General features: G+C 40.2%; 1 protein-coding gene across 6 annotated transcripts; it reads left to right on the top strand.

The window, feature by feature from the left end:
- Window positions 1–10,218: 10,218 nt before the first annotated feature.
- Window positions 10,219–213,781, top strand: blnk (B cell linker). 6 transcript variants are annotated; one of them, XM_060841938.1, is made up of 26 exons: window positions 10,219–10,409; window positions 10,849–10,911; window positions 53,131–53,177; window positions 131,013–131,078; window positions 134,884–134,940; window positions 139,792–139,838; window positions 141,561–141,607; window positions 155,821–155,989; window positions 157,882–158,003; window positions 160,839–160,929; window positions 164,606–164,689; window positions 165,887–165,937; window positions 177,041–177,066; window positions 179,702–179,724; window positions 182,999–183,100; window positions 184,389–184,428; window positions 185,994–186,036; window positions 188,139–188,208; window positions 190,645–190,675; window positions 197,124–197,157; window positions 201,222–201,309; window positions 201,440–201,477; window positions 202,656–202,747; window positions 207,793–207,876; window positions 207,955–208,110; window positions 212,324–213,781. In XM_060841938.1, the coding sequence occupies exons 1-26, from the start codon at window positions 10,335–10,337 to the stop codon at window positions 212,453–212,455; spliced, it is 1,878 nt and encodes a 625-aa protein (XP_060697921.1). In that variant the 5' UTR covers window positions 10,219–10,334; the 3' UTR covers window positions 212,456–213,781. The 6 variants fall into 6 exon arrangements, with proteins under 6 accessions (XP_060697921.1, XP_060697920.1, XP_060697922.1 ...); XM_060841937.1 differs by having other exon boundaries at window positions 10,220–10,409; window positions 184,386–184,428; XM_060841939.1 differs by lacking the exon at window positions 134,884–134,940 and having other exon boundaries at window positions 10,220–10,409; window positions 184,386–184,428.
- The last annotated feature ends 1,064 nt before the right edge of the window (window positions 213,782–214,845 follow it).

Genomic DNA, 214,845 nt, shown 5'->3' with positions numbered 1-214,845 from the left:
CCATGAGATATGAATGTATAGACAGCCTAAAGATCATGAAGCCAGGATTCTTTATTCCACTGGTATCAGGTCATTACAAATATGAAGGGAAATTAAAGTTAAGAAAGAAGGCACAGTATTTAAATTGGAAACCAGTGGTTTACATCCAGTTGAGGAAATCTTTTATTTGTCTGATCTTCTCTCATCGGGCTTCCTTTATTCAACTGCTCCCACTGTCCCGCTCAGTGTCCTCTCTTACCATCACCTCCAGCCAGGGAAGGTTCTGTTGCAAAGATTTTCCTGTAACCTCCTTTATACTTGAGCTCAGTATAGGAGCATTATCAAACAAAATATGAACAAAGACACCAAAAAAAATTAGGGCAGTTGGCCAAAAACTGAACCAAAAATACTGTTTTTAAAGAAATGCCTGAAAGGATGAGAAGTCAAAGAAATTCAAGGAGGAAATTCCAGAGCTTAAGACCCAAGCAGCTGACATCACAGCTTTCAATAGCAGAACAATTCAGTGTTTTATTTCTCCCTCCAAGTCTATTTTAATTTTATCCATGCCGTCTCCTTCACTTTTTTCATAAGGGCACGGCTTGTCACTGGCCACTCGGGTGTTTCCTTTCTTCCTGGTGGTGGAATACAAATAAAGATTTAAACACCGGTTGTTCTTCACTGTGTCTGACACCTGCACTCACACGACATGGGTGCTGGGGAAAAATAAGTACTATTGCTGTTAGGGTGGGAAAACAAAAGCAGAACATTTCAAGTTGGGAATCTTCAAGAGAAGGATATCAAAGTTTGAAAGACGTCTGCACTGAATAATGTTCATTTACCTATTCAGTCTTAATAGAAGTATTTTCCAATTTCTCAGGTGGATCAGAGCTAATAAATTGTATATATTCACTTACCTACTGATGATAAGAGACTCACATGTTGTATTTCCATAAACTATAATATAGTGGCAAAGATACCTTGTTTAATCTCCAAATCTAGTAATATTTTTCTAGACAATACCAGTGAAAGACATACTGGTTCACAGGAGAATAGATCATAAGAGTGCCCATTGAGCTGAATCTTAAAATATACAATCACTATTCTAATTTACACTGATTAAACAAAATAATCCTTTCTAATCAACAATAGTAGCGCTTAGCTTTCACCATCATTTACTTTTGCTAAGACATGTCAATGACGAATGAAGTTAGTGACCTGGAGTTGCTAGTGTGGTCACAACCTGGAAATTAGCCTTGAAACACCATCCAGTGTTGCACACATTTATTTCTACCCCTTATATTAGAATATAAGTTCCATATACTGTGCTCAAGAGAAAAAAAGCTAGCCATCCATTAGCCTTTTTGATTATTCTTTATATCATTTAATGGCATTTTAATTATCTTTATACTGGGATTCTCAAATCTCTGAGGTCTTCTACTGTCCTTACTTTTAGACCACTTAGAAAATGACTTGTTTTATCCTTTTCAGTAACATCATGAATTATCTCACATTTCCTATCTGAAATGCATTTGCCAGTTTTATCCATTCACTTAATCTATTAATATATCTTTATAATTTTATGCTTTAAACTATATTACTTGTGTTCAGTCATTAATAAGTCTGGATATGAGACTTTCTATCCCACAATCTAAATCATTACAAATATTGCAGCACATTGCGACACACCATGAACCACCTCCTGATTGCCTGCTCATTATCACTAATTGCTATCTCCCACACTCAATTACTTTACTAATTAGACCAATAACTTGCCTTCAATTCCATGAATTCCAACATTACCTATCAGTCTTTTGAGAGGGACTTCATCAAATGCCTTCAGGAAGACCATAATATGTCTTCAAACAGTCCCTTGTCCATTACTTAAGGCAACTTTTAAAGAATTCAAGCTCATCCATCAGGCCAGTCTATGCATTACAAACCCCTGTGTGATGCACTCTGAATGGGTGAAAGCTGTCAAGATGTTCCACTATCCTATCCTTAATTGCAGATTCAAGTAATGACACCACCATAATTTTGGGTGGTTAAAATGTGGAGTAGGTTGAAGAGCTCAGATGGAAGTTTATGAAAATCAAGAAAAGATTGCCCTTCAAAATGAGGCTGGAGGCATGGTGGTTAGACAACAAAATCACATCATGTGGACCTTTAACTAACTCATAGGAATTGCTCTTGAAAATCTAAACTGTATCTAATCTCTTGCTTCTCACAGATTCAGGACGGAAAGTAAAGAGGATTAGTTACATTCCTTTTGAATAAGATAGGGGGAATAAATGTTTAGAGTGTGTTTTAAGTACCGTGGTAAGCAATTAGTCATCTCCAACAAAGCATTTAAGTCTCAGTGTATTCTTCACAAATAGACTTTAGACAACATCCAAGTTTAGACGATTAAGTAGCAAGTAGTTTACAATATCCAAGTGCCAGGAGAGCACCAAGAGAGAATCAAGGCATTTCCCCTTAATGTTTATTGACATTACCATTTGCTGAATTACCTATCATCAATATGCTGGGAGTTACAGTTGGTCATAAACTGATCTGAAACAATCATACTGTGGCCTCAAGGACAGGTCAGAGCCTGGCAATTCTGGGGCAAATAACTCACCTCTCCACTCCCCGAAAGCCATCTACAAGACACAAGTCAAACTAGTAATGGAACGTTCTCCACTTGACTTCACTCTATGAGCAACCAAGAAGCTAGACTTTACTGTTAAAACCAGGTAAGGAGCGATGAATCGACTCCATTCTTTTTAACCTCCTCGTTTGGGAGCAACAAAGATGTTATGTTCTGCCAGCACCCAACCATATCTTACTCTCATTGAAATGCAGCTGAGTAGTCCAGTAGAAACAATAAGGAACCAGTTACAAGGTTTAACAAAAACAATAATTTTATTACTCACTAATCCCAAGGAAAATGATATAGATATAATATCAAAATCACATGCAAGCACAGTTACAAAGTTACAGGACTGATAATGTAAAATACAAAAAGAAAATGGGCAGTTTGGTGTTTTAGGGTGTTCTCAAGATGTTAGATAGACCTGAGACGTTAGTTAGCAATATCCTGGCTTAGTCATGGCTATGAATGTTATTGTGGTTCTGTTCGCCGAGCTGGGAATTTGTGTTGCAGACGTTTCGTCCCCTGTCTAGGTGACATCCTCAGTGCTTGGGAGCCTCCTGTGAAGCTCTTCCGTGATCTTTCCTCCGGCATTTGTAGTGGTTTGAATCTGCCACTTCCAGTTGGCAGTTCCAGCTGTCCGTTGCAGTGGTCGGTATATTGGGTCCAGGTCGATGTGTTTATTGATTGAATCTGTGGATGAGTGCCATGCCTCTAGGAATTCCCTGGCTGTTTTCTGTTTGGCTTGTCCTAAAGTAGTAGTATTGTCCCAGTCGAATTCACATTGCTTGTCATCTGCGTGTGTGGCTACTAAGGATAGCTGGTTGTGTCGTTTCGTGGTTAGTTGGTGTTCATGGATGCTGATCGTTAGCTGTCTTCCTGTTTGCCCTATGTAGTCCCATCCCTTGCATGGGATTTTGTACACTAAATTGGTTTTGCTCATGATGGGTATCGGGTCCTTTGTTCTGGTGAGTTGTTGTCTGAGAGTGGCTGTTGGTTTGTGTGCTGTTATGAGTCCTAGTGGTCGCAGTAGTCTGGCTGTCAGTTCAGAAATGCTCTTGACGTATGGTCGTGTGGCTAGTCCTTTGGATTGTGGCATGTCCTCATTCCGTTGTCTTTCCCTTAGGCATCTGTTGATGAAATTGCGCGGGTATCCGTTTTTGACGAATATATTGTATAGGTGTTCTTCTTCCACTTTATACAGTTCTGGTGTACTGCAGTGTTTTGTGGCCCTTTTGAATAGTGTCTTGATGCAACTTCTTTTGTATGTGTTGGGGTGGTTGCTTTCGTTGGGGTTGCCAACTTGATTATTTACATTTTACAGCAATGATGGTATGAACCAAGACAAGGCAAACTGTTAGAGGTCCCAAACATGCCTTAACTAATCACTCCTTTTCCAACCAACACAAAGTTGCTGTGTGCCATCTCTAAAATGAGAGAATTCCTACAGTGTGGAAGCAGGCAATTCAGCCCATCGAGTCCACACTGACCTTCCAAAGAGCATCCCACCAGACCCACTACCCTACCCTACCCCTGTTACCCTGCATTTCCCATGGCTAATCCACCTAGTCTGTTGTGGAATCAAATACAGTCAGCTGTACTCAAATCCCACATTCAAACCATGGGTTTGTGAAAGCAGTGCAGAAATATGTGTAACTTGCTCAACCAGATACAAAGCACCTTAGTTTCCTTAGTTTCCTGGCAAACAACCCAAGATTACATGTCAAGAAGACAGCAGTCCAACAGCTCAAGAGTGACACCCAAAGATAGCCTCAGGTGACTGTCTGTGTGGAGTTTGCGTATTCTCGTCGTGTCTGCGTGGGTTTCCGCTGGGTCCTCCAATTTCCTCCTACAATCCAAAGATGTGCCGGTTAGGTGAATTGGCCATGCTGAGTTGCCCATAGTGTTCACAGATATGTAGGTCAGATGCATTAGTCAGGGGTAAATACATAATAGGGTAGGGGAATGGGTCTGGGTAGGTTACTGGTCAGAGAGACGATGTGGACCTGTTGGGCCTTAGGGCTTGTTTCCACACTGTAGGAGTTCTATGATGTCTAAGATTCTATGATGATATCAAAAGATAATGCTCATTAAATTCAATAATAAAGATTTTCTGAAAGATACCAGACTATATATAGGCCCAAATCAGATCGATAAAGTCCCCTTCATTCACAGAATGGGGTTTCTCTTCTTAGGGATCTGTTAATGCCGGAAGGATCATTTCAACAACTTCTCAACTGGGTATGCACAATGATAATCAATGTTCGCCAGGCTATTACAGGAATGCAGCGTAGGTTCACGAGGTCAATTCCTGGAATGGCGGGACTACCTTACGCTGAAAGACTGGAGTGACTGGGCTTGTATACCCTTGAGTTTAGAAGACTGAGAGGGGATCTGATTGAGACATATAAGATTATTAAAGGATTGGATACTCTGGAGGCAGGAAACATGTTTCCGCTGATGGGTGAGTGCCGAACCAGAGGACACAGCTTAAAAATACAGGGTAGACCATTTAGAACAGAGATGAGGAGAAACTTCATGAGGAGAGTGGTGGCTGTGTGGAATGCTCTGCCCCAGAGGGCAGTGGAGGCCCAGTCTCTGGATTCATTTAAGAAAGAGTTGAATAGAGCTCTCAAGGATAGTGGAATTAAGGGTTATGGAGATAAGGCAGAACAGGAAACTGATTAAGGATGATCAGCCATGATCATATTGAATGGTGGTGCAGGCTCGAAGGGCAGAATGGCCTACTCCTGCACCTATTGTCTATTGTGTACCCTGTGGTGAAATCCATGGGTAGATCACCATCAATGGAAGAGAGTTAAAGTGCAATCAAATAGATGGCTAATAACAATGCCTGCAGCGCCAATGGTATTTCAGCTGAAATCTTCAAAGTTTGTGAATTTTTACTCACATCAAGACTCTATGCACTCATGCTGCAAATTTGGAAGGAAAACAAACTGACCAAAGTATTCAACTCAGAGCATGGTGCATCTCTGTGGATTCAGTTCCAAAGGATGTGTAAGAAATGTCGTCACAATCCTAAAATTGGTTCATGATGTAATGTTGATTCAAAGATCTGAAATGGATAGTCTTCAAAATATGGACCTGTCAAGCAAGGTTGTGAGACAGCTCCCATTCTATTTACAATCTACCTGATAGTGGCAAATCATCGCAGCAAAGATCAACTGCTCTCATGTCAGTATGAAATACCACCTAGGCATGAAATCTCAGTAATCTCCATGCCAAAACTAAATTGACTACAGTGGCCATGTACGATCCACAGTTTGTGAATGATGGCAGTACTGCTGCCCACTCTGCTCCAGATCTGCAAGCCATTTTAGATCTCTTCAATTCTGCACAGAAGAAACATAGCCTTTCCTTGAATGTTGCCAAAGTAATACTCATATCAACTTACAGCTGGTCAGTTAAATAGCCCGTGTCCCATATAAGTCACAGGAGAGATGCTGAAATATATTGAGCACTTCCCACACCTAGACAGCCACCTCTTTCAAAAGGCCACTGTTGATGAACAGATCCTGGATTAACATCTCAGACTTCTAAAAACCTAAGTCAGTAAGTATTTGACAACAGTTACAATCTGGTTAGTGAACAATAACTATATTTTTAAATTAGGTAAGGGTTAAAATCCCAAATACTTATTAAGGCACAAGATTCTACAGCTCTAAACAAAACAACAAAAAACATCAGAATATACAACTTGAAAAGTAAACAATGTACAACATATATATGGCTTATCTTCTAACACTTACAATGAACATTTGATAAAATATGAATTAACAGAAAAGCTGTAGTTGAACAACCCCACAATCCCTATCAAATGGCAGATGTGGTTGTGACAGATGCAAGGCTTTCTCAGCAACCTACCCAAATCTTAATGATACTGTGCAATACAAAAGCTCATTAAAACTGCCTCCTTCACAATCCAATTCAATTCTTCACTTTTGATGATGTAACCTCCAGATTTCCTCAAAGGTAGGCCCAACTCACATCAACTCAATGGCTGCTCACCTTCCAGTTGTTCAATCTCATTTTCCTAGGAGTAAATATCACCAAAGATCTATCCTGGTCCATCCACATCGACGCTACAGTCAAGAGAGCACACCAACTCCTCTCCTTCCTTAGAAGGCTAAGGAAATTCAGCATGTCTACAATGACTCTTACCAATTTTTGCAGATGCACCATAGAAAGCAGCCTATCTGTATGCATCCTGGCATGGTGTGGCAACTGCTCTGCCCAAGAGAATTCTGAATGCAGCCCAGTTCATCACAAAAGACAGCCTTCCTTCCATTGACACTGTCTACACTCCCTGCTGCCTCGATATAATAGCTGCAAATGTGTTGCTGGTCAAAGCACAGCAGGTTAGGCAGCATCTCAGGAATAGAGAATTCGACGTTTCGAGCATAAGCCCTCGATATAATAGCCAACATCATCAAAGTCCCCTCCGACCCTGGTTATATACTCTCTTCTGTTGGGCAGAAGATACACAAGTTTGAAAATACATATTGATAGATTTTCAAGATAGCTTATCAGACTTACGAAGGGACCTCTCATGCATTAAAGTTGATCTTTATCTTCACCTTCTCTGTCACTGTAACATTATTTTACACTGTTCTCTTACCCTGATGTACTTATGTAAAGTATGAAATATCTGGTTAGCACACTTAAAACCTGCTAGCACATCAAATAATAACTTTCACTTTATCTCAGTACATGACAATAATAAATCAATGTGCAGGACGTTCTGCTATAACACGCATTTCATTAATGTGAATTTGCTATAACATGATTGATGAATTGGGGACACTGTTTCTAAAGCGCAAAGTTTTAAAGTGTGTATTGATTATAATGCGATTCTAGCCCGATTAGTTTAAATGGTGCTTCTATTGCACAGTTTTCTCATAACACGGGGTTGCACAAGAACGGAACTGTCGTGTTATAGCAGAACTGATTGCATTACCACATTTCAAAACATCTCAACATGCTGTGAAATATGAGAAATGTTTTGACTATGTTGGAGCCATACGTATAACTATATGGCATTGATCTCACAAGACCATGGGAAGTATGTTTAGAATTGGCCAGGCTAAATTGCCCGTAGTGTTAGGTAATGGGGTAAATGTAGGGGTATGGATGGGTTGCGCTTCGGCGGGTCGGTGTGGATTTGTTGGGCCGAAGGGCCTGTTTCCACACTGTAAGTAATCTAATCTAATCTAATTGATGGCTATTTCTGCATAAAAGTATAATTCAGAATGATTATTTGAGAAAAAAAGTTGCTAACTTAGTCCTATTACCTTTAATTACTATAATGTCAAGAGAGTTAATTATTTCCTTCAGAGTTGTAGCATCATGTTTAAGGGAGCACAAAGGAGAATTGTGGATATTGATGAATTCTTTTAATTCTGCTTCTTTGTGAGCCCAAATACCCCATATGTTGACACAACTTCAGAAACTAATGTTGCTATATGAGTACATCCACAAAAAAAGATAGTGAGTAAAAAGCTGCTTAAATCCTAAAAGAAACCCCAATATCAATATAATCATGCAAAAAAAAGTCAAGAGTTCTAAAAAGCACAATTTGAAATGGAGTCACCTTTTTCAATGACTATTCCTCTCTCTATGACTAAAACTGACCCTTTAACCACAGTCCAGTGGACCTTGAACTGATTTGACTGACCTATGAAAACATTCTTACTTATTGCTGCAGAATCAATCATAACAAATAATGGAACACCATGCACTTAAATATTATCATCTCCACAGATGCCGTTAGTTTTCACAGTAGAAATGGATGCAAAAAGCAATTATATCACATAACAAAGATTGCGGCAAATCACGGAAAGTCTTAAAGTGCACAGCAGTTGTCACTACCACATGGCAGTGAGAAAGTGAGATCTGGATTAATGTGTCAGCCCATAAAAATGCAAGAGAAATTTGTTCAGCCATGCCTTTGATGCATTTTTGGATTCAATGGGAGAAGTAGCAGGCAAATGCATCATGTCCAGTTGCATGGGAGCATGTGGTCTCCTCTCTGCCTCTTCCTTTCCATAACCTGATAATGTTGCAGACCAAATGTTACTGCAATGACTGCCACATAATTATGTAATGCACTGCTTTTTCCTCCTGACCTTTGTAGAACAAGAATCTCCAGCAAATGATTTGTGTCTCCATAAACTTAGTTAAAACACCTCACCTGCATTTTCTTAGTGATTCTTTAAATGGAACCAGTACAGGATGCTCTTGGTTCATAATATTTGATATTTCAGCAGTGAATAACAAATATGCTGCCAGCCACCTGACGTGACATTAGATCATATTAGCCCATGTACACCAGTGTACTCGTGATAGTGACTATTCATGGTATTCAGATGCAACAGAGAATGCACCTGCACAGGACATTGAAGTCACTGTGGAATGCTGCATAAGCCACTTAGGAATTGGCAAATGGAATTGTTTGTATAACGGTATATATGATTTTTTTTTGTTCATTCACAGGATGTTGGTATTGCTGGGTGAGCTAACATCAAAGCCCCATCCTAATAGCCATGGAGACAGTGGTGGTGGGTTGCCTTATTGAACTGCTATAATCCTTGAGAGTATGCATACCCAGAAAACTTTCAGGAATCGAGTTCAGGAGTTTGACTCAATGGTAGTGAAGAAATGGTGATATAGTTCCAAGTCAGGAATGGTGTGTGGATTCAAGAGGAAATTGCATGCAGTGGTGTTCCTGTGCATCTACTAGTCGTGTTTTTTGATGACAGTCTGTTGGTTTGGAAAATGCTGTTGAAGGAGCCTTGACAAGTTGATGCAGTGCATCTTGTAGATGGTAGACACTGCTGGCACTGTGGGTCAGTGGTGGACAGAATGAATGTTAATCATGGGGGAATGGGATGCCAATCAATATGGTTGCTTGGTGTCAAGAGCTTCTTGGGTGTTGCAGGAGCAGCACTCTACAATGCAAGAAATTTGCATCGCATTCATGACTTGTAAATACTTTGGAATTTCCAGTCACTGACTTGTTCTTGTAGCCAAATCTCCATGATTGATCAATTCAGTTTCTGTAACCTGCAGGATGTTGACAGTGGGGAACTGTTAGAAAAGTGCAGTAAATCTAAGCGGTGTGACCTTACTCAATTTCGTCTTACGCAAGTTTAGTGCACGTTCACCTCCCGAAATCTCTTCAGAGCATTTTGAGGGAGCATATACCACAGGCACTGTAGCAAGTTAAGGCTGAGGTTTATTACATATACAGTAAATGGCGTATAAGTGCCAACTTAGACGGACAACTAAAAGAAAACACAAATAGCTATATTTAATTAAAGCAGTTCGAAAACTATTTGCGCATTTCGTTTTCACGATGAAAATGAAATCAGCGAAAAAGCATGATATTAGAAAAATGTCAATATTTCTAACTGTAATGTATAACAAACGCAATGATGAACACCCCTCACTCCAGCAGCCAGCGGTTTTTCTGTCCAATTGCAGGTATGATTTCCAATCTTTTCTTTTCACTGCCCTTCACTTAGGTCAGATTAACATATGATTGCGTCGTGGTGAAATAGGCGTGGAGGAGTCCCATTGCACACTGACAACTTCAAATCTTAAAAACTTCCGCCTTGAGCTGGGAAAGAGTGGAACAGGAATAAGTTACCAGAAGTAAAACACAACGATTAGATCAAAGGGTTGAGACTGTTCTTTGAGGTGTACAATGGCCACAAAGTTACCAACTCGAGAAGAGTTTGAAAGTTGGAGACCTCGGGAACTAGCAGAATTCCTGCGACTGGTAAGACGGAACTTTTTTCCCGTTTAAAGACAAATTTCATACATAAATTAATAACCGTTAAAACATTGTCTTCATTTCTCTTTGGAAAATGTTAATGCACTGCGATTGATCACAAAAAGGGGACAAGATAAATGAGAGTAAACAGAGAAAACGTCAATAAATGTTTAAGTATTTAAGGCAATCCAGGAAGTACTGCAAGGTTACTTAATTGTTCAGGGATAAAAAAATTACTGTGGACAAGGAGTGTCATTGGAGGAAGAGATATGACTTCTGTTGACAGCGCTGTTATTCCACTTGTTAACCTAAAGCATATTGTCAATTATGCAAGTTTTTGTCTCCAGTATATCTCTGGCCTTAAATCAATTATGATTTGTTTTCTAATCTTTGGACCAGCTAACATTTGAAGCTAAACATTTCCTTGTTCCTCATTTATACACAGAATAATTTAAGTGAACCTGCCAGTGTGGTGGAAAGGCAAAAAATATCTGGGACAATGTTTTTGGTAAGTTTAATGATAAAAGTATACTTTCCTAAGTAAAGTTGAAATGTCACCTTTATTTGTCCTTGGTGAGGTTTTAAACTTACCTGCCTCTTTATAGGGTCATACAGTTCAGAAACAGGCCCCCAATCTATGCCAACCATGACTCCAAACTAAACTGGTTCCACCTGCCTGCACTTGGCCCATATCCCTCCAAATATTTCTTATTCTTGAACTTATCCAAATGTCCTTTTAAGTATCATAACTGTATCCGCATCCACAACTTTCTCTGGAAGTTCATTCCACTCAGAAACCGCTTTCCGTGTAAAACAAAATGCCCTCCATATTTTTTAAAATCTTACTCTTCTCGCCTTTAAAAAATGCCCACATTCTTGAAATCCCCCATCCTAGGGAAAAGACACCTGCCATTCACCTAATCTATACCCCTCATGTTTTTAACCCTCATGAGGTCACCCCTCAACCTCCTGCACTCCAGTGAAAAAAAGGCCCAGCCTCTCCTTGTAACTCAAACCGTCTAGACCTGGGAACATCTTGGTAAATCTCTTCTGAACCCTTTCCAGCTTACTCATATCCTTGATATATCGGGGAGCCCAGAACAGCACATGGTACTCCAGAAGAAATCTCACCACCATCCTGTACAGCTTCAACATTAGGACCCAACTCCTACACTCAGAGCCTAGCAATGAAGGCAAATGTACTAAACAACTTCTTAACCATCCTGTCTACATGTGATGCAAACTTCAAAGAATTATGTACTTGAACCCTGGATTTCTCTGTTCTACAACAGTACCCAAGACTCTAATTTTAATTTTATAAGTCCTGCCCTTGTTCTGTTTTACCAAAATGAAATACCTCCTATTTATCCAAATTAAATTCCATCTACCACTGTTTAGTCCATTGATCCAGATGATCTCTTTATAATCTTATATAACCTGTCCATTATGCCACCAATTCTGGTGTCATCCACAAATGTAATAAACATGCCTTCTCTGTTTTCATCCAGATCATTTATGTAAGTGATAAACAAAGGTGGACCCAGCACTGCGGGTCACAGGCCTCCAATCTGAAAAACAACCCTCCACCATCACACTCTGCCTCCTATCATCATGTATCTAATTCACAAGGTCACCCTGAATTCCATGTGATCTAATGTCACTAATTAGTCTACCATGTGGAATCTTGTCAAAGTCTTTAATAAAGTCCACGTCAACAATGTCTACCGTTCTGCCCTCATCAATCAATTCCTCAAAAAACTCAATCAAGTTTATAAGACATGATTTTCCTCACAAAACCATGCTGACTATCCCTAACTATTCCTTGCCTCTCCAAATGCATATAAATACTGTTGAGTCTGAGTCACCTCAAACAACTTGCCCAATATCAAAGTCAGACTCACAGGTCCTTACATCCCTTCTTAAACAAAGGCTCAATGTTAGTCACTTTCCAGTCATCCAGCACCTCCCCTGTGCTTATGGATGATACAGATATTTCTGCAAGGGGCCCCACAATGTCCTGGAATACACTCGATCAGGTCCTGAACATTTATGTTTTTTAAGACCTATAATACTTCCGCTTCTGTAATGTGAACTGCTTTCAAAATATCAATATTTATTTTCCGGAGTTCTCTAGCCTCCATTTCTTTCTCAACAGTAAAAACTGATGCAAAATATTCCTATCATATCTGCCCCATCTCCTGAAATTTAACACCATGAAGACCTCATTGGTCTTTAAAAGGCCCTACTCTCTCTCTCTAGTTGCTCTCTTATTCTTAGTGTTTATAGAATGTTATCCTTCACCTTATTTGCCAAGGCTATCTCATATCCTCTCTTTAAACTTTCCTGATCTCCATCTTAAAAATGCCCTAAAACTGTTTATGTTCAAGAGGTTCATTTGAACCCAGTTGTTGATTATATAATATATGATCCTTTTTTGTTCTTGACTAGAACCTCAATATCTTTATTCATCCATTGTTCTCTACTCCTACCAGCCTTACCCTTCACTTTAACAGGAATATAATGACTCTGAGCTCTTGTTATCAAGCCTCCTACTCATAAGAAATCCCCACTACTGTGTGAACTTTGAATGAACTTGAAATTTCTTGTCACAAACTATTAAAATTTGCCTTACTCCAATTAAAAACTTTAACTTTTATAGAAGGCTCATCCTTTGTCATAACTATTTTAAAACAAAATGTTCCCCATCTATTATTTCAGTCACTTGCCTTGCCTTATTGCCCAAGAGAAGGACAAATTTTGCTCCTTCTGTATTAGGAACACTTAGATATTGATAAAGAAAATTTGATTGTACACATTTAACAAATTCTTCACCATCCAGACATTTGACACTATGGCAGTCCCAGTCAATGATAGGAAAATTGAAATCACGTACTATTACAATGTTATTATTCATACATGTTGTGGTTCTGTTCACCAAACTGGGAATTTGTGTTGCAGACGTTTCGCCCCCTGTCTAGGTGGCATCCTCAGTGCTTGGGAGCCTCCTGTGAAGCGCTTCTGTGATGTTTCCTCCGGCATTTGTAGTGGTTTGAATCTGCCACTTCCAGTTGGCAGTTCCAGCTGTCCATTGCAGTGGTCGGTATATTGGGTCCAGGTCGATGTGCTTATTGATTTGAATCTGTGGATGAGTGCCATGCCTCTAGGAATGTAGTGTCCTATGTAGTGCTTGTCCTATGTAGTGCCTGTAGGACAAGCACTACATAGGACAAAGAGGAAGACAGTTAATGATCCGCATCCATGAACACCAACTAGCCATGAAACGACACAACCAGCTATCCTTAGTAGCCACACACGCAGATGACAAGCAACATGAATTCGACTGGGACAACACTACTATTATAGGACAAGCCAAACAGAGAACAGCCAGGGAATTCCTAGAGGCATGGCACTCATCCACAGATTCAATCAATAAGCACATCGACCTGGACCCAATATACCGATCACTGCAACGGACAGCTGGAACTGACAACCGGAAGCGGCAGAGACAAACCACTATAAATGCCGGAGGAAATATCACAGAAGCGCTTCACAGGAGGCTCCCAAGCACTGAGGATGTCACCTAGACAGGGGACGAAACGTCTGAAACACAAATTCCCAGCTCGGCGAACAGAACCACAACAACGAGCACCCGAGCTACAAATTTTCTCCCAAATTATTCATACATGTTTCTGGGGTCTCTACGTATTTGTGCTTCAATTTCCCTCTGGCTATTAAGGGGACTATAGTACAATCCCATCAAGGTGGTCATTCCTTTCTCATTTCTAACTTCAACCCATATGTTTTCACAAAATGATTTTTTAGAAGAAATATCTTCTCTAGTAACAGCAGTAATATTTTCCTTAATCGAAAATGCCACCCCCTCCTCCTCTTTGTCTCTCTTTTTATCTTTTCTATAGTTTCTGAAACACTGAACATTGAGCTGCTACTCCTGTCTGTCCCTCAGGCAGATATTTGTAATAGCTATGATATACCAATCCCAAACATGTCCTGAGTTCATCAGCCTTACCTGTAAGACCCCTTACATTGAAATAAATGCAGTTTAATGCAGAGTTACTTTGTCATCTGAAATCCTCTTGTCTGACTTATCTAAGTAAATTGTTCTTTTCAGGCTCAAAACCACCTCGTCTACTTTTCTTTTACTCTGACACTACGTCTGATCCCCTCCAACTCTTTCTTAATAGTTTAGAGTTTCCCGTAACAGAATGAGAAAATCTTCCTGCTAGGATATTAGTCTCTCTCCAGGACAGGTGAAACTGATCCTTTATGAACAGGTCTTTTCTGCCCTAGAAGAGACCTCAATGATCTAAGAACCTCAATCCTTGAACATTATACAATCTCTTCAGCCATTGAATTATCTTCTTTTATCCTTTTATTCTTTCCCTCTTTCAAGGTTGGCACTGGGAGTAAACCAGAGGTTAATGTTTCATGCATTGTTCAAAGAATCACATTTCACAGTATTGCACGTGGTACAGTACAATATAGCATTTGTTAAAACATTCTTCTTTTTACATTGCAGCTCTACAATATAAAATACCCCACTTAACAACAACTTGTACTTTTACTGAATTCCTAATGTCATTAAACATCCAAGATGCTTCACAGGATTGTAATACAATAAAATTTAACACTGCACTATTTAAGGAGATAGAGTCATAGAGATGTACAGCATGGAAACAGACCCTTCAGTCCAATCCGTCCATGCCGACCAGATATCCCAACCCAATCTAGTCCCACCTGCCAGCACCTGGCCCATATTCCTCCAAACCCTTCTGATTCATATACCCATCCAAATGCCTCTTAAATGTTGCAATTGTACCAGCCTCCACCACTTCCTCTGGCAGCTCATTCCATACATGTACCACCTTCTGTGTGAGAAAGTTGCCCCGTAGGTCTCTTTTACATCTTTCCCCTTTCACCCTAAACCTATGCCCTCTAGTTCTGGACTTCCCCACCCCAGGGAAAAGACTTTACCTATTTACCCAATCCATGACCCTCATGATTTTGTAAACCTCTAAGGTCTCCCCTCAGCCTCCGATGCTCCTGGGAAAACAGCCCCAGTCTGTTCAGCCTCTCCCAGTAGCTCAAACCCTCCAACCCTGGCAACATTCTTGTAAATCTTTTCTGAGCCCTTTCAAGTTTCACAACATCCTTCCGAGAGGAAGGAGACCAGAACTGCACGCAATATTCCAACTGTGGCCTAACCAATGTTCTGTACAGCTGCAACATGACCTCCCAACTCCTGTACTCAATACTCTGACCGATTAAAGGAAGGCATACCAAATGCTGACTTCACTATCCTATCTACCTGCGACTCCACTTTCAAGGAGCTATGAACCTGCACTCCAAGGTCTCTTTGTTCAGCAACACTCCCTAGGACCTCGCATTTATCTGAATTAAACTCCATCTGCCACTTCTCAGCCCATTGGCCCATCTGATCAAGATCCTGTTATAATCTGAGGTAACCCTCTTCGCTGTTCACTACATCTCCAATTTTGTTGTCATCTGCAAACTTACTAACTATACCTCTTGTGCTCGCATTCAAATCATTTATGAAAATGACAAAAAGTAGATAATAGAGCTGATTTAAATAAAGTCTTGATCAAATGGATAAGTTTTAAGTAGATTCTTAAAGGAGGAAGGAGAAGGGGAGATGTTTAGGGAGTGAATGTTGGATATTAGGGTCCTGGTTGCTGAAGACTACCAGTGTGATTATAATCAGGGAAGCTCAAGACTGCAGAGAGGCTGCAGAATTGCAGGTACATGGGTGTCTCAGAGGGTTGTGGGGTGAGAGGACAATACAGTGATCAGGAGGGAAGAGGCTATCATGGGGTTTAAAACTCAAGAACAAGAATTGTTCAATTCTGCATTGCTTCACCATGAGTCAGTGCTGATCAGTGAGTCCAGTATGACTTAGGAGAAAGGGGTTAGTTTTGAGTGACCTGAAATTTATGAGCATGAGAATGGAGACCAGCGATCAAGAATTGTCACTCAGTTAACAGTTCTCAATAAAAAGGGAAATCAATTAAATGATTCTTTTTTAGGTAACTATATTGTTTGTATGCCATATTGTTTTCCCATATGTTCAAGACTTAGGAATAGATTTTCAAAGTCAGTAAAATAAAAATGCTGGAACATTCAACCTGCTTGAACAGGATGAATAGCTAGAGAAACATAAGGGTCAGGAAAAATTAGGAGTTCTCACACACAGCCTCTTGTATAAAAACACACACACAAAGATCTAATGCTCTCTATGGTGTGGATTTCCCATTTTGTGATCTCCCCTTGAATCTATTACCAAGTCATTTGGATCATCAGGTATGAAACAACAATGATGTCAGCAAGCAGGATCCACAGACAAGGTCATTGATGTACTTGCACAGTTAGGAAACCAGGAATGTGTTTTGATTTTAGTTAATATTTAACAGGATGAAATATATAATTGAGACTTATATGGGGGATTGAGGTTGAAGCTGAAATAGAGGAAACAAACTTTTTTTTAAAAAGCATTAAATTAAAATTGTAATTGGTTTAGTCATAAATCTGTTCCACAAATATGAAGTTAATTTTTCTGGGTCAGTGGAGCCTGTTCAGCGGTTATCAGATCAGTTCGCCGTTAAAGCAGTTATAACTCATTCAACAGGTTACTGTTTGCTCAAGGTTTCTTTTTAACTTAGAGACTAAAATTGTGAAGAGGCAAATTTCCAATAGTTCAGTGATTTCTATATGATTATAGTCACAAAAACAGCTCATCCTATGAAGAAATATAAACATTCAAGTACAATCTCCTGAAGTTGCACTCCAGTTCAGGAAGGTGCAGTGGCACCTTAGGTTCATGAGGATTGCGCCAGTCATTGTTGTTTGCATATTTGCACTGTGTAGAACTTTGCTGTTAGATTTTCAACTTCTGAGCCAGACGTTGTGAGAATAAAATTCCAGAAGTTTCCATAATAGAACAACCAATCGACAACACCAGTATCACCAGTTCACGACCTAGCCCGATGTTTTCCAGATACTGTAGACTTACAAGTTTGAACATTTGTGAAAAAACAATTACTTTTGCATTTATAGTTCAACTGAGAATCAGAGTAAAACCCCCAATGTCACTGTGTACCACTTGTAGATGAAGTTCCAATGCATGGAAATCCTGCAAATATTTTTCAGCAAACGATGAACAGAAATTTGGATAAACAGCATGAAGAAGCTTTAAACATCTCTTTCAACATGGAAACCACTGGTCTCTTGCCAATAATATGGCCAGAGAGCACACAGAATTCTGTAGAGTTTACAGCATAGAAATAGGTCATTGATCCAACTTGTTTGAATTTAGAAGAATGACCGGTGACCTTATTTAAACAAACAAGATTGGTAGGGGGCTTGACCGGGTCAATGCAGTGAGATTGGCTACCCTTGTGGGAGAATCTAAGGCCAAAGGACATAATCTCAGAGGAAAGGGTTGCCCATTTGAGACAGATGAGGTGGAATTTCTTCTCACTGAGGGTAGTGAATTTATGGAATTCTTTACTGCAGCAGGCTCTAGAGGTTGGGTTGTTTGGTGTATTCAAGGCTAAGAAAGACTTTTAATTGGTAAGAGAATCGGGGTTATGGGGAAAAGACAGAAACAAGGAGTTGAGGTTTATCGGATCAGCCGTGGATTTATTTAATGGTGGAGCAGACTTGATAGGCTGAGTGGTCTATTTCTGCCTCTGTCTTAATATCTAACTAGACCATGACATTTTTGCTCCATGACAAGCTTCCTCCTATCTGACATTATCTAACCTTATCAGAATACCTTAGTAAAACTTTCTCCTTCATAATTATCTTGCTTCCTCTTAAACATATCAGTGCTATTAGCCTTAACCATTCCATGTGACAGCTAGTTCCTCATTTAAATCATTCTGTGGGTAAAGATGTTTCTCCTGAGTATCTCATTAGCTATACTAATGACAGTTGTATTTATTACTAGTTTTGGATTTCCTGACACACACACACACATTTGAAAATGTGCTGCTGGTTAAAGCACCGCAGGTCAGGCAGCATCCAAGGAACAGGAAATTTGACGTTTCGGGCCAAAGCTCTTCATCAGGAATGAGGAGAGTGTGCCAGGCAGGCCAAGATAAAAGGTAGGGAGGAGGGACTTGAGGGAGGGGCGATGGAGATGTGATAGGTGGAAGGAGGTCAAGGTGAGGGTGATAGGCTGGAGTGGGGTGGGGGCGGAGAGGTCAGGAAGAAGATTGCAGGTTAGGAGGGCGGTGCTGAGTTTGAGGGAATCGACTGAGACAAGGTGGGGGGAGGGGAAGTGAGAAAACTGGAGAAATCTGAGTTCATCCCTTGTGGTTGGAGGGTTCCCAGGCGGAAGATGAGGCGCTCTTCCTCCAACTGTCGTGATGTTATGTTCTGGTGACGGAGGAGTCCAAGGACTTGCATGTCCTCGGTGGAGTTGGAGGGAGAGTTAAAGTGTTGAGCCACGGGGTGGTTGGGTTGGTTGGTCCGGGCATCCCAGAGGTGTTCCTGAAGCATTCCACAAGTAGGCGGCCCGTCTCCCCAATATAGAGGAGGCCACATCGAGTGCAGCGGATGCAATAGTCCTTGCAACAGCCTATCACCCTCATCTTGACCTCCTTCCACCTATCACATCTCCATTGCCCCTCCCCCAAGTCCCTCCTCCCTACCTTTTATCTTAGCCTGCCTGGCACACTCTCCTCATTCCTGATGAAGGGCTCTGGCCCGAAACGTCGAATTTCCTGTTCCTTGGATGCTGCCTGACCTGCTGTGCTTTAACCAGCAACACATTTTCAGCTCTGATCTCCAGCATCTGCAGACCTCACTTTTTATACACACACATTTGCTATGTTTAACTTATGAAAAACCTTCATTAAACACCAATGGGTCATCCTGCCAGCTTGCCTTCACTGGAGAAAGGATCACCAGTCTATTTTGTCTTCCCTAATGTGTATAACCTCACAATTTTGGAACAGAAGTCATTTTTGCACCCTCTGGAGTGCCTGAATGTCTTTTGTTTTGCAAGATAAGAGACCAAAACTGTGCACAGTTCGATTTGGTTCAGGTAAAACTGAACAGTTTTACCTGAACCAAAGTTCTATCTAAATTTAACATAATAGACAAAATTTAGTATGAAGGTGGTGGCTCCCAACAGTGGGACAGAAGTTGGGTGCCACTTCCACTTCCATGCTAGGAGCACACTGCTCACAATCTCAATGTAAATTTTAAGTGTGTGTGGTGGGAACATGTCCCATTTGTAATTATCAGTTGGGGATCACTCTTGGCAGCCTAACACCTTATGTTGGGATTGCAAGAAGGTGCAGTGATCATAGAAGAAATGTTAAGTAGTATTGAGGCTGCAGTAGTGCCACGGGTGCTGAGATACTGTTATAGAACACATATATAGCATTCCAAATATGTTTTTTACAGCTGACTGTCAGGTGCGTCATGCTAATTTGTTGGGACATCCTCCTTTGGAAGTATATTTCACTTATGTTTCCAATTTGACAGTCTTTGAACGAAAGAGTCTGAGGGACATCTCATTTATTCGATGGTAACGTGTGTGATGTGAATTTTCATCCCAATGTTACACAGAATATCTGCATGCAGTACATCTGATGGCATCCCCACAAATGGCTTGACAACTAGAATGATCACCAATAAGTGTAAGAAGTAATTTGTTCATCATGCAATCATGGTCTTAGGAGTATGGGCAAAGAACTAAGACATAGCACATGGTGATGTCAGTGATTTTGAGCTTCAGTGCAAAGCTGGTACCCCAGGGGCATTATCTCTTTTTATCTGACGTGAAATTCACTCCCTTGGCAACCTACTGGAGTGAGATAGCTCTGGATAGAGGCTAGCATACATTCCTCTTTGTTTTCTTCCTCTGAGGAGGTTAACTGCTCCTCCACATCCTTGATTGTCAATTCTTCTTCCCTTTGCAGTGCCACTTTTTGCGAGACACAACAGATGTGACCGTTCTGGACACCTTCTGTGGTGCATATTGTAAAAGCCTGCTGGACCAGTCAAAATACCGAGACCCATTTTATGCAATTTCTATGCTTGACCTTGAAAAGCAGTGTACCATATTGTAACACTCCTTCCCCCAATGACACACTTATCATTATCCACAATCTGAGGGGATAGCCCTTGTCAGCCGGGATCCAATCCTGCATTTGGTCAGGGGCCTCAAATATCTGTGGTATCTATGAGTATCTTTCAGATGTGTGTGCTATGAGAAACGAGCACATTGCTTCCCCAGGGTCACAGCCAACTTGAATGTGAAGGGAGGGAAATCCTTTCTGAGTTACAAATGTGGCTGGCTGGTCTCAAGGAGCTCAAATGTGTGTGCAGTTAAATATACCCTGTACGTCTAGAAATCGCACTGTGGTCCCACTGCTCTTCCCTGGTGGCCTGGCTATCAGCATCTGTTGTGAATCTGATGAATGTAGCGGCACTCTGAACAGGGCTTTTGTCACATCCCATACTTATCAATGTGTTGTAGTCTGAGCAATGCCACTCATGCCTCTCTGGAGCACTGGAATTAGCTGCATGTGTAGAAGTTCAGGGCCTTGGTTCCCTAGAGGGTGACTGGTGTAGACTTCCCTGCAATAGAGGGCTGCACATCTTGTTGCAGGAGTGCCCTCAAGTCAGTGACTGCCTCCCATGAAAGCCTTAGACATCTCCAACTAGTGTATTTTCTGAAAATGTGCTGACCAGCCAATTGAATACCATTGAACACAGACCTCGGTGTCTCCTTCTGAACCTCCCTGTTGTTGATTGAAGGCATTGTGGCCTATGTTGTTGTGTAACCAAGGTCCTACTGTGGTGAAACCTCTCCTACATCACCCGAGTTGCAGAAGGGTTGAGTGCATAAGGCTCATTGCAAATACAGAATGAACTGGGAGGGGATGCTAGGCAATACTGTAAGCATCTCTGTTACAAGGCTTTCACGCCTTGAGCAGATACAGTGGAACCAATGAGAAAGAGTGACCTTTGCATGGATCACAACTAGAACTCTACTCAGTCCACAATAGCCTTGTCTTGTGACCTCTGGTCTCTTTGAAAGTGAATATCTATGAGCAGCACCTGATCTCCATCAATGTAGCAGTTTCTTAGCAGCCATTTCCAAGTGGGCTCTTGTGATGTAGTGGTAACATCCCTACCTCAAAGGCAGAAGGCTTGAGTTCAAGTTGTCCTCCTACGTTGATGGATGATAACACTGTGATGCTAATATTGGTTGTGCCTTGCTTCAGATTCCGTGTTCCTGCCTTGTCTGTTGAGTTGCTGTCTGTGGTTCACTGCATTCCTTCAAGACACAGGATGAAACTACTGCAGTGATGGATCTCACCCAGTAGACCAGAGCCTGGCTGCTTTCACATGTCTATCCCAAACTTGCCAGTGCCTTGCTGTGCTACTGCTTCAGGACCCTGACACAACCTCACCCTTTTGCCTACCCGACTGATGCATCGTTTGAAGATATGGACACCAGGGTCTCCAATCCCAGTTGGTCTTTCCCAGTATTTCCTGCTGGTACCATCCCTGTGCTGCTGAGACAAAAACTTCATCTGTGATCTAATAACTGAACAACCTTGGGCTGATGCATGCCATATTTAAGCTGTCAGGAAACAGGAAGCACAAGATTCCTGCCCACCACTGACTTGATCTTGAAGGTTGGACTGCATTTGATGTGCCTCCCAATGAAGGAGTGTTTGTGACATGCAAATATCTGACAAGTACAGCATGAGGCCTGTCACAAACACACCGCTGGCTTAATCTCTGCGTTCCACACTGCCACAGGGAAAGCAACACTTCAGCCCCTTCCTAATTCAGTCGGTATACACACTCTGCTCTTGCAGACATAAAGCTCTGCTCTGCGTCGCCCTGACATTTCGACTCTTCAAATGCACCCTTTTCAAACACTCTGAACCCCAGTGCTTTGTTACCATTCTCTGGCCATTTCTCTATCAATACCGGCTTTATAATCTGAAATAATTCTCACAATAGTTCATTGTATTGTGCCTCACCAAGCGGGCAATTTGTGCCTTTGTGCCTGTGCCAGCTCTCTGGCAGAACTGTCCAATTAGTTACACTCATCTGCTCTTTCCTCATTGCACCGTAACTACTTTCCCTTCAAGTTCCTCTAATTTTAGAATGATGTTAAGCTGCTTTGTTGTGTAAAGTTCAACATCCAACTAAATTAAATCTGATTACATTGTGATGGAAGCATTAGAACAAGAACAAATGATTAAAATACCACAAGTTGAAGATTCATCAAGTATGTGAACTGGCTCCCAGAATAATTATGTTGACTTATAAAGATTTGTCAAGTGTATTGCTGCCTCAGTAAGGAAGTAATAGAACACAAAAGTGCAGATAGGAGACATGAAGTGGCTTCATTTCCTGTCTTTGCTCATTTTAGTGAAAAATGTAGACATTGGGTTTTATTTCACTCACCTTAACTTTTTGCTGAACTACTCCACAATTCTTGAACTATGTCAAAATTGGGCTTTTGGCAACTGCTTCAATGGAATGGTATTTATTAGGAGTTTTAAACTTTCCTGGTTCATGAGATTTAATTGATCATGTTTCGCTAAAATTTCTGCTCAGAGCATGTAGTTATAAGTTGAGATCTGCCACGCAGATATCTCTTCGGGTTCGCTGTGAAGACAGTGACTCACATTGCCTTATATTGAATAATACAGGAGAAGACATCAGGAATGTAGCAATGATAATCCCTTGTGTTCTAGACTGGATCTTTCATATCTTACTCTATTATTGCTTCTTCACTCTTTGAGGGCAGCTTGTTTAATAGTACTTTAATAGTATACACAGAAACACTTGGTTTGATTAATCTACTGCTTTCTTCATTCATTGTAAAACGTGGTGCAATTAGCTTCAGTCCACAGATATTACAGTAATACACATGAGCACTAACTTCAGTGGGTCTTTCAGCTAATGTAAACCCATGAACTCATCCCCACTTATAGCCTCTTACCCAAAATTCATAGAATCCCTGCAGGCAGAAGCAGTCCATTCAGCTCATCGAGTCCATACTGACCCTCTGAACAGCATCCCACCCTGACCTACCACCATACCCTATCTCTGTAACTCTGCACTTCCCAAGGTTCACTCACCTAGCCTGCACATCCCTGCACATTTTTGGACTGTGGGAGGAAACCAGAGCACCCAGAGGAAACTGACAAAGACACGGGGAGGACGTGCAAACTCAACTTGCCAAGACTGGTACTGTGAGGCAGTAGTGCTAACCACTGAGCCATTGTGCTGTCCCTACTATGTCTTTGCCTTGTTATTTAAAACCTTTTCTTCAATGGCTAGTGGAGATCCAAAGTGGTTGACGACAACAAAATGCTAGATTCCTTCTTAAGTGGCCAGACATTTGTGGATGAATTGTTCACTGATTGGATTTCTATTCTGAGCAACTGTCAACACCACATTTTAAATATCTCTCACCATCTTGTGTGTCCATCACATTGCTACCTTGCTGAAGAGCTAAAAAGGCTTTGTACAAGGTCCATGTTAAAACTGTCCAGACATTTCTATGGGAGACATGACCCAAGTTCCCAAACTTCCATTTTTGGCGAATAAACAACAAAGTTAGCTGCAACATTTTTTTTTTAAAAAAATCTGCTGTTACAAAGGAGATGTCTTTGCTGGACAATTTCATGGGTTCAGTGACAACGTTGTGGTTTTTGCACATTAGTCTGAGTGTTTAAGCTTTTCCAGTGTTTCAATGAGCAGAGCTGAAGATGCCTCTGTTAAAGCTGAGGTTGATGTCAAGTCAAGTTGCTGATTTATTTTGAAGCAGAATGAACAAAAATAACAGTGGCTGATGATTATAAAGGTCTTCCACATCGTTTCCTGTAATGACAAAACATGCTATGCTTTCCTACACGACGGACTCTCTATTCACTTTTGTTTCATTCCTTCTCATGTCAGTTTCAAGTTGAAAAAAAACCAACCTGCTTTAATTCTAACCTTACTCTCTCAGTTCTGACAGGTTGAATATTTAACCCTTTGAAAACTAAGTTTAACTCTAAAGTTGCATGATCATATTTACATTCAGGTCCTCCCAAGGGTGATATGTGAGGCCATTGTAAAGATTGGACAGGCAATAGCAATTGCCTGAATAACTGACCTGCTAACCCGCCACATGCTTCACTTTTAACCTGTGTTTGAGAGTTTAAGAAGGCTACCTGCTGGGAATCCGAGCTGTTTCCCTTTAATGTTGATAAGGCATCATTTTGAACTAACTTATATGATAAACATATTTCTGAGAAGAGTAAGTAGCTTTTCAGCCCAATAGAAAGGCTTATGCCCGAAACGCCAATTCCCCTGTACCTTGGATGCTGCCTGACCTGCTGTGCATTTCCAGCAACACATTTTCAGCCCAATGGAAAGATGAGCCTGGGTGACAAATGTTTTGTTGAGTCAAATCTTTCAACTTTTGTTTCTTTCTTTCCTTGTGAGGACAGAAGGAGCAGGGTATTCTTCTGGACTGCACACATATGGTCAGGTCTCCCCTGCTTCAGTCACACAACCTTTCAGAAAAGCCATCTGTAACTTTGTGGATGCCAGGTTTTATTCCATTTATCTCCTGCTTAATGTTGCACTTTCATTCTCTGACAAACTGTTGCTTCTTCATGATTTCAAACTCTCTCATCTCAAGTTGCTTCCGTTGGCCCAGGTTTCCTGCCCAACATAGGCATTAACTTAAAACAAATTTTATTTTCTGTGCACCTGTACTTGATTCTCCGAAATTCACTGCGTACATTTGCTTTCAAATATCTGGCAATTTTCTATTCTCTTTCGGACCTCAATACAACACCATTTTCTAGTGAGTTCTAGGTTGTACCATCTTCTAAATCTCTATTAAATTGTCCTCTAAAACAACCTCTTACCTTACTGACTTAATTCACTTCACTTCCTAGATACAATTGTAAGTGATCAACTTGAGGCATTAATAGTGCACTGGTGGCCTTTATCCCCATAACTTCACTTTTTCTATGACTGACTACTAATGTAATCTTTGTTAACAAGCATCTTTTTTTTCAAATCTTTCTGAAGGTATGACATTCTGACAAATTCATACTTATTGTGCATCTCTAGTTACTCTGATAAGCTTTGGAAGGAGGAGCAAAGGCTGTTATATGCTGGTTGGTGTCAAACTTCCTCAGTGATGTTGTGACAGTACCCATCCCGATAAATCATGAGTAAACCATTGCAATTGTGACTTGAACTTTGTAAATTAGAGGTTTTGGGGAAGGGATGGGGCTGGGTGGGCGAAAGGTGTCAACAGCTCATGACAGAGTACTCAGTTGTTGCATCTCTGCAGCTGTTCATATGGCTAACTTTATTTTAAAGATTTCAGCCAATAATAAGAGTCACAGAGATGATTGGGGCATTCAGCAATATGATACTGTTTGAAGATCAGTTAGCTGGTTGAACCTTTCATATCAGAAATGGGTTTCTCTTAACTTTTATATCACACCAATGCTGTTTACTACTTCTCAACCCAAGGTTTGATGTTGTCAGATTTTGTTATTGTTTTGATTAAACTGTTCAGTCATGACGTGACATTCCAGGGCAGACGGACTTGAAACCAGGCCTCTTGGCCCAGAAGTAGGATCATTACCATTACTATAAGACCCCTAAGGTACTGCAATAGATTAACTGTTTCATTATTGGAAGAGTTCTATGGCTTTCAATGCTCTGTTTATAGTAAGTTCTCAACAATGGTTCATTGAACATATTTTCCTACAGTGTTATTTTTATATATACAATGTTTGTTGATTGCATAATTATCTTTGCTAAAAAGTGTAAGGATTGGTTTAATTAATAACACTAATATTTTAGTGTGTTGACTGATCGAGATATCTTTAAGCACTCACTTCTCTTGTTAGCAATCAACCAAACAAAAGCAGAAATTGCTGGTGAGTTCAGCAGGTCTGGTGGCATCTATGGGAAGAAAGCAAAATTAACCTTTTCATCAGAATCTTCAGTTCTGCTTTATTATAATTCTAACCAAATAAACTTGGTTGATTTGGGTAAAATTTCAGTAAATCTCACTCAGAGTTACTTTTCATTGAGATCTGACACAAAGCCATCCTTTCTCAGTCAGGCTAAATTCAAGACTTGCACATATACTGTAATATCATTAGAATCTCTACGCTGCAGACAGGGGCCATTCGGCCAATCAAGTCTGCATCAACCCTCCGAAGTGCATCCCACCCAGATGCAGCACCCCCACACTGCCCCCAGAACCCTGCTTTTACCATGACCAACCCACCTTGCCTGCCCATCACTGAACACTATGGACAATTCAGCATGGCCCATCCACCTAACCTGCACATCTTTGGACTGCTAACCATTGAGCCACTGTGCTGCCTTTATGTTGGAAGCATACAAAATAAAATCTGCTGCTCCAAATTTGAGCCGTTTTGAATTGAGGCTAATTTTGTGCTGTTTCCCCAATTTCAATGAAGTGCTCTTTCTGATAAATTATGGTTGGAAAGAGTTTTTCAAATCGTCTGTTGCTGAAATTGAAATTTTGGGGTTTCCCCACAGCAAAATACTGCACCAACTTAGCATTATCAACTTCTCATCTTACACTATAATTACTGCCGAAGTATCCGGTTTGCACAATGTAATTGAGACCAGAGAAAACAGAAGAGAGGTCCTAATATACAAACCTTACAGAAGGGGCCTCTTACTTGCATTTCAAAGTCCTTTCATCTAGCTGGCCAGTGCTTTCTCCCTCACTGCGGCAGGTTGGTGAGAATGATCAGGAGATCGAAGAAATTTTAAGCCAGAAGCGCATGCCACTTCTGAGTGTAAAATAACAGCCACACTCAGAAGAGGAGGCCTACAGGTGACTGAGGGCTGAGGTCCAACAACAAGCCACAACATAGAGAATAGGTGGTGAGTGAAGAAAGGACTGGAGGCCCAACGAATGGGTGATTACCCTGATATGCAGGGTTTCTTCTGTGCTATCAGGACCACTTATGAAACAAACACCCAAGGCCCATCTTCACTGCTGGCCAAGCCATTGGTAAGGAATTCATTAAACACTTCAGAGACTGCCTCAAACAGGGCTTTATATAAAGTAGCATAGATAGTCAAGGAAGTCGAAAAGTGCCATTAAAAGTAAGTAAAAGAAGCAACTGTGAAAGATACATTAAACTCCTTTACAGTTACAACATGGCCTGCATGTCACTCCAGATCCACAGCAATAGGGTAGTTAAGAGTCAGCCCTATAAAATGGCCTGGTAAGCCATTCACTTCAGTGGCAGTTACAGATGTGCAACAAGTGCTGGTTTTGACAATGACAAAAGGATATGAGATACTTTTTTTTAGATTAGATTACTTACAGTGTGGAAACAGGCCCTTCGGCCCAACAAGTCCACACCGACCCGCCGAAGCGCAACCCACCCATACCCCTACATATACCCCTTACCTAACACTACGGGCAATTTAGCATGGCCAATTCCCCTGACCTGCACATCTTTGGACCGTGGGAGGAAACCGGAGCACCCGGAGGAAACCCACGCAGACACGGGGAGAACGTGCAAACTCCACACAGTCAGTCGCCTGAGTCGGGAATTGAACCCGGGTCTACAGGCGCTGTGAGGCAGCAGTGCTAACCACTGTGCCACCGTGCCGCCCTTAAATTATTACATTGCACACTTGTTGTTTCACATACAATCTCATAACTGGAAATGAACTAGATAAATATGAGGGATATTTAGACAGTGTTTGAGACAGAAAAACTGCAGATGCTGAAATCCAAGGTATACAGGCATGAGGCTGGAAGAACACAGCAAGCCAGGCAGTATCAGGCGGTGGAAAAATCAACATTTCAGGTGTAACCCTTCTCCGGAATGGGGGTGGATGCAAAGGGAGCTGCAGATAAAGGAGGGGAGGCTTTGGGTAGGGAGGAGTCAGGGTGGTGAGGTAGGGATAGGTGAACACAGGTAGAGAGTACAACTTGGTTGTTCGATGGGAGGAATGAATCCAGTTGGTAGCTGGAAGGGAGGGTTGGTCAGAGGAATGAAATGGAGGGGGAGGGGCTGGGAAGGGAGATTGGAGAACAGAATGTTAAGTTTCTGAAATTGGAGAACTCAATGTTAAGTATTCCAGGTTGTAAGCTGCCCAGGTGGAAGATGAAGTGTTGTTTCTGCAATTTGTGGTCCGATTCATTGTGGCAATGGAGAAGGCCAAGGATGGTCACGTCATAAAAGGGATGGGAAGGTTAATTAAAATGGACGGTGACAGGGAGGTCAGGTCAGCCCATTCAGATCTGGCTGAGATGCTCAGCGAAACATGCCCAGAGTTTACATTTGGTCTCACCGTTGTAGAGCAGACCGCATCAGGAGTACCAGATCGAGTAAACTAGGTTGGAGGATAGCCAAGTCTGTCTCACCTGGAAGAAATGTTTGGGGCCCTGGATGGAGGTGAAGGTGGTAGTGTGCTGGCAGGTTTGTATTTTTCATGGTTCCGCTTTTGCTCACCTACCATCCCACCAGTCTCTGCATCCGACATCTACCCCACCCCACCCCTCTCTGCCTTCCACATGGACCGTTCCTTTCACCTATCCTTGGTTCACACTCTGTCCCCACCAATGCCCCCACCCCACCCGGAACCATCAGATACTTTCCCCTACAATCGTGAAACTCTCATTCTGCCCAATTTCCATCAGGAAGCAAGAGTTAAAATCCTCTATTCATGACTGCTTTTAACTGGAACATTTCATGAGACTTTTTGTCAGCTTTTGCATTTTTACTAAGTTGACAAATATACATACCTGATATAAATTTTTGAGTGAACATTATTTAGTGTTCTTTTAAATCATTATAACCTTTTGCATAGCTGGCCACTATTGATGCAACTTATGGAAATTTTGGGGTAAGCAGAACATCTGGCAATATGTTGCAAAATAATGACTTTGTCGTAGAATATTTCCGTAATTTGGCTAAAATCCTCTTCCTCTTTAACAGCAAACACTCTGCATGGATAACAGTTCACTTATTTGCTGTGTTGTAAAATTATTGATTTCAGCATAATTTTATCACAAAGACGATTTCAGTTTAATGAGATCCATGTTTATTTGGTCTGCACTTTGAACTGAAACCCAGGGAAGTCACTGGTTTAGAAAGTGAAGTTATGGATACAACCGCAGTAAATCATTTGCCTGATGCGTATTACTAGGTCACTAAAATAATTGGATAAAGGGATATAATTCAACTCTGGCATGAGTGTAAATTAGGCTTGGTAAAAATCTGTCATTCATTAAATATTCGAGTATAAATTCTGCTCTATTCAATGTAGAATGAACGTTGGAGCGTGTATAATGGACAGATAGTATAAGCGAGGGGTTGTAATGGGTGAAATATGTAACCCATGTGTGATTAATAGATATTGTGCATAATGTGAAGAGTGTATAATGGGTGAGGTGTATAATGAACTGAATGAATAATGGGCGGGTTGTATATTGGTAGGTTTTTAAATGGTGGATTGCATAAAGACAACGTATCTATTGGGCAAGTTGTATTTCTCACCGAGTTAATAATGTTTATCATGGCAGCTTATGTAATGGATAATGTGCATTCTGCACAAGCTGACTAATTGGCAGGGTTTATAATGATCTATAATGAATTAGTGACAAATAGATGGGCTTTAATGAGCAGGGTGAGTAGTAGCTGTATGATAAACATAGTGGAGAATGGTTGAGGTGTATAATGAGTACTATTCACCGAACAGATAAGTAATTGTCAGAGATTCTGTCCAGATAAGTATTTAGTTTTGAAATAACTAATAAACACTGATCCAGCAGGCACACATATTTACAGGCTTGACGTTCCAACTCGCTGAGGAGCATGTTTGTTGGTCGTCCATCAGCCCTGCTCATCTAATAATTATTGAACTCCATTTAGTTTGATTAGGGAGGGTGAAAGCTAATGAATGCATACTCAAAAAGAAAATGTTTAACTGTAGGGGCTCCTCCTTTAACACCCATGCTGAATGGGAAGAGAAACAAGACATGAATAGGATGAGGTGGTGTTGAGGAAGCAAGTGTGTGAAGTGAGGATGGAATTTGAGAAGCTCGGGATTGTGTAAAAAATGAGGTCTGCAGATGCTGGAGATCACAGCTGAAAATGTGTTGCTGGTTAAAGCACAGCAGGTTAGGCAGCATCCAAGGAACAGGAAATTCGACGTTTCGGGCATAAGCTCGTTCCTGATGAAGGGCTTATGCCAAAACGTCGAATTTCCTGTTCCTTGGATGCTGCCTAACCTGCTGTGCTTTAACCAGCAACACATTTTCAGCCAAGCTCGGGAGTGTACAAAGGTTACTGAATGGAAGGGAAATGTTACCAGTGGCTGATGTGAAGGGAACAAGGAAGAGGTAAGCTGTTCAGAATGGAACCGAGAGATATTCTGGTATGTGATGCCGAGGGCAAGAAGGGAATTTTTGAAGGTGGTGGGGAAGTGGGACTGAAAGATCACTCTTGCTTGTTCTAGACATACGTTAGTAAAGAGATGTTCTCAAAGTTGCTAATTTGATTAAGCACTTTTTGCATTATAGTCAGGTCATGAATAGAAACTCCTGGAGCTGATATCTTCATATTACTACATGCGTCAAGTGGTTTGATGTGTGCACTCACCTAAATGAATTTTAATACTTGTAGAAAGTGAGGACTGCAGATTCTAGAGATCAGAGTTGAGAGTGTGGTGCTGGAAAAGCACAGCAGGTCAGACAGCATCCAAGGAGCCGGAGAATCAAATGTTTTGGGCAAAAAACCCTTCAAAAGGATTTTTTTACTTTCCTCATGAAGGGCTTTTGCCCAAAACATCAATTCTCCTGCTCCTTGGATACTGCCTGACCTGTTACACTTTTCCAGCATCACACTGTCATCACTGAATTTTAAGTATTTATTGAACTATCCATATAGAAAAGTGAGTGTGAGATAACATCTTGTCAGGAATCCTACAGACCAAGACTCCAGTTCCATGTGAGCTTCCATCACTATGACCACTCCTTTCCCAAATGCATGAGCTGTACTTGAGTAATGATAGAATTCTTGTCTCTACGTCATGCATGATAACCAACTCCCACTGACTCTTGTTTCAACAGTGCTAAGAAAGAGGTGCTCACACTTCACCCACATTTCTTCCACAGACACTTCCAAGGAGACTTCTGGGATTTTTAAGGTTTTCATGTTACTTACTTCCAATGTTTTGGAAAGAAAAGAGGCCACAAGAGAGTGAAACCTCTTTTAAGAAGGCCTCAAGCCATCTCACTGAAGTCGTTTCTTTGAAGTTGGCATGAGTTGAGCAAGTGGAGTCAGTGAGAAACCTGGCACTTTAGTTATATTGAGGCCCAAAAGTAAATATTTCTGGGATTGGCCATCTCTCATTGTGTACTGTGAGTGTGCCCAATAATGACCAAGAATTACTGAAGTCATTTAATTCGAATGTTACAATATATCATGTCTATAACAACATAAACATCCAAAGGCTATGTTAAAAACAGCTGGTAATCCCATTCTGGGACACTCACTTTCTTAATTCCAACATGGATGTATATTATTGGATTTCTGTGAAGTAACTGCAATGCTTTGTCTTTTTTATGAATGAATTGGTTTCATCTTTACATGTTTAAGGTTTTCAGCTATAATAAGCAAAATTTATTGCTTCACACTTTTTTTTAAAATTTGGATTGCTGTTAATTTTGGAGAAGACTTCCTGTTCTATGAAACATTTGTTCTTTTTGAGCACCACTTCCTCATTGTGGAAAGCAGTAATTCAGTGAGTTCTTGATTAGCTTTCTGACCTGTTATCTTGTCTGTTAAATTTGCTGCAATTTGTATAATTGTGATAAGGTGTTACTGTTGTTGCAAGTGGGAAGGTGTCCTGAGTAAGTGACTATCCAGCACAAAGGGCATGCAAGGTTAGTGGTATCATGGCTTAGGAAGCGTGAGAGGGAAAATGTTGCTGACAATTGTGTGTGTGGTAGAGCATGAGTCTTGGTGGGATTTGGATGCAGTAACAGAGAAAAAAGTGAGTGTGATTGAGTATCATTGAACTTCTTGCTACTTTGCTGTGCATTCCTGCAGATGGCTGAGATTGCACTGACCTGGATTGCAAACTTAGACTGCATTGGCATGGTATAGCGTTGTGGACTCCACTGCTGGACCTGCCTCTGTACTAGCCCTATAGCAGGGTCTGCAGGGCTCTGTCTGCAAAGTAAAGTACCAATTTTTCTTTCTCTGCCATATTTGGGACAAATAATAGTGTTTTGCCCCAGTGTACATCAGCCTTTTAAAGATGGCACTGATATCAGGCTTGCTGGTCCATTTTGGGATATCCCTTCATTGGTGAATTATTCTAGGTACAGCATGTGGTGGAATGGGGCTGAAATCAGATGAGAAGAGCCCCATAGGAATGATGTAGGTAGTTAATGAGAAGTTTGGTAAGATGCTACGAGAAAACTCACCAACTCTTGCAGAGAGAAGCTCTCCATGGAACACAAAGAAACCGATATTTAGCCAAAAATACGATTCAGCCCACTGAATCTTTGAGTGAAGCATTGTAGGAAGTTTCTACCCATAGGTCTCTTGGGAAAAACTTCAGCCAACTTGGAAAAGGAATATCTTCAATTCCGCTCTATGAAGAAGCTATACTGGTAAAGGAAAACTGACTTCACATTTAATTTGGCAGAAACTTCAGTTTTAGTATTACAGCATCAATCTTCCCAACAACAAAGGTTCAACAAAATCAATTAACAAGGAACACAACCAGGCAGCCAAATGAGTGGCACAAGGAGGTAAAAATCCCAATAATAGTCACACAACTTAAGAAGATTTGAAGTTCCTAAAAGCAATCAAACAATGCAACAGAATTTGTTTATACCAATATAAATGTCTAACCTTTCTGATTCATTTGATAGATCAGCAAATTAGCAGATGTGGAAAACAGATTTCCTAATATTTAGAACTACTTCAGCATTTGATAGTAGTCAAATGCAGAACAGGTTAAAACTTCTACCCATTCTCTACTACACAGGAAAGCCATCAGATCATGAGCTACTTATAAACCAAAATCAATGAGAAATAAATTGCATTTGACAGCCATCTAACTATTATAGATCAATGTTTCACTTCAAGAACAAATAACTCAAGGTGAGATCATGCTTTAATGGCAAATATCCACGTCTAGGAGAGATTGCACAAAGGTCATGATTGACACTGTCTGAACTGTGCTGCTGTGGGAGCTCACAAAATGGGCTCATTGTCAACAGACTTGTTGGTGTCTTAGATAAAACAGGCATTGCAGCTCTTCACTCAAGAGGAGACCTAACTCTGCGGTGTTAGGAAAGCCTCTCTTCAAGAAGCTTTGTACAACAAAAATTTCATTCAATGCAGATTATTCTTCAGAATGTGTTGACTACTAAAAATGCAATAAAACATCTGTGTCCGGAGACTGACTACTCACCTGGACAATATACTGCATCTGACAATATCAATGCAAAATCCTAAAAGAAATCTAATACCATAGCATCCTGTCATGGTTATGGTTCCAAAATTCCACTCCAGCCATGACAAAACTGTCCATTGTTCTACTAGCAGTATAGTCTTCACAGCATAACAGTCACTTCCCAAAGGTGTGCTACAATCTGATGAACAAACCACGCAACAAACAAAATCATCCTCAACCCAACATGTACATTCAGGCTTTGAAACAAAGTTTTGAAGGGCACAATCAATACTGCAAGGATACAACCTTCTTTACATGAAGATCCCCTACCTTGGGCAAATAAATTGTATCACCCTTCCATTGGAGAATTTAAACAGTCACCCCTATAGATTTGAAAGAAATCATCTACGTAATTGGTTATATAACCAAATTTAAGGTATATACTGCAGCCAATGCCATGGTTAGTAGAGGGGAAAAGTTTACCACCTGAGTTAAAGCTATATGCAGCCAGAGGCACTATAAGAATGCTGTTTGTTGTACTCCCATTCAAAGAGCTCAATGCGGAGTGGTGACTGGAAAACTTCCTATTCAGTAAGAACATGTGGCTCAGTGGTTCAGTGGTTAGCACTGCTGCTTCACACTGCTAGGGACCTGAGTTTGGTTCCAGCCTCGGGCGACTGTCTGTGTGGAGTTTACACGTTCTCCCCATGCCTGCGTGGGTTTCCTTCAGGTGCTCCAGTTTACTCCCACAGTCCAAAGTTGTGCAGGTTAGGTGAATTGGCCATGTTAAATTGTCCATAGTTGTCAGTGATGTAAAGGTTAGGTGCATTAGTCAGGGAAAATATAAAGTAATAGGGTAGGGGAATGGGTTTGAGAGGGATGCTTCGGTGGGTCAATGTGGACTTGTTGGGCCAAATGGCCTCTCTCCACACTAGGATTCCATGAGCACATGCTTTCCCCTCCATCTTCTCCACATACACATTGAGAAGTGTCTTTCAGCACCAGTAACACAAAACATTTGCTGATCTGGGACAGCTGAAAGCTTGTAATAAAATCACTTTGAAAGCTGACGCCAAATCTCTGCACCTGGGAAAATCCTTCAATTGAAGGACATGGTCAGTGTTGAATTCTGTCTCTGGTGATGGAACCTCCAAAATGATGCTGGGATAATGTCACAGTCCCCAACCCTAGTAGCTCCACATGAACTGAGTGGATCTTGCACAACTCAATAAAACAGTTGACAGAGGATGAATTTTTCCAGAAAATATTTTCCACTGGACTTTCCACCAGATCAATGCCTACATGGATTTTGGATGGTCCCCCTGGATGACACATCTCATTCCTCACCACATTGATTATCCCTTTCAACAGAGTATCTTTCTTGGTATCGCTTCTGAGTGGAGTGTTTCCAGTGCAATATGGATTAGATGGTGTCATATGTTACATGCATGGTAGTCTGATACATACTGAAATACCCAGCTCCATGATGGGACATTGCATGATGTCCTGAAATGGTTATAAACAGCAGACCTTCTACTGAATGACAGATGAATTTTATTAGAGATTCCATTTGTTTCTTATGTCACACTGTCAGCAAGGATGGGGTAAAAGCTAACCCTCTCCCCTCCAGCTAACTAAGGCACCCAAAAGACTGTCTGATCTCCCATTTTGTGCATAGTCTGTAATGGTTTCCCTGTCTGGTGAATCAATTATCTCTTTTTAAGAGCACTTCACCTCTGGGATAGAACGATTGAGAAGTTTCTTAAAGAAATCACAAGCATGGTTTGTGATGTACAGCAACAGTCAGTCTTTCAGAAGTTAAAGGCCTTGCTGATATCCACCAATGTCTCAGCCCATTACAGCCCATCATGTCCCATTCTATCGCTGGAGATTTCTCAGCCATTGATATTTGAGTGGTCCTTTTTCAGGAACAGCCAGAGGGTATTGAAAACCCAGTAATTACCCTACAAGGTGGAAACCCAGAATGGCATAATCAAGAAATAGGGTTTAGTGGTTTCATAGGCCTGTGAAAGATTTTATGATTTAAATTCTGGACATCAGAGTCACGATTGAGATCAATCGTATACCTTCAGTCTCCTTACTGGCTGAAAAAGAGAACAAAATTGCAGCCTTATGTACGACATAGTCACCTCAGATATTGTAATTTGGATTCAGTATGTCCAAAACAAATATCAGATATCAGCCAATGTTCTTTTCTGAATGAAGGTTGCTATACTCACATATGACAGTGATCCTTTTGGTGTTTAAGTATACTCTGATGCTTAGGCAACCACACCATCTGGACTAGCCTAAAAAAAACCAAATTTTAGCTCATTAGGGAAAAACAAAAGAGATCCTGAGTGCATATTACACACCAAAGATAGTCTGGTCTTGGTTTGTACACGTTGTCATGGAGACTAAGTTGATTGAGTTTTTTGAAGAAGTAACAAAGAGAATTGATGAGGACAGTGCGGTGGTTGTGATCTATATGGACTTCAATAAGGCATTCAATAATGTTTCTTGTTAGATTTGTTATCAAGATTAGATCACATGGAACATGGGGGAAACTATCCATTTGGATACAGAACTCACTCGAAGGTAGAAGACAGAGAGGGTGGTGATGGAGGGTTGCTTTTCAGACTAGAGGCCTGTGATCAATGGTGTGCCACAAGGATTAGTGCAAGGTCCACTGCTTTTCGTCATTTATATAAATGATTTGGATGTGAACATAAGAGGTATAGTTAGTAAGTTTGCAGATGACATCAATATTGGAGGTGTAGTGGACAGCAAAGAAGGTTATCAATGGGACCTTGGTCAGATGGGTCAATGGGCTGAGGATGGTAGTTGGAGTATAATTTAGATAAATATGAGATGCTGCATTTGGAAAGGCAAATCAGGGCAGGACTACTCTTGGGACATAAGGCAGGGCAAGTGTCTGAGTTGTCTGTGGGGGAGCACTTTGAGGCCAGCGGCCATAATTCTATTAGATTTAACATAGTAATGGAAGAGGATAGACCAGACCTAAAATTGAAGTTCTAAATTGGAGGAAGGCCAATTTTGACGGTCTTAGGCCAGGACTTTCAAAAGCTGATTGGGGGCAGTTGTTCGCAGGTACAGGGAAGCTGGAAAATGGGAAGCCTTCAGAAATGAGATAACAAGAATCCAGAGAAAGTATATTCTTGTTAGGGTGAAAGGAAAGGCTGGTAGATATAGGGAACGGTGGATGACTAAAGAAATTGAGGGTTTGGTTAAGAAAAATAAGGAAGCGTGTGTCAGGTATAGACAGAATAGATCGAGTGAATCCTTAGGAGAGTATAAAGGCAGTAGGAGTATACTTAAGAGGGAAATCAGGAGGGCAAAATGGGGACATGAGATAGCTTTGGCAGATAGAATTAAGGAGAAGCCAAAGGGTTTTTACAAATACATCAAGGACAAAAGGAAGAAAATAGGACCCCTCAAAGATCAGCAAGGCAGCCTTTGTGTGGAGTCACAGAAAATGGGGGAGATACTAAACAAGTATTTTGCATCAATATTTGTTGTGGAAAAGGATATGGAAGAAATAGAACGTGGGAAATAGATGGTGACACCTTGAAAAATGCTCATGTTACAGAGGAGGAAGTGCTGTATGTCTTGAAATGCATAAAGTTGGATAAGTCCTCAGAACCTGATCACTTGTACCCTAGAACTCTGTGGCACACTAGAGAAGTGATGCTGAACCTCTTGCTGAGATATTTGTATCATCGATAGTCACAGGTGAGGTGCCAGAAGACTGGAGGTTGGCTAACGTGGTGCCACTCTTTAAGAAGGGTGGTAAGGACAAGCCAGGGAACTATAGACTAGTGAGTCTGACGTTGGTGGTGGGCAAGTTGTTGGAGGGAATCCTGAGGGACAGGATGTACATGTATTTGGAAAGGCAAGGACTGATTCGGGATAGTCAACATGGCTTTGTGTGTGGGAAATCATGTCTCACAAACTTGATTGAGCTTTTTGAAGAAGTAACAAAGAAGATTGATGAGGGCAGAGTAGTAGATGTGATCTATATGGACTTCAGTAAAGCGTTAGACAAGGTTCCCCATAGGAGAGTGGTTAGCAAAGTTAGATCTCCCCATGAAATAAAGGGAGAACTAGCCATTTGGATACAGAACTGGCTCAAAGGTAGAAGGCAGAGGGCAGTGGTGGAGGGTTGTTTTTCTGACTAGAGGCCTGTGGCACTCAACTGGTTACAAGGATCGGTGCTGGGTCCTCCACTTTTTTTGTCGTTTATACAAATGATTTGGATGCGAGCATAAGAGATATAGTTAGTAAGTTTGCAGATTACACCAAAATTGGAGGTGTAGTGGACAGCGAAGAGGGTTAACTCAGATTACAACAGGATCTTGATCAGATGGGCCAATGGGCTGAGAATTGGCAGCTGGAGTTTAATTCCGATAAATGCGAGGTGCTGCATTTTGGGAAAGCAAATCTTAGCAGGACTTATACACTTAATAGTAAGGTCCTAGAGATTGTTGCTGAACAAAGAGACTTTGAAGTGCAAGTTCATAGCTCCTTGAAAGTGGAGTCACAGGCAGATAGGGTAGGGAAGAAGACGTTTGGTATGCTTTCCTTTATTGGTCAGAGTATTGAGTACAGGAGTTGGGAGGTCATGTTGCAGCTGTACAGGACATTGGTTAGGCCACTGTTGGAATATTGCGTGCAATTCTGATCTCCTTCCTATCTGAAAATATTGTGGAACTTGAAAGGGTTCAGAAAAGATTTACAAGGATGTTGCCAGGGTTGGAGGATTTGAGCTACTGGGAGAAGCTGAACAGGTTGGGGCTGTTTTCCTTGGAGCGTTGGAGGCTGAGGGGTGACCTTATAGAGGTTTATAAAATCATGAGGGGCATGGATAGGGTAAATAGACAAACTCTTTTCCCTGGGCAGGGGGAGTCTAGAACTAGAGGGCATAGGTTTAGGGTGAGAGGTGAAAGATATAAAAGAGACCTAAGGGGCAACATTTTTACACACAGTGGGTGGTACGTGTATGGAATGAGCTGCCAGAGGAAGTGGTGGAGGCTGGTACAATTACAACATTTAAGAGGCATTTGGATGGGTATATGGGCCAGGTGATAGCAGGTTGGACTAGATTGATTTGGGATATCTGGTCGGCATGGACCGGTTGGACTGAAGGGTCTGTTTCCATGCTCTATGACTCTATAAATAGTCAGAGGACCTTTTATTGCAAATTGTAATAGGTGTGCTATACACATGATCGACAGGAACCTTTTTATTCCTGCAGAATTGACTGCCAAGCTCTGGGCCTGTGTGGGCATGGGTCTTTTCATGTATGAAAGCCACTCTTACCTCATCGTGGCTAATTATTACTCAAGATGGTTTGATGTTAAACTGATATCAATGTTGAGAAGCTTTTTGAGAGCTGTCTGCCATGCATGGTGGTCTGGGTGTTGCTGTTTCTGACCACAGTTTACTCATGAGATGCTTGCAGCATTTGCAAAGGCCCTGATTTACAGCATGTCAGCAATTCACCTGGAGTTCAGAATATCTAAAAGAAAATCAAGATTTTCTGATCACTGCATTCATGTACCATACTACTCTGCCCTTGTCAGTACTGACCCTATCAGAATTGCTAATGGGATGTAGATTAAAGCTCAATTTCCTATTTTGCCAATCCAAACGTGTGCAGGTTAGTGGATCAGCCAGGGTAGATTGCCCCATGGTTTTCGGGGGTGTATAGGTGAGGTAAGTTCACTATGGTAAATATGGGGTGATAAGTGGGGTGCTGGTTTGGGTGGGATGCTCTTCGAAGGGTGGGTGCAGACTCACTGGACCAAATGATCTTTTTCTGCACTATAAGGATTCTATGATCTTCAGTATCTTGAGTATGAGAGAAAATACAAGGAGCATTCGGATCTTTTCCAAAAGTAACACAAATCCAGGAAAAGGCAAATACAGGAATATAATAAACATTACTGCATCAAAACATTGCTTAGACTGGCATATGAGCAACCAACTTGGATAAAGACCTTTTATAGGAGAGGTACACGTTTGGAGGCTAACTGCATTGGCAGTATTGATATAAGATACAAACAAGAGTCTTATTCGTTATAAAAGTAATGAATGTATCTGATTTTTCCAGGGTACTCAGTTACTGCCCTTAGTGTGGGAATCACCTGCTGAAGTGGAACAAAATCAAACCCCTCCAGTGGATTCCCACAGAGTACCAGTGTCTTTGCTCATCCCTTGGTTCATGCCACCCTTTAGCTCAGAATCTGTGACCTAATGGATGCCAGTAGAGAGAAAGCAAACTCTGATTCTTTTCACGTGTCTCTATGCCTGATCACAGACTTTATTTGGCCCACCTATCAGTATAGAAGAATCAAAATTTGAAAAGGACACAAAGAGAAAAGGATGAAATATGCAGTAGTTAGTGTAAAAGTGTTTTTTTTTCTATTGAAGATGTAATAGTGAAAATTGTTAAAATGGCTGTGGATGTTTTATTGCCAGTTTATGGTTTAAACTAAACCTTTTCAGGTGGAGGCAGGAGTCAGGAGTGTGTTTGTTTATAGGTTATAAACCTGGTCCTGATGGGAAGGAGAACTTACTGAAAGTAAGTGGAGGTGAGCTGTTAATTTGGTCAAGCTCAGCTTTGCTGATTAATTCATGGCTGAGGGGTTACTGAGGGCAGGGAGAGCAATGGGATCATCAGAAATGCAGGCCCTATTCTCATGGAAGCATGGACTACCTCCAGTGTGGAAACAGGACATTCGGCCCAGAGTCCACATTGACCCATTGAAGAGCATCGCACCCAATCCCATCCCTAAACTCTACATTTCGCATGAGTAATCCACTGAACCTACATCTATCCCTGGACAAATATGGGCAACTTAGCATGACCAATGCACCTAACCTGCACATCTTTGGACTGTGGGAGAAAACCAGACCATCCGGAGGAAACCCAAGCAGACACGGGGAGAACATGCAAACTTCACACGACAGTCACCTGAGGATGGACTCAAACCTGGGTCCCTGGTACTGAGAGGCAGCAGTGCTAACCACTGAGCCATCGTGCTGCCCTGATTGACTTTGGGTGCATTTACTGTGGTTACAGTTTGGACCAGAACATCTAAGTTTGAAAAGCTGAAAGGATCAAGATTTTTTTACATTTCGGAGGGCAGGTGGGAAACTTGATCTCGGGTTAGAGCAGAAATTTGAGAAATTGCTCTTTTTGTTTAACCCTCTGCCGATAGTTCGCTCTTCACTCTACCCATAAGTCAATCTTTCCCATTCAAAACACTGCCTACCTTGCTACGTTGAGTTAGTCTGGATGTGACAGCTCCTGAACGCTGTCCACCTTAATGAAAACTTGAAAAGATTCAAAGTTGAGATCCTAATAAGCTCCTTACATGTGTATTGCCTGCTCATTAGTTCACTCACCCAACTCCTGACCCTCTCAAAATGTTCCAGTTTTACAAATGGAAGTTGGAGGCTTCGTGCATTATGTTGGTGCCAATTTTGTGTTCACTATCCTTTTAGATTAGATTACTTACAGTGTGGAAACAGGCCCTTCGGCCCAACAAGTCCACACCGACCCGCCGAAGCGCAATCCACCCACACATACCCCTTACCTAACACTACGGGCAATTTAACATGGCCAATTCACCTGACTCGCACATCTTTGGACTGTGGGAGGAAACCGGAGCACCCGGAGGAAACCCACGCAGACACGGGGAGAACGTGCAAACTCCACACAGTCAGTCGCCTGAGGCGGGAATTGAACCCAGGTCCCTGGCGCTGTGAGGCAGCAGTGCTAACCACTGTGCCACCGTGCCACCCAACCACTGTGCCACCGTGCCATCCTCTGTTCAGACTCCCTCCCAATGACAATAATCTAAGTCTGATTGGAAAATTGGTTCAGTACTGATTTGGCACTGTTGGTGTCCCCCCAGCAGTGCAGTAGGAAATGCAGCGATCAATTTATGCATGGGAAGCGTCTACAAACAGCAATGTGATAATGACCAGATCCTTTTAATGTTTTCATTTTGGCATACCAAATGCAAAATTAACATTGCGAACGTACAGTTTATGCGTTGATACTAACTAGCCATTAAGGTTGCTACTCAAGTCATTTCTGATGAAGGACTTATGCCTGAAATGTCAACTCTCCTGCTCCTCAGTTGCTGCCTGACCAGCTGTGCTTTTCCAGCACCACACTCTTGACAGCCCCAAGTCATGCAAACTTTGGCAATTGAAGTACAGACAAGACCATGTCTTAAGTCTTAATATGGACAGCTGTCCAGGAAATTCCCAGAAGTCATTGTTCAAGGATGGATCAACAAAATGCAGAAATCTAAACTCTGTTGTCAACACATGGAAGTGAATGGAGACTATCCACCTTCCATGGTGTCACGATCTGTGAAGCATCTCAAAAACTGTAAGTCACAAGCCAGAATATTGGAAATAATATGATTACCACTGCCTTGTTTGGAAGGGACCATCAAACATGTGAAAACTCATCTGGTGATGCTGCAGCGTCTTTGGTCAACTTTTAAAAATCAGTAAAAGTTGTTTGCAGGCAGCTCCACCAGAGAGTAATTTAATTAGCAGTTCATTGGTCAGAAAGCCAGATCACAAATTAGCTGCAAGTCAGCAAAGATAATTATCTGTAATACTTTGAAAATAAAAGAGTCACAGCAGAGGGAAGGACTCACCCACGCTGTTCAAACTTCAAGTTCACCTGAAAACCAATCACCCAGAATTTTGTTTACAGCAACTTCATTACCTGCTGGGAATTCTTTTGTTTACAAGCACTGAACTTCAACTTGAAAGCATCAGAAGTATCCACTGAATTATAGGCCCACCGCACGAGTGACTGTTAATCAAAGACTGAGATAATTGTAGATATTTTCTAATCTACCTGTTCAGAGATGTTTATTGCACACTTCAGCAGGTGAGACTTGAACCCAAACCTCCTAGCTCTGAGGTATGGACACTGTCATGCATTCAAGTGTCCTCCTGAGATAATTATAAACTGTAATGGCACATTGCACTCTCACACATCGAATCTTTGTACATGTGAGCTATCAGATTTTTTTCAGGTTAAGTGCATGAAAACAGTTAACCTGCTTTATTTTAAAACACAACTGCTTGGTGCTGAAATTCTTCCACAGACTGACAAATTTCAAAGGTTAAGAAAATACATACTGTATCTCCTTCACACAAACAAAGTGTTTTTGGCAGTTAGGAAATACGTACTTTCTGTGAGTAGCACTGTTTTTCTGTTTATAGATCTACATGTTGACATAAAGTCTTAGGTAGTGTATTAAAAATATCATCAACTGAATTGCAATTTTATATCTATGATATTTATAATTGATCATGGAATTTGCTTGGTACATTTCCCATTTGGGGTGCAATGGAATTATATCATTATACCAGAAAGCCAATGATCTTGTATGGTATGGGTAGTTAAAGAGATGATTTTTTAAACTTCAATTCAGCAAGAAAATTTGAGAGAAGGCATTAAATCCATTTGAGTTTAAAACTCTTAACTGTGGGAATGTAAAGTCCGTGACCAATGTGAAGTCCTTTTATCTAGCTTTAGAGAAATGGCTTAGTAATTGAGAAGGTGAGGCTGCTGAGTTCTGTGAACTTAAATACCTGATGGAAATAGGTTACTTTTTAAAAAATTATTCTTCTTAAAATAACAGGATCTCCCCTAAAGCACGTTGACATCCTTATTGTATTTTGTGGTTTAATTTTTCCATGCTAGTACTTGTAACGACATTGACTATTGATGACTGAGTATGACTATTGAGTATGACTGGGGTCATGCTCCCATTTACTTTAGCATCAACATTCCCTTGTCTATATTTCGAGAAACATTATTCTTTACTAGTTTATTTTTGTGGACATTTCCCACTCGCCCCTCTTCACAAGCCCGTAGGCCAATCTCTCTGAATAATTCATTCTATTATTCTCAGATGCCCATCATTTGGCGAGATGCTGTGTACCAAATGTTTATTTAATTAAATAATAGAATTAAAATCAGGTAAAATTAATGTTATATATTCAGTTTGTTGGGGGGCTGGACTAACCCCAAAAGGAAATTCAGCCACTTAGGAAAGCATTTGATTGTTTAAGGTTGTAACAAGCTGGAACTCCTGCCTCACAGGGAGGCGAAAGACCTGTGCTACCTAATCCTCCTCCTCAACAATATGAGAGAAATGTATCATGGTAAGACAGCAGATGTTTTCCATCAAATAGCTTCAAGTCTGATCACTACTTAAATTTCATCCAGTAACTGTGTATGTCCATGGATCACTTGTCCAGAAAGGTTTGCAGAGCACTAATTGGAAAACCACCCAGGGTGACGTTTTAAAAGTTTTGGTGGCTATTCTTCAGTCGGTCAGACTTTGGAAGCCAAAAATTATGACTGTCTGTCACTAAGCAGGCAATCCCCTGTCCTGGGTACAGTCCTTCAATCTCACATCTAGGTCAAGGGATGCCCCCATTCATCCCACACCCCACCTACCCATCAAAAATGATTCAGACTACCCACACTGGTTTACTACTGGGGTAGGCTGACTCTTTCTCCCCTTTCCTGGAGCTGGAATAATTAAAACTCAAGTGGGACGAGGCCCTTAAATGGATGCTCGTTCACAACTTAAGGGCCTCAGTTGGTCCAGCTTGGGTCTCCCTGCTCAGAAAGTCATTCCAGTGGCAACTGGTTGATGTCAACCTGCCCAATTAGCTTCCCTCTCGCCACCCTCCCCATTGCTTTTCAAGAGGGGACGATTTGTAGCTTTGCTTTGATCATTTCTCAGCTGTCACATGAAAGAATTGCTGCCACCATGTGGACGAAAGGTGAATATTTCTGAAACTTTACATTTAGAAATGGAGCAGCGCTAACATCACCAGGAACAATCACATTTCCGAAACCGTTGCTATCTATGCGCAAAGATCAAACCGGTCATTCTGATTTATCTTGGCGTGTCCTCTTCAGTGAACTACTGGCTCAGTTCCTGTGCCAACCTTCTGGGTAGTTCCCTTATCTATGATCTCTGATCATAACATCACAAAAAATAGATGGGATAGTGGTTCAGTTCTTATTGGTGAATATGGCAGGTCTAAGCCTGTAGCTGCACATGCTCATCTCTGCCTTTCTTAGAAAACGGCCACACATTGGATGAAAGAAAGGAGAGAAGTATGCTGTACAATAGTCCCTTTTCGTCTGCATTGTTATATCCAAAATAGAAAGCACAAGAATTTAAGCACTTTAATATTAGATGTCTGATACTCAATGCTTTGAACATTCTGCCTTCTATTACCCTTGTTACCACTGTTAAGTTTGAATAAGTGCTCAAATTGCCATGTAATAGCTAACATTTATTTCCAGTATCTTTTAGCACCAAGAGGTTTTCAACCATTTATTTGCAAAGACCAGCACCCATCCTATTCTCTGCCTATGGCTTGTGTTATAAAAATTTGGCAAAGCTGTGGCTACACAAAAAATGTTTATTGTATAGATGTTTGGCCAAAATACCATGAGATGAAGGAGAAGACACAAGCCGTTCAACCCATCAAAGCTGCTCTTGCATTCTATGAAATCATGGCTGATCTGATAATCCACTAACTCCATGTTGATGCCATCTACATGGATTTCAATAAGGGTTTTGAAAAGGAGTCGTCATACTGGTTATGATGCTAAGAGACCATGGGGATTAGTGCAATTTGGCAAAGTTGATCCAAAATTGGCTTAGTAGCAGGAAGCGGAGGGAGATGGTCAGAAGTTCTTTTGTGACTGGAATCTGTGTCTAATGGCATACCACAGGATTCCGCACTGGGTCCCTAGCTGTTTGAAGTGTATGTGCATAATTTTGTTGTGAATGTAGGAAGTATATAAGTAAGTTTGCAGATGAACCAAGAATTGCTAGTATAATGAAATAGTAAGGATGTCTCATTACGGGACAATATACATGGGATGGTCAGAGGGGTAGAATAATGGAATGGTCAGATAAGCTAAACAGCAGAAAATGAATTTATTCTGGAAAAGTGTGAAATGCTGCATTTTGGGAAGATGTACTCCCTTGCTTTGTACATGTTAAATGGTAGGGCCTAGTGAGTACTGAAAATCAGAGGGACCTTGGTGTATATGTCCACTGGTCCTTAAAGGCAACAGTTAAGAAGGTATAGGGGATACTTTATTAGTCAAGACATTCAATAGAAGAACATGGAGGTTATGATGGAGTTGTAAATACTGTTAGGTTACAGCTGAACTATTACATTCAGCTACGGGCACCACATTGTAGGAAGGATGTGATTGCGCTAAAGAGGGTTCAGAGGAAATTCACCAGGATGTTGCGTGGGCTGAAGCAATTCAGTTATGAAGGGAGACTATGTAGGCTGGGTTTAATTTCCTTAGAGTAGATGAGATGTAAAAGGTCATTAAAGGAATATATGGAGTTTATAGGGAAAATATAGGGAAACCCTTAGTCAGGGGTCAGTAAACAGACAAACTACAAGTTTAGAGAACATTTGAGTGTGAGCAGAGGGAGGAACCCTCAAGACATTGAAGAAATAATTAGCTGAATACTGAAACACTGTAACACACAAAGCTCTGGACCAAGTGCTGGAACATAGGATTAGAATAGAGAGATGCTTAATGACATGCATGGACATGAGGGCCAAAGAGCCTTTTTCCATATTTTAAAAACTCTATGACTCTTGCTGATTAAAAAGTTGTCGATCTCATCCTTGAATGACGTTGCCTCCGCAGTTCTCTGCGGTAAAGAATTCCACAGATTGACTACCCCTGAAAGAAGAAATTCCCTTCATTTCTGTCTTAAATGTGGAAACTCTTACACTTAAGATTATCCCTACTAGTCCTAGACTCTCCTGCAAGTGGAAGCAAGCTCCTTGTCAAGTTCTCCATGAATCTTGTATATTTCAAGAAGGTTCCTTCTCATTCTCATACTTCACAGGCCTAAATTCTCAACCTCTTTTCATAAGATAGTCCCTCCATACCCTGGATCAGCCTTTTATAGACTGCTTCTAATGCTGTTAATTATACAACTAAACATATGGGTTTATGCATTTTGCTTTTCTTCAATATTAATTTGGCAGTCCTGAGCAGCAATTTCCTTGTGACATGGAACTATTTTCAATACATGCTTGCACATCTCCTGTTCAATGGTCAACCTGATCCAGCTACATTCAAATTGATACATTGTTGCAGAAGTGGGTGATCATCTGACTGGTACACTGTCACTGAGTCAAGTAGACAGTCATGTTTGTATTGAGCTCTGAGCTACCAACCACTGGCGGCTTATGGCTGAAGTAGTTTGTTGCCACCATTCTACTTTTCTATTCTTTTTCAACAAAATAAACTGGGTTAAACAGCCCCTAATGGGACTCTGTAACAAAAAAGGCAAATTAATGGTTAATAGAAACTTATACAATGAAATGGAAACTTAAAGCAAAATAATGTTGTCCATGGTGATGATCCACCCAACCAGTTTTCCTTTCTATACTATGTCTAAGATCCTGTTTAGTGTTGGAAGATAGACCATTACTGTATATAAGAACAGGCACTTAACTAACTGCCATTTATTATGCATGATGTGTGAGAGCATAGTTACTAATTAGGCATAATTACTAAAAAAATTGTCAAGAGCAAGAAATGACATGTCTGTCTCTAGTGGGACCTTGTGCTAGCCTACCTGATTCTCCAAGGAGAAAGTGAGGACTGCAGATGCTGGAGATCAGAGCTGAAAATGTGTTGCTGGAAAAGCGCAGCAGGTCAGGCCTGCTGCGCTTTTCCAGCAACACATTTTCTGCCTGATTCTCCACCCAAAGACTGTGGACATTATCAGATGGAGTGGAGCTTAATGTAACTTCAACATAAACTCTTTCAGAGCCATTGCCTTGTACAACGGTGGACTTTGAAGCAGGTAGGGCTATCACTATGACTTTTGTGGACAGTCATTATGTGAGTGTTAGACTTTCACTGAATTGGGCAGGCTGTCATAGAATGCAGACCATGTTGACAGTCAAACTGGCTCTCACTACTTTTATCTGTTGCTAATTAGTCAATTGGAACTGAGAGTTGATGTTTCCTTGATCATGAGCCTCTGAGGCCCAGCAGTGAATTCCATTTCCTCCTGCCCAGTGTAAGGCAGGAACTAAGGCTATAAGTTCTGTTGAGCTGGTGTTGAACTGTGGCTCGGGTTGGAAGGTCAAATTCTGGGCCTTAGCATTTGGAGATAAGCATTGAATTGCACAGTTAGGGTAGAAATCCACTGACACAAATCTCAACTTTTACATGGACCCATTAGAACCGAAGAAACGGTTGAGTTTCCTTGCTCCAGCACTTTCCATTGAAAAATTGAATTTCTATGCAAGAAAATACCTTGGAATGCAAAGCTACTATAGGTTCATACCCATTACTCTATGCTCTACTGTTCAGTTAATGATATGCACATCCCAATCACATCAAGCAGCGGGGGAAAGGATGATTTTTGGGAGCAAAACTTTGCAAAAAAAATCAGCCTCACTATTTCATAAAATTTTACTTCAACTGCTGCAATCAGAATGGTGCAGTTTATGATATTCTAGATGTAAAGTGATATCAAAGCTTGTGTTGTTGCCAAAAATAGTAAGTCAGGATAATTTATTGGACATTAATGTCTCAGATTGAATCAGCTTAACGACAGATCTAGTAAAGTATGGCTACTATCATGTTATGAGCTGAAAAATGTGATGCTGGAAAAGCGCAGCAGGTCAGGCAGCATCCAAGGAGCAGGAGAATCGACGTTTCAGGCATAAGCCCTTCTTCAGGAATGAGGAAGGTGTGCCAAGCAGGGTAAGATAAAAGGTAGGGAGGAGGGACTTGGGGGTGGGGCGTTGAGAATGCAATAGGTGGAAGGAGGTCAAGGTGAGGGTGATAGGCCGGAGAGGGGGTGGAGAGGTCGGGAAGAAGATTGTAGGTCAAGAAGGTGGTGCTGAGTCTGAGGGTTGGGAGTGAGATAAGGTGGGGGAGGGGAAATGAGGAAGCTGGAGAAATCTGCATTCATCCCTTGTGGTTGGAGGGTTCCTAGGCGGAAGACGAGGCGCTCTTCCTCCAGGTGTCATGTTGCCATGGTCTGGCGATGGAGGAGGCCAAGAACCTGCATGTCCTTGGTGGAGTGAGAGGGGGAGTTAAAGTGTTCAGCCATGGGGTGGTTGGTGCGGGTGTCAGCGACGTGTTCTCTGAAACAGTCTGCAAGTAGGCGGCCTGTCTCCCCAATGTGGAAGAGGCCACATCGGATGCAGTAAATGACGTGTGTGGAGGTGCAGGTGAATCTGTGACAGATATGGAAGGATCCCTTGGGGCCTTAGAGGGAAGTGAGGGGGAAGGTGTGGGCAAAAGTTTTGCATTTCGTGCGGTTGCAGGGGAAGGTGCCGGGAGTGAAGGTTGGGTTGGTGGGGGGTGTGGACCTGACGAGAGAGTTGCGGAGGGAGCAGTACCATGTTATGTACCAACATGGAGTAATTTAAGACAATCAAACTGTTCACGTGACATTGTTAAATGGGACTTCATTCCTGATGGAGGGCTTTTGCCTGAGACATCGATTTTCCTGCTCCTCGGATGCTGCCTGACTTGCTGTACTTTTCCAGCACTACTCTAATCTAGACCATTATTAAACTGGAGAGTAGTGTGGAAATTCACTGCGACATTGCTATACTGTCTGCTTTTGTTTCAGATTTAACAAAGTCTGCCAAAAAAAGAAACTTCTGGAGGGTAATTTTGACTTTGTGAAATTGTGCAGGTCACTTGAAAATAAATTGGCAGCCTTTTTACATCTCTGTGAAACAGATTACTGATTAATCATCACATGATCTCACTAATCATTCATAGTCAAAGTTACCCTCTGGTGTTGGACGAATATTTACCAAAAGTTTCTATTCCATTATGAGAACAACAGAGCCAAGGGGGAAGAGGACATATTTGTACTTTACAGTGTACAATGGCATATCCCAAAAGTGATGCTGTCACACATCAATATTCTACAAGGCACTAAATCAGATGTTCAATGCCATTAGCATTAGCGTTTTTAAATCTATTCATGAGCCATAATGCCCTAATTAGAGAATCTGTTAAATATTTTAAAAACTTGTCAAAAAGTTAGAATATTTTAACTAGAAGAAAGGTGATTTCTTTCCAACAATGAACAACATAAGTCGGTTTAATGTGATATAATTCAGCTAGAAATAACTTGAAATCAATTAGGAACAATAGTTTTTCAGTTTACTCTGTTTCTCTTTCAATTGTTGCCAATCAGTTGACCATACAGTATTACCTCTCTATAAATAGCTTGACGCAGGAAATGAAAGGCTTACAAGTCGCATTGAATCAAATGGTTATTACTGATTTGAGATTCGGTTTAATCCCAGCACAGAACATTTATAGTGAAACCTAATCACAAAGTTTCTTTTTGAAATAATTCTGTCTCCTTCATCTTTCTCTACTTCTTACATCATTGTCCCCCTTGTTTTGTGCTCAGGACTTTGTCCATTAAAGAAGTGGTCAGGAAGATGTTGGGAAAGACAAATCAGGCATTTCGGCACTAGGGAGATGCCCACTCCCAACCAACTCAGGAACTTTGTGGGTGGGATGGCAAATGGATTAACTTTGCAACCCATCCCAATCAAGGCCCTTAAGTAGCCAGTTAACAGCTACTTAAGGTTCCCTGGCTACAACCAGCCTGATTGGCTCTGATTCCAAAAGGCAGGAACAGTGGCAGTGATTGGGTTTGCTTGCCTGCCTGTCAGGGTGGGGTGGGGGGCCTGAACTACTTCAACTCTGGCAGACACTGATAGGATCTAGAGTGGTGGTTGCTGAAAGTCAATCCCCTACCTCGCTCCTAAATCCCCTTGGTGCTTCCAAAGGCCAGCTTCAGCTGCGTGAGACATTGCTTTCCCTGGAAGTGATTGGCCGAGAAGCTCTCTGGCTGATCACTTGATCTGAGGGTCTTTATTGTAACTCTTGATGGTATGAGTGTCCATCTCACTGTGGAGCTCAGACTCACACTTTAACTAGAAAATGGAAAATATTAGTCTGTGCTTCACCAGTTTCTGTCCCCTCAACTTCTGAATGTAGTGTTCACATCGTAAAATATGATAGTGACATGCGATCACTCTCCTTGTGAGGGTATGGAACATACAACAGTTTAGCTCGGTAGAGGCCCTCCGGCCCTCGATGTTGTGCCGACCTGTTGTCCTACTCTTAGATCAGACTAACCTACATACCCTTCTTTGTACTATCTTCCATGTGCCTATCCAAACAATCTCTCTACTGTATCTGACTCTATTATCACTGCTGGCAATGCATTCCACACACCCACCACACACCCACGACTGACATCTCCCCATATCCTTCCTCCAATCACCTTAAAGTTATGCCCCTCATGCTATCCATTTTTGCCCTGGGAAAAAGTCTCTGGCAATCCACTCTAGCTATGCCTCTCATCATCTTGTACGCCTCTATCATGTCGCCTCTCATCCTCCTTCCCTCCAATGAAAAAAGCCGTAGCTGTCTTATGAAGAAAGGTCTTTAGCCCTGTATTCTGCATTCAAATTCGACCTTCCAAAGTGAATGACTTTTCCAGGCTGAACTCCATCTGCCACTTATCAGCCCAGTTCTGCATCTTGTCCATGTCTCATTGCAACCTACAACAGCCCTCCACACTATCTATCACTCCACCAATCTTCAGGTCATCGGCAAAGTTTACTAACGTACTCTTCCACTTCCTTATCCTAGTCACAAAGAGCAGAGGTCCTAGAAGTGATCTCTGTGGAACACGACTGATCACCAATCTCCAGGCTGAATACCTTCCACCTGCCACCACCTCTGCCTTCTACAAGCCAGACAATTCTGTATCCAGGCAGACAGGTTTCACTGTATCCCATACCTCCTTACTTTCTGAATGAGCCTACCACGGGGAACCTAATCAAACGCCTTTCTAAAATCCACGTACACCACATCCACAGCACTACCTTCATCAATGTGTTTCGGGAATATATTGTCAAGCAATGTGACAGCAGGGAATTTGGACTAACGAGGATTATTTTCTGAAATGTATACAAATCTCATTTATATATTCACTTTTCATTCTGTATGTTTGGAAAGTGAGCTGCTGAGATATAATGGAAACAGACATTTGGCTACAAAGTGTAACACTTGCATCAGGTTGTTGCAACATAATGTTAACTTCATCAATGTGTTATTTAAAATACCGTAATAATTTACTGTAATAATTGCATTTTTAAATGAGTAAAGCTTCTCAAGACATTTCCCAAAACTATGATCAGGCAAGATTTGACACTGAAGAAACATAACCAAAAGATTGGCAAAAAGCCACATTTTAACAATAATTTAATAAGAGTGAACAATCGAGATCAAAAATTGTGTCTTGAAATATTATCACAGGTTCTAAAAAGACCATTGTCATTCATGTTGCTTTTTCAATGTAAGAGAAATGATGCCTTTCGTATCTTTTGACTAGATTTTTCTCCAGCTACTAATCCAATTCCCTCTTGAACTTATTCATATAATCAGCAGCTAGTGCCTTGTTTGGTACTCCATTCCATGCATACCCCACTCTTGAATTTAATCAAAACTCTTCTTTTGCTTTTCCCTTTCCAAGTTTGAGGTTATTCACTGGCTTGGGGGAAAATGGGGCAACAATATGCCAGTTCCTCCAACATCTGTATATGTATTTTTCAGCAACAGTTAGGAATATGGTCCTCAATATTCCATTCCCCCACACACTTAGATGAGCTGGCACAGTTTAGACTGGCAACAAAAAACACTTCAATTCTCTGAATTGCATTTAGATGGCTTCCGTCTTTAACATGCCAATTGCTGTATTTTTCAAAGCCATATTAAGGAATATAATAACTGAGCTGTCACAAAAGCTACCAAAATAATATTTTTATCCTTTTAAAGCAATAAAACCTTTAATGCACTTACATCTCAGTAAAGACACCTCCATAAGCAAGCTACTGGTCTGAAATTTGACATGCATTGATTTTGCCAGTAATAAACCTAAACTTTTATACAATGTGACATCATTAATTATTTTTGATCTTAATGGAAATTGCTTTGTTGTATGAAATATTTCACAAAGCAACTACGAACAATAGCTACAAATAAATATCTTTCTCTTTTTTTCAGAATTCATTAGATCTTCTCCAGAACCGATTCAATGTGATAAACTACCCGTGAGTGGAATTTTGGTCTATGTTAATCCTTTGTTGTTCCTCACTACTTTATTCTGTAGCTAGTGATGAGTGTTCTGTGTCCTGTGAAGATTAGGAGATTGATGGTGCTTTTTAACTGCATTTGATGCAATAGTGAGCAGCTTGCATTTTCTGTGATCATCTGTCAAGCTGGGAGACTGGCACTTTATAAGAGCACAGCAGACAGGAAGAGCTAAAGAAGAATTAACTGAAATCTCATGTGCAGGGCGAGTTTTTAAAAGTATCTTGAAGGAGTGGTGTGAGTGGAGTTACTTTTGAAGAGAATGCCAATCATCAGGTTTATACTGAATGAATAAAAGTTGCTGGTGAATCTGTTGCCAACCATCAGCATTTCAAGCTGATGGCATTTTGTGAACAGGCTGGTGTGTTAGCACTTGCTGACAAAACGCAACATGGACTGGCGTCCTGGTAGATAGAGAGCGGTACATCCATATCTTTCCTGCCTGGTATATTTGCGGCTGGGCTCAGAATGGCGCACCACAAGTGGATGGGAATAAAATGTGTTAATGGTTGGGAGCATGGGTTGGAATAACATCTTTCTCATCACTTGATTGTTCGCAATGAGTTTTAAGGCATATTTAAATCTTTTGAGTGCTGTGGTCTTAAAGAATAGACACAACCAGATTTCCTGATAAGTTGAAATCAAAACAAAGCATAAACCTCCATTCAGAAAACACCCAAAGTATGAAAATTCATTCTCAAAGTCAAGGTGCATTCAGACAAGAAAAAATGATGAGGCCAGCATAGAGATTATTAACAGCATGACAAGAAATAAAGCAAATGTCTTTAATCAGTTCTTAAAGATGAACATGTTGCAAGCCTTGAAGGGTTTCTCTCTCCTGATTCTTTTGAATGTAGTTAGAAGTTCAACATTTTGGTACTGCCATTCAAAGTTATGGTGTTGGTACTGAGTAGGTTGAGGTGAAAACAAAGTCCCTGAAATAACAGAGGCTGATATCCCATCACCATGTCAGCCTTTATTTACACTACTCAGTTCCGACTTCCTCAGAGTGAACAGAACCTCTGACACTCCTGTTTTTGTTTTTTTTTAACTTTTGTTTTATCCCCCACACTATCGCCTACAAACAGTAGTGCTTATTTTTCCCCAGCAGCTACGTCGTGTGTGTGTGTATGTGTGTGTGTGCAGGTGTCGGACATGGTGAAAAACAACAAGCGTGTAAATCTTTATTGATATTCCACCACCAGGAAGAAAGGAAACACCAGAGTGGCCACTCTGTTATTTTTTTATAGGAAAACACCCGGGTGGCCAGTGACAAGCAGTGCCCTTCACGTCAAAAGGGCAATGCTGTGTGATCACATAGTGAAGGGTAGGGCCAGACAGTCTGTTTTTTTTTCTAATTTTTTTATTTTTTTTAATGCTGTGTGATTACACTTCTGTTTTTTTTTCCCTTTTCTCTCTGTTTTTCTTTTTTTATTAACCCCCACACTTACTGCCTAACTGCGGTAGTGCCACTCCTGTTAATATCTGTCAAGCAGGGCTCCCTGATTGGGCCAAAATAGCAGCACCAGTCAGGGAATTATTCTTTGAGGTCCATTTGTCCAAGCTAGTTACAATCGCTATGGTGTCTGTGCTTGTTTCTGAGTTGGCTACCTGTACCTTTCATCCTAGAGCTTTGTTGATCTGCGTTGACCTGAGTTTCCCAGATTGAGCTGCTGTGTCCTGTCTTTGAATAATAAGATTTATTTTGCCAATTCGTGGTGATGTGATCAGTCCTTCCTTTATCCACACAAATGATCTAGGTACGTAAACCAAAGCCTCTCAATGAATTGCAGCTGTTCATGTTTTTTTTTGTAGAATTTTTTTCTCCATTCCATTCTTTAAGTTTCAAGTTTGCAGCCAATGAGTCTAGGATCACCATTACATTTCAGTTTCTATAACTCTCCAGACAATAGGAACTAAATTCCAAAACCAATCTTGCCTCCTGAATATCTTTTCGGGGGAAACTCTTCTACATGTATATTAACATTTTAGAGATGTGAGTTGGCTCATGTCTGTACAGAAATCAGAAAATGTCAGAAAATGACCATTGGAATGGAGTTCAATTTAAATAAATGTGAGGCGTTGCATTTTGGTAAGGCAAACACAGGCAGAACTTATACAGTTAATGGTAGGGCCCTTGGGAGTGTCGCCAGGGGGCCTAGGGCTGCAGGTGCATATTTCCTTGTAAGTGGGGTCGCAGGTAAACAGCATGGTGAAGACGGCATTTGGTGTGCTTGCCTTCATTGGCCCATGCATTAAGTATAGAAGTTGGGATGTCATATTGCAGCCGTACAGGTCACTTTTAGAATATTGCATACAATTCTGGTTGCCCTTCTACAGGAAGGATGTTGTTAAACCTGAGAGGCTGCAGAAAAGATTTACAAGGTTATAGCTGGGACTGGGGGGTTTGAGTCAGGGAGAGGCTGAATAGACCGGTGTTTTTCCCCTGGAATGTTGAAGGCTGAGGGTGACCTTTTATAGAGATTTATAAAATCATGAAGGCCGTGGATAGGGTGAATAGCCAAGATCTTTTTTTCCCTTGGATGGGGAGTCCAAAATTAGAGGGTACAGGTTTAAAGGAAAGATTTTAAAAGTTCCTGATGGGTGACTTCTTCAGACAGGATGGTGTGTGAATGGAATGAGCTACCAGAGGAGGTGGTGGAGGCTGGTACAATTAAAACATTTAAAAGGCATCTGGATGGCTATATGAGTAGGAAAGGTTTTAGATGGAACGTGGGCCAAATACTGGTGCATGGGATACTAGGTCAGATTAGGATGTCTGGCTGGCTTGAATGAGTTGGACTGAAGGGTCTGTTTCTATGCTGTATGGCTCCATGACTCTATCTTAGATCAATGTTAATTGTCCTTATTTTGTGTTGTTTTTCTTTAAAAAACGAATGACAATGCCTGTTATTTTCATACATTCATGGACATTGACATATGTGTGACAAATGATCAAACAGGTGGATGACAACTAAATTAGGAGGATGGTAATGGCAAGGGATGGTGAGTCATAATGAAAGAAAGAATGAAGGCTAATAAAGGGACAGGGAAGGGCAAAACTTGGAGAAGTGTGTTGGAAGGGGGTTAGATGAGGGAAATGGGAGTAACAGCTTTTTTAAGTGAGAGAAAGAAGAATACCAGCATTAGCTCAAAGCAAACGGAGATAGAGAACACAAACTATGGGAAAGGAGACAGGTATGTTAACTTGGCAGACAGAAAGAAGATGGGCAGCACAGTGACTCGATGGTTAGTGCTGCTGCCTCATAGTGCCAGGGACCCGGGTTTGATTCCATCCTCAAGCAACTGTCTGTGTGGAGTTTGCACGTTCCTCCCACGTCTGCATGCGTTTTCACCAGGTGCTCGAGTTTCCTCCTACAGCCCAATGATGTGTAGGTTAGGTGGATTGGCCACGCTAAATTGCCCATTGTGTTCAGGGAATTGTAGGTTAGGTGAATGTGCCATGTGAAATGCAGGCATGTGAGGCTGGGGGATGAGGTGTAGGCAGTGGGATCCTCTTTGGAGGATCGGTGGGGACTCAAAGGGTCGAATGGCCTGCTTCCACCCTTCAGGGATTCTGTGATTCAATAATAGCAGCTTAACAGAATTGGAGGTGGAGAAAAACGACAGGTTGAATTATAGGAGAGAGGGGGAGGAAGACCAGTGTTTTGCATTAGCAAAGAGGCTGTGGATTTAGTTAGGATACAGTCTGTGTACTGAGTTCAAAGAAATGGAACACTAACGCAGCAAGAGGTGACTGAGAGTGACTATTGAGGTCTCTTGGATGTGTGATAGGTTTGTGATGAATTGAAAATTCTATTTTTTTCTTCAATTAAAAATCTATTAATTATATAAAAGTTCTAAAAATGCACCAAAATCAATCATTTTTTATGTAAAAAGAGATCAGTACACCTAGTCCCAATTTCGAACTGCACAATAAGCTTTGCACAAAGTTTGGGCTTCCCTTGAAGCTGTAAGTTACTTTCAGGTTTATTCGATGTTCACATGACTCAAGTTACAATTAACTATTTGCTTTCCCATGTCAGGATGGTTCTTCGCTGGCTCAGCTATGTTGGGTGGCATATCAGCTGTTTCGAAGCTGATGGTGGTTGGTGTCTGCTACCTTTCTGATTTGCCTCGTACTCTGTTGGTGAAACAGTCAGAACCCAGTGATGAAGAAGTTGTGTGTTCAGGCCTGTGGCTTGAAGAGAATATTCAGAGTCCACAGTTTATCAGCAGAACTGATCCCTGGTGACGTATTCAAAGTCCTGTTACTCATCATTGGAAAATACTTTCCTGGTACTCAGCTTCTACAGAAGCTAGAGGGTGCCTACCAGAAACTGTGTGGAATAGAAGTAAAATTCAAGGAGTGTACATAATGTATGTTTTTGGTCCCCATGGCAATGTTAATAACTGAGTGCCTGGCAGCTACAATAGCTGCCTAATCTTGCAGGATATTGATGACCATGTGAAAGTCAATTAGCCGCTAGTTAAGACAGAATGCTAACTGCCTACTACTTGCTGTCACCTTTTGTTCAATAAATGTTGGCAACATGCAACATAGGCAACTTTCACACTTGTATACCATGCCTATCTGGGGTCCAGAGGTGCAGGAGGATTTCACTAAGCTCAATAATGAAAAGCTGGGTCTCTTCCAGTCTACATTCTGCCCTTTCTATCCACAAAGCATTCCTGTAATTCCCCCCGTCCAGAATACTCAGCCATCTGACTGCCAGCATGGCAACATGTGGGTCATGTGATATTCACAAACCCAAGCATTACAGCTCCTGGGCTGAAAATGTGTTGCTGGAAAAGCGCAGCAGGTCAGGCAGCATCCAAGGAGCAGGAGATTCGACGTTTCGGGCATAAGCCCTTCTTCAGGAATCCTGAAGCCATTCCTGAAGAAGGGCTTATGCCCGAAACGTCGAATCTCCTGCTCCTTGGATTCCTGAAGAAGGGCTTATGCCCAAAACGTCGAATCTCCTGCCTGACCTGCTGCACTTTTCCAGCAACACATTTTCAGCTCTGATCTCCAGCATCTGCAGACCTCACTTTCTCCTCGAAGATTACAGCTCCTGGACATGCAGTTAACAAGAGAAAATATAATTGTTTAAATCCTGTAAATAGCTGGCATGCAAGATGTGGGAAGACATGATTGAATCTCAAACGTTAGAGCATGGTGCCCTGTTTAAAATCCTCGACTATTTTTGGAATAACTTTAATGGAAAGGTTTTGCACCTGGCTCGCACCCAGGTCTTTATGCCTTCCAATGGAACAAAGACTCAAAAACATCTGTTTTCAACAAATTAAATATTACAATTGACTCAAAGGCCTAGAGAGCTCTTAAATGTGATTTATTCCTTTCTTTGAATGTTACCAGGCTACGCTTGTCTTGGTGTGTAGGTTCAGCTTCAATCTTTGCAGACATTATACCTTCACTCCCACAAACCCTCCCCAGAATTCTATTACAGTACTTGAGCAGGATTACACTCCATTTGATCCTTAATTTTAACATTGATCTTTTTTGAAAAGGCATAGCAACCAGTTTTTCCCAGACAAGATTGTACTTGCAGATTGAACACTGGTTACTGTTTGGTTAGCTTAATTTATTTGCTATGTACAGGAGTTGAATGCAGGCCAGATATAAATGATTCTATTTGTCAGGTAAAGAACGGAGCTGAGCATGTGCAGTTTTAACATAAACATGTTCATTATTCTGCATGCATGGAAGGCAATTTTTTTCTGAAGAAATTGTTAGGAGATTTTTGTTTCCTTGATGGAATGTGGGCATCACTGGCTATGTCAGTATTTATTGCCCATCCCCATAATCTGAGTGGCTTGTTCGGGTCATTTCAGAGGACAGTTAAAAGTCAATCATTTTGCTGGGAGTCTGGAGTAACATGTAGGCCAGACCGGGTAAGAATGGCAGATTTCCTTCCCGAAAGGGGATTAATGAATTAAATAGGTTTTTAACCACAATCAATTGATTTAAATGGTCACAATTAAGTTAACTTCTTTTTCAATTTTTTTTTAAACTGTGCCTTTTTTTTGTGAATTTATTGTGAACTATTATTTCAGTGACATTACTGCCTCCCCTAGTCACTACTTGAAGTGTTGTTTAGAGAGAGAGAGTATGTAGAAAGATAATAACGATTCCACTCATTAAAATATTCAGAACAATTATGTAAATAATTTCTGTTTTGGGCCTAATTGTATATTTAGCCATTTCTCCTATGTGACAAACTTTTGTTCTGGGCATCACTTATTTGGTGATACCCAATGTCCTGTTATCATCATGGACTTCCTAAACACTTACTCCACTTGAAAATTAACAAAACATCCCAAATATTTGAAGATTGACGACATTAGCATTCATTAAGTTATAAGCGAATGAATGCGATGGTAGTGATAGCATAAAAGAACAAATAGAATTTTTTAATGTATACACATTACGAAGATGAATTTCTGATGTGTGTATGAACACTGGATCAGTCAATGCCTGTTATTTGATAAGCATGATAGCACCACCCAATGAACATGTCTATGTGAACAATCAGATGCATATCTATTGATTGTCTTTTGCTGGGTTTTGTTTGGAAGGTGGAATATTTGCTGGAACACTGGATAATCCTTATTAAACTGGAGAGGATTCAGAAAAAATTTCAGGATGTTACTGGGAATGGAGGTTTGAGGTATAAAAATTGATTGGATAGGCTGTGATTTTTTTCATTGGAGTGTAGGAGGTTGAGAGGTGACCTTATTGACGTTTATAAAATCATGAGGGGCATAAAAAATAAGGTGAATGACAGGGGTCTTTTTCCCTGGAATGGGGGAGTTCCAAACTAGAGGGCATATTTTTAAGCTGAGACAAGAAAGATTTAAAAACTACTTGAGAGGCAACTTTTTTATGCAGAAAATAGTTTGTGTGTGGAATGAACTGCCAGAGGAAGTGGTAGATGTAGGTACATTTAAAAGAACTTTGGACAAGTTCATGAATAAGAAAGGTTAGGAGGGAATTGGACCAAGAGCAGGCAGGTGGGACTAGTTTAGTTTGGGAACATGATCAGTGTGGACTGGTTGAACCAAAGGGTCTGTTTCCATGCTGTATGACTCTTTGACTGTGACTCATGCATTGGCTGGAGTGTTGACAAGAACCCCACAGCACCAGTACTTTCAGGCTCATTACTGGGCTTTTACCAAGGTCCTATATCCACATGAGCCCTTCCATCGATATGGAAAAGAGATAGGGGGACTTGGTGTTGCAGAGGGGTGTGGACAGTAAAGGAGGGGAGGTGTTCACAGTGGGTACCCTAAGTACTGCCATGCAGTTATATTTTTGTTTATTTTAAAAGGCCTGGAAATATCCGTCAAGATGATTTATGCAAAACTAGTGTCTGCTTTGGTTCATATCTGATCAAATATCTCTTCCATATTGAATGAAGGTTCTGCATTTAATATGTCATTATTCTGGTTACTTATTCATTGGAGTATCTTTTGTTTTGGCAGTACCAAGAAATCAAAATAGGGCCAGTGTGGTTTACCAACATATACCCACATTATGATCTCCCCCATTTCTCCATCATCTTGTTCATACACATAGAAGCCATCCTCATGATCTGAACACAAGATTATTTGTTGTTCACTTAGAATCTGGGAATATTCTTCTCACTTTCCTGCTTGTTTGCACTTTTCCCCTGTCAAGACCCCATGCTTACTCATGCTTCACTACTGAAGCCTTCACGATCTACTTCCTTTTGAAGGTACACTGTCATTAAGGATTCGGTGAGGAGGAAGCAAGAATTACACATCTTAGCTGCAGCCAGGCAGCTTAGCCTGACTGAGTCAAGGCCCAATTCAATACTTCAGTGCACTATAGGAAGGTAACACTCTGCTCTTTGTGCCTTGCACCAACCTGCACACCAACCAACAGTCTAACCCATCAGCCTTTGAAAAACATCCAAAACCATTGTCACTTAAACTTTGAAAACTGCTGCTTTTCCTCTGGTTGGTGGTCTTGTTGGTTGTCTGTAATGTTTTCCTTAGTAAAAACAGAAAGGGGTGATGAAGGAAACTGCTTGTAATCTACACTTCTGTTCATTCAGCTGTCTGAATCCAAATCGTGGTCACAGTGACTACAAGTATAGGGGGTTCTCCTTATTTAGCTCTTCTTCAAGAGCAGCACTATTTCCTTGTGATCAGCCATGTGAGTTTACGTGATGATGCAGAGTTAACAAATTCTAGTGAAGAGGAACCGCTGTCTCAACCAGTTCAATGGCCAGTTGTGCTCTTGCAACAACATTGCCACTGGGACTTAAAGAGGGAGTTCACACCTTTTGGAGCACCTCAGATTGACACAAGATGCCCCACTAGGTGGCATCCCCACCCCACTCTATGTACAAGGTCACTAGCTCTTGCAATACAGTCCTGGCCACAGGAATAGCCCAGCGGCAGCAGGAGGAAGTCCTTAAGTTGCCAGCAATTGGTAATTAGCACAAGGTTGGCAACTCTCTTTTTCTCCTCATAGCCACTGCCTGATCAAATGAAAGTCTCCGGGATTTTCAGTTTTCAATTCAGCTTTCCCATTTCTGCGGTATTTCACTTTGATTATAGTCTAAAACGTTCGTTTATATTTTTCCAACATTATTGCTGTATGACTGCTATATGTTTGCAGAAAAATCTATTTATATTTCAGTCTTCCAATGATTACTTTTCTTGCTATCTATTCACACATTACATCAAAATTGCTTTACTAACCACAGCAAAACTAGTGTGTCATTCTTCCTTGATTACAATGTACTGCCTTATTTTGGGGGCTCCAAGTGTTTTAATACAATCCTGGTTAGGTCATAGTGCTCACACTATGGGCTGAATTCAGCAGTCGACGCTCAACAATTTTCCGTGCGATTTTTGGGCTTCACAGAGCTTGTCCCCTTCTCTAATTCTCCAGCCACCTGAAGGCAGGTCTGATACACAGTGCAGTACAACCACCACTATGGCGCGTAAATAGATCTTGAATCCACCCCAGCCTCACCATCAATCTTGTTTCAATTTCTCCCCCAACAGGGGGGTCTGAGCCACCGTAACAACATGACCCTTTATTTGTTTGTTATTATCCAGAGCAAATGGGGAGTGATGGTAGAGACTGCAATTATCTTTCTTCGTGTGGCTGACCAGGAATGGGTCTTGGTTATACAAATTTGTACTTGACTTGTTTGACTGTCTTATGAGCACACATTCCTTGGTTACCAAGTCTTGGAGGCAGACTTGAACCTAGGCTTCTGGCCCCAAGGCAGCGATGTGACCCACTGTGCGTCAGGATTTCCGGGGAACTGGTAAAGTGAGGGTAATACCCCTCCCCCAAACAGGCATCCTCATGGAATTCCTGTTCCTTAATGGTGAAAATTGGCAATCCCATTCCACCATCATTAAAATGTGAAACCAGGACCTAATTGGATGCTGTTAGAATAAATAGGCACTAGGTTGACAGCGAAATAGCTTGGCAGTTCATGGATGGAAGGGCATTGGATAGACACCCAGGGTTGAAGGCTGAGGAAGAAGAAATGGCCCATTTCCCTCCTCTTCCCCCATTGAAGCTTTGCAACTGGCTACTCCTAAAGAAATGGCCCTATGGCATATTGTTAAGTCCTTCTCCCACTTGACTGCCTGAAGCACAAGAGGCAGGGCTGGAGCAAATCTCAAAGTGTGTATCTGTTTTCTGACATCAACCAAAAAGGGCTGGGTTCAGGACGTGCCCATGCCTTCCTCCTGAGAAACTCCACAGCAGAAAGATGATTTAGAACTGTGTTTCTCTCCAGAATCTGCCTGATGTATGGGGCAGAATTTTTAACACATCATGAGGGTAGAACAAAAACAAACAAGCAAGCACGTAATGTTATATTCCAGATCAATCTGCCAGTTTACTAGAGACATCTCACTGCCTCAAGCAGAGTCTGTCATGAGTTCAAGGCCAATTGGAATTTTCCCAAGGCACATTTTGAGGCCTATGTGGCATCTCCTCCATTTGGGGGGGCCGGGCAGTTATGGCAATTTTGTAATTCAAAAGTTTTAAATTAGTGGGATCTCAGTATGACATTCTCTCACTCTTTTTGTCCTACCTGTCAACAGGTTACAGCCCCTTCACATAGAGGGCCATTCAGCTTAGAGAGCTCACCTGCTGTTCACATTAGATGGTGAGTGTAACACAGTCAGCCAGGTGTACCTCATAGAATAGGGGTTTCCTGACTGGGGCTGTGAATCTGATTCAATCAGGGAACCCGGCTGACAGATACAACCAGGAGCGTCAGAGGTTCTGTTCACCTGAGGGCTGGCTCTGAGGAAGCCAGACCAGTGTCCAGTGTTATGCATGTGTAAATAAAGGGTGACTTGGTGATGGGATTTTGACCCCTATGGAGTTAATTCATTGACCATATCCTCCAGTCTCCATTTAACTAATTCATGGAAAGACACTGCTGGGTGGAGTTGGCTTTCCAACCCAAAAGCCTACTTCTGGATTTTCATTCACATAATCTATAAAAGAGCACCAAGTGATAGGGGGAAGTGTATAATCGCAAGCCTTCCTGGAATTTTGCCTTTATAACACACCCACAATTGTCAGGCTTCACTTCACTCGTAATCATTTGTGTAAACAAGGAAGTTTCTGTCACAGCCTCAACCCTAATTGTAAGTGCCGTGCTGCTTTGGTTTTACCTCAATGAAGCCTTCAAAACCTTTATATTATTACTTTTTTTCCAAAACCTATGCTGCAAGAATGCCAACGGAGACAACTTTCTAAAAACAATGTTCAGACTTCCTCGTTCTGCTTTCTTTCCACAAGTGGTTTTATCTACTAATGCATACGGAGAGCCACAGGCTATCTGTGTTACCAGCAAGTGCAGAAATACTCGTCAACAACCAAGTGCAAAGTAACTCTGTAAGATGAAAGGTGTAAGGTATGCCTGATTTCTGATTTTATTGAGTAAATGGATAAACAATTGTGAAGCAAAATATCAAATATTGTTTATTGCAATGCAACCTCCTCCTGTATATAATCAAATATTAATTTTGGTGATCAGTATTAGCTTTAATGGAAAATTCAAATTTTACCTAACTGCTGAATTTGGATCACTTTGACTTTAAATGCCAATTCTTCAAAACAACATGTGTGAAAATGTGTCTGATCTAACTTGGATCTAACTGTACTTATCTTTAGCTGTAGTTTTGTTGGAAGCTTATTTGGTATTTGACTAGTGACAAGAGAAAAAGTAGGAGAAAAGTTGGAAGATGATGTTGAATCTTAGGCTGGCTGAGGGATTGGAGGATTCTAATTCCTGAAAACAACACTACAGTGTTCTGTTGATGTGCATTTCTCCCCATTTCATTGAATGAAACTTGTCTTTGAAGGTGCACTTTAGAAATATAAAAGGCATGACTGTCTCAATTTCCTCTTTGAATCTCGTTCTTTCATAGTTCAATCTGTCTTTGCTTGATAGGGCTGCTTTCATTAGAAAATGAACGACGATTCAGACAAATGGAGAGGTTGAGAAAGAATACTTCATGGTAACCTCAGTCAAATGGAAAGCATATTTCCCTCCTTTGTCTCCCCTCTCCTTCAAGCAGTCTCACTGAATTTGACAGTGATGGGGAGCTCTTAACCAGGAGCAAGCGCTGCTGCGCTGTTCTTGTTACTTGATGACTCTGTGTTTCAGCAAATTAATGAAAAGCTCACAAGCTAAGAGAACCCAATCTCTTCTTTTGTTCTGCCAGTCTGTGCTAACCCTTCGTGATCAGTACTCATTATGTTCTCTTGTATTCTTCTCAAGCTGTGACGTCTGAGACTTTGATGGTTAAGAGGTAGCAAACTGCAATGAATTGGATCAATTGTGTGCTTTAAAATTCCTTGTCATCTCAATGATGACAATCTGGACAGGTTATTTAGATTTGTCTTCAGTCTCCTAAATATGGAAGTTTGAATGCTGAAAACATTTCAATACCACCGTTTTGCCCAAGGTGGTATATTAGTGGTTTCTGCAATAATTGCATCTCACAATCCAAAACCAAACTAGGCAAGAGAAAGGAGACCCGTGTTTGATTAACCTTCTGAAGAGGTATCAAAAGCAATGGCAAGACTTCATATGTGGAAAAAGGATCGAAGAAATCAGCCATGATCATTGTTATAAAGTGTGGATGTTGAATGGGGACTTGGATACAATGCCCATAGGTGGTTAAATAGCTTAGATGGTTAGAGTGTGGTGCTAAAATTGTGTGTCCAATCTCCATACTGGCCAATGTTGCTGGTTTCTTCCCCACACTTTTTAGTTCTGAAGGAGATTGACAAAGTAAACGTAGAAAGGATGCTTCCTCACATGGCGAAATCAAGAACAAAAGGTCATAATTTTAGGATAAAACATGACAGATTTAAAACGAGGTTGAGGAGAATTTACTTCACGCAAAGGGTCGTCTGCCAATGGAATTCACTACCTCAGAGTGCGGTGGATGCTGGGGCATCGATTAAATTTAAGAAGGAGATAGATTTTTAATTAGTAATAAGTTGAAGGGTTATGGAGAGTAGGTAGGAAAGTGGAGTTGAGGTTAAGATGAGCTTAGTCTGATCACATTGAATGGGGGGGGCTGGTTCGAGGGGCTGAATTGCTGCCTCCTGCTCCTATATATATTCTTACATTCTTAATTTAAGGTATTGGAAAGTGGTCTGAGACTGGGAAACTCAATATAGAGACAAAAGAAGATAATTAGGCAAAGAGAATAAACAGGCATTGTGGTTCAACTTGGTGATACAGTTTTCTCCTTTTGAGTCACAGATTTAAAGACATGGCTAGAAGTGAGTAAAAGATTCTTCCAAATGTTAGTATATGAAAGAGTCTGAAAATTCAAGTATAAGACCTCACTTGGTATTTCTTACCCCTGGGGTTTTCAGGGTTACAGGAATGAGTGGGCACTTATGATTGTATTTTCATAATGAAAGAATAAGTCTTCAACTTAACCAAACTGGCCTCAAAATTCTCATTCAAACTTGGCCTCATTTTCACCAGAGATGGAATAAGGGTTGTACTTTGTTATTTAATTAGCCACCACCATTAAGAACCAAATGTAACAGAGCTGTAGAACTTGGATCAGATCCATTTGTTGTGGAATTCCTCAACTCAAAGAACATGCTGTGCCCTTGCCCCCCTCGGTGTTTGCTCCAAGTAGGATGGGGAGTTATTAGCCAAGGGAAGAGAGAAGATCTGTAGCTGGTATTGAACAGCTGCTTTCCTGGCCTGTTGCAATGATTGTATGGAGTCTGCAATCAACATTGATGACTCTCGGGGTAGCTTCTTCTTGACTGTACACCATGCGCTGCCACCTCTGGTGTGTTTGTCCTACCTGGCAGTACTGATGGTGTTTGCTGGGATATTGTATGTTAGAAGTTTGATTGCATGAGTATGACTGCCAGGATGTTGTTTGACAAGTCTGAGAGTCTGACCAATTTATGAATTTTATATGATTATAGAGGATTGCTTTGTATCTATGTCAGTACCAGGTGGTCTGTCCGATTTCTGTTCTTTATTTAGGCTTCATAGCAGTTTGATACAACAGAGTAGCTCAGAAGGGTGGCATGGTGGCTCAGTAGTTAGCACCGCTTCACAGCACCAGGGATACTGGTTTGATTGCGGTGTTTAGACGTTCTCCCCGTGTTGCCGGGCACTCCAGTTTCCTCCCATAGTCCAAGGATGTGCAGGTTGGGTGGATTGGCCATGCTAAATTGCCCCATACTGCCCAGGGATGTGCAGACTAGATGGATTAGGCTTGAGAAATGCAGGGTAATGGGACCGGGGTGGGTCTGAGCGGAATGCTCTTTGGCGAGTCGGTGTGAACTTGATGGACCAAGTCGCATGCTTCCAAGCTGCAGGAATTCTATGATTCTCCAATTAAAGAGTCCACCACTTTGCTGTGCATCACTTGGAGGCCAGACCACATTAATGAACCAGATGGATTTTTTTAAACTAACAATTATCAATAGTTACATAGCTGCCTTTAGGCTAGCTAATTTTTTCTAGATTTTATTGGAGTCCGATTTCAGAATTTGCTATGGGGCTCTAGATTATGCTATTCCTGTGACACTCCCAATATTCCACCACCTCAACTTGATTGCACATCCTCTCTAGGCCCATGGATTCCTCTTGTGGGAATATTTAGAATTTATTGGTACTTTCCTTTTTAAAAAAAAAGGAATCATCTGTTAAGACAAGAGTTAGGAGCATGTTTTCCTCCCTCCGAAAGAGTTGTTTGTCTTTGGAATGCTGTTCCTCAAAGAATGGTGGAAGTGAACACTTTGAATACTTTTAAGGCAGATGCAGATGGATTTGTAATAAGGAAAGGGGCTAGTACAAATGTGGATTAATAAGATCAGCCATAATCTTATTGAATGGCGGAGCAGTTTCAAGGAGTGAGGAGCAAGTAGCTGACTCGTGCTCCGAATTTATGTGTTTGCCTGTAGGTGCATGAATACAAATCTTTGAAGGTAGTGGTACAAGTCAAGGCTGTTAAAAGGCATATGGAATCATTCATTTTATGAACAGATGATGAACATGAGCAAAAAAAATCATCACGCTCATCTATTTTTGTAGCACTGGAGTATTTACTATTTTTCAAAGAAATCAAAAGCTTTTCTTGGTTTCTTCTGTTGGGTTGGGGGCAAGGTGAGGATGGAGGAGAAAAGCCAGGTTGGAAGGCAATTTGGAGACCTCTCATAATTTAAAAATAAAAATTGTGAAGTGATTATGTGCAATTATTCCCATTTTTGGAAACCTCTAAATAGAAAAAGCTGAAAGGCTTCAGAACTTCAAACATCTACAGTGCCTGCAATGGCTAGGCCCTGGGATTTCCCTTGTCATAAAATTTGAGCAGCTTGGTTCTATACTTATTGACTTATACAAGAATGAGAAGTGGCCTAATTAAAACATCATAAAGGGATGTTTCCACTCATGGGGGAGTTTAGAATGAAGAGACACCATTTCAAAATAAAAGTATCACATTTAAGGCAGAGATGAGGAGGAATTTTGTCTTGGAGAGAGTTATTAACATTTGGATTTCTCTTCCTCAGCAACCAGTCGAGGAATCATTGAAAATATTCCTGGCTGACTTCAGTAGGGTTTTGATTGCCAAAGGAGTCAAGAGTTATGGGAGCGGCCAAGCAGTGTTAAGGCCACAATGTTATCAAATGTTAGAGCGGACTCAATGACTCAGTTTTGTTTTATGTTCCTACTTCCTAGGCCATCAATCAACATTTAATATGCACCATCCACAGTCACTCAAAACAATGGATGATTGACTACACAAATAATGTAAAAGTTCCTGTTTCTGCAGTGTGCTGTATTTGGAAAGGAAAAGGCTAAATAAGAGAAGCTAATAAGATATTGAAAAGTTATTCACTCACTGTATAGAGGTTAACAAAGTTAATTTACTAAAATTATGACATTATTTTAGCTTTAATATTGGCAATGTATTAAAGTAATAGGAGAAAATCTGTAGCTATGAAGAAGTAGGAACATTGGATCTGTTGAACGTCAGTGTGATCAACATACAAATGCATGCAAATTGTTTCAGAAGAATTATCGTTAAATGCATCATGTCACAATTACTGTTATGCAGCAGCAGTTTGTAGTTGTCCAAGGTTGCATTAGCTTTCGGAGGAGCTATAAACTGACACTTGTTTTGTGTTGTCTATGTGTTATTGATTGAAAGTTCACTGTTCTTTTCCACAAAATGTAGCATGGATATTGCAATTAGTAGTCACTTTATTTTGAAGCATATTCTGTAGCTCTTCAATTAAATTATCAGGTCCAGACTACGGATGTCCAATTCACTGCTAAATACAGCATGCTTTTCTATGGTTTATAGACACATATTTGGGCTCGTTCCTTTAAACTGATGCTGTGGCTTCATGTTTGGAAAGCTGCTGAATGGCATTTTTTTGTGAGTGCCTAAAAAGATTGTTTCACCTTTGTCACCCTTTCTACTGCAAAACAGTAGTTACTGAGATTTATATTTCCCTGAACATTTTTATTGGTGTTAAATTTATTGATGACTAGATAAAAAAGTGTAGAGCCAGCAAAGTTACATTGCAAAAACTAACTTCTAGCATAAAGGTTTATATTTTACAGTTTTAAGGTAAAAATTGCTAACATTTTGGAAAAAGAGATTTAAGAGTCATAAATACACAGAAAATTGTGCAGCATTTTATGGATAAAGATTGGGGGTCATGAGTACAAATCCAAACACAAATATGAAAATAGATCGCATTGAGTGTTAAGAAACAACCAGCAAAGTGACTAGGGTTAAAGTTAAAAATCACACCACACCAGGTTACAATCCAACAGGTTTAATTAGAAGCATACTAGCTTTTGGAACGATGTTCCTTCATCAGGTGGTAGTGGTAGTGGTAACTAGGGTTAAAGTAAGAGTTGAATCAATGATCAGAGATTGGTAGATTTCATTCCCAGCAGTGACTAAGGAAGCCTGTACAGTGATTGAAGCCAAGGGGAGTAGTAAGACTGGGCACGATTCGACCAAATTCTTCAGTGTTATTCAAAACAATCACCCAACAAGAGAGCTGAATACGATGAAAGTATGGAGCAATTATATTTTTTGTAAAATATAACAATCAAAATCATGTTCTGGATTTAGCTGTATGATTACATAACCACAGTACTGAATGAAAGCAATGAAATGTAGCAGATAATACTCATGTGCTGTTTTAATTCTCTCAATAATTATCACCATAGTAACGTGAGCACTTCACATTTATAAACTTCAAGGTGGGGGGAATCCAGCTAATCTGTCTTTGTTGTTCTAATAGTTGAAGTAGAATTCGAAATAAATGTGATAAACTCCACTATGATTTACAAGCACTGACATTTTTTTTATTTGAAGATATAAGAACGAAGTGCTCTATTCCACACTTTCCGTTCATTTTGAGTTATCAGACATTCTGCATACCATCTCCTTCTCTCAATTACAGTGTTTGGGTTTTGTCTCACTAGAGGTTCTGTGTTTCTTGCTTCAGAGTTTCATTGTCAAAATCTGAAACAATATCTCTAGTCTGTCCATTTATTAGTCTTCTAATAAGACCAGCAAATGTCACATTGTTAAATCTGGTTTGTCAAGATTTAGTGCATTCTGTTTTAGGTTTCCCTGATGTCTAAAATGTCATTGCCAGATGACCATTCTCTAGGAAGTATGATACTAAACCTTTTCAAAATAGCAATGAGAAAGCGAAACTAATGGCTTTAGGTTATAGTCAATATTCCTTCTAAATTGTGCACATATCCAACCCTCAGTGAATAGAGGACAGACAGGCTGTGCAAGATCAGAGTTTTACAGATGAAGATATATGTGCCCCAATTTTATAGAAAATGTGCAGTATAACAAAAATTCATGCACAGAAGGAAATTAGGTGCTCCGGTTTCCTCCCACAGTCCAAAGATGTGCGGGTCAGGTGAATTGGCCATGCTAAATTGACCGTAGTGTTAGGTAAGGAGTAAATGTACGGGTATGGGTGGTTTATGGGTCGGTGTGGACTTGTTGGGCCGAAGGGCCTGTTTCCACGCTGTAAGTAATCTAATCTAATCTAGAGTGAGCATTGGCTGTACTGTAACATCATTAACTGATACTGCTTTGCTTAGATGGCCATAAACACTGTAGTGGTCAAGAATGCAGCACACTCCCACCTTCTCAAAGGCAACTGAGGTTGGGCAGCAAGTACTGGCATAGATAGTGACGCCCACATACCATAAAGATCGAGTAAGATTGAGTAGACAAAAACAAATGAACTTTCATAATAACGATGGCATATACTGAGAACTGATGCATGTAATACACCATTTGTGTCAAAATTCCAACAGCATTACTATGTAAAACTGAATCATCCTTTCACAATCATGGAGTCACACAGCTATTGTATGAAACCTTTGTCACTTATTGTAAGAAATTCACTGCCAAATTTTTCTTAGGTCCACAGAACGTACGTGTCAGGACAGCTGCAATGTATTTACAGAACAAGATAGACAAGCAGATCCAGTCACACCAGTCAGGCATCACAAAATAAACATCATCCCCAGTCACAGCCATGAAATCCAGGTGTCACATGGTACTAAAGACCTAACTGCTTTATAGTGACAGACTAATGGGGTGTCCATAAGCATTTTTTGTTTCTTGATGCCAAGAAACCTCGATAGTATCAGCACCTCAAACAGAAAGGTATTCTCTCTTGATTAAATGGAATATTTATCTTTTGCCTCAAAATTAGTAATCATTTATATATCCGTTAGATAGGACTGTTCACAATGGATGGCTCTCTCTATTTATGACTGAAGTGCAAAATGAGTTGCTCATTGAAATATTTTTTTCCCATTCTTGTGATGTGAGTGGCATTAGCAAGTTCAGCATTTCATGCCCATCCTTACATGGCCTTGAGAAGAGTTGGAGAGGCCACTTCTTGAATCACTGCAATTCATGGAAAAGATTCACAAATTGTTACAGCCCAGGAGGAGTGGTGAAGGAGATAGCAGTTTTGATGCATCCAAGTGGTTTGCCGGACCATTCCAGGGAGCAGTTACAGTCGGCTCTGCTATAATGCAGTAGGTTCTCTTCTCGTGCAACCCTGTGTTATAAGAAAATTGTGTAATAGCAGCTAAAGATACCAGCTCTTTTTTTTATTCCAGATTTTTATCTTAATTGACACAGTTTACATTTCCCAGCTGTCATTGTGGGATTTAACCAGAAGTGCTGGATTGTCATCTTTGTGGTGGATGGTAAGAGTTTCCAGAGAAATTCCTGACCTGATGCCTGTCCACCTCAGGAGAAATACAGCAAATATTTTCATTTTGGGGGGGACGATGGGTGGGAAATGCAGGCAAGGGCTGCAGTCAGGACTGCCAACACTGGAGTTTGGAGATGGCCACCAGAGGCCGCTAAGTACTGAAGTCTGATGTTTAAACGACCACCTTTTGTATTGTTATTAGGAAAACAACAAGTCCCTATCGTCCTTACACCACCTGATACACATGACCATGCCTTATTCATGCCACTTCATGTTAACCAGTTACACTACATGGTCCCTCATAGCCCTCCATGCTAAGCTCTACACCACCCCCACCGCACCATCCTTCACAACTCCTCGTGCTATGGCACTTCTATATCCATTTAACGAATTTGGAGAGAATCAAAGAATTGCATTATCACAACAGGATGTGTTTAACAAAGTTCTCTTTTTTTTAAAAGAAGTGTTTCAAAAAGTTATTAATTTATAACTTTCCACTGCCTTCAAACAAACTACCCTTATAATAGGCCAATAAAAATGCAAATCATCCAGAATGTTTAAAGTATCAATAATAGAAACTACAAGCACTTGAAATTTCATTATAACTAAAGATTGGAATTAGCAAAAAAGTAAAGAGGGCCAAAGCTTTCAAACTGGAAACTCAACTCTTCTAACAGCCTAATGGATATCTGGGGTCTCAGCCATGCCTCATTGTGGTCTGTCCTTAAAACAGTCTGCCCAAAACTCAGTAGTTTCAATTTGTTACACCTCACTGGGAGCACGTACTGGAAATCAAGCCTGATTATTCTCAGAGTCATCAAGAATACTTTTATTGAAGTAAGAAAAGTTCAAATTTGACTGTCTGTTAAACTCTCCCAACTTCTCAGCTGCTGCTTGTCCTGCTGTGCTTTTTCCAGCACCACACTTTTCGACTCCGGTTAACACAAAACAAACCCCAGGTTTCTATATTGAACAAAAGCTGCTATTTATTACAAATAAATGGTTGCTTCCCTGATTTGGAATCTTTGAATTGTCACGATATAACTCAAACCTCATTCATCCCTCCCCCACCCCCCAATACTTGTGTGCAGGCAGACAAAACAATTGATTTATGAATGAAGGGAAGAAACACAGGAAAAAGAGTTCAATGGCACCAGTCCTCAGGATTCAGTGCGGGGATTCATTTTGTTTCCCAGGTCCTTTTCAGTTTTCTGTGTTTTTCCTTTGGTTTCTGCCACTTCGTCACAGGAGGCACAGAGTGACTGGTTCACAAATTATAAAGGCTGACTTCTTGGTTAAAAGCAATAGTTTAGAGTGATTGGTGGAAGAAAATGCATGGCTTTCTTTAGCTTTGGTATTTTGCTGCAGAGAGAGAGACCCACACCAATTTGCTTTTTTCAGAGGTCTGAAGGTTTCATGCTCTGTTGTTCATACCCACAAGTTGTTCTGCTGCACAGAAACCAATCAGATGATTGGCATCACAATAATGTTCTTGGCATCCACTACTGGTCAAAATTCAAAAGACCAAACAGCAAACTGTTGCCAACCGAATTCCACTTTGATACACACCCCAGAGCCAACCTGAACCTTGAACAAAACAGCAGTTTAAGCATTACAAAACTGAGTTTCAGTAATTTGTTTTTCAAAGTGCAGCAATTCCTTCCACAATCATCAATATTAATCTAGCCCTTTTTCCATTTCAGTCCACAATTATATTTTTATTATTTTACTTAATTTTTTAGTGTATACAACTTGGATCAAAAATATTTTCTTATTTAATCTATACTACATTACATGCAAACCCATAATTATTCTGACACCAGTATCTGCTTAATTCATGTTCATCTAATGTTTTGTTTTATTGTGATTTTAAATTATGGAAATATTTGTGAATAGTACGGCCAGTGAAGACCTTGATTTTTGATTAGTGTGGTTATACTACATGTATTCAGAAGTAAGTTAGGTCAGTCATTCCACATATATTGCTCATCTGTCTGGGCTAATAGGTCACTTTATTTATAAAGCATAATGAGAGACTAGGTATCATGGCACAGGTAAGATCCCTTCAGTCCACCTTTACGCTGTCCATGTATCTCCCTTGATGTTTTGTCAGGTGGTCCATATGTTCACCCTAAGGCAGACACCAGTTTTGAGATTCCACCCTTTCTGCCAACAGAGCTATTTTTGGGTGAAAAAAAAAGTTTCCATCTGTGCACGCCCTAAAGCAAAATTGGTTGTGAATATAATTTGAGTGGAAAACAATGCTTCCTTCTTCTGGTCCCATCAGAAATCCCACTTCCATCAATTTCTTGAGCTTTGACTTTCCCCACCCTCCATGTTGGTCCCAGTAGTTAGGCAAGTAGGTTGGTCTTTCACACCTTCCTGTAACTAACCATCCAAATTTGTTCATTTGGTATATGTTTGGTAAGGGCTAATTGCATGCTGTTTAATCTTGTAATCCTGTGGTTATTGCAATAAATATGTTAAGCTAACATTTTGAAATAGGTTTCTAATCTAAACATTACAGGGTGGGGACATAACCAACATTATTGCATGCATTCTTCTGAAAAAGTTATTTTTGTTTAGCAGCTTTGTTTGTCATGCTGTATTTTGCTAAATACCAGCCCTAATAAGTGAATGATGGCTGTATTTGAAATGTACCATAGTCTGGTTTTTATTGTCAGTGATGCAATGAAAGCCTTCCACCAAACTTTACTGATCTCTAAATCATAGATTATGTCTTTGTTGATATTCATTTAAATCTGGAGCCAACTATAAGGGATTAAGCATTTTATGCAGAAAAAATTCTTGAAAATTTTTCAGACAAAAACAACCAGGAAATGATCAGCATTGATTATTGTCCACTTTTTAATCATTCTACAGAGTACGAAATATGTCAATTCATCAGATTAAGATAGAAGCTGAAATGCATAAATAAACTTTATTTTTAAAAAAAGTCCAAATTTTCTTTAAAAAGAGAAAGTTATTATTTCAAAGAAAACTGGATTGACTTACTATGCCATTAAAGACCCAGTTGATTTGATTTGACTTATTATTGTCACGTGTACTGAGATACAGTGAAGAATATTGTTCTACATGCTATCCAGGCAAATCATACTTTCATAAGCACATCAGGGTAATAAAACAGAGTACAAATATAGTGTTACGGCTACAGAGAAGGTGCAGAGAAAGATCCACTCTAAAATGTGAACGGTCTATTCAAAAGTCTGAAAACAGCAGGGAAGAAGCTGGTCTTGATTATGCTGCGATATGTTTTTAAACTTCTGTATCTTCTGCCCAACAAAAGAGGATAGAAGAGAGTAAACTAGGGTGGGAGGGGTCTTTGATTAAGTTGACTGCTTTCCCGAAGCAGCAGGAAGTATAGACAGACTCAATAGAAGGAAGGCTGGTTTTTGTGATGGACTGGGTTGCGTTCACAACCCTAATTTTCTTGTGCTCTTAAACAGAGCGGAGGCCATGCCACGCTATGATGCTTCTAGATAAGTGCCATCTATAAAATTGGTAAGGATCATTGTGGACGTGTTGAATTTCCTTAGCCTTCTGAGGATGTAGAGAATGTAGTGTGCATTCTTAACTGTAGCGCCAATGCAGATGAGCCAGAGTAGGTTGTTGGTGATATTTCCTCCGAGGGGCATGAAGCTCTTCAGTGTCTCCACCTCAGCATGAGTGATACAGACAGGGGTGTGTCCTCTACTCTGCTTCCTGAAATTAATGATCAGCACCTTAACATTTGAGGGAGAGATTGTTCGTTTTACATCGGGCCACTTAATTCTCTATCTCTTTCCTGTACTTGTTGTTCAAGATCCTACCGACTACAGTGGTGTCATCAGCAAACTTGTAAATGGAGATAGAGTAGAATTTGGGGCAGTCATGAGCATATAAGCAGCGTAGTAAGGAGCTAAGTACACAGCCTTACAGGGCACCAGTGATGAGGGTTACCATGGAGGAGGTATTGTCGCCTATCCTTATAGATTGTGATCTGTGGGTCAGGAAGTCAAAGATCCAGTTACAGAATGGGGAGCAGAGTCCTAGGTCTCAGTTTGGAGATGGGTGTGGCTGAAATTATGGGTTGAAGGCAGAGCTAAAGTCAATAAATAGGAGTCTGACATAGATACCCTCGTTATCCACTGTTCCAGGGATTAGTGTAGGGCCAGGGAAATGGTATCTGCCATGGACCTGATGTGATGGTGGGTGAGATGTAGTGGATCAAAGCAGTCTGGGAGGCTGGAGTTGATGTGAGACATGACTAAACTCTCAAAGCACTTCATATGTTGGAGACCACTGCACAGTAGTCATTAAGGCATATTTTAGCACCAGGATGATAATGGTTTTCTTGAAGCAGGGGGAAGCATCAAATCGGACATCAGTTCCAACTCATTCAATGCGATATAACATTCAATTAATTATGCACATACGAATTAGCAGCAGAAGTAGACCATTCAGCCCATCTAACCTGCTCTACCATTCAATAAGATCATGGCAAATTAGATTGCATTCTCAACTGAACATTCCTGTCTACCGTTGACAGCCATAGATTCTCAGGAGTCAAGGGAGTCCATCAATGAGAAATAACAACATGGAGTCCATCTCACTTCAGGTGATTTCTAATTCTTCTATTCTGTGACCATTCTAGAAGCACATCCTGTGGAGAAGTGGAGAGTCAGTGACAGCAGATTAAGTATTTTGTTAAGTACAGGTGGTTTATGCACTTCAGCTTCTGTCTTGATCTGTATCAATGTATTTTTCACTCTGCAAAATGATTGAAAAGTGGAAGATAATCAGTGTTTTTCATTTCCTTTGTTTTGGCTGTGAGAATTTCTCAAGATGATTCCTATTTCAGTGTTTAATTCCAAACCTGCTGATGCCTGAGGCTTGATTTTTTTGCCTCTACCAGTATCAGGATCTCACAGCTCAGATACCCTCACTGCCAAATGCGGGTATCCTGGTTGCAGGCCATTATTGTGGATGCTGGGCCAGGTAGTGCCATGGCTAGCTTCCTTCATGTGTCAGGGAGCCAACATGGTTTATCGAGAGCTCTAAGGTTAAACAAGAGAAGCCTACTGCAACCTCCAGGTTTCCAGAGGCAGTGAGGAGCTGTTTTAGATGTCTGAAGGTGTCCTCCTCATGGAAGCTCTGATGGCCCTCATGGGCACCAAGTAGACAGTAGGACTTCACTGCCTGACTGGATAAAGGAGTAGCCAGAGATCACCCTGTGGAGACATTCCAGTCCATCTCTGCACAGATTACCTTCATGTTGAAGCACCCTCTCCTTCAGAGCGGCACGGTGGCTCAGTGGTTAGCACTGCCTCACAGAGTCAAGGACTTGTTCAATCCTAGACTCAGGCGACTGTCGATGTGAAGTTTTGTGCGTTCTCCCCATGTCCTTGTAGGTTTCCTCTGCGTACTCTGGTTTCCTCCCACAGTTCAAAGATGTGCAAGCTAGGTGAATTAGCCATGGGAAATGCAGGGATAAGGTGGAGTGTGGTTCTGGGCGGGATGCTCTTCGGAGGGTTGTGTGGACTTGATGGACTGAATGGCCTGCTTCCATACTAAGCATTCTATGATTTACTCGTTCAGTCGTTGCCTTCTACATCTTTCAAGCTGAAAGACCTCCGATTGGTTCTTCAGCTTTACGAGCAGATCCATCACCTTTATTTGGGCGGAGAATGCTTCCTGTCCTCTTTGTGTACAAATTCCATCATTAGCAGCTCAGAGTATGCCTACCAGAGGCAAATACAAGTTCAATATTAGTGAACCCCAAATCTTCAGCTCATTGCTTCTCCCTTCTCTCTTCTCTAGTGGCCAAAACCCAGGCCTAGTCTGTTTCTTTGAAAGGATATTAAAAAAAAATGTAAGTAAGCTGTGCAGTTGGCACTTCTTAATGGTTGGTTTTATTAATTTGCTCATTTAAAAAAATCTATTTTTTGCTGTGGCATTGATTTTTGCCTTGCTCTGCAAGTTTTGTTTTCTTCGTACATTTTTTAAAAAATTCATGTGGCTAACCAGATCTTGGGGAGCTGCAACTGGGAATCTTGCTGACAAAGAATATGAGCTTCACAAGAACGCTACTTTTTGGAAAGCTGGCAAATTGGGTTACTTTTGCACCATTGAAAATAGGAAGTGTTGAAAGTGTTCAACATGCCCGGTGGACTCTGTACAGAGAGAAAGAGAAGTCAGTGACCCTTTGTCAAACCTGGTGCCGATTGTGGTTCAGAAGCATTGACTGTTTCCCCCCCCATCAATATTCTCCACCTGCTATTTTCAGCATTTTCTATTTATATTTCCATTTGTAGTAATTTGCTGTTCTTTTATGTACAGTAGTCCCCTGCTACCCGCAGGGATACATTCCAAGGCCAATCGCGGATATCCATGGACCCATTCATTTAAATGGGAAATTTACCTTCCCAGCAGCCCCCTGGTCCCTGGTTCTGGAATGTTCCCTGTAATATGTTCAGGCTTTGCTAAACCGCGGGTAACTGAAACCATGGTTAACCAGACCTGCAGATATGGTGGTCACCTTGTATTCAGTATTGTGTTTTGTTTCAATTTACAATAAATGAAATGTGTCACTTGATAGAACGTGTATTTTATTTTTGTTAACAACGCCGATCTGTATGGCTAGAAATAGCACATTATTGCAGGTGAATTTGTTGGTGCTAATTTCATGGAAGGTTTTGCTACTTCTAAGCTTGAAGTAAAATCCAAAGTCATGTATCAGTAAATCTGTCATATTAGTTCAGGATATTCTCGTTCATCCATTGTATTGGTGTTTGTGGAGCTTTTGAGGTTCAGATCATTTGGATACCGCTATCTAGATAATTCAAAAAGGTATTGCACAGTTGTGTGTAACTGTAGGAGAGATGTGGTTGTAAAGAGTATCATTCTGAAACCTATGTTTTCAATGGACTTTATAAATAGACGTACAGTGTATGAAAGCTAAGAAGTTTTCCTGAATATATACGAGAGAATTTATACCCCATTGTGACTAGGACTTTCATTTCTGGATACCAAATGTGAAGGCTTTGTCAAGGATTCTGAAGAGATTTGTCAGAATGGCACCAGGATTGAGGGCTGATAGAGGAGCTGGGGCTATTCTCCTTAGAGGTTAAGAAGCGTGAAGGGATTTGATGGAGGTGCATAAAAGTTTGAGGAGTTTAGTTAGAATAAAAGGAAACTTGTCTCCAATGACTGAAGGAGCAACAACTAGATGATCCAGATTTAACTTAGGTCAAATTGATTGGTAAAAGTCCCAGAGGGTAAACTTAGCCCAAACTACCACCTGGACTAGGTTCAGAATGGCAGTAAAAATCCTTCCTCAAAATTTGTTATTAGCTTTATTCAGTAATGTGAACAAACACTGCAGTTATTACAACTAAAAAATCTGTGCCATTCTGATTTCAGTAGAGACTCTATTTTCCTCTGCTGCATCCCCATAACCAAGAGACCTGAATAGTTATTAGGTTCATACACCCTTTTGCACATTACACATGATCACCTCTGTGTCAAACAAATGTAAATACTATTTGCAGATAATGTGCATCAGCAAGTGACCTTTGGACAGGATCCAATAACACCAAATAAGTTTGAACATAATAGGGATTCCTTTTTGTGTTTAGAAAATCTTCAGTTTGATTTTTGTACTGATACATAAAACGTGGGCTTCAAATTAGAAATGTATTAATGGTAACTACAGTTAATCTTCCTGGAAGGAGAATGACTGACTGATAGGGAATAAGTGGACGCAGATCATGCAAAATGATATTGACAAATTAAGGGATGGCAAAAGAAATTCAAAAGTCACACGACACCAGGCTATAGTCCAACTGGTTTATTTGAAATCATAAGCTTTTGAAGCACCGCTCCTTCATCAGGTAAAAAGACTTAAACCTGATGAAGGAGCAGTGCTCCGAAAGCTTGTGATTTCAAATAAACCCTGTTGGACTATAACCCGGTGTCATGTGACCTTTGATTTTGTCCACTCCAGTCCAACACCGACACCTCCACATCAAAAGAAATTCAATGTGGGAAAAATATGAAGCTCTCCACAAGAAATCAAAGAGAGAAATCTGAGTACAGATAGTTCTCTAATAACGCCATAGTTGTGTTGCCATGCGGCGCTGGGTTACAGAAAATCGCTCAATACAAATAATGGGGCTGATGGGAAAAACAGGGTTGAGGTGAACTATCAAAACACCAGTAAAAATTGAAACAAAAATATAATAGCATAACAAAAATGCTCGCACAGTGTAAGTAAATTTTCAAATCATGTATTTTAATGAAATAATACAGTAAATTTAACACTTTAACACTAAAATCACTGACTACAGGCACTGTACCTTGACAGTCCTCACCAGAAAGCGCGCAAACCGATTGGCCACGTGATGCCGACATGGAGTCCCATCCTCCACATAGTGATACCTAGTGTCCAGAGATGGAATCGCATAACAGCGAATGGGACTTTCCTTTATTTTAAAAAAGTTCGCAAGCCACAAATTGCGTTACAACCAAATAGTGTTCAAGAAATGTGCATTATAGGGGAACTACCTGTATTTTGAAAAAAATGAGAAACTAAAAACTTGGGAGGAGGAAAACGATGTGTATATTTACACAAATTAGTAAATGTTATTGCGTAGGTTTAAAAAAAGGCTAATGAAATGTTGGTCTTGATCTGAAGGCAACTTGAAAACAACTGGGAAGAAGTTATAGGAGCAGTGACCAATGCTGCAGGATCATCACTGAACTGTGGAGTGAGGTTAAATGAGACAGACTTAGAGGGGCAAGTCAGGAAGGTGCAGTTAGTTTTAGGGGCAAATGAGATTCTTCACACATGGCTGGCCCATGTGCCCGATAGGTATGTCCATTAGTCATAGACTCTCCAAGTGAAAGAGACCACCTCTCACAACACCATGGGTGTAACTGTGAGGATTCTCCCAATGGGTCACCCACATGATCCCACCCATTCTACTGATCATGTACCTGCAGCAGTGTGATGAGGTCCCTAAGGAGTCAGGAATGATGAAGGGCTTATGCCCAAAATGTCGATTCTCCTGCTTCTTAGATGCTGCCTGACCTGTGCTTTTCCAGCACCACACTCTTGACTTTGATCTCCAGCATTTCCAGTCCTCACTTTCTCCAAAGTTGGCTTCCAGGCAGGAAGACCACCCTTGATTTTTCTGTCCCAGATTTTATGAGGATGGCAGCAAAGTTTATAAAGTCAAACTTTCTCCATCCAACACCAACTCAGGATTAAAAGGGGTCCTGCTATTCTCCTCTGGGTTGGAGGTGCTCAAGCTAGATTGAAAAATGAAATATCGTCTGTGATGTTTAAAATGATGGACAGATTTAACAAGGTGGATAAATGGGGGGAAAAACCCTCTGGCCCTGGAATTAGAAGAGAGTGTAATTATAAAGTTAGAGCCCAATTGCTGAGAAGTGCTAGCAGGAAGCACTTTTTCTGATGAAGTATTGTATTGGAACTCCAACTCCACAGCACTGTGATTGCTGTGTTCTTTGAAGACTGAAATCAATAGATGTTTGATCAGTGAGTAGTTAAAGCATATGGAGTGCTGTATGGAGGTGAATGGGGTTTGGATTGACCATAAATTGAATTCAGAACAGGATGACTCAATTGAGATTAGTGTCCACAATATTCAGTGACTAAATAGACAACTCATAAATTCATTGCATTTAACATGCAAATTGGGCCTGACTATGTATGGTTAAACAAGATGGTTACATCAAATGGTATTCACAAATAACATTTGGCAACTTTTGTCAGATTGTTTTCCAATGCTAAAATATTCACATTCAGCTGTGATTTGTATGCTTCTTTGTTTCTGCTTCTGTAATTTTCAATTTGTAATATGCTTTGCATCTGGTACTCAAATTTAGAACAAAAACAGTCCCTTTGAAAGTCCCCAAACAACCTTATACCACAGAAGCCAACCAAAGTTTTGATCAAATTAAATATGTATCACTTTATTTTACCTCTTTCGTACTGGTATACTACATTAACAACAATAAAGTAGTAGTACATTAAGGTTAGCCACACTTTTCACATGAGGTGCCTTGCATGTTGGAGGACAAGGGTGGTGTGTGTCCAGCTCAGATTCAGTGGTTTTTGTCAAGTTCATCCTGAGCAGTTTTGTGTTGCAGGAATCTATGCTGTACTGTTTGTATCTCGGAATGCATGACAAGACAAAAATCGATTGCACCGGGGAGATCCGTCAACTTGGTAAAAGATACTCTTTGGTCTACCTGAAATTTGTCTGTCTTCCAGTGCAAAGAGTTGACCCTGACCGAGCTTTGCAGACTGGAACATTGCAAGGTACAGGACTACGTGTTGAGGGTTGCACTACAGCTTAGCACAGCTGCCGCCAACTCGGACTGGGGAAAAACCACAGTCTTTCTACCAGAATATAAAGAGGGCCCATTCAGTTTCAAACTCCCCTCGATGCCTTAAAGGGGAGTGTCACTAGTTTTCTTTCAGGATTGAGAAAATGCCTTTTTGTTGCAACTGGGTTGAAGCTTTAATGAAGAACATCAAATTTCATTGTATTTATTCAGCAAAGTCTATATGGAACAGTTTTGGAACTTTGAACATACTTTTATTTATAAATTATCTATGACTTTTTTTTGCAATAAATGAGTTTTACTCACTCACATAATTGCCCAACTTTCACCCCCACCTTGGTTACTCAATAACTCATCCCAAACCTGACTCGCCACCCCGACTCCTCCCATTTCCCTGCTTGCTTATCAGACTCTCAAATCCCAGTCCCTGTGGACCTGTCATTCACCACCTCCCCATGCTAGAGTGTCAATGTCATCTTGATACCATCCCACTCCCAGCCTCACAGACTGTGCTGCTCCTGGTCTAAGGCAAGGTGAAAATCAGTCATGTATTGCTGTTTCCTGCTCCTCCAAACAAAATATTTTGCTCCCTGAATTTCTGCTGAGGCAAAAATCAATGCAAGAGAAACTGACCTTGATTGGAAGAGCAGAATCTTATGAAGTTTTCCAATTGCACTTAACTGTATGCTGAGCGTTGTCTTTTCAGTTTGCAGCAGCCCCCTTGATGGGCCACAGAGTTGTCCAGTGAACCCAAATTGTTGTTAACATCACAAGTGTTTGATGCAGACAGGGTCCTCTCTGCTGAACAGTTTAGTGGAGAAGGATGGAAAGATAAGCGAAGGAGCAAATAGAAACAAACATTTTCATCTGATTTTTGCAGCTATGTTTATAGCAATGATGCCTGGCATTGCATCGGGGTTTTTAGCTCATAATACAAGATTAATACAAGATTATACAAGATAATACAGGATTAATACAAGATCTCAATTTTTCAATGATAGAAGGATCATCATTCTCAATCAAATCATATTATATCAGATAAAAGAACCAAAGAACTGAGGATGCTGGAAATCAGAAAGAAAAACAGAAATTGCTGGAGAAACTCAGCAAGTCTGGCAATTTATGTGGAGAGAGGGTAGAGTTAATGTTTCTGGTCCAGTGACCCATCTTCTAGAATTGGAACTGAAGAAGGGTCACTGGGCCTAAAATGCTGATTCTACTCTCTCTCTCCACGGATGCTGCCTGACCTGCTGAGGTTTTCCAGCAAATTGTTTTTATTTCATCTTGCATGAGATTTCATTTTAATTTGTTTTCAAACTGAATGATGCTTCTTTGCCAGTAGGAGGAGAGACTGAAGAACAATGAAAGGTGTTCCTAGCTCCCCAACAATCTTCTCAAGATAGAAAGTAGTTCAGTTAGAGGCACTTTCTGTTCATCCCTTGCCTGTCCCTCAGCACAGGGATTATGCCAACACAACCCAATAATTGGGATTAGCATCTCATAATCACTGATAAACTAGAGACTCCTGGCATCTCTGTGAAGAACCCTGAGCCCTTGCTTGTACTGTGTTTGGAATTTGATGCCATGCAATAAATGTGCAGAATTACATAAAAGCTTGCACCTAGGAATGTTGGTGCTAATTGTTTTTATCCTCCCACACAGGATACTGAAGCCAACCTAAGTGTCTTTACTGCCAGCTGCACTGGGTTCAGTTAACTTAGACAGGGAATTGAAACCTATTTCTTTCTGGTTTTAGTTACACTAAAGGAACCAGAGAATGAGGGAAAAATCTGACAATCTTCAATGTAGCAGCGATAAATTATTGAAGATCAAAGACTTTCTTTAGGTAGACATCATTGTACTGATTTACAGTTAATGGCCTACTGAGCATATACTTTGGAGACACAGGAATGATGTTCAAGTTTGTGACCCAGCGCAGTAACATGGTCTACACACTCATTGTAAAATTCATAGGAGCTTCTTTCATTGAAATCAGTGGGATGAAAACTGGACATGTTGTACAATAAATACTTCCATAACAACGATCCTACATTAACTCCCAAGCAGTACAGTTAAAAGCAACACTCATTTATCCAATACCAAGTAAAATTTCAAGGCCTTTTACAATGTTAGCTGAACACATTATTAGTTGTCCTTTAAATCTCTACTTTCCAGGATTCATTTATTGATGGCTATAACTTTGTTACTCTTGTATTAGGAACATGCACCTTTCAACTATCAGTTCATATTGTGTAGCAGTGTAGTAGATTAAACTGTTTGAGCAGGCCCAAGGTGAGTATGGCATACAAAGATGTTCATGTCAGGAGGGCCAACATGGTGGAATTACAGCTGTTTGGGTCACTACAAGATGGCCAGCTGTCAAACTGTGAGAATTTCATTAAGAGTATTAACATCTGGAACTCAATTTCTTTATTACTATAGCCCTATTTATACCAGAAAATAAAGCAGAACCTGGTTCAAACTTGTTTAGGGAACTGAATCTCCAACTTAACTGCCATTCTAATCCAGAAGATTTAAGTGGCTATGACATCTTCAAAACTAGACATTCTTATGTGAATGTATGGTACGTATTTTGTAAAGAAATACAATCTTGCATTAAAATGGACGCAATAACTCTTAACAAATTGTTATCCTCGTGGATTCATCTGCTGTTGGAACTAGACAGTGCTTTTTTTCCAGAAGAATCAGCAGACCTTTCAAGGTTCAATGATGCTGGACTCCCCTGATATGTGAATAGTTCACGCCATCTGACCAAAAACCTGACAGAATTCAAGTTAATGGCTGAGACAGATAAAAGTTAATTATCTGACTAAAAAGACAGTGGATGAGATTGTGTTCCAGACCAGGGGCAACCCAATGCGTGACAGAAAGCAACGTTTGAAATTTTGGCACAGAAGCCATTTTTATGTTTTCAATCCAGAAGTTTGGTTGTGAGCAAGCATTGCATGTGGAAATCGCAGGGACATCACCGAAACGCCAAACAGTGAGAAAGAGGGCAGTATCCAGAACTGTTGTATTAAACCGGTGTTGAAAAGGCATAATCTGCAGTGCCATAAAAATCAAGAAAAAAGAGCAAACACTCGCCCCCAGGATCTGTTCTGCTCAGTTATTCTACATGAGCAATATCCAACTACTCAACTACAGAGACTACTGAATCTGATTTCAAGTTTTCAACTTCTTCACTTCAGGAAGAGAATCTTCAAACAAGCCAGCTCTGCAACAAATCAGAGATCATTGTCAATGGGGGAGACAGTGGCTAGACTATTAATCCAGAAGCTGCACTAATGCCAGGGGATCCAGCTTTGAATCCTGCCATGGCAGATGATGGAATTTAAATCCCACAAAAATAAATTAGAAATAAGAATCTGCTGATGACTTTTGAAACCATTGTTGGAAAAACCCATCTGGATCGCTAATAATCTTCAGGGAAGGAAACTGCCATCCTTACCTCATCTGGCCTACATGTAACTCCAGACCCACAGCAATGTTACCCTCTGAAATGGCCTAACAAGCCATTCAGTTGTATCAACGTCTCAATTCTTCTTCATAAAAATATTGAAAGGATATAAGTTAGATTATGTTGGTATCTTTCAACAATGGTTTTGTAATAAAGTTAATTGTGCAATAAACTAGCTTCTAATCTTGATTAATGCATTGTGCAAGTTATTTTAAATCTAAACATCAGAAACTAAAAGAAAATTACATCATGCTTATACAAATTCTCAGTTGACAGATAGACCTGAGGACTTGCTGGTGTGATGACAATATGCAAGAAACAAGGTCATATAGCACTGCCGGAACTGTAAAGTTGCTTTCCTATTCTCATACATCTACTGGCAACATTGTTCAGCAGGCCAAGTGTCTTGCATGCAGAACTGAAGAGATTGAGGGTGGCTTGAACATCTGAGCCACAACACTATAGTCATTCACATAGCCACCAGTTTCTGTCTTTGCAATTCTCAGGTGGTCAGCATTCCATTGGAAAGCAAAGAAAATGCTACAAAGACAGTCTGAAATTCTCATTGAAATGCAGTAGCTTTGGAAAAATGGTGAAAACACACTTCAAATACAAGTGGAGTAGCAGCAAAAAAAGAAAGGAAAGGAAGCAATTCCCATATTCCACATCCCACCACCTCATGCCAAAATATCTCCAGGTCAAAACTCAGCTTGTTTGATCACATGAGGGTCGATAGCAGATACACATGCTCTCGTGTAAACCTGTCCTTCAAAATCTACGGACACCCACTATCGCTTACATATCTACTGCCTTTTTGTTTAGCTCATTAAAATCCTCTCTTTTTTTAAAAGTAAAGTGTTCCTTTCCCATTGCAGAAGAAGGATAAAGATTGTAGGAAAAGGGCAACAATCTTATGTTAGTGAGATTAATAAATACATCGAGATGTACAGCAAAGAAACAGACCCTTCAGTCCAACTCAGCCATACCGACCAGATATCCTAAATTAATCAAGTCCCATTTGCCAACACTTGGTCTATATCCCTCTATACCCTCACTACTCGTATACCCATCCAGATGCCTTTTAAATGTTGTAAATGTACCAGCCTTCACTACTTCCTCTCATAGTTCATTCCTTACACACATCACGCTCTGTATGAAAAAGTTGCCCCTTAGGTCCCTTTTAAATCTTTTCCCTCTCACCCTAAACCAATACTCTCTAGTCTTGGACTCTGCTACCTCAGGGAAAAGACTTGTTTGTATACCCCGTCCACGTCCCTCATGATTTTGTAAACCTCTATAAGATCACCCCTCATTCTCTGATACTCCAAGGAAAATAGCCCAAGTCCATTCAGCCTCTCCCTAAAGATCAAACCCTCCAATCCTGGAAACATCTTTGTAGCTCTTTTCTGAACCCCCTCAAGTTTCACAACATTCTTCCTATAGCAGGGAGACCAGCATTGTATGCAGTATTCCAATATTGATGTAACCAATGTCCTGTATAGCCACAACATAACCTCCCAACAGTTCTATTCAATGCACTGATGAGTAAAGGCAAGCATACCAAATGTTGCCTTCACTATCCTATCTACTTGTGATTCCACTTTCAAGGAACTATGAACCTGCACTCCAAGTTCTTTCTCTTTCAGCAACACTCCCCAGAACCGAACCATTAAGTGTAAAAGTCCTGCCCTGATTTGCCTTTCCAAAATGCAGCACCTCACATATATCTAAATTAATCTCTATCTGCCATTCCTCAGTCTATTAGCCCATCTGATCAACATCTCATTGTACTCTGAGATAATGTTTGTCACTGCCCACTATATCTCTAATTTTGGTGTCATCTGCAAACCTACTAACCATGTCTCCTCTGTTCACATCCAAATCATTTATACAAATAACGAAAAGTAGTGGATCCAGCACTGATCTTTGTGGCATATCACTGGGTACAGGCCTCTCATCTGAAAACCCTTCACCACCACCCTCGACTTTCTACCTTCGAGCCAGTTCTGTATCCAAATACCTAGTTCTCCCTATACTCCATGTGATCTAACCTTGCTAGCCAGTCTCCTATGAGGAACCTTTTTGAATGCCTTACTGAAGTCCATAGAGACAACGTCCACTGCTCTGTCCTCACAAATCCCCTTGGCCACTTCAAAAAAACTCAATAAAATTAGTGAGACACTATTTCTCATGCACAAAGCCATGCTGACTCTCCCTAATCAGTCTGTGTCTTTCCAAATACATGTAAATCCAGTCCCTCCGGAATTCCTCCAACAACTTGCCCTTCCCCTGATGACAAGCTCACTGGTCTGTAGTTCCCTGACATTTCCTTAGCACCTTTCTTAAGTAGAGGCACCCCGTTAGCCAACTTCCAGAATTCTGGTACCTCACCTGTGGCTATCGCTAATAAGATATCTCAGCAAGAGGCCCAACAATTGTTTCCCAAAAGAGTTCTAGAGTACACCTTATTCACCTTTATGCATTTTAGGATGTCCAACACGACCACCTGTGTTACATGGACATTTTTCAAGATGTTGTTATTTATTTCACCACATTCTATATCTTCCATATCCTTCTGCTCAGTAAACAATGATGCAATTTTAATGTCTTCCCCCTTCCCCCCCAATCTCCTGCTGTTCCACATATAGGCTGCCTTGCTCATCTTTAAGAAGCCCTATTCTCTCTCTAGTTACACTTTTGTCCTTAATGTATTTGTAGAATTTTGTGTATTTCGAAGTGACTACCTATGTGGAAACGTATGTGAAGGATAAAGTTGAAAATAGGATAGCAGGGTCAAAGGCTACAAATTGCCAATGTGGCATGGCTGATTAACTATAAATATTTGTATTTGTTACCAAATATTAGGTTTATTGCCTAATTACAGTAATATTGCACAACACCTTCTGGAGTGCAAGTTTGAAATTGCTTAAACTAATCATTTGCTCCAGCGAAATTGCTTAGTCTATTTATTTGGTTTCTACTACCATAACAATTTCTTTTTTTTTGCTTTGCATTGCATGGAGAGAGACTGGATTGTTTACAACTATATTCACAGGAGTTTAGAAGAATGAGGGGAATCTCATAGAAACCTATATAATTCTAAGAGGAGGAGAGAAGGTAGATGCAGGACGGATATTCCTGATGACCGGAGAGTCCAGAGCCTAGGGTCACACTTTAAGGATACAAATTAGGCCACTTTTAGCCCTGAGATGAAGAGAGATGTCTTCACCCAGAGAGTGGTGAGCCTGTAGAATTCTGCCTCACAACAGCAATTGAGGCTAAAATATTGAAGGTTTTCAGGAAAGAGTTGGATATCATGTTTAGGGCTAAAAGGATCAAAAGGTCTGTGGAGAAAGTAAGAATAACGTACTAAGTTGGATGATTGGCTCATATTGAATGGCAGAGCAGGCTCGAAGAGCCGAATGGCCTACTCCTGGTCTTATTGTTAATGTTTCTTTCTTTTTAATGCATACTTGGTGGAGGAATCGTTAATGTTTATTGTTTTAAATCACTGAAACAACAACATTTGAAACAATATGTCCTTTTTTAAAACTATCTTGATTCTAAATCAAAAGTAAAACTTGAGAAAAATATTTGTTTTACTAAGTGAGGCCTGAGCATTTGTTCTAAATGACTCTCCAGCTTGTATCCATGTTTAATTCTGTTTGTGTGCAAGGAGCAAAGTATTCTTTTCACAGCATTGAAAGGGCAGTGCAGAAGATGACATAAGCTTGGCACAGGGTGCCCGGGCCCGATCCTAGCACAGTTAGTGCCCCAGGCCTCGCGTACTAGGTCTTGATATACCCCCTCCCCTGCCCTTGTTATTAAATGCTCTAAAAAGAACATTTTAGTGCTTCACAGCAGAGTCATAAAGCAGCGATTGCATAAGGTGATTTTGGGGCAGAATCCCAAAAGCTTCACCTAAGGAAGTTTCAGAGTTGTCTTCAAGGAAAAGATGATTGGACATATTCATGAAGGGAATTATCCACTTTCAGACCTAGGCAGCTGAAACCATCCAATATTGAGAATGGCCAAGAGGTCAAGATCTAAGACACATAAATATCTCAGGAAAAAGTGAGGGCTGCAGATGCTGGAGATCAGAGTCAAGAGTATGTTACTAGATGCTGCCTGACCTGCTGTGCTTTCCCAGCAACACACTCTCGACATAGGTGTCTCAGAGTCTTGCAGGATGAGAGAAGATTTGAATGGGAGGAATTAGGCAGATTCAGAGAGAATTGAAAACTAGGGTGAGATTTTTAATAACAACATATTATTCAATTGAGAGCTAATGTGCATCAATAAGCACAATGTGAGTAAGGATTTGGACTGTAGTTTTGAATTGCTGGTTTATGGACAGTACAGGATGGAAGCACAGCCCCAGGAAGAATGAATAATCAAGGTATAAGTATTTTAGCAACAAGGAAGCTGGAGAAGAGCAAGATTGGGAAATGTTATAGAGATGGAAATAGGAAGTCTGAGTTCAGGCATGTCTATGTGGCCTAAAGTTCATTTCAGGAATAAGTGTGACACAAAGGTTGTGAATAATCTAGTTCAGACTCTCCGCTTCAGTGGCTAGAGAATGGAGTTTGTAGTAGGAGCTGAAAATAATGGCTTCCGTTTCCCATTAATTCATGGAAGAAAATATAGGCTTGACTGGGTATTGTGAGCATACATGTGAAAGCTAACACTGAGTTTTCAGATAATGTTGTTGACAGGCAGCATGTAAATGAGAAGTAAGAGAGGCTGAGAATATACCTTCAGGAGACAAAGTTAAATGAGGTGAGCGCAGGAACATAGAACATAGAAAAGTACAACACAGAACAGGCCCTTAGACCCACGATGTTGTGCCGAGACTTAATCCTAATGTAAAATAGAGTAACTTAACCTACACACCCCTCAACTCACTGCTATCCATGTACATGTTCAGCAGTCACTTAAATGTCCCCAAAGACTTCGCTTCCACCACCTCAACTGGCAACGTATCCCATGCATTCACAACTCTCTGTGTAAAGAACCCACCTCTGATGTCTCCTTTATACCTTCCTCCTAATATCTTCAAACTCTCATACCAGTCGATCCTGCCCTGTGGAAAAGTCTCTGGCTATTGACTCTATCTATTCCTCTCATTATTTTGTACAACCACAAATGAATCTAACCAGGTGGTGAATCCTTGCCCAACTGGATGATGGTGGAAGTGGGATGGAAGAAGATGGTATGATTAAATTTGCCAAAAGCTGATTACAGTTTGAAGAGGAAGTGGAGGGATTGTTTACCTTTGTTCTAATCTCACAGAACAAAATTTGATCAATCTCTGACTTTTGGGGAACCATTTCAGTACTGCAACAGAGAAAGCCACTGAATTTGTGGGATTCGAACCTGGAGTTTGGAGAAAGATGAGGATGGGTAGGAGAGGCAACAACACATTTAAGAACTTTTCAAAAATTAGGCAAGCTGGAAAAGGAAATGGTGTGATGGAATGGGGGTGTGAGCTATAAAGCTCTTTTACATAAACTCTTAAATTCCAAGTTCTAAATTTATAACAAAGGAGTCCACAGTTGTCCATGACCTAAAGAGGTACATGTAACAAATAATTATGAATGAATAGAATTTATTCAGCATAATTTTATAAATAGTTCACACACAGTGCAGAAAACATGGACATTTTACATCTTAAAAGACCAAGATTCCTAGAACATTGAAAGATTAGGCAATGCATTTTGCCTCCTCTCTCTGAAGTGATGTCATATTGAACTGTAACTCAGAAAAGATATATCATGGAACCAAAGCAAAATTGTGCTACAAAAGTGTCCAAGCCTTCCAGTCTTTCATTACTCATTCGGAAGTATAATTATTCCTTATTAGGAAGTTGTATAAATTGACTCATTCAACTGTCACCCCAGCTTTGTAATTAGAATCTTTATAGGAATCAAATGTCCACTTCTTACTCCATAGATTCTAGGAACTAACATTTCATTGTGTGAGCAAGTGCTGCATCCTTTGTAAATATAAAGTTTATATAAATGAAAACATCTTCTAACCAATCACACCAAAATTGGCGGTGTAATGGACAATGAAAAAGTTACCTCAGAGTACAATGGGATCTTGGTCAGATGGCCCAATGGGCTGAGGAGTGGCAGATGGAGTTTAATTTTGATAAAAGTGAGATGCTGCATTTTGGAAAGACAAATCAGGGCAACTTATACACTTGATGATAAGGTCTTGGGGAGTGTTGCTGAACAAAGAGACCCTGGAGTACAGGTTCATAGTTCCTTGAAAGTGGAGTCACAGATAGATAGGATAGTGAAGGCAGCATTTGGTATGCTTTGGTGTATTGGTCAGAACGTTGAATATAGGAGTTGGAAGGTCATGTTGTACAGGACATTAGTTAGGCCACTCTTGGAATATTGTATGCAGTTTTGATCTTCCTCACTTAGGCAGGACATTGTGAAACTTGAAAGGGTTCAAAAAATATTGACAAGGATGTCATAGAGTCGTAGAGATGTATAGCAAGAAGGCGTTTGATATGCTTTCTTTTATTGGTCAGAGTATTGAGTGCAGGAGTTGGGAGGTCATGTTGTGGCTGTACAGTACATTGGTTAGGCCACTGTTGGAATATTGCGTGCAATTCTGATCTCCTTCCTATCGGAAAGACGTTGTAAAACTTGAAAAGATTCAGAAAAGATTTGCAAGGATGTTGCCAGGATTGGAGGATTAGAGCTGTAGGGAGAGACTGAACAGGCTAGGGCTGTTTTTCCTGGAGTGTCAAAGGTTGAGAGGTGACCTTATAGAGGCTTACAAAATTATGAGGGACATAGATAGGGTAAATAGACAAAGTCTTTTCCCTTGGATGTGGGGAGTCCAAAACTAGAGGGCATAGGTTTAGGATGAGAGATGTTGTCAGGATTAGAGGGTCTGAGCTATAGTAGGAGGCTGAATAGGCTGGGACTTTTCCCTGGAGCATCAGATGCTGAGGGGTGACCTTTGAGGTTTATAAAATCATGTGGGACATGGACAGGGTAAATAGCAAGTTATTTTCCCTGGGTGGGGGCGTCCAGAACTAGACTGCATAGGTTTCGGATAAGAGGGGAAAAATTTAAATGGGACCTAAGGGGCAACCTTTTCACAGAGGGTGTGATGTGTATGAAATGATCTGCCAGAGGAAGAGTGGAGGCTGGTACAATTATAACATTTAAGAGGCATTTGGATGTTTATATGAATAGGAAGGGTTTGGAGGGTTATGGGCTGGGTGCTGGCAGGTGGGACTAGATTGAGTTGGGCTATCTGGTCGGCATGGACAGGTTGGACCGAAGAGTCTGTTTCTGTGCTGTGTGACTCTTTGCCAAATATCATAAAATCATTTAGCTAACATTTGCAAGAAAATTAAGCAATGAAGAACAAATGTTTCCTCAAAATATAAGGATATCATTTTAAATTGTTTGTTCCTTGAATACAGTTAATCGACCAGCTTCTTGTTCAAAGACAGGGATGTCAGCTCAGTACAAGCTAGTCCGTTCAAACCTTTTACTCATTTATTTAAAGCTAACAAACACACCTTGAATTACCTCTAATACAATTAAAACCAATATGATGAGCAGGATCTTTCCAGCCCCTGAATCATGTGGGCTATGGTGGAAAATTTGAGAAGATCCTTCTTGACAGCTCTTCTAAATATCGAGAACAAAAACATTGCATTTCAAACCAAATCCCAGATGTTGAGATGAAATACTTGCTAGTGAATGGTGAGCAACCTATTAACAGGGATTATCTCCCGTTATTATCCTCTTTATTCATCAGTGCCTCATGAACAGCACTGTTCCGTTCTCCCACTTCCTGTTAACACAGTGAATTCCTGTCACGAAAGTCAGAGTGTGTTCCCGGTGACTACTACTTGCTCCTCTGGATCGCCATCTTTGACACCATCATCTCAGGACAGCCGCATGCACTTCACAACCACAGACTGTGTCATCTGACATGTGACAGCAACTTTCACCATCATGACATATCTCCGATCTACTTCCATACTTCAAAGCTACACTTTGATCACACTGGCACCTTTCATCACAATGTTGCTGCTGGGACCAGGCTGCATCATCCTAGAGAGGGGGTAGTCTTGCAGTACACCCAGGCAGAATGTGCCACTTGATCCTAGCACTCTGTGCTCTGAACAACAGGAGCAGGCAAAGAGGGCATGTACTGGGTGCTTAGGGGTTACACAGAGTAGCAGTCATCTGTGGAGGAAGATGAGGATGTTAAGCAAGTGGAATATCACATGATAGAACACAACAGCAACAAGTCAGACAGGAATTAATTGTCGATCAATGTGAACTGCTTGCGGTGATTATTCATTGAGTGTAAAATTATTGGTGCTGGAAAGGTGAGCAAATCATTCTGTTCCGAGAGGCAAATGCAGCTTTTGATTAGATTAGATTAGAGTCCCTATAGTGTGGAAACAGACCATTTGGCCCAACAAGTCCACGCCAACACTCCGAAGAGTAACCCACCCAGGCCCATTTCCCTCTGACTAGTGCAACAAACACTATGGGCAATTTAGCATGGCCAATCCACCTGACCTGTACTACTTGAATTGGAGGAAACCAGATGAAGCGGAAGAAACCCAGGTGATTTCTGTTGCCTTTTGGTATTGTTGAGTAAAAATGAATTTTTTGAAGTGATTGAAAGCTTTTCTATACTATCACATGTTCCCGGAGAAAGTGAGGTCTGCAGATGCTGGAGACAGCACAGCAGGTCAGGCAGCATCCAAGGAACAGGAAATTCGACGTTATGCCCGAAACGTCGAATTTCCTGTTCCTTGGATGCTGCCTGACCTGCGCTTTTCCAGCAACACATTTTCAGCAGTATCACATGTTCCCACCTTGTTCAATGACAAGAAGCTGAACTAAAGGAGGACAATGGGGACAGAGTAGGTTGTAGCACTGGATATGGCTAACAACAGGTGAGCTGTGTGGCCTGATAGTTAAACAGTGATTGGGGTGGCAATGTACATTTATATGTATGAGGTGGTGTCAATGAGGAGAGGTAATTTGTAGCTGCTGTGCTATTACTTTGATAGTGAAGGGTAATTCCAGAATATCAACACTTCAACTGCAGAGTGGATTTCCAAGGTGGTACCAGTGGTAGAAATCTCCCAGGATATCTTGACGATGGTGAATATATTTGCCTGTGGTAAGTTCAGAGTGAGAGAGGTGTAGTACCAAGTTAATGAGGTATTGTTTGCGATAATTACACAAGAAAACCCACGAGGCTTCATGAAGAGAAACCCAATGAAAATTACACTTGGTCAATTGCTGATAGGATTGAGCCCAGTGTTTTAACCCAAACCATATATCTTTTAAACCTGAACTGTTAATTGTCTCCCCAGCAGAAATACAAGCAAAGCTGTTTAAAATGGTAGCTAAGACCAATTTATAAACTGGTATTTCAAATCCTAAGTAAGGAGTGTGTGTGGCTTGGAGGGGAACTTGCAGATAATGATATTCCCATGCATCTGCTACCCTTGTCTTTCTCGGGAATAGAAGGCTTGGGTTTGCAAGGAGCAGTCAGAAGAGCCTTGGCAAGTTCTGCAGTGCATCGTGTAGATGGTACACAGTGCTGGTACTGTGTGCCAGTGGGGAACGGAGTCAGCATTGAAGATGATGAATGAGGTGTCAATCATGAGGACTGCTTTGTCCTGGATGGTGCTAGGATTCAGATGTTATTGGAGATATACTCATCCAAGCAAAGAGAAGCTATGCTATCACATGCCTGACCAAAGGTCCCTGTGATTTTTCTTGCTGCTGTGCAGACCTCTGAGACCAGTGTACGGCAGCAGCTTCCAAGCCATCGGCACTCCGATCAACATACATGGAGCTTCCCAGCAGCCAAACGGCTTGATGGGAACATTACTTCTGACTTGTACCTTGTAAATGGTTGATGGGCATCAAGGAGACAAGAGCTAGGTTACTCACTGCAGTATCTTGTGGTCACCGTATTTGTTCGGTTGGTCCAGTTCAGTTACTGGTCAATGGTAACCGCCAGGATTTTGATAGCATGGAGTTCAGTAGTGGTAATACAAAGGGGCAGTGGTTGAATTCTCTCTTTTTGAAGGTGGTTATTGTCTGAAATTTATGCAATGCAGTGTGTTGTTTTCATTTTATTAGCCAAACCTGGACATTGTCCAGGTCGTGTTTTATTTGGAAATGGACTGTTTCAGTAGCTGAGGCATTGTAAATGTTGTTGAACATTTTGCAATCATCAGCGAACCTCCTTAGTTCTGACCTTACAATGGAGGGAAAATCACTGATGAAGCAGCTAAAGGTGGTTAGACATCAGACCATACCTTGAGAAACTCCTGCAGAGCCTTCCTATGACTGAAGTGATTACCCTCCAATAATAGGTATGATTCAAACTTGTAAAGAGTTTTCTTTTTCATCCCCATTTGCTTCAATTTTGTGAGGTCCCTTGATGCCACACTCAGTAAAATGCTGCCTTGAGATCAAGGGCCATCGTTCTCAGCTCACCTCTGGAGTTCAGCACTTTTGGACCATGTTTAGACCAAGGCTGGAATGAACGAGGTGTTTAGTGGCCTAGGTGAACCCAAACTGAATGCCAATGAACAGGGTTTTGCTGAGCAGGTGCCTACTCAGAGCACTGGTGGTGATCTCTTCCATCAAGTTACTCATGATCCAGGGTAGACTGATGGGATGTAATTAGCTGAGTTGAGTTTGTGTTGTTTTTTGTGAACAGGACCTGACAGGTAATGTGGAATATTGAGCAGGTAAGTACCAGTTTTGAAGCTGTACTGGAACTGGGTTGGTGTTTATTCTGAAGCCCAAGTCTGTACTATTACTGGAATGTCATCAGGGCCCATTGCTTTTGCAATAATCAATGCCTTCAAGCTGTTTCTTGATATCATGTGGAATAAGTGGATTTGATTGAAGGCTTGCATTTGTAATGCTTAGAAACCTCTGGATAAGCTTCTGGCTGAAGCTGGTCACTAAAACTTCAAACCTGGCTTTTTCTTTGATCATCATTGAGGTTGGAGATATTTGTGGAGCCTCCCCCACACTCCAACCCCCCCCCCCCCCCCCGGGCCTTCTCTTCAGTCTGTTATTTAATTGTCTATCACATTTAATGACTGGGTGTAACAGGACTCCAGAGAAATCTGGGTGCCGAGCTACGATCTATGTGAGCAGTAGAGAATGTTTGACTTAGTGGGCTTGTAGGGCAGGATGTGTCAGAGGTAGATGATTGGATAGTGTCAAATTCGTGACAAAAAATTCATTGGGATTATCTTTCTTGTTATTGAAGGTGAAGGTGGTGGGTTTACAAAGTTGTGTGTTTTATTTGCATTCCATGATGATCCTGGTAAAGTGAGTGAATGTCCCATTTTTGTAACAAATGCAAATCAAGTGAGTATGCCTCATTCAGATATGTTAGCTACAGCCTTCTCCCGTTACTCAAGAAATGATACATATAATTAGAAAACTCATTATTTGTAAAGGTATCTGGATCTTCCTTAACAATAGATTTAAAACAATGTACTCAAAAGCTTCATAACTACATTTTGCCCCTCATAAATGGATTAGTTGCATACCAAAGTCAGAATAAGCAAGTGAAAAATGTTGCCAGTAGAAGGATATGAAAATGTATTAGGTACTGAAGCCATAGTTTGATACACACGTCACACTATAATGTGCAGTAGTGCCAAAATTGTGCCATGTCAGAATTCATTGAAGTTAATTAAGAGCCGTAACTGAGCGAACTCCAAGAAAAAAGAGGCAATACATAACTTAAACCGGATGAATAAAAACCTGTTGCTGAAGCCAGCATTTTCCCCAATGTTTTCATCTAAGCCGATATTATTATTATTATTATTATTATTATTATTGGACAGTTCAGATCCCAGGTTGAAATCTGGTTTGATGGTTCATATTTTGTTGTGATTTATTTAACAGGTGGCATTAACTGAAACGTAAGAACACCGTGCTGCAGATTTGGTTTTAACAATCAAACAGAAGTGTATTATGTAAAATATTTGAGAATAAAACAAACTATTCACCCACAACATAATTTGAGAGATTTTGAAACTTGGTAAAATGCAATCCCATTTATTCTCAATGATATCACTTTATAATACTTGACATCTATAGGTTTCCCTGATATGGTTCTTTCAGTTATCAGTGAGGAAAATTTTTCTTGATGTCACACAACCGGTCTTAGGTTTTGTCAGTATCAAATAATCCCTTAAGGGTTCTAACCAAACAGTTCTGGTCTAGAATTTTCAATGAAAACTCTTACACTGAGGTAACTGATTTCCAAACTGTTCTATCTAACTTTTTTTTCTCCAGAAGAAAAGTTAGTTACATGTGACTTCAATGACTTAGAACTGGACCCAAATGGTTTTCCAGCTTGTGTTTGTTTTCTGCTAAGCAACAAAAAAAATGAATTCCTGATTCTTCTTAACTGAAAGCAAGCTAATGCTTTTGAATGTTTACTCTGTCAATGCATGTAAGTTCCTATCATCAACCCAGGAGCACTTTCTCTTATATTGGTTTTAAAAAAATATCATGGCTCCTGAAATATTAGCAAGTTAATCATTTCCCTCATGAACACAGACCAAATTCCATATGCCACTGGTTCAAAATCCAAACTGTAAGCTGTAATTGCAAAAACTTTTATTTATTTCATGTCATTCATGCCTCAATATGTCCCAAAATGCACACAAACAATAAGTTACTTTTTGAAATGCCATCTATGCTAAAGTGAGACACTGCACAATGGAATAAATGGCTAAATAATCTTGTTTTGGTGAAGTTGATTGGAGGATAAATGTTGACCAGGACACTAGGAGAATCCCGGCCCTATCCTGTTTATCACAGGCTCTTTTTCATCTATCTGAATGGCCAGTCAAATGGCCAATTGGTTTACCTTCTTATCTAGTAGAAAACATAACTAACAGAACCAGTTGAGTTTTTTGAAGAAGTAACAAAGAAGATTGATGAGGGCAAAGCAGTAGATGTGATCTACATGGACTGCAGTAAGGCATTTGACAAGGTTCCCCATGGGAGACTGATGAGCAAGGTTAGATCTCATGGAATACAGGGAGAACTAGCCATTTGGATACAGAACTGGCTCAAACGTAGAAGACAGTGGGTGATGGTGGAGAGTTGTTTTTCTGACTGGAGGCCTGTGACCAGTGGAGTGCCACAAGGATCGGTGCTGGGCCCTCTACGTTTTGCCATTTACATAAATGATTGGATGTGAACATAAGAGGTACAGTTAGTAAGTCATGAAGAAGGGCTTATGCCCGAAACATTGATTCTCCTCCTCCTCTGATGCTGCCTGGCCTGCTGCGCTTTTCCAGCACCACACTTTTCATCAACAGTTAGTAAGTTTGCAGATGACACCAAAATTGGAGGTGGAGTGGACAGCGAAGAGGGTTACCTCAGATTACAACAGGATCTGGACCAGATGGGCCAATGGGCTGAGAAGTGGCAGATGGAGTTTAATTCAGATAAATGTGAGGTGCTGCATTTTGGGAAGGCAAATCTTAGCAGGACTTATACACTTAATAGAAAGGTCCTCGGGAGTGTTGCTGAACAAAGAGACCTTGGAATGCAAGTTCATAGCTCCTTGAAAGTGGAGTCACAGGTAGATAGGACAGTGAAGAAGGTGTTTAGTATGCTCTCCTTTATTGGTCAGAGTATTGAGTACAGGAGTTGGGAGGTCATGTTGCAGCTGTATAGGACATTGGTTAGGCCACTGTTGGAATATTGCTTGCAGTTCTGGTCTCTTTCCTATCGGAAAGATGTTGTGAAACTTGAAAGGGTTCAGAAAAGATTTGCAAGGATGTTGCCAGGATTGGAGGATTTGAGCTATAGGGAGAGGCTGAACAGGCTGGGGCTGTTTTCCCTTGAGCGTCAGAGGCTGAGGGGTGACCTTATAGAGGTTTACAAAATTATGAGGGGCATGGATAGGGTGAATAGACAAAGTCTTTTCCCTGGGGTCAGGGAGTCCAGAACTAGAGGGCATAGGTTTAGGGTGAGAGAGGAAAGATATAAAAGTGACCTAAGAGGCAACTTTTTCACGCAGAGGGTGGTACGTGTATGGAATGAGCTGCCAGAGGATGTGGTGGAGGCTGGTACAATTGCAACATTTAAGAGGCGTTTGGATGGGTATATGAATAGGAAGGGTTTGGAGGAATATGGACCGGGTGCTGGCAGGTGGGACTAGATTGAGTTGGGCTATCTGGTCGGCATGGACGGGTTGGACCGAAGGATCTGTTTCCGTGCTGTACATCTCTATTTCTCTATAACCATACTCTCTCAGAACTGTGTTGGCCAAGACTGCGTGTTCAAACTTCAATATGACGCTTTAACTCTTAACTTATTGACTCTCAAGTGAACACACCACCATTAAACCAGAGCTGATCTAAAATCCCAGCACTATGTATTTTTAATTTTCATTACAGGAAAAGTGAGTGAATATATGACAGATTGCATACCCCCAAGACAGAAACAAGGTGTATAGAACTCATGCCTCAATCATGAAGGAAAACCTCTGATAACTTTTTTGCTGTTACATATAGCGGTGGCTTTCCCTGATCCTGGAGTGTCACTTTACTGATCTATTTGACCTTTTTTTGCGTATCATGGGAGTGGTGTAATTGCTATTTAGTTTTACACCATGAAAGACTGGAAATGTGAAAAGAGTTGAAAAGCAACAGTATCTGATAATTTATTGGAATGTCTGCTTTTATGCTCAAATCTCTGAACTTCAACTTCCTGACTCAAGATTAGATAGTTGCCAACTGAGCAATACTGGCACATAATAGGGCTAATAACGCTTTCATGCACACAGAAAAAAAGAAACCTGTCGAACATTTATTCTAACCTTCACAGAGATTAAAAACTACAGAAGAAAATTAAGGCTACACTATTTCAAAGGCATATCAAAACATACAAGCTTGTCACATACTGGAATATTACCATCCATCACTACTTAATACTAGAAACAGGCATTAGAGGATAATCAGAACATTTAAATAAAAACAGAAAATGCTGGAGGAACTCAGCAGTTCTGGCAGCAGTGTGGAGAGAGAAACAAAGTTAACATTTCAACTCCATTATGAGTCGTCTTCCAAATGTTCCAAAGAACTCCTTGGATGTGAAATATCAACTCTGTGTCTTTCTCCATAGATGTCGCTAGATCAGATAGGTTTCTCGAGCATTTTTTGTTTTTACTTCGGTTTCCGTCATATATAGTATTTTGATTTTATGTGAGAATGTTTAACTCAAATGTTTGAATAATTCCAATGGTGTATCTTACTTAGTAGGAATCTGGAGAAAAATGTTAATATTTTCCATCTGTTGGTGTATTTTCCAACATAAATACTTTAATTGAGCATTTGAAATTATTTTGGAATAATCTCATGCCACAGGTTGACTGAACAAATCTCAAAACTAGACTAGGGCCTCTGAGACACCAAGTCTCATTATAGGGGACTGTCAAGTATCTTCCAGGACCTCAAATCATGGATGAGGAATCTGTGTTCGTGAGATCTCTGTCAGACAATCCCAGTTTTTGAAGGTTTTTTTTTAGTATGGACACCAAAATAAAGTGAATAGTAAAAGATCCAGTGGCAACATAAGGAAAAGTTTTGTATTTAAAAAAAGATGTAGTTAAGATCTGGAATGTACTGGTGGAGGATGCAGATTGAATTGTGGCTTTCAAAGGTGGAATTACATAAGCACCTTTATGTCTATGGGGAAAAGCTAAGTAGGTGGAAGTCGGTGAATTACTCTTGCTGGGAGCCATCATGGATGTAGGGGGTGAACCATGATTCGGTGATTTTTCTTTGAATATTGGAACCCATGGTTCGTTAAATGTTCCAAATGAAACTGGGAGTAGTACATTGTTCAAAATTGGTAAAAGCACTCTTAATTTTATATTAAAAATGTCTTAAAAGGATTCACAAGATCTAAGTTATATATTAATTTAGTTGTGAATGACTTGTGTGTTAATGGGTCCTTGTTCATTTTATCTTCTGAGGTAATCCACATAGGATTTACCTGCATCATTGAAGTGGTTTAACTGTATGGAACATTGTGTGTTAAACGTTAACCTATTGCCAAATGCGCTTGTAAGCAGCCTTCAATCTCTTTTTAATACAAACGTGACCCTCTGAGGAACAGGTCTGCTGTAAATGGTATTTGGGGTGTCTGAGGGCATTGAAATTGGTCTACATCAGTGGAGTTAATCAGGTGTGTGGCAAATTAATAAGAAATTTTCACTGCACTACTTATTGACTTGGGATATAACATCTTCTTTTAATACAGAATCAAGCAACCAGTAGTGAGTTAGAGAAGAAGTTGAATTGTCATTCTGTGACTGAGAGGAAAATCTGATGTGGGGCTGCCTGTTCACTGAGACTCTTTTGGGTTACTAGAATAGACTAATTTCACCCTCCTGATATTTTTCACATGACTAATTCCTTCTGAGAATAGTGTCATGTATGTATTTGCTCTTAACCATATTTATTAGAGTTGCAAGAGTAAGTGACTAGCCACCCAATCATTTATGCTAGTTTCAAGTTTAGGTCACACCGGATGGCCAGGTCATTTGATTAAAATCTCAACTATTACATAATTGCTGAATTTGTTGTCATAAAAGAGGAGACTACAGTGGCTCAGTCATTAGCACTGCTAACGACAGCACCAGAGACCCGGGTTCAATTCCATCCTCAGGTGACTGGTTGGAGTTGGTACATTCTCCCAGTGTCTGCGTGGGTTTCCTCCCACCGTCCAAAGATGTGCAGGCTGGCTAAATTAGCCACAGGAAATGCAGGGTTACAAGGAAAGGGTGGGTCTGATTGCTCTCCAGAGTGTCAGTGAGGACTCCTTGGGTCATATGGTCTGCTTCCACACTGTAGGGATTCTATTCTATTCTCAATTCTAAAAGAATTGAAGTATTGCAGGAATCCTGTATGTTCTGACAAAATTATGTAAGTTCATGAACAGAATTCAACAAAAACACTAACTAGCAAGTCCACATTGTGTCCCTCTCTTTCATGTCACTAACCCCTCCGTTAGCTCGTTGAACTAAAGCAAATTCAACAAAGGTTGTCATTTTACTTATCCGTTCATTCATCTTCATGCAATCTTTAATTTTTTTTAAAATGTATTTAATAATTTAGGATTCCATGTCAATATTGCAGAATTATTGAATTGTGGAATAGACTGTTGCCTGATATTGACTGACAAACACATTTAGAATAGAGGGGAAGACCTTATGATCACAAAAGCCAAAAATATGAGCTTCAAAAAAAGAAACTGCATATTTTACTGCAATTGTTTTTATTGAGGGTTTGCCACTTGACATTCTGGCTGTCTGACAGGCAGGAAAACCTACAACGATATATTGTGCTTGAAGCTAAGGCTGCTATCTCCAAACTTGAGATATCAGTCTGGAGTAACTCAGATTAGGGTAACTGCACATAGGCTGTCCCTGACACCAATTGCTCCTTATCTCCAAGTAAGGCTCTATACTGAAACGCTCCTTTATTTACATTGTTAGAATCCCAGACCTTACTGCCAAATTTGGTTTATGATCTGGCTAGGGTTCTGTAACTTTTATTTTTAAGCAAAGAGTAAGATACAGGGCACCTACTAAGAGAATAAAGCCATAAGACTCCACAGTTTTGGGAAAATAAATAAACTTTATTATAATTGTTAAAACAATAATGCAATCTTTTATGGATGTACAACTTATTCCTGACACCCATAATGAATGTGATAAACATGGGTAATAAAATGATTGAACACTCCCCAGTGCACATCACATAGCAAATGGAATAAGTCATACCCCCACGGATCTATCAACAACCATGCCCAACAACCCCCTACCTCCCCCAATCTAACACAAAGCCAGAGGCATTCACAGTTTGAGCACCCTAGGGCATCAGAATCTTTAGCTGCTCCCAGAGTTCAAAAAACACAGAGCTATACTATTGCTTTAAATTCTCCACTGAATGCTCTGCACAGAATCTGTCTAGTTCAGCTATCTTCCCAGAAGCACAGCTAATTGCACTGGTCCTAATATGGAGTCTACCTCTTTCCTCTTTAGTTAATCCAGAACTGTCCTGAGAGACCCACTGAAAACCTTGCAGTAAACTTCTTCCCTAATGTTGGATAGAATTAAATGTTACTAACATTTTGAAGAAGTCAAATGTAATACTCTGAAACTGACTCTGATCGCTGAAAATTACATTCCCAGAATGCAGGAAATGGATTTCATCACAACATTCTGTACATTAGAGGTGACTAAATGCAGATCTCACCAGCATAGTGTTGAAAATCTCTCTCCTTACATGCTCATTCTGGTCTGATGTTTTCTTTCCTATTATGTTAGAGTCACATTACCTGTTACGTTATTATAACTTGCTTACATCTCATTATGTAACATCTGGAGCAGTAGGACAGTGGGAGGTGCAGTTAGATCTCATGATGGGGAAGTAGGAGGGCTGAGGGATAGGTCTACTGGGACTGGAGGAGACATTTCAGTTCATTGCCATTATTCAGTCCTCTGAATGTTCTTAATTTGTGATCGATATTCTGCTCATTTCCTTTCACCTGTTGTGAAGGTTTCAGGGTGCAGTGTCAACTCCTGGTGAAGGCCCGATGTGCAATACCAGCAGTGGCCACCAACCCTGGTGGCACTGCTGATTCTAGCACGCTGCCAGTTTCAATTGGCCAGCAGCTTAGAGGTGGGATTTTAAACATACTTTCATAGAATGTCATGTCGCTATCTAGGTCAGCTTTAACTGCACATTCCTACTTGCCCTTGAGGGTGATGGTGAGCTAGGTTCTTGGGCTGCTGCAGTTGTGTAATTTAGGTATGCATTGGGTGCTGTTAGAGAGGGAGTTCCAGGAGATTGAATTAGAAAGGACAGTGAGGAGCAACAATACAACTCCAAGCCAGCATGGTATATGGTTTGGAGGGGAATCTGCGAATATTGGTGTTCCCAGTCTCTGCTGCCTTTGCTCTCCTGGGTGGCAGAGGTTATGGGTTTTGGAAAGGACTGCCAAAATTCTCCTTCCTGCTTGGGATGTAATTCAACCTAAAGGCTTTTGATGCTCTCTACGTTAGTGGCCAACTACCTTTTTGAATAGCATTGAGCCTCCCAGAGAAAAGTACTGTGTGATTACCACTAATTGTCTAGCCAGAGGCAAGGCTCCCCTCCCCCCAACCCCCACCCCCTTGCAAGCATTTAATTCCACATAAGAGTTCTAAGAACTATTAACTCTATGTGGGACTGAGTGAGGTGGTGTATCTTTATAAGCATCAATGACTAAGGAAGTCCTGGATGAACAATGCCACCTTGTGAAAAATGGTTTACAGCCCAGGGTAAGGAACTGAACAGCTCTGCCATTACTGACTAAAATTAGAATTAGGAATGCAATGACATTGACTCTTCTGAGCTGGTGAATTTATAACATTAGCCAAGCTGCCATGAAGATTTGTACTTTACATGTTATCAAACCACCTCAAGGAGAAATGTGGAGTTTATCTATTATAGGGTAACTGTTAGACAAAATTTTGTTGAGGTGATGAATCCCTCAAAGCTTAGAGGGTAGCCATCATTGGACTGCTGTTTTTCAATGTGGATCCATGGAATTCCCTGAATAGAAATACATTCCATTTTATAAATGTTAAAATAGGCTTTGACCAATTACAACAGACCTTGTATTTTGTACAGGCATTTGGGGAAATCAGTGAGGTGCTGAGTCAGTCTTGGGAGACAAGACCAAGACTGGCAAGATATTGCCACAATATAATGCTTTCAGCTGCTAAAGTGGTTATCAAGGGAAGGACAGGAATTCTGAAGACAAGACTTTCCTGTTGGGATCAATCTGGAGAGCCATTCCAATAAGTAGGTCTCTTGAATACTTGTTGCATTGTTTAAAACTTCAGTATTCACGAAAGTGTGGAAGGGAGGAACTTGGAAACTGATAGGATGAGCAAATGGCTTTCAGTACATATCAAGGAATAAAGGTACTTCAGATGTTACACAGATCATTAAATCTGCCAGTGCAAGATGATAAGGCCATAAAAAGAGAAGAAACTATTATTTCTTCTCCAATAGTCACGGCTATTTACACCACTTTTTGTCCCAATATTTCACTTAGAGGTGAAGCTTGGAAGTCTGAAATGTAAAATGCATAAAACTTGTGATTGAATCCCACTTTATGAAATTTCAGTTTAACTTTCAAACCTGTTTAAGTGCATTAATGATGATACAGACTAGGGTAACTGAACTTTGAATTAGAACGTATTGAACTGAGAGATTGCACTACCAGAGTGCAAAGCAAGGATCAGAGATAATTTTGAACAGCCATAACCTATCGTGCTGCTCCATGCTGAATGTTCCTAGGCTATATGAACACAGCCCTACAAGGCAATGAATGATGGAATTGGGATCCCCCACCTTGGTGGGACTCGAAGAAAACTGAGCCAAAGGACAATTGAAAAGCAACAATTGAGAATGATTGGAATAAAGGTGGAAACCAGAGATGGGGCGAAAACAGATGATGTGTGGGAGCTGCTACAACCATATGGATTTCGAATAAAAACTGAAAGAACTGCGAATGCTGTAAATCAGAAACAAAAACAGAAATTGCTGGAAATGCTCGGCATCTGTGAAGATGCTGCCAGACCTGTTGAGCTGTTCCAGCCATTTCTGTTTTTGGATATGGATATAGAGATAGGTCAGGCGAACTTAGCATCTAGAGAATTGGGATCTCCGATTTGAAATATAGTCCCTGACTTTAAAGTGTGGAAGGTAGCAGCTGCTGTGGTTTTGCAGCAATGAACATTCCTTTGGTCAATATCTCTGGGAAGAGGAAACTTGGTGGAACACTGCCAACCTCAATATGGTCAAAGCACAGAATCACCTTCAATGCAAGTACCATTGTCACAACCTCAATTGACATGTGCACCTTATAAAACCAGTCAACTCATTAGCCCATTGTAAGTAAAAACATGGGATCTAGACATAGATAATTATATGTTTGTGTTATATTGGAAGAAGACAGTAACTCTTGGATTGGCATAACACTTGTAAGTTATTACTTTTTTTTATTCAAACAGGGAGAATGTTTTACTGTAGCCCTGGCATCATAGATTACCAATATCTTAGTCTTTCATCCAAAGACTCAGAAATGCAGTGATGTCAATGAGGACTTCACTATAAGAGTCGGAAGGGAGATCGTAGGAGCATGGAATCTAAAGATAGTCATTCAGCCCCACAAATCTGTTCCCCTATTTAGTTAATGGCTGATTTATATCTTAATTCCATCGACTCACTGATTCTATAACCCTTAATATACCTAAACTAACCAAAGAATTATCAAGCTAAGGTTATGAAATTTTCAGTTGACAATCCTCAGCGGTTTGTTGAAGGATTTTCTGTGACTAATGCTTGCTGACACCATCCTTGATTGTTCTGGTATGGCATTTAAAATTTCACACTCGTGTTCTGAAATCTCATAGGTAAAAACAATGACGACAGATGCTGGAAACCAGATTCTAGATTAGAGTGGTGCTGGAAAAGCACAGCAGTTCAGGCAGCATCCGTGGAGCAGTAAAATCGACGTTTCGGGCAAAAGCCCTTCATCAGGAATGCTCATAGCAAAGATATTCATCTTGGGGTGGCACGGTGGCACAGTGGTTAGCACTGCTGCCTCACAGCGCCAGAGACCTGGGTTCAATTCCCGACTCAGGCGACTGACTGTGTGGAGTTTGCACATTCTCCCCGTGTCTGCGTGGGTTTCCTCCGGGTGCTCTGGTTTCCTTCCACAGTCCAAAGATGTGCGGGTCAGGTGAATTGGCCATGCTAAATTGCCCGTAGTGTTAGGTAGGGGCAAATGTAGGGGTATGGGTGGGTTGCGCTTCGGCGGGTCGGTGTGGACTTGTTGGGCCGAAGGGCCTGTTTCCACACTGTAAGTCTAATCTAAACACCTCAATTGAATCACCTCTCAATCAGCTACATCTGTGATTAGACTTGGAGATTTAATTTGTTTAAGCCTGGTATCATTTTGATCAATCTGTGCACAGTTCCTTCAAGATTAATATATCTTTGTTCGGGTGCAATACTATCAAATCAGAATGGTTCAACTGTATGATAACTCCCACAACTTTGGATTCCAGTGTTTTGAAGATAAAAACCACCATTCTACCGGCATTCAAAATTATTTTGGGAGCAAAATTGAATGTCCTCCCATATGACACGTTTCGTGACTGGGTTAGTTAACCAGGTGGGAGGGTGGCAAGTGGAGATCTTGTCACCATCAGCCATTGCTCTGATTAAAGCTGTGGTAGGAAGGTCCATCCCAGCAGGAAATTTATGTGCAAATAGTACTTTCATAACGGTTTCGTCCTGCCACCACTAGTATTTAGCCAGGACTCTCAATGCAGAGAGCACAAAATGAAAACATATTGGAGTTTTCTCGATGTTTTTCTGGAAATGGAAAGGTCTCTTAATTAAAGGCAGTCTCTGCCTGATCGAGGGACCTGGCATTGGGGACGGTGGAGCCATGGGGAGTTACGCTCTGACTTTGCTGCCTGCTTTCCCTGCTACTGCCTCCCCATAGCCTTTGTCACCATTTACTGTACCTGAGTCTGTTGCCGTTGGGGCGGCTGTAGTACACAGGCCAGCTCAAACCCATTCCTCTGGCACAGTTGAGCAACAAAGGGATGCTAACTTCTGATTGGCAGCTCTCAGAGTTAGAACTTCTGCCCCCTTGAAGACCATGAAACCCCTGCCACTGCTTGACGCATGGTGTAACAGGTTATCATGGATAGAGGTTATTGTCGCAAGCTGTACAGACAGTTGATGAGAGGGTTGTCAACAGAATTAAACACCACCCTTTCTACTTATTCACTAGCTTCTGGTGGGTCCCTAAATCTCTCTGTTTATCCACAGTACTCTATTCTGTAACTCTCGGGTGCACAGTGAATGATCTCATACTTCCCTGCATTTACCTTCATCATGCATAATTTTTCCCACTCATTTAATCTATTGATTTCCCATTGTAAACAGTGGAGGCAGAAAATTACAATACTATGTAATTTTGTATTGTCAACACACTTGGATGTTTGGCTCTTCCTTCATTCATCCCAGTCATTTGTAAACATTAAGATAATTCCATCTACTCTGTTTTGTTAGAAGTCTCGTATGCAGAATCTGTCAAATGCTGTCAGCTGAATTTTCACATAAATAAAACCATTAACGTTTCTTGCAATGCTAGAACATGCTGAAAAATTCAGCTGGCTTCCTTAGTCAGTCACTCTTTCCAGCATGATACTGGAGATACTCTGTGTGCCACCTACAAGATGTAATCCTGCGATTTGTCAGTACGTTCTAAATCCTCAGCCTGTACAACCATTATAAGTTCATGCTAGTTCTCTTTGATCAGCTGTTATTTGTGCAAGTGCTCAGTTGTCTTATCCCAAATAACAGACATCCTGATAACAGATACTATGCAAATCTACACTTAAACAGCGGACCAATGTCACTCCATTATTTATGACCAATTTACACCTGCTGAAGGCTCTTGGAGATGCTGGACACCTGTCACTCCCCCACGGACTCCAAACACTAGGTCCCATCTTTTTCCAAGATTTAATTTGGCTTCACATCTTCAGGATAATTCTGTCTCCTCTTAATCCTGGCTCCTTCTCTTACTGATACAGCAGATGTCCCATCAGTGTCATGCTGTATTCCCCTAGGTAGCAGTGGCAAAGAAGGTTCGTGGCTGACCTTCGATAACTCACTCAGGGAAAATGTAATGGTGGACTCGGAGCCAAAATCCAGCCCAAACCCATATCGGAGGAATATGTAGGCCAAAGAGCGAATGATCATCAGCTTTCCTAAGCAGTGTTTGGGAAATATACACACTTGTTTAGCAGTAATTGTAGAGGAGAGAAAAGTAAATGTTTGTTGTTGATTCACGGAGACATGTTAGCAGGCCTGGTTTTTAATCCAAATGTGTAGTTTAATCTGTTTGTTGGTTTGCGTTCCTATTCTTTTCTTCATTGGTACATTCTGGAAAGTATTCTAATCCAGAAATGCTTCACTATTTGTAATTCAAACCTAGTTAAAGTATGGCAGAAGGTGCTCCTGTAACTAAAACCATTCATTTAGTTTTATCTACGTTTTACATCTGTATCTGTTGCTGCTTGGGCATGACTAAGTTTTGACCAAACATGATGTGTGTGAAATGTTTTTTCACTTATGTTGTGAATTTAGTGGTTGATCTAAAACCAGAAAGCAGAAGTGTTTCTTTCCGTGATAGAAGCTGTATGCAGGGAGTTTTTTTGACAGATTTCTTGAGTTTAAACACACCTGCGTGTTCATTCAACTAACGTTTATATTCTCAGTTTAAAAGGTTTGTATAGCTCCAAAGTTAAAGTCATTGTAGGATTTATTTTTCAGTAGAAAATCTCCAGCGAGCAGTGATGATAATACTCAGAATGAAGTGTTTGCCAGAAATTGGACAAAATAGTATGCCACTTGAGAAATTTTCTTGTGGTTCTTGGGTATGCTTGTGTTCTTAAAGTATTAGTTTAAGTTTTTGTATCTGATGTATACGTAGATTTTCACAGCTGGCAATTTCTCCCGAAGTGCATCTATACATAAACCATTTGCAACTTCATATATCTGAGCTATCTTTCAATCCCTGTAACAGAGATGATCATCTTATTGCACCGATATTCACATTATATTGTCTATATTTATTGTATTATGTGAATTATTCAAAATAGGCTTACAGATGTTGGGAACTAAATCTTGCAATGATTTCATATATTTGCCTCTTCATCTACCTCTGAAATTTATATTTCAATCCAGCAAAGGATGATTGCAAGAAATTTTGTAATGATTGGATGTGAAAGTTCAGTAATGACCAACTCTAGTGCACAGCCATCACCAAATTGACAGTGTCACACAAAAATTACAAGGATGACTGCTATGAAATGTGGTCCCATCAACAGGAGCTGCTCTTCTGAAATTACATTTATAGCAAATTATTTGGACAGCTTGACAGGTGTCCTGTTTTGCACATAAATATATGCTACCTTATCTAATTCCTGATATTAGACACAAAAGTCATTCTCCAGAGTACACATCTTGCTGCTTGATTAATTCATGACTGTACCTCAGCAAGTACAACTTATAAATGATTTAAAAACTCACTCTGTGAAAGCATACTGAAGATCAGTTGGAAAAACAATAAAATTACTTTTACTCAAAAATGTTAAGATTATTACTTCATGCCAATGATGACCAGTGATACTTATTTCTAAAACTAACACCAGTAAGCATTTTAAAAAATATTGTGAGAATTATAACAGAGTAGTAAGAGTCAACATTTAAATGTCCAAACCAGCAATGTCAATTGATTTCCATATTATTGTGATTCTTCAAGGAGAATCCAGTGATAGAGATGGAATTTTGGTTTTATAATATACTAAGGACATGTACTCCATGTTTGTCTTAACTGAAGTTCTAGGGAGCAAACCACATTGTATCTCGGTGATAAGAATATAAACTAGAGAAAATCCAAAGTTAAAAGCAATGAAGCATTACCATCACTTTCTGAAACCAAATCCAAATCTTCTTTTAATATCTATGACAAAGATTATTGGCTGTTTTAACCAAATGTATCAGTAAACAAGACCTGATTTGAGTTCAATGATTTGAGACCATCTGTATTGGTAAATTCCTTCAAGCATAGAGTTCATAATCATACAGTACAGGAACGGAAGGTGATGTAGAATCGATGTTAAGAGCATTTAAGATATGTTAGTGCCTGCGGGATGTCACTTTTCACCCACGCAAACTGAAAGACATCTGATACAGTACATATTTTGTGCTTCTCCTTTTTGACTGACCTCCTGATAACAGCCATCTTTTGATACACAGACGAAGATAATTGACAAACCCTAGTTATGCTTTCCTGAGTAGAGAAGATGGAAAAATTAAGTAAACTTGCGCACAGTCAGAGAATAAGGTGAGTGTTCAGGTTCTTGATAAGAGTTGAGTCACAAAGGTTGAAGTGTATGCAATTGGAGATTCTAGGACTAGGCAATAATTTTATTGACAAATTGAGTTAGAATGACGAGAAGGAAGATTTTCACTAACAATTTAAGCCATTAAGAACTGTTCATTTTATTTGTGAATTAGTGGGAGTGTGCATTACTCAAAGAACTTTTGTTCTTCGGGTTTGCTTGAAGTTCATAAAGAGGTGGTGTGAATCATTGTAAATTGTTATTAATTTGAAAAACTGCATGAGACATGGTGAAATGATGTAGAAATTAACTGTTCTTCAACTTTTAGATGGATAAAATATTTAATGGTTGACACTGTTTGTTGTATGCGATGTATGATACATATAAATCTTGGATATTTCAGCAAACACAAAGGTATAAGTTGATACATTATTCAAGTGTGCTGAAACACTATTTAGATATAGGAGCATTGAAACCAAGAAAGATTTAAATTGTGAGTAATGTATAATAGCAGATGAATTGATATCTACTGCTAGAAAATACTGATTCTGATTCTGCTCAAAATTCAAAACAATTTTTCCAGCAGTTACCTGAATAGAAAAATGCTCTAAAAACATTTAAACACTAGCTTTACAAAAAAAAGTTGATTTAATTCATCTAACATTTCAAATACCACCTATTTTGTTATTTTTTTAAAATTCCAGATCTGTACCTGAAATAATTAAATGATTTATTTACTTAAAAGGTAGCAAATATTCAGATTTGAGGTTTAAGCATTACAACAGGCGCCTTTGTCACAAAAATGTTTCGTCACCTTCTTGTCATCCAGGGAAGCGTATTTAATGCTGAGATACAAAAAGTAAAAGTTGAAAAACTTCTAATCCTAATTAAACTGCATCTCATAATTAGGAGACGGATTTCATGACAGTTATTCCTTTGACGTCTAAAATTTTAGGTCCAACAAGATTCAAAATCATGCGCCAAATTTTCTTTCAGCAACAGAGGTGGGACTGAAAGCACACAGGCCAGCAATTTTCCACTACCAGCCTGCCTGCCTGCCCCATAGCTGTGTCCAGGCTATTTTGCTAATGAGAACCCCAGAAAAATATGATGTAAGTTGCTGATGGAAAAGTGGTCAGATTTCATTGTAACTGATCAATTAACTTACTTGTGAAAGTTCTGCACCATGCATATTTCCATTTTTATTCACTTAAAATCCTCCATAATTTAAGAAACTTCAGTCATCTCTACACTAATGACAACTGTTGCAATGAAAGTGGTGGGCTAGTTAATTTGATCTGCTAGATTCAGTCCCCATGCAGATAAAATAGTCTATTCATTCTTAGTATTAAAACTTAATAACTCTTTACCGCACTATTAAATCTCCTTTGTCTTCCTTCCTCCATTAAAAAAACAGCCAAAATATTTCAAGTCTCTCCTCCTATCTTAAGTCTCCCCTCATATCTCTAACTTATCATCTATATCTTTTACACAGAAGCAAACAAAACCATTCAGCTTTGCTTACCCAATATTTGTACAAAGTTTAGTTATTTATTTTCTTTTGTACACTTTGCTACTCTGTAGAATTAACAAATGTTGATTTTTGTGATTTGATCTACAATGTGTGATTTGAACACCAGGAGCAGACAGGTTGAATCAGCAAATTTCCCAAGTGAATAGGTTTATTCAAGGTCTTCAAAGAATTGAGAGAAGTGGAGAAGCTGAGAGAGAGAGAAGAAAGAGGATTGCAAGGCTTAGATAATTGGGGTTGCAGCCATCAATAATGGAGCAAAATGAGAGGAAATGCACAAGAGACCAGAGTTGATGGAACAGTTTTCAGAGAGGGTTGTGTGGTGGCAAGGATAGAAAGGGTTGAAGGCAAAAGGAATTTTAATACAAAGATGAGAATTGGAACTTTGAAGGATTGGGCAGATCAGGAGCCAATGAGGACAGGACCAATTGGAGAAGAAAGATCTGATGCAGATTAGGATGCAGTCAGCAGAGTTTAGAACACACTAAACTCTCATGGGGTATGGAAGTTGGAAGAACAGTTAGGAAAGCAGTGGCATGATGCATAATTCTTTAAATATTGTTGACAAGATCTGAGGTTTATCCTCATCTACGTCTGTGGTGGTACAATGGCTTAGTGGTTAGCACTGTTGCCTCACAGCGCCAGGGACCCGGGTTTGATTCTGGCCTTGGGCAATGGTCTGTGTGGAGTTTGCACATTTTGGAATGTGTGGAATGTGCAATGTTTGCATATTCTCCCCGTGTCTGTGTGGGTTTCCTCCCACAGTCCAGAGCTGTGCAGGTTAGGTGGATTGGCCATGTTAAATTGCCCATAATGTTACGTGCACTAGTCAGAGGGAAATGGGTCTAGGTGGGTCACTCTTTGGAGGGTCAGTGTGGATTTGATTGGCCGAAGGGTCTATTTCCACACTGTAGGGAATTTAATCTAATCTTTCATTTCAAACTGTATATTGGCCTTCATATCAAAAGTGTTTGAGGCGAGGAACAAGGATATCTTGCTGCAATTATACAGGACCTTGGTGAAGCCACACCTGGAATATTACGTGCAGTTTTGGCCTCCTTATCAGAGGAAAGCTGTTCTTGCTATGGAGAACGAACAACAAAGTTTTACCAAATTGATGTATGAGGACAGATTGAGTCATTTGGGATTGTCCTCATGAGAGTTTAAAAGAATGAGCGGGAGATCTCATAGAAACCTTTAGAATTCCAATAGGACTAGACAACTGGATGCAATGTTAATGTTTTGTGGAGTGGTCTAGAACCAAGGGTCATAGTTTAGGGGTAAGAGGTAAACCTTTTAAGATTGAGATAAGGATATATGTCTGCAACCAGAAGTCGTGAGCCTGTAAAATTCACTGCCACAAAAGTGGTTGAGGCCAAAACATTGGATGTTTTGATGATATGGCTTGAAGATAGATATCGCTCTTGTAGCTAAAGGGATCAGGAAAGATGGCGAGATGGTGGAATTAGGGTATTGAGCTCGATGATCAGCCATGATCATAATGAATGGTGGAGCAGGGGTTGAAAGGCCTACTCTGTCTTCTATCTTCTATGTTCATGCTTCTATGTAATATTATTGATCATCTTTGCAATCTTCTATTTCTAGAGGTTCATCCACTCACTGGTATCCTTAACTCTATATCCAGTGTATTTTAATATGCTACATACATTTTGCATTCCAATCCCAATTAATTTTTTAGAAGTACCTATTCCCCATATTATGCTCACTTCCCCTGTTTTTGTATTCTGATTGCTTTGTATTACCTGGAATAGGCTCTTGCTTCAAAAGCATTCTTCTGAGTTGCTGTCACTAAATACACAAAAGATGTGCAACGCTGAAGAAATTATGCTGGGTTTGTCACTCTGTCCTGATGTGACTCTGACAGAGTACTTGTAGAACCCAGAAAAGTTGGCTAGAACCCAAAGTAGTTATCACTGTTTTGTGGTTTCAGCTGCTCTCTTACCAGAGAGTTAGAGCAAGATAAATGATCATGAAGAGTTATGATTTCCAATGAAGAGTAGCAATGCTGTGGAGCTGAGATCTTTCATCTTCCTCTGCCCCTAGTTGGTCATGTACTTTTCTCTCCAAGTATTGCCTGTGTGTCCTGAGCTGTCAAATGTTGCCAGGTGGATAACAGACCACATTCTGGTCAGTATAACCCAGAAATCCCTCAACTCCTTTGATGCTGAGCAGTGTGGCCAAAACTTCAGCGCACCAGAGATTCAGTTTTATGCATTCATGGTTACCTGATTAAATTGATACCTAGCTAGCTTAAAACTAATGATCAATAATAGCAATGGAAAATATATTCAATCTATCTTAGAAAATATTGTTACTTCTGTTCATTGCAAATAGAGATTTATACTTCTGCAAAACAAGTGAATCTGAAAGTGTGAAGCCAGTGAGGAAGATGGAAAATAAATTAAATTTTTCTAATTTCCATTTGTGCTAAACAAAGAATTTAAAATCTCCAGAGACTAAATTGGGTGTAATTGAAAGTAAACGACTTTCAAGATCAATTAATTTGCTTCCCATTTTCCATTTCTTAAAAAGTGCCCTCTGTAGATAGAATATGTTTTATTATAGAACAAAGAACTGTAGATGCTGGAGATCTGAATCGAAACCAGAATTAAGCAAAACTCAGCAGGTCTGGCAGCGTCTGTGGGAAGAAAGCAGAGTTAACATTTCGAATTTGGTGACTGTTCATAAGAACCACATCAATCTGGCAGATAGTGCCAGACCTGTTGAGTTTCACCAGCCATTTCTGATTCTGCTTTACAATGCTATGAGGGTAGTGTGCAGATCCTCCACCTGGCCTCTACCAAAGTCAGTAATGAATTCTACCTGATAAGTCTTCAACAATGGAGTGGATTACTGATGCAGGATATAATTGTCTCCAATTCATAGTAGCTTTCTATCCAAACCCACATCCCAAAAAACTGCATCACCACTCCAGGGATTTGAGAGACATTTTGGGAAAAAATAATCAATAGTATGTGTGCATATATATGTATATAGATGAATGCAAGTAAGAATCGCCAAATCTCTTCCCCACAACTCTGAATTGGCCTGATAGGTTAACAATCGTGGAGGAGTTGAGACAGGTGGTGGTAGGAAACTGGATATTGCAGGTATACACATGAAAACACTGTGTGACACTATGGGCAGCATGTTATTAGGAGTGGGCCAACAGACCCATCGGGACACCAGATATAAGTGGTGCATGAGCAGGAAGCCAAACCATATTGTGATTCCTTAGCTACACTTGGATGGATAAAAATAAACAATGTGAGAGCATTCGCAGCCAGCAGGTTACTGTGGTCAACCATGTCAAGTGTTGGTGACAGATAAGAAGGATGTGGAGAGTTATCTTTGTTGCAATCATGTATAATTTTTGTAACCTTGATAAGACTGAGCTTGATATTGTGGCACCGGCTGTAACCTAATTGGGATTCAATCATAGAACTCCAGAAAATTATGAAGCAGATTTGGGAAACAGCAACACGTTTGAAGGTATTGGAGAGGAAAGGAACACCGGAGGTAGGAGGACAATAGGGTGCAAAGATAATGAGGTCAAGGATTGTGGAAAGATGAATGATAGCAGCAAATTTAAAGGAAAAAGGGACAATGCCTTAAGAGAGAGACTTCATTTTCATTATCAACTAACAGGAAGCCCAGAAGGAACAATCAGGTATAATTGTAGATCAATTCAACCTGAGCAATCAAATTGGAAACTAAAATAAAGGCCAAATTATCCCATAGTTAGATAAAATTTACCATGAGCTATGTAGTCCCAAACACATCTACAGGTTATCACACAGCACTTCATTGTCAATGAATTACTGATGCCGTTTCTCAGACACTCAAAGGAGGATGAGGAAAAATTGATGCCATTATTTTGGATGGTCACAAGGCGGAAGATGAGACACTCTTCAACCAGGCATCAGGTGGCTTGGATGTGGCAGTGGAGAAGACCCAGGACTTGGTGGAGTGGGAGGGGGAGTTGAAGTGGTTGGCCATATGTGATGGGCTGCTTTTGTGCATGTGTCAACAGAGATTTTCCCTGAAGTCTTCTGCGAGTTGGCGTCCTGTCACCCCAATGTGAAAGAGACCATATTGAGAGGAATGACTCCCTCATTAGGTCCACACCCCCACCAATTCACCCTCCACTCCCTTCACCTTCCCCACCAACGCAAGAAGTGCAAAACCCGAGCCCACACCTCCCGCCTCACCTCCGTCCAAGGCCCCAAAGGATCGTTCTAAATCTGGCAGAGAGTTTCCTGCACATTCAAGCACCCCTGTCTGTTGCTCTCGATGTGGTTTCCTCTACTTTGGGAAGAGAGGATGTCAACTTGCAGAACATGTCCGAGAACATCACTGGGACACGCATCCAACAACCCCTTCGCCCAAGGCTGACCATTTTAACTCCCCCTCCCATTCCACCAAGGACTTGTAAGTCCTGGGCTGCCTTCTCTGCTGCATCATAGTGACCTGACGCCTGGAGGAAGAACACCCCATCTTCTGCCTTGTGATCCTCCAGCCATACAGGATCAATGTGGATTTCACCAGTTTTCTCATCTCCCCTCCCTCCATCTCATCCCAGATCCATCTTTCCACCTCAGCACTGCCCTCTTGAACTGTCCTACCATCCATCTTCCTTCCCACCTACCTGCTCTACCCTCCACTCTGACCTGCATCTACCTATCGCCTTCCCAGCTACCTCACCCAACCCTCATCCTGACCCTCCTATTTATTTCTCAGCCCCTTTGCCCCTCCTCCCAACATTCCTGATGAAGGGCTTATGCCAGAAACATCAAATATCCTGCACATCGGATGCTGCATGACCTGCTGTGCTTTTCCAGCACAACACTTTCCAACTCTGTTGTCCAGCATCTGCAGTCCTCACTTTCTCCTTGATTCACTGCCACCAATCCTTGTATTGCTGTTAGTCTAAATCACTGATACCAAGTGAAGAAGCATGCCCACACAGTGTTCAGCAGAAGAGTGGCTCAGTCTTGATAAAGAGAATACCAGAGTACATGGGTGCTGTGTCGTTAGCTATTAAGTACCAAGTTACTGGATAGTCTCTTGTAAGTGATCAGGCTACTCTGAAGAGTAAATACACATTATTGTTGTGGTTCTGTTCGCCGAGCTGGGAATTTGTATTGCAGGCATTTCGTCCCCTGTCTAGGTGACATCCTCAGTGCTTGGGAGCCTCCTGTGAAGCGCTTCTGTGATGTTTCCTCCGGCATTTATAGTGGTTTGTCTCTGCTTCCGGTTGTCAGTTCCAGCTGTCCGCTGCAGAAACAGAAATACAAAACACACACCGGATCATCAGCGCCACATTCAGAGGAATCAGATTCACTAGAGAGGAAGAAAAGGACAACCAACTCCCATTCCTAGACGTGATGGTACAAAGAACACCGAACAGAGAATTCACCACAAAGGTATACAGGAAAGCCACACACACAGATCAAGTCCTGAACTACGAAAGCAACCACTCCAACACACACAAAAGAAGTTGCATCAAGACACTGTTCAAAAGGGCCGCAACACACTATAGCACACCAGAACTGCAAAAGGAGGAAGAACACCTCTACAATGTATTCGCGAAAAACAGATACCCCCGCAATTTACATCAACAGATGCCGAAGGGAAAGACAATGGAATGAGGACATGCCGCAACCCAAAGGACTAGCCATGTTACCATACATCAAGAACATTTCTGAACTGACAGCCAGACTACTATGACGACTAGGACTCATAACAGCACACAAACCAACAGCCACTCTCAGACAACAACTCAGCAGGACAAAGGACCCAATACCCAGCATGAGCAAAACCAACGTAGTGTACAAAATCCATGCAAGGACTGCACAAAACACTATGTAGGACAAACAGGAAGACAGCTAACAATCCATATCCATGAACACCAACTAGCCACAAAACGACATGACCAGCTATCCTTAGTAGCCACACACGCGGATGACAAGCAACATGAGTTCGACTGGAATAACACTACTATAATAGGAAAAGCTAAACCAAGAACAGCCAGGGAATTCCTAGAGGCATGGCACTCATTCACAGATTCAATCAATAAGCACATCGACCTGTCCCCAATATACCGGCCACTGCAGCGGACAGCTGGAACTGCCAACAGGAAGCGGCAGATTCAAACCACTATAAATGCCAAAGGAAAGATCACAGAAGCGCTTCACAGGAAGCTCCCAAGCACTGAGGATGTCACCTAGACAGGGGACGAAATGTCTGCAACACAAATTCCCAGCTCGGCGAACAGAACCACAACAACGAGCACCCGAGCTACAAATCTTCTCACAAACTTTGAATATACGCTACTATTAACTCGGTGCACTTACCATTTGAACACCTGAAACTGAACATTTTTAACAAATGTACATGCAGTGTTTAGCTCTGATATGGAGATGCTGGAGTTGGACTGGGGTGGACAAGGTTAAAAATCAAACAACACCAGGTTATAGTCCAACAGGTTTATTTGAAATTGCAAGCTTTTGGAGCTCAGCACTTTCCTCAGGCATGGCATGGTAGAGAGGTATAAGACAGTATTTATAAGCAAAAAGTTAATAACTTTAAAACTAGCTGCCTTTGTTGAATCTTTTATCCAGTCAGGAGATAGATTGCTGCTTAAAATGCAAAATCCAGATTCCTTTCAAGTCTTTGTCCCTCGATAGTTAAAGGTTATATCACTGTACAAAAGGTGTCATCTCCGGTTCGACAATGCACTTTTGCTGTGAGGTCCCACTTCGAATCTGTCCGTGTTCTAAGCTGAGGTCAGGTTTTTTTTTGACTGCAAATAATCTTCGATGAAATAACTCCCCCCTCACACTAAAAGTGCATAGTCTAACCTGAGATGTCACCTCTGTACAGTGATATAACCTTTAACTATCGAGGGACAAAGACTTGAAAGGAATCTGGATTTCACATTTTAATCAGCAGTCTACCTCCTAACTGGATAAAGCATTCAACAAGGGCAACTAGTTTTAAAGTTGTTAACTTTTTGCTTATAAATACTATGCTTTATACCCCTCTGTCATAACACACCTGAGGAAAGAGCTGAGGAAAGCTTACAATTGCAAATAAACCTGTTGGACTGTAACCTGGTGTTGTTTGATTTTTGATAATGTTTAGCTCCTTCTAGGAATAGTACTATATATCCTAATAGGTGGAGCTTAGCTCACAATGTCTGTTAACACCCAAAAGACTTAACCACATGATATAACATTACTCCCAAAACATTTTTTGTTAACAAATCCTTTATAAAATTGTGTTAGATAATGAAAGTATCCATATCCTATGGTTTTTCTGATCACACCCCAACCCTGTAATGCTATAAATGACTGAGGACCTGGTTGTTCTGTTTGAGGGCAAAATATTCAACTGCAGTCTGTTGCTGTACTGGAACCACGTTGGATCTTTGACTTCCGGAATGCCCTATGCAGAGGACTTGTTCTCCAGCATTGATGTTGTTGTCAAATCATTATTTTTCTTGGAGGATCTGCAACTTCCTCAAATTATGTCAGAAAAGATAGGTGTATTTCCAAAAGAAGTAATCATTTCCTTTTGTTGTAACATAAGTAGAGATTTCCAAGAATGGTTCTGGGAAGGATACTTTGGAGAGGTTGAGACTGCTTTCCTCAAAGAAAAGATTTAATAGAAAATTTCAAAATCATGACCAGGCTGGTTAAAATAAATAGTCCAAACCTGTTCCTATTTGAACATTTACCCCTTACCTAACACTACAGGCAATTTAGCATGGCCAATTCACCTGACCTGCACATCTTTGGTCTGTGGGAGGAAACCGGAGCACCCGAAGGAAACCCACGCAGACATGGGGAGAACGTGCAAACTCCACACAGTCAGTCGCCTGAGGCGGGAATTGAACCCAGATCTCTGGTGCTGTGAGGCAGCAGTGCTAACCACTGTGCCACCGTACCATCCCTTCTATTCAGCTGAATTGCCTGTATCAAGAGGCATCTACCTTGTGGTTGTGGTGTCAGGGATGCTTGATGATTTTGAAGATACTTTTGCAATTTTTCAAGTCCTCAAATCCACAGTATCCACTAAACCCTAAGTCATGAGAGTTGTTGTAAACCAACATAATTAACCTGGAATGGTGTATATTTCTCCGGTTCAGTAAACATGCTTTAGAAACCTGTAACGCCTTCCTTTTGCTCAAAGGAGTTATACTGATCACTGGCACTTGACTTTTGAGCTAATTAAGGTTTATCAACCTACTATAGAACTTCAAGAGCAAGGTAACTGCTCAAAAATGAGAAATATTTGTTTTTAGTGATGTACACCAGTTTGGTATGGTTGTCATAAAACAGTGCTCCATTAATTTTGAATAGTACGCTGCCCACTCCATGCACTACTGTATCAGAAGATTATAGTTTCATTTCCTTCAAACAAGGAATACTTTTAGATAATATAGTAACATTTGCTCCAATGTCAAGTTTGAAATGGGTTTAATGATGATGAACCCTGTATGATTGGTGTCATTCTGTTATAGTCACTCTGCAATAGCAAAGTTGCATGTTCCAAAAAACGTGGTACATCGTATAATATGTGATCTAATGAAGGCATGTCTTGATAGTCTAGGATTTCTTCTAAAAGGTGCTTGATGCAAGGTGTTAACTTTTTTGCACAAGTAAGCATTAACAGTTTTGTGGTTCAAAGATTGTTGTTCACTTTTGGACGATTCTCTGGAAAATCCCACTTTCTTACATAGTTGACATGGCCTCACAAACAAAAGACTTCTGGCATTAAAGGACTTGAAGATGTATTGGATTGAGCCATCATGTGATGTGATGTTTTCGTACTTTAAAAAGTTAACGAAGCCTGATGAACTCAGCTGACTTTCTATTATTGTCATTGTCATGTATAGTTTTATTTTTAAAATTTCAGTTCTACCACCATTTCAATTGTTCTTTCCAGTACAATATCCTCTTTAGTTTAAGAAATGAGACCAATTTTGTGTTCAGACATCAACTGTTTACAACTTGTATCCCTTCATCCAAGTCACTTATATAAGATGTGGTCGTTAATTTTGCTGATGGCACAAATGTAGGTAGTACAGTAAGTTATGAGGAGGATATAGGGGGTTACAAAAAGACAGACAGATTAAATGAATGGATAAAAATCTGGCAGATTGAGTAAATGTGAAACATTTGAAATTTTCAATTAAAACAGGAAGAATAAAAAGAAACATTATGTAAATGAGGAGAAATTGCCAAGTTCTGAGATGAAGAGGGATTTTGGTGTTCTTGTGCATAAATCACAAAAGAGTTATATGAACATACATCCAGGAATTAGCAAGGCCAATAGAATGCTATCATGTACTGCAAGACAATTGAATTCAAAAGTACAGACATTGTGTGCTTCAGGCACACAGGGTACAGGTGAGATGACATCTGGAGTACTGTGTACAGTATTGGCCATGTCATTTGAAGGAAGAATGTAAATAGTTGGAAGCAGTTTAGAGAAGGTTTACCAGATTAATGCCTTTGGGTATTAATAGGTAGGCTTATGAGGAAAGGTCAGAACAAGGGCGGCACGGTGGTACAGTGGTTAGCACTGCTGCCTCACAGCACCAGCGACCCGGGTTCAATTCCCGACTCAGGCGACTGACTGTGTGGAGTTTGCACGTTCTCCCCGTGTCTGCGTGGGTTTCCTCCGGGTGCTCCGATTTCCTCCCACAGTCCAAAGATGTGCGGGTCAGGTGAATTGGCCGTGCTAAATTGCCCGTAGTGTTAGGTAAGGGGTAAATGTAGGGGTATGGGTGGGTCGCGCTTCGGCGGGTCGGTGTGGACTTGTTGGGCCGAAGGGCCTGTTTCCACACTGTAAGTAATCTAATCTAATCTAAACAAAAAATGTGGTTTGCATAAGCATTTTCAACATTTGGATGGGTTATGCTTGTATCCACTGGAGTTTAGAAGAGTAAGAGGCACGTTCGTTGAAAAATCTGCAAGATTCTGAGGGGTCATGAAAAGGCAGATGTGAAGAGGATGTTTTCTCTGATAGGAGAATCTAGAGCTAGAGACCACCCATTCAAAGAGAGCTGCAGTGAATCTTTTCCTCACAAAGCATCGTGAGTCTTGGGAATTCTTTCTCAAAAGGTGATGGAAAAGCTGAGTCCTCAAATATTTTTAAGTCAGAATGGGATAGGTTCTTGGTAAGCAAGTGATTGAAAGGTTGTCAGAAGTAGATGAGAATGCGGATTTGTGGTTACAATCAGATCAGATGTGACCTTATTAAGTAGTGCAACAGGGTCAAAACAGAATGGCCAATATCTAATCCTTGTTCATGTGTTTGTATCTCAAGGATGGTCTTTTCCAAAATGTCTAGCTAATTGCCTGCTTGAAGTACCTGTCATTTTAAATGTGCTTGGAGTTGTAATAAATTTCTCATGCCATTGCATTCAACTGTTATTCCCAGCCTTCTGAACCTCACAATGAAGCCCGGTGCAGTCTGGAGCCAAGGCCCAGTGCAGGCTGGAGGGTTAGGTGCTAGTGTGGTCTGAGCTGGAAAACCGTTGTTCTGACCTTTTATTTCTGCAACATTTTATTTCTCTGTTCAAAGATCTTGTAACTGAAGAAGTTGTACCTAGGTACCTTTTGTACCTAAATGGTGGTGATTTATAAACTTGTGACTGTACTCGTCTGAGTACATATGCCAAAGCTAATTTTAATTCTACTTAAGTGATTGACTTTAAAACTGTTAAATGTCTTTTGTAGGTGGAGCTGGTATTGATGTTTAATGTTTTAAATTGTACAATTACTTCAGTTGTATTACATTGTTGAAGCTTCTTCAAGGTTTTAAAAATATTACGATTTTTTAAAAATGGTTTTTGGATGATGAACATGAATTGCTAATAAAAGATTTGCAATTGTTGTTTAAATAAAGAATGTTACTTCTGCCCTCCTTAACAGAAGTTCTTTGTTTTTTTGAAGAAATCTAAAATCTTCTAAACATTTTCAATTAAGCTCTTAATTAAGAAATTTTCTTTAAGCCTATGAAGATCATTGAAATGTTCTGAAATGAAAAACTTCTGTATTTTTATCCTTTACAATTGCATAGATTAGTTGTCACTTTCTGACCCAAATAATGCCATGTTTTTCTTGATGGCTTCCCACCCTCTAAAGTTTATCTGATCATAAAGTCTGCTGCCTCATTTCTTCCTTCCCACTTATCTGCTCCACCTCCCTCTCCAACCTATCACCTTCATCCACACCTTCATCTACTTATCGCATGCCTAGCTACCTTGCTCCCCACCCCGACACCCCCTCCCATTTATCTGTCAGCCCCCTTGGGCCACCGTCTCATTCCTAATGAGGAGCTTATGCTCAAAATGTCAACTGTACTGCTTCCTGTGGATGCTGCCTAACCAACTGTGCTTTTCCAGCACCATACTCTTTGACTCTGCCTCATTTCTGACCTTGTCAACCATTCTTCACTATCTCTTTTATTTACATTGTCACACAAAATACTGAATTCCTTCAAACAATTTTCAATTTAATTGTTTCGTGACCTAGCCCTCTTAAACGTAACAATTTCTTCCAAACCAATACCTTTCTACATATTTAGGTCCAAGTCTGATGGTGAATTAAGTGTCATGACAGTTTTTCCTTGACAGTAAAGTTACTCACGTATATGTAGTCTTACAGATGGTTTTAAACAATGGTTTTTATTCCATGTAACCAATAATTAACTTTGTAGGCAAATGCTTAAAAGTCAGGAAGTTTAGACAGCAGAATAAGCATTGAAAGATAATCAATTAACATGCATCACTGATTTAATCTTTGTGACTTTGACACCTCAACCATTCTCCCCACCTCAGCCTCCCCACCATTAGCTGTTTATTCTCTGATCTCTTGCACATCCACTCTCCTATCACTCACTCATTGGACTCTGTGCCTTCAACTACCCAAGCATCGTTATCTGGTATTCGCTCATTGCCATTTCCATATCCACTTCACCCTCCTGTCTGACCTATCACTTCACCCCCACCTTCAACTACCTGTCCCATTCCCAGCTACCTTGCTCCCAACCCCACCCCCTCCCATTTATCTCTCAGCCCCTTTAGGCCACAGGCCTGATGAAGGGCTTATGCTCAAAACATCGATTCTCCTGCTCCTCGGATGCTGCCTGACCGGTTGTGCTTTTCCGGCACTACACTATTCGACTCTGAACTCCAGCATCTGTCGTCCTCACTTTCTCCTATTCCCTCATCACATCTATTTTTTTAAACTCCCTATCTACAGAGCCCAGATTAACATATCACCATTAAACTGGTAGTGAAAACAAATCGAACATATTATATATCTATGTCGAGAAGTGTGAAGTTGCTGGGTTGTCAAGAGCAGAGCAGCAATTTCAAGAATCTGAGATAGCAACTAAGATAAAACTGTTCACAGGAGCAGATTTTGAATTTTAAATGGAAAATGGCACAGTGAATGTATGACGTAGAGGATCCAAAGAAAATTATGTTCTTTTTTTCCCTTTTTATGAGGTATTCACTGTCTTTTTTGGGGTCCACTGTAATTCTTCCAAATAATTAATATCTGTAACCTTTCAGAAAGTAACAGTATTTGTGGTGACTTGGACTGGCTGACTCTGATCCCAAATAAATAGATTTTTATCTGGGTTGTCCAAGTTGGATTTGTAACTAGAGTGGCAAAATGTAAGGTGGTGCAGAAAGGGGTGCAGGAAAGACTGAATAGAGAAGAGGAACGTAAGCCAATTTCAGTCCAACTGGTTTTTCCTTGGATTTATTTAAATTGATGGAAAATCTGGCAGTTGCACGTGCTGCATTCTGCTGGATTGTTTAGCACCTGCGGGATGAGAATCCAGCTTATCCCATTCACTCCTGAACTTGTAGTCTGCATATACAAAACAACATGAGCTCCTGTTGCAATTTATTCTGTGTCAACATCATTTGCAAGTTCTAGGCAAGTTCTAAATGATTTGATTAGAGCTTTGCTGTTTATTTTAATTTTAAACAACCTTCATTTTTACAAAGCTTCAGGAGATTGTAAGGATACATCAACATCAACGAGAAGACCGTAGGACTAAACGTCTTGAATATTTGTTTGTCTTTTTGCTTTTTAAAATGCTGATCAAACGGTTACACTTAAAATATTTTTTCAAGATGATAGAAATTAAAAATAAAATATTTGGGAAATAAAATATATATTTAATATGGCAGCTGCTTGTAACAGAAGAGTTAATGTGTTAAAATTAAATGTTTCAATGCCTTCCATAAAAACAGCATTCAGTATTTTAAACAGGTTAATCGTTCATATTCAATTATCAGGAGTAGACATTTCTGGTGCCCACTGTTTCTTAATCCAGTAAAAGACAGCTTATATCCAAGTAATAAAATTACAAACTGCAATCAGTAAAAGGAAAGACAGCTAAATATTACAGTTCCCTGTGGGCAGGAAAACTGACAAGCAGTCTTTGGTGGTTGCAGTTAGAACATTGGGCACCAAGCCAGTACCTGTAATTTTCCCCAACATTGGGGAAGCTCTGGAATTAAGAATCTACTGATGACCATGAAATGATTGTTGATTGTTGGGAAAACCTGTTTGGCTCAATAATGTCACTCAGGGAAGGAAATCTGCCATCCTCACCTGATCTGGTCTAAATGTAACTCTAGACCCACAGCAATGTGTTTGACTCTCAACTGCTCTCTGAAATGGCCTAGCAAGCCATTCAGTTTTATCACTTGTTACAAAGTCTCAACAAAGAAGTGAAACCTGGCGTCAAGCTGGGCACCAGAGGAACAGCGAAATAGCCCCATCGACCCTGCAAAGTCCTCGTATTAACATCTAGGGACTCTAGCTGTTTTGCAGACTAGTCAAGCAACAGCCTGACATAGTCATACTCACAAAATCATGTTTTATATTGCCCCAGACACCACCACTATCGTCTTGGATGTGTCCTGTCCTAGCGACAAGATAGAAATTGCAGTCAGGAGGTGTTGCACTGGGAGTTCTCAACATTGATCTGGGCCCCAGGAAGTCTCATGGCTTCAAGTTAAACATTGGCAAGGAAACCTCCTGCTAATTATCACGCACCATCCTCCCTCGGTTGATGAATCAGTACTCCTCCTTCTGAACACCACTTGGAAGAAGCACTGAGAGTGGCAAGGGCTGAGGCTGGGGAATTTCAATGTCCACCACCAAGAAAGGCTTGGCAGTAGCACTGCTGATCAAGCTGGTCAGGTCCTAAACAACATCGTTGCCAGACTGGGTCTGCTGTAGATGATGAGGGAACCAGCAAGAGGGTAAAACATACTTGAACTAATTCCTGTCTGGATGAGTGTAGCTGTAACAACTCTCAAGAAGCTTGACGCCATCTAGAACAAAGCAGCTGATTTGACGGGCACCATATGCACAAGCGTTGAAAAGTGTGGCGCTGGAAAAGCACAGCAGATCAGGCAGCATCGAAGGAGCAGGTGACTTGACATTTCAGGCATAAACCCTTTATCATGAATGTTAATATCTGCAAGCATCCACCAGCAATGCTCAGTAGCGGCAGAATGTATTATCTACAATATGCACACACAAATTCACCAAAGATCCTCAGACAGCACCTTCCAAACCCACAACTGCTTCCATTGAGAAGGACAAGGACAGCAGATATATGGGAATGCCACCCCCATCTGCACGTTTCCCTGCAAGCCACTCACCATCTTGACTTGGAAACATATCACCATTTCTTCACTGTGTCGCTGGGTCAAAACCTTAGAACTTCCTCCCTAAGGGCATTGTGAATCAAGCTACAGTACATGGACTGCAGCTCATCACCACTTTCCTTTGGCCAACATTTATTGTCAATCCCAAGTTGATCTGTCAGTGATGCCCATATTGTACGAATGAATTTTTTAAAAAGTGAGCCGAGTGGAAGTGGGCTCAGTCTTGACGTTCACCCTCCAACCCTCCAAAAAGGGCACAAAAAGCACGATTAGGTGACAATGGACTCAACAGACTTAGTCTACATCACTTATCACTCAATGGGTCTCTGGAGTATGCGGGTGATATTTCTCTGATGTAGTCAGTTGTAACTTTATGGAGTAGCAAGTGAAGCATTCATCACGTTCTCTGTTCAAATGTCCTGTCATTGACCAGGAAATTGAGAATGCCTCACCTTTCTAAAAACGTGTTTAGAGCCAGCCCAGCTCACCCCTCCCCTCCACTTTACTCTCCACTGTCCAGGACCAACCACAGGCTGTCTCCGTATTAGATCCACACAATGTTGTGCCAAGTTCTAGCAGCCTGGCTAAATAAGCTTTGTAGCTCACCAGAAAGGCCTGGGTCCAAAATGACAAATCTGGCTTTCTGCCAAATCAGGCCAAGGTAGCAGCTGGCTTGTTTCACTAAATAACTTGTGAAAAAAAGCAAATATCTATCCAGTGGTTTGCAGGAATGAAGGGAGAGAATGGGCCCTGAATGTTGTATTTTTAATGACCTGTCTGACTGACAATCTAGAGACTGGGATTTGCAATCTCTTATAGTCTTCCTGTTTATTAATGTGGTTGTTCATACTTCCCCACGGTGTTCACCTCTGATGTAGATGATGTTGTATTGCGATGAACAAACCTTCACTGAGAGTGTGCAAACAAATCGGAAACTACTCTCAAAGCTGCAGGAATTAACAGGGTCTACAAACTTGACACAAAACAGATCAATTGTCTGCATTTCCATTTCATAGAACAGCGGGTCACAAAAATTGTGTAAATCTAGGAAAAATGCTACTCATAGCAAGCCCCAGTCCAATTTCATTTCAAAACTTTGGCAACTAATCTGCAATAGTGGGAATTCGAACGTTTGATTTTCATTTTCAAGAAGCTTCTATTACAAGATTTTTTTTCAATAACACAAGCATGGAGAGTGCTGAAGAAACTCTGCAGATCTGGAAGTCTGGAGAGAAATAGATTTTGAAATTTCCAGATTTGAAATGTTAATCCTGTTTTTTCAATCATCATATACTTCTAGAACTGCTGAGTCTCTCCAGCATTTTCTGTGTTGGTTACATATTTTCAGCATCTGCAGTGTTTTGCTTTTATTGAAGAAAATAAACATTGACAATACAACTGACATAACCCAGTTAAGGAATGTCCTTTGAGGAAAATAGAAATTTTTTAACAGCTGGATTTTAGCAGCTTGTGTTTATACATGATGTCTTCAGAGAAAATGCTGAATAAATACAGCACTAATTCTCAGCTCACCAAAGTACATAGCAGTTATAATACAAAAACAAATCATTGGGCTCAACTAGTCCATGTCGATGTTTAACATACATGCAACCAAATAGCTGTAATTGCATTAATCAAGCTTCCTCCCTATACCTTCAATCTATTTCATACTAATTTAATCTCATTTCCCTTCAAAGCCCATTTCCTTCTGACTGATCTGGAACAATCTCTTTTCCAAATTAGTTACAACTGCACTTTCACAATCATTTACCATCAGTGATGCCTTCACCTGAATATTTCTGTATCTACTAATTTGCTCAACCACACCTTCACCATTGATGCCCAGGTATGTCTTTTCCACAAAAAGCAGGACAGATCCAAATTGGCCAACTACTGCCCTGTCGGTTTACTCTCAATCAACAAAGTGATGGAAGGGGTCATCAACAGTGCTATCAAGTGGCATGTGCAAAATAATAATATGCAACACCAGTATGGTTTCTGCCAAGCCATTCAGAACTGCACTCAAATCTATGTAATTGTAATTCCTCATTCCAAGCAGTTTCTTAGAACGTCCGTATTGCACCTCATCTAAAACCTCCATTTCTTACCTGTTGTGTCAAGGAGTCTTAATAATGGTTTAAAATCAACTCATTGATGAATCATGATTTTTATATTACATAACATTTGATACAAAGACTGGAATTCCTTTTTTAATCCAGCTTCATCAACACAAGATCCTGTCTCCAAAACCCCCAACAACACCACCACCCCCTAAAACACTTTATTATGCTGCAGGATCTACATGCTCCTTCCCCTTAGATTCCTGAGTGCAGACGTAACCACAGAAGAGGATCAGACAGTCCCCTCTCTGCAGCCTGTGATCTGGTTATCTTGGCCAGGCCCATGAGGAGTTCCCCCAAACTGTACAGGATGCCCATAGATTGGGAATATAGGACTGAAGTACAAGTAAAGATTTAAAAGCAGCCCCTTGAAGAAACTAAACTAGAGCTACAAAGGTAAACACAGCAATTCCCTCGTAGGTGAGTTCGAAAAGCTTGGATTAACTAATAAATCCTGAGACGTTTTGGGCAGTATGTTGTAGTACTGAACTGATTCGTATTATCAGCTGCCATACTTGTGAGGGCATATTTTTAAAATCCTTTTACAGAACTACCCTGTTTGCATTATACAGCACTAATATTAAATCATATGGCTACTTTCTGTACTGCATGGTTCAAAGTTTACAACATGTTATTCTAAAGTTTAATTTCTGTTGTTTCTTTTCTTACAGACAAATTCAAAAGATTGTTCATGACATCCAAAAGAGTGATGGCGGATTTATGAGCAGGTTTAAAAAGTAAGTTGAATTTAGGCCTCATTTCACATCATTTAGAAACCTATTTGTTGATGAGATGTCTACTAGAGATGTTTATTCGAGTCCTAAAATAATTGTAAGTTCAGATTGTTTACTTTTGGTATTTGAAAAATACATGCTGAACAATCTTTCTTTCTTCTCTGTATATGTTTGGATATTCTTCCTATTACAAAAAATTTTGAACATTAGTGATTTTTGAGAAGATTTGAAGCTCAGGTTGATGATCAGTATGTAAGTTAACCTTCCAGCTCAGCGAGATAAATCATATATAAGTCAACTGGTCATTACATAAATTTATCATTGACTTACAAACGACTCCGTTCACGAACAAATCAGTTTACGAACAGGATTGTATGTAAAATTTTGCTTCAACGTACATACGAAATTCAAGGTACGAACGACAGTACGAATGCAAAAAGCCCATGTGCGACCACGTGGTTTCATTGTTCTGCTTTGCTATGAACTTGTTGAACGCAAAAGCTCTCGGGCCCCGTGTGATCTCATTCAGTTTGTCTTTGGCGCGTGCGCTGTGAACAGCGTTCGTTGCTATGTCCAAGCATTCTTACGCTATCCAAACAATGGGAAAAATTGATTCAGTTCGTGAACTTTTCGGTTCGTGAACCAGGTCCTGGAACGGATTAAGTTCGTTACTGTACATAATTCTAAAGAAATGCAATTTATTAGAGTTATGAACTTCATGATTAATTAAACAGATTTACTTGCAAAATTCCAAATTATTTTATTTGCTAAATATCTGCTTTACTTTTATTGTTTAACAATATATCTTACCGTTTCATTTTCCTTTATGTTCCTTCAACTCTGGTCCTTGTACACCGTTGATCATCTTTACATTCTTCTGTTGATGGCTATGCTTTCAGATATCTAGGATCAAAGTTCTGGAATTTTCCTCCCTAAACCTGTTCATCTCTGATCCCGCTATTGTCCTTTTTAGTTGTCTCTTAAAACTGACCTCATTGACCACGTTTTGATCACACATACGTCAATGTCCTTTGGCTCGATGTAAACATTTGACAAAAATATTGTAATGTTAAATAATGGAGGATATTTTACTGCATATATAATTACAAGTTGTATCTGCATTATCCTTTAAAATACACTATATTTAGTTTTATACACTTGATAAATATTTCAAAATGTTTTGTTAAATATAAGCACATATCAGATATTTATATTATGCATATTTGCTTCATTGATATATTTGGTAGTAAATAACTCCATGGAAAAGCTCTTGAAAAGTTGATTCAGTTTGAACAGGTAAAGTTCTCAAAGGCCAGTTTGGTATTTCCTCCCATGTTTGCCTGATTGTTACTGGTTTGCATTGTACAATTTCATACTTACAGTCCCTACAGTGTGGAAGCAGGCCATTCGGCCCATCCACACCAACCCTTCAAAGGGCATCCCACCCCGACCCACCCCCTATGCCTGTTACCCTGCATTCCCTATGGTTAATCATCTAGTCTGCACATTATGGTCAACTTAGCGTGGCCAATCGACCTAACCTACACATCTTCAGATTGTGGAAGGAAACCAGAGCACCCAGCAGAAACCCACACAGACATGGGAAAAGTGTGCCTGTAACCCTGCATTCCCTACATCTAGCCCACCTAGCCTGCGCACTATGGTCAACTTAATATGGCCAATCGAACTAACCTGCACATCCTCGGATTGTGGGAGGAAACCAGAGCACACAGATACAGGGAGAATGTACAATCTTACTGTGTATTATTATGGTTACAACTTGCAGAATAAATGCAATGTTTTGTTATCGTCCCTGTTTCTTCCATTTCTCTGGATAAATGAAATAATGCAAAATGCACTCAAAGTAGGTTCCACCCATTTTGGTACACACCCAACTGTATCTCAGGCAGGGCTCCAATCATTATCATACCCTGTAGGTGTGCCTCATGTAGGAACACCTGTTTGAAATAACTTTTATTCAGAATTGAGACAGGAAATGTGATAGCTACCGTAATGCCTAAAAAAACTGCAACAGTAATAATGGCTGCTGACCTTGAGACTTCTGGCTATAGTCCAGAAACTGCAGCCAAATTATATGTCTAACTGGTCCTCATTTTTGTTTTCATCCTGAAATGATGTACTTAGATGTTTATTGAAGAATGATACTTCTAAGTTCTTCACAGGCTCTTTAATTTGAGGGGATTAAACAAATTCAGATTTGGGCCTCTTCCTAGCAGAGACTCAGAAAAATTAGACAGTATTTTGACTTCACTCCAATCTCACTGTGGTATGTTCACATGTTTCTGCCTGTTCATTTGGTAGCTTTTGGCTAGGATTGAAACAGAAGTGGAGAGCAAAGACATTTAGAAGAACAGATCCCTGTCCTTTTTCTTTCTTCTATACTGTGTGTCGGTATACTCCTGTGTACCACATGGACAGTACATGTCTTGATGTATGAATCTTGATGGTGAATGCTTGCATCCTACTTTGGGTGTATTCTGTTCTGATCAAATCCTATTGTCAGCCAACGTACACACAACTGGCCTTTCAGAAGGATCATAATTTGGAGAGGAAAACTTGGCTGTGTTTTTATTTTGTTGCCTTTCCAATTCAAGGATTTATGCCAATAAACCATAAATTGTGTTTAACTTAGAACATCCTTGATCATTATGACCCAGCTACACAGTGGATAAACTTTTGGGTGGCACGGTGGCACAGTGGTTAGCACTGCTGCCTCACAGCGCCTGAGACCCGGGTTCAATTCCCGACTCAGGCGACTGACTGTGTGGAGTTTGCACGTTCTCCCCGTGTCTGCGTGGGTTTCCTTCGGGTGCTCCGGTTTCCTCCCACAGTCCAAAGATGTGCGGGTCAGGTGAATTGGCCATGCTAAATTGCCCATAGTGTTAGGTAAGGGGTAAATGTAGGGGTATGGGTGGGTTGCGCTTCGGCGGGTCGGTGTGGACTTGTTGGGCCGAAGGGCCTGTTTCCACACTGTTAGTAATCTAATCTAATCTAAAATGGCTAGTAATCTAATCTTTACTGAAATTCTTCATAACTTGGATCACCTTTTACATGATTTGACACCTAAAGAGTTATGTTATAGCATTCTTCCCCTAAGGAATTAAGGCTTGTGTAAATGTATGTAAATTATGAATGATTAGATGTACTTTATATGGTCTCAGATAGTCCATCAGAAATATGCTTTGTATCATGGACAAACTAAGCTTAAATATAATAACTGATCATCGCTGTCATCAGATTTACTAATATCAAAGGATTTTTTTCTTTATGTAATTTAAATCAATTATCATTAAAATCTGCTTATTGACATTTTCTCTCACCCCATTTGCTTGTAATGCTGTAAAATCTAGCCCAGTGATCAACATAATTTTGAGAAATGGAACTGTTAGATCTGATCTCTTAAGGTCTTAATCTTTAATTTATTTTATACTGCACGCATCTCATGTAGCGTTCATCTACATGAGTTTTGTTATTCCAGTTTGTTTAACTTTAGAATTGCAATGCATTTCTTGCTTCTTAAATGATAATATATGTTGTGTTTCCATTCTTCCCCAATATTTAAGGAAAATTACTTAAATGTTAAGACACTTCCGCTGGGGAGTTTGTAAGAGCAGACATTTCACTCGATGGTAAATTAATCTTCTCCAATTTGCAAAAAAAAGACTGAACATTAAATGGAAAATGCACTCCTATTTAAGTTGTATTTCAGAGTTATGCCAATAAAAACTCTAATTTGTTAATAGAAATCCTCATTTGCTAAGTTGTGAGCATTTCCTTCAACTCATAGGTTCCAAAATGAACAAATGGCCCTGATGCGCAAAACTGGGAAAAGTACTTGGGATCGGTATGGATGAACAAAGCAAACCTATTTTCCTCTTTAGTGTGCTCTTGAACCTACATGTTAATGTACCTACGGCCTTTTTTTTAAAAAAAAGCAGCATAAAGAACACACAATGTGTAATCCACTTGTTTGTCTTTGACTAATTCTATTCTACTAATTCTTATTGTAGGATACGGAATAATCACAACAGTTAATATTCTGGGGCTGATAATTTTGTATATCCATACATTCAAAATAACATCAAGTTTCAAATTTTGGAACAAAGAGAAAGATTTATACTATATTTAAGTGGAATGTTCTAAAGTATCATATTTCCTTGAGTATGAGTTTTTATGGTGTACCGTTAAGAGATTTGCCATTTTAGAGTGAAAATAAGTATGAAGGCCCGTTTCATAATTAAGCTAGAAATGAATTATTTATATACTTTGGGTTTAGCTACCAAGCATTAGTTCCTCCTGTCATAATTTTCCCTGCAACAAAGCACTATCCAAAGCAAAATCAGAGAATCATAGAAACATACTGTACAGAAGATGTCTATTGGCCCATCGAGTATATAGGACCACCTACACTGGTCTCACCTTTCCACACTAGCCCATAGCCTTGAATGCAATGACACTTCAAGTGCCGATCTGAGTACTTTTTAAAGGTTGTAAGGTTTTCCACCTCATTTACCCTCCCAAGCAGTGCATTCTGACACACGCCACCATGTTGGTAAAAAAAATTTCCTCAGTTTCCCTCTAAATAACCTGCCTTACACTTTAAAATGATACCCCTTGTTATTGACCTTTCTATGCCCCACATAATCTTATACAACCTAACTCTCTCTGCTTCAAAGAAAACAACCCAAGCTTATCCAGTGTGTCTTCATAGCTGAAATGCTCCATCCCAGGCAGTATCCCGGTATATCTCCTTTTGCACCCCTCCACTGCAATCACATCCTTCCTATAATGTGGTGATGAGAACTGCACACAGCGTCCCATATGACTTCTTCACTACCTTATTAACCTGTTTACCACCTTCAGCAATCTGTGGACAAGCACCCTATGATCACTCTGTGCCTCTGAACTAACCAAGTGTCCTGCAATTCATTGAGTATGCTCGTGTTTTGTTCTTTCTTCCAAAGTGCATCACCTCACATTTATCATGGTTAAATTCTATCTGCCATCAGATTGATCTACCTATATCCCCCTATAACCTAACACCTTCATCCTCACTGTCAACATTGAGCTAATATTTGTTGTCCTCAAACTTATGTAACATCACCCCTCCCCTCCACATTCTCATATACGTCATATTAGAATATCACAAGCAATAAGGGACCCAGCTCTTCTACCACTAACTCCTGTCACTAAGCCAATATTTGATCCAACTTAACAAAGTACTCTGGATCCCATAAGCTTTTATCAACTTTATCACCTTCCAATTTGGGATCTTGCCAAAGGCCTTGCTGAAATCCATTAAAAGTACTTCAACAGACCTGTCCTCATCCAAACACTTGGTCATCTCCTCAAAACAATTCCATGAGATTTGTTATGCATGACATCCCTCGGATAAAGGAGAAAGTGAGGACTCCAGATGCTGCAGAGTCAGAGTCAAAAAGTTGGCACTGGAAAAGCACAGCAGATCAGGCAGCATCCGAAGAGGAGGAGAGTCAATGTTTCAGGCATAAGCCCTTCATCAGGAAGCCCTTCCTGATGAAAGTCATGATTTGGAGATGCCGGTGTTGGACTGGAGTGGACAAAGTTTTAAAAAATCGCACAACACCAGGTTATAATCCAACAGGTTTAATTGGAAGCACACTAGCTTTTGGAGCAATGCTCCGAAAGCTAGTGTGCTTCCAATTAAACCTGTTGGACTATAACCTGGTGTTGTGTGATTTTTAACTTCATGATGAAGAGCTTATGCCCAAAATGTCGACTCTCCTGCTCCTTGGCTGCTGCCTAATCTGCTGTGCTTTTCCAGTGCCACACTTCTCAACTCTCCCTCTGATATAGCCATGCTGACTCTCCCTGATCAAATCTTGCATATTTAAATGGTGATTAATTTTCTTCTTCATTGCTTTCTCCAAACATAACTGTTCATTGGTTAACATCAGGTACACTTTTGCATCATTCTGATACTGAGCACTTAACTGATGCACAGTTCTCCATCCAGGAGAACAAGTCATTCTATTATCAGTTGATGTTCAGATTTGAAGTCTCACATGAGTGAGAGTCTTGTATGCCAATGACCTTTGAAAAAAATCTAATTTATTCCTAATTATTTAGTTATTTATGAAAGAATGGAGCATTGGCACTAGTGTTATTTTAGATATGGCAAAACAATAGAACTCCACGAAAATCTCAATTAAAAAAGAAATTGTTGGAAATATGCAGAGAAATAAATGAATTGAGCCACATTACAGTTGGTTCTCAACAAAGCAAGTAGCTATTAAGAAGAAAAGGTTCAGGAACAGAAGTAGACCATTCAGTCCAATGAGTCTGCTCTACCATTCAACTAGATTATAACTGATCTAATCGTCCTCAACTCCACTTTCCTGCCTTTTCCCCATAAACCTTCATTCCCATCCTGATCAAAAAATCTGTCAGTCTCAGCCTTGACTACACTTAATGACCCAGCCTCTGTAGTAAAAAAAATCTGCAAATCTACTACCCTTAGAGAAGAAATTCTTCCTGATCTGCGCTTAAAATGTGTGACCTCTCATTCAGTGACTATATGCTCTAATAATCTCTCAGCTGAAGGTTTTTGTATGTTTCAATAAGGTTGTCTCTCATTCTTGTTCCTGTTCTCATTGGAATGTACAACATACTCAACCTTATCTAAGATAGCCCCTTCATTCTGCTCTAAGCTTAGTGTACCTTCTCTGGACTACTGCAATGCCACTATCTACTCAAGGAAATGTGATACATTTGGAGGGACTCTGGAATTTGGTGAAATGTTGGTTTTGCCTTATACAAATTAGTGAAAAGGATAATTGAAAACAATATAAGTTGGCTACAATTCATAGGACCAATTATGATTTCATGACTACAAATTTTAAGGTCCTTTTAATCTCTTACAAGTCGAGTGATCATTCCTATGTGCAATTTTTTAAAAAAACTAACTCTGGAGTACCTAATAATCTTGAAATCTTAAGTAACAATTGACCACTCTTTATATTTTATTGTCATATGGATTTATAACTATTGACACAGCAATAAGAAATGGAAGTATTCTGGTCCATTTAATATTTGGGACTTCTGTTAAAATGAAGCGGATTTGTATAATTCCCGCTGCCAATAATATTTTAGTCAAACAAGAACACCTTGAATACAAGAACAAATTGCTTGGTTTTAGGCATGTGGTAGCCAGATTTTCTGACTCATTACTCAATGAACAATGCTGCATTTCTGTTGAGGAATAATATTTAAAAAGCATAGCATTCCAAGTGATTCAGCCATTTAGAATAGTCTAGGCTAGAAAAACACATGAGTCAAATACCTTGCAATAATACTGAGGATAACAACTCTACCAGGATGAATTAACAATATTTACTAATGCATTGGCAGATGCAAAGTTGTTACCAGCAGGATTCATTTTAACATTACATTGGTCTTAGTTCAATGATAACACTCCTGCCTCCTGAGAGAGAAAGTATTGGGTTTTAAACCCGTCTCCAGTGACGTCTCTGCCGGCAAACCAGTGCAGTATTGGAGAACTGCTGCGTTGTGTTTTTTGAATCGCACTAAACGTCTCAGTTGGAGGTAAACCATATCAGTGAACTATTCAAAAAAAAAGCAGGATAATTCTCCAAGTGTCTTGGCCAATAATTATTTCTCAGCCAGCAGCACTGAAACAGTTTAATTGCTCATTTATTTCCTTATTCTTCACAGGAGCACATGTATAGATGGCTGCCATGTACTCTTATAACAGTGACTATATATCAAAAGTATTTTTTTGGTTGTGAAGCACTTTTGGAGGCTTTCACTGCAGCATTTAATGTGACCTTCTATTAGACAATTATATGCTTGCATCTAGAGCAATGTTACTGTTAGTAAATCAGGATCCTATGGCATAATAACAACCCTGAGCCAATTTAGAGGGACAGTTGGAAAGTTTATATACATTGCCTGCTGTGCTAAGTTGAACCAGATGTGACATGGAAAAGACGCCAAAATGCCCAAATAATATTATGTTTCTTGTGCTAAGTGGACCAAATCTGCCTTTCAGGTTCCACAAGTCAGCTGGCATCCTTAGCTTCCCACTCGCCATTAACCCCTCACCTCCCAACTCTTCCTGGACCTACCTTCCTAATGTTTTTGCTCTCTGCAAACCTTTAACCCACTATTGTAGCCACAGTGTGGACAAATCCAGTTAAACCTCTTTGTGGACCATTTGATCTTTTCTTAGCTAGGAATAGGTGAGCTGCACTGGGACAGGAATGTATCTTGCTAGTACCAGGGGAAGGAGACCCAGCCCTAAATTAAATCAGGTCTGCACTCAGTTTGAGGAGGAGGTGGGCTACTTAGAATTCTATTCAGACATGGCCTATCACAAATTCCCTCAAAATACACAACACAGATTTCTGAAGTATTTAATATATTCTGTAATCTGCTACTCTAACCAAAAATGTTTTATTTTAATTTACTTAGCAGGCTTTTCTAAGAGCTAATATCACTAGCATGCACTTTCAATGTGAAACAAACAATGTGAAATACTCCTAACATACATGCACTAACTTATGAGTTGTCCTTGGCTCTTGTTAACCTCTCTGTATGTGATACTGGAATTACTAACAATTTGAATTTCCACACTCTCAGATGTAGCTTTTCTTCTCGATCTTGCCTCCATTGATTTATCTTTTAATATTTGCAGATTCACGAAACATCCACCACCTTCTGTTCCTCGGAGAGATTATTCAGGTAAAGTTGTTTCTGAAGCACATCTTATATATGGCTGGATGAGACGAATCAAAAGACAATGGAGAGAGATAACAGTATTTAGCTTATCCAGATTTATTCTAAGAGTTTATGGGAACAATGTTTATGATCATTGCAAGAATGTTTGCCTGAATGTTTTTGTTTAATTTGTTTGTGGTTTGTGGACAATATTGAATAGGTCAGCATTTATTGTCCATCTTGCTGCATAGAGACATAAGCTGCTTCAGTATCTGAGGAGTCATGAATGATGCTGAACATTGGGCAATCATCCCCACTTCTGACCTTACGGTGGAGTTAATGTTATTGATGAAGCAGTTGAAATGGTTGGGCTAGACACTACCCAATTGTTCATTGTGTTATTGGAATAAGCATTTTCAGAATTCTTGTGGTACAATGGTAATGTTCCTACCTCTCAGCCAAGAGGCCAGGTTCAAATCCCACCTCCTCCAGAGGCCATAACATCCCTGGAGCTGAGATGACTGATCTCCAGTAACCACAACCATCTTCTTTTCTGCTAGGTCTAACTCCTACTAGTAGAGAGTTTTTTGCCTGATTCGCATTGACTGCAGTTTTGCTTGGGCTCCTTAATTCACGCTCGGCCAAATGTTGCCTTGATGTCAAAGGAGGCCACTTACATCTCACCTGTACAGTTCAGCCCTTCCTGCCATGTTTAAGTCAATGCTGTAATAAAGTCAGGAGCTGGGTGACTGTGGTGGAATCCAAAGTGAGCGTCAGTGAGCAGTTTATTACTCAACAAATGCCACTTGATCACACTGTCAGTGATCCCATTTACTGATGATTGAGAGTAGACTAATGGGGTAGTAATTGATCAGGTCTGCTTTGTCCTTGCAATTTGTATGCAGGACTCAACTGGGCACAATGCCAGTGTTGTAGCTGTACGGGAACAACTTGTCTGGGGATGGAACTAGTTCAGAGGGACAGCCCTCCCAGTTTTGGCATAAGTACCCAGACAATAATTAGGAGGACTTTACATAAAACAGGGCTGGGTTTGCTGTTGTCATTTTCAATGCCTATGTTGATCCTGGGCTTTAATTTATTTTTTAAGCCTTATGATGGCTTTCAGAGGGCATTTAATAATAAGCCACATTTCTGTGGGTTGGAGATCAATCCAAGTAAGGTAACAAATTTCTTTCTGCTAAAGCAATTAGTGAACCAAATGCATTTTATAACAATTGGTTTGATGATCAGATTTATCATGAATTTTCAGCATTTGCCATTGTGAAATTTGAACTTGTGCCTGTCCCTCTCGGTTGCTAGTCCAGTGATGTCACCACTACACCACTGCCTTTCCTAACTCTAGGGTGTAGAGTGCACGTAGAAGTTTCCTCTCTTCCAAACTGCATGTAAAAGTGGAAAGATCAAGGATATTTGGCATAATTATGACTTGTATCATGATTTAATAACAGCTAACCCACCATCCTCAGCTTTTTCGGTAAGTTCCTATTCAGATGCTAAGAGATGGAACCAACCATGAATTTTCTTTTCTCGACGGATTATCAAAATAAATAATGTTGGCCTCCCTTTGTGCTTCTTTCCCAGAATCCAAATCTTAGATTGTTTTATGTGACTGCTTCTTCCAAATGAATCTAAGTGAACATTTATGTGTTTTTATCCATGAACATTCATTTAACATTGATCCTAACCCATTTAATTCTCTATCTTTCTTCCTTTCATTTTTATTAGAAGGCGCAGGAGCACAGGAGGGAGAACAATGGTCTGACAATGAATTTGTAAGTGTTTTGAGTCATTTGAATTCTATGATGCATAGAAATTTTCAGAAGTTGTAAAAGTGATGTATTTCAAGGAAGGTTATTTTGTCTCAAGTGTTCCTTCAGTTGATTTATCATAATTTCAATTATGTTGTGGTACAATTCTCTCAAAAACCAATGACCCCTAGTGTTGGCTGTATCAAGCTGTGTGGTGTGGTTTCTCAACATCTTGAAGAAAGCCACAAGTGTTGATTTTAATATTAAAAGACCTAAGATAAACTTTGTTGTTCTTTCACAGATGTGTGTGTTGCTGGCAAGCTCAATATTTATTGCCCATCTGCAATTACCCCATTTTTTTCCATCAGGCTTTTTAAACAGGTTGACCCACCTCAGGTTTCCAAATCCGATGAATACAAGACAAAAGTTCTGCAAGGAGATACCCCGCCAATCAAAGGCTGTTTATTTCTCACGTTTTCTGCTGATTGGCTGCCCAGTGAAACAGCCTCTGATTGGAGGAGCTGTCAATTGTGCAAATCACGGATTTATTCATTCAATAAAAACTGAAAGAACTGGGGATGCTATAAATCAGAAACAAAAACAGAGGTTGCTGGAAAAGCTCAGCAGGTCTGGCAGCATCTGTGAAGAGAAATTAGAGTTAACTTTTCAGTCCGGCGACCCTTCCTCCGAGATATTCATTCACCCTGAGGCCTACATAGCAGGGTCAGTTAGATTGACGATTGACTGCCAGGAAACATAAGATAGTTCAGAAGTCTCCTGTAGCTATTCCTCTTTTGAATAGATATTCTGTTTTGGGTATTGCTGAAAGGGAGTCTCTCAGAGGAAAAAAAGAAGTGGCAGTCAGAATTTGAGCACTAAGAAGGAATCTTATGTTAAACGGGGTTTGTCAAGATTTAAAAGAATAATTATTAACAGGAACTCTTCTGGCACGCACACAGGAGATTCTTAGCCATGAGCATGAATCTAGGATAATATGTTGCTTTCCTGGTACCAGGGTTAAGGACATCTCAAAATGGTTGATGCATATTAACGAAGGGCAGAGTGAGAAGCCAGAAGATGTTGTTATAAAAGTTTAGGTAGATGGTTTAAAAAACAGAACATCAAAAATTGAAATCTCTGGTTTATTTCCAGTGCCAAGTTGTAACTAGGGAAGGAATAAAAGGGTAAAGGAGATATATATCTATGTCTGAAGATATGATGCAATATGCAGGGATTCAGTTTCTTGGATCATTGAGATTTCTTCTGGGACTGCAAGAACCTGTTCAAAAGGGATAGGTTTCACCTGAACTGGAAAGGGACTAATATCCTGCTGGAATCATTTGTTAGTTCTATTTCAGCAGCCCGTATACTTTGAGGGAGGGTTGGGGGCTCCCGAAGTAACAGTGAAAATAGAAAGAAAGATGAGGATAGTTCCAAATCAGAAAAGAGCAAGCTAATTAGAAAAGGCACACAAGAGCAAGTCAAAGAATAAGGTAACTATGAAGAACTATTTCAATATAAGGGCCTTATAGGTAAGGCTGATGAATTCAGGGCATGCATGGGAACATGGGACTGGAACATCAAAACTACTATAGAAACTTGGCTGAGGAAAGGACAGGACTGGCAGCTCAATGTTCTGGGTTGTGGATGTTACAGGAGCATAGAAGGAGAGAAGGGTAAGTGGAATTTTTGATTAAGGAAAACATTATTACTATAATTAGAGAAGGTATATCTAAGGGGTCAGTTTGTGAAAATGTTTGGATGAAAATTAGAAATATGAAAATGGTGACCACCTTGATGGGATTATACTGTAGGCACCCTCCTGTAGTCAGAGGAAAATTGAGGAACAGATATGTACAGAGATCTCAAATATGTGTAAAAATAATAGGATTGTAATGGGGGATTTTAATTTTCCAAACACGGACTGGAACTGCCATAGTGTTAAATGTTTGGATGGTGAAGAATTTGTTCAATATGTTCAAGAAAAGTTTCTTATCAGTATGTAAGTATTCCTACTGGACAAGTAGCAAAACTTGACCGTCTCTTGGGAAGTAAAGCAGAGCAAGTGACTGAAGTGTTAGTAGAGAAACACTTTGGAACTAGTGATCATAATGCTATTAGTTTACCAATAGGTGGAGAAAAGGATAAGTCTTCCACAAAAGTTTGTTTCTTAATTGAAATAAGGCAAATTTTAAGGGTATGAAACAAAAAGTCTCAAGAGTTGATTGGAGTAGATTGTTCGCAGGTAAAGGGACGACTGACCAGTGGGAGGCCTTCAAAACTGAGCATTATGTTCCTGCTAGAGTGATAGGGAAGGCTGGTAAGATTAGGGAACAATGGATGAATAAAGATATTGAAGTTCTTGTCATGAATAAAAAAGAATCATAGATATAGAAAACTATATATCTATTTAGTTATACAGATAACTATATCTATAACTGAATCTCTTCAAGAGTATAAAGAGTGTTAAGGGCATTCTTCAGAATGAAATCAGGGAGGCAGATAGGGTATATGAGATAAACTTGGCAGATAAGGTTGAGGATAATTCAGAAAGATTCTACAAATACATTAAGTACAAGAGAGCAGCTAACCAGAGGTTAATGAGGTTGTTGTGTTGAACCTCAGATGTGAGAGACAATAAGTGAATATTTCATCTCAGTTTTTACTGCTGAGAAAGAAATGGAGGCTAGAGAACACAGGGAAAAAATTGATGTTTTGAAAACCACTCACATTACAGAGGGGGAAGTGCTGAAGATCTTAGAAAACATAAGGGTCGATAAATCTCTGGAGTGTGATGTCCCAGACATTATGGGAAGTTAGGGAGGTAATTGTCAGATCCCTATGACCTATATTTGTATCACCTATAAGCACAGATGAAGTACCAGAGAACTGGAGGGTGGCTAATGTTGCACCATTGTTTAAGAAAGTCTATAAAGGGAAGCTTGGGAACTATAGACCTGAGACTCTGACATTGGTGTTGGGAGTCGTTGGACGTGATGCTGAAAGATGAGGTTTACATGCATTTCAAGAGACAAGGAATGATCAGGGATAGTTAGCATGGTTTGTGAGAAGGAAATAATGTCTCTCAAACTTGATTGAGTTTTTTTAATGAAGTAACCAAAATGTTGAGAGCAGAACAGTAGGTGTTTACTTGGACTTTAGTAAAGCCTTTGACAGATCTGCATGATAGACTAATTAGTAACGTTAGATCATGTGCAATTCAGGGTGAGCTTGCCAGTTGGATACAAAATTGGCTTAATGACACAAGACAGAGAGTGTTGGTGGAAGGTTTTTTTTCGGATTAGAGGCCTGTGACTACTGGTGTTCCACAGGGATCGGTACTGTGTCCACTTTTGTTTGTAATTTATATAAATGATTTGGATGAGAACATAGAAGGTTTGTTAGTAAGTTTGCAGATGGCACAAAAATTGATAGTATAACGGACAGTGAAGAGGGTTATCTAAGATTACAAAGAGAACTTGATCAATTAGGTCAGTGGGCTGAGGAGTGACAGATGAAGTTTAATTTGGATAAATGTGAGGCATTGCTTTTTGTTAATACAAAAAAGAACAGGACTTATGCACTTAATGATAGGGCCCTGGGTAGTTTATAGAACAGAGAGACCTAGGGTTTCAGGTACATAATTCTTTGAAATTTGTATCACAGGTAGACAGTGTGGTTCAGAAGGTGTTTAGCATATTTGCTTTTATTGTTTAGAACATTGGGTATAGGAGTTAGGACGCCATACTGAGGTTGTACAGGATGTTAGTGAGGCCTGTTCTGGAATACTGTGTATAGTTCTGGTCATTCTGTTAAAGGAAGGATATCATTTAAACTGGACAGGGATCAGAAAAGATTTACCAGGATGTTGCTGGGAATGGAGGGTTTGAGATGTAAAGTAGACTGAAAAGACTGGGACTTTTTTCACTGGAGTACAGGAGGTTGAGGGGTGACATTATTGAGCTTGTAAAATCAAGAGGGACATAAATAAAATGAATGACAAAGGTATTTTCCCGAGGGTGGGGGAGTTCAAAACTAGAGGACATATTTTTAAGCTGAGAGGAGAAAGATTTAAAGGAAGAGAAGCACCTTTTTTTTTTCCACACCAGAGTGGCTCATGAGTGGAATGAATGCCGGAGAAAGTGGTGGATGTAGGTACAGTTATAATGTTTAAAAGACATTTGGATACGTTCATGAAATGAAAGGTTTGGTGGAATATTGGCAGGTAGGACTAGTTTAGTTTGGGAACACAGTCGGAGTGGGCTGGTTGGACCAAAGGGTCTGTTTCCATGCTGTATGACTACGGCTCTACGGAAGGGAAAGGCTACTGTCAGAAGGGTACTGGAGAAAGATGTTCCAAGTCAGGGAGTGAATCTTCCCACATAAATGCCATTGCCAAGAAGGGAACATTCAAATAGTGCAGATGGGCACCCAAGTCCCAGGAGTTCTGAATGAGAGGGTGGAAAATATGTAACAGAGTGACAGAGTGTGAGGAAGGGAGGAAGAGTGAATTAGAGAGACGAGTAATATGAGGGATGTGGAGTAAGAGAGAGAGAGCATGAGGTTGGGACATAGAGAGTGAGTAAGATGATGTGTGTGAGCAAATAGGGAGGGGATGGGGAAGAGGAGTATATGAAACTAAGCATGAGCCAGTCACAGCCCGATCCTTTGCCTCCTCTTTCTCCCTCCCAAAAAAACCCTATCCACAAAGCAGGCTGGCAAGGTTAAAGGCAACTCACCTCTGATCTCCTTCCATATGAATTCAGCAGTGTTTAGATTTGCATCACCAGAAGCAAATGCAAGGTTGGTCGTAGATTCATAGAGATGTGCAACATGGAAACAGACCCTTCAGGCCAACTCATCCATGCTAACCACATATCCTAAATTAACCTAGTCCCACTTGCCAGCATTTGGCCCATATCCTTCTAATCCCTGTCTATTCATATACCCATCCAGCTGCCTTTTAAATGTCATGTACCAGCCTCCACCACTGTTAAACCAAACTAATTAGGTTGAGTGCACTTGCCTCTTCTTCCTAAACCATCAAGTTCTGCTTCTTAAAAGACAAAAAGCAAAAGCAACTTTTATAAGTTAGCTCTGTTCGGCTTTGTATGGTCAATTTTATTAATTTATCATTTACTTCACTTAGTGATTTATCGCCTGGGAGTTTTTTTTTTCTGAAATTCCTATTTATTACTCTGCCAAACCTAAGCTTTCTGAAATACTTCACTGCCTTCCCAAGGACAAGAAAACTTGAACTGTGCAATACCCTGTTCTTCATAGTAAGGGTTGTGGGTTTGAAAGATATTGTACTGTGTCTTGTAACACACACCGATGACGTGGAACACTGATAGTGGAGAGACTGCATTCTGAAGGTGATGGATGGGATGCCATTCAAGCGGCTACTTTGCCTTGGATGGTATTCGGCATCTGAAGTGTTGTTGCTATGATCATCATATTCCTGTCTTGTGACTTGTAGATTCATTTATATAGCTGGTCCACTTAAGTTTCTAACAATTGGTAACTCCCATGATAATGATATTGGGATAATTAGTAATGGTATTTTGTTGAACATCAAGGAATGATGGTTAGATTCTTTTTAAGTTATTGATGATCATTGCTGCCATTTATCAGGCCAAATCTGAATGTTGTCCAGGTTCATGAGGCACAATTATTTCGAATTAAGAATGGAATTGAATACTGTGCAATCTTCAGTGATCCTCCTCATTTCTTCCCTTTTAATGGAGGGAAGGTCACCGATGAAGTAGCTGAAGGTGGTTGGGCACAGGATACCTCAGTGTCCTGAGGAACTTTGCTGGAGCTGAGATAATTGACTGATGCAATGGCAATCATTTTCCTTTGCTTTAGGTATGGCTACAGCCGTTGGAGAGGCTGACTTTTAATTCCCATGTACTTAGTTAGTCCTAAGGCTATCACTTTCACCTCACCCCTGAGATTTTGGTCTTCTGTCCATATTTGCGTCAAGGCTGTAATGGGGTTTGGAGCTGAATGAATCCAGCAGTACTTAAACTAAGCATCAATGAATAGATTACCATGGAAAGACAACCACTTGATTGTACTGTAGGCAGCAACATCCATCACCTTGCTGATGGTCAATTGTCAGCTGGCCAGCTATCCCAGTCCTGGGATAACTCTCCATATGATACTGAGGATGACATTGCAAGGATGACTAGGCAGGATTGTGCCTTTGTCAAGTCTGAATCCAATTCTCAACTTGATGCTAAGTGGCCTGTCTGTTTTGACTTTTTTTATGTTTTGTCTTGGCTGAACAGATTGCTAGGCCACTTGAGATAACTTAGTTGATAGTTAACCACATGCTGTGGTTCTAGCATGAAGCAGCATAAGATTTCCTTCCCTAAATGACATTAGTGAACCAGATTGTTTTTTACACTAGTCAGGTAGTTCCAATGGCATTGTTATTGATACTAAATTTTTTAAAATCCAGATTTATTTTATTAAATAAATTCAGATTCCTCAGCTGCCTGAGGATTTGACATTTGCTTCCAGATCATTGGTCCGGGTTTCTGGATTACTAATCCAGTCACATAATTATAATGCTGCCCATACGTCATGATTTCTATCAGTGCTTAACAAAATAAAGCCAAAAAATTACCATGACAATGTTTAGCAAAGGTCTTTGTTCAATTTATTGGCTTTTATTAAACATCTTGTACAACCCGAAGGTAAACATTAACAAGGTAATATATAACTTGCATGCCTTCGAGCAGTTTTCTCAAAGAGAGACAATATCTCGACATTGAGTAAAAAGTGAGGTCTGCAGATGCTGGAGATCACAGCTGAAAATGTGTTGCTCGTCAAAGCACAGCAGGTTAGGCAGCATCCAAGGAACAGGAAATTCGCCGTTTCGGGCCAGAGCCCTTCATCAGGAATGAGGAGAGGGTGCCAGGCAGGCTAAGATAAAAGGTAGGGAGGAGGGACTTGGGGGAGGGGCGATGGAGATGTGATAGGTGGAAGGAGGTCAAGGTGAGGGTGTTAGGCCAGAGTGGGGTGGGGGCGGAGAGGTCAGGAAGAAGATTGCAGGTTAGGAGGGCGGTGCTGAGTTCAAGGGAATCGACTGAGACAAGGGGGAGGGGAAATGAGGAAACTGGAGAAATCTGAGTTCATCCCTTGTGGTTGGAGGGTTCCCAGGCAGAAGATGAGGCGCTCTTCCTCCAACCGTCGTGTTGTTATGTTCTGGCGATGGAGGAGTCCAAGGACCTGCATGTCTTTGGTGGAGTGGGAGGGAGAGTTAAAGTGTTGAGCCACGGGGTGGTTGGGTTGGTTGGTCCGGGCATCCCAGTGGTGTTCCCTGAAGCGTTCCGCAAGTAGGCGGCCCGTCTCCCCAATATAGAGGAGGCCACATCGGGTGCAGTGGATGCAATAGATGATGTGTGTGGAGGTGCAGGTGAATTTGTGGCGGATATGGAAGGATCCCTTGGGGCCTTGGAGAGAGGGAAGGGAGGAGGTGTGGGCGCAAGTTTTGCATTTCGTGCGGTTGCAGGGGAAGGTGCCGTGAGTGGAGGTTGGGTTGGTGGGGGGTGTGGACCTGACGAGGGAGTCACGAAGGGAGTGGTCTTTGCGGAACACTGATAGGGGAGGGGAGTGAAATATATCTTTGGTGGTGGGGTCCGTTGGAGGTGGCGGAAATGACGGCGGATGATACGATGTATACGGAGGTTGGTGGGGTGGTAGGTGAGAACCAGTGGGGTTCTGTCTTGGTGGCGGTTGGAGGGGCGGGGCTCAAGGGCGGAGGAGCGGGAAGTGGAGGAGATGCAGTGGAGGGCATCGTCGATCACGTCTGGGGGGAATCTGCGGTCCTTGAAGAAGGAAGCCATTTGGGCTGTACGGTATTGGAATTGGTCCTCCTGGGAGCAGATGCGGCGGAGATGAAGGAATTGGGAATATGGGATGGAGTTTTTATAGGGGGCAGGGTGGGAGGAGGTGTAGTCCAGGTAGCTGTGGGAGTCAGTCGGTTTATAGTAGATGTCTGTGTTGAGTCGGTCGCCCGAGATAGAAAAGGAAAGGTCTAGGAAGGGGAGGGAGGAGTCTGAGACAGTCCAGGTGAATTTGAGGTCGGGATGGAAGGTGTTGGTAAAGTTGATGAACTGTTCGACCTCCTCGTGGGAGCACATATCCGAAGAGGCAGGCATAGCTGGGGCCCATGCAGGTGCCCATGGCTACTCCTTTGGTTTGGAGGAAGTGGGAGGATTGGAAAGAGAAGTTGATCAGAGCGAGGACCAGTTCAGTCAGTTGAAAGAGGGTGTCAGTGGAAGGGTACTGGTTGGGTACCTCATAGTCCCACAACTCCGCACCACCCGTTTCTACCTCCTGCCCAAAATCCACAAACCTGACTGCCCCAACCGACCCATTGTCTCAGCCTACTCCTGCCCACCAAACTCATTTCTGCATACCTCAACACGTTCCTGTCCCCCTTAGTCCAAGAACTTCTCACTTACCTTCGGGACATCACCCACGCCCTCCACCTCCTCCATGATTTTCGCTTCCCCGGCCCCCACCGCCTTAGCTTCACCATGGACATCCAGCCCCTATACACCTCCATTCCTCATCACCAAGGCCTCAAAGCCCTCCGCTTCTTCCTTTCCCGCCGACCCAACCAGTACCCTTCCACTGACACCCTCTTTCAACTGACTGAACTGGTCCTCGCTCTGATCAACTTCTCTTTCCAATCCTCCCACTTCCTCCAAACCAAAGGAGTAGCCATGGGCACCTGCATGGGCCCCAGCTATGCCTGCCTCTTCGGATATGTGGAACAGCCCATCTTCCGCAGCTATACTGGCACCACGCCCCACCTTTTCCTCCGCTACACTGATGACTGTATCGGCGATACCTCGTGCTCCCACGAGGAGGTTGAACAGTTCATCCACTTTACTAACACTTTCCACCCCAATCTCAAATTTACCTGGACCGTCTCAGACTCCTCCCTCCCCTTCATCGACCTCTCCATTTCTATCTCGGGCGACCGACTCAACACGGACATTCACTATAAACCGACCGACTCCCACAGCTACTTAGCCTACACCTCCTCCCACCCTGCCCCCTGTATAAACGCCATCACATATTCCCAATTCCTTCGCCTCTGCCACATCTGCTCCCAGGAGGACCAATTCCAATACCGAACAACCCAGATGGCCTCCTTCTTCAAAGACTGCAATTTCCCCTCAGACGATGCTCTCCACCACATCTCCTCCACTTCCCGCTCCTCCGCCCTTGAACCCCGCCCCTCCAGTCACCACCAGGAAGAACCCCACTGGTCCTCACCTACCACCCCACCAGCCTACAGATACATCGTATCATCCTTCATCATTTCCACCACCTCCAAACATACCCCACCACAAAGAATATATTTCCCTCCCCTCCCCTATCAGCATTCTGGAAAGATCACTCCCTCCGCGACTCCCTCTTCAGGTCCATACCCCCCACCAACCCAACCTGCACTCCCAGCACCTTCCCCTGCAACCACAAGAAATGCAAAACTTGCGCCCACACCTCCCCCCTCACTTTCCTCCAAGGCCCCAAGGGATCCTTCCATATCCATCACAAATTCGCCTGCACCTCCACACATATCATTTACTGTATCTGCTGCACCCAACGTGGCCTCCTCTACATTGGGGAGACAGGCCGCCTACTTGCGGAATGTTTCAGAGAACACCTCTGGGGCACCCACACCAACCAACCCAACTGCCCTGTGGCTGAAGACTTTAACTCCCCCTCCCACTCCGCCAAGGACATGCAGGTCCTTGGCCTCTTCCATCGCCAGAGCATGGCAACACGACGGCTGGAGGAAGAGCGCCTCCTCTTCCGCCTAGGAACCCTCCAACCACAAGGGATGAATGCAGATTTCTCCAGCTTCCTCATTTCCCCTCCCCCCACCTTATGCAATGATCCTGTGGCATTTGGTTTAGAAGTTGTATTTCCTTAAAACCTACATGGTGACTATGAAAAGGTTTTATATGGTAAAGTGAGTGTTACTGATACTAAAATATTGAGGTGTTGTCTTTCATATTGTTTCATAGGACTGGTCTTATTTTGGCCAGATTATCTAATGAACAAACTTGTTTTATTTCACTGCCACGAAAAAGCAATATAATCAGGAATCAACAGGCAAGGCTACGTAACATTCTGTTCCATGGTATTGGTAAAAGGTACTCTTTGGAAACATTCCTATCAAAGGTTGACACATAATACAAATAATTTTTAAAAATTTATCAATAGTTAACACTGTCTCATTCTGCGCATGAACTCAAGTGTTATGTTTGATATGTTGCTGACGTACAACCAGAATTTAGCTGTTGTAAAATAGGATAACCCACACAGTTTATCATAGACAATTAATAATCAAACGTGACATGAGCACATATTGTGCATAGGCCAATATATTTTCAACTATGAGTCTTTGGGTCAACTATGGATGATAAAAGGTTAGAATAGAAATGGTGAAAAGAGACTTATGGATCCAGGTATGTAGATCATTTAAATTACCTGAACAGGTATAGAAAATAATCCAAAAGGTAATGGAATGTTAGCCTTGTATCCTGAAGATTAAAAAATAAGGGATCAGAATTCAGTGCTGCAGCTATACATCATGGTTTGACCACAGACAATGGTTCGGAGGAATATATTAGCCTTGGAAAGAGTGCAATGTAGGTTTCCCAAGTTTAAAAGAAGTTCCATAAACTGGAACTGGAACCAGAATCTAAAAGTTTGTATTTTTGATTGAAGTATTCAAGGTATTAAGAGGAACAGAAAGGGTAGACTGGAACTTTGTCCACACGTTGGATGGTCTAAGACGGGATGTTTTGTCCCTGGGTCAGGAGAATAGAGTCAGACCAATTCCCAACTCCACAAACTCAACTCCACTCAGTGACACAGAACTTGAAATTTTCCATTGGTTGATGTAGGAATGTTGATGATGTTGATAGCGGATGACACTTGAAACAGTGTGGAAGCTGCTGCATATCATGATGGACTGGGGAATACCTACATCAGTATAGTAACAGTATGGGAAAGATTTTATTTTTAAAAAAATAATAAAACTTCTACTGGCCCTTAGCACTCACCCATATCCATGTCAAAATAGGGAAGTCCACTGGACCGGATGGGATTTATCCTAGGATTCTCTGGGAAGCTAGGGAGGAGATTACAGAACCTTTGGCTTTGATCTTTATGTCATCATTGTCTACAGGAATAGTGCCAGAAGACTGGATGATAGCAAATGTTGTCCCCTTGTTCAAGAATTACCTTGTTCAATCCTGGTAAATTTATAAACCAGTAAGCCTTACTTCAGTTATGGGTAAATTGTTGGAAAGGATTATAAGAGATAGGATTTATAATCATCGATAAAGAAATAATTTGCTTAGGGATAGCCAACACAGTTTTGTGATGGGTAGGTCGTGCCTCTCAAACCTTACTGAGTTCTTTGAGAAGGTGACCAAAGAGGTGGATGAGGGTAAAGCAGTTGATGTGGTGTATATGGATTTCAGTAAAGCATTTGATAGAGTTCCCCATTGTAGGCTATTGCACAAAATATGGAGGCATGGGATTGAGTGTGATTTAACAGTTTGGATCAGAAAGAAGACAAAGGATAGTGGTTGATGGGAAATGTTCATCCTGGTGTTCAGTCACTAGTGGTGTACCGCAAGGATACTGTTGTTTGTCATTTTTATAAATGACCTTGATGAGGGCGTAGAAGGATAGGTTAGCAAATTTGCGGATTACATTAAATTTGGTGGAGTTGTGGACAGTGCAGAAGGATGTTGCAAGTTACAGAGGGACATAGATAAGCTGCAGGAAAATTTCTGTGTCCATATGCATAGATCCCTAAAAGTTGCCACCCTGGTTGATGGGGTTGTTAAGAAGGCATACAGTGAGGGAGTGACTTTCGGAGCCATGAAGTCACGCTGCAGCTGTACAAAGCTCTGGCACGACCGCACTTGGATTGCATACAGGTCTGGTCGCTGAATTATAGGAAGGACGTGGAAGCATTGGAAAGGGTTCAGAGGAGATTTACTGGGTTGTTGCCTGGTATGAAAGGAAGGTGTTATGAGTAAAGGCTGAGGGAGTTGAGGCCGTTATCATTCGTGAGAAAAAAGTTAAGAGGTGACTTACTAGAGACTTACAAGATAATCAGAGGGTTAAATAGGGTGGATAGTGAGAGCCATTTCCTTGGATGGTGATGGCTAGCACGAGGGGACATAGCTTTAAATTGAGGGGTGATGGACATAGGACAGATATCATAGGTAGGTTCTTTACTCAGAGAGTAGTAAGGGCATGGAATGCCCTGCCTGCAATAGCAGTAGACTCACCAACATTAAGAGCATTTAAATGGTAATTGGATAAACATATGGATGATAATGGAAGAGTATAGGTCAGATTGGTTTCACAGCTCGGTGCAACACTGAGGGCCGAAGGGTCTGTACTGCACTGTAATGTTCTATTCCCCTAAGTGTCCATCTATCCCATTCACACCTTTTATTATAGTGAAGCATCTCAAAAGTACTTCAAATGTGGAAGATAATGATAAATTGGGGTGGCAGAGGTGTGAGGAACAAAGATAAATTGCAGAATCAAAGAGATAGGAGAGCAGAGACCTAACAAGAGATAGGGATTAGAGAGACCCAGAGTGTAGAATTAAGATAGCTGGAAGTGCTACCACTGACGGAGAATGGAAAAAGAGGATACAAAGGGATTAGTTGCACAGGGGATGATGAATGTTCTCCTTGTCCAACAAATCAAAGTTAGTTAAAAAGAGTGCATTAAGACATTAATATGGAAATGTTACAGCCCTGAACCACCTGCACAGGACTTAAAATTAGAGTGGAAATTATATTGCCTGTATCAGTAAAAGAAATGTCAAATCGTTCACCCATAACATAGAGGCATTTGCACATAGAAACTTTACCATATTTTCCAGCTATTTTTATTGCTTCAGAAATAACAGGCCAACTGAATAATTATAATCACTGACTTAGGTGAAGAAACATTCAATGATATATCAGTCAGGAGTGTAGAATAATGCTTAGTAGGCATAAAATTTATGTAAATTAAGTCTCGAAAGTTCCTTAGTTTCTCTGCCAGCTGTGTGCAACGGAAGAAATTTCCTCTTTAACTCATAATTAGCATTGTTGATGAGCAATGCATCCTGAGGTATTCTGACTTACAGTTTCCCAAATTGTTGCAGTGGTAATGACAATGAAACCATCAACATTTACCGTGAATATTTCCATAAAATTGGCAGCAACATCTTGACTTCATACGCCAAAATAATGTAGAAATTTGGACAATGCTGTCAATGATTTGGAGCTTCATCAGAGGATGTGCTTTTGAAATCCTTGTTTTCCTTCCTGTCAGACTGTCACCAGCAGAAACTCTTTGAACTGATGAAAATGCGCATAGTTAGATTCACTGTGAAATCCTTGGAAACCTGGTTTTTAAATGCTGTAGCACCACCAAAGACCTTCCCATTTGTGGAATTTATTTTCGTAGTAAAATTCTACATTCTTAATAATTTTTAAAGTTTAGTTAGAGTGTCTTTAGCACTTATATAAATCCCAACATTATATTTTGCAATCTGGAATGTTAAATTGAAAAATAACAGATGTGTTGTGCCAAACTTTCCAATGTGCTGCCTGTGTAAGTATTTCAGTGAGATTAACTGCTCACCTTCTTGTTAACATCAATACTGCTACACACTTGGAAACCTGCTTGATGTGGTGCCAGATTTAAACTGGCATCAAAAATGTGGAATTCTGTACCTCACAACAGGGCAGCATTCTTCAAGGTCAGCAGCAAGTGAGTGACTGAAGTATCCGGATCAGTAAATAGCATGATGGTACTGGTGAGACAGAAATAGATGGTAAAATCAAAGGCAGGTAGTGTTTGGACACAATTAATTTCATGGATTCCACTTTAATGCACATGTTTTTTTGGATATGTCAACCATTAAATTTAACAAGCTGGCCACATGAAATTCACATCTGAAATGGATTAATTTTGTACAATAGTCTTAATAACTTGAGAACATTTGAATGATAAAATGAATTAGCCTGTTCTATACATTGGCTAATGAAATATTACCAGTCAGAGCTGTTATAACTATATATTCAATCAGTTTATTTGATTTAAAACAAGCCACACAAATTAGTATGCAATATGAATCCATTTGAAAGAACTGTTTTGATTGAACTTGTGTACCCCAGGATACCAGTGATTATGAAAATCCAGATGGACGTTCTGATGACTCAGACACTTATGAAGATCCACGTGATGATGGTGATGATGATGAAAATTATGAGCCACCTCCTAGTGAAAATAAAAACAAGAAAATAGTTGCCAAACCTATGCATATTTCCAAGGGTGATTATGCAGGTAATGCATAGCTGTTTTGTTTTAAGAATTACTGTAGTGCTTGTTACTGTAGTGCGTTGACTTGTTTCTTACATGAGCTAAGTAGTTAAGATGTGTGCTGTTCCAGTTGTCAATAACTGCACAGAAGTCAGAATTAGTGTAAAACAAGAGTTAAAACTTCAGTTTATCTGGTGAGCTTCTCCTGGAGTACTCATGTATTTTTGGCTGACCACTTAATGCTACTTCATAGAGATGGATTTTGTGATCTCCTGTCCGCCATATTTTCAGCGGTGCACAAGGAAAAATTTCTAGTGATGATTTGTCCACCACTTTCCGCCAGTCCTCCAAATTTTCCTCCATAAGATAAATAAAAGGGAGCCTGAAGCAGCTCCCACTCACCTGTTTATAATAGGTAGTTAGTAGTCAGTTGAACTTGTCACTATAATACCTGCAGGCAATGGGAATGGGCAGACTTTTTATCTTAGATACTAGCAGTTAAAACGTGAGAAGGAACTTGGGGAGAGGATATCCTTCAGGGTTATCTCCCTACAAGATTCTATAACTCCCATTCCTAGCTTCCAAAGACCCTTCACGCAATCTCCCTTGCACTCTTCAACAGAGGATTTATACTCTTTCATGGAATCTTTGTATTCCCCTTCTTCCTTTTCGGGGTCCTGCTGTTCACTAGTATTCAGTACATCAATCAATGAAGACCCCCCTGGCACAGTTATTACTTCATCTCAAGTACAGTGTTTGTGTCTTGGCTGCTGATGGGCAGGTAAGATAGAACCAGTGAAAATCGGGCAAAATCTTTGGACCTCTACATTGGCCAATGTCTTTGTAGAAGTTTACATAATAGTGAGGGTTATAGATATAGTTAATGGTAGTTGTCTTTTCCCTAGGATGAGGGATTTCAAGGCCGGGGGTGCACTTTTACGGTAAGAGGAGAGAGACTCAAAAAAGACATGAAGGGCAAATTCTTTACACTGCGGGTGGTTCGCACGTGGAATGAACTTCCTGAGGAAGTGGTGCGTATGGGTACAATTGGAACATTTAAAAGACATTTGGATAAGTACGTGCACAGAAAAGGTTTGGTGGGATATGGGCCAGGAACAGGCGGGGGCTGGTTTAGTTTGGGATTAGTATCGGCATAGATTGATTGGACCGAAGGGTCTGTTTCTCTGCTGTATGATTCTATGACTATGGATCAGTGTATGAGATAGTAGAGGTTGCACACTCTGTCTCTGTCACATCTTACCATAATGTTTGGACCAGAGCCTGCCTCACTCCCCCAGAATTTGTTTCTGTTCTGGAACTTATCTTGCCTCAATCAAAATATCCTGTGGTCTATGATTTTCTCCAATTGGAGGAAACCCTTCCTCCATCCTACCACTCCCAAACTAAACTGCTTCTGCCTTATCCATTATTGCCTGGTTCTGCTCCCTGCTAAAACGAAGTCTGTTTACTCAATTGCGACGTACAAAATGACACTAAATTCCCCTCCTTTGAAGTGAAGTTTCAGTAAAGCAAAAGGTAGCATCTTTACTATTGGCTTCCAACCCTACTGTAACAAAGACGGTCAGTCCAGTTCTCTTGTAAGCAGCAGTGTCACAATGATGGGTACAACACTGGTCGCTAAACCTGAGATGAAGGAGGATCCATTTTCCAAAAATATTAAACTCATTGGAAGAATATTAGAGATAGTAGTTGCCTATTGCAAATTTCAACAGCATTATGATTCATTAATCATTGAATGTATTCTCTTCTTGAAAGAGTTGAAGATTATAGATTTCTATGTAAGAGTAACTTTTTATATTACCTAAAACTTCTTTATAAATGAGCTGATTAGTTCAGTCCTGAGTCAGTGGCTGTTTCTGAATCATGAGAAGTAACACTCCTTGTCATGTTCATAGACAACCGACCAGCAGCCTCTTTTGCAAAGCCACCTCCAATGCTGTCACGATCGTCACCAGTTCCAGTCCAACGAAAGATACCTACACATTCACAGAAAATAGGAGAAAGGGAAGATGATGAGGTAAGATTGAAATTAAAAGGGGATTCATCTTTTTAAATTGTCCATAACCCCAAAAACTGCAAGGCCTCACTAGGGATGAGCCATGGTGGTTAGTTGTAAGTCAGGATTTTGGATGCATCGTGCAATTTACAAAATGGCTCAGCTAGTAGTGTTGATCCAATTATAAAGCAGGAATTTTATTAATTATTTCAGTGTACACAAACAAGTGGTCTGACTCCTTGTATTCCGAATCTTAAAGCTATCATTTCCCATTACACCTACATTGAAAAATTGTTTGTTTTGATGGTAGCCTGTATCCTTCAGAGCAACCAGGAATTCAAAATATTTAATACAAGAGCAGAAATTTTCTGTCAGAAATACAATATTTCAGCCTTTCATCAGTTTTTAAAGGAGTTTTATGTAAGAAATTTAAGTTATCAATCTCTGCTGGAATTGATTGTCTTTCCTGAATAAAGTTTAACAGCCTTTTAGAAAGTGACAATAGGACTCATGTTGATTTTAGCTGGTGAGAATCCTGCTGAGGCAGCTTGGGCAGGACTCTTGAAATGTGTAAGTAAATGTGTAAACAAAGTTCAAGGAATTGTCCATGTATTTGTTTAAATGTTAATATGTCTTTAAAGTGCTTTGGTTTTAAATTGAAAAATCTACAACATGGAAAGGATTTGTTCAAATTATGTTCTTGTAAAAGCCCGATTTTCTCGTTTATGTTCTCTGGTGCCCTTCTTAAAACTGATAACGGAAGCTTTGAAAAGCAGGTTTTATTACAGCAAAATGTATTGCGAATACATACATGAGAATGGTTTATATCAGAGACAGGTTTGGTGGAAATGGGGGCAATACCTTAAAGGTAACACTGCATAAATAGGGACATGACTGAGATTTTATATCAACAGTGAACTGTTTCAAACATATGGGTATTTGTAACACATTAAGTAAGGGATTGTATTTAGCAGGGGAAAAAAAACCAAACATTAGAAAATAAATAAAACAAAACCATGGATCTTGGAAATTTGAGACAAAAACAGAAAGTGGTAGATTAATTGAGCAGCTGCAAATGTGTTGCTGGTTAAAGCACAGCAGGTTAGGTAGCATCCAAGGAATAGGAAATTCGACGTTTCGGGCATAAGCCCTTCATCAGGGCTTATGCCCGAAACGTCGAATTTCCTATTCCTTGGATGCTGCCTAACCTGCTGTGCTTTAACCAGCAACACATTTGCAGCTGTGATCTCCAGCATCTGCAGACCTCATTTTTTACCCGATTAATTGAGCAGGTCTGACTGCTTCTATAGAGAGAGAAACAGAGTTAACATTTCAAATTTAGGTGACCCTTCATCAGAATTGCTCTGCCCTTTGCAGTTCTGACAAAGCATCACTGGATTGGAAATGTTAACTCTGTTTCTCTCTACAGATGCTACCAGACCTGCTGAGTTTCTCCACTGCTTTCTTTATTTCCATTAGAAGATAGATATCATTTTTAACTAGAGGAGAAACTAAAATACTGGTCAGGAGAAAAGGAATTAAACCATGAAGGCTTGAAGAAACAATCTTCATGATTTCTCAATAAAGCTGTGCATATTACATATTAGATGCTGATCTAAAGTATACAGTTCTAGTTATTTTAGTTGTTTAGCATGTATAAGATTCATGTTTTGTAAGTTAGGTTGTTTGAGATTATTTGATTAATTTTATCAGTAATAAATTCAGTGAATTATCAAACATAAATTATATGTACAGTTGTACAAACCTGTTTAAAAGAAGGGTAGAATTATTACAAATAATTATAAAATACTTGTGATGCCATACAAAACGCTGGTGCGGCCACACTTGGAATATTGTGTACAGTTCTGGTCCTCATATTTCGGGAAGGATGTGGAAGCATTGAAAAAGGTACAGAGGAGATTTACCAGGATGTTGCCTGGCCTGGAGGCAAGGTCTTATGAGGAAAGGCTGAGAGACTTGAACCTGTTCTCATTGGCAAGAAGAAGGCTAAGAGGGGATTTGATAGAGACATACAAGATGATCAGAGGATTAGATAGGGTAGACAATGAAAGTCTTTTTCTGAGGATGATGATGATGTCAGTGTGTATTGGGGGCATAACTACAAATTGAGGGGTGATAGATTTAAGACAGATGTCAGAGGCAGGTTCTTTACTCAGAGTGGTAAGGGCGTGGAATGCCCTACCTGCTAATGTAGTCAACTCAGCCACATTAGGGAGATTTAAACAATCCTTAGATAAGCACATGAATGATTTTGGGATAGTGTAGGGGACAAGCTGAGAATAGTTCACAGGTCGGCACAACATCAAGGGTCAAAGGGCCTGTTCTATGAAGTATCTGATGTGATTGTTATACTTAAGTCATTAGGCTGCGAAATGATTCAGAAAAGGGCAGCCCAGATTAACATACATTTTAGATTGATTGAAACATCAAAAGGTAAAAGAAACAATATTAAAACTTCCCTTATAAAATAAAGAATAAGGAGAAATATAAGTTTTAAAATATTTTCCCTTCATATGTGTATAGATAGTACAAAAATACATACAGAACTTAGGACCATGATTACAGGCTTGGACATCCGTACATTAGATATCACCTTAGGGAATCTTTTATGTTTACAATCAATAGTTTGTTATATATACTGTCATTTCCTTTTAAAAAATAAAGCTCCTTGAAGGGAATTGTCTTATTCCTTGAAGCAGCAAGAAGTTTATCAAGTTGAGTTTGGAGCATAAAATAATAATCAAATTGCAAATGAATTTGGAATGAGCTGACTGATTATCTTCCATTTTTATATTTGTGTATTACTGTTAGTTAAACTGTTTTCTTTAATTCCAGGATGATTATATTGTTCCTATGGAGAATAATGAACGTGATGATGCATACATTGACCCTACAGAGAAAAGTGCACCTCCAGTAACATTGAAACGTAAGTTCAGCTGACGAGTTGTTGACTTCAAGAGAAGGCCTGCTCAAGTTCCAATTCATTGTGATACTCTGTATGGGAAACTGAAAAGAAGCACATTTATAATATGTGCAATTGTTAATTATGACACAGCTGAGCCTGAGCAGCAATAACATGCTCCTATGATACAGGTAAGTAGATTGGAGCATGAGATTCATCAACACAGAACAAACCTGGCCACAGCTCTTGCTTGATACATTCAGCTAAAATTCTTCCTCTCTGTGAGGAAGAGTATGAACTGTTTTCTAATGGTGACTGAGTTGAGGAATGTCCTTGCCCATCCTCTTGGGGTGTGCAGGACATAGGCATCCAGAATAGAAGCCGGCAAAAAATAAAACTAATTTGTAACAAAAGTAATACTTTAGGTTGACATTAGACTAATTTGCTCTGTGTTTTGTACCTTCTTTTAAACAATTTGACATTTATGATAGATAAGTCAGAATAGATGAGTCCCCTGGGCTGGATGGGATTTACCCTAGGATCCTCTGAGAAGCTAGGGAGGAGATTGCAGAGCCTTTGCCTTTATCTTTATGTCATCATTGTCTAGAGGAATAGTGCTAGAAGTCTGGAGGGTAGCAAATGTCGTCCCCTTGTTCGAGAAGGGGAGTAGAGACAACCCTGGTAATTGGAAACCAGTGAGCCTTACTTTGATTGCGGATAAAGAGATGAAAAAGGTTATTGGAGATAGGATTTATAATCATCTAAAAAGGAATAAGTTGATTGGGGATAGTCAACATGGTTTTGTGAATGGTAGGTCGTGCCTCACAAACCTTATTGAGTTCTTTGAGATGATGGCCAAACAGGGTGGATGAGGTTAAAGTGGTTGATGTGTGTATATAGATTTCAGTAAGGTGTTTAAGAAGGTTCCCCACACTAGGCTATTGCACAAAACATGGAGGCAAGGGATTATGGGTTTGGATCAGAAATTGGCTTGCTGAAAGAAGACAGAGGGTAGTGGTTGATGGGAAATGTTCATCCTGGAGTTCCGTTTCTAGTGGTGTACCATAAGGATCTGTTTTGGGCCACTGCTGTTTGTCGTTTTTATAAATGAACTTGATGAGGGTATAGAAGGATGGGTTAGTAAATTTGCTGATGACATTGAAGTTCGTGGAGTTAGGGACAGTGCAGAAGAATGTTGCAGGTTACAGAGGGACATAGATAAGTTACAGAGCTGGGCTGAGAGGTGGCAAATGGAGTTTAATGCGAAAAAGTGTGAAGTGATTCACTTTGGAAGCAGCAACATGAATAAAGAGTACTGGGATAATGGTTAGATTCTTGGTAGTATAGATGAGTAGAGAGATCTCTGTGTCCATGTACCTAGATCCCTGAAAATTGCCACCCAGGTTGATAGGGTTGTGAAGAAGGCATATAGTGTGTTAGCTTTTATTGGTGAAGGGATTGAGTTTTGGAGCCATGAGGTCATGCTGCAGCTATACAAAACTCTGGTGCAGCTGCACTTGGAGTGTTGCATACAGTTCTGGTCACCACTTTATAGGAAGGATGTGGAAGTGTTGGAAAGGGTCCACAGGTTGGTGCAACATTGAGGGCTAAAGACTCTGTACTGCGTTGTAATGTTCTATGCACTAGCATTGTGACCTGGCAAATTTGTAAAAGAAATGAAAGCCATTCTGAAATTGTTTCTGGGTGGCAAAAACCATGATAAATGGATGTAAAGCTTATATCTTTTTGTTTTAATTTTCTGTATTTTTGACAATGGAATGACATGAAAATGGGACTGATTTAAAAGCCAAGGATTGTTGAAGTATGGCAGCACTTTTTTGAAGCAAGTAACCTGACACTCAGTGAAAGTGCTGTTTATATTGGTGTTTGTTCAACCAATGGTGGAAGTCTAGTAGCAGGCAAATTGACCCCAAGGAGTGTACAAAATGTGAGATTCAGTGAGCAGCAAATAGTTAATTGGTTTATGGAATTGTGCTCAATTGTTGATGGCAGAGGCACTGTGCCTACCAACAACAATGTGGTTGTCTTCCAGGTAGCTAAACAGCTTGTGGGTGTGAATGATATGGCCAGATACCTTCAGATCTCTGGGGTCTCTCTCTGCCTCTGCAATAAAAGGTCTGAAGAAGTAAAGGTTGTTTTCCCTCAGCAGTTGCTGTAAGCTGTGACATTTAACCAGTAGCTATAAGATTTTGACATTGCAAGCCAGCTGTCCCGTGCCTCCTGCAAGGAATTGAAAGCATCTAGAGAAGAGAAATCAATGAACAGCATGTTCTGACAAGCAAAAGGATCACCTTAGTGACCCTTTGTATGGGGACCATTGAACTATCCTTCCACCCATAGCAAATGTATTTTTGTCTGTATACGTGCCTAGGGGGTTATAAGGAGGTTAACTAGTAGAGTTATATTTTAACAGTTCATAGTTGTTTACCAGTCACTAAAATGTATTTATTTGTAATCAGTAGTAATTCTTGTTAAGTACAGAAAACTGGTCTGGACTTTTTTAATCTGGGTGCCAGAAGAAATAGCAAATTGGGGAACTCTGCATATTTTGAGAAAACCTTTAACTTTTATGACAACTGTAGGAATAGCAGTGTTTCATTTTCAGCATGCTACCCCAAGTGAAGTGCGACATATCTCATTTAAGTGGAATAAGTTCCACAAATAACATACTTGTGATGGAATGGAGACATAATCAAGTCTCTAAAGTAACTAAAACATGAAGTCTTGGGCATTGAGTGTAGGGCTAATGACCAAGTATGAATTCAAAAGCTGGAAGTACAACCAGAGAATATGTTAAGACCTCTACTCTTGATTAAAGGATTTGATTGAGATGCCAGATATACAGGCCTCAAATGAGTCAATGGACCTACTATGTAGAAGGGAAGTAACTTGTTGTACTTAAACTGGACACTCATTTTTAGTTATATTAATTAGTCACCTGTAATTCCATTTTAAACAGTTGAAAATGACTTTTATGAATTTGGAAAAACATTTTGTTTACTAAACTGGTGTACAGTAGTCAGTTTCTTTAGCAGTTTGTAAAAATATATATATTCAGTGTTTTAAAATGTGCCTGGCTATTTGCGTCCCTGTACCCAAGTAGGCTTCGTTTTTACAGTCATTTCAAAAACTTGCAAACAAGTAGGATTAGTGAAAATCCCCAATGGTGTTTAATTCATCCTTGGGCCATGACCTGTTTTGTAGGCTGGTCCAATTTCTGGCAAGATTTTTAAACCTGTGCAACCGATTGCGGAAATTTGCGCTGTGCTAAACTCAGGCCCAGAAATTCGATAAAAGCTCTATAGTGTAAATGTATGTGCAGATGTCTGGGATAGTAGGTGTTGGGTTGGGTCAGATAGGATCAGGGGAATAGGGGAATGTTGGGTTGAGGAGGAGGTAGTGTGATGTTAGGTTTGGGAAATTATATCTGCTTCTCTCCACAGATGCTACCAGACCTGCTGAGTTTCTCCAGCTATTTCAGGTCTTGTTTCAGATCTCCAGCATCCGCAGTTTTTGGCTTTATCTTAGCATGATGCTTGATGTTGGGAATGCAAATTTGTAAAATGTACTATTACAGGCAGACGAATTAAGAAACATTTCAAAATGTTCCATTGAGTATTTTAAAAAAAACCTTAAACTACAGAGATATTCATAAACTGTTTCTTTTTTTAAAAATCAGCTCCAAAGGTGAACAGAGCAGCCAAACCAAACAAACCATCAGGTTTATCCTCAAGTCCCAAAGCAAGACATCTTCATGATCAAGGTATCGAAATATTTTCTTACCATGTACCAAATATAAATTACGAGGTTAGTTCAAATTACAGAACTGAAACTTCAGTTTTGAAAATTGGAGATGTCTACTGAGGATGCCATCAAAATGAGAGTATGATGTTATGTTGCAGCAAAAATGAACATAGAATATATATGGCTTTATACTACCTGGGAAATTACCACATTTTAAAAAGATTTTGACCGAACTTTGCCATCCACAATCTCTGCATGAGATTGTACACATTCCTGCCATTTAAAAAGTAAGAATCTTTCTTGGGTCTACATCACTGCTTATGGAACAGCTTAGACCAACCTGCGTTCTTCACATTATTTAGCTGTGAACAGAATGATGCTTAAGCAAGGTATTTGCCTTTTCTTCAAAATTTAAGTCCCCCTTCCCTGCCTGGATGTTGTGATAGGGTTAGCAACCAATGAGTCAGGAGAGTGGGAAATGGGGACAGCATGTAGAAAGGCAAGAGCACCCAGCAGACTCGCCCCTTAGCAATTTTATAGATTTCCCATTAGTGAGGACGCTGGGGAGAGGGTGTGGAGTCGAGGGTTGGGCTGGAAAATCCAGCTTCATAATAATTTGTGTTAAACAGCAGAAATATTTTTAAAATACATATTGGAATTGGTGTTAATAGCTAAGTGTGGTTTAGTGAGTCTGAAATGTTTGCGTTCTGGAATATCATGATGTCTGCTTTATTTTGTAAGTATGCAATGATCGTTATTAATGTGGGAGACTAGAGTTGGGTGGGTGAGAGCACAGTTTAAGCAGAAGAGTTCCCCCTTGTAAGATGGAGATGAGACTTCTATTCTCTGAGGATCATTAATCTGTGGAATTCTCTTGCCCAAAAAGCATTGGAGGAAAATGGACTTGAGCCTGCACTAAATCAGCCAAGAGCTTATCAAATGGTGGAGCCAGCTGAATGGCCTACTCGTTGCTAAGTCCCATGTTCCTATTCTGTTTGAAAGATGTGACTTGAGTCAATGACATTGGTGAATAGGGAGCTTTGTCATAACATAGTAAAATCATCCAAGCTCTGTTTGAGTCCAGTATGGCTGTGTTACGATCGCACACTAAGTATATACTAACATTGGTCATTCACTGTGGAAAAAACAAAATACTTGAGACTCTGTGAACCATACACCTTAAGATAAAACGTAATTTCTTTAACTTTTTATCCAGAGCAAGGTGCCTCTGCAGGCCAGCTGAACACACAAAGCTCACAAGATCATGGTAAGGAAAATAGAAAACAAAAATATATTTTTAGAACTATGCCTTCAATTTGTAAAGTTAATAGCCAACATTGAATAGAGGTACCATTACATTACTGGATGTATTTTGTAAGTCAGCAACTATTGAGAAAGATATGGAGAAGCAAGTTTGCAGGGAAATTACACGGAAGGTGCAAGACTTACAGGAGTGATAATGAGGTGCACTAATTATCCTAAAGTAGCTTGGATTTGTGAGAATGGGAGAAAATGAGGGACTGCCAGTCAGAGTTGGAAAGTGTGGTACTGGAAAGGCACAGCAGGTCAGGCAGCATCTGAAGAGCAGGACAGTCGATATTTCAGGCATAAGTCCTTCATCAGGAACCACACATTCCTGACGAAGGGTTTGCACTCAAAACAACAACTTTCCTGCTCTTCAGGCGCTGCCTGAAGACCAGCACCACACCTTTCAACTCTGGGTGTGTAAGAATATTAAGGGAAGTGAGAAGAGACTTTTTGACAAGCATTCAGGGGAATTTACTTGATCCTGGCCAATGTGGTTGACTCTTAACTGCCCTCTGGGCAATTGGGATGGGCAATAAATGCTGGCCTAGCCAGTGATGTCCTCAGCCCATGAATGAATAAAAAAAAATTCATGGAAGGAGACATTGCTGGATGTGGTTTTGGGGAATGAGGTCAGATCAAGTGTCAATCAGAGAGAATCTGTGAAATGAAGATTGTATTGTCTTCACGTTTAGGAAGACACAGGAGCAATGTAAAGTATAAATACTTAGCTGGAGGATGGATTATTCCAGTGGGTAGAAAACAGACCATCATAGATAAATTTGAATCAAAGATTGGTGGACAAACTTATGGTCATGGTACATTTCCATGAGGGGGGAAAGGTTGGGCAAGTGGTCATTCAATGATGAAAGGGAGTGTAAGATAATGCAAACGGAATCGAAAAAAACTCACAGGAGAAATGGGAAAAGAAATCAGAGACAAAGAGAGTCTGAGAAGAGATTGGCAGGTTACTTGAAACAGAATCCAGAAGTGTTCCTGATGCATTTAAATGATTAAAGGTTAGTCACAAGATGAGTGGGGTCAATTGGGAACCACAGAGAGTATAAAGACTGAGGACAAAGCAGTGATATTAAATGAATAAGAAAGGAGATGCTGCCCAAAGATGAAGTAGTGAGCTATCAGAAGAGTTAAAATTAGATAAAAAGGAGATATTGGAAAGATTGGCTGTATATAAAGTTGATGAGACAAAATTTATTGTCACCTGAACAAGTCCAGATTAATTAGAGACAATTGGTGTGGATTTGTTAAAGCCAAATTATGTTTAACTAACTTGCTTGTGTTTTCCGGTGAGCTAACAGAAAGATTTGTTGAGGGTAATGTGGTTGATGTGATGACAAAAGGCGTTTGATAAAGTGTCATATTATAGATTTATCAGCAAAGTTGAAGGCCGTGGAATAAGAAGGACAATGGTAACAGCTCTGTGAAGTTGCCTGAGTGATAGCTGTTTTTCAGACTGGAGGAAGAATCCAGTGGTGTTCCCCATGGGTCAGTACATGGTCACTGATTTTTTAAAAATATACATTAATGACCCAGGTTTGGATTGTGCAAGGTACAATTTCAAAATGTGCCAATGATTTGTTTCTCAATTTCTGAACTGACTTCTAGCCCTTTAACTATCATTATTTCCATAATCACTGTTTTGTCACAAGGTAACAATAATACATGATGCAAATACAAACTCTTCAAAGTGTTAAATAGAATGGAGTATAATTTATTATATTTGTTTAATATGTGCTAACAATTACTTCTCAAAATTTAAATCAAACTGACTTAGTCCCTAATTCTTGCAGTTTATTTTGTGAATTGTTGCTTAACATCGGTTAATTTTGGATATAGTTCAATGTTCTGTGTAACAGCATTACCACGGTACTTGGGTGTACCAGTTGATGCAATAGAAGTACGTTATCAAAATTTGAATATAAAAATGGCCTTCCAGTAGTGCTAAATTTACTGGTTGAGCTGTGGCCTTCAGAATATTTGAATTGTGCATATCTTGGAAAATAATAAATGGTGAGCCATTGCTGTCTGAGAGAACCCATTTTCTCTCACCCACATTGATTGTACAGCACTTTGCACATGAGGACGTTTTCCTGCTTCAAATGTTTGCAGTAACAGATGAACTTAGTGTATCTTTGCCCCCTGGTGACTGAAAGCTCAACTGCAGTACCAGGTCCAAGAGGCTAAGCAGCTGTGGTCCTACCTGCCAACCTTGGGTCCTTCCAATTGTTCTTGAAGACCAAAGGCCCAATCGCATTAAAGTTTTAAATTCTACGAATTGGGAAGAGTTTTTAAAGGAATTTCTTTTTATCTGCAATGCTTCAGTCTTGCCCCACAGGACACTCATAGAATCTCTGGTCCATGAGAGAGCAAGAGGGTACAGGCTATACATTAAACCTACGTGCCTGTATACAGGCACACACCTAATCCTGGACCTTGGAAAGCCTCGCAAAGATCATCATGACCTCTACAGTTTCTCTTTCATTGCATCTGGGGAACACCAATCGCACAATTTTCAATTCCTTTCTGGCCACAGGTGAAGTACCAGAGAACAGAAGGACAGCTAGTGGGGTACCATTATTCAAGAAGGGAGCAAGCGATAAACCAGGAAACTACAGGCCAGTCAGTCTATCCTCAGTAGTGGGGAAGCTATTGGATGCAACTGAGGGACAGAATTCATCTACACTTGGATAGACAGGGATTAATCAAGAACACGATGGTTGGAGGAAGAACGCCTCATCTTCCGCCTGGGAACAACACGACGGTTGGAGGAAGAACGCCTCGTCTTCCACCTGGGAACCCTCCAACTACAAGGGATGAACTCAGATTTCTCCACTTTCCTCATTTCCCCTCCCTCCACCTTGTCTCAGTCAGTTCCCTCAACTCAGCACCACCTTCCTAACCTGCAATCTTCCTCCTGACCTCTCCGCCCCCACCCCACTCCGGCCTATCACCCTCACCTTGACCTCCTTCCACCTATCACATCTCCATCGCCCCTCCCCCAAGTCCCTCCTCCCTACCTTTTATCTTAGCCTGCCTGGCACCCTCTCCTCATTCCTGATGAAGGGCTTATGCCCGAAACGTCGAATTTCCTATTCCTTGGATGCTGCCTAACCTGCTGTGCTTTAACCAGCAACACATTTTCAACATTAATCAAGAACAGTCAGCATGGTTTTGTTAAGGGGAGGTCTTGTTTGACAAACCTGATGGAATTTTTCAAAGAAGTGGTCTGGTGTGTAGGTGAGGGTAATTTGGAGTTCAACAAGTCTTTAATATAAGTCCTACATGGGAGATTTAGCAAAGGTAACAGTCTGTGAGATTCCAAGGAACTTGGTTAATTGGATCCAGAAATGACTGAGTGGCAGAAAGCAGAGGGTGGTGATTGAGGGGTGTTTTTATGACTGTATCCAGTGGAGTTCTGCAGGGATCAGTGTCTGGTCTCTTGCTGTTTGTGATGTATATAAACAATTTAGACTTCAATGTAGGAGGGTTAATCATTAACTTCATGGATGTGATATTGGATACAATATGTAAGTTGGTGGATGATAAGTTTTGAGGAGGATAGCCTTATAATACAGGAGGATACAGATGGGCTGTTCATATCAGCTGATCAGTGACAAATAGACCAATCTGGATAAATGTGAGGTGATGCACTTGGACAGGATAAACAAGGCAAGGGAATACATGATGAATGGAGAGACCCCGGGAAGCACCAAGGAACAGAAGGATCTTGGTGTGTATGTCCACTGGTCCTTTGAGGTAGTAAAGCAGATAGATTAAGTGGTTAAGAAGACATATGGGATACTTGCCTTTATGAGTCAAGGCATAGTATTTAAGAGCAGGGGATTATGATTGATCTGCATAAAAATTTGATTAGGGCAAGGGGATCCAAGATGGCGGCGATCTGAGAAGATCGTACTGCAGAGCTTCGCATCACAGCGTAAGCGGGATGATCCTTTAACCCGCCCGACTCAGGCCATCGTGATATCTTAGGACTCCGGAAAGATCATGGAGTCCCAAGAAACATCTAAAAATTAACTTACCTGTGTTTCCAGCTGTCCAGAGATGCTGAAAAAGGGAGGAGGAGCATCTGAGGCCAGGTCTGCAGTTCAACCTGCAGCAGCCTCAGAACTGATCACTTTCCAAGCCCTGGTGAACCAGCTCTTGAAATCTCGTGAGATGCAGGGGAAACAGATTGAAGAGAAGCTGGCTCCAGTCTCTTTCATGCTGCAGAAGCATGAGCAGCAGCTGGGACACCTGGAGAAGAGGAGGTGGAGCACAGGGTCACAGTGGTGGAAGCTGATGCCAGTTCATCCAAGGATAGGATCCAAGCCCTGAAGATGCAGGTCCATAATTTGCGTGACCAAGTGGATGATCATGAGAACAGGGGCAGGAGAAAAAACATTTGGATCATCGGTCTGCCTGAGGGTAAGGAAGATGAGCGGCCTGCAGAATTTGTTGAGGACTAGTGCCGAAATTCCTTGACTTGGAAGCTGGCATGAGAGGATTGAAGATAGAGAGGACTCACCGGGCCGCAGTGCAGAGATTGAGTCTGGATCAATATTCTCGTGCAGTTAAGGAGAGAGTCATGGAGGCTTCCAGAGTCCAGGTAAAAGATCAGAAGGCCCTAATTGATGAGGGCTCTAAGATCAAGTTTTTTTTCAGGACTGCTCAGCAGTGGTGATCTAGAAACAAAAATCTTACAATGATGTCAAGAGAAGACTGAGGGAGCTTGGGATTCAATATTTCCTGAGGTATCCGCCAGTGCTTCAGATCACCTTAGATGGATCCATACATCTCTTTGTCGGAGAAGGCAAGAAACTTTGTGGACAAACTAACCTAATTTGAACAATTTTAATTTGTATAAATAATGTTGTTTGGGCATGTGTTTATCATTCCAAGAAACTGAGGAAGTCCGGTTGGAGCTTTATCTTTCTTTCTCTATTGATAATAATTTGGTTTAAACTGTCTGGTGGCGGTCGAGATGTACATTTTCAAGTTATAAGTTAGGATATGCCAAAGGATGGGTGAGGTATTTATTCCCCTTTCTTAAAAAAAAATATTTTTTTATTGATATTGGTATTCTGTGAGGTGTTTATTCTTTTCTGCTTGTGTTTGCAGTGTGAATCTAGCTGGGAGAAGTGAAGGTGGTTGGGATGATTAGATGCCTACTTATGGGCAGTTTGGGATGGGTAGTTGCCCCCTCTGGGCAGGGGTTGAGTTCCCCTACTCAGTGCTGTTGGCGCTTTATATGTTGGTTTGTTTTTTTGAGTTTTATTGTTTTTTTTATTCTCATTAGTTTGTAGATTTGTTAAATGTAGTTTTTAAATGTGGTTTTAGTTTTTATATTTGGTGGATCATGTGACACTAAAGTTCAGCAGTTTGTGGTTTAGGTTCCTCCTCTCTGGAATTTAAATGTTATTGCAGAAGATTATGGCTAATGACATTTGATTAAATGGTGTACCTGGAATATCAAGGGAAGTCACTCACCAATTAAGAGGAAGAAGATACTCTTGAGTCTTAGAAAGGAGAAGGTGGATATTGCTTTGTTACAGGAGACACATTTAGATGACAAGGAGCATCTGAAATTACAGCAGAATGGCTTTGACCAAGTTTATTTTTCATCATTTTAGATGAGATTAGATTCCTACAATGTGAAAACAAGCCCTTCAGCCCAACCAGTCCACATGGACCCTCCAAAGAGTAACTCACCCAGAACCATTTCCCTTTGACTAATGCACTTAACACTACGGGTAATTTAGCATGGCCAATTCACCTTACCTGCACATCTTTGGACTGCACATCTTTTAATACCAGAAGTAGGGGAGTGACTATATTGGTTAGGAAGAATTACCCATTTAAGTTGTTGGTGTGTGGTAAAGACACACACGGGAGGTTTGTAATTCTTAAAGCCTTGATAAATGGGGAAGAATATGGTGTTTTACATGTTTATTGCCCTCCAACTCATCGCCTTAGATTTTTGGTAGGCACTTTCTCTAAACTGATAAGTCTCAAGTTCCAGCACATCATTATAGGGGGAGATTTTAACTGTCTCATGGATCCCACAGTAGACAGGTTGCCCAAAGGTCCCTCGATACCCTCTGTACAAACTAAATAGTTAATGGGTCTGTGTGGGGAGTTAGGGTTGGTGGACGCCTGGAGGTGTCTCCACCCTACAGGTAGGGATTTTACATTTTTCTCCAATCCACACAAATGTCACACAAGGATTGATTTTTTTTTTCTGACCTCGCAGCAACCCTGGATTTGGTGGCATTTTGTACTATTAGTAACATTACCATCTCTGATCATGTTCCAGTGTACTGTATGGTTAAGATTAAGGACATTACAGTGGCTTTGAGGTACTGGTGAAAGGATCCCTTTATCCTCAAGGATAATAAGTTTGAGAGTATTTCTCTAGGGAACTTTGAGCATTCCTAGACATTAACATAGGCTCAGTAGATAGCTCATCCGATCTCTGGGAAACTGCCAAAGCCTATGCTGGGGGTTAGTTACTTCAAATTCTGCCAGTAGGAAGCGGCAGAAGGGTGAGCAGCTACGTCTCCTTGAAGCACATTGAAGGCAGCCGAGAAGGCTTAGTTTGACAGACCCTCGTTGGTCAAACTACAGAGGATTACGGCACTGTGGTCTGCACTAAATTCCATGCTCACGCAGATGGCAAAGAAGGAGCTGACTTTTGCAAAGCCAAGGTTATACGAGCATGGTGACAAGCCAGGCAAATGTTTAGCGTATCTTGCCAGAAAAATAAGTGCCCAACAAGCCATTATGGCGATTAGGAAAGGGTCTGGGAACCTAACATGTGACTCTAAAAAGATTAATGTGGCATTCCAGAGATTTTACTCCAAGTTACACCAGTCTGAGGATTGTGAGGAGGGGCAGGCCAAAAGAGATCTGAAGCTCCCGGGTGTGACTCCTGAACAACAGTCCTTTCTCAATGCCCCATTATCAAGCAAGAAGTGCAGGAAGCTGTGAGGCAGCTTCAGTGTGGAAAGGCGCCCGGTCCTGACGGACTTCCCAGTGAATTCTATATGGAATTTATAAGTATACTGTCAGGTCCGATGCTAAATATGTTTAATGATTCATACAGTCATGATTGTCTCCCACCATCTCTGAGAGAGGCCAATATTTCACTTATCCTTAAAAAAGGGAAGGATCCGGAAGACTGCTTCATACAGGTCTATTTCACTCTTAAATGTGGACTTTAAAATCCTCTCTAAGACTCCCGCGATAAGGCTGGAGACTGTGTTACCTTCCATTATTAAAGAGGATCAGATGGGCTTTATAAAGGGTTGCAGATCCTCCAGTAATGTGAGGAGGTTGCTTAGTTTAATTCAAGCATGTCAATAGCAGTCAATATAGGGATTGGTGGTTTCTTTAGATGCAGAGAAGGCATCTGGCCGAGTTGCATGGCCGTATCTTTTCTATATTCTCGAGTGGTTTGGTTTGGGCGAGATCTTCCTAAGATGGGTAAAGGTTCTTTACGGTGGTCCTCTCGCAGCAGTCATCACTAATGAAGTAGGATCAAGCAATTTTAATATTTTAGTGGCAGCTGATGGGGCTGTCCCCTTTCACTATTGCTTTATATGTTGGTGATTGAACCACTGCCGAATTGTGGGAATCCCAATATATCAGCTCCAGAAGTGGGGTCAAAATGACATAAGATTTCGTTGTACGCAGACGATGTCCTAATTTTTTTGACAAATCCAGCAGTTTCAGTGCCTCACCAGATACAATGCATCTGCGTGTTTGGCACTTTTTTGGGGTACATGGTTAATTTTGTGAAATCAGAGGCTATGCCTATGGGGGGGGGGTCTTACAAAGAAGCTAACTCTTGGGGGCAACTATAGATTCCCATTTAGGTGGTCACATGGGGGTTTATTTGGGCATATTTTTTACTCCAGTTCTGGATTGGCTATTCAAAGCCAATTTTGTCCAATTATTTGGAAATATTAAAAAAGATCTCCAAAGATGGGAGGCACTTCCAGACTTGTGGTTGGGTCGGATAGCGCTTATTAAGATGAATATTCTCCCTCATTTGCCAAACTCTATATGGATGTTCCCCTTGATGTTCAATAAGCAAACACGCAGGAGGCAGAACAGCTGGTTCATCTCCTTTATTTGGCACCATAAACGGCCCCTCATTAAATTAGCCAAACTACAGTTGCCTCAGAGGTTGGGGGGAGTGGACCTTCCAGACATTAAAAATGACCAATTAAGCTCACTTTTGTCCTATGTGAGTGATTGGGTTTGCAGGGACCCTCTTTCAATATAGCTAGGTATCGAAGCCTCCCAGGCAAGGTTCCCCCATACCAGTTTGCTGTTTTTGGACAAAATGAGGACAGTCAGGGAATATTGCCATAGCCCAATAGTCATCAATACTGTTAAAGCATGGAGGGCAATTCGGCAGAGGGAAGGCAATATTGGCAAAACATCTTTGTTTACATCTTTTAGTGGGTATGCTGGGTTTTCAACCAGGTATGATAGATTCAGAGTTTAAATGCTGGGCAGCTAGGGGTGATTTATTTGAGGGAGATGTAATGATGTCCTTTGATCAGTTTGTACGGAAGTACGAGTTATCTAAAAGAGACCTCTTTTTTTTCAAGTTAGGGGTTTTATTCAAAAAAAGACTATATTTTTGACTGATCTCTGCAAATCCGACATAGGGAGATACTCAGTGCTCAAAGTACACTTTCTGTCAGCACTTTACATCATCAATTGGGGATGGGGGTGTCCCCTCGGATGAATTTGATCAACTCTGCAGGGTGTGGGATAGAGAGCTGGGTATTGAGGTCACCTCAGAGGTATGGGAAGATATTTGGGAAAATGCAAGGAAGATATCAATTTGCAATAGGACCCATGCTTCATAGTTGAAGATTCTCCACAAGGTCCACTTGGCTCCGGACTGTTTGTCAACATTTAAACCATGGGTATCTTCAACATGTCCCAGTGCAAGGTCTGCACGGGTATTCTTACCCATTGTCTTTGGTCTTGCGATAGGCTTCAAACACATTGGAGTGCTGTGGTGGGCATAATGGAGAGAATTTTGAGTCTAAGGGTGGAGAAGGACCCTATCTCTCTCCTTTTGAGCCTGCCCACTGTATTTCCTGCAGATGCGCGTAAGAAAAAACTTTTCAATATTCTCCCGTTCTGTGCAAGAAACAATATCTTGCTAGGTTGGATATCCGAAAAAAAACCCCGGGCCCATCAGGGTGGTGGAAGATTGTTATCGAGCATATTCCCCTGGATTTTCTCACAAATATGGTATACCACAAAACTGAGAATCTTTACAAGACATGGCAGCCCTTTTTGGAATACTTTGACACAGATTTATCTGCCATACTAACCAGGGTTCTTATATAGCTGTAACAATTGTGTTTTAAGAGTCCAATATCCAGGGAGGAGGACCTGTGAACATATGAGTGTTTTGTTTGGCTGGGCTGATTAATTACTATTTATTAGTAGTTGGTTATTAATTTAATTAGTTAAAAAGCCAGTTTGGGTGTTTTTTAATTCTATATTTTTCTATATATGTTTATACATTTGTACATGTGGGTGGGTTGGGGACTTTTTTTATTTGTAGTGGTTCTGTTCGCTGAGCTGGAAGTTTTTGTTGCAAACGTTTCGTCCCCTGGCTAGGAGACATCATCAGTGCTGTGGAGCCTCCTGCGAAGCGCTTCTTTGACGTTTCTTCTGGCATTTATAAATGCGCTTCGCAGGAGGCTCCACAGCACTGATGATGTCTCCTAGCCAGGGGACGAAACGTTTGCAACAAAAACTTCCAGCTCGGCGAACAGAACCACTACAACAAGCACCCGAGCTACAAATCTTCGCACAAACTTTGAACTTTTTTTATTTGGGATTTTTTGTACAGTTTTGAATTGTATTGTTTTGTACTTGTAATATTAAATCTATTTTTTCAATACCAATATATTTTTAAAAATTGATTAGGTCAGAAGTAGAGTATTCTGTGCAGTCTAGAGTTCACATTATACGAGGGATATGACTGTGCTGAAGAGGTCGCATAGGAGATTTACCAGGATGTTGTCTGACATACAGAGTTTTAGTTATGAAGAGAGATGGAATCAGCTGGGGTTGTTCTCCTTAGGGTGTTGATTGAGATGTATAAAATGACCAGGGGTAGAGACCATAGTCAGGAAGTAACATTTCCTCTCAGTAGAAGAATCCATGGCCGGGGACATTAGATTTAAGATGCAGGAAGTTTAGAAGAGATGTGAGGAATTGTAATTATCCCTAGAGATTTGGACGGGGGGTAATTTGGAACCTACTGCCTGTAAGGGTGGTAGAGACAGAAACCCTCTTAACATTTAAGAAGTATTTAGTTATGCACTTGTGGTGCCAAAGCATTCAAGGCTATGGGCTGAGTGCTGGAAAATAGTTAGGAGGTTATTTTTGACTATTACACACTAGATGGGCTGAAGGGCCTTCTCCTGTGCTGTAAGCCCCTATAATCAATTGATGAGGATGAAAATAATATTTTGGATTTGCCTACTTCTTACCTGTCCGTAAGTTGCAGGGTAATATTCAAAAGAGCAAAATTTAGCACAGAAGTAGATTTCCGATTTTGTAAAATTTCTTCTTTAACTCAAAGACTAGATAAGTCAATGTTTTCAATTTTTTAAAAAAAAATCCAATACTCAGGGACTGGTTGACATCATTCAGAACTTAGAGGAAGTGAGGACTACAGATCAGAGTCAAGAGTGTGGTGCTGGAAAAGCACAGCAGGTCACACAGCATCCAAGGAGCAGGAGAATTGATGTTTCGGGCAAGAGCCCTTCATCAGGAATTATAAATGGCTCTTGTCCAAAACGTCAATTCTCTTGCTCCTCTGTTGCTGACTGACTTTCTGTGCTTTTCCAGCACCACTCTCTTGACATCAATCAGAACTTGCTTAGATACATAAAAGCAAAATTGTACCAATAAATGAAATCAAAGTGCATTTAATTTTGCATGAAAGAACATAAATTTATTTTATTCTAATGTGTTTAACCATTTTATATCTCCCATGCAGATGTATATGAAGTTCCAGATACAGAGGTAAGTTTGTGATTCATCAGACCTAAATATTTCAGATTAAATTTACGATGAACAATAGCTTTTCTGTTGCAGTTTAAAACACTATTTCCTGAAACTAAATTTTTTATTTGACACCTTCAGTATGTCTTTCTAAATAGTTTTATACTGCCTACTATTTCCGTACACAGACAAGTGCAAATTACACATTGTCCCTCAGTCTTAATAATACTGGATCATCTAGATACAAATGCATGGAAACAGGAGTAAACCATATGGTTCTTCGAGCTGTTTTTTTTTCTCATCCAATCTGTGGTCTAACGCCATGCATCTTAAGCATATTTTACAATATATAAATGTAGGAGAAGCAAATTATGACCCAATAAAACTTAACATGTGTAACAATGTGTGAAAAAACATTCAGTAAACTTCAAGAATCTTAAAAAGCTTAAACGCACGAGCATTTACTGACAAAGGAGCAGGAGATTAAGACAAGGAAGACAAATGTGAAGAGATAAGTCTTCAGATAGCCTGTCATTGCTGTACGTGTTGCTTGCCAAGATGTTTCTCTTTGTGTGCTTGTGCACAGTACCATTCCCATAAGTCAGTGCAAAGGCCTGCCCCCAAGGAAGTGCAGCCTATTTATGGGCAGTCACTATATGACCCTTGGACCAAACAGATGCTGAAAGATTGACGCCAGTAGCAGATGTTGAGCTATTCTTTGATCACGCTGTGGTCTGAGACTAAATTGTAAAGAATCCGCTGGTCACATCCATGTAGGTATTGCCAGGGCTTATGCATGTAGTTCTGAGTCACATGCCAAACAATAATGCTGTTTGCTTAACTTGGGGTGGTTTTGTACATGCTTTGTTATGAACAGCATAATATGCTTTAATTGGAATGCATCTGCATAACCTTCCAGTTCATCAGAAATTCCCTGTCTCAGAGTGATGCCATGGGGATCTTTTCCTTCTGGATAGACATGCAGCTGCCAACAGTTCATCTCCTACAGTCAGGTGGTTTCTCTCCATGCACGGAATATTGATGGGCAGGCTAATCTACCAGACAGGAAGTTATGTCTCACCAAATACATCAGCTCAAAAATATCACCACTGGCAAATCCACTGATGCCCATAAAAGGAGCTAGAGAAAGAAAACTAATAAGTCTATACAAAAAGAATCTATTCAAAATCAAAATTACCACCAAGGTCCATGAGAAAGCATAGAATTACTTGCCTTTGGCATGAGAGAGCTTTTTAAAAAGACTATTCCCTTCCCTCCAGCATCTCTGTGTCAGAAATGTGGGGCTGGACTTCCAAAGTGGGATCGGGAAGCAGATGCCCAGGTGAATTCCAGGTCCTGAACCCATGTCAAGACACCCCTGTTTTTAAAATGTCAATGGCCTAATAGGCTAAGAGGTAAACCTAGCACCTAGTTCAGGGATGCCGAACATCACCAGGAGACAGGAGCAGCTGCTGACCTACTGTTTTGAGGCAATGGTTCCCTAAAGGGTTAAAAGGCAATCAGCAGCCATGGACGAGGATGTACTGAGGCCAATGGTAATTGGCTCCACACATTTGAATAAATAAAGAAACTTGTGAGGACAGTATAGTTAATCTGAGAGCTGTACACAAACAAATAAGAAGGGGGTTGTTTGAACTCACTGGAAAGCATTGAAAATTGCAGTACCACATGGTGGGCCCCATGACAAGCTCACTAATAAATCGGAGCAGCCGCTAACTGGCAGCGAGCACCTTTTCGCATTCTCTCCACACAACCCTTTGGAACTTCAAAACTGACGCCGAGATATTGGAGTCCAAAGATGATCTGCAGCCCCACAGTTCCAAATTCCAAAACCTTTTGAAACTCCAGCCTCTGGTATCTTTCACTGGCAGAAGTAGTACACCCTCTCCCTCCCACCTTTTAGATTAGATTAGATTAGACTACTTAGTGTGCAAACAGCCCAACAAGTCCACACCGACCCTCCAAAGAGCAACCCACCCAGACCCATTCCTCTACATTTACCCCTTCATCTAACACTATGGGCAATTTGGCATGGCTAATTCACCTAACCTGCACATTTTTGGACTGTGAGAGGAAACCGGAGCACCCAGAGGAATCGAGGACTAGGGGGCATCAGTTTAAGGTTAGAAGGGAAACAGCAAAAGGGAACATGAGGGATGACTTTTTTTATAGAGCGGATGGTATGTATATGGAATGAGCTGCCAGCAGAAGTGGTTGAAACAGATATATTAACAACATTTAAAAGTCATTTGAACAAATACATGGATAGTAAAAGATGAGAAGGATATGGGCCAAGTGCAGGGAAATGGGGCTAGTGTGGATGGACATTTTGGTCGTCATGGACCAATTTGGACCAAAGGGCCTGTCTCTGTGCTGTAGGATTCTATGACTGTTGATCGAGTGACATCACTGTCCTGTGTGTCCCACTTGTGTCTGAAATGAGCGGGATACCAAGCAAAGAATCACCCCTTAATCATTCTGTTGACAATTACATACATCTATTCTTATTTACCCTTACTTTACATGATGAATTATTTAATTTATTATGCTTGTGCACCAATGAAATGTCACTTTTGTCTCATTCATAACATAATTTGATCATTATTTGACATTGAAATTACTTTGTTTTGTTTAGGAAGCTTCACCATCAGTGCCCAGGTGAGTTACAATGTTTGGGAAAGAAATGGTCCAAGAGATTTCCAATTGGCAGAGAATATAGGATTTGAACTATTTAATAGATAACTCTTTGTAGCTGATATTTAATGAAAGTGTTTTATCACCCGAGATGTTTTAAAGATAAGACACTGACTGTGTAAATCTGCATCTTGTTCATGTCACTGTACATATTAAGATCAGACCAGCAGGCTCCTTCCACTGCTCCTTGCTGGTATATCTGCAGATTCCCCTCCTTGTATGAAACCGGTAGGTCAAAATGGCTGAATTCCAATCACCCTCCAGACAGAGATCATGTGCCTCCACCACAAGGACATTCTCTTTTTATTAGTCCATCTGTCCCACATCCTATGAGACCAATTTCTGCACAAACATCACTGTTCTTCTTTGGGGATATTTGTCCAGTTGACCATTCTTGGTACTTTGTGCTAATTGCCAACTTTATCAGTTTGTGATTGTAGTTAAGCTTATTTAGGAGAGTTTATTGCCATCAATCCTTCATTTTCTTTTTGTTTTGGACCTATTTAGCGATTAGTGGTAGAGGATATAGCCACACAGAGTCTCTATAGGAGAAAACACTACTTTTGGGTAATGAGCAGATATGCTGCATGTTAACAATAAGTACAACTATTTTTGGTCAGGCCTAATTACTCAGACTATGGTGAGTTGATGCAGATGTATCTGCTCAGTTCAATGGAAGGCTGGTTTGCAATGCAGAGTGAATCTCAGTATGGGATCAGTTCCCACGAAGATGAGCATGAAGGTTACCTTCTCAACCTTTCCCCTTACCTGGGATATGGTAACCCTTAGGTTAAACCACAACCAATTGTCTCTGTCTGATGAGCTAGCACATCCTGCAACTTATAACCGTGATGCCAGATGGCCTACTCTTACTCCTACTTCTTATGAAATTATCTGCTCAGGATAGCTGCCCAAAACTGGGATTGAGGGCAGCCTATGGACAGGATAGTGTGTGGAAGAGTAAACCTTGGAGACAGTAGACTTAATCTGGGAGAAAATATATCAAGAATTCCAGAAGTATTAATAAAACTAATGATTAGCTTTCAACTTTTCATATCTGGTTCTGTTCAATCTTTTTGAAGATTTATTTGCAAACAGTATGGATATCATTACTGAAAAATTACTTGAGAGCTACTGTCCCCACGGATAATGGAAATGAATTAGCCAGCGTAATTACAAAATACAATTGCTGTGAAGCTTGGCAGCTACAGATTATAATGAGATCAACCTTCTTACAGACAGATCCACTTACGTGATTATCAGTGTTCAAAACAAATCATTCAAGAAATTAACAGAAATTTACCTTGGAGAAATGTTTCTAATTTTCACTAGATATTTAATTTTTTTAAGTGATCCTGAGTGAATCTCTACTGCCCTTTTAGTCAGAAATAAACTCCATAGCAATTATTGTTTATTCAAAATTAGGATTATAACCACTTCTCTTTTTCATCCAATTACAAAGCATACAGCACGGTTATGAGTTGCTTCTCTTAATCAGAAATAAATGATTGTATTAATCCCTTGAACACATCCAGTTTGACTCGAATTTTCCACTTGTTGCATTGTATAAGACTGCCCCCAGGTGGACACTTAGAGTATTTTTCTCCCACTTTTGCTAATAATTAGAGGTATGATTTGGAGGAACTGGTATTGGACTGGGGTGGACAAAGTTAAAAATCACACACCAGGTTATAGTCCAACAGGTTTATTTGGAAGCCCTAGCTTTCAAAGCAATGAAGAAACAGTGCTTTGAAAACTAGTGCTTCCAAATAAACCTGTTGGACTATAACCTGGTGCTGTGTGATTTTTAAATTAGATGCATGTCCTTTGCAACAGGAGAACCCTTTATAGTAGCAAAGAGTCTTTATATCCAAAATTTTGTGTAGTTTTTGGACATGTTATTTGTTCTTAATTTTAAAATGTTTATAAACTTAAGTAATCCAATTGAGACTCATATTAGTAGGTCAGTGGATCAAAAGAAGGGTCACTGGACTCGAAACATTACCTTTGCTTTCTCTCCACAAATGCTGCCAGATCTGCTGAGTTTTTCCAGCACTTTGCAAATGCTGGAAATCAGAAACCGTTCTTTCATTTTTTTTTTGTCAGTGATTCAGTTGGTAGGAGAGCTTGCTAAAATGAGGTCTTCAATCCTGAATTAACTTCCTCTGGAATAATTGATGAGGAGCAAATTGTGTGTTCATACTCCTTACTTTGTATCAGAGAAATAAGGAGAGACCACAGCAGTGACAGTGAGTGCTGATAGCAATCTCTGACCCAACGTAATCAACAACAAAAGATCTTCATGCTGGCTGTTAAATGCTTCTTTCCTGGTCTCTGCTCAGACAGGTTAGAGGTTGAAGCCTAAGTTAAGCTTTTCTCTCTAAAGGCTGCCTATTAACAACAAGGAAATGAGGTAGGACTCATGGAAATATTCCTTCTGTCCTAATTTTGTAGAACCCCTTCAGTATGGAAAAAAAACATTCAACACACCAAGTCCATACGACCCTCTGAAGAGCATCCCACCCTGTCCCTGTAACCCTGCATTTCCCATGGCCAATCCACATAACATGCACATCTTTCAACTGTGGGATGTAAACAGAGCAATGGAAGGAAACCCACACAGAAACAGAGAGAATGTGTAAACTCCACACAGTCACCCGATGGTGGAACTGAACCCAGTTCCCTGACGCTGAGAGGCAGCTGTTAGCCACTATGCTGCTAGCAAAATGTTCAGCCTGTATCGATTGAGAAAATCCCTGAAAATCCTGAAACTACACAAATTAGTGATAACTATCTTCACAATTCTGACGAAGAGCTCATGGTTGAAATGTCAATTCTCCTGCTCCTTGGATGCTGCCTGACATGCTGTGCTTTTCCAGCAGCACACTTTTTGACTCTGATTGCCAGCATCTGCAGCCCTCACTTTCTCACTTTTGTACATGCCCGACTAATCATGTTAAACAATTTAATAATGTAATTGTTTAATGTTAAGAAGTAACAAGTGATGGCTAGCAGTTGTTGGAGGCGTAGGTATATATTTAGATATGGTAGCCCCTGTAATAGTGGAAGGTGCAATGAGCTCAGACTAAGTAGTCAAGAAATGGTGCTGGCCCCAGGAATTTTGACCTCACAGATATTTTCTTGGGTTTTAATTGCACAATGTTTAACGAAACAAACTTCTTTGTTCTCAATTTATCTATTGATTCCAATTCGACAAATTCTTTATGACTATCTAAAGGTCCAAACCACTACTTCCAAAACCTGGATCCACAGGAACAGGAAGTCCATTGTTACCTCCTCGATCATCACCACAAGTAAGCAGTACACCAGAAATACTCAGGTATGTAGTTTGTCTATCTAAATGCCTGAAACAAGAAACTATAACATGCTCTGTTTGAACAAACAATCTTAAACCAGTTATTAAAATGCAGCTGAGTCATTATACAGAATAATAATGAATCATGAGAAACACGGACATGTAACTACCCTATATACAGGAAGTGCTGCAGGCACTCGGACAGGTGGAACTAAAGTAATGGGCTCCGACTGAGTTCTCAAATCGGGGCTGGTGGGGGAAGGTAGGAGACGCAATGAGGTAACCCGGCTTTGTATGCAGAGGGTGAGCTGATTGAATTATCAAATGCAAAAACCAATAATACATTGCATTATAGACAGAGGAAGTACATTAAGAGGTGATCTTATCACAGGATGCCGGAATGCCTTATATTTTCCTTTCATGTTTTAATTGCTTTTATGAGGCAAGAGAAAATAATTCTAGAATTTTGAAATATCTTACCTGAGTTTATAGAGAAGTTAATTTTGTAGAATTGCTCTTCACTTTATAGGTTGAAAGGAGAGAAGCCAATTTGTTTCCTTATTTAGAAAAAGACGGGAAATCACAAAATGACTACAGGAAAGAATAGTCATTGAATTGGCCAAATTATTAAATTAGAATTAAAATAATTCATAACAATTGGGCACAAAATAGATAATAAGATATTTTACACCCATTTTCTGCTATTGAACCAAAAACACAAACTGTCAATAATTTGTCCTGAGTGGTAGCAAACTAATAGTTTCATACAATAGAGGCCATTACCTAAAATTATAACACTGATATCAACTTGTTTTTTTTCTAAATGGCATCCCTTCTGAATCCTATCTTAATCATTTATCTGTTTAAAATCAGTGGGATCTTATACAGATATTTTATGTTTGTCTTAATACAAGAATCTATGATGACATGTAAATTCAATAGGTTGAGTTGTTATGATGTTGCAGCTATGGCACTTGTCTGGTCGTGTAACAAGGGTCTTGTTCCCATCTTCCATTATTATGGAAGTGTTTGGTAGTGACACTGGTTGCTAAGTGCAGAACAGTGTTCCAAACCTAGTGTCAGTATCATTCCTGAAAATCAAAAAGTGATCTGAAAATTTTGAGGCAAAATAGGTGCCCACATTTTCTGATGTAAAAATACTCTGTTTTCCATCAGCATTAAATTATAGATGTACTACTTCATATGCCACTTACATCTAATTGGAACACCGAATATCAATCTCATTGCAATCTTATACCTTGATTGTCAATTGATATGTATTCCTCACCTTGTGATTTTTTTTCCCCAGAAGTGAAGCACCAGTGAACAGAAAAGCACCCATTCCTCAACCTGTAAGTTTCAATCTTTTCTGTTGCTGTTCAGATTAAAGCAGCTACATTATACATTGTCCTTTCTGCAGAATATTTTTAGAAACCAGAAGATCTTTGGTGTCAAATGTACATATTGTATAAATTAGGATATGGTTATTTATGCTAAAGGACAATCAATGAGAATATAGGTCCACGTCAAAATAAAAAATGAAGCAATCAAGTAAACTGTTTTTGAAAAATGTAACAGATCAGATCACAAATCCCATCGGAGTTTGGCTCGAAATGTTGGTGACTAATTATGGCAGCATTGGTGTGAAACTGATTTCCTTATTTAAACTATCGGATATATTTCTTTGACAGAAACATGATTGTATTCCAGTCATCTGAGCTTTGGAACAAAATCCCATTCAGATCCTGGACGCAGATCTGAGTTTTATTTCTAATATTATCAAATTAATGACGAAGCATTTTCCTTCATCATGAGGGACTAGTTAGTTATATTATCAAGAATGTTCAATGTTTATTCAGTTTCACACTCAAATTAGAAACTGTTACAAAATATCATTTAACGCTGCAAGCTTGAATTACATTTATTTTCCTTACTATGACAGATGTTCTCTATCTCTTTCCTTTTTTTAACCACCATAACCTTTTTCTGTCCCCTCTGTAATTGAGCTTTTTTTTTCCTTTTTTGCTGTATTGTGGTGCGTAATGAAGTAGTCATTCACAGGGTGATTAGTCATTTGTCAATGTGACAACTGCTCTTGTCACCACTTATAAATAACGTTGATTAGACAACATTGCAGTTTATGATTCTAGCATAACATATGTCCACAAATTAAATAGAACTGTCAATGAATGACGAATCTGGTACATTCTGCAATGAGAGGAGAATATGAGCATTTTACTTTTTGCAACAGTATTAAGCTGTGATCTAACATGTTTCACAACAGTGATAAAAATTTACTGTTGAAATTTGGAATTCCATTGAAACTTTAAATTGTGAGATGGAGTGGCAGCTGGATTTGTGAACTGTTGGATAGAGACTAAAGTCACTTTGTAAAGATTAATTTGTTGCCATTCATTTTATCATCTTAACAATTTAGTTGAATTTCCAACTGTGTTAATCTGGGGTTTTATCACCTGTAGGTTTCAAAAGAATGGGTAGTCAAACAGGAGGCTGGAAGAGGGGCTGATCTGAGAACATATTTAAATTTAATGTTGGGAAACCTAATGTTGAGATAAATTATTAAGATAGGATTCAAAAGGGATGCCATTTAGAGAAAAAACAAGTTGATATCAGTGTTATAATTTTAGGTAATAGCCTCTATTGTATGAAACTATTAGTTTGCTACAATAAATCCTTTCTGCAGAATATTTTTTTTTACAAATCAAAAGATCTTTGTCAAATTTACACTGTGTGAATTAGGGGATTGGTTGTTAATGAGCCTACAATGTGTCCTTTTCAGCACGTAATGCACAATGTACTGGTAAAACTACAACCTCCCATGTAAATATGTGGTTTCATTTAGCTTGCATTAAAATGTCTGAAAGTAAATAAATATAATCATTTAATTTCATTGCAGGAGGATGACAATGAAGAATATGAAGTATGTGACCCTGAACCAAGTTAGTCATCATTTTATTCCTCTAATGGTTTTGTTTAAGAATGGACCAATTACCTCAGATTTAATCTGCTCGTATTACTGAAGTTTGACTTGGTTCTACCGATGATGTGTGATCACGTGTATGTATATGAATGACGACAGGATATTTATCCAGAGTGTACAATCATATCCTGTAGGTGGCAGCATGAGTTTCTGGGTGTTATAGAAACAGCATTTTAAGTAAAATAAAACTGAAGGAACTGCGGAAGCTGTAAATCAAAGACAGAAATTACCAGAAAAGCTTAGCTAGTCTGGCAGCATCTGTGAAAAGAAATTAGAGTTAACATTTCGGGTTTACAGAACTGAGCCACTGGACTCAAAATGTTATTTCTGATTTCTCTCCACAGCTGCTGTCAGACCTGCTGAGCTTTTCCAGCAATTTCTGTCTGACATTTTACTTAAAACAAGCTAAAGTACAGCTGAACATGTAACAAGTGATGAGGTTTCAACAAGGGAACGTTAAATCATGTGAACAGACAGACTTTGAATTATGATTAACTCTCTGAAATTCAAAATTTTGATCTATTTCAGAATTCTTATAAACTTATCTCTATTTATTCCAACTACTCATAAGATTTCCAGTGAAATAGCTTTCCAAGCTTTACACAGATCATCAACCAACTAAACAAATGAGTTAGAGAAGACAAGTGAATCTTTCACTGATAGGACTCAAACTTATAGAACTTCATGAAATTGTAGAAATGGAGGACAAGATATCCCTCTAATTGTCCAATAGACACTGTTTGAAATATCACGGAACTGTAAAAATAGCCAGTAGCTTTCTTCAAATGTCTTATTGATCATTTAAGAAGGTTATTATCAATGCCTTAAATAAAGGTAGATAGTCGAGCATCTGTGGGAAGAGTCTCAAAATAAAAAATAAATAAATAAAACACGTTATTTGTGGAAACTTATACAGAGTTCTAAGAACCCGCAGCCCAACTTAGATAAACACATATAGCTATGCACACAGGAGAGAGAGCACAAAGGAAAGTCGAGCATTAATGATATGATGACAATACACACCACACAAATATTAAATGTGTACCTTATCTTTCCATTTACAGAGTTATCCTATTTATTTCAGAATTCAAAATAATCGTAGTGAAACTCCAAAATTTAGCCCAAAAAGAAAGACAACCACAGGCAGATTCTACAAAACTGCACGGTCCTTCAATTGAGATGGGCTCTGAATGCAAGAAGTTTCTGGCTCTGTAATTGTTATTGTTTCTCTGTAGACTAGGCAATTCATAGTTCTCTAAACACAAGATCTCTGTTCAGAAAAGTCCTCAAATTCAGGAATGGGAATGTTCCTTGCAAATACTTTATCAACATTATTCAGTTCCTGCAGTATGATGATTGTACTTGTAGATTGTAACTTCAAGGACCTTGTGCATGCAACAGCACCAAGTTCTATTCTCCTATCATCCCTGTGCTGCTGACGCACGTTGGTTCCCAGTCAAATATCTTTATTTTAAAATGTTCATGCTCATTTTCAAATCTCTCCACTGCCTCGCCTCCCCCTCCCTATCTGTAATTTCCCCCAACCTCACAACATTCCAAGATATTTGCAGTTCTCTAACCTTGGCCTCACATGCATCTCAGTTTTAAGTTCTACACAATAAGTGCCTGCAGTTGTCTATAAACTCAATTCTGGAATAGGTCCCCACCCCACTCTGCCTCGTAAACTGTCTATCCTCCTTTTAGACATTTCTCAAAGCCCTTTGACCAAGCCTTTGTTTACCTGACCTACATTGGTGTCTTAGTTTGTTTTTTTACTGCTGCTGCAATGTGTCTTGAAATGCTTTTTTGCATTGAAGGTGCTGCTTAGATAGAGTTGTATTTGCTGCCAGTACCGGGTTGTCACAAACTATTTCAAAGGAATCCCCAAGAGTCTAGGGACAGTCTGTTCCTGGATAATGTGGGAGAGATTTATGCTTTAGTCACTCATCCAAAGCCAACAACTTTCAATTATCATCATTAAATTAATTATTTGTTCTTTAATAAGAGGAAGTGCCTCTGTTAAGAAATTGAAATAATTATGTTTTGACTTCTGCTAACAAGGTAATTCAAGTGGCAGCTCACAGGATTCCAGGAATGTTCCAGAAATTCCAATACCACCACAAAGGGATCTGTAAGTTACAGCCTTTCATATTAATTTGAAGCCTAAATAAACAGGCTCCTTAATTCTATATTTATTATTCTTAAATAATTACATTTTCATTGCATCTATCAAAGATAATTCAATCCTGCAAGCAAACTGAAAATGTACTCGTAAAGCTAAGCATGATAATTTAGTAATTATTCCTATACAACTTTCAGTAACAACAAAAACAAAACAAAATGTCCTTGCATCACAGGAGCCAAAGAGAATTGAAAGATATCCTGATGATAAATTTCCAATCCTCAGAAATGCGAATTATGTCAGGAAACCAAAGAAGATAGCAATTAACCTAACTCTTTGTTCCAATAAAGAGAAGATATTTGAGGTAACAGTTGATTTAATCAAATAATAGGTGTAACAAATTCAAAATGTGGTCCTGACTGCACACGACAGCATGTTGGCATGGGCCATGCAGATTTAGGGAAGACCACTGATGCTGCCGATGCCAGGAGTGCATCCTAAGAGTGTACAATTAGTACCACCCCACAAAGCCTATGCCATAACCCTGGGTCCATGTAGCAGCATACCTAACCTCTTCGTGAGAATAGATTGCTGTAGTGAATGTGACATTCTGGAAACCATCATCAATGTTGACCACCAGAGCTGACTTGGCAGCCAGCTAAGATAGCTTCCCTGGAAACAATCAGCAGAGACTTCTCAAGGATGGACCATCATGAGCTGATGATCTGATGGACAGAATGCTCTGCACAAACCCCTGGCTGGTTGGAGACAGATTCCTCCATGCCCAGTGTCATCGAGTGTAAGCTCGATGGCAAACCACTCAGGCTGGAATTCTCTGATACGTGCCCAACAATAACCCCATCCTTCAAAGTCTGCATCTGCATCTACTGCTGCAGAGTTAACATGGGATCTAATCATCTGACTAACTGACATCTGGAATGTAAAAAGGCCCCTAAAGAAATTATACAAAGAATTGTTGGGTATGGAAGGAGTGAACCGCCAAGGTCTTTTTCCTCTGAGGACATAGGTGTAATGTGAGAGGGGAAATGTTTTCGCACAGAGGGTGGTGTATGTATCAAGTGAGCTTCCAGAGGATGTGGTGGAGGCAGGTACACTTACAGCATTCAAAAGGCATCTGGATCGGTATATGAATAGGAAGGATTTAAAGAGATATGGATCAAATGTTGGCAAATCAGGCTAGGTCACATTGGGATGCTGAGTTAGTATGGATGAGTTGGACCGAAGGGTCTGTTTCCGTACTGTATAACTCTATGACTCTATATTTATGTTAAGTAGCATTACAAATCAGTAGGTAGCATTACATTCTGTAGATAGCATTACAAACCTACTCTTCCCCTGCATAGTATCTAGCAATCTTAACATTTGTAAGATATTATGTTTATATCCTTGTAATTATTAATAGAGATTTGATCCCACTTACAATGGATGAAATAGCAAAATATGAAAGTAGCAAGGTAAATGTTACAAGGTTATTTGGGAAAGTTGCAATTTCAGAAAACAATATATTTTGGTTTCATTCATTTGTAGCTTTTCCTCCTTTCCAAACTCAACAATCACTATGTATAACCCTGAGTATGAAAGATATGTTTTATGATTGTGTAATTATTCAGAACGTGATTCATCCAAAGATGAAAACAGTAACTGTTTGGATGGTGCAATGCTACCAGCATCCACATAACCCAACTAAAGCAATCCAGTGTCTTAAGACATCCAACAAGTTCAACGTGTAATAGCTCCCCACCTGCCTCCTACTCAGCATAACCTCAAAGTTCAGAGAGGTTTACTCTGCCTGCTGAAAATACAAATCATATTTGCATACCTCCAGTATTTGCCAGGGGCAGAGTTACACCCTCATGGTGCCCTGTCACATTTTCAGGACAATTCAAAATACTTCATAAATGTGAACTCCTTTTGGAGTGTGGCTATAAAAATGGATCTATTGTTTTGGCATGTGACACACCACTGGAAACACACTGCGGGTTCACATCTTGTGATCTGTTCTGTAATTGCAATGGGTGAAAAATTGCATACTGTATTCCCCCTGTACCCATGGGGGGTATGTTCCAGGCCCTGCTTCAGAGGCCCAAAACCACAGATAGGAGCAAACCCATTCACTCAAGTTGGGAAATTTACTTTCCCGGCAGCCCCCTGGTTCCAGAAGGTTCTCTGTAATATGTTCAGACTGCAGTAAACTGTGGGTAACTGGTAAACTGCAGAAACTGATTCTGTGGATACAGGGGTTGCCCCATATTCTCCGTGATGGAATTCACATCTTCCTGCTGCAAGCACCACAGCAGGTCATCTGTTTGGTAGGCCTATTATTTTGGGACAAATACTGCTACAAATATTAACATACACTTAAACAATATGTTCAACTCAAAAGACTGAGAATTGTTTTAAGCTTTGTTGCTTTGTACTTTGCAGGAAGCCAACAAACAGACCTTTCCCAAAACCGGTAAGATAAAATAATTGGTGTCAGCGGGCATTACACAGACCTTACTTTTTCAGATTCAATTTTAGTGCCATGATTACGCTTTACTACATTACCACAGATATTAAATAATTTATTAGTGAACAAAGTGCCTGAAGACTGGTGAATAGCAATTACGTTGGAACCTTGATTTTCCAAATTTTGGATTATCTGGCAGGATCACAAGGTCCCGATGCTTGGCTACACTATGTTATCTGGCATTCAATTATCTGCCAGTCGCTCAACCGAACGAAATCCTTGCTGCCAGTGTTGGATAATAGAGCTTCCTCTGCATTTATTTTAAGAAAGGAAACAGAACATGCCCAGTGAATTAATGAACACCACAGCATAGGTAGGAAAAATAATGGAATCCCAACTGAATGAAAAAAATTGATGAACATTTACAAAGAAAATTATAATAATGAATACTGAGCATAGCTTACAAAAGGGGAAATCATGATTGATTGAGCTGACCTAATGTTTTGAGGATTTGACAATAATTTGACAGTAGATATAACTTGGCGTTTATTAAAGTGCCTCCTAAAAAATAGTGAGGAAGGTGAGGCAATATGGAGTTAAGAAATGTGGCAGAATGAATCACGTGGTGGCTTTGAGGCAGAAGCAGAACAGGGAAGGAAAGGATTGTTGTTCAGAATGGTAGAAAAGAGGATATGGTGTTCCATGGGTTCAGTATTAAAACCTGCTCATAATTTAGAGGAATGATTTGGATTATGAAATAAAGATCAAACGTCTAAATTTATGATGACCCCAATATTAGGGAGGATGGTTCACACTGAGGAGAACTTCAACAAATTACACTAAGGCACAAATAAAATGTAACCAATTCAGAAATTATGCTTACAGATAAAGATGAGGTACTGCGTTTGGTAAATCACATGTTACTTGGAAGGTAAAGACCAGGTATGGTAGAGGAACAAAAGGGACTCAGAGTTCAAAAATATCGATTGCTACAAGTTGTGCCACAGATTAGTGAAGCTATTAACAAAAATGAAAAACAATTACTAAGCTTTACATCTAGAGAGAGAGAATTAAAACTTAGAGAAGTTATGCAAACCTATGATGATGATAGGGTGGATTAGTGCTCAGGTACATATTTCTTCTTGTCAGAGTTTCATTGTAACTTTCATGTCACAAAGTTTCAACTTGGTGCTCATTTTTATGTTTTACACACACACACTCAATTCTCACTCAAATATCCTTAATTGACATATCACCAGGAGCAGCTCCCTTGTTCTATTTGGTCATGGGAAACCCTGCACCATTCTGTGTTGACCATAGAACCTGTGTTGAACCTTGGTTAGCTCATATTGAGAGTACTGTGTTAATTTCTGATTTGCCACATTAGACAAAGAACATAGGAGCAGTGGAAAGAGGGTCTTACAGCACAGTGGTAGTACCCCTTACCTCTGAACTAGAAGGTCTGGGTTCAAATCCTTTCTGCTCCAGATGTCTGCCATAACATGTCTGAACAGGATGATTAAAGTACTGTTGAAGCAGTGGAGAGAATGCAGAGAAAATTTCCAAGGTTGCTACCAGAAATGCAGCAGAAAGGATTGACAGACTAGGTCTCTTTCCTCTTGATAACAGCAAACCTATGGATGATCTAACAAAGGTATTTAAAACCATTAAAGTAAAATTATAGATAATTATAGAGAGAGTGTGTTCCTTTTGCGGAAAAGAGCGTAACTGGAGACTATCAATGTAAAGTAGTCATCGACAACTCCACTGGGGAATTCAGAAGAAACTTCTTTGCCCAACAGTGGTATGAATGTGGAATTTCTACCACAAGAATTGGTTGACATGAATTTGTAGATACATTTAAGGGAAAGTGATACAAACATATGAAGGAGGAAAGAACGAAGGAGTACCATGATGTATTTAAATGAGGAAAGGTGGGAGGAGGCTCAAGTGAACCTCAAGTACTGACATGTAACGAATGGGCCAAATGGAAAGTTTCTGTCTGTAACCCCATGTACTGTGAAATAGTGGAAGAGATACCCAAACAATTAGTGAAGAAGATCTATTTGAAGAAGAGGGAACAGGAAGGGGAAAGAAATCTACTGTGTAAGGCTAATAGAGTTGAAAACTTTGCCAACTGCACTACAGTGGAGGAAGGGGCAAATGCACAAAAGTGTAAAATCAGTAGGTCAAACAGCATGGGTCTTGATAAAATTGAACTGCGAGAATAAGATGAAGTTACATAATACGTGAGGACAAGGAATTTGAACTTGCTGCAACGAGAACAAATTTTGGTGAAGTCGAGTCAGAAGCTAGGAGGGGATATGTAATCTGAGAGACAATATGAGTTTTGCATAAGATGCAGTATGCACATTGACATATTCAGGATTTTATTAAAGAGAACATTGGCAACTACGTATATTGGTAGTAAAAGAACAAGGCATTCATCAGCAATGCAGGAGATCCAAAGAGTAGTGGTGAAGTTTGTGGAAGGAAGCTGTCTTAGTGATAGATATGGGATTTAACAACAAGTGAAGTATTTGTATCATCACCATTTTGTGCATCTTGCATTAACAGTTGATTTTGATTTTTGATTGTTGCCAAAAAATAGAAGTTCAGTCCCACCCCATTTTAAATGGAAACAAATCGGATTTTTTTTTAGATTAGATTAGATTACTTACAGTGGAAACAGGCCCTTCGGCCGAACAAGTCCACACCGACCCGCCCCCACCCAGACCCATCCCTCTTTATTTACCCCTGCACCTAACACTATGGGCAATTTAACATGACCAATTCACCTAACCTGCACATTTTTTTGGACTGCGGGAGGAAACTGGAGCACACAGAGGAAACCCACGCAGACACGGGGCAGCTTCTTTTAGGCTGTTCAGTCATCAGTGCCATTTGACACCAAGCTGTTGTTATCAGTTGACCTATCGTAAAATGGTCCATAATGTGTCAGAGAGCATATAGGAACTTTTTTAAAAGTAGACCTTGTTGTCATATTATGCATGCTATTCTTATTAGCAACATCAATAACGATTACACTACTTGTCTAATCTGCAACAGCCAAAGTCTATCATTGAGCTTACATTTAAAACTATATAAATATTATTTAACTTTGTGTACCTATGGGTCTGCTAATTTTATGTAATATTTCAGATAGGTAAAAATGGGTTGTATTAATATTCCAAAACAATCTGGGAAATGCTAAATTGAAAAAGTCCAAATTGGGTTTATGTAAACCGATACATTAGGAGCAGGAATAGCCCATTCAGCCCTCACGCCTGCCTGCCATTCATTAAGATCATGGCTGAAGTGTTGTGGTCTCAACTCTATTTCCTATCCCAATACTCTCTGATGCTTGTTAGTCAAGACTTTATCTCCTAAATGAAAAAACCTCAGTGAAAAAAAAAACAAAGAATGTAGTCACAGGTGAGGTGCTGGAAGAGTGGAGATTGGCTAACGTGGTGCCACTGTTTACGAAAGGTGGTAAGAACAAACCAGGGAACTATAGACCAGTGAGCCTGATGTCGGTGGTGGGCAAGTTGTTGGAGGAAATCCTGAAGGACAGTATGTACATGTATTTGGAAAGGCAAGAATTGATTAGGGATAGTCAACATGGCTTTGTGCATGGGAAATCATGTCTCACAAACTTGATTGAGTTTTTTGAAGAAGTAACAAAGAGGATTGATGAGGGCAGAACGGTAGATGTGATCTATATGGACTTCAGTAAGGTGTTTGACAAGGTTCCCCATGGGAGACTGAGTAGCAAGGTTAGATCTCACGGAATACAGGGAGAACTAGCCATTTGGATACAGAACTGGCTCAAAGGTAGAAGACAGAGGGTGGTGGTGGAGGGTTGTTTTTCAGACTGGAGGCCTGTGGCCAGTGGAGTGCTACAAGGATTAGTGCTGGTTCCTCTACTTTTGGTCATTGACATAAATAATTTGGATGTAGGCATAAGAGATACAGTTAGTAAGTTTGCAGATGACACCAAAATTGAAGGTGTAGTGGACAGTGAAGAGGGTTACCTCAGGTTATAACAGGATCTTGACCAGATGGGCCAATGGGCTGAGAAGTGGCAGATGGAGTTTAATTCAGATAAATGTGAAGTGCTGCTGCATTTTGGGAAAGCAAATCTAAGCAAGACTTATACACTTAATGGTAATGTCGTAGGGAGTGTTACTCAACAAAGAGACCTTGGAGTGCAAGTTCATAGCTCCTTGAAAGTGGAGTTGCAGGTAGATAGGATAGTGAAGAAGGCATTTGGTATGCTTTCTTTTATTAGTCAGAGTATTGAGTATAGGAGTTGGGAGGTTATGTAATGGCTGTACAGGACATTGGTTAGGACACTGTTGGAATATTGCGTGCAATTCTAGTCTTCCTATCGGAAAGATGTTGTGAAACTTGAAAAGATTCAGAAAAGATTTACTAGGATGTTGACAGGATTGGAGGATTTGAGCTATGGGGAGAGGTTGAACAGGCTAGAGCTGTTTTCCCTGGAGGGTCGGAAGCTGAGGGGTGACCTTATAGAGGTTTCCAAAATTATGACGAGCGTGGATAGGGTAAATAGGCGCAAAGTCTTTTCCCTGGGGTCGGGAGTCAAGAACTAGAGGGCATAGGTTTAGGGTAAGAGAGGAAAGATATAAAAGAGACCTAAGGGGCAATTTTTCCACACAGAAGGTGGTACATGTATGGAATGAGCTGCCAGAGGAAGTGGTGGAGGCTGGTACAATTGCAACATTTAAAAGGCATTTGGATAGGTATATGAATAGGAGGGGTTTGGAGGGATATGGGCCGGGTGCTAGGAGGTGGGACTAGATTGGGTTGGGCTTATCTGGTCAGCATGGACGGGTTGGACCGAAGGGTCTGTTTCCATGCCGTACATCTCTTTGACTCTATGAGATGCTGGTAATCAGAAATGTGAACAGAAATTGCTGGGAACATTCAGCAGGTCTGGCAGTATCTGTGGAGAGAAAGCAGAGTTAACATTTCAGGTCCAGTGACCCTTCCTCAGAACTGATTGTAGCTAGGAAAAGGACTGGTGTGTATATATTGAATATGGGGTGGGGGAAGGGGGAGAGGAGTCAACAATAGGTGGAGATGGAGCCCAGACAGAGAGATAACATCTACTGGGCAGACAAAGAAATGGGTAAAGGCCAGACTGGTGGAATTCAATCATTGTTGATTGGGACTATTAGTATCTGACAATGGGTTGGCTGTGTATTGAAGGTTGGGTTAAGGACGTGCGAGAAGAAGTTCCAACCCTGAAATTATTGAATCCTCAAGCCTTGCAAGGTCCACAAATGGAAAATGAGATGCTGTTCTTTCAGCTTGTACTGAGCCTCACTGGAACAGTGCAGCAAGCCTGAGACAGAAATATTGGCCAGGGAACACAGTGTTGAAGTGGCAGGCAACAGGAAACTCCGGGTCAGTTTTGCCAACAGAATGTAAGTGTTCTGCAAAGCAGTCATCCAGTCTGCATTTCTTCTTCCCACTGTAGAGCAGCAACTGCAGTAGACTGGATTAAATGAAGTGCAGGTGGTTAATCACCCTTCCACCACTCTCTGAGGGAGACAATTCTATAAACAAACGGCCTTCTGAGAGAAAACTTTCCTTCAACTCCATCTCAAATGAGGTTCTCTATTTTCAAACTGTGTTCCAAGTTCTAGTCCCTCCAACAAAGGCAATTATCCAATCAGCATTCATCCCCTCAAGTCTTCTTAGGATCACATGCTTCAATTGTACCATATCTCATTCCTCTGAATTCCAATGGATACAAAATATTCGACCTTTCCTCATAAGAATTCCTTAATCCTTATATGACTTGTGATTAAAATGCAGGAAGTACGTACTTCCTAAATCGGACGTGAATGCTGGCTGGAGCTGGCATTGGGAAAATAATTGATGAGAATTTGACCCAGAAAGGAATTAAAAATTTGGCAGGTGATTCCAAAACGATTGAGGAGTGTGACATGTGCTCTGTTGATACCAATTTCGCAGTATGAAGGGCATTCAAAGCACCTAGACCCAATTTCCGATTTGCTGTTCTGTAAAGATAGAAATTTCTCTGTTCAAAGTGGTTGTATTTAAAGTTAGAAACCTTATCATTTAAAGTGAATTTGGAAGGTGCATTAACCAATTAAAGCATATCCTGCACCAGATCAGTTTTTTAAAATTTATTCATGGGATGAGCGCCTCACTGGCTGGGCCAACATTTATTGCCTGTTCTTAGTTGCTCTTGAGAAAGTGATAGTGGACCTTCAAATCACAGTTTTATTAAGAATTTTACAGTCTATTGCCATGCTGGATTAGTTGCGTGAAATCAAATACTGTTAATTTCATCAAGCTTACCTGTATTTGACTCTTCCTGTGATTTCAATATAGCGCATGTTTCACTGCTTTGTTTCTGCAAGTGTTTCTGATTTTACTTATAAATTCTTTTATCTAGAGATTGGGTGAACCTTCAAGGGAACAAACTGAAGGTAAGATCATTTTAAATTAATATCTGAAAGTGAGCTATTGCTGTACGTGATAGGTCTAGACATCTATGCTATCCAACTGAAGGAATTATTCCTTATCAAATATGCAAGTTTACCTTGACACATCTAACCTTGTCTCTGTTTTATAATTATTCCAGAAAGCAGAATTCTAGAAAATACGAAGAAGTTACTGTATCAACTCTTGCCAAAGTAGTCACAAGCTAGTCCCAACATGCAACTTTCCCTAATATCACTCGCTGTCTCAGTTACTCATTGTGGCAAAATATTTCAAACTTCAGCAGATCTACATACATATATATATATTTTTACTTGATGACCCTCTCATCAAAAATCCCCAATGGGTAGAGATAGTATTTCACACAATAAATGCCTCTATGATGTAAAATCTCCATTATATTTCCTCCTCTGTCTACACTTTCTGCTGCCTTTGGAAAGCAGCCAACATGATCAAAGATCCCTCCCACCCCAATTGTACTCTCTTCCATAGGGCAAAAGATACAACAGTTTTAAAGCATGTATTAACAGATTTAAGAACAGCTTCTTTTTCACTGTTATCAGACTTATGAACTGACCTCTCATATGTTAGATCTTTCTCTGCACCATCTCTGTGGCTGTAACACTGTATTCTGTTCTATTATCCTGCAGTATTTATGCAAGATATGATTTGACTGGTTAGCACTCTAAACAATATTTTCACCTATTTCTTGGCACATGTGACAATAGTCAATCAAATCAAAGCATCATTATCACACATATTTTGATATAATTATGACTTTTTCATCCTTACGTCAATCTGATGACTTTAACATGTTTTCAATAATGGGGAATAAAAGTTCTCCCAATGTGGTTCTCGCATTGGATTGAACAAAATGTATTTCTTCCTCCACTTTTATTCTTTGCATCTCTATATATAACTTCAAATGTTACCTAGAGCAGAATTATCCACTCCCTTGAGCAGTATGGGAATGTTGAGAAGTTGGAAGATATGGTGAAAATGAGAAAAATCAAATTCTAGATGTCAAGAAAATGATTTCTGAATTTCCCCTTAGGGCTTAAATAGTAAGTTCTGAATCTCACTAGTAAGCATCAATGATCTTATTTCCAAATATCTCATTGTTAAGTAATCTCACCTCATTTCAATGCAGCTCCCAACATGAAAATCAGAGATGGTACTGGCAACAGCAACTTACAATTGGCTTCCTAAAGCATTCAGACAACTAAAGCCTTGCAACAAAGACCCTGCATGCTTCATGGACATTGCCGTTTTCATGGCAATATCTCATGGCTTTTAGCTAACTTTCTTAGCATTCACTTTGTGCTATCTTGGAGGTTGCCAGTCTCTATTGCTTGACTTGCTTTTCCACACACAGGCTGTTCAGTGCTAAGCCACCCTCTGTGACATGGGTTGCTGTTCATCGCAAAGGGAGAGGTAGGTACATTTTCATGGGTCAGAGCACTGAACCCTCAAGAAGTGGACATAATTGCTGAACCGCATCAGGATACATCAATGTCACACCTACACCTTATACAGCAAACACACTACATGTGCTTCCATTAAATGCCCACGTCTCAAAGTCAATGGGGACCAGTCCTTAGTGGAGTCAATAGGTAGTAGCAAACTCTGTTAAGGGATTTGACTGTTTCCAGTCTAGGTGGTTGATTACGGAGAGCTAGTTGCGTGATCCTATGAGAGTCCAGGGATCCGTATCCTTGCAGTCCAGGGATTAGATCACAATCAGGTAAAAACAGTCCAGGGATATAAGGGGATGGTGCGTAGAGTTCTGGGGAATGCAGGAAGCTCAAGGGTCACTGGTTCTGATGGAATTAGGATAATGAAAATGGAGAATTCAAGGTGGATGTATGGGATCTCACAGAGCACAACAGGAACAGGGAATTGGATGAAAGGGGTTTTCACAAGTCAATCACTCTGACCTCAACATCGGGAATGCACATGACATGGAGAAAAACAGGTTTGAGTAGGTTGGAAGAGCTCCAGCATCTGCACTGCTCAATTTCTCCCAAGTTGGAAGAACTGTCAGCAGTGATGAAGGTACTGGAAAAGGGACTTGCATATTCCTATTGAGTGAGTGAGAAGTGCAGAGGTTAAAAGTTAGTGGTTTGGAAGGAGGAGATGGGTGAGAGCCATGCAATAGTGAGAATTATAGTCCATCAAACTTGTTGAGAGACGTGTGCAGTACGAGTGAGTGGTGGTCCTTGGAGTATGAGATAGTTGGGATAAAATGATGGCACTTACCTTTGCAGAGCACTGGCGATCATTGACCTCATTCCTACACTGCTGTCCATTCTGTTTTCCCTGGGACACTGCATTGACCAAAGCTGCCGTCTCAGTCCAGACTGACTTGAGTCTGGTGATGTGGTCTCCTTCAGCAGTCAGCAGGAAAAAGGATGGTGATTATCTCCACCATCACTTCCATGAAGCAGGCTACCTGCTTTTCTTCTGGGCCACGTCCTTGGTAATAACAATACAGCGCAACATCATAAAGGACAGATTCCAACTGGCAGCACCTGAAATGGTCTGGAATTAGCCTTTAAAAATAACACCAGCGGCATGAATATCGCAAAGTTCTGGCAGCAGTGAATACTATCGCTTGTCCTACTGAGTGACTCCAGGGCAGGGACCTGAAGAGGCCAGTTATATAATTAACAAGATGAAGAACTGAAATTGTGTGGAGAAAGGTCAGCATTGACCATTGTGGGCCACCCGCCCTGTTTCTTATTCCAAAACAAATACTTTGCAAACAAAAATAGGAAAAAATGGAAAAATTGAGGCCAGAGAGATCACAACAAAGAAATGAGCCATTTGGCTCAATAGGTCTTTGCTGACTATTCTCCCCAAACTTGCTTCCACTTTACTTCCCATCACCTGATCGTTGCATGTTCATGGTTTTTTTTGATGGGCTTCATCTGTGTTAATTGACACTTGCAAGGAATTATGTGTTTGTACCGCAATGTCTCTGTTCATCCACATCTTTCAGTGTGAATCTATTTACTGTACATGCCTTACATTGTCTTTGCAAAATATATTTTCTTACTCTGCTCCACATTATCTTATTAACTCATTCAAAATTTTAAAAGCTTCTATTAACTGACGTGTTCGGTTTCTATGACCCAGTTACTTAGTCCTATCATCTTCTCGGGGCTACAGTTTTGTTTATTATTTGTAACTTCCTGCTGAATCTACAGTACAAATTTTATGCCTTTATCCCTTCTATAATGGGACTCCGTGGTCTGTAGCCTGAGTATCCATATATTACGAGGTTTAATATTACTTCCATAAAAGCAAATACTGTGGATGCTAGAGATTGGAAATCAAAACAGAAAATGCTGGAGAAACTTAGTGGCTCTGTCAACATCTGTATAGAGAGAGAGAGAGAGAGAGAGAGAGAGAGACAATTGAGGTTGCAATTCCATGATCTCATCTTCAGGACTAGATTTCAGAAATAATTCTGTTCTGGAGAAGAATCATATTGGTTTTAAAACCTTCACTGTTTCTGTCTTCACAGGTGCTGCCAGACTTGTTGTGTTGCTCCAGCATTCTTCTTCAATTTCTTATCATTATTTCTGTTCTCTTTTATTTTGTTTCTTGGCTATTTTAGAAGTATTTAATCCAATTACTTTTTCAGAAAGCTCATTTGAACTAAGTTCCTCCATTTTCTACTTTACCCCAAGTTACTTTACTATGTAAATTGAACAGTTTAATATTTCTCTTAAACTAACAGAAAGAGAAACTCATTATAATTTTCAGACTAGTGCTTCATCTGATATAGGAAGATTGAATTAAGCAAATTCAGTTTTAGTATATTCAGTGTGTTGTATACTGTATACAGTTAATAGCTTTCATTAGGTCACTTTCAGTTCTGTTTAGTGCTAATGATCTATATCCAATTTGTGATGCATTGATGGTAATTGTTGTTCTCAAATTAATTTATTTTTCCACTGCCATTATAATATTGATACTGTTGCATCTTTCACTAGGCTTTCCCAGTTATTCAGACTCCAGTGACATCTCCAATTGCTTTCTTCAGGTGAAAAGCCCAGAATCCCTGATCGGCCTCGACTCTCAAGCCCAACAGCAGAAGCTCCTGTTGTACCAGCACCACGTCTTGGCTTTAAGTACTGCTCTTAATAATTTTATTACTTTTGTAAAGTCTTTATAAAAATATAGTTTAATAGATGATCCTGTGTATGAGGCTATGGACAGCAAATGAAAGAATACATATTAACATTCATTTTCTGTTTCCAGGCTAGGTGTTCCGAGGTTGCAACCTACAAACCAACCAAGTAAGTTATCAGAAACAACATTAAAATATAAAGCTAAAATTAAAGTTATCATAGTCCTGCTGGACCATGGGTGGCTAGCTTATTAGAGAGAAATGACTCCTGGTGATTTAACCTAAGGGTCACCAAGCCTGAGGCCAGGGATAAGATTGAGAAGGAGGATCCTTCATGGTAACCTTAGTGTACCTAATTAAGATTGGGGTAAGTTGTTATATATTTCTGAAATAAAATTGATCAATGCATTTTAAATCATGGAAAAAAAAATGTGAAATTTGATCGTTTGTAGAAAATAATTAGATCATAATATTAATTAGGTAGCAACATAAACAAGTCGGTGTGATTAAATGTTATAAAAAAAAGCAGCAGGGTTGGATTGCTGGATAGAACTGTGGGCTAGATTTTCTATCCTGTCATCATCATAAGGTACTCATTCTGTACTGAGAATTTAAAGGAGTCTTAACTCACCCATTATTTGTGACCCTCTAAAACAATTATGGTAAGCTGTAGTGAAGTATAATAACTATGCTCTAATTTGTAATTAGCATATGTTCACTGATTTTTAAAATAATCATATTCCATGCTTCTGTATGCCTTGGTGCTGAGATAAATATAATACTCTTCCAATCAAATAATTCAATATAATTGATCTTTAAAACCATTACAAGTAATGTTATTGATGATTGATAACAATCAAAAAATCAAGGAAACAATTACATAATTTATTTTAAATTCTTTTTAAACATTTGACTGAAAAAAAAATTGGATGCTTTCAAAACTTCAACAAACTGGAGATGGGCCAACACAAAACCTCATAGGAATTATCCAGGTGTGGTTGGGATTATAGGAAGAATTATAAATCTGATCTCTTACAAATCTTCAGTCTGGCTCTAGCACATCTGCAGATCTTCCAGTCGGTAAATGTTCAATAGCGATGCTGGTGTTTGAATACAGTATGAACAGAATTAATGGGAAATGAAAGCTTGAGACTGCAAATATCTCCTCCTTCCTTGTTAATTAAGTTGTGAAATCCAAGTTTTAATCAGAAAGTCGCAAAAGTTGACACAATGAGAATAGAGTTGCTTCTGTCCTTTCTCCTCAGATCTGCACCTGATTAACTTCTGATGTTTATGTGCTAAATAACCAAATTTTAAGTAATTATTTCCTTACCGTGATTCTTTTAGACTTTCCAGAAATTCCAACCAGATCTAATGGGACTCTTGGACGACCCGATCTCCCTGCACGTGTTTCCAGCCCTAATTCAAGTTTAGAACAGGTACAATTTTAGTAAACTAAATGCATATTATCAATTTCATAAGCAGCATCAGAAATTAAATAGATGGCTTGCAATTCAGGTAAAAATTAAACCATTGCTGCCTCTGTTCCATCATTGATTGTTTCAACATTAATTCCTTTCAAAACACCCACCCCTAAATATTTGCTACAGTATTTTCTATGCTTTCTGGTCACCATTCTATTGAAGTACCAAAGACTGCCTGCTATTTGAACTTTAACTGTTGATGTGAATAAACTCTATATATCAAGCTATTCTCTCAACTTCCATTCCCACTACCAATTGTCCCTATTTAGTTGAACCAGGCTTTAATATTGCACTGAGGCTGCCAATACCCCCACTAACTTTAGTCTGAAAAATTATTCACCTGATTTCATTGCAAAATCTTCATCACAAGTCCTGTGGGGATGGAGATTTGGAAACTGGTGAAATCAGTGTTGAGGCCGTGTGATCATAGGCTCCTGAGGTGGGAGATGAGGTGTCGTCCTCCAGTTTACAGGTAGCCTTGATTTAGTGGTGGAGGAGGCCTATGGTGGATACATTCTTGGGAGAGTGGCAGGGGGAGTTGAAGTGGATGGCCACACGAAGGTGGGGTTGGTTGGTATGTACAGACCAGAGATGTTCCCTGAACATCTCGCAAATTTGCGCTCGGTCTCCCCGATGCCGAGGAGACCATTTCGAGAGCACTGGATACAGTAAATATGGTGGGAAGATATGCAGGTGAATCTCTGCCAGATTTGAAATGATCCTCTGGGGCCTTGGCTGGAGATGAGGGGGAGGAGTGGGTGCCAGTTTTGTACCTCTTGTAGCACAGGGGAGGTGCCAGGTTTGGAGAGAGGTTTGGTGGGCAGCGTGGAGCTGATGAGGCAATCAGAGGGAATAGTTCCTATGGAATGCTGATACGGGTGGGGAGGGAAATATATTTTTGGTGGTGGAGTCTGACTGTAGATAGCGGAAATCGGGGAGGGGGATGTGCTTTGTCTGAAGATTAGTGGAATGTGAGGATTGCTTGTGTGTATTCTGTCCTTGTTGTGGTTTGGGGGTTGGGGTTCATGAGGGGAAATGCGGAAAATGGAGGAGTTGCGATGGAGAGCACTGTTGATCAGGTTGGGGGGGAAGAGAGACGAAATTATGGTCCTTTAAGTATGCAGCCAGCTGTTTCCAAGGATGTACTGGGGAAACTGACCTCTCAGTTGTCAACACACCAATGTAATAAAGTTGTTCATTTGAGTACAGGAGTTGGGAGGTCATGTTGCGGCTGTACAGGACATTGGTAAGGCCACTGTTGGACTATTGCTTGCAATTCTGGTCTCTTTCCTATCGGAAATATGTTGTGAAACTTGAAAGGGTTCAGAAAAGATTGATAAGGATGTTGCCAGGGTTGGAGGATCTGAGCTACAGGGAGAGGCTGAACAGGCTGGGGCTGTTTTCCCTGGAGCGTCGGAGGCTGAGGGGTGACCTTATAGAGGTTTACAAAATTGAGGGGCATGGATAGAATAAATAGACAAAATCTTTTCCCTGGGGTCGGGGAGTCCAAAACTAGAGGGCATAGGTTTAGGGTGAGAGGGGAAAGATATAAAATGACCTCAGGGGCAACTTTTTCACGCAGAGGGTGGTACGTATATGGAATGAGCTGCCAGAGGAAGTGGTGGAGGCTGGTACAATTGCAACATTTAAAAGGCATTTGGATGGGTATATGAATAGGAAGGGTTTGGAGGGATATGGGCCGGGTGCTGCAGGTGGGACTAGATTGGGTTGGGATATCTGGTCAGCATGGACAGGTTGAACCAAAGGGTCTGTTTCCATGATGTACATCCCTATGACTCTATCTCATGTCCCCATGATGAGATCAATGCTACAGCGTTGGCAGTAGGTTTTGACAATGTAGCTGGCTCCACCCAGCTGCAGGACACTGTAGACTATACACGTGTTACTTTGAGAGTACCGTATTATAATGCAGATAACTTGAATAATTGGAAAGCGTGTTCAATAAATGTACAAATCATCTGTGATTATTAATGCCACATCTTAGGCATTTGCTAAGAGTCTCCAGATACCCTGGGAGCTGCCGTGATGCATATATTTTTGTGAACTCTTCTGTTTCTGCTTCATTTCAATGCCTTACACAGTTTGCCTTACATAAATGGGTCCTAGGAGATGAGGGCACCATTGCACAAACTGAGGATTCTCTTACACAAACCTCTGAATGAGGCTGAGTATCACTGCAACGCAATGCATTCATCAAACAAGTGCTAAAGTGGAACAGAAAATTGGCATCCTGAAAATGAGACTCTGATGCCTAGAGTCGTCTGGGGTTGGTGACGTGCAGTATAGAGCAGATGCCATCTGCTGCATAATCCTGTAAAGATTAGCAAGTTTTGAGAAGATTTATAGCTCAGGTTGAGGTTCTGGATGTAGGTTTGCTCGCTGAACTAGAAGGTTCATTTCCAGACGTTTTGTCACCCTACCAGGTAACATCTTCAGTGGGCCTCCAGGCGAAGCACTGCTGATAATTCCTGCTTTCTATTTATATATTTGGGTTTCGTTGGGTTGGTGATGTCATTTTTCCATGGTGATGTCATTTCCTGTTCTTTTTCTGGGGGGGGGGGGGGGGGGGGGCGGCGTAGATGGGTCTAACTCGATGTGTTTGTTGATAGAGTTCCAGTTGGAATGCCACACTTCTCGGAATTCACATGCGTGTCTTTGTTTGGCTTATCCTAGGATTCATGTGTGGTCCCAGTCAAAATGGTGTCCTTCCTTATCTGTATGTCGGGATACTAGTGAGAGAGGGTCATGTCATTTTGTGACTAGTTGATGTTCATGTATCCTGGTGGCTAGTTTTCTGTCTGTTTGTCCAATGTAGTGTTTGTTACAGTCCTTGCACGATATTTTGTAAATGACATTTACAAAGTGACCTGGACAGCTCTGTACACCTGGAGCGGGTAAAGAGGATGTGTGATAAATATTGAAGAGCTGGGACAGCAGGAATGGTTTTATTGGAGGAGGACGTTGACAGGAGGAACATCACCTTGAACACGGTAGAATGCAGTAGTGTCGAGTTCATTAGGACAGACAGGACTTAAGGAACCTGATTCCAATAATTTGAGCAGGGTGCAGTGATCATTCATCAATTGTAAACTTGCTGTTTCTTGAAAGGCAGGCCGCCCAGAAGCAAAGTCAGCTGTTTGCAGATTTTCTAACAGGTGATGCTCCTACATTGAGCAATGACAAGGTGTTAAACTACACTGAACATAAAGGAAAGAATAGCGTTCCTTTAGGCAGGATTTATCCTGGTATGTCATGAAGGACAGATAGCCTGCATAGCTCGATTCTTCCAGACGCAGTTACAATGTCAGTTGATCATTTGAAAAACAATACATTTACGAATGTGAGCTTGTGTTTGCAACGAAGTATCACCCCAAGCTTTTATTTTTCACTTGCCTCCCACTACATTTACTGTGAAGTGCAATTTCTTGTTGGCATGAATTGACCAGGTCCACCGCTGGGTTTTAAATATGATGCCAAAGCATAGCAGTCCAAACAACACTATAGAGGTGCTATACATTTATAGAGTTGACATTTAGCTTTTTTTAAAAAAACATTTGAGTGCATAATCAGTGTAAAAAATGTAGCACCCACTGCGTACAGAAAGCAGCAATCTGATAACTAGATAATCTGTTTGTATGATTTGATTGAGAGACAAATATTGGCCAAGTTACTATGCATAACTCCCCTGCTGTTCTTTGAAATAGCATCTTCTTTGAGATTAAGTAAAGCCTTAAATTAACATTTACATAAATTTTGATGAACAAAGGGAATACTGCAATTTCATCCTAAATTCATGTACTCTAATCCATTGAGGGGGTCTTGAGACCAGAATTTTTTCAATCTGATGTGAGAATGCTGTCATATTGAGCCTCAACAGAAAAATGCATGTCTTCTTTTGCATTGTACTTTTGGTGATGAACTCTAAGTGGTATAGTTTCTCTATGTTTAACATTAATAAAACTCTTCATTTTAAAACCTGCAAATCACTTCTGAACCTTTTTCTAATGATCTTTTGATTTATTGAAGATATCTGACAGATCTAGAACCTTCCCAGCTTGGGTATCATTTTTTTGGGGAAGCTTAATGGTCTTGACATTATATAAAATATTATTCTTTTACAGGATGTGGGCATGCTGATGAGGCTAACATTAATTGCACTTTCCTAATTGCCTATGAAAGGGTGGTGGACAGCCACCTTCTGGAATTGCTGCAGTCAAAGTGATGTAGATTCACCCACACTGCTGCTGCAAAAGCTGTACTAATATATTGATCCTGTGATAGTGACAGAATGGCAATGTAGTTCCAAAACAGATGCTTTGCGTTTTGATAAGGAATATGGGGGGTTGTCGTGTTTCCATGAACCTGCAGTACTTGTCCTTATAGAGGGTAGAGGGCCTGCATCCTAGAACTCCATATGCATTTTTACACCTTCATTAATTTGTCTTCATTATGCATTTGAACCCCAAAATTTCTTTTCTGCTCTACACATTTTGAAAAATTCCTATTTTGTATGTATATGTTTCCTGCCACATGCATCACCACAGTTCCTTCATTTAACTCCAAGACACTTTTCAATATCTGCTTTCCACTCCTTGGTTGCAATAACATTCAATTCAGAATACTCAATTCTTCTGACTCTGGCTTCCTGTGTACATATCTTTCCTGATCATCAGTAAAGTCTTCAGCTTCCAGATCCTTTACTGTGGAACTTGTTAAATCTCTTCACTTCTCAGTACCCCTTAAATTGAACTTAAAACCCATATCTTAAGTTTTTGATAACTGCTCCTAATCTCTATCTATCAAGTCACTTTTCTATTTTCCCAAATGCTCATTTTATGAAACATCTCAGATCTTTCAAAGAGAACTGCCATTCTCAAGAAATCGCATCCATTTTCCTACAGCTTTTGCTGTGAAAGAGCAAGAAGTTAGAAGAGAAATAAGTGCATTATAACTATTTCCTATTTGGTTATTACCTCCAGGATCCGAGTGTTGATGGCAAAATATGGTTTTCAAGTAATTATGACCGAAAAGCCGCGGAAGAGGCTTTAATTAAACTTAATAAGGTAAGAGTGAATTTCTATTAGGCGATTTTACAATTTTGTATTACTGTGTAGCTAAATTACTTTTTATGTTAAAAACAGGATGGATGCTTTCTTATAAGAAAAAGCTCTGGGCAGGACTCTAAGCAGCCATATACGTTAGTTGTATTGTACAAACGACGAGTCTATAATATTCCTGTACGCTACATCGAATTAACAAAAGAATATGCATTAGGGAAAGAGAAGAATGGTGAAGAGGTGAGTGATTTACTGGATTTTACTTTGACTTTTAAAGATAGCCATATACCATTGTATTGTGCATGATAGCAGGTATTTACATAATCAATGGCTCAATTGCATTCAGTTCTATTTTTAGCTAAAACAAATGTGCAACGCCATGTTACTTCAGTTAACCACACTTTCTTGGTATATCTCATGGGAGACAGTCTGTTTATGGCAAGACTGTATATTTTTTGGATTGACAATTTTTTGACAGTAGCTAACAAAACAAATCAGTTTCAACCAAAATAGATGAGAGGTGAAATATCTGACGGCACAGTCTTTTCACCTTGTTTTTCCTATGAAACTCAACATTTATAGTTCAATTTCATTTACATAATAACTACGCCTAATCTACGTCTATCAAGTCATTTTTCTATTTTCTATATGCTCATCTTATGAAACATCTCAGATTTTTCCATTTCATGCAGACATGTTCCAAGAAAATCTCAAGGGAATCTTGGTACTGATGAAGTAATGCTTGCAGACAGGGGTCCTCAAGATTTCCCTTTCTGGAGGGCTCCGAGATTTTTTTTCCCAGAGGCTACATATTGATTTTCAGAGCTACATTTTCATTCTCACAAATTTGCTTTTTTGATAGTGCTGTCATGTAAATAGTACTATCTGCATTCATTTTGACAGACGGAATATTTGGACTCATGACCAGAATTAGAATAATTTATCAATATTCTCAATAATTATCAACTCCCTATTAAATTTAAAGCTACAAGAGGGAAGCATTAATTTCCTAGATGTCAAGTACTTAAGCCTGTTACCTTGTACTGATTTAAGTTGTTGATAGTTTTCTTCCCCAAAGTAATTGTGTGCAGAACTGTTCCCCAACAAGCCATCACCCTATAAACATTTTGCAGACTGCTGAAATACCAGCTAATGCATTTCCATCGCACATTTATAAAGCTGAAATATTTTAACTAGCTACAACCCTATTTACTGCATAGTGATCTCCATTTCAGATTTAAACTGAAAAATTGATACTGGAGTCACAAACTGACCAGGAGAGTACAGGATAGGACAGATACAGCGTGAGATTGGAAGAGCAGCTTCTCATCCATTGCTTCAATTCTACTCACAAGGGGAACCTTTGTCCATTGGTCACCATTGTAAATGAATTTTTGTCGACATTGAGGGGAGAGGGATTGAATTTTGAGTATCAATTGGAGTTGAGTGAAACACTCAGTATGATCACCAAATCAGCACACAGCCAGACAAGGCACAGGCATGGCTGTTTCCATAGTAAATAATTTTATATAAAGTGAAAACATTAGGCTGGGAATCCTTGGGTTTGAAGAGCAAGCAAATTAAATTTACACGTGAGGCTGGGAGGGTCTTGCATAGTGAGACAGAACATGGCTCTGGACTGAAATATTTGATTCTACTAGTGGACAGAAGCAGATTCTCGACTGAACTCAATTCATTGGGAAAGATGAGCAATTAACATTGGGGTATGCAATCAGAAGACTTAACTAGACATTCAAAGGAGTCCCAGAAAATCCTGATGCCCAGTTTGGCTCTAGTCTTGGACCCGTTCAGATCAATTAATTCAGCAATTATTCCAGAAACATGTTGTCTGTTTTGAACACAAATCAGATTTCTTCCCTGAAAAGCAGTTTTTGATTACATTCTTTTTCTTTAACCAATTTAGAAGATTCCAGAACTACAATTACCCTCCCATTTCACTCCCTACCCTCTTAGAAGGGTAAGTAAGTACCTACCATGGTGACCAGAAGTTCCTCGTCAATGCCAATGATGTCTTCTTAACATTTGCTGATCAAGGTCCCTCCTTACATTAGTGTGTCCAAGGGATTTGCTTTGTCACACTTCCCTTGGTAGAACATGGTCGCAGGTAATTCCATGACTGCATTTTTAAATTGACAGCAAGTCATTTTACATATTAATTAACTGACCAATGATATGTTTTTGCTCTATTTGAAGCACTAAGAAACTTAAGATGATTATGACGCAGGAATACTTGACAGGAAATGTCAGAATAGCACTAACAATTCCAATATTTCCTGTTGATCACTGTGTGCCACAGAGAAACAGGAATGTAGGCAAATATAAATGTCTAATGTTTGAATGTGTTGCAATTATTGTGAAGCATGCATTACAATATAAAACGTAGAGAACCAGTGGCACAGTAACAGTGTTTTAAAGGATTTTTTTTTAAAAATTGACAATTTTCATGCAATGTAAAATATAACATTTTCTTTAAATTGTAGAGGAAAGGGGCCAGCATTTATGTTGCTCTGAAAATCAAATTAGTTCTCTATATTGGACCATAAATCGAAGGTGGCCGTTGAAAAGCAGGCTGGATAATCATTTTAATTCATTTAACAACAAAATTCACAGGCACAATACCTTACTTAGTGTGACAGTTCAAAATAATGCTCAGATTTAAAGGTTATGCAGACTTCATAATAATAAACAGAGATTTTGCTAATGCCTTTCAAGAAAACTGTTAGACTGCACCGAGCATATTATGTTTAGTTTTATTATATCAAAAAACAGCCTAAATGCATTGCAGATACTGTAGGAAAGAGAAGCTTAGTCCCAAGTGTGAAAGAGAGAGAGAGAAAATTATGGAAATTATTGAAGTATATGCATTAGAAGTTGAAATATCATATACTTTGAAAATATTAAACAATGGAGTTTTAAATAATTGAGCTTGCACAAATTAGATTAGATTACATTACAGTGTGGAAACAGGCCCTTCGGCCCAACAAGTCCACACTGACCCACCGAAGCGCAACCCACCCATACCCCTACATTTACCCCTTACCTAACACTACGGGCAATTTAGCATGGCCAATTCACCTGACCTGCACATCTTTGGACTGTGGGAGGAAACCGGAGCACCCGGAGGAAACCCATGCAGACACAGGGAGAACGTGCAAACTCCACACAGTCACTTGCCTGAGGCGGGAATATAACATGGACTTTTCAGGGCCAGAAAGGTTGTTCAGAAGTGGTTTTGAATAGTGCGTCATTTAAGAGCTGTAACTCTGTTTTACAAGATGCAACATTTTGGTATTTGAACAATGACATTGCATGTAAAAGTGGAACTTCTCAGCAGTGCAGTGAATTCAAGATGATTTTTATTCTTGGAAACTTCAGTAGCACAGAATGTTCATGTTTACCTGTGCTAAGTTCACAAGATAATGCTGGTGATCGCTTTACAGTCATTACAACTGTAAAATCTGGTCATAACACATTGTAACTTCTCCAATTTGGAATGTTTGGGATCAAGTCATTTCTTAATTTTCTGGCTGTATGTACAGCGTTAGAATGCATAGCATCCTAACCCGATGTATCGCAGCTTGTATGGCTACTGCTCTGGCCAAGATCACAAGAAATTTCAGAATTGTTTATGCAATCCTGTTAATCATGAAAAACATTCACTCAGTCAATACTTCTCACTGCCTCGGGAGAGCAGCCAACATACCAAAGTAGTCTCTCACCTTGGTTATACTTTCTTGCACCTGCCAATGGAAGAGGGTGTAAATGTTTGAAAACATGTACTAACGGATTTAAGAACAGCTTCTTCCCTGCTGTTTTCAGACTTATGAGTGGACCTCTCATGTATTAGAGTTGATCTTTCTTTGCACCTTCTCTGCAGTTGTCACACTATATTCTGCATTCTGTGCTATTACACTGGTATATTTACGCAAGTTATAATTGTCTGGATAGTAGTGAAAAATATTGTTTTGCCTATCTCAGTACATGTGACAATAATAAGTCAAATCAAATAATTTAGTGTGAAAATCAGAAAACTTTATTATACATAATTACTTGTAACATAAAGCAGTTATAAAAAAGTTCTACTTATTCAAATACTGTGTCTGCTTCCAAAGTTCTGCTCTATTCTGATTCTCCATTTCCGACTGCAACTTTGTTTCATATGTTATTTGTCACTTAAGCCCCATGACTTTAGCCATTCGAGCCTATCTACCTCCATCTTCCAAGATCTACCTCATTGACTCAAATGCTTGGTCACCACTCAATATTTCCCATCTTTAGTATGGGACCTTATTTTAGATTTTTAAAGTAACTCTGTAGCGCTTTGAGATAATTTTGTACAATCAAGATATTATTTATTTTTGTTTTGGTTTGGTTTTACATTTGGAAAAAAATACTGAAGAGCTAACAGTATATTTTATTTCTCTCCATCTAGCGGTTTTCCAGTGTTGCTGACATCATTGAAAACCATCAAAAGAATCCTTTGGTACTCATTGACAGCCAAAATAACACAAAGGACTCCACCAAATTAAAGCATCCAATCAAATGTCATAATACAGACTTTTAACTGAATGGATTCATTCTCATTTCTATTTGACATGACTGGTTCTCAATTTCAAACAAAAAATTATTGTAGTGCAATTTTCAAGCTGTGTAAATCCATACAATGATGTTCCCATAAGAGATGTATTATATAACTGTTACATCAGTGTTTGCTAAATTCCATCAGCAAATGAATGTTGAACAGGAGCATTTTATTGAGAGTACAAGTTAGTAGATTATATATCAAAGTGTGTTATTAAAGCCACTGTACAGTTGTTAAGGTTGGACAGGAGCTACTATCCAAATGACAACCATGAACAAAGACAACCTATTTTTGTAAGCCAAGCTTTCTTTTAGTTAAACTTAACTTTACTGTAATAAGTAAAAGCTATGAATAGTGTACTTTCATTTCTCCAAATAGTCACATTCCAATTTCTAATCATCATTCGTATTGAAAATTTATTTTCTGGTAAGCACTATAAGAATATTTAACTATTACCGAGTAGTAACGATGACAGAATCAAATGCGAAAGTGAAATGAAGATCAGATTCGCTATTCTGGTTAATGGGAATATCAAGTTAAACATTCGCTTTTCACCTCCAGGTGAATTCAAATGCGAATTAGGTTGATGGAATAAAACAACCGGCTTGTTGTATGAGTTTGTGATAAAAAGAGATTGAGCAGACTAAATTCTGTTCTTGTTCATAAACCAACACGATAAAACCACCTGCAAGTTGATGCTTGCTATCGTTATCATCCAGAGAAGGATCGCTAGTGTAGAGAAGGGAAAATGTATGCTTTTATCACAGGTGGTGCTTTTTGAAATGGCCAAGGTTTATTTTTGGAGAAATTAAAAGATCAGAGCTCCACATGGAATTCCCACATTTCTATGTTACAAGTAAAGATATTGTGTGCCTGAAATTAGAAGTGGTCAATTTCCATTGTTTATTGATGAAATCAAAATTTGCACAAGTTTGTCATTAAGTTGTTAATTTGTTATAAACCTAACAACATTACTTGCATGAATAAGCAATTTGAATGTCTTCTTGAATACCTTGTAATTTTATTCTAAGTCATGTCAATTGTTTATTGCAAGTCAAGTAATACAACAAATGCAACTTAAGTATTGCACTGAAAGCCAGCTTGAATCTTAAACAGTGTAAAAGTGACTATGCACAAGTCAGAATGTTGTAAAAACCTGCTGATTCACTAATTTCCTTTAGGGAAAAAGAAATGGAGACTTTGTGAATACCACCCACATTTAAAAAAAAGTAATAGAAAAATCACATTTGGAAAATACAACAATTTGTCAGTGAAAGTACTAATTTTTGTTTGAATGAAAGAATATTGTTTGCATTAATAAATACTGAAAAATGCAGACACATTTGAAATTTGAGAAAGAATTTAATTGAAGGAAATGTTTGCATTGTTGCTGATGTATATTGATGAAATTGCTGATGTACCAATTGGAAAGTTAGAGAGGAAGAAAAATTGCCATTTGGCACCATGAAGAAGTGACAGTTAATGACTTTCACTTTCCTAAGGTGATACTGCCACTTCTGTTAAGATTAAGAATTGACTCCTGAAGGCACTTAAGACATGATTGTGCAAAAAGCAAGCTTGCAACACTTGATTTTCAGATTAGGCAGAGTCTGATGTGAAGCCAGATTAAAATATTGATTTTCTTATTAGTATTGCTTGTGCACCATAAATTCCATGAACAAGCCCCATTGTGATTTATATTTTCGACCTGAATCAGTCCACGATCTCTCTGCCAGGTTTGTAAATGTTATGGATACCAGACCAAACCCCCTCAGAACATAGAGGAGATAGCCGAGACCTTAACATTTATCTTAGTTAGAGGCAAACATAAGGCACTGTGTTCCAGAGATGATTCGATTGGTCAAAATACTAGGCTTTAAGCAAATCACACTATTCTTATACCATAGTTAAAATACAAATAAAGTTAAAGTTATGCCAATTCTTTTTTAAAATCAAAACACTTACATATTATTTAACTACTACTCATGAATGGTTCCATAAACACACCCTTGGGAAAGGCAAATTCAGCTAAACAGATTTCCCTCACTTGTTACCTCCTCCGGTCCAAGTGAAAGAACACCAACAGAATGAATCTAGCAGCAGAGAGAGAGAGAGCTGAACCTAACAGCTTCAACTCCAAAACCTCAACTTCAAACAACCAAAAGCAAAACTAAAACCTTGGGTCTGAGAGAGCCTGACTCCACTCACTCATGCTTCCTTTGTCTACTTTAAAAAAAGTTATTTACTCTGTTTTCAATGGAGTAGACACCTTGGCATCAGGTTTACAACAAACTCCTTCAGGAAAACCAGAACAGAACAAGTCCTTCCTAATGGCACACACTGCCATAGTTAGGACAAACTAGAAATAAACT

This window comes from Hemiscyllium ocellatum, chromosome 22 (genome assembly GCF_020745735.1).
Source record: "Hemiscyllium ocellatum isolate sHemOce1 chromosome 22, sHemOce1.pat.X.cur, whole genome shotgun sequence".
In the NCBI taxonomy this organism is placed as follows: Eukaryota; Metazoa; Chordata; class Chondrichthyes; order Orectolobiformes; family Hemiscylliidae; genus Hemiscyllium; species Hemiscyllium ocellatum.
Note: the sequence above shows the minus strand (reverse complement) of the source record. Positions and strands in the feature narration are given on the sequence as shown.

Excerpts from the sequence above, each read along its gene's own strand:
- blnk (XM_060841937.1), top strand. The coding sequence starts at position 10,335 with ATGGCCACAAAGTTACCAACTCGAGAAGAGTTTGAAAGTTGGAGACCT. Across the intron at positions 165,938-177,040 it reads ACAAAGCTCACAAGATCATG|ATGTATATGAAGTTCCAGAT; the intron begins GTAAGGAAAATA and ends TCTCCCATGCAG. Across the intron at positions 208,111-212,323 it reads AAGAGAAGAATGGTGAAGAG|CGGTTTTCCAGTGTTGCTGA; the intron begins GTGAGTGATTTA and ends CTCTCCATCTAG.